Source organism: Nyctibius grandis, chromosome 32, assembly GCF_013368605.1.
Source record: "Nyctibius grandis isolate bNycGra1 chromosome 32, bNycGra1.pri, whole genome shotgun sequence".
NCBI classification, from domain to species: Eukaryota; Metazoa; Chordata; class Aves; order Nyctibiiformes; family Nyctibiidae; genus Nyctibius; species Nyctibius grandis.
In genome coordinates this window covers 3,188,632-3,438,181 of record NC_090689.1, presented here as the reverse complement: position 1 = coordinate 3,438,181, position 249,550 = coordinate 3,188,632, and the positions used below count along the sequence as shown (strand labels likewise).

Here is a 249,550-nt window from a genome sequence, read left to right as displayed (position 1 = left end):
AATTCTGCCATCCAGCGTGAGCTCTGCACAGACCAGCCCCGTGGCTCTGTGCGTGGAGAGCAACTCCTGGTGCTGTGTTCCTCCTGGGACCCTGAGGGTAGGGTACCCCAGAACACCCAAGTGCTAGGGATAAAATGAACAGGGCAAGAGGCGAGAGAATCATCACCAGACCCATAACACACACTGTCAGGGCAGGGTGTGGAGCGTGTGTCACAAGCCAGAGGTGACAGCACAGAAACACCACTGCTTTAGGCTGCAGCTGTGGGAGCAGAGTGATAAAGGCGGCACTGGGAAGGGGCACTGCCCAGTCTGGGACTGCAGAACAGTGGGTTGAACTTAGTAGTGACAAACCTCTCCGACCATCAGCGCCCATCACACCCATCCTCTCCCCCTTGCAGCCCCCAAGGGCCTGCAGCACCTTTTTACACACACACGCTCCCCCCGCCCCAAACATAGGGACGAGAAGGCAAGAGGGGAGGTTTGTGCTCCACCCGCAGTGACAAGCTGCATCTTTCTCGACCAGAGTTCAGTGGCAATCGTACCAAGAAAACAGCAGCCGGCAGCGCTGCCGGACCAGCAGCCCTCCCGCCCGCTCCCCGTGTGCACAGCTCACCAGGAACCTTCAACCAAGGGCCTTTTAATGGAGGTTCACGGGAACACACCGCGCGCAGGTCAGTTTGCTCACACGCGGATCGGTTTCTGCATTCGTCAGCCGTTTCCAGGTTTACCTGTCCTGTGCCCTCACACCCCGCGCCTGCTGCCATGAGGCCTTGGCAAAACCACTGCTTTTACTGGTGCTACAATTAAAACTCCAGTACGGTACCCATCCAGAGCAGCATAGCGCCGTGGAACGTGGGCTCTGGGCACAGGGCAGGCCACGCTCCTGTTACTTGGCAAAGCTCCCGCCGCTGCCGTGAGCCTCCGGGTCCATGCAGGTAGCCCAGTGCTTCGGCATGCTCGGTTTTACCCCCAGAGTTCAGAGCTTCCAGCCCAGCTGCCCCACGGCTGTCTGGGTTTAGTGAGAGGCGGCAGCAGAGCTGGGAGCTCAGCTGCTGCTCCAACCCCACCAGCGCCCGGCGAGGCTCAGCACAGCACAGAGGGTTCTGGGGAAGGCAGCGGAGCGGGGGAAAGTCCAGTGTCGTGCTGGAAAGGCTTCCCAGCACCAAGACCTGAAACCAGCCGTGGCTGGAGGCAGGAGCACTTAGTCTTCAGCCAGCGGCGGCGGGACCAGGTGGAGCTGGAAGTTCTCGTTCTGGAAGACGCTGCTGGCGGCGGGGTCACCGTGGGCAGCGCTGAGCAGCCCGTGCTTTTCACCGCCGTGGCCGCGAGACAGTTCCGTCAGGAGAGCGAGCTGCAAGGCAAAACCCAGAGAGATCCACACTTGTGCACGGCACAGAAAGACAAAGTGCTCACGGGGGCTCACCTTGTTCCTGCAGCGATCAGAAAAAGCTTAACACATGTAAAGAACAGGGTATATATGGTACGTAGTGATCCTACAGAGCTCAGTGCAGGACAACAGTCCTGAACTAAACAACTTTCCAGGTGCCTTTAGGGTGTTTGAAAGTTACATAATGGAAAAACAATCCCAGAAAGAGCTGAAAGTGCCAACAACTGTAGCCAAAACAGGCAGGAGGCACAAGGAAAACACAAGGGAGAAGAGGGGGCTGCGCTGTCCTTGGGACAACACAGGGGGCTGGAGAGGGGGACCCTCTGCGATTGCGGGAGCCACGCAGTGTCTGGAGGGGAGGTGATGTGCAAAGAATCTGAGCAACCTCCCACGAGGGACGCTTTGCAGGCCCAGCCCCAGAGCCAGAGGCACTGCCATGGTTTCCCTGCCAGCAACTGCCCGGGCTCTGCCAGGCAGCAGGGCTGCCTCGCGACGTGGAACAGCCAGCTCTACGTGCAGCGAATTGCCAGCAGCAAACGAAACCCAGGAGAAAAGCCAAAGCCCACGCTGCCAGTGCTAATATCTGGCTCGACAACGTGCCTTTACCCCTCCCCGATGTAAAACCGAAAGGAAAAGAGGCGGTACGTACTCTGGAGGTGCCTCGGTTGAGTCGGCAGAGTTGGTCAAAAGCTTGGATTTGCTGAGGATCCAACAGAGACTCTGAACTTGTCTGAGAAAGAGAGAGAGAGAGAAGGTTACAAAACCAACACACAACACGCTGTCAAGTTCATATCCACAGAAATCCATCCCTGCTCGTGTCCTTGGGCCTGGAGCAGCTGGTCCGCAGCCTGTTTGGGGGGGCTTTTTTAGCCATCTTTCCTCTGGCTTGAAGCCACTGTGTGCACCTTAGTCATGGAAAAAAATAAATCCTCTTGTTGCAGAAAGGACGGAGATACCCCTGTGTCCCCAGTGACTTATTGCTGGGGTCTGTCGCTGACGGCAGACAGACTGACAGTCCTGAGTTACCTCTGGGGGAAGGAAAAAAAAAGAAAGAAAAAGGAGAGGCAGAAAAAGAGAGAGAGAAAGGGATGGGAAGACTCCCCCGCAGCCAGCTGGAAGCGCAGTGACGGGTCTCGGCGGACGAGCAGCCTCTCCGGGGCTCTTCCCCAGGCAGCAGCAGCTCCCCCAGCCCTCTCTGCTCATCTCCTAATGATCTCCCCCGGCCCCGCGCAGCCTCCCACCGGGCACAGGCTGTTACGGGGGATGATTGCTGTGCCAAGGACTATTATCTACTAATGGTATCTCTCCTCAGGTCCATTTTTCCCCCTAGTAGGATGTTACAGACTAAAAGCCAGGCGATGAGGGGTGAAAAGGCGGGGGGAGGCAAGCGGACTTGCACATCAGGGGCAGCCACGTGCCCTGAGAAACCCGAGGCGGTGTCAGCGTCTGCGGGGTCCGACACTCGGGTGCAAGGGTCAGTGTTACCCCAGCAGCGCCGGAGCCGCGGGTGAGGGCAAACAGGATTGCAAATGGCGGGAGCACAGCCTGCAACAGGAGCATCAACGCAAGGAAGGCTGCACACAAACTGCTTTAAAAGGCAGCACTTGGATATCCCAGGGAGAGACGACAGAGCATCGCAGATTCTTGTAGGTTTGTTCCATTTTATCACATGACAATGTTTCTATTTTGAATGTTTCTGCTCATAGGCCAAAGCAAAAGCATCATCAAGGAACTACAACGGGAGCCAGGGAGAGCAGCCTCCCTCATGAGCAGCAATCTGGCATCTGCTGTCTCGGGGGATCTATTTTTAAGGGAACATTCAATGTTCATTCTCAAATATTTTCCCCAAAATACCTTTCCCAAGGGCTATTAACCCCAAACGCTACAGCCCTACCAGGGGGCACTGACTGAAGTCGCGTTGACTTTAAACTCTTTGCCAACGCATCAAGCCCAACATGAAGAACTCGGATCGCTGCCTCCAAGGAGCGCGACCGTGGAATTCAGGCTGAGCCCCAGGAAGGCAGAGGTTGCTCCCAAGCTGCTCTGGAGGAGCTCGCCGTCAGCTCCTCCCAAGCGCCAGCGAGGCACAGCAAACCCCCTACACACCACACTCATGATTATCCCAAGCCTGGGGTACACCACCGCCCAGGTTTAAGGTACAGCTCGTGGCTGCCGCCCACGCGGCTGCAGTCTGCGCCCCAGCTCTGCCCCCCGGCCCCGAGCAGGGCTGGGGGCCCCCTGGGCATGGCTCCTCCCGAGCAGCCCTGCCCGGAGCGGGGGACGAGCTGCGGGCTGCAGCGGGGAGGGTCTGGGGGCGGAGGGAACAACGTTTTGCCACAGAGCACACTGTCTTCACCTTTGACTCGGTTTTTAATCACTACCCAAGGAAAAAGGGAAACCTGCTGGCATCTCTGCAATGAAAATAACTGAATTGAGCTGCCTTACACTTTCTGTGGACAAAACCCAAGCACGAACACTGTGGGGAGCTGGGCATGGCTCCACGTTGAGCGCCAGCACCAGCTTTGGGTCCCCCAGGCGACACAAGCTCCCTCCCCGCAGCAGCCCCCTGCCCTGAGCTGTGCTGTGCCCAGACCTCAGCAAAACCCTCATCTGGGAACGCCTTACCCAGACCCTCGGGTTTGTCTTCTCATGCTCTCCCACAGCACCTTAACCTGCCCCTCTCTTCTGGCAGCTCCTCCATCACACGCTCCCCTTCCTACTCAGCTCTGAGCAAAGCGCAGCCAGGGCAGAACCTGGCCCCCCATCACGTGAAGGTCGCAGAGATGGCTCAGAGCTGGCGAGTGCTCTGGGGGAAGATGCACTGAACCCACCAGGGGTTTCCTGAAGCCTGAACAGTTCTGTTACTCTCCTGAAGCCTGATCTTCCCTTTGAGATGTTCATCAAACAGTCTGAGAAGAACATCCTGAGCGCAGATTGCTTATGCTGTGCTCAAACTCATTTCTTCCTCCTCCAAGAGATTCTTTATCTTGTCAATAACTATTTGCTAATCGCCAAATCGAGGAGCCAGATGTCCATATCACCCTGCACACATGGCACAGGCTATGAACCGGAGAGCCCGTGGCAGCGAGGGTCACGTACCCACAGCTGGCGGGTTGGACAGGCGCTTCCAAGGGACACGCAGGTCATTCTCACTTGGGGAAAAAACAACAAAAAGCAAGGAAAAACTGCCCTCCACAGTCGCCGTGGCCACAGGCATTCAAGGACAAGGCAAACGCACCATAATTGGCCTCCCCTCTCCTGCTCGCTCTCCGCCGCGGACGGAACCATCAATCAGACGGTTCTCCAGGCTGATGAGCTGAAATATTGCAGGCGATTCTCTGTGTTGTCATGGAAACCACCGCTGTCAGGCCTTTCCCTTTTTTGAACCGTGTCACTGAAGGCATGTTTTCATTCCAGAGCTACGGGGAGGCTCTCAGAGTCCAGCATCAGCGGAACCCGCTCGGCTCCCTCGCTCACCCCGCTCCTGCCTCCGGTGCTGCTGCAGGGCCAGCTCGTTAGTGCCTGGATCGGGACGGAGCAGTTCGACACCTCCAAGCCGTTTCCAGCCAAATCCTTACGCCCCTTCGGAAAGGCCTCAGAGCAGACGCAGAACCCAAGAGACGCAATTTACCCCAGCGAGGAGAAGCAAGGTTCCTTTTTGGCGTACACTTCTCACAGGTCCCACCACTATAACGCTCTTCTCCGTTGCACATTTTGCTTGAGCACATTCCACCCCCCTCCGGTAGTCACCACGCAGCCCTCCTAAGCCTGCAATTATCTTTAATTTAACAGCTCCAAAAGCCATCATCAGCTAGTGCCTAAGCAAAGCAGATCATAGAGCGGCTGGGAGCAGAGGCAACAGTAACAGTCACGCCAAGAGACCCACCTAAGCGCTGCCTTGCAGAGCCCCACCTTCCACAGAAGATACTGCTGCATTAATTAGAGCATCAGAGCAGTGCATTACCCCAGGGGACTGCTCGTAACACAGGGCCAGAAGTCCTGGGGAAGGTTTCGGCATTCCTAGGAACAAAAGCAACACCCACCTCCCTCATCTACAGAGCTGAGTCCACAGGCGATGGACACCAAGTCCACCTTCTGCCATTCCTCCCCTGCAGCTGGACATTATTTCACCATGGCTCAAGTAGCCTTACAAAAACATACCTAAATTCAGTTTTTTAATCAGAGCTGAGTCAATTAATGTAAAACTAAGTAGATCATCTTCTCTTCCCCAGGATAAGGGCCTGCTGGTCTCACGATACACCCAGGGACTTGGAAAAATCAACCAGCAGAAAGCAAGGCAGGCAGCTGCTCTGACCCCAAGTCACTAGAACGACACTAACGTCACAAAACCTCAGCAAACCTCAGGACATCCCTCGTCGAACAAGAGCGTGCTGCTGCAGGCCTCTGCAGAGCGACGCACCGCTGCTACGGGACAGACGCAGCCCGGCCGATCACCGCCGAGGTGGAAACAGAGCCCGGCAAGTCACTGCGGGCAATGCGGCAAGTGGGCAAACCTTTGCTGGGAGCCAGTCCCAGAGCCAGCGCAGCTGCGCTACGGCAGCACAATGTGCTGCTGCAGGACCCAGCTCCGCAGCTTCACCAGGTACCTCTGCTAGTGCGCACGGGAGCGAAACCCCCGGCCCCGCCTGCTCCCGTTGGGAGGCAGCGGGTACCACGGGGGCGGGCAGCAGCAGGACCTGCTGTCTGCGAGTCAACGGAAGCACAGACTCCCCGAAGCCGCCGCAGAGCAGCCTTCCCTCGGCGCTGCTACAGCAGAAGCAACCCGTCACGCAGCTCTGGCCTCTGCTCTCTCCAGGAGCGCAATGGAAAGGCAGATGTCTCTCATTTCCAGCTGAACTCAAGGAGCAAACCTCCCACTCAAGGCAAGCGAGAGGACAGGCTTATCTGTGCCCTAATAGACTCGCTGCTGCTGCAAGGTGAGACACCGCAGTGACTGAGGGGAGAGGAGGAAGGGGAACTGTCTGTGTTAAATACCTAGAAACACACTGGCGTAGCTCCATCCTCCCTCTGCTAGCTGGTCTGTTTGGCAGCTCGCGCTTACACCAGGCACTGCTGGAATATTCCCCTGGACTTCTGCTGATGCCTTCAGCCAAAGGAGCAATAACGCTGTTCAGGATTAATTAGATAAACACAAGAAACACACATCCTCCCTGCACACTGTGGCCCAGCAGCTGAGCTATTTATGCCTAACAGAGCAGGCTTCGAGGGAAGCATGGCAGCACACGGCCTAAACGTTACCTACAGATGATGCACAACAGGCTTGTGCTCAGGCTGACCCCAGTTCAGCGCCTGAACCCAAGAGGACAGAAGCATCATGCATGAAGGCAAATAATTCATTTCCTGAACATGAGCTAAGAGGCTGTTACACAGCATCCCACAAGAGCCAACCACAGGAGACTCCAGATGTGCAGTGTTCTCTCAGTGGCAGGAGTTTGGGGGCAGAAAGGGAAGGTGAAGACATGTAGAAGAAGGAAGAAATCCTAACCTGGTGCAAGAAGGATTAGTGACCCCTCCTGACAGAGGGTTGTTGATAACATGACCCCAAACCTCACAGAAAACCCAATTCCTGGTCCTGGGAGCTCAGGTGCTGCCCAAGCCTGTCGATGCTCAATTCACATATAAACCAACAAAAGACACTGTTTTCATTGTGCAATGTGAGGGTAACAGGAATGGGGAGGGAGGTGGGACATGGGAACTGCAGCTTCCCATTTAAGGGATTTACATGAGACAGATGCTCATCTGCCACCCGCATTTCTGAAGTTCACCCTCTGCAGCCCCAGAGCAAAGGTTATTGGCAGGGCAGCGCTCTGACTCTGCAGCCTGTGCCAGGGCTGGAAAAGCAGCCTCTCGTAGCAGATGGAGAGCCACGCGCTTTCTTTCCTGCCTGTGCTCCAAGGCAGATCTGGAAAGACAGACTGAAAGTTTGCAATTTCCCAACGAAGACGTATGTAACGAGCTGTGCGGGTTCCTTGGAGAGCAGCGATACGACCGTCAAGGACTGTGCTGAACTACACATAACTATTGGCAACGGGGACTGATGCACTTTGTGGGAACATCAACAGGTTGCAACAGCCCAGCATCTGTCATGGGATATAAATGAGTGTGCCACAGATCCTCCTAGATACAACATGTTTGATTAAATCCTATCATAGAATCACAGACTGGTTTGGGTTGGAAGGGACCTTAAAGACCATCTAGTTCCAACCCCCCTGCCACAGGCAGGGACACCTTCCACCAGACCAGGTTGCTCCAAGCCCCATCCAACCTGGCCTTGAACACTGCCAGGGAGGGGGCAGCCACAGCTTCTCTGGGCAACCTGGGCCAGGGTCTCACCACCCTCACAGCAAAGAATTTCTTCCTCACATCTCATCTCAATCTCCCCTCTTTCAGTTTAAAACCGATCCCCCTCGTCCTGTCACTCCATGCCCTTGTAAAAAGCCCCTCTCCTGCTTTCCTGTAGCCCCTTCAGGTACTGGAAGGTGCTAGAAGGTCTCCCCGGAGCCTTCTCTTCTCCAGGCTGAACAGCCCCAGCTCTCTCAGCCTGTCTCCAGAGCAGAGGGGCTCCAGCCCTCTGATCATCTCCGTGGCCTCCTCTGGACTCGCTCCAACAGCTCCATGTCCTTCTTATGTTGGGGGCCCCAGAGCTGGACGAAGGGAGGAAAAAAAAGGGAGGAAATTTTCATCAAACCATAAGAATTCTTTGGAAGTGAGCCGTAAAGCAAAGACTACCCCCGGAACTTCTGCCATCTTTTCTCTTCCCCAGGACACACCACTTCCCCAGGTGATCATGGGAGCACACATGATTCTCACTGGTCTTTGCTTTAGGCAGTCTCAAAGTCGGCTGCGTGCTTTGTGTTAGCCTCTCACAGGTCCTAGAGCGCAAGACTTTGGGTTGTAGGCAGTGAGAAGAAACTTCTGCCAGGCTACAGACTGCTATACATGAAGGCCGGGGGTAACAATGACAATTCAGTCTGGTTTTCTCAAAAAAACACTCCAACAAAACAAAGTAACCCATGAAAAGTCCAAGAACATACTCAATTTTGATTTAAAAGTTGCTAAAGGATAATTATGTTTTTGAAATTAGTCTTTTTGAATGTGTATTTTATTTTCAGTTTTAGCTTTGGTGCCAGTCCTCCTCTAGCTGCTAGTTAAGGACTCCCACACTGGCTTTTCTTCTAGCTAAATCATTTTTATTTCCAATATATTGCAAGAAATCTTAAAACACAGATGTTCTGCTGATGAGAAGCCAACGGTACAAAGTGTCTCCAGTTCCTTCCTCACGTGGATTTCCTACGCATTGTTCAAGAAGTTAAGGAACCTACCACCAAAACCAACTCCAAAGGTAAAGGACTGGGCATTTTCTCAGTTAATGTCAATCTTGTAACTGTATAAAATGCTAATCATCTGCTTGGTGTCATTTGGGGGGAAAAAGAAAATCACGCCTGGGTACTTTCAAAGTTATAAAGCCCTTGGAAAATTTTGATACTGCTGGGAGTCAAGCTAATAACTGATGGTCACCATGACACTGAGAATAGTAAAATTGACTGTCTCCTGACTGACTGAGGTCATGTAACATCTGTCTGGCTCTAAAATAAGTACTGGTGAAAAGAAATGTCCTAAACCTTCATTCTGACCCAACAGAAAGCACGCAGACATGCTGCAGTGGGACGTTTAACATCTCAGGTAGGTTATACGCCTCAGTTAGGTGATACAGGGTGGAAGTCGGTCAAGAAGCCCCGCGCTGGATGCAGGCCGTGTTGCAAAGAGGGAGGCTGGCGGCAGGCTGCGGAGCAGAGCTCCAAGGTAGAGTGTGACAAACCAGCTTAACCGCGGATCACATTCACTGTGTGTCCTGGCCCGACTTGACAGGATTAAACTCCTGAATAAAACATATTTGCCATCTGGACAGCTCTAACAACGGTGCCCTCAGAGCCCGCACACATTCCCGAACACGGGATAACCAGAGCATGGCAGCTTAGGGGTTCATGGTGTTTTCTGCAGAGCTTACGGCCCACGAGCCATGACTGCGTTCCTCTCCCCGATCCTCAGGGTGGGCAGACTGGCAGAGTAAATGGAAACCACAAACTAGCTCACTGTGACAAGGCAAGTTAGCTTTGGACATCAACAACTAAGACTAGTTCACTTCCATATTTACAGAATCACAGAATCATCTCGGTTGGGGAAAGGACCTTTAAGAACATCGAGTCCAACCATTAACCTAACACTGCCAAGTCAACCACTAAACAATATCCTAAACAACATCCCTCAGCACCACATCTACTCGTCTTTTAAATCCCTCCAGGGATGGTGACTCCACCACTGCCCTGGGCAGCCTGTTCCAGTGCTTGATAACTCTTTCCATGAAGAAATTTTTCCTAATAACCTCCCCTGGCACAACTTGAGGCTGTTTAGGCTGAAGCCCAACTACTGTGCTTTCACCTAATGTGCCTTGGTTAACTTCAAACACCACAGTGCAAAAAGGCACTGCGAGTTTTAAATCGGATTAAAAACCCACCACAAACACACAAGCTTTGATTTCTTCTAACACTCATTTTTGGTACGCTATGAGGTAAGGAGGACAGGAAAGATGATCAGCTCAGACACAGATTACCCTTGGAAGGCAGCAAGGTGTAGGGGATAACACAGAAAGCACAAACTTTTGGTAGCAAAACGAGAGGAAAAGCCCCTTTGCCCTTCTCTTGCTCTACCCCTTCGCTGGGGCGGAACGTCCCAAGCCCTCCCCACAGCAAGGCTCCCTTTGAAGTGCTACCACCAGCTTTGGTAACAGTTCAGTGCCAGCTTGTGGCATCTCCTCCTCCCCTGATTCCAAGGTGATTGCTACAGAAGTCACGCATGCAAAGCAGGGACAGAGAAAACCCTGTCTGTTGGGCTGTCGCTTCACATAGAAATCTCAGCGACGTGGCAAAACTCAAACTGACAGTCTTTGTTTCAACAGAGTAGAACTGGTACTACGAAATGCACTCCAGATGCTCAGTGGCATTTCTCAGGATGAATCTATTCCTAATTCAAAGCTTGCGAAGAAAAGAAATACCTAAACTGAACATTTCACTATGGGGAAAAAAACAAACACATTAGGTTTTGCCAAGAGAAGCCTTCAGGATCTTCAACGTGGTTGCAAAGACAGACCCTCCCCACCCATCTATGTGTAAGATGTCCCCGAAGGCTCGGAGCTGGCTCTCGGGGGGAAGCACAGCTGTGTTAGTGTGACCTCCCTCCGGGACCTCCTGGTCCTTGTTTTGCAGAACCACCAGCTGTGGAAGCAAGAGCAGCGTGACCAGCACAGACCTCGGGGTCTGCCCGGTGTCAGCAGAGCTGGGAGGGAACATGGAGGAGCCCTTCAGCAGAGAACTGCGCCACCAAAAGGCTGAACCAACCTTGGGACAAACAAATAAATCCGCTCTGTGCCTGTTCCGTAACTCAGACCTGGCCACACGAATCATTACCTCGCAGGGTTAATTAACACCACAATCATTAAGCAAACAAACCTCCTGGAGAAACTAGAGATTTTACACTCTTTGGCCAAGTCTAAATATATTCAGCTTTTTAAAGCTCTGACCGTGCAACAGTTTAATCACATGAGAGTACAACAGTTAAATATTATAATTTAAATATATGAGGAACACGACAAACTTGGAGAGGATCTGGGACATCAGGAGGAGGAGGTGGGGGGCTGGAAGCAGCGCTGGGGCTCCGAGGAGCCGGAGCCAAGCTGTGCTGGGCCGGCTGTGCGAGCAGGAAGCGATGGGCTGCCCTGCCAAGAGCACATGACTGAGATAGCCGGGAAGCATCTCAGATGGTCTGGCAGGGACATTTTTGAGCTAGCACTAGATGATCTGTGCTGTAACCCTTTTGCTTCCCCATCCAGTCTCTGCATGCCTCCCTCTAAGCCCTGAATCATTGAACCACAGAATCGTTTGGGCTGGAAAGGACCTTTAAGACCATCAAGTCCAACCATTAACCCAGCACTGCCAAGCCCACCACTAACCCATGTCCCTCAGCACCACATCTACATGGCTTTTAAATCCCTCCAGGGATGGGTACTCCACCAGTGCCCTGGGCAGCCTGTTCCAGTGCTTTACAACCCTTTCGGGGAAGAAATTTTCCCTGATATCCAATCTAAACCTCCCGTGGCACAACTTGAGACCATTTCCTCTCATCCTGTCACATGTTACCTGGGAGAAGAGACTGACCCCCACCTCACTACACCCTCCTTTCAGGCAGTTGTAGAGAGCGATAAGGTCTCCCCTCAGCCTCCTTTTCTCCAGGCTACACACCCCCAGGTCCTTCGGCCGCTCCTCATAAGGAAGATGCTTCTGTCCTCTAATCATCCAGCAGATCAAGACTCCCACCCAACCTGGTGTCATCTGTGAACTGGCTGAGGGTGCGCTCGATCCCCTCGTCCAGACCATTCATAAAGACATTGAACAGAACTGGCCCCAACACTGAGCCCTGGGGAACACCACTGGTGACTGGCCACCAGCTGGATTGAACTCCATTCCCCACAGCTCTTTGGGCCCGGCCATCCAGCCAGTTTTGTACCCAGCGAAGCGTACGCCCATCCAAGCCACGAGCAGCCAGTTTCTCCCGGAGATGCTGTGGGAGACTGAGTCCCAGCCAGCCCCTCACTTGCACAGACGGAGCAGTTACCTAAAGGGAAGCATCTTCCCCTCCCTGCCCCGATCACTCCCAAGGCATGTGGAGCATTTTCTGCTTCATCCTGCTCCGGGCTATGCCCAGACTGGTATTAAAGGGGAGACGCAGGGTTCTCTGACCAACTAGCCCAGGAGAAATCCAGTGATACCAAGTTGTAAGGCACTGCTATAAAATCTCAGGCACTTTAATGATCAATGTAGTTTTAGTCCTTCATTTTGTCTTTAGCTTTTTAAGTTACACCTGGTCCGTCACCCCCATTTGCACCCTGCCTTGGGAGCAGAGGTGTAGTGGGCAGAGCACGGGGCTGCCTAACTTTGGAGCCAGTATCCGTACGTCACCGTAGCGGGACGGTACACAAAGTGACAAGCATTTGTAAGCAGACTGTTTGGACCACAGTCCATTTACCATCTCCTGGGAAAGCTTTTCTTTCTGTCACCGTGTAAGAAACTAACACAATCTGACGGCACAGATCGCATCGCGCTCCATACGTTCCGCAGAGATGAGTTCCCCCAAGCTTCCCTCCGAGCAGGAAGCTGCTGTTTTGGTTAATACAGAAGCTGATGGGAGTTGACTAATGCTGTTAGCTATCTTTTGATCAGAACTGATTTGGCAGAAATTGAAATCATCTGCTAGAGGAAAACTGAAGTACTACTATAAAAACGTCCTCCACGATTGAATTACTTTGGTTTCAGAAGCGGAAGGCGGCTGCTTTGCAGGCATCTGCGCGGGGACAAATGCACAAATGAGGCATTTAGGAACAAACCCTCATCAGTGACCACCTTTGCTGGAACACGGGGCAGCGGAGTTCGGCTCCCCTAAAAGACAATATCCCTAAAAGACACCCCAAGCAGCTACCTGCCATTCTGGCTTACAGTCCACAGTACCGCGCCAGGGAAAAGACAGCAGCGTGGACTTCTGTTTGAGTTGTGGACGGTGAAACTTCTTGCACGGAAATACTGACAATAAATACACAACAATTAGCTGTTCTCTCACCCAAATCCAGCTGCATTGGTCTTGCTTACACACAAGCTTCTTAAAACACAGTGCAAGCACTTAGCGAGTCAAATCAACTCCAGATCTTCTACCCAGAACCAGGCTATCCATTAGGATGGTGGAACGGAGGCTCCACGATCCAGGCACAAGGAACATGCCAGCTTTTAATACAAGTTTTATACAACACACACCTAAAAATAGTTTTCAAAGGAACCGTCCGCAGTGGCCCGTGCCAGGCTCTCACAAACAAGACAAAGCAGTGGGTGCATCTAGCAGGCGATGAGCTGCAAGCACCCAGCTTCCCCTCACGCTGGCTAGCAGCTCCCAGACCTGGATGAACACATTTCCCCTCCTTCCACAGCTCTGTATACCCACGCCAAAACAAAATGACACTGATAAACGTGACTCGTTCGCTGCAGATACTGTTTGGCAGTTACTGATCACGGGCTTGTCTGGAAGCAAAGACAGATGTGAGAACAAGTGATGAAGTTCGAGCGCTGCTTGAGGTTTACTTGCAGAGAACCCGCCTCACCAACCTTACCTGCGCCAAGGATGCTCCACTCCGTTTTTTGAGCTCTGAGAAGCTCTCGCTCAGTTTTCCTCCCTTGTTACTCGAGTTGCATTTATAGCACATCCACCTCATGAGGCCTTTGGTGACCGTCCCACACTCTTTACTCAGCAGGCACAGCGAATGGTACAAGTGGCCACAGCTGGAACGAGAAGAGAACTCTGCTAGGAGCTTGGAAGCCGGGTAACGCAGCCGGACGGCTCTGCGCCTTGCAGGGGAGATCCCTGCTCCATGGCAAACAAGGCTGCTCGTCTGCAAATACACATCAGCAGGGCACACCCTCCCTTCGTACCCCCACACCCTCCCGTAGTACATCTAGACTTGCACAAATAACAGCAGATGCCCACTTGCAGATACAGTTACAGATCATAATATTAAGGTATAACGATCTTGGCTTATTTTACAGCCACTGAAGTCACAGACAGGAAAATCAGGGCTGCCAACAGAGCACCTCGTGAGGGCCGTGATAGATCTGAGATGTACAAATATAGGCAAATAAAGCCAGGGTGCTGCAATTGCACAGACTGCATCGCTGGGCGAGATGACAGATACACTGACAGCTTCCTGAACAGCTCGCACTGAACTGTAAGGCAATTTGCAGCTGAGAGCGAGCTGGCTGCATGCAAAGAAGGCTGGCTCTGATCAGCCAGCCCATTCACAGTGCAAGGGAGCAGGGACACGTCCCCAGGAATACATATGATTACTTGTGTAAGTCAGAGACCAGCAGCACTCTCTTTTTCTTTCTTTTCTTTCAAAACTACTAACATAATCACAGCTGTGACTCTTAACTTTACCTGAAAACAATGATTTCATCAGCAGTTTCTTGCCTCCTTTTGTACTGCTGTAGACAAATGCAGCAGTAATCCTGCTTTGGGGTAAGCCCTCTAGTGACAGAAGCTCTTAGGTTACACAGGGACCAGTGGAGATCATGGTTTAAAAGATTTGTGGTTGTCTCTAGAAGGGTCTGTGTGGAAGACAATACACAGAATAACCAGGTCATTTTGTCATCTCCAGGCTGCACAAACTCCATCCTGATCAACTCTTCACAACAAGCAGCTTAGCAGATTACTAAGAGCAAAACCAACCCAACAAAATTGCTTCTCTTTATCATGTTTTCTAGCCACTGCCCTCAAAATACTTACCCTTTTATCACATGTTAATGGAGGCAATACCTTTCCCCTCTTAAATAGATTAGTGCTTTATTGATTTTTGTCAAAGAGCATTAAAAGAGACATGGTAGGCTCCTTTTGTCATCTTCCATACCAGACCCTCCTATTTTTCCTCCCCCCTCCTCTATCTGGTAAACTACTGCTTACATCCTCCATTTTAGTAGAAGTGTGCTGATAAAAATCAAAGCCCAAATGCACCATCACAATTAAAATACAAAGGAAAAAAAAAAAAAGCTGAACTACTCATCTGCTAGTTCTTCCCAGCTGAGATGTCCATTCCTGAAGAGCCAAAAGCAAAATCCCCATAGTTTTTAGCAGTTAGTGCTTCTTTCAGTAACGGCAGGTATGAGGCACAGGTGCTCTGGTCTGTGAGCTATCGATGCTCTGTAGCAGCAACTCACAAAAGGCTGCAGAGGTTGCACCAGTGGTTCACATCTGGCCCAGTCCAGATGTGACACGCAGCCTGTACCAGACGACTGCCAGGCAATGACATGCGCTGCTCAGAGCAGACCCTTCCCAAGAACCCAAAGAGAGATAATGGCTCTTCATGTTCAGCCGTCTCCAGTAAAGCTGTTTCCCATTTATTTTTAAACTGGATGCTGAGCAGTAGCTAGGGCAGTAGTGCCATAGGCAGAACGAGGGAGGGTGAGTTTGGAGGAAGGCTAGTCGTGCTGTTCTGGGGAAAAGGAGTTTCAGAGAACTGTTGAAGTTCGGAGACTGCCCAGGATTTGAGACTGGACAGAGAAAGGCAGGAGGGAGATAAAGGGGAGGTCTCACCAGGTGACAAAGGAAGCGCAGCCTTACCATCGGGAGGTGCCAAAACAGCCTAATTTAAAAAGCTCTTATTTAAAACCGCGTAAAAAGACAAAACATGTTGTTTTTGTGCCTTTGAATCCCTAACTGCAGGATGAGCTGGAGACAAAGCAGATGTTTATCCTTCCAGTACATTTAACATAGAACTGAACTACAGAGGTGTTCACCATGTACCTGTCAGTCCAGTCACTTGCAATCGCTCTATGAGCAATGCAAACTCATTCCCCTTCCCCAGTCACACAAACATAAATCCCTTCCATGTCCATTTGCTTTGCCCTGCAGAGAAAAATGGCAAATGAGAGCAGCAGGCTAGAGAGCTAAAAGTAATCCCTGTATACAGCAGTGGAGAGGACAGAAATGCATGCACTTACTTGTTCGTAGTTAAAAGTGTCCAGCATCCCCAGGACAAGTCCTTGAATTTCTCCAAGTTTCCCTTTTCCATAAACTGGATCCTGTGTGAAGAAATGAAAAGCTGCAGTTGAATCACAGGATATGACCACTCTGGCTTTTTTTTTTCCCCTCCAGATTAGCATCTCAAACTGAAGTTATGACTCCAGATTTAAAGGTTCTGTGCAAGCTCAAGGACAGCAGAATAATCCTAGGTATTGATGGGACAACTGGTAATTAGCAAAACTGAGTAGGTGACAACATCAATACCAATTACTGCACTTGGGTCAAAAGACTTCAGACATGACCCTGGAAACTTCCTCCAGGAGATGCACGAGCTGACTGGAGAATGCATTGGAGGAACATCAAAGAAACAGCAGAAAACACCCTGCAGTAACACAGGGGGTATCGGCTCCGTCTGTGCTGCCGCTTGACACCGCCTGCTCCAGGTGTCTGCTGGCCAGCGAGCTCCCGCGCTGCCTGAGGGGCTCCGGGCTCCACGTGCCAGCGCAGCCTTGCCTGGGGCAGAGGGTAATTTGCCCCCGAGTCTCTGTGTGCCCACAGGTCACCCCCAAGCTCGTTCAGCACCCCCTGACCGCAGGCTGAAAGAGCACAGACCCGGTGGGCTGTGCAGCTGCACAGCAGCGTGCAGGAATCCTGGGCAGTCCTGGTCCCACATCCCAGGTGACAGAACATCATCCAGGGAACAGGGGCCTGGGGCTCTTCTGTTGCTGCAGGGATGATTTCCATGTGCCCTGAGCAGCTTTATTTCCATGTCCCAGCAGCACAAGTGAAGGGTTTATTCCCAATTTCGGTGACATTTTAAGTCACTGCCCTGCTGCATCTCTATTCAATATCAGGAAAAATTTCTTCACGGAAAGGGTTATCAAGCACTGGCACAGGCTGCCCAGGGCAGTGGTGGAGTCCCCATCCCTGGAGGGATTTAAAAGCCGTGTAGATGTGGTGCTGAGGGACATGGGTTAGTGGTGGGTGGGCTTGGCAGTGCTGGGTTAACGGGTGGACTTGATGATCTTAAAGATCCTTTCCAACCAAAACGATTCTATGATCAAGCACCTTCCTTAGGCCTGCTCCAAACCAAACATCCCGTTCTCCACAGCCACCCCAGCACCCTCTGAAGCATTGCTCAGGGCAGGACAGGAACCCTGGTCTAGGATGCATCTCCCTGTTCCGGGGCGAGCTGAGCAAGGAGCCCTCTGGGAGCTGCTCTCCATGAGAGCACACAGCCTCTCAAACAGGCAGAGATGGGCAAAGCACTGGAAGAGGAGAGAGGCATCCGCAATGCCCTTCCCTCCTGCTGGGCCCTGTTGCAGGCTCCTGCTCATGGGCGCACAGGACCACGCCAGGAAATACCTCTGCCCAACACCCAGCTTGGTCAGAGTTTGTCAACAGCTCCCAGTGGCCCCAGGTGCCAGCAGCCACCAGCACCAGTGTCTCCTGGGCAGAACTGACCCTGAAATCTCTCTCCATGCAGTTGCAGAGGTGCCCTGTCTCCTACCAACATGCAACACGGCACCACTTCCAACACGCATGTGCCAGGAACACAACTTCCTCCTGCTTGTCTTTGTGGCAGCAGCAAGATCAGACTAGAAGGCAACACAGTGATATTTCACTGAAGAAGATGCCCTGCAAGATGTTGGTTAACCAGCTGGGATCCAGCCAGTCTTTGTGTAACATAAACGGGAAGGCAAGGAAGAGGAGTCGACAAAGATGACTGAAGTAGCATGAAAACTACACTGCAAGATACCCAGAGAGATCACCAAAACAGCTGTGGAAACACACCCGGGCAATTTTTGACCACCACTCTTCAGAGGAACTGTGACAGGCAGAAACGCCAATGTTCAAGCCTAAATAAAACCAGCACTGAGTGACACCACTTGAGCCAAAACCGGCTGTAGATTTGGAACATACAGAAGAGCTCGACATGCCACAGAGGCTACTCTTTTACTAGGTGAACAGTACAGCCTCAAACAACGCTACGGTTTCTTTCCACGTGCATAATTTAAAAGCAACAGCATAGAAAGCACACTACACTGAGTCACCACATGAATTATGGAGGGCAACAGGGAACTCGGGACTTCCAACGCAGCACGTACGTGATCCATAACATAGAGCAAGTTATTTTTGTATCCACCAAATAAAGGACTCAAGTGTATGGCCAAGGACACTCAAACAGGTGACTCACAAACTGTACAGATGAAAACATTTATATATAGTAACTCAAACTTTCCAAGCTGTAAGTAAAGACTTTCAAAGCAACTTGTTTCTTGTCTTGGTAGAGATAGAGGAGGAAGAGGAGATATGAAAAGAGAGGAATAAAAAAGCGACCTACAGCTTTGCAGAGGAGGAACATGAGTCTGAGTTGCTCAGTTTTTCCCAAGTCACGTTTGATGATTTTTAAAAAAATGGCAGGTGGGAAGAGAATGGACTTTTCTGCAAAGAGGAGCCATGTGGTGTAGCAAAGCCTTCTACCAAGCCTGGCAGACAAGTGCAAGGGGTGACGTTCCTGCACGTTTCCTGTCAGCAGCCACTGAAGACAGTGCCTCAAGGCCTGGCCTGCAGCTGCCTACCTGCCTTGAACGTGAGATCCAGAGCTGTAATTTCATGTTTCCAGCAAGTTATAATGCTTTCTTCCAATTCACTTACTTTTATGGAGGAATATGTTTCATTAATTCCACCTTATAAAATTTGTCTCCATTTGGAATTCACGCACGCTCCAAACAGACTGTACGGGGTGGCACGTTAACAACAAAGTCGCACCAAGCCAGGAAGAGATCACAGCTACAGCTTCCAGGTTGGTGTTTCCCTGGGGACGTGGCAGCGCCCAGCACCGTGAGCCAAAGCCAGTCTCACTGCCCAGTGCCACACCAACAAACAGACGAGGAAGAGCTGGCAGGTATCCAGACAAAGCCAAGGTGCTCACGCAGCCTTTCAGCCGCTTCCATCTCCTCCATTTCCAATTTCTTCCCAGCTCCAGGAAACAGCACGTTCTTTGCTAACAGCACGCACAGAACTGTGCTAATAAATGCACTATGAACTCAGAAAATGCATTCACTTGTCCCATCTGCAAGGGGACAGAGCAACTATTGTATGTAAAACTAACCCCAGCATTGACCTTCAGGACTAGAAAGGAAAAAAAACCCACACAAAACAGGCAGGCCCCTAAGCAGGGACAGAAAAAAAATCAAGCAAAGGCTTTTTGGACCTTTCTGCTTCCATTCTGTAACAGATTTCAGAGATTCCTTCCTTCCCTCCCCACTTAGGGGTTTCGACAGGTAGATTTTAAATTTCTGCATTCTCCAGTTCTCCATTTTGTAGCAGGCATCAGCTGCATCTACTTATAAAACATTCATGAAGGATTACAGCTTTGTAAGGGAATTAACACTCAACCTTTCAGCCCTCTCCAGACAGCATTCACATCCTTAACGACATGGAATTTTTCTTAAATGCTCCAGAGGATTCCTCTAGCATCTCTCCTAATATGGTTATTTCAGACTTCCTATTTAATAAATAACTTTATAACATTATTAAGGATGAGCAAGAACATAAATATATCATTATTTCATATGACCCCAATGACATAAAGTCGAGTCAATATGCTGTAACAGGCAGATGCCAGGAGCACACCTATTTTCTGTGAAAGCTGTGGAGTCTGGTCACAGCCCTCTGCAAGGTGCCCTTTAGCAAAGCATTTCGGTTGCAAAGTTAACATTTGCATAAGTATAATCTATAAGCAGTTAAGCCCAGAAGAGGAAGAAAAACAGTCCACTAAAACTGGAATACTCTAATTCCTTTTCAGGCAAGATAATCTACCTCAGTTTATTGATATCATCCACCTTGTAAAAATCCCCCAGCTGCATCTCTGCTCTACCACCAAGACTTGACCTCTGTTGGAACAGCTTTTGAGGGCGTTTTCAGACAAGCACCGCTTATAATTCTGGGTTTCACAAAAATACGTGGAGGGCTTGGGAAAGGCTGTATGTTTTCCAGGGCCCAGAAGAGCTGGTTTAAGAATTTACTTATGGTCACGGTTAAAAGTGGCACGTGAATAACATGAGGTGCTACATACTGCTCAGAGCCAAGATGGAACGGTTTGGCATCAGGGTTTAGAATCTTACATGGCCTCCAAGAGCAAAGACACAGCTTTGGGAACCCCAGAGATGCAGGGAGGGTCTGACACCCTCTCTACCACCCACAGATGATCCAGGTCAGATCACTCAGTCCCATACATCTTAGGTGTTTGCAAAGACGTGAGTGCGAGTGAGTGAATGAAATCTATAAAAGAATGAGTGTTAAGAGGCAAAGTCAACTTATTTATTATTTAGGTAAATAAATACCACCTTCCATAGGAACTTCTAATGAGTTTTACGACACTATTTTCCCTACAACTCTTTCTGAGCTACAAGGTACCAATTACTACTCCTATTTTATGAAGTTCTGATACTATGTCCTTTACCTGGAATTCAGCCCTTCTCTCTGAATGCATTTTAAGAAACCATCATCTCTCCCCCTTTGTTTGCTCTAGTTGCACAAAAACATCTGCCTTTTTAAATCTCTCTTTTGTCAGACTGAATTTGTAAGGCTGACCAGAGAAATGGAATGAGCAGGAGCAATTTCCCCCTGCCTCCAAACCCAGTGACCAGAGTTGCACACACTGCTTTAAATAATGCCTTGCACATTTCTGTCCCTAGGAAAAGTACTTCACCTGAGGCACCATCAGCATCCCATTATCCTTGCACTAGTGCCATCACACCATCCACTTCACCACACAGCTAATACACTTCCCTCATCTGTTGCCTCCAGGACATGAACGCCAGCCTCTAGAAAAGGGTTTTTCTATTTCTGCTCCAAGAGCCACTCTGCAAGAACAGCAATGGGATGAAATATTTGAAGATCACAAATAAGAATTTCTGTTCATCCCAAGGGAGAACAGGATCTTCCTCCCCACCATAACACCTCCCGGCTGTCTTAGCTTCACAGTGGTCACTGGTTTGCCTCTTACCCATTCCGGGGACTCCAAACACAACCCATGAAAGCCTCTCTGTCAACCACCCCACTTATTCATTCACAGCTTCATTTCCTGCCTGCATTAAACATCAAACAAACCCCAATAGGAAACTGTATCTAACACCCCGTGAAAACTAGGCAAAATAAGTTATTGAAGACCTATTAAGTTTGCTCGACACTTTCTGCCTTTGATAAAACCACATTTCATTTGATCACACTTTCTAGCCACTCTTTTACAACATCTTTCACTGTCTTTAATTATGATTTTTCCCCAAATCCAAGATTGTGCATAATATTAAGATCAAACGAACAGGTTGCTAGAGGTGTGTGTTCACCCTGTGAAGCCTGTAAGCCCTTTTCCACATTTTCTTCTCTCATCTGGAACAGAAACCCTGCAGAGTAATTCAACACTTTCTCAACCCTTCAATCATTCCACTCCACAACGCAGACGATTTCTCTAATTCATTTTCTGCATCTCTCAAAGTTTGCTATTAAATCCCAACCTCATCTTTTGTCTGTCTTGCAAGTTAACACATCATATCCGCTTGGCATCACTCAACCCAAGAGCCCATTTTAAAATCAGCTCTTCTATAAGACATTTGCTGCTTGCTAACAAACATCTCTCAAATAACACAGTCAATCCAAATGGCCCAGCCATGATCCCTTTCTCCAACGCCTACAAACTTTGCTGGAGTGTTTTCACAACTGTCCATCCCTGAGCCTTAGCTAAATGGATTTCAACACATTTAGTTCCAAGTTTTGAGAAATTTATAGTGGCTTTGCCCCTAAAACTGTGAAGTTTCAGTTCAAAGTGATAGCAGCCTTTGAGATAATATTTTATTTGGTTTGCAGAAATTACCTCAATTATCTTCTAACAGGTATATGTGCTCCCACATGTCTCCTCAGACCATCAAGTCTCCCGGGTCATTCTATCAGCTTTTCCAACTTACATCTCACCAACTGAACTTCTACTGAAATACTCTGAACCAGACAATTAGCTAATCTGATCTTTAACGACCTGGAAATTGGCACAGCTTGGTAAAAGCTGCTTCTCTTCAGAAACTCACCTGTAGAATCCTCTGCAGGATTGACGGAAGAGCGATAAACGCAGCCATGTTGTTCAGCACTTGCATTGTCAAACTCTTCAAAGCTGAAAGATCAAACACAAAAGCCACCAGCAGTTCATTAGGATTCAAGGAGTAAAGAGAGAGCAACCCCACAGATTAAGAGTTTTATTTCAGTTCATGTTTTCTAGCTTGAAAACAGCTTTTATATTTTTTCTTCTACTTGTTTTGCACTAAAGCACACACAGCTTTTCGTATCAGAAAGTATATTCAAAAGTTTTTGACATCACAAGGCCTCCCCGTTCCCCTCCCACACCCTACCTACTGTAAACGCTCACATTTTGAGACTTACTTTGTAGCACTGACATTCACTTTTCCTACTGCCACCAAAACCCAGTTTGGATGCCTTGTGCGTGTTACAGTCCCACAGACTCTAAAACTTCCTAGCACTAACCTCGGCATGAAACTTGTTCTTAGATCCCCAGTTCCCCAAAGTAAGAGCCAATATTCAGATATGCACAGACCCAGGAATTCAGCTGCTTTGTGGGGATAATGAGCTAGTTAGAGCAGCTGGGGCAGTAGGCACATTAGGAATGAAAACAAAATAGTTATGCAGGAGCCACACGTATTATCCTCTTATTTCTGGTATCACTTCAGATGATTACTGTTCTGGAGGCATTAGCTCCCAAAAATAATCTAGGGGACATTCTGAATTTAGAGGAAAAGATCGAGGGAAGAGGGGTGACTTATTTTTGGGTTATCTCTGCCAGACTATCCCCAGGAGTCCAGATACAGCTAACAGTCACTGGAAGGAAATAAACAGAGCTCCCTCCCAGCACAATAACCACCACGCTTGCTTGTAATATGCATTGATCCTTAACCACCCACAACTACAATCCCTGTGGAGCACAGGGCTGGAATGGACCAAAAGGCATTATTCTGTCCCAAGAGCACAGTACCTAAGCCCCTTTTTAACTAGTCTTAAGGCTCCCACAAAGGGAGGCTTTTCAAGACGTGCTGCCGGCACCCACAACAGATTCAGGACACTAGAACGGCGATACAGGATTTAGCTGGTGTATCCAAGTTTTACCGATTTCATACGCAATAGACGGGTGCAGGGATAAGCGTACAAAACCGGGAGGGATGGGAGGTGTCAGAAGTTCCCCAAGTGCAGACTGCAACCTCCTTACAACGTAGAACGCCTCTGTACACGCTGTGCACCTTGGCTTTTTCAAAGAGACCATCCTCAATGGAACCAGCTTATTAGTGGAGGCTACGGTAGTGTCCCTCTTCCGCTCAGGACTGAAAGAAAAAAGGGTCTGACTGACAGCTGCAGCCTACCAAAGGCCCAGCTGAGCTCAGTCCTACAGCTGCTGCAGTTCAGATCCACCGCAGGAGCAGAAAATTTAGGAACTGAGTAACAAAACTGCTTTTTTCTTCTATTCATTCAGTAGAGGAGGAGAGACAGCACACAGATTAATATTTGGGGTCACAAAAGCCAAAATACTTACATTCCGAGTACCGACACTGTGAAGAACCAGACGATTTCTGTGGGGACATCATAGCCTCCAGCAGCGGAAACCAGAGGGCCTGCAATAAGGAAATGCAAGGAAAAAAAAGCAGTAAGAACACGGCAGCACTAAAAATGAGCTGTGACCGTCAGAGTCCATTTCCAAAGACTCACTTCCATGCTCTGAAGAACAGAACTACATTTCTCACGACTGCAATGGAACTGAAACATGTTAAAATAACCTCACAGCAAAGCACTTAGGATCTGCTTTCAGTCTAGATTGCTCATATCTTAGACCAAGACACTATTTGACTGGGGCCTGAGCACAGAAGACCTTTGGCTCCTGTTGCTCCCTCTTCTCCATTCTCACCTGTTTCTTTACTGGAATTGTGACAACAACCTACTTCATTCAGTCCCCAACTACTTCTCCATGTGAGATGCAAACTCTCCAGTGTAGAGACTGCTTACATAAGGGGTAGCACAGTAAATGGATCCCAACTGGAAAGGGGCATCTAAATTCTCCAGGCAGTACACAGGAGCTGTGAAAATTCACATCATATTGTACTGGGGAAGCTGGTCCTTCATTTGGTGACCAGAGTCAAATCTTACTTGGCCATCAACAAAGCAATTCCAGCAGGTAGCACAAGACCCAGAGCGAGAGCAAACACTAACTCACATCTATCCAGTTAGGCAGCCCACAAGCACTCAGGGTGTGCACGCAGACAGCCCTTCAATAAAACACAGCAGCTACCTGTTACACAATAAAATTTAAGAGAAGAAACCGAGCAGGTCACCTCATACACTGGGACAGTGCACGGAAGAAATTACAGAATTCTTGACTTCCAGACATGCCACCTCTTCAGACACGGGAACAACGTTCTCAGTTTTGAGTTCAGTTATGTAAGTTATACATAATCTTGGGTGTAAAGAAGCTGCCTATGTCACTGACACGGCAAAATGGAAATGCAAGCTCAGTACAAGGAGACAGGCAAAGCCAGCTCTCTCTGCTAGAGCTCAGGCAAGCCATATGGTCTCCACCCCTCAAAGACCAGGCTGACATTAAATTCAGGATTTGTGAACACATTCAGAACAGCAATATTCTGCAGCCACAGTGACAGCAGCATCAGCTCTGTGCCACCATAAAGTTGGCTCAAACCTTACAATGCCTTCTTTAGTGTCTGATGGACACTCAAGCCAAAATTTCAACTGGAGCTAAAAATGGGGGAAAGGATGTTGTCTCATCTGCCTCTCCACCGCTGACAGGCACTTTATTTTGTGCTTCACCCTTGCAAGTGAGGATTTCTCTCTTGTGGGTCTAAAACCTGACCCACTGTAAGAAGAGCACAAGGCAGAGGAGAACAGACTGCTTGAGACATATCAGTAGCCAACAGATGGGGAGAGGAAGAAGCATGTGAAGAGAAAATTTCAGGAGATGTAGAAGCCTTTGGTGATTTTAGTGATATATTTTTTTATTACCTTACCTCTCGCTGTTGCTGGTCTAAATTGTGTGAATTTCTCTGGCAAAGGGCAATTGTTTTCGTTAAGGTATCTTCTATGTTTTCTAGCAAGGGTTCAGATGAGCCTAAGTTTTGGGGGAAAAAAACAAATTACAATTATAAAAACTATTAGATATGTTAACTCCCAATCATTCTGCAAAATAAAATCATGCTGTTCATCTAAAGTCTGTTCACTACAGGGAGCAACTAAATTCTAAAGACAGGTCCTGGTTTTTGGCACTTTTCCTGAACAGCACAATAAATCGGGCATATAAAACATTTCACGTACTCGAATAAGGAAGATCTTAGCTGTGGTGTAGGATATAATTAAGTAACAAATATGGGCACTGCATTTAATTAGGTGCCCATGAGTCCTTGGGCTAGTGAACAGTGCACCTGTGCATATACTCATTTTCTGGAGCCAGAATGTTCTTACTTCTCTGAGAAGTCTGCTTCAAAAAAAGCTACTAAAGCTCAGTAATGAATTTGAATGGATTCTAACTTAGGAAACGTGTCTGGTAAGCCAGTAAGAGTACCAGTCACAATCAAAAAAGCTAACAGGGCAGCTGACCACACACACAAAAACCATCCATCACAGCTTGTTCTAGATCTCTAGCAACATCACAGTAACAGAGTAAGGAAGTGCCACCAGAACAACTACCACAGCCAGGTGAATTTACATTTAAAAAATGTCACCACAATACCTAGAGACATGAATAGGATCTCATCATGCCCGGTGTCAGGCATATGCACTTTACAGTTTTGTGTTTATCTCTTTTTAATAGAAAATGGAATTTAACTTGATAACTCTCACCTTCTTCACCTTGCGTAAGCATCTGCAACTTGCTCTGCAATCGCTGAAACAAAAGAGAGAACTCGGAACAGTGAACTTGCAGAATCTTCCTAGAAGTGTTTTTAAAAGGTACGGTTACAAAGGCTCACCCTCATTTTCTTCCCCAGTATGACTAACGTAGCATAAACGTCTTTCCAAATATGGAAAGGAAAACAGGAGCTGAAAGATGATTTTTGATTAAGAAAAATTTCAGCATCTATTATCTACTACATGTTTGAAGACATGCCAGAAAAATATACTGATCTGCTGAGTCTGCAGAGAGCTCAACATATTGGTATTTGACAGAAGGTAAATGCTTCCGTGGATTCTAGTGGGAAACAACTTGAGAAGCAATGACAATATCCAACCTTAACACAGGCCATCGTGCCGGTGGCATGTCACGCCGTGCTGGCACGGCAAAAATGCCACATTCAGGATTTCAGAGTACTGTACCTCAAGCATAACCAAAAAGGCACCGTGGATATCTCCCTTCTTCTCCAGTAAATATGAAGAAGCTTCATGGAGCTGATGTTTCTGGGTTATCTGAATTAAAAGAAAAGGTAAAAGTCTATCTTAAGAAATCTGCCAGTGTTTGTTTACTCCACAATAAATCAAGATCAAGGACAGATTATTGTTAAAATTTTCATAAAGGGAAGAAATAGGCGCTCTCCCAGCCCTAGTCAAATTTTGGCAGCGTTGCTTCCCAAAAACCCCAGGCCCATGATTTCAGATACCTTCAACACATTAACCAACACAGCCAGTCTCTATTCTGCCGTTACTCAGTAGCTTCAGACCACTAACGGCCTTTTTTTATTAGCCCTGAGACTAACCTCAGAATCAGTCTATTAAATATGGCTAACCACGCTGCAGGAGAGCAGTTCAGCACCTCGAGGGGACAGTGTTAGAAATGGGTTGGAAGAGTATCCAGGAACTAACCCACAACCTAGGCTGAAGTACTTTTACAGTACTTTAAAGAGGTAGGAGCTGATGTGAACGCTTCCCAGAGCCCCTGTCCTTATACGTGTCTTCCCTACCTGGATGGTTTCTTCCAGTCTGCAGTATTCCAGGACTTTCAGCGTCTCCAAAACCTGGTCTGGGCTGTACTGACACAGCAGCTCAACGAACTGCTCCGTGATGCAGGGTGGTAAGTGTATCAGGTCTTGGTTAACACCTTCTCTGGAAGAAAAAAGGCACAGGAGACTCGAGTCAAATTCTAGCCCAGAAGTCTGGCTGGAAAGAAGAGTTTCTTATTCAATTGTTTGTTGTCTTTTATCCTTAATACAGAAGTAAAAAAAAAAAAAATCTGGTTTTCAGAGAAAAATGATGATGTTTCTACTAGTTACTGGTGCTGGAGGTCTGTTCATAGGCATTTCATTTGTTCCACAACATATTCTACTGATGCCTCAGTATAAATCAGACTATCAAAGACCCTTGTGAAGAAAGACACCAGCACAGACACATCTTCAGCAATTCTATGGCAAAGAGGCGCTAAGAAACTCACCTCATTTCTTCAAAGAAACCTTATGGTCTCTGAGCGGTCTTTTTAGATGTTGATTATCTGTTTGTCCTGCAGAGCACCTCTGCATGTGTTTGAAGAAATATTTTGTTGCTTTTTGCTTATTGTTCCTGAAATTCTTCTTTGACTTCCTTTATCATATTTTAACGTTTCATCTGCTAGAATGTGATCCCTTTTATCCGCCTCACTGAGATACGAACTCATGCCTCTTTTAGGGAAACATCCCCATTTTTATTTAGTTCCTCTTCTCAGACGGAAGAAAGCTGGTGAATTAGGTTTCGCTCTTGCAGAGGCAATAACTCTGTGCACTTGACGGTCCCTGGTAATGCAGATCGCCAGCTGTAAGGTTTTGAACCAGACCCTGTGTATTGTTCAGCCAACAGCTGTGTCCTCTCTCAAGGGTTTTGCAACCAGCTGCACTACAGAACCATATTCATCTGGAACTAAAGACATCTGCCTCATCGCCCAGCACGGGATCTGCTCAGTCAACACAGGTAGGTGGTCTCCAACCCCTGCTGTGCCTCCTGCCCTTGTTACCTCCCTGAGCAGCACAACCAACACTGCCACGATGGTCGGGCACTCAGACATGCAGACCTCACGCTCTTGGATAACGCTGCCTGGCCTGAGCCCTTCACGAGGCCAAACCAGGGCTTCCCTTCTGATTCTAGCCAAGGTTATTTCTGCAGGTGAAGCTCAGAGTACAACTAAACTCATTTAATAAAGATGTCCCTGCAAAAGGATTTCTCCAATTCCTTTCCAGTAGCAGCTGCTGGCACTGCAGTGGTTCATGCAGTGGCTGTTTTCTAATCCCTTGTCTTATTATTAAGTAAACTCCTGATGTGGGGGAAACAAAACAGAGAACAGAACTGTGTGCAGCGCCCATGACTGTCCCTGTATCCTGACTGGTTTCTACTGGTCTCGTTTTTAAAAAGAGCAACATGAAGCAAGAGACTTTGAAGAGTGAGGATGGAAAGGATGATACTTTCCTAGAGACAGACACAGCACCTGCAACCCTTCAAAACGAACAGTTCACCACCACTGTAGGTTAAACTTCACGTGACAGCTCTAGGATTGATGCATCATGCAGAGAAACAGCAGAAGTTTATCTCCTCTAGGAAACAGGGCTCTTAAACCTGTCCTGAAGGTCCTGCTTCAGAAAACAGATCAAGGTGTGTATTTAGGTTTTTTACCTTTTTGAACAGAAATTCCTAATCAGGAGAAGACGTGCTGATGTGCAAACTCTACAGCCATGGGATGGAAAAGGTCTGACACACAACATGATCCTCTATTTCCTGGGAGCTACAAGAGCTAACAGGAGCATTACCATCCAAGAAAGGCCAGGAGAACGCTGTGCCCCTAGCAAGCCAAAAGCAGCTTACTGTGATTACAACGCCCATCACTCGATTATAAATGATATTTGCCCAGAAATGAAAGCCTCATGCAGGTACTGATCAGTGTCTGAAGCATGGACACAGTTGTACAAAAACTGGTATCCAAACTATTGATAAGATCCCCCCTCAGTCTTTTCTCCAGGCTGAACAGTCCCAGCTCCCTCAGCCTCTCCTCATAGAAGAGATGCTCCAGCCCTCTGACCATCTCCATACCCCTCCGCTGGGCTCTCTCCAGCAGTTCCTGATCTTTCTTGAACTGGGGGGCCCAGAACTGGACACAGTTACTCCAGGTGTGGCCTCACCAGGGCAGTGTAGAGGGGAGGAGAACCTCCCTTGACCTGCTACCCACACTCTTCCTCATGCACCCCAGGACACCATTGGCCTTCCTGGCCCCAGGGGCACCGTGTTGGCTCATGGGCAACTTCTTGTCCACCAGAACACCCAGGTCTTTCTCCACAGAGCTGCTTTCCAGCAGGTCACCCCCAGCCTGTACTGGTGCATGGGGTTATTCCTCCCTAGTGCAGGACCCTACACTTGCCCTTGTTGAACTTCATGAGGTCCCTCTCCGCCCAGCTCTCCAGCCTGTCCAGGTCTCACTGAATGGCAGCACAGCCTCCTGGTGTAACCATGCCAAACATCTGCCCTGCCATACTCTACATGCTCTTTCCTAAAAGATAATCACTGGCTTCTCACAAAACCTGGCACAAGTGAGCCTTGCAAGTGTCACGGATAGCTGGTCAGTGAGAAGAGCCACTGTAACAGAACCTTTAGGTATCTGTTAATATATTTACAGACCCAGAACAGCGTGTTGCTAAATAAGTTAATATTGTCGGTATCATACACAAACTGCAAACAGACATGCTTCACTGCGCTGTTTTTTTCTGAGGAAAAAGCAGTAAGAGTTTAAAATGGGAATGTAGCACAGGCTGTGATTAATGAGCTGAGCAACACACGCTACATTCTCCCTTTTCTGTGGCTGCTTATAAGAGACAAACATATGGACATTTGGTTTTAATTTCCCCAGGCAATTTCTGTTAACCCCATTTCCTCCCTTCCCCCTTCCCCCTCCTTTAAAATAAATCTCTAGCTAAATTAAATGGGCCAAATTAATCCCTAATGCAATTCCACCAACTAGGATAGTTATACTGGCATGATGAGTCTTGTCCCCATATGATCAAGCAATCATTTGTATTTGAGACATTAAAAGCTCATGTACTGCTCTAAGTCTTTATTTTAATAAGAATTTTGCTCAAAAAAAAACATGTGAGCATTTAGATTGACTGACACAGATGTTTTCAGAAGAACTTAATCACTATTTTATGTATAAATATACTACAAAGTGTAGGTGTATCTGCAGATTAGGTCTTGCAGAGCAAGATTCCTCCCTCCTTGCCTACCTCTCTCAGGATTCAGTCCAGCTCATTTCAGAGGGTCTCAGAAGCACTCGGCCTCGCAGCACGGCAAACACCACGGGAGCTGGGCTGTTGTTAACACACAACAGCCCCTCCAGCAATCTAGGATCTCTACAGGACACTTCTCACCAACAGCATCGTTTAATAACATCAGGTTAAACCTTGGGCTTGCTTTATGGTCAGTCACCGCCACACGTGAATCCAAACTATTTAGCAGTATTTTGCTCATTTTTCAGCATAACTGTCCCTCTTATCTTTCGCTCATTGAGTATCCTGGCAGCTACAATCCAGTCTGGGGTTTATCTCCGTTACTTGGGGTGCTGAACACCTCACCGCAGCGCAGAGAATTCGTGGGCTTTGGAACGCAGAGGGAAAAGGGAAAGTTCATAAACTTCCCTAAGACACCCGCGGCACAACGAGCCCAGCCACGCAGCCTAACGCGCCTCGGAGGGAAAAGCAGAGATCTTTGGGAAGATCAGACACAGAAAGGTGCTTCCTATGGCTGGTGTGAACTCATCACGTGTTGCTTTTGATTAGGAGATAACTACAGGAGAAATGGTTGTATTTAGCTCTAATTACGGTAGAGTTAAATTAGATACGCTTATTACTCAGAGATTATGGAAGCTACTCTGTGCACAAGATTAAAATCCAGGTTAATTACTACCTTCATTGGGTCTCACTTGCTGCAAGTGGTATCACAGCATAAACAAAGTCCTACTTAACATCCAGCTGGGTTCATTTCTGCATATTCTTTTTTTTTAATTATTCATTTATTAACTAAATCATCTAATTTCTCTCCTATAAAACCCAACCAAGAAATTTTCTTGGCAAAATTGTGATTTTTCTTTTGACTTCTAAGAAAACAACAGGTGTGGAAGTTAACACCTTCCATACAAACACGGCTGTAAAACCCAGGAAATAACAAAACATGTCTTTTATTTTTAATTTACCTCCTAACAAAATCCAAAAAGTGATTAATTCCAGATTCTAGCTTCCAAAGCATGCTTTTATTCCACTTCAACAAGAACTGAAACACTGACACTTGAATTTAGATGACACTACCTTTTCCTACCACTACTCCTCCTCATAAAGCACAATTAATTTGTAGCTAATTGACAAAACAAGGTCTCTCCTTCAATTGCATTAACAATTGCTTGAAGGCAGTTGGAGTTGCGCATATATAAATATATTACAAAATAAATAAATAAAATCAAGGTCTTGTAGCATTTGAAACTGATTCAACAGAGAGAGGACACTCGGTGCTGAAATACTGAAAGAACAGGAGCAGACGGAGCGAGCAAGTAGTTAAAGAGAAGTTTGCAGTGAAATACGGCAGCAGTTCTGAAATGAGATAGAAATGAAAAATGCCCAGAGAACAGAACGCTTTTCTGTTCACGTTAAACCTGGGCACCTTGGTCAAGTCATCAAACCAGTGGGTTGAGGGAAGAGACGAAGGGAAGAGAGAACTGCCTTTTCTCTTCTTTCTGAGAAGAAATGGCAGTTTCAGTCACAGGGTAACCATTTCATCGCCTTCTCAATGAAGCTGCTACAGCAATGCCCAAACTCCCACCAGCGTGGGAGATGCGTCACATCACACGTACTGGAACCCACACCACTTCCCAGTTAGGAAGCTGGCAAGGGCTCTGCTGAAGGACACTCCCCAGAATACTTATTTCTGGGCTATCCTCCTCAGCGTTGGGCAGTTTGAAGAGCAAGTCACCTTTTCCAAGCCCTAATCTTGGCTGTAGGCTCTCCATTTATACACTGTTTCAAATGAATTTATTTTAACCCATGTTTTCAAGGTGTAGTTTGTAAATGGTCCAATTTTCTTACGTACCTGGGATCAAGGAGACTTCTCAGAAACTGGAAGAGTAAGAACTGGTCCTGTACAACAGGAGGAGACAGAGTATTACTATTTTAAATAATGTGCTATAAACCAGTGATTCCTGAACTACATCCATGGAAGAAAATTCTGTTCACAGCTGATGCCCGCTGAGAAGTTGGTTTAGGCATTTGTCTTGCGTAAATACTCAGAGGATACGGTTGCTGGCAACAGCTCTGTCTGATCTCCAAGTGCAAGCCACACTGAACTCCAAACTGAAAACTGCAGTATCAAGTGATGCAACCAGCAGCTCAGAGACTGTCCATTTTTATGGCCAGAACTCCTCAAACAGGCCAAATAATTTAAATGTAGCCATTCCTGATGCTGAGTAGCTATCAAGCTATTTTCCTTCTGTTTATGACACAGCAACAACTCAGCACTACTCTGTGCAATCATTTCTTACAAGAATGGCAACCCCACTGTAAAGAAGCACCAACATCCATGAAGTTTGACACTTTACCTGCAGGTTTGTGATGATGCTCTCAATCTGCTCGCTGAAGTGTATGGCCACCAAGTCGGCTGCTTTACACGGGCTCAGCAACAGCAGCTCCTTTGGAGAGGGAGACACAACAAAAATAATTACTTCTAATTTCATAGGCAATATAATTATGCAGTATCATATTGTAACTGCATCTTTGCCTAGACATGAGCTGTAACATAGTGAATTCCATCGCACAAAAAGTGATTTTGAAAAGAATTAGAAGGGAAGGTAGTTTGTAAAAAGGCATTTTTGAAACTCGATGATTTTACTACACAACAGGGCTTGTAAGAATGCAAAGCTCTTCACACCACTGAGACCACATCTCGGTCCTAAGGCGAGGAAATTATTCATCAGGTTTTCTGACAGCTGCCTTTTACCCCCTGCCAACAAGCCATTCCTAATGCCAGCTAGGAGCCAGCAGCAGAGAGGAAACAAAGCCCTCGACTGACCCTAGGGAATTTCTCAGTCAAATGGAAACAGTGTTTAACAGGTTTGAACTGAACCGGACCAGAGGTTTAAAAGCAGGTTTCCTGTAACCAATACCTGTCCAGATGTGAAAAAACCCTAAACAATTTCTTTATTGTAATAAAAGGGAAAAAAAAAAATCTTTTAGATGCCTGTGGGTTTGCCTCCTGTCAAGCTTGATCCAAGAGGCTTCATATCATAAAAGTTTACACTGAACATGAGTTTTTTTGCTCCTAATGCTTCCAAATGCATCCATGCTTCCAACTAAATGAGAAGCAACTGCTTCAAACCAATACTGGGTACCCAGTAACCCTTCCCAAAAGCCCCTGCTAAGCCTACAAAGGAGAAAAACATTGCTTTACTAAACAAAAACAACTGTTAGAGTGGTAAAGAAGGAAAAAATTCATAAACATACATCTGGAAGAAAAAAAAAAATAATCTGAAGAAGTTACTTAGCACTAGCTTGGTGTCCAGACAGATGTAGGAGCCACCAAATACAGACTGACTAGAGTGAGATGGCCCAGCCCTCCTGTAACCGATTGCAGCTCTTGGATCAGCGTGACCTTCACAGCCCAGCCCCAGGCAAAAGGGTTTGGGCTTGGGTTTTCATCCTTGCAGGTTTGAGCTATTTGTGAACATGGTACTTCTTGAGCAGACAGCCCTTGAGGAGATACTATTGACACAAGGCACGTGGGTCTGAGGGCAGAAAGCGACCATCACAAACAGCACTGTGATTGAAGGGAAGCCTTGGGCTTTATTTTCAAGATAAACATCAAGGAACGACAGGTACGTTGGATGATGGAGCAAATAAGAAGTGGCACTGATCCCAAACCCCACTTTCAGTCATACAATCACCAGGAAAGAATTACTAACTGAAAAGCCTCTCTACACTGCTGGGTTCAACTGATTTGCTACTGTCATACCTCAGCAGATGAAAGGACAATTGTTCAAAGCCCTGAAATCACAGCACCATCCTAATAAAATGTTATGGACTATTTTAAGTCTTCTGAACATCTGAGAGAAGGATTAATGCAACAGAAAAGAACAGCAGCCCACGGCAGCCAATAAGCTGCTAAGACACCTGAAATTGTATTTACTGTTCAGCGATCCTGGGAAATAGAAGATGCTGAAAGGAACGAGGGAGTTGATCTCAGTGACAGCAGCCAAGAAAGGTGACCTACAGAACCCATCATCTGCTCAGCAGCTTTTGGAGGAAGCTGCAAAAAGCGTAGGTAGAAGCAGCTGGCTGTTATCTGCAAGGCTGGTAGATCGGTGCAAGAAACCCTGTTTTTAATGATGTCCACGGACAAGTTGAGAGGGATATTTTCTGTTGTTTGCCAACTTCAGAAAAGTACACAGCTCTGACAAGTTGGGCACTGGGCACTTCTGCCACTGTACAACAATCAAGAAGTGTCTCCAGACTGAGAAAACAAACCCAAACAACTCCGTGTGAAAAGCTGTCAGTCTCAGCCTACGACAAGCTTACCAAAACCAGTACAACAAAATGAGAAACATCAGGAAGGGCAACCCAGGACACTTCTGTTTTGTCCTGAGACACCCAAGCATGGAACAGCAATTGTAAAGGCCTCAGGCTGAAGAGACCCAGCAAGGAGACCTACCTGTGATTTGGTAAAGACACAAAACAAGGCTTGCAGAGGGAGGGTGACTCCCTCATAATGCCAAAGGATTTGGGCCGTATATACCAACACGGCAGAGACAAGGGATGCAGCAGGAGAAGAACGAAGCAGACCCAAGGAAGCAGCACAGCAGACAGCAGTTTGCTCAACTTGGAAAGCCCAGCGTGGAACCACAGTCGCTCTGTAAGGCAGGAATGAGCCAGGCCCGCTCAGCCACAGCACAACCGTCACCACCAATTCCCCCCGGCGCTGGAAGTGCGCCTGGAGGGCGGGCGTGAGCTCAGCGAGCTGCTCGTCACACAGCTGCATTCACAGCATTTCTTTGCTTTATTGTCTTCGGAATCATTTTCCCTCTTGGCCCATTTTCTCATTACTCCTGCACTACTTGCAGGTGCTGGTAGAGACTAAAAGGGTTCTGTATCTTTCAAATGTACCTAGTACCTCTTTCTCCACCTCACAGCATACAGATTTCTGCGGCCGTTTGCTGCTAAGCAGTCTGGGCAAGTGCATGACTGCTTGTTTTATAGACAGAGTTATTTTCCTGGCTTATCTCCAGATCACCCTGGAGGGGACTGACACCACCTTATAGGAACTAGAAATATTATGGATTTCCCGTATCTACTGACTGGACAATTATTTCAGACACATCTCCTGAAGCAAAGAGAGCTTTCTAAACGGTTGTGATTCGACATTGTGACACTTGTGCTTACAGAACAGCACAGGGGGTAGCAGTAGCTCAGGTACCACAGGTTTACCATACCTCTATATGTTCCAGAGCTTTCTGCCACACCGACTGCTTTTCTTCAGCGCTGTAGCCAGGCATGGAGAGGATGTTGTGAATATAGTTGAAAACATCTTCCTGTAAGGCATAAACCCATAAACGGTACAATAAGTTGTGCAGCACAGCTAACAGCATTAGATTTCCCTAAGGGAGGGCATTTCAAACAGTCTCAGGATGACCTCAGGGCTAGTCCTCTCTTCGCAAGTCAGGAGAAGTTATCTGCAGGCGAGATTAGATATCCCTAAACAGTTCCTGAAGAACTGCCAGGAAAAAAAGCAAGCCAGGAGGAACAGAATTGATGCTAAATGTCTTAAGCACTGAGGTCAAAGAGAATTGTTCTTCCGCTATTAGAAATGTCCCCCTCTTGCTCCCAGGGAAAGGACAGGACATCACTCTCTAGCTAGGAGCACAGGCAGAGAAAAGAGCGCTCAGATGGTCAGTTTTTCCAGCATATTCCTGAATTCCTCTTTGACATCAGCCTCTCCCCCAGGTTCTCCTGCGCTGTCCTCAGCTCAGATGCTCTCCTGTAACATATTTTTTGACCATCTCGCTATCATAAGCTATCCAATTCCTTCACCCACACAGCTTTCAGCATAGTGGTTTCGTAAGGAGCTGGTGAGATCACATTTGCCAAACTCTCCTTCCAACTTCTGCTGGTGGTAAGGAAGAGAATATGTCAAAGACTGTGGCAAACATGCAAGTCATGCACATGCAGAAGGTAATTGCAAAGAGATAGTAAGGGCAGAGACACTCTTTCCAGGGGGAGAAAAGAGGGTTAGCATTGTTTAAGTTGAAAAAGAAACCAAAAACTCTGAAGCTTTAAAAAGAAAAAAACAAAACACCAAGCTCCTCTCCAACACACAAACACAAAAAGTCTTGACTATAACTAAGAAAACTCAGCTGTAAAGGAGGACACTTTTAAAGCTAGAGAGCTACGACAAATGAGGAGGGCTCTTGTGCCCACGCACACACTGGCCAGCAGGACAGGCTGCACTGCTACGAAGAGGACAGGCCAGAAGCACACGATTTACTCACCTTTCTCACCGGATCACGCAGGTAACAGCCAATTATTTTGTCATAGCGAAGCTCTCGTTCATACATGAACTCGCAAATCTGATAGCTAAAAAGAAAAACTTTCCACATTAGGGCAGACACGCTCACCTGAGTCAGCAGAACACAAGGAGGTAGCTCAGCCCCAGCACGGTTTGGCAGCACTCAAAACACAGCGTGTTTTACAAGAAGCGCTTGGAAGTATCTTGCATTAAATTAAGGCTTTTTTCAGCACGCAGGGTGGGTGGCTCCAGTTTGCACATGCTATTTGGTATCAGCCCCAGGCCATCCAGCCCATCAACCTCCCTCATTCTGGGAGGTTATCATACAACACAGAGAAAACCCGGAGTTTCTAAAGTAAGAGGCAAGGGACAGAGGACAAAAATCCTTAAAGAAATCAGGTTTCACTGGTTCTGCTGTTCATAGATTGTCTTCCTTATTTCCATAACACCCTCAGCTCTAAGCCAATCCACAGTACTAATTTCCAAGGAATAGGCTGAACATGACTCAGCGTGTTATGACACAGCTTCCTACCTTCAGATTTTAATAAACATCTTTAATATTTTCAGACTTTAGATAAAAACAGGCACAACTGAGGCAAAACAACTCAGAAGTTTGCCAAGTAATATTAGACTATAGGTCTTTTAGCTCTGATGGAAGTGGCTGAGCTGGTGGTTCTGGCAGTCAAACTCTCTGAAGCAAGGAGAGAAAAACACATTTCTTGAGTCAGAAAAATTTGGTTGAATAACTCCTCCTAGGACACGCTGGAAAACAGGCATGGCATACCCCACTGCTGCACTTCTGCCCCTCTAGTCCTTTGTAGTACGGTGGATTAATTCACATAACATCCAAATTCAAGACTTGGATGGACTTGCCCCTCCCAGGCTGACTCTGTTCAGGCATGACAGACTCTTTCTGGAAGTGTAAAGCATCTAAAAAGGAGATGGTGGAAATTTTTAGCCTTTCCAGACACTGTGTTTGTCTCTCCTACTCAATTCTAAAATGAGTACCATGGGGGTGGCTTCAGACCCCTTTGTGCTTTTAAATCCACCTGTGGGTCTCACCCCAACGAGTCATCTCCATCTGTCAGTGGTAGAGCATTCAAATATACAACTACACCTTTGAACAAAGCCTGGGCTCTAGGATAGGAAGTGCCAAACTCATCACGCCCCACGGGGTTTCATGCTGAAGGGTTCCCACAGCTCTGCCCCCTCTTATCTTAACAATGCTTTCTGCAACAATACCCAGCAGAGATAAGAAAGACTGGGACTAAATATGAACATATTAAATGAAGCATATGTGAATGCATAGGGAAAATAATCCCAGCTGCAAAGTAGGAACTAGAAATGTGGAGGAAGAAAGCTTTGGAGGAGATTTAAAGGCAGTATTTATCTATCGTACACAGCAACTTACAATTCTGCTTTCTCTGCCATTTGGATAAGACGGCTCTCTTCAAACTGTACTATCCCTCCTGCCTGGAGCAACTCCAGAAGGACCTGCAGATATTGAAGACCAGTTATTTAGATTGCAGTAGGAGCTGGACAGCCAGTGCCATTAGAAGTACACTGCTCCCGCTCCTTTAAACTTTGTATTAACACAGGGCTTATTTTACAGGTCTTTTTAATTGGTTGTCCATTAACTACGAAGGTCATGCACTTATCCAGGACTTTTCCTGCCTCTGTTCTTACTGCTGTCAAACCTCTGCTGCGGGCAGTGCTGGGGTGGGATCCTCCTTCACTCCTGCTCTGTACAGCACTACCCAATTCTTCCATGCTGGCCACCACTCCTACACTCGGTGACTGCTTTGGCACCTGACCTTCAGCCAGCACACGCTCCCAACGAGGCTGAACTTCACTCTACAGTCTGCTCACACCTGGTGCTTAAAGAAACGTTCCCTTGAAGGCCGTTACCTGTTGTCTCTCCGAATGGCGGGAGTCATCGTCCGGACTGCACAGGAACTCAAGGACCTGCGCAGGGGTGGAGAGGTTAGCAGGAGTTAGGACACTTAAGAGTACTGGAGTAACCAAGAACTGCTGAAAGACTCCACACAGGGAACCCCGTGATTCTGCACCAGGATCCAGAACCAAACCTTGGGGAACCCAGGGAACATAGAAGAACTTGGGGACACCATGACCCTGCCTTGGACCACACACCAAACAGCTGGAACCACTAACACTGACCCTTCCAACTTCTCCCCTGGACTGTGCCATCTCTCCCAGAAAAACAGGAAATCATGTAATTCATAAAATTTAATACATCTGTAATTGCATTGTTTAATCCAAATCCATTTAGCCTCCACAGACTACTTTGGTCTTAAATTATGACAAAGGATGGACATTTTCTAACCTGTTTTTTAATCGTGTTTATATATCCATATTATCATCATAGTGCAAAACTGCTGTAGCCATTGAAGCCACCTCCTCAGTCCCAGGAATTTCTGGGACTTGAACTGGGATATAAACGTAACCTGTGCAACTGTTTCCACCTCCCACAAAGGAATACGTGCCTGGTCAAAAAGTGTCCTGTTCACAAACAAGGTGTTGTTGGGCTTGGCGAGCTGACGGGCAAGGAAGGTGAAGAGACAGCCAACCTGCGATGGGGTGAAGTCCGAATTCTCTACCATGACCTGAGAAGCATTAGAGAGAAAAGGGAAAAATAAGAACACAAGTGATTGATTCTGCAGCTGCCTTAGGGAAAGCAATCAGGATGCTGCAACAAGAAACCAAGACATCATGTCTTCTCCTACCCTAGACACCTACACAATCTCCCGAAGGTCAAAAAGATAAGCCACCTTCCATGGCATTCAACTGTGCCACCTGAAGACACAGACAGTGGATGTGTCCTTGCTAAATCACCTCTGTCCTAAAGCTGAAGAGGCTCAACCTTGCAGCCGTATACTCAAGGGAAGTATTCTTGCACATCCCTCATTTTTGGGTGTGAGGGGGCTCCAAACCCACGTCTATCTCCATCTCTGTAGTCTGTGCTGATCACTGGACATGTAACAGAGCTTCTGAGCAGAAAAGTGTTGACACATGAGGAAAAAAGATCAAATTAATAATTATAGGAGAAAAAACCCCCACATTTGACTTCAAGTGCCAGGCACTCACCACTTCAATTGTGGTATGCAGAAGAACTGATCAAATGACTAAGAAACGACTGTAGGTTTGGGGAAAAGTTTATTTTCTCACATTAAATTATCTGTTAAGTCTATGAATATTTTGAGAAACTTGTGGCTCTGCTGACTTGACTTGAAATTACAGAAAAAAAGCAGTATCTAAGAGTCACTACAAAGGGATTCGAAACCTGAGAAGTGCTTGTCACCTGTCTAGCATATAAAAAAAGAGCATGATGTGTCCTGACTTGGTGTCTCATGCTTCTAAAAAAATCCCAAACACTAAGGGAAAGCAAAATGCCCCTGTTTGGAGAGTCCCCCTCTAAGAGCAGCGGGTTTAGTTGGGAGGAAACTCCTTTGCTACGTGGCCAGCAGCAGAGTAGGGCTGTACGGCCTACACTGTGCCACAGGAACACATCCCACCAGCTCCAGAACACAGCTGCAGTGTGCCACCTCCTGCTGACAGCAGCCAGAGACACAGAAAACCATGGGCTAACCCAGCACAGGGCTCAACTAACGTCCTGACAGCGATGTCCTACTCAGCCAGGCTCACAGATATTCCCCCCCCAGTGGCACTACCTCAGCCCCCCCAACACAGCCTTGCTGCAGCAGCGCTGCCACCAAATCCACTCACCGGTGCCCTTGCGCTCATCTGTCGATGATGACAGTGACAGGGAAACACTAGTTGTGATATGTTTACACATAAACAGCTTCCAAGTGGAGTTACTCATTACTAATGCTGACAGCTTTGAAGGGGAAAGCAAACAGCATTTGGCAGCAATAGCTGTTAATGAGAACGTTCACTGTTGAGGAACACGGGCTGCAGATGACAAGTGATTTCTAGAGCACCAGGCTGATAACTCTGACGTCCCTGTTCTCTCCCATTCACTAAAGACAGGCCTGTCACTCTGGGTATGCTACATCCCAAACACAGCATTGGCAGATACAGGGAGCAGGATTTTGTCAGAAGAGCATCGGCATCCTGCCGAGCACAGGATTCCTGGGACCTTTTCTCCTGCTCAGAAGGAATCAGGGAGTGGAATTAATGAGAAGCGGATCAAAATAAACATAACGGTGCACAGAGGAGAAATTCGACAAAGTGCAACCCAGGTGAGATCACTGACAGGAAAGGAGACCTCTCTGTCACCATATTTAATGAGCATGAAGCATCACTTCCAAATATCCCACCGACAGCCTTGCCTGAGGTGAATCCATGCCCCAGCCCACCACCTTCTCAGAGGCATCATCCAGGGCAGGACTGGAAACACCTCATCCAAATGACAGGTTTTACTGCACGGTGTTGTATATGATCAGTCAGATGTAAACAGAGAGGTTAATTTTTAGGCCCACTCACTTTCAGAAGTATGTCCACAATTCTCTGCTGATATTCCACAGCTTGCTTGTCATTCTTAAAATCTTCAAAAGTCTGCAGGAGGCAAAACAGACACCTTGAGAAGAACGCTCTCCACTGCCAACCCCAGAAATACAAGCAAACACAAAGCAGCAGCCACATCCCAGAGCTGACAACGCTTTTGAGTCCTTTCTGTGCACATCACCTAAGCAGCAGGTTCCAAGATACAGGAAGACATTGTTCCTTGATCCAAGATATTGTTCCTTTTACAGGAAGGACAATGACTTTTTATGCAGGAGAAAGATGTAGGTACTAAAACACTCTTTAAAAATACGTTATTCTTGTTTCACCTGTGCTTTAAAGATGCCCTCTGTTACCAGAGCCTTCACTATTTAATGTCACTTCCATCAATTTATATTTAGGGACATACAGGACTATTACGATCTCCTCTGCTATCTTACAGAACACACATCAAAACTGTTCCTGCATCAAACCAGTAACTACTGGTTTAGCTAAAGCATGAACTTCTAAATGGAAATCTTACAGCTCATGCAACCACAACACAGATGATGGAAGAACCGGCGCTGCATTTTTCTCTTGGAGATCAGTGATCCCTTACCAGAGCAAGGACATTGAGGAATTCCCGAGTGTCGAAGTGCAGCAAGGTGCGAACGTAAGGGTAGACCTCTTCATCCACAGATCCCTCGGTGGAATGCAGCCGGATGAGAAATTCAAAGACCTGCAATGAAAATTCAAACAAACACAGAAGATTCCCTACAGATTTCACAAGCACATGGGAAAGCAGCATCATTACCTGCTTTGCACGAAGCTTTAAAGCACCTTAGGAGTCCATCAGGGTTCTGACCTCAATCATGTTTTCTGCTGCTTGTTAGTAGGAGAAAAATTCCCCTCCTTAGACTCAGCAGCCAATTTAAGACAAATCAAAATTTAAGATCAAGCAAAAACTAAGGCTTATACTTGCAGACCAAAGCATGTGAAATTAGGTAACTCCCTCCCCTTCCTGGCAGCTCTGCTCAGAAGCTGTGCAACTCCTCCTTCTCCAGGGCACAGCTCCTCTCCTTGGCAGCAGCTCCCTTGGGAAGAGCCAGTCAATCTGCCTCCTCGCTTTGAGGCACAAAGCAAAGACAGACTTAGGTGCTATTCAACTGTCTCCTCCACTGACTTTCTAGTTCCTGAAATTTGAGCATGTCTTTCCCAATGAAAGCAACTCCCTTTACTGAACCACCAACATGGGATCCCACGGAGAACTGACAGGCCACACGCTCCCCCGGCCACCCTCTGGAAACGCCACGTTCTCTCATTTACTCCTATTTTGAGTTAATTTTCCTGTCACTACAGTGGCAGTGGAGCCAGGAGGAGTCAGCAGCTTGACTTTCAGACCCACAACCTTCCTGTTGACTTCCTTGAACCTGACACCCACCAGCCAGCTAAGAATTCTTAATAAAAGAAAACAAACCAGACTGTAGCTAGAGTGGATTCAATATCCAGAAAGGTGCTACTTCAGCCAAGCTCTCTGGAACGCTATCAGAGGTCATAAAAAGAAGAGGTTTAGGGAGGCTCCTCCCTAGAACTGCTGCTGCTGGTTAGGCTATCGCTCCCCCTCAGACATTTCTACCTACTGAGCTCTACCTAGTGCTACTTAACCCTGCAGTCGTGGCACACTCTACCTCAGCCACCCATTTACTACATTACTACGTATCTGTGGATATGGCAGGAGGAGTGATCCGGATTTAAGTGGCAGGGCATATCTACTCACCCTGTACATGGGAATTACACCTAGTGGACAAACACATGTGTGTCCTGGACATCTGAGACTGGATGAGCCTCAGAGGGGAAGACAGGGTGAGAGGATACTAGGGCAAGGACTGACAGAAATGCAGCTAACGGGACCTTCACCGTGGAAAATGAGTGTGCTCAACTTTATACTTCGCTGTGCAAAGAGGCCAGAGGTGTAATATCTGAGGCAGGAAAACTCCAACACAAACTCAAGTTTTAGCAACAGCCAAACAGAGGAAGGAATATTTAGTTACTGTTCTTTGATGTTATCTCACTTTCTACTCCTGTCAGTCCTGTGTTACGTGCATTTGAAAACAGGAAAGATACTCCCACATTTGACTCGTCATAGTCAAGTTTAGAAAAGAAGAGACAGCTACAAATTTCTGGTAACTTTGTGGTAAAGAATAAGGAAAAAACTAATCAAAATTAGTGCCACTAGGAACTCCACGTTCCCACACCCCAATTTACAGTTGAAAGAAAAATACTGTTTAAATGTTCAGATTGCATTATTTCATTCTTTATAAACTTATTTGGTATTTAAGTGGTATATACTCTTATCACAAGGATACAGCTATAAGATTGATAACAGTTTTCTATCAGAAACCCATGAAATAAGACGTACGTGGCTTCTTCTAAAAACCTCATATGGGAAAGTTTCCTTCCAAAAGGTTGCTCACCTGATTTTTAACCAGAGGTACCAGGTCTTCAGGAATATCACCCAATGGATATGCACGGCCTGCCAAGCAGCAGCTACAGAAAAGGAGGGAAAAGGCATTTTTTAATACCTCCTGACATTAAAGAGATGGAGGAAAACAGTTTATTTTTGAGTTAGTTTTCAGGATGCTCTTAAAACAAGCCAAATACATTTATTTTGTAAATCATGAAAGCAAGCACTGCAGACAGCACTGCTGTTAATATACAAGCCAATGTTCTGCATGAATTTGCATCAGAGGTATGCCATCCCACAGCAGAAAAATAACAGGGGAAACTCTGTATTTCTCACAGAAGCCTTTTCTCCTGCATTTTAGGAAGCAGGAGTAATGCAGAATTTAATGTTCACGCTCTTGAAGAGATGCCAGAAAGAGAAACTCACTAATTAATCACTACTGTGCAATCTGAGAATGACCCCCTGCAATGAGGGGTCAAAATGACAGGCAATACAGTAAGCAGCAACTGAGCACAGCTAGCCCAAAAGGCGTGACAGGAAGGGCTCAAACACAGCTATGGAGCCCTTGTTCAAGGAGCACTGCACCACACACAGGACAAAAAGAACTCTAACCAAATTCTAAAGATAAAAGATATGGTCTTGGCATATCAGCAGTAACCTGAGCTCTAAGTCTGCAACTCTATCCTACCTATCCACTCGCACGATGTGTAACATGAAGCTGTTGTAACTTTAAGTCAGCTGTACTAAGCAGCCATTGCTATTTTATGCAATCTCTCAGACCTTTAAACACACTAAGATTACGGAACTACAGTGAGTTAAACATCTGGTGCCACCACTAGGCAACATCACCCACACCTTCTGAAGGACCTTACCTTATATACACAAGCAGCTTGTTGCCCATTACCACTTGCTCATCTACAAAACAAAAATTATTTGTCACCTTTTATTCACTAGACAACATAGAGAGATGCAATTCTTTTTCCTAGCTGCTAGCAAAACACCTCATCTGACACATATACAGTAAGTAGAGCAGCTTTACACACGATAAATAGTACTAGAGCACTTCTCTGTTCTCCAACACCCTTATACTGGGTATGTATTTCCTTTTTGCACTGACTAGAGATATTCAAAACATCAAATATCAAAACTAGAGACCCTTAAAGGAAAAGAATTCTCTACCTGTGAGAGACTTCCCAGCATTCAGTGGAGGAGCAATGACTTTGAACAGCTTCTGTAAGAAGAAAGAAGGCAGTGCTCAAGCAGCTGGCAAAGCTCAGAGCAAAGAATCTGCATGGTTTTAAAGCAGAGATCAACGGGGCATCTTCCCCACTGAAACTCTGCTTTCCTACCATGCTTTGCAATTAAAAGGCACAGAGGACACCAAGACGTGGCAAAGGATGCTCTTCCCAGCTGATGTTACGACATGTGAAAAAACAGCCTTCAATCAGATCTAACCCTAAGCACAGGCCACACAACAAAAAGCAATGTTCAGTAGTCCCAGCGGTTACAGGCAGAGCACAACTGACCAGCCCCACCTCCTGCTCCTGAACCTTCTGCCACCAGAGATCATGCAAACCTTCAGCCTACCTAGCAGGGTCACCAGAGAGCCTTTAGTTTGGGTATACAGAATGAGGACTCTGAATACTCAGCTCTAGAAAGCAGAAAAAGTTATTTGTACTCGTACAGCTAGTGCTAGGTTTCCAGAAGTCCTTTTTAAAACCATGAACACCTAAAGAGTCTCCTTCCTCACAAAAATCAAATGAGGTTATAACTGCTAAAAATGGGGCAGTTGAAGATTTTCACACTCCCATGGACCCAGCTCTCTGTTTCAGCACTATGGAGAAAATACCAGCAGCGCTTCCATAATGAAACATCCTGATGTTATAGCTACAGGCTTCAAGAGCAATGGGTTTATCAGGCACATCCTCAGGCCCACCACGAGCAGCAGCAGGGCTTCAGCTACAGCATTACACCGAGTCCTGTGCTTACCGCTGACAGATCACACCCACGTGCTCAGAACAAAGCCTGCCTCGACGCAAGGACCATTCCTAGCCTCTTTTCTGAATTCTGTACCCAGGTAAGTTCACCCTTTGTTTCTGTTACTCTTTAATACATATTAATATACTATCGTGTCAGCAGGAAGAACAGGATGAAGGAAAAAAAGCACGAGGTGTTCACAGAACCTCTCACGCCTACACCCCCATCAATCCCATTGTGCAGAAAGTCAATGCTTTCTCAGCACGTCACGCCACACAAGCCAGGCTCACCACCAGCAACAGAGCTGTTAGCAGACAGTTTTGCAATGCAATCCCTTTCAGTCATCATGTTATTCTCTTCTGCTGCTTTTGTTTTATATTTATTTTATTAACATGATTAAATTTCTTGCTCTAACTTTGCAGAGCATCGCTACATCAGCAGGGAAACGTGTTCTAAAGCACAGTAATTCCAAATACTTTTCTCCTCTACTGCATTTAGTCAAATAAACTGCATATATTATTGCTCCCTTGAAATGTAAAAGAACACACTGAATGAGAAGATAATGCATTGGGTTTGAAATGCTGTTTCTCAGAAAAACTGTGTGCTGACCACACCAACAACAGCTGCCTGCACTGAGCACCTTTCCTACCTCCATGGGACTAATGAAGTCATTCATCCCACTGTTGTAGACGTAGATCATGGCATCATAGAGACGGTTTTCCCAGCACAGAAGAACAACCTGCAAGGCAAACAAAGCACAATGTGGATACACAGCTGCTCTTAGCTCACAGTTTTCTCATTCCCCAGTCTCTCGAATACAACCTCTGTCCTTGCATTTGCACCCCCAGCTTCCTCAGCCGTTCCACGCAGGTCAGACCCTCCAGACCCTTCCCCACTTTGGTCGCCCTCCTCTGGACTCACTCCAACACCTCAACATCTTTCTTGCAGTGCGGGGCCCAGAACTGGACACAGGATTCAAGGTGCGGCCTCACCAGTGCCCAGTACAGAGGGACGATCACTTCCCCAGACCGGCTGGCTGCACCATTCCTAATAGAGGCCAGGATGCCATTGGCCTTCTTGGCCACCTGGGCACACTGCTGGCTCATGTTTAGCCGGCTGTCGATCAGCACCCCCAGGTCTTTTTCCGCCAGGCCACTTTCTAACCACTCTTCCCCCAGCCTGTAGCGCTGCAGGGGGTTGTTGTGGCCCAAGTGTAAGACTTGTCACTTGTTATGATGCATTAACCTATCCCAGAACACGAACTGGGGGAGCAAAACATGATTATAGGAGCATGCACATTACTGGATGGACACAGCCACGCTAAATAACTCCCACATTCATTGAATTTGATCCCAGGGACAGAGGGCTAAGTTCTGTCACAAATTAGTGACCAAAAGGCAAAGATGGTTTGGACTATGTTAAGTCTTGTCTGTTGAAAGGTGACGCCTCGTTTTCCACATGCTGTGGAAGTTTGCATCAGTGACATGGGGATATTGTCATTTATTCCGAGGAACTCAGTACAGTACACAGTACAACAGCTCACCTGCTGTATGTCTAAGCTGGTGATATCCATATGCACAATGCAGGCTTCCAAATTTTCCAACCTGTTCTTGTCTTGGAAGTGAAGCAGCAAGTCTTTCATCACTTGAGCTGTGATTCCCATCAGCTTATCACTTAAGATATATGGCTCCAAGCACTCCAGAAAGATGCCTTTAGCTACAGAATTCTCACTCATCTTATCATATATCTGGTTAAATAATAGATCCCTAGGAGGAAAGAAGCGTTTAGTTATCAAATAATCTTATCAAAATCTCCTTACTTATCTACTTTGAGGGCTGCAAATTAAACTCCATTTTCTCTGTATTTCTCAAGCTCAGCAGCTGAAGGCCCTGTTTAGCTCCTATACTGGAGCAGCTACACAGAATAAATCAGCTGTGGATGTTGCAGCAAAAAGCCTGCTGTTAGAGGGGAAATTATGATAACAGGAAAATCTATCAAGGCAGCTTCTTCCTTAAGGGGATGGTGTGGGGGAAACAGTTTGAAGCAAACTTTTCTTCCTCAATACAGCAATGAAAATTTAAGACACTTTTCTTTGAGTCCTGAGTACCCTGACTTTAGGATCAGCTTTTAAGCATTCCTCTAAACTGTGATGTGATATATGATACGACAACAATGTGATACGATTCCTCTAAACCATGTGATATTATAGGAGACAGCGCTCAGGACTACACGGGTTGGTGGTCTGCCTGGGGAGATGGGCTTGCAAACTCAGACTTACGTGCGCTGGAGTAAGAGGCAGTAATCAACTATGACAGGCACCACGTCCTGCAGGAGAAACATAAAAAAGCTGCAGGGACTGGCACAAATCCTGCCAAAGAGCACATCCTGCAGAGCACAAAGTGAAGCCTGGCCAATGCAGAGCAGAATCAATGAGAGAGCTGGATCAGCCAGTAGCTGGCACAGTTACAGGTTCTCCCATATGCTGGCTCATATGGAGAAAACCTCTAGTCACCCTTCTGCAGAGGACAGAGGGCTCACAGGCTCTGCTCTGCTGCCCAGCCATAACAAAGTCCTGATTTCATTAGTGAAGATAACAGAGGTGAGAGTTCACATGAACCACAGCAATATTTTTCAAAATTAGGCAAGTAATTTTTGCAGCAAAGTAAAGTCTGATTATAAAATTCAAAAGATCTATACAAGAGAGTCCACTGGAGCACCATACCTGAAAATGTTGCTCCATAACCTGGATTTTTCCTTGGTCAGGACATTTCTTCAAAATCCGATCAGCATAATGGAGAAGGATTTCAACCATCTGAATTACAATAAACAAGAAAATTCGCTCACATCCTACACCAGAGGCCCTACTCGGTAGCACGTTTAGTAGACTGACTTGGGGGTTGGCAGCACTGTAAATTCTGTTGTCCTGTTTGGGGTATGAGCTGCTGTGGGCAGGAAGGAGAATAGGGAAGAGGCTGCCAAGACACGATGGCCTGACACGGCACAGAAGTGGCCCAGGGGGATACTGAAGGTCTACACTAACTTCAACTGACTGAGGAACCGGGCAGCCAGCCTGGCAGCAAATTTTCAGGCAGATGAACACATCCTGAAGCACAAGTCTCACCTGGGCCATGTTTTTACCCAAAGCTTAAGTTATAGTATCTTAAATAGCAAAACTTATTTACCTGTAAATAAAACATGCATGAAAAATGAAGTACGGCTGAATAATTATTGCAATAATTATGTATTTTAAACACACCCTTGCCAGAAACAGGTTCCTGCAGCAACTGAACAGGATCAGTTGAAGAGTTTATTCCATGTCCATGTACATATGGACCAAAGTTTCCATTCTGAGAGTCAGCAAGTGACATATTGATGGACACTTGCCAACCAAAGGTCAGGAAACTCTGGAGTTACCTACAAAAAAGGTTTCTCTCCACTGTGAGGAGACCAGAGATCTCAAGGCCTGCATGCCAGTGTCACATTTTGCTTTGCTAACACTGCAGATTTTATCCCCACCTTTACCCAAAAGGTATTTCCAAGTCTCTTCTAAAATCCTGCTCTCAACCTTAGCCAGAAAGGCACATGTACACGCTCTAGAGTTAGTTGGATTAACTCCTGGAGGACAGAAGCCATTCCTTCCAGGACCACAGTTAATATCACATCAGCATATGTGAAAACCCAGCTAGGAAGAGGTCAGTGACTCACTCTGTCTGCAATGACTGCTTTCCGCTTGCTTGTGTCCCCAGACAAGCCTAAAAAGAATCATGAAAAAAAAAAAAGCAGCTTTTCTCATCTAAGCTACCAGTAGAAATAGAAATCCCCCAGTTCAGATGTTAACACCACTACCCTTGAGGTGCAGAGGTCAGGATATCTACACACACAATTTTGTGTTCTACTTCTAGCCCACTCTCCTTCTGAAGAGCTTGTTCTCCCCATGTAAAGACTGTTCCAGCATGGGAATGGCAAGAACAGACCTGAGTGTTGTTTTAACATTGGGAGAACAATCAACAGAGGGGCTGTCAAAGACTGTACATGAGGCTAAGTGCTGGAGGATGCTCTGATGCACAAGAAGCTGAATTAAGTGCACTGTAAGAGCAAACGATTCTTAAATGCCAACTAAGACAGTAATTCTTTCAAATACTGAAAACCAATCTGCTTAATATCCATGCATTAAAATGAGACACATGGTCATATACTAGCAATTTCACAGCAGGAGGATCTTATCCTGAGCCCTTGAGTCTCATCTGTCAAAACCATCAGAAGTTAGTTGCTGAAAATTCAGTATGTCCAGTCCTAATGAGACCTTTCAAGCGTCAGTTTCTGGCATAATTAACATGTTTATCCTCACAAGCTAAGTGCTCACAAAGCATCCTCCCTGATAGGGAACATGGTGCCAAAACCCAGCAGTTCTTTCAGTCAGTTGTGTAGTCAGAGGAGACCTGAATGAAAGTGCCTGCTTGGCAGAGCTGACAGAACATCACACTGAAGATGAACTACAGGTCATGCACGACCTTCAGCAATATTTTAGCAGGCAAGTTATTCAACACCTGGATCCAGCTCCTTCATGGCAAAGTGACAACAGGCAGGAGTTTCAATTAAAAAAACAAACCAACCAACCAAACTTACCTACTACAGCCTTTGCTTTACCTTCATAAAAAGACCAAGCTAGAGCCAGGGCATCAGTGAGACGTTCTTGTTTCAGAAGGTGGTCAACTCTCTAAAATAACAAGTAATATTGGACCTTAGTATTACAGAAAAGATGATTCCCTCACGTTTAAGATCAGCATTTCCCAGTAGAGGGTCATGATTCCTGACAGCAAGGAGACAGGAAACCTCAGGAGCTCTCAACACATTGCAGTAAAGGACAGTAACTCAAAAAGATTCTCTCATACGTACATTTTGTGCTGGACAGTTAAAAAAGACTAGTGAACATCAGGCCCTAGTACGTCAAGTCCCTGTGGGCTACATTTTAGGTCAGATGCTTGATGGATAGAGACCCACAGCATCAGCGAGTGTCTGCAATCACAAAATTTTCCACTCCCTATGCCTGCCTCATCACTTAGAGCACAACAAAGAACTCTGCCATGTTTTCAGCATACAGGTGTACTCATCCTACCTTTTACTTCCTTCTGAGCTCACAGTCAACAAGGATTGAAGTAGGTCACAAGTATTTTCTACTTAAGGAATCATCAACACACAAGGCTGAGCACCACTAGGCTTGGTATGCTAGGTCAACATGTGACAGTACTGTTTGAGAGAAGAGAGACTGAGAGTCTCAGACCAGCATTCTGTAGTGCAGCACGAACTAACTCTCAGATTCACACACTAATACCTCACATACTGGATTAAAACTCTCGAGTAAATCCCCTACAACAAAGAGGCCTCCAGCACAACAGAAACCATACAGTAATTTGGAAGGAGGCTGGCTCAGAGCATATAAATTGTGACTGACTGCTGAATTCTAGGAAAACCAGTACATGAAATCATGGGTCAAAGCAAGACTTCTCATTAACAGTTTACTAAACCAAAGTTGGTAGAGAATGGCTGAAGGGAAAACGAGCAAAGGGATCTCTGTAACCAAAAGCAGCAACTGCATCAAAGTTGAATAGAGCTGAACCATTCGTATTTTATTAAAGGTCCTGATACAGTGTCGCATGGAGGAGCTTATAATCATGTGTAACTACAAGAGCCATAAAGCAGGTAAGAGGAAAAACGGTGAAGGTCACTGCTTAAAGGAGAAATATGAGACTGGAAAGAAACAACTACTGAAGTTCCTTGAGAATCAATCAGCCTTGAAGCCCCCTTCTACATACTGATTTGCTCAACTAACCTGGCACAAGCAGAATTTACTAACGAAGTTTGCTGATGACCAACTGTCAACCTGTAATGTGAGAAGCAGACCAGAAAGACAGAAACAACAGGATGACCCCTAAAGCTGGGTAACAGAAGTACGATGCAATCCAATGGCACAAGCAACTGACAGCAGAAATCAGAGTTTGCCTGTGGGGTCTGGTGAATCTCCAGAGTGCCAGAAGCCACTGACATAACGTAGCCGAAGGAACAGCTAAATGAGAGCTGAGGACGTATGAGGAATAACGTATCTTGCAGAGACAGTGAAGAACAGGTGAGATTGTGCATGGCACTTGTAAGACCCTACCCAGAGTAACATGTGCCAAAGTGTTTATCTATATTCAAGAAACCAAGCATAAAGGAGGTGCAGAGAACAGCAACTATGAACAAAGAAAGGAATGGGAAGGTAATCTTACAAGAGGATGATGAAAGAGCTTTGCTTAGCCTTGCAAAACAAAGTCAGAGAGAACATGTAAACACTGAATAAACATACTGCGACATGACGATCCAGAAAGGAAAAACTGCTGTTTAACTCAAGGGAAAAGAACAACACAGGAACAAACAGACATAAATAAATCACTAAGAACTTTACTGTGGAACTTGATAGGGTTTCAGCTGTCAGAGAAACGATGTTAAAAAAAACCTTCTACCAACAGAAACAAGGATCTAAAATCCAGTTAACTTTCTAGATAGTCTTTGATGGATTTTATGATGTAGCTCCTGCAGTAGCTGGAGACAAAATATAGTGAACCAGGTTTCCTTCCACTCCTGCATGCTTATCTGGCAGACAGAAGGCTTACACTTACACAGTCCTCCAAAGTCACACACTGGACTAACTCCACCTTGTTAACAGAAGCTGACACACGGCAAGGCATTATGTCTTGCTTGGGAGAACAAGGTCTCCGTTCAGCCTGCAAGTTTATGGAAGCAGGAGTCCCCCCGTGTCCCGCTGTGGAAAGCGGCGTACCTACAGTGCTGGCTGTGGGTAGCAATCAGGGATCCTGAATGCAGTGCTCAGAACATGCTTCACAAATGCTCCCTCCCTCCTCTCAAGCTGTATTTAAGCAATTCAAACCTATTAAAAGCTGTATAGCTTTCCTCTCAACCTACCTCTCTCCAGCTCCTCAATGTCATGACGTGAACAGACTAAAAAAGGAAAAAAAAGATTATTTATTACTTACAGTTGCTCATGCTGCCTGTGGTATCCCGCAGACCCACCAGAGCGCACTGGTACAGATGAAGCTAAGTAAAGCAACCCTCAAGCTTGGCAAGGCAGGAATACATGGCATGTTTAACAGAAAATGTCCTTTACTCGGCCTTACAACCCATCTGCTCCAAGATACCATCCCTCACTTCTTCCCCTACTTCCATATGCCATCCCATAGCCCACCTCTCTTTGCCTTTTCACAGACAGCCTGCACAGTGGGACAGGAGAAGTGAACTGGATATTCATTTTATCATTCCATGCAATAGTCCAGTTTTCCCTGCTGTTTTATTTTCTTCTGTTTACTCACTAGCACATTTAGGACAAAGAAACTGAAGCTTAGGACAGAGGAGATGTCAGTAAAGTAATGGTAAATCTATCCTAAAGCAGCATCAACCAGGGTACAGTGAAACTATGACAATATCTTTCTTAGCCTGTACCTTGGCTAAAACCAAATTACTGCACGTTTAATCCCACAACATAAGTGCACAAACCTCATCCTTGATTCGTATCTCCACAGAATAAAAAAATTGCCCTCCTCCAGAAGATGAGCTACCATCAACAGCAAATGCCCTGTATTTTTATTAGAAGTTCCCCACATTTACCTTAGTTCCAAGGTAAAAGATCTGACCGCCACAGCTGCTGATGGACTGGTAACAAGCTTTCTCTCCAACCAATGCCTACAGGGGAAAAAAAAAAAGAAATGTAAGTCAAACTGCTTCTTGTTTTTATAAAGTTTCCTAAGAAACATATAAACACTTGAACTTTAGAGACACTTCGTAATTCAGGAATCAAAATGAGGACTGGGAGAGAACACCACAGATTGCTGGGCAGTAGTAAGTAAAAACGCTCTGCTGTCACACTGTCCTGCTTGTGAATGCAGCTTAAAGTGCTACCAAGCTCTGGCTGCCCAGAAAACATGAAGGAATCACAAGGACCCACAAACAGTGCTGTGTGTCTACCCCCAGATGCAAAAAAAATGGTACAGAGGCTCCTTCCTTGCCTCTGCTTCTTCACAAACCTTCCTCAAGAGCAAATGTGTAGGAGAGGCAGATGGAAAGAATCTTGTTGGAGTGAGAGTTGCTACCACAGAAGTTTCAACGCCAGTAAATGGAGTTCAAAAAGGTGTCTATAGGCACAGTTACACTGTGGGAAGTGGGGGATCACATCCAAGCTAGAGATGTTACCACAGTGCCTGGGCAGTGCTTGCTCCCCACTCTGTGCACAGTTACACAGGGTAGAGCTGGTTGTCCTCTACTTCTCTCAGGCTGGCCAGGTAGGGAAGCTGCCTGGATCTCCTCCCACTGCTGAACAGCGTGTCCATGCCAGGGACTGCCACAATAACTCTTCAACCTGCTCAGCGCAGAACCTAAGGCTGAAGTCGCAGATATTCCCTGTATCTTTCTTTAGATGCTGCAGTAGAAGAATGGGGCCCGAGAGTCTTCCTCCACAAACCCAGGCCTCTCTGAAACCAGAATATCCCTTATGGGAGCAGCTGCCTTATCTAAGATTTGCCTTTTAGAGCGTCTGCAGAACTAACACAGGAAAAGTGATCTTTCTGATCCTCTGAGCCATGGGGGAAAAAAGCAAGCTTCCCATCAGGAGTTGTCCTTGACTCAGTTGCTCTGGAATAGGTTGTCTTGCAATTCCTACTGAAATACAAGGAAAGAGACTGCCTGGTTTGTATCCTCAGTACTTCACAGTGGCATTACAGACTTCAGATCTCATCTGCCACTTAGTCTGTGAATTAACTAGGGGTCTTCTCTAGACTCACAACAGCATTAACGGGCAGCACGCACTTGGGCTCACCAGTTTTTCTAGCCACATGTCTCTGGCTTTGATGATAACCACCAGAAGTCCTCACAGGACACCACAGAGTTTCTGGAATGAGTGAAAGGCTCTGAATAATGACATATCCTGTCAAGGAGAGCTCGCACACCACCTCAGTGCCAATCTCCAGCTATGTTCTGTGAGGTTGTGTCTGGCAGTACAGAAGCTACCTTCTTAGCCTAGACTCCACCTTCTGAGTCTTTCTTCCTCCTCACTATGCATCTGCAGCAGAAAGAATGACAGCAATGCTGGCAGTGTGAAGCAGACAAAGCAATGAAAGCCAGATAAGCAGCAGTTATGTAGCTCTAAAGGCTGCAAAGACTCCTCCTAGATCTGGCAAGACTGAAAGCAGCAGCCTGTTCCTTGGGGCTCAAAGGGAACCATGACAGAGAGGTCTTTTTTACGAAACCTTGCCATCCTGCATGGAAGGCACTTCTCCTTGGGCTTCTGGAGCTGAGTCATGACCATATGCTGCGCTTGGAATTGAGGATCCAAACTACAGACCAACGTGAGCCTTCTGCTAGTTGTTCGGGCCAGCAAGCCTCACAGGGCTCTAGCAGAATCGAACAGGAACTGTATTGCCAGCTGTGGAATTTCTGGTGCAGCACTGGGAGGCTTGAATGCAAGGATGCAAGGCCCTCTCCTACACATTCTTGCAAACTGTTTCCAAAATAAACTGATTTTCTACTGAAAGCAATAACTTGTCCCACAACCACGACTCTAAAAAAGCCTCCACAATGCAACAGCAATACAAATACCACATCAAAGCAAGACTGCTGCAGAAGGCACACATGGGTTACAGGAGCTCAGGAGCCACTGCAATTGACACCTACTTCAGGAATAAAACATGTCCAGGCACCACATGGGCCAGGGTCCAAAACAAATAAACAACAAGCATGAAAATCAAAATAAATTAAAGATAAACAAACAAACGAGGAAGAAATAGAAAACAGAATGTTTGAAGTGTTGCAACTTCCACTAGCATGGATGTTTTTGGTTTTTTACTTCAAACAAGAAGTGCAGTGCCTACAAGTGCAGGTACTGTGTTTCATCCTCTCTACCCCTGCATGACAATCTGTGAGAGGAGGGCAGGGAATGCATGCACCGCACAGGCACTGCTATGGCAGAGTATTTGTGGCATACAATTGCCCAAAGCAGAAAAGCCTGTAGGAATCTCTTGAAGAATAAAGTACATCAGGTTTCTTCCTGTACAGAGTATTCCCAAGCCTGGTAACTCAAGAGCAGCTCCCCAAAACAGCAATGTACAAAAGGAAACAAGAACTGTTAGCTGTCCACATCAACACCATGTGTGATTTTTGAGATGCTTCCAAAAGCTTTTTTTTCCAAAGCTCCAGGCTCCCCCACTTCAGGCATAGCTAAAAGAGAGTTAGCAAACACAAGCAGGTCATTTGTGTCTACCAGAGCTTCGCTGACGTTGCCTCCCGTAGCCAGCGATTTGAAGTGGCTGCTGTTGTAGACTAGCTGAACTTCTGAGATCTCTATGGTCTCCAGCTCCTCCTGGGTCTGACGATCTATAACATGCAGCTTCTCCACGCTGTCCAGAAGCACTGCTGTCCGGGAGTTTATCCACTGAAAAAGCAACAAATTGCAGATTTCATCAATGCGTACACAATTAGAGGCCAACTAAAGAGGCTTTAGATACATTCCTGAGTATCAAGACTGGAAGTTGTAGGATGGCCAATAGCTTTGTTACTATACATGGTCGCTTCACACCTGAGCATACCTCCAAAGGTAAAGATAAGGAGGCTGGCTCCTTCTGGAGTATCACCTTTAACACTGAGAAAAAGGAACCTTCTTCACAGAAGCACCTGTAGACAAACAGCAATTCACCTGAGTTCTGGTCCTCTTGGTGCACTATGGATGCTCTAGCACGCTTTCTATCCAAAGCTCTCAAACACATGACTACTACAACTCCTCAAATCCCCTGAGGCAAATACAGCATCAAGAGGCGTTAGAAAGAGAAACAGGACATCTAAGTTTACCTCAAAGCCTGTCATCCATATTCTGTGGCTTCTACTTTTATGTCCAAAACAAATAAAAAGGCTTTTTTTCACTGCTTTTACAGTTATTATCTTTTTAAAACAGCCAAGCATATTTGTTAACAAACTTCAAATTCCAGCTGATGTGGATATCCATCCTGGTATTTCAGCCTTTCATGTTTTATTCTCTGTAATTCTGTAAATGTGTTTTAGAGTTGAGCAATGTTTTTTGTTAAAAGCATCAAACAATTATGGTGCTTTAGCAAGCACTTGTATGTGGTAACACTAGAATTCTACTGAGCCAATTACAGAGAAGTTTGCTTTCTTTTGTAAGAATATAAAAATCTTTCTTGCCAGATTCTCTCTAGCTCTTGAGAACATTTCCTCAAGAAATATTCAAAGCTTCCCAAGAAAGGGCAGCATTGTTGCCTGCACGCTACTAATTTTTTACCCTTTAGCTACTACTTGTTATCTCACTTGTGTCGGTTTTTCACCAAGTCCCACGTTTAAGGATGTTTTCAGTTAGTGAGCTCCAGACAAATACAGCCAGTTCTTACACTAAATTCATAAAACCAATAGCATAGAACTAAGGGCTATTGAGATACATTTACAAGAAAACTAGTTAAAAAAAAAAATAACTATTCTGTAGTATTGAGACTTACAGTAAAGTTGATGAGGTCATAGTGCAGATGAAGCTGCCTCTGCTTAGTGACATGTATTGCACCAGTATCGTCTCTCTTTACCTAAAAGAGAAATCAGACCAGGGTGACTCAAACTCAAAGATTTTCTTCAGCTCAGCCTCTCCGTTCCCAGAGGACACCACACCAACTCCAGGAGCCTGAAGCTCCCCTCAGACACGCACACTCAGCGCACAGTAACAGCTCACACGGTTCTCAGATGGAGTGTGTAACGCCTCACTTGCAAAAGCACTCATGGAAGTGAGGAAAGAGTAGGGGACTGGCTCTGACCAGAGGGCAGGAAAAACACATCCTCTCTGCTGGAGTAATTTTAAATTACAAGAGTTGCATGTCATAAACATACGTGTATGTGTATGGGTACCTGCGAGAGGCTCGTGCTATTGCACGCACAGACATTGCCAACACGACAGGCTCTCCTTCAGCATCAAGCCTTTTCTTTCTCCCCAAGTTTTCCACGAGGAGAAAGAGGATTCAATCCAGACAACACGATGTGTTGGAGCCTGAGCAAAGCTTAAGGTCCAAGATCACAGCAGATCTGGGAAACAAACCTAGCACTCCAAAGCCAAAATGTTACGTTTTCTGAAGCCTGAGTACTGCTCTCATACTGAGATCAGTCATGAAATCATCTTCAACCAACCACACCTGCATGCATAACTTCTGCACATCTAAACAGGACGAGCAGCATGTCCTAAAGTCATGTGCCAGCATGACCCGAAAGCTGCTGTCTCTTAGTGGTTAATACAAGTTTTCCAGACTCATGTTTTAAAGCAAAAAATAAAATGGTATCTTAAATTCATGTAATCTCTCTGAAAACAACCCACATTCTTCTACCCCCAGTAGAAATGAGATAAGCTGCAAATCAACACTTCTGGAGCGTGTAAAGCTCATGCCTCCAGATTCTCTGGCAAGGGCATCACTGCTTGCTGAAGAGTTTGTTTTCCCAAGCTGGCTGCAAGCTGCAGACATCCCCAGCACGCACAGGTATCATACCTTCACTGAGACACAGGCTCAGCCAACTGAGTATATGAATAAGATGTGCCTACCCAAAAAGCAGCATAAAACATCCAGGCTTACCAGGAGAAAATGAACGACGTCTCCTCGACAGAACGCAAGCATGGGGTTCACAGAGCTCTGTACAGCCACGAAGTGCCACGCCAGAAGTGGGACACTAGAAGGGTCCATCTGTTAGACAAAAAGCACCACCAGGATTTAAGGTACGCGAGGCAGAACCTCAGTTCCAGGACACATGCTGCTCATCAGCTGCTACACACTGACTCTGCCAGGTACATGCACAGGCTGTAAAGCAATTTCCTGATCTGCTGGCAGATGAGCAGTAGCTTGTGCTCTTTGGTCCAGCCACATGGTTTAGGGGCAAAGTGGATGGCCAGTGAGAACAAAACGTGTGTCCTGGCTACTTAATGTAGATCCAGTCTCACAGGGATTGATGGACTACGACAAGCTGCAGCTTGCTAGCAGCCTTGTCTCCATTCTCCCAATCTAACACATCCCACATCTTCCCCCAGCTGCTTTTCCAAGAGGAATTATACCAGCGACTAGTGAAGCGAGTAATCAAGAGTTTAGAAGACTGTTTAGTGCTCTAATTCCACTTTGTTTCTGCCCCTGCAATTAAGGGTTCCATTGTATGGTTCTTATGTAAAGCCCCAGTCCAAGGTGACTGTTGCCATAATCAGGTCAACGTCCCATCTGTGGGTGCATGCAGGCTGCAGCAGGGAAAACAAGAAGCTGAGGGGCTCCTGAGTTCCTCCCTTCCTACTTATTGGAGAAATTCAGCATTTTCACATAGGTGCAGCAGAAAGCTGCCCTGTCACCTCCTCTGTGCCCACAACCTGCACACACCAGCCCAACAGATTATCACTGCAGTCCCACAATGCAGAGTTTCCTGCGTGCTGATGAAGTAGCAATACCAAACATCTGGTCCTAATTGCATCCTCTTTGCTCTAGGAACCATTTGTAGCCATAATCTAAAAAGCAAGCATTTGGCTTCGTTACTCACACGACCGTAGGGAAAAGTCATCCACACTTTCAGAGATGGCTTCAGGCCAATAACCAGTATCTTCAAGAAAAACAAAAAGGCAAAATAAAATGTTTGAGTATACACCAGAAAACTTCTCCTTTGTGATTTCTCACACAAAGCCTTCTGCAAGCAGCAAGTTACCTTTGTTAGGGAGGCCATGGCCAGCAGTGAATACTGGGTGATGGGATGGTCTCTCAGCTCAACTTTTGCATGTAATGGTTCAATACAGCAAACTTCTCCCTTTGAGCCACTGAAGAGACATCGAGATTCACACGTTCTCACTCCCATAACCCTCCTGCAAAGAAGGGAAACCAGTTTGGTGACCACCTAGCAAGAAGAGATCAGCCCAACAATCTCATGATATCTCAAGCCTGATCCTTCATAAACATTGTTTTTGAAAAGCCCTTTACACAGCTCTGGGGATGATGCTAGAGTGTCACTGGAAGCAGTCCCACACAGCTGCTCAGATACAGACAGGAATTCCTTAAGATCTTATTTAACAGCAAAGTTTTGTCAACTCCTGGACATGATCAGCCTCCCTAGACTGTCAGGCCCCATCCTTCCTCCTTGTCCCTCTTCCTCTTGAAGAGGCCAAGAAGAAAACGAGCAGTTACTGCAGGGCAGCTCTTGCTAATGAAATAAGGAAAACCAAGAGGCAGCACTTCTATGAACAACTACCAGGAGCCCACAAGGAATGCCAAGACCCTGGACAGTACATTGACACCTTAATAACTTAGGCTAATCTCTGACTGTTACACTGCCAGACAGCACCTTACTTCAGCTGGGAAATTACACTGCAGCCCTGAACGACACCTTCAACATTCAGACAGTGGCGTTATTGGTTCCAATAGGTTTTTTGCTTAGGTTTTAGAAACTATGACTCAGCATTACTTCCTTGAACTTTCTGTGGGTACTGAGAGTTATTGTCTTACTTAAATGACAGTTCGAACACGGAGCCTCCGCTGTCATTGCAAATTGCAAGCGTCGGGTCATCTGTAAACTGAGCAGATAATTAGATTAAAAGTGGCACTAAGAAATAAACTACAAAAAAAACAAAAAAGGACAGAAAAACGTGTGCTACGGCATTATTAACAGCACACGAAAGTACAATCATTGTACCTACCAGAAAGACACCTTTAACATGGAAGATGCAGCATTAAGGGGGAACCTTCACGCCCACAAAACATTTTTGGTTAACCAGGTCAGACCAACCAGTACATGAGAACCTGCCCTTGAGCAACGTGCCCCACCAGACCCACTACACTAGTTCCATGTGTGACACTGTATGGGTCTGGGATGTCTGGAGCACGGTCCAGGAAAGGAGAGGAGAAAGAAGAACCACTGCAAGTTTTAGATAAATGTATTCTAGCAACTAATTCTTCATAGGTTTTAGCATCAGAGAGAGGAGTTATAACAGACAACAACTGTTGTTTGTCATAGTACAACTCACAGCCTATTACTTCAGCTCTCAAAATACTCAGTTTCTTTTTTAAATAGAATTTCTGCTCATTTTTCTCACCTCTGGATACTATGGCCATATAGCTCCCAGGTAGCTGCTCTCATCTGTAAATCTAAAAGTACTACACAAGGCAAGTCAACACATCTGACTGAACACAAGTGTGTTTTAAAGAAAAAAAAAGTAGTTATACAAGGAGTACATGTAGTATTTGTTACCTTGATGTGCAAAATGGCTGTTCCTGGGGGGTGGGCATCTGTTATTGATCGTAGCAGCTTCCCACTGGCCAGATCCCACATTGTGATCTGCAAGCACATTGTTCTCAGTGTACACATTTATGGCCAAGGGGTTCTCTCCATCACCTTGTGCATTAGTACATCAATAAATTTTTATATTCCCAATATTATCCTGGATTAGTAAGGTCTTCATATCAAAGAAAACCGATCTGAAATCTGTTCCTACCCTGGTTTTACAAGCAGTTTACTTCTCTGCTTATACTCTCGCTGACAACATTCGAGTTATCTTCCCAACTCTCAACCATGCCCTTTTAGTAAGCTCTCGCCACCTGCCCGAACTCACTCACCTCACAGCTACCTGTCTGACAACACAATTAAAGAATTTAAGATAACTTTGCTACCACGCAACACCGTTCAAAGTGGTTCAATGCATTTCTCTCTCGTAGAATCAGTGAACAGCTGAATAACCTCTGCTAAGATCCATTAGCAAAACTCAAGCATCTCCAAGGCTACCATGAACCTGGTCTCTCCTCTCCTCCTGCGTTTGCTCAGCATGACAGGTCAGGCAGGAGTATACTTGTGCTTGGATATTAAATTCACGCAATTTCTCAACTAAGAAGCAGGAAGTCCCAAACTACTTACTGCCTAACTGAGGAATATTTAGCCCAGAAGAGCTGAGATTACAATTTGAATCCAATTTTTTACTGGAAATACTATTTCATATGGTTCCATACATTATCTGTCAAAGCTTCATAGACCAGATGTTTCAGAACTGCTGCTCCAAAATATTTTATCTGAGCATCATTTAAAACTGGCCACTGCTCTGCACAGATCAAATCTGTATTCCCACATGGTCTGGAGCAGTCTGTCATTTGGCCTTATCACAGGCACTGGAGTGTGTTTTATCTGGAATGAAGCTGAAAGCCAAAAGAGCAAAGGGAAACGAAAGTAAAAAGAAAAGCAAAGCAGCCTTCCTTGTATTCCATGGACCTCCACATTTTACCAAGTCAACTTCTACCCATTTTGGTTTAGTTTTAGTCTTACAACTTTTGTTTGGGAATCGCTTTCTCTCTTTAGGTTCAGAGAAGGGCATAAAAGTACAACAGCAGACTCAAAACCCTTTTTCTCTGTGTTCAAAAGCTATGCTGTTTCCGTCATACAACAGAAGTAAGGTATTAGTAGAAATGAACTTTGGGTCTAGATATGAGTTTCAAGAATTCCAAGTCATCACCACAGTACAAACTAGCTTTAATTACAAAGCACAGATCTCACAAAGCAACCTAGAAAGACTAAGCTGGTTGTCCTGGTGCGCCATTGCACATTTCAGTGCATGAGGAGCAGGACTTGGGTCACAACGAGCCATGATTAATTTAATCCTTCACTATATTCTGCATCTCCCATTTCCTCCACAGAAACTTACTCCAAACAACCTGAGTTAGCTCACTGGATGCAGGAATTGGGCAGACCAAGCCACACATACTGCTGCTCAGCACAAAACCAACTAACAAACAGCCACGCGTTGAGCGTGCTTGGCTTGGAGCTGCTGTCACCTCCGGATAGTGTCTCAGCCACAGCCTGCAGAAGGACAGAGTGCTGGACCGTCTCATCCTACAGGAATTACCTGTCCTTTCGCAAAGCCACACAGGAGCCTCGAACAGTCGTTGTTGATACTGAGAGCAGAGATAGCCCCGTACTGGGCCCCAACAGCGGTGCTGCCCAGACACAGCCGAAGCGCCTGGTTTTGATCTAGAGCAGAAGAATTAGTAAGAAATTAAAGAGAAAGAAAGAGCATTGATTAAAATTAATATCATGCAATTATTTACATATACAATTCACTTGGGGTACATCAACGATTCACAGGCTTACTGTTAATTTCCTAAAAAAGAGCTTACAAGATGAGAGCGCATGTTAGTACAGAGACAGCGGGACACTGTCTTGCAGGGGAATACCAAAATTATTTTTAAAAGTACAAAACAAGCACAGGGAATATGGAAATGCAGAGGTATTACACAGAACGGTTTGGGTTGGAAGGGACCTCAAAGCCCATCTAGTTCCAACCCCCTGCCACAGGCAGGAACACCTTCCACCAGACCAGGTTGCTCCAAGCCCCATCCAACCTGGCCAGCAGAAGCCATGTGATGGAAATAAAAATCATCCTTTGCCGTGCTACTAGAAAACACCCTGGCATCGCTGTGACAAGGGTGTACATGGCATAGAACAGAACAGGTCAAAGAAACAGAAGAAAAATCATGGAAGATTTCTGTGGGAGCTCAGAGAACACAGAGCTACAGCTGGAAAACAAGTTTCCCAGAGAGGTATTGTCCAAATGGTGTCCTTCAAGTCCCAAGGAAGTAACTCCTGTTCCAGAGGTCTGGAAATACAGTTCATTTACAAAAAGACCGTCTGCTAACCATAGAAATACATTTAAAAATCAGGTGAGTACTGCAGCTCTTGCCACTAAAGGTGAATTGCATTCTGTTCCTTCCACTTCAGCTTAAACCTGTCAGTAAGTCCATCAATAACCTGTTTCCAGGAAGGCATGAAAAAGGAGAATCTTTCCCAGCTCCCTCTGAAAAGGGCAGCAGCTTCAGAATCACTGCTACTTCCAATCCAGCTTCACACCTGTCTACGTATACCCACATGAATTTTCAAATCCATTTTCTTCTTCCCTCACCCACAACATTCATTCAAACTAAACAAGACCCCCAACTCCACCCAAAAGTAAATGCTTTGTACGACTCAGGTTATTCCTTTCTAAGGAGGAAGTGCCCATTATTTGCCAGAGAGGCATTTTCAGAGATGAGAAAAGATCACTTGGAAAGCTAATCCCAGAGAAACCCATGCCAGTACTTGGTCTTGTTTCCAGCCAGTCAAAACATGACACAAAAGGAGGAGCCATTAGATAAGATTTTTTTTAAAAAAAAATAAGTACAAGTAAAATGAATGAAATTGCTTCCAAAGCAAAGCAAGACGCCTGAATCCATGAGCTCCTATTAATCAGCTGGTAGAGTAATAAAAAAGGATAAAAGTAAAAAGTTATAAAAGCTGATCTGATGATTTTCCAGACTAATATCAGCTTTGAATTACGGCACATTTAAGATTACACATAAAAAGCTTTTTCCAAATGCTTGAAAGAAAGGTGGCTATCAATTGTCAAAAAAAGTTCTTAATTTTGCAATTTACATACAGTAATTCTTCATTTGAAAAATTTCTAGCAGTAACTATTTGCGTTGGGCTCAAAGTCTAAATCAAAACAAGATGGCACTTCGATACAGCCCTACAGGTAAAGAATAAAATCAAGTTTGTGAATATGAAATAAGTCACTTTCCAGAGCAAGGGAATGAGCACAGGGCACCAGAAGTTACTACTTTTCAGATCACCAGGTTTTCATCAAGATCTTTTCCTCAAATCATGATTTCCCTGAGTATGGGTGGCCTGCTTTATTTCCTGCAGAATTACTCAAATATTACAAATTCTACGAATAGGTCCTTTCCTCCCACCTTTATTAGGCCCAGTACCAGCACACGCTCTCCCAGGAGGTACATCCCTCTTGGGGCGGGGGATCAGGAGGACAATGGACGGGGAGCTGATGGGACAGGCTGCAGACACCATCTCCCCCAAGAACACAACAGCTGTCTGCTAAAACCAGGGCGTGCTGAACCCTCCTCCCCACCCTCAGCTTACACAAGTAAAATGATTACTCAGAGCAGGGGTTAAGCCGGACCAGCCGTGGCTACCACATCAGGAACCCGCTGCTCCCTCCTTGGCTGCATAACTGGGGCACGAGCAGGGCTTTCAGGAGTTGCTGTCTGCTGGCATGGGTTTCACAGGGTTTCTGGCTGGTGGCTCTTTGAATTGGGTTCCTGCTCCATAGTGCTGCCACTTGACAGCTCTCAGGCAGAGCTAGATGGATGGTGAGCTCATGGAAGAGCCTTTGTCCTGCCCCAAAATAATGCCCTTACAAACAGCTATGGACCTGCAGCCCTAAAACACTATAAATAGCACATTTACCTGTTCCTCTGCTGCTCTTGCCTGGAGAATGTGCAAGTGTGCAACGCACATGCATTCAACAACCAACCCCCAGACTGGCCAGCAGTATTCTCCACTGACTGGTTACCACGCTGCCTTACTCGCTGCTTAGCTGGCATCTTAAATTCTGGCACAGACAACATGCAAACTGGGCAAGACAGGACTTGTTCATGCAGGGTACATGCAAAGTGCAGTGTTACTGTACCTTTTCCTTTTCAGTCCACACAGAAAGGGCCAGAAGAGGAAAGAAAAAGCCAGAAATCAATATAAAAGGAGTGAAGTAACAAACAGCATACACGTGATAACCTTCAAAGACAGAGAGAACCTTCAGATTTTGCTGATAGTGTTTCCTTTTGTTAACGTTTCCCTTTTTGATTTATTCAAGTAACTGCGAGGATGCTGGGATAGCTAGTGTTTTAAAAAGCATATGGAATCACTGAAGAAAGATGAGTTTATAAATTTGGACTTCATTGTATTGAAGACATTAAAAAAAAAAAGAAATCTGAGAGGAAACAAAACTGGAAGTTCACAGGGACATAACTGGTAAAACTATTTTCAACAGTTACCACCAGCTAGCCAATCAACACCCCATTAACTTCAAAAAATAACCAAGGTCCCCAAAATCTACTTTTAATGCCATCTTTAGGTACTTACACTACCTGTTCTCTCAACATAACATGCTACCCCCATACCTCAACAAAGACTCAGGACACCAACCATAAGTTTTACAACCAACAGAGAAAACAAATGGTTCAACACTAATCAAAACAAAGTTTAGCTAGAGAGGAATTTTCTGTCTGGAACAAAGTCTCCATGAAAAGTAACACATTTCAGTGAGTTCTGTTTAAGGGCAAGTTTTTGAGTAGTGCAAAAACTCTTCCAGAAAGATGGAGAAAAAACCTCTAAAGATTATTTGTTTAGGCTGGCTGGGAGAGCACTTCTCCACTCCAGCTAGCAATCCTCAAGAGAAGTCATGGCACACAGCATAATTGTTCATTTGCACAATGCTCACAACTCCAAACAAGTTTCCAAAAGAATTTGGCAAAAGGATGGGCCCTCACTTATATTTAAAAGAAAAAAAGAAAATCCCCCAAGCAAGCACAGCACTAGAAACAAGCTAAGGGCCATACTCCTAAGGCACAAAAACCTGTCATTATCCACATGCAGTAACAAAGCATCAAACAGAGGATAAACTACCTGAATGATAAGTAAAAAATGAGAGCACCAAACTCCTCTCGGTCACGTCAGATCATGTAACAAAGGGCAAGTACCAGCAATGGCAGATCGAGAGGTTTAGATGGGTTGTGAGGAATTTTTTTCCCCTGCAAGACTACGTGGCCCTGGAGCAGGTTACCCGAGGAGCATGTGCATGCACGTCTGGCTGCTGCACAGTATTTTCCACCCCTAAGAGTTTTTCAAGACTTGGCTAGACTAAGCCAGGGCTGCCCCAAGCCAGTTATTGGTGACAGTCCTGCACCAAACAGAGGGTCACTACAGGCCTGCAGACATCCCTTCCCACCAACACTTCTGCAACGCTTACAGGATGTCAAAGAGTTGGCATCTAACTCAACTCTAACCCACAAGAAAAATATTGTGCAATCAGAGAACTGGCCCGTGATAATTTTTCAAGAGCCAACAGAAGCATTCAGAAAAGCAGAATGAAAGCAACCCAAGTCTCTTTTAGAAAGGACAAAGCAGACAAGTCAAGAGGTACAGGTGGACTTAGAAGAGACAAACGAAATACCTACATAAAGTTAAATATATGAAAGGAAAAATAAAGGGTTAAAAGATTTGCTAGTGACACAAAATTGTTCAGAGAAATTTGAACATCAGCAACGTTCAACCAGAAAACAGATGTACATTTTTGCAGGGGAAAAAGAAAAGGTGATGTCCCCATTGTACAGTAGAAACCATGCAACAGGGCATGGTTCAAAACTTCAGGGAGTAAATCCCATCCTAATTAACACATCTAGTAGAAAAATGTTTTCATAAAAAAAGGACAGAAATTGATTGGTCTACAGACATAAACTGCTGGTTTAAACTACACAATAAAACCAAGCCAGAACACTGATCCTCTCTCTTTGCACACAAGAAGGCCTTATACAGCCACATCCTGCAAGGATTTCCCTCTTCACAGATATAGATCTGAGAGCACTGGGGTCAACACCCAAGTTTTAGTGCCAGAACTGAAAGAATTTAGCAGAGAACACAAGTGTCCAGGAAGCATTCGTGCCCATAGCTGAAACAAATACTTTGATTCCTTATCACCTTTAAATTACAGCATAGACTCGCAGAATAACTTTGGTTTCAAGGGAGCTGCAGAGGTCTCTGGCCCAGTCCAGCTGCTCCAAGCAAAGTCAACGAGATCAGCTTGCTCAGGCCCTTGCCAAGTTTTGAATATCCCCAAGGAAGGAGATTCCACAACCTCTCCCAACCCTTATCTAATGCTTCAGCACCCTCACAGTGAAAAATTTAATGAGCGCTTCCCATGTTGCAGCTTGGGTCCACTGTGTCTTATCTAACACCACGGACCTTTGAGAAGGGTCTGGGTCTCTCTTCTCTCCACCCTTCCATTAGGTAGTAGAAGATAGCAACGTCATGTCCCCTGAGCCACCTTCTCCCCATGCAGAAGAGCCCCAATTCTCTCAGCCTCTCCTCATGCACTTCAGCCCTGTAAGCATCTTGATGACCCCACTCCACTGGGCTCGCTGCAGCCCAGGACAAGGCTGTATAAACAATAACTTTAAATGTTTCAACAGATCAGAAAGCTTTAAAGGCCCTGTTGCAAGTATGCAAAGAAGTTCTTCAAAGCACTGACATTTATTCCAATTAGTGGAAAGCTGACATTGTGTCAAGGGCCACAAAATAAACTGAATAACTACAGACTACGCAGCCTTGCAAAGATTGTGGCCAAAGTAACAGTAAACACGTTGGTCCAAAGGAATCAATGGTGCTTAAACCCACTTGCACTGAGGAAAACAAACACAACAAACCTTACAAAATAAATCAAATGAAATACCACAGTGTACTGAGCATCCTGGACATTCAGGCATTCAGTGGGTCCATCCTCAAACAGGACTTGATGCAGAAATAATCACGACAAAGGTTAAGAATGAAATGACCCTTCCTCCTTGCGTGCTTATATAGAGTCCTAGAGCCCCTTCTGGAGTGTAAAATGCTAAAAATAATCTCTCTCTATTATGGCACTTGCAGAGAACAGCTTCTTGTTTAAAAGCTTACTGACTTCATAGCGGCTGCATATAGAGAGTGCAGCAGGAAAACCAGAGTAAAAACGTGTTCCGCAGTAGTGATACTGGAGATCTCCACATGCTAGACAAATTTTAGAAAAACCACAAAGATCTACTACCAAAAATTCAGTAAGATCATGTGTTGGCTGTAGTTATTTATATTCAGATTAAGCATATCCTGTAATTGTTTCAATACTGGATTAAGCAAATGGCATCAAACAGTTTAATGCCTGAATACCCAGGGTGTGTCTTACACTGTGACAGTCTTTCCCTTCCTTCTGCTGTACCCTGTCCCCGTAACTTTTGGACTCTTGAATAATTTCAGCCAACTTCAAAAGAAAAATAAAGATAATGAAATTTCTAAAATTGTTAGCAATTTGGTGCTGCTTAGACAAAAGGCACAAAAAATTCAATGTGTGCAGGAGCAATTCAAGAGCCGTTCTCGCCCAGCTGGTAACTGGATAAACACAGGCACAAGCTCAGAAAGGTTTTTAAGAAAGTTTGGTGATAAGAAGACAAGAATAACAGAACGCAGAGGTGACTGGTGCAGGGGGAGGTCAGGGAGGATAAACCTGTGATGCAAGCCTGCAGGTAGCCATGGGTCAGAGCTGCCACTTCCCAAGGAACACATATTTTAATTTCCCTAATGCTGGCAGCAATTATGTCATAGTGGGGAAGATAAATACTGCATGAATTGGTGGTTGTATACTGGTTCTGGTTTCTTCCACATGAATACAGTGTCAGTTATACTTAAACATAGAAAAGGCTCTTTAGACAATTGCCACAGAGCTAAATTTCTCAATATCAATGTGCCAATCCCCAACAAAGCAGAAGAAATACATGAATAAGGACAACTAAAATATTATTTGTTCTTTATTTCTTTACTGAAAGAAAAACACATTTAGCACGAACAGAACATATTAGAAGAAATCAACCCTGCAGTATTCAGGCTGGCGTTTTTTGCTTGTGTGTGTTTGGTTTTGGTTTTTTTTTTTTTTTTTTTAAGATCATTAAAATGCAAAAAACCTCAAAACTTTATTTTGAACTTACCAAATATCAGTGCTAACCCATGGGAAGTCCCCACTGCTATCAGATTTGATGCTGCCTGAAATGGTCACACAGAAAGATTGAAAGTAGAAGAAATGTCAGTCACAAATCCACCGCTTCAACTCTCACTACATTCATGCAAAGTTTGCCAAAAGGGGAAGATTTAGAAGGTTATAGATATAACCACTTTCTAATTTATAAGTGACAAGCAATTCTCTTGTCCACAGCAATCCCAGAGACTCCAACTTCCTTCCATGGGGAATTAAGCACAGCTCCAAGATCCTATCACACTTGCAAACCTGCACCCAATTAAATAAAGCTTAACAGAAATCACATAATGCTGTAGACATATTAACGTTGTTCTACTTTTTATTTCTTAGCAAGTGTATGTCAGATTAAAAAAATTAAGTGCTTTAATGTCTGCAGAATGTAAGTTCAGGTTTTTATGCTATGTGCACAGTCACAGCGTGCTTTCAGTTTTGCTGTGCAACCTTTTGCCTTAGATGTGACTACATTTTTTTTCCTTTTTCTTCTTTAAACAAAAAGTATAATTTCTTACTGATTGCTGCTGCTACAAAGTGACCAAGCACATCTTTAGTTTCTTCGTAAAACATTAAAACTCATTTCACAAGGGCAGAACAAATACTTGCTGTATTTCACCTCCTTAAAATGTTTCTCTTCTCCTTTAACTACAGGCAGCTTCACTTCTGACGTATTTTAATTAGCATGCTTTAATGCAAATTGCTAAGCAAGAGTATCTTTCAGACAGGATTTTAGTGAAATTTAATCTTTTAAGGTCGTATTTCAGTTACATCAGAGCCATACAGATTTTGAACCCATCACTTTATGAGCACTTCCATTTAAGTTTCTTTAAAAAATTGTTAGGAGTCAAAGCAATAACTGGCAAAGAAGAAACAGCCAGGGAAATTCAATGTGTTCAACAGATGAACACTCACCTTGTGGGGAAAGGTTAGGTGCTCAGCTAACGAGCTCTGGTGATGACACGAAAAAGGGGAGAGCGTGGGGCTCGATCAGCAGAGGGGCAGCTGGGCAGTTAAGAAAAGTTGAACTCTGCCCCCAGGAACTGGATCTTTCATGCTGCTTCTCCCACCCCTCATATTTGAAAATTCTTAGTACGGGTAAGAAGGAAGATGCATTTATCAGCTGTCTTAAATTACTGCTTTAACAAACTTGCATGAAAACCAACTATAACGTACTGGAAAATTGTTAGAGTACTTACAATTGCAGTGGGCAAGCCAGCATCCACTTTGTCCTAGAAAAACAGGACAAGTCATGAGTCAAAGAGACAGAACTCCCAGCTCCGTGCATGTCTCTCAATTAGAACTACAGCATGCAGAAAAATCAACACAAGTTGTATTTTAATAGTCCTACCAGGGCAGACAGTGCTGAGGGAACCACTGGCTAGAAACACCCAGAAGGCATGAGGAAGTACACAGAAATGCACCTTCAAGCAAGCAGAACAACAGCACTGCTATCCTTTTATATGAACATTTCCCACTAGGTTTAATGACATCCAGCAACACAAACCAGTGTTAAAGAGGACCTACCGCACTGCTGCTGCAGTAAGTCAGCTGATACCTGATTCACCACTGGCTAGGGGTTACTAGTTGGTGGTTTATGTACTGACCATGTTAGTATTATCCAAAACAAATAGTAGGGGAAGGAAGATCATCACACACACACCCCTCCACACCAGAAGAGGTTCAAATTTTTCTTAATGGATGCAACCAGGAGAAAAAGACACTTACTGCTGCAGACACTATTTGGGCAGAAATTCCTTTCAGAAGCGAGAGCCGTATAACTGATCCATGGAGTGAGAGAGAATCTGGGAGTTTTTTCTTCCTAAGGGAATAAGAAATAAACCATATGCATTAGAGCAGAATGAAAGTTTGGAACTTTGCCTAACCCATGGCTAAACCAGCAGGTAAATTCTGCATGCACTCGTAACTCATGCAGTTTCCATTCTTATTCTTGGGGCGTACACGCACAGAACAAAACGGACTCGAGATTATCAGCAAAGCCTGCTATGCACCACTGTGCCTGCACAACACTTGTTTTTAACTCATCCCCTGGGGGTGGGAAGAAAAAAAATAGTCCTTCAAACATATTGTTGGTTTCAAGCAGTATCTGCAAAGCTTAGAATTTATTAATAAAGCCTGGAAGCAACACTTTCGGTCTTTAATTAATCTTCCAGTGAGTCAGGAAGTTTCGGCCTTTAAAGGTGAATGTCTAAGGAAAATACACAACTGAAAAAGGCTCATGAGGAGAACACAGAGCCATGGGAAAATGGGATGTATGCTTGAAGAATAACATCCAATTAAAACACAGCTGATCTGATATGGAAGGTAAGCGTTTCTGTTTATGGAGAAAACGTCCTTAAAAAGTAACTAGTGTACAAGGGACAGTTATTTCTGAAGAGCATCGGCATACTGTAGCACACACACCAGAGGGAAAAGCCCCAGGAAAACTGCACTTTTGTTGCCAAGCACATACCACCAGAAAGCCAAATTTCCAAAACTAACACAGTAATATTTGGTTCTTATCTCCCCAGAGGCGTACAAATAAGTAGCTCACATGTTGGTTGAAGAAACATGTTGTTAATAGCTGATATTATGGCTAAGGACCTATAAACGTGGCAACTAGCTTCACCCAAACATGACAATAACACTTCCAGGTTTTTCTGCTCATTCTGTACTGGGAAGTGTTTAAGCCACTCCAGGTTACATTCTGCTTAATAGAAACCAACTTATTTGGAAAAGAAGGGCAGTGAGTCAGTAGACCACCACGTGCCACCACAAACCGTCATACTTAGCGTGTTTATATCCTATGCAATTGCTCATGCAACAATCACAGCTTCTTATGGCACATAGGAAGGAGACAGGAGTGGCTCAGGATGTAGGACCAGGTCATCATTTGAGTAATTAATGACACAAGTCAGCAGCATTATAGCTAATTATCACATTCTAGGCTGCTTTTAGATATCAAGATTAGCATTCAGTTTACAGGAGTGACAGCAGTTCACTTGCCTTTTAAAACTAACCACCCGCTGCTTGCAGACTCTGGAAGTCATCAGACACCTTGGAGAGATTTTCTTTAAAGTCATCATGGTTCAGTGTTTTAAAGATTCCATTAAAATTCAGAGAAATATAAATATTCCCCTTCCCATAAAATGCATTTATTGCTCAAACAGGCTGGCCCCCAGTGTAAAAAAATCCTTCAAAAATCCTTTAACCTCCCAGGGTATCAGCCCTGCAGTACCTTTTCAGGTGCGTCCGGTCCCCGCTGTCAGAGCTCGCTACAGAAGATGTGTCGTAGGAGTGTGTATCCGTGTTATCAATGTTCAAGAGAAAGGGATCCTCCAAAATGAAAGACTCCTCTTCATCATCTGTCTGAAGGAAAAGAATCACCACAGCTTACTAAGAGTTCAAAATGCACAACACTAACTGAAACATTAGCAGAAGAGCATCAATTAAGCAGAAAAATCAAAGAGAGGACAAGACAGTCTCCTATGTAAAAACCCAAACTGTGTATTATTTTACTAAGCTGATTCTGTGGAAGAACTGGTTTCCAGAATTCACAATAATCACAGAAGTGAGCTGGAAAGAAAGTTATTCAACTAATCTTTCCTTCCCAGATATGATCTACTCCATCAAAACCTTAACAGACCTTTACCTAAGCTGTTCTCCGAAGTCTCCAACTGTTGAGAGAAGGCCTAGAATTTTTATCATCTACTCCAGCACTTCACCAAGCAGTGGCTAAGAGCCTAGCAGTCTCTCCGGCTGTTATGAAGGTTGATTTTGCTCTTCTCTGTGCTCTTCTGCTGGTGATCTCTTTATCTCTCTCTCCTCTCAGGATGAGCTTGGAAAATTTTTTTATAATATTTTTTAAATGGCCATTCTCCCTGATGTCTTCTAAATTCAGTACAATTCGTGTCATTCTTGAAGCACAGAGCCAGAGAGAGCAAACACAACACCCCACCTAGTGCCAAACCTGCAGAGACCAGAGCAGGTGCTCCTCATCTGCCTTACAGCTGCAGTCCTGTGCCCATTCGGTGTCCCTTTCCCCAGCACAGCTGTGCACCTTTTTGGGTCAGCCAGGTTGTTCTCCACTAAAATCCTTTTCAGAAGATGCTTTGCCAGTCATTCCCATCCCGTATGCACTGAGATAAACAGCACCGGAGTAAGACTGTGCACTCAGGTGGTTATTGGAAAAAATGCACTGAACTGGGAAAAAAGTGAGACAAAGCCAGTTTTCCCCTGCAAGGTACTACAGGCAACATCAGGTGTGGAGGCAGTTCATTACTCCTGCCAGGGGACTAAATACATTAAGCGTACAATATAAATGCAGCCATGAAGAATCTAGTTCTCATCTCCTCCCATGACTTAAGAACTATCCAGAATTCGCTGCATTTATTTTTAGCTTAAAAAAAAAAAAAAAAAAAAAAGAGAAAAGAAAAGAAGTTGTTTGGTGACCCTGATCTTTAATGGACTGTATAAGTTTCAGGTGAGTGTCCACATCTACAGGTGAACAAGCTTAAATCTGCTGGAAACCCTTTCTGTTTCAGCTGTGACTATTTTGATTAAAAAAACAAAATTCCACATTCACACTGCACAGCAATTACTCAACTAAGCATGTACTTCATCAGCTATCAGTATCAGGAAATTATGAAGTTATACAATTTTATTTCCCAGGAAAAACACAATATGAGAAGAGGCAAAGGAGTATGTGCTGCCTCACCTGAGCTCCTCCCCATACCAGAGCTGGCTGCACAGCCGATGCACCACTCACCTCATTTAAGATGCTCTCCAGTGTCGGAGGGGTATCAACTTGAGGAATGTCGAATTCTTTGTCATCAATCTGGACATCAAAAAGCACAGACTGAGTTTAGGTTGCCTACTCCACCTTCCAAACTTTTTTTTTTTTAAACTAAAGAACAAAAAAGCAGCTGTGCGTGCACTCCTTCCAACACACCTCTGCCCAGACACGCACCACATATACTACAGTTTCTCCTGTACAAAATGCATTCCCTGAAATTTGGCATTGCAAGACAGCACGAGAGGCATTTAGTATCAAAAACATAAAAGTTCCCTGTCCTGTGCTCAGGTCTGAAATGTCAAATGCTTTTTTTTTTCATTATTATTTCTAAATATCAGTACCAGTGTTACGCTGCCTTCCTAACACAGGCATCAACACACAAGATTTTTTTTTTTTCTGACTGCTTACTAACAGGAAAAAACGTACTTTTCTTAAAAATAAAGACACTGCGGCTCGCACTCCTGACAGCCGAGCTCTGCTGCGGCAGGAAGGCCAGTCCTGCTCCCTGACGGGACCCTGGCCCTCTGTCCCCACAGCCCCTCGGTGCCCGTCCGCACGGAGCGAACACCGGCTGAGCGCGGCACCGAGGCCGAGCACAGCGTCTCCCGGGACGCAGGACTGTTTTAACCCCTCCGTGACCCGTTCCCCCGCAGCACAAGCCCGACTGCTGCCCGCGTTGTGCCCGCCAGCAGGGACCGCGCCCGCCTCAGCTCTCGGGGAAGGGTGAAGCCGCCCCTGGGACCCGCTTCCCGCCAAGGCACCGCGCTGACGGGACACGGGCCCCGGACCCTCCCTCACGGCTGCCTGAGGGGGCCGCGGCCGAGCGGAGCGGCCCAGCGGGGCGGGGGCCGGCGCAGGCCCCGCGGCCCGGCCGTGCCCGCCTCCCCACCGCCCTTGGGCCGAGGGAGGGAGCCGCGCCCGCGGCGAGGCTCGCGACGCACCAGCTCGCTGCGGGAGTCCAGCTCGCGGTCGAGCTCCGCCACGCTCAGCCGGTGCGCGGGTGGCTCCGGGCACGGCTCGGCCTCCGCTCCCGCGGGGCAGGGGTCCTGCTCCGGCGCCGCCTCCATCGCCGGGCTGCGGGGCGCCGCGGCCGAGACCGCACCAGGCCGGCACCGCCGGGACTCGAACCCGCGGCCCAAGACGTCCCCGCCGTGCGCAGGCGCAGCCCGGCACGGCCACCCGCCCCCTGCCGGCCTTAAAGGGGCCGCGGCGCCCCGCGCTGCCGGGGGACAGAGGGACGGAGCCGGCGGTGCTGCCGCACGAAATACTTTTATTTAATGGGAAATCCCGCGTCTGCTCCACGACGGCGGCTGCGAAACCGGGCCCCGGCGTTATCCTCCGAGGGAAGGAAGAGGGGAAAAATTAGTAATAGGTGAAGAAAGGAGAGACAGAGATGAACACGCATCGCACCCCTCGCAGACACGCGGTACCTCAGCTAAAGCCCAGTGGGTTTTTCTACAGTCCCAGCACTTTGGGGCCCACCGTTTGGTGTGCACAGCGCCAGTCTGAAGCTGCGTCCCAGCAAAGCCAAGAAAAAGCATCACTTGTGCGAGAGACAAAAGCTAATACGTGGCCAATTTTAGACAAGGCAAGAGGCTGGTGTAACACGATTTGGTGCCTGAGCACCAAAACCACCTGGAAAAGCTGAATGGCATTTGCAGCTCATTCAGTATTTCAGTTATTCAATCCAGAAGAAAGCCATGCGGGACTTCCAAGAGCCCGAAGGAGGCAAGGGGAGGGCTCAGTACTGACAAACATAAAGTAAAACACATGTTGGAAGGACAAATACTTACAGTTCAATGATGTCAGACAGACAAGCTGCCCTGGTCTCTTATTTGTGCCTACATGTCCTGTTTCGAGGTCACACTACCCTGTGCACGGATCTGTCAGAGGCTGGGGGCAGAGCCCATTTGGAGGAACAGCCCCTCCGGTGTCCGAGCAGCAGCAGCTGAATCGTCATTTGGGGTTCCAGCTTTAGCAAGGGCACGAAAGTGCATCCTGCAGCTGTGCCTGCCTTACCTGTTTGGCCTTCCCGTTGTTCCTCCTGAAGAGCAGCCATGTTTCCCTCCTCTTTGGAGAAGGCTCTGTCTTGCACTTAGCAGCGAGAGCATGTGGATGAGCAGGGAATATCCTCAGTGTCCTGTTACCCTGCCAGGCAGGTCCCCACTTTCCATCTCCACCCAAACAGGAACCAGTCCTCCTGCTGTCCTCAGGGCCAGGCTCAGCTCAGCAGTGAGAGCAGAGGATCTCCCTCTCCAGGGTCACCTTCTGAGCTCTGAATCAGTTGACTAGCAAAAGCTGGGGAAAAAGCATTTACAGAAACAGGCCAGCCAACGTCACCAGAGTGAGCTGCTCGGTGGAGGGAGCTTGCAGTTACCCACACACCATCATCTGTGCTTTGAAGATGCCTTAAGACTAGCAGGTTACAGACAGGAAAGTCTTTTTTTTGTTCCTCAGAAATGTCATTAGTTCAGGAGAGCCATTCAGGAGACCACACACAAAAAGAGGGTCCCTATGGCAGTGGCTCAGCAGAGAAGCTGGGCTGGGGAGGGCTGGGCCTGGGGCCACCTCTGGTTTCAGCTCTGAGGACTGCCCAGCTGCTCTAAGGATACACCCAGTACCAGCAGTGCCCAGGCTAGGAATCTGGAACCGAAAGAGGGTCGTGACACTTAAGATGACAAAGGTCTCCAGGCTGATGGAAGATTTAATAGCAGATTGATTGATCACACAGTGATATCCAGAGAACAGGCAGCAGGGCCCTGGAGATGTAGGTTAGTGAGAAAGATGAACAGAGCTCTGGAAGAGTCTCCAGGCAGAAATCCACAAATCAGTCACACCAAGAAACAAAAATGACTCAGATTGAAATGAATCGTCCCCCACCACAGCCTGAGAAATGCCATCACAGAGACCCGCTAGAGATCCTGGAATTAGAAGCCGATTAGGAAGGTAGCTTCAAGGAATAAAACAAACGCTTAGGGCTGGTGAACAGGTCAAGAGAAGTCACAGTGGAGTTTCTCTTTCATCCTGCAGAGCTGGATGATAGGTACTACTTTTCCTCTCATCAACAGGACAGAGGTTTTGACAAACACAATCCCCTTTTCCAGCTTCCTCTGGGTAGGCTCCACAGGCTTGTGGACACTCAACCAGCACGCTAAACAGATTTCAGAGTCAGTCCAGACAGAAGGACAGAATTTTTGCAAGGAAGTAACTCAGCTTCAGAGCTATGCTGGCACTGGGGAGCTGAACCTTTCCTCCAGCACGCACTTCTACAGGTATTTAAGGATTTAGTGACCCATTACCACCACACGCTCTCCTCCATGTTCTAAAACCTTCCTTTCCACTGCCAGCTGTTCCAGGATGGTCTTCTGCAGCATTGGTACATTCACCCCTCTTACAACAGCTACTAATTCTCCTGCCTGAAAGGTGTGAAAAGCAAATCAGTCAGTAAGTGCTCAAGTGGTGCCCTCCCGGCTCTGGCAATCACCACAGCAGCAACTCACATATGACATTATTCCCTCCAGAACAAGAGGGAAACTTTGGAAGAACCAAAGGTGATAGAAGGTGATAGAAGGTGATAAAGCAGAAGGTATTTAAATGTAAACTCTAGCTGTATATTCTCATCCATGCAGATCACCAGTAGATACCGGCAGATACAAAGCAAATAAAATTGTCCTGTCACACATGAAAGAGAGAGAGTATCCCTCAAAAAGTACAGTTGTTCCCACCAGCAAGTTAATGTTTATTGCTATGCAACTACTGTAAAAATATTTTCACTCACTGAATAAAACAGAAAGACAGGCTCACATTTTCCTCTGTATTTTTCCAGAGCATCAATGGAATCAACTTCAGCCTAGAAGGAATGTAAAATAAAACAGGTGTTTCTAGAAAAGCATTTCTGCTTCAGAAGAAATACACATGCAACTGCCCGGACTCAGACTCATTGTACATGGGGGGAAAGGCTGGCACTCATCCCCCATGTACAGCAAACCCCTCTGGGTCCCAGCCTTACGGGATAAAATGACACTGGTCAGAGCCAGGGCCACAACCAACTCACAGCTCAGTATCAGCAACCCAATAGATGACAGAGAGGTGGCTCCATCAGCAATCGAGAGCTGGCCTTCAGCCAGGAAAGGCATTCCAACACAGAATGACAGCACGACTGAGGTAGGGAGGGACTTCTGAAGGGCTCCAGTCCAACACCCTGCCCAAAGCAGGGCAAGTCTCAATGTTCTAGGAGGTTGCTCAAGGCTGCATTAGTTTTGATCATGCTCCACAGCCTCTCTGTCCAACCACTCCTACACCGAATAGTTTTTCCTTCTATCTACTTGGATTTTTCCCTGCTGCAACTTGACTCCATTGTCTGTTGTTCTTTTGCTGAGAAATGTCTGTCTCTGCCTTCTCTATTAATCCCCTACTAGACATCTGTCCCTTCGTCTTCTCCAGGGTGAACAAACCCAGCTCCTTCAGACTCTCCCTGTACATCAGAGGGACACGTATGTTAATGATTCTGTCTAGCATTACTTGCTTAAGCAGAAACCTGAAAAGTACAGAACAGTTGAAGCCTGAAAATTCTTAATGATACAAGTTCTCATTGACGTAACCAAGTGTCTGTATTTGGCAGGCTCACCCCCACAAGCTGGAACTCCTGGACTGTTATCATTTAGGCTGAATATTGGAAAGATAAATGACTTCAGCCTTTAGTTACCAGCTAATTTCAGCGGACTGGATATTTTAAGCAGTGCCAAATTAGATCTTACCACAGCAAAATGCAGGAGATCACTGCCAACTTCATTCCTTATTTTCCAGAAAAGATCCACAACTGTTTTGCACGGACCACACCAGGCTTGAAATGCATCAACAACTGCAAGCAGGAAAATCAGTAAGAATGAGGACAAAATGGGTCAGGTTAGACATAGACCAATAGGTTGGTTTGTGCACTTTTCCACTTTGCAGCAGAATCATTTGGAAGGGGACTGCAAAAGGGTGGGGACTAACTGAACAACCGTATCAGTAGTAATTGATTCCTAACAGGAACACAGAACAAAAGCAATCTAGCATGTTGACCAAACCCTTACCAATGAGTCCTTTGAGACACAGCATTTCTTCCCAAAGCTCCTGGCTGTTGATGTTAATCTGCGTGAAAATTGAAAAACACAGTAAAAGCAACAGTAAGTCATCAGGTACTACCTGGTTCCTGCAAACATACTGACAAACCACTTCATGCTTGCACTGAAGAGGGATGCATCTGCCTGAAGAGGTATTACCTGAGCACTCAGGAAACTCTTTTGACTGCAATCCTCTTACCTCTGACCAGGGCCAAGCTGTACTAGAACATGGGTGGAAAACCTCTGAGAAGGAACAGCTGAAGTCAGATTTCCGCACTCCCAAACACTCATTCCTTCCCCCCTTCCCACATGCTCTTGCTACTCCCTGACACCATCAGCAAGCCAGCTAACGCTGTAGACAAGCTAATTGGATTAGAGACTCACGTTGTCTCACAAGAACCAAGGAAAGGCAGATGGAAAGGGTAGCAGCATCCAGCCAGGGGCAAGCCCACCCCTGTTTAGTGGCAGCAACTACTTGAACAGTCTGGCTGCTTGGGGACCCCAAACTCAGTTTGCAGAGAAACTAAGAGTTGTTCTGGGGGGGTGACTGAGGAAACGGCCCCCTGCACCATATCAGGGCCTCTGGGTGACTGGCCAGAGCCCTAGCTGAACCTGCCAGGCTGTGTCAGGTATGGCGCAAGAGGGAAGGTCTGTGAAACAGCCATACAACCTCAGGTTTTTCCTGGCACTCTCCTGCTTTTATGGCAACACAACTCCTTGTGGGGCCATGCAGCAAGATCCGAGAGCAGGGAAGGGCTCCAGATGTTCCTCCTGTGCCTTGGCTGACCATACAGCCCCGCAGGCGTGCGGGTACCAGGATGAGCAGCAGGGATGAGGGGCCCTGAGCTCCCTACCACAGCACTCCTGCTATAGAAGAAACACAAAGAGCTACTTTGCTTTCACTTATATGCCAGTCTGATATGTAATGACGTTTTAACACAGGCTAGCAGCCAAAACAGTTAAGAGCCACTGGCAGATAACTGACAGGTTCTCTGCAGGCTGCCTGGATCGCAGCACAGACTTGGAGGAGAGCCACACACACACTGACACCCGCTAGGTCCCAGCTCAGCAGGGACCTCCCTTCAGAGCCAGCACGGTGCTCAGAAGCAGCAGTGAGGTGGTGGTCTGGACTGACCTGCAGCATTCACAGTGCTGCTTCAACACGCTTATCTCCAGCACACATCCTTCTTTCCTCACACCTATTTCAGACCCAGTCCTCATCACATTTCATAAGCCAGGAGATTCTCCACCAGCAGTTTCTCACCTCGCCTGCACACAAGCCATCCTACTGTGTTAAGATGTTTCAGAAATAAACTAGTAAATACACAGCTTTCATGATGTCAGGGCACTAGAGGATGGTCTGAGCCCAGCATGTCCCTACCTGAATTACCAGCTGCTATCTAAAGACTACCAAAACATAGTGAACAACGGAGAGCATGGAAGGATCTAGGCTGGAAGGGATTTGTGAAGTCCTTAGTCTAATCCCCCTGCTCAAAGCTCAGTGTTAGATCAGGTTGCTCAGGGACTTACCCAGTCAAGGGTGCTCTAGACAATTCTATACGTTGTGCCACTATATTACCTCACCTTTCCAATACCGGTATTAGAAAGGAAAATACCTTTAGCATCTTCCCCATCTTACAGGACTTGCCCCTCGCTATGTACTTAGAAAAACTCAGTAAGTTCAAACAAAAAAGGCAGCAGCTTCTTGAGAAAGTTAAGATCTGTTTTTGTTGATCCTGATCAATGAAGATTCCTAATAACTTTCTCAGTTGGTATCATTAATCCTAACTACATTTAGCCTACACTGGAGTTGCAATAAGGCCAGCTATTTTACAATGATGATCACTAACGTGCATTAAAGGACTGCTAAAATTGCAAAGTCAGGAATCCCAAGAGTGGAAACTCCGGTACAAATTAAATGGCCTCTCACAGATTTTCAGAGGTGTCACTGGAGGTCGTACAGTACAGCTTCTCCAGGACCCCACCTCACTCAGAGAATGGGGAGCTGTGCAAACACCTCCCTCTGTTCTCCTGTTTAGCACATGACCCCAAGCCTATTTTTTTCAGAGAACACCTGCAGAATTATGAAATTTAATTATCCCAGTTATCACTAGTGCTAGGACCACCCTTGTAGTGTTTCACACAATGTTAATGAGTTCAAATGATTCATGATAATAATTTGTGATAATGAGTTCAGCCCTGAATTCAACTGATGGACTCACAAAGTAATGCCAGCAACCTTCAAAGTGCTTTGCTTGTTTGGACGCCTGAGGCTGCCAGGACTTGGCTTTTCTCTAATATAACCAGAACTTTTCTGGGACATCACATCATGTCTTACATGAAGTTCAGCTTTCATCTGCAGATGTGAACAATCACGTTTTTGCAGATCTAGACACAGCTTTCCCTTAGCTCCCAAAGGTGCAAAGTCTGGTTGATGTGTTTTTCCCCATCACACAGGAACACAGATAAGCAACAGCAGAAACTATTTTTTACCTTAATAAAGCGATCCTATTTCTCTTATACAGAATTTCACATTTTCACCCCGTGCTTTACAATTTTAACAGTGAATAAACAAGGTTATAGAGCCCATAATCTCCTTCAGTATTCCTCTCTTGTCAAGACTGAACTTGTTTCAAAATTTGAAGGAGACCTTCATAATCTGCTTTAGGTTTTTCAGTGTTTTCGCACACTAAACTGCTCTCAGAAACACTCTCTCCCCTATGCAGGTAGCTATAAAGCATCACTAGGTCACTGGTGCAGCATAAATAGGGAAAAATTCTTCTACACATCGTTATGAAATAGGTTTTCATTTTGAATATTTCTTTTCCACCTTTACAGTGATCTTTCTAAATACAGGAACTGGTCAGAAATGTCCAGTGACACTTGCCATTCAGAAGAAACCCCCCATCCCCAGCTCCCTACTTCTAAATGTCCTCTGAAAAACTGTCCTATGAAACACAGATGCATTTTGATCTATGAAAGCAGCCAAACCCGTGCTGGCTCGTAACTGCTCTGAAATGCAACCTGCAGCCCTGTAGCAACCTCCCTCTGCACCCCATAGCGCTGACTTTGGGGGACAGATTTGACTTGCCGTGTTCTCCCACACTTCCCACCTGCCTTCAGGAACGCCTTCCCTCCGCAAGGACCTCACCGTAGGGCTTCCCCAGCAGAATCTGAGATACCCCACGACTGAACTTCATCCTTCGCATTTGCTACGAGTTTAAAAGATGTTTTAGAAGTCTGGCTCCTACTGACCTGCAGTCCCACCTCCTTTTTCTTTGCAGCCATCCTTCTGCAGGAACAAGGGTCCTTTCAGCAGCAGTCCCAAGCACAAAGCACTGCAGATGTCCTCTAATTGTGTGAATCCAACTGCTGGCCAACCTGCACCACAGAGAAAGCTTTTTACCCGACTTTAATCCTCCATCCACAACGTACGGCCTGCAGCAGCACCCCTGCCCTGTTGGAGGGAGCAGGGTGGGCTCAGCAGTGCCCAAAGCCCAGACACAGCAGCCTGTACCCCCTTGTCCTGTGAGGGTGGCTGAAGCAAACCGGCCCCAGCCAGGGCCTGGCGGTACCTGTGAAGCGGCTGGCAGCACCCCAACGCTGCTGTGGCAGCACCCCAACACTGCCACAGCAGCCCTGGCAACGTCAGGGCGGAGCGGCAGCCAAGCAGCCCCGCTCCCTTCTCAGCATCCGCTGCAGCCAGTAAGTTCAGCTCCGTCTCCTCTGTAATTGTCCTTCAAGCAGCAGCAGCTGTGGTTGGAGCCCCTCACCCCCCTTTGCCTGTCAAACCTGCCCAACACCCCCCCAGCCCACCACATGACACCCCCCTCCTCCAGTTTTCCCCCGTCCCTCCTCAACTAGGGGTTCAAAACAAGGCGTGGGATCCAGACATGACCTCCCCAGCACCGAGCAGAAGGGATAAGCTGCTGGCCCCACTACAAACGCAGCTGGTTTTGAAGGTTGGTTGGGTGTTTTTCCCATTTGCAGTGAGCACACAGTGCCTGTGCCCAGCACCCAGCAGCATGATGCCCCTCGGGGCAGGGCTGCTGCTCACCCTGTCCATTCCCGTGCCTGGGGTCACTGGGCTCCAGGGTGCAGACCTCGGAGGTGCTGCTGCTTGTCATGCAGCACATGATGTCTGGTGGCCTGGTCCGCCAGCTGGTCAGGGTCCCTCCTGATTGAGGATTCAGCTTTTGGCACGTCAGCTCCTCTAGTGCCCCTGGCAAGCCCGAGGGGACACTGTCCAGTGCCTCCAGGGGCCATGGCAGGGTTGAGCCTTGGCCGGGGCTCCCCTGCCTCCAGCACCAGCTCAGCAGAGCAAACTGCAGCCCTGCATGCCCCCAGCATGTCTCTCTTTGTAGAAATAAGCCTCCAGTAAAGTCCTGATTATTTTAACCACCACTGAAATTTTGTATGTTTACATCTATTATGCGCTTACATTTTAGGATTACCAAAGACAGTCCTGATAAACCCATTTTCTAGTCTTCAAGAATCTAACCTCATCCACCTTAATTATTCTTCTGCCTGCTGTGCCACTGCTCCAGCAGCTTCATGGAGGTGCAGCATCTACTGCAATGGCTAAAGTTATATAAAAATAAATCTTAAAAAATATGAGACACTTGCCTTAAGAATATACTGGCACAAGATGCTTTTGAGCAGGTCACTTAGCTTCTTTCCCTATTACAATGCAAATCTGTAATTGGAACAACAGCCAAATTACAAGTCTCATTTGACTTTCTGTGTGAGAGAGACTACTCCAAGTGTGGACTGGAAGTGGTGGGGAGCAACGAAGTGTACCACTTGTCTGACAACTATCGTGCCAAACTCCAGGCAGAACTATTCACTTTTTAACACATGTAACCTCTGAGAGAAAGACTACCACCACTGGACCCAGATACAGAGAGTGGACATACGTATCAAAATTCATTCAGACTGGTTTTCAGAAGAGAAACGGCACAAGAACAGCAGAAATCTTGATTTGTAGTATGTCCAGATAAACTCTGTACGTGCTTTGGTTCTGAAAGCAACCCTGTAATCCACAAGATGCTGCAACCTAAATAAAATTGGTAAAGATCTGGCCGACCAGCAAACAAGTTTGTTCTCACCGTGAATCTTCAGCTAGCAACTGTCAGTCTGTAGAGAAGCTGGCACAGAAAGCTCAGATTTCTCCATGAAGTTGAGAAAAATCTAGATGTTCTGGTAAAGTTCTTTTTATTTACAGTATTCTTCTTTTTGTACATACCTATAGCAACATCAAAAATTATTCACAAAGCTTAACTAAATGTAAAAATGTTCTCATCCAACAGTTTGTCCTATCAATATCTGTGGAAAATGTCAACCGTTCTCATGCAGCAACGAGATTGTCTGAGCATTGTTTTTTAGTTTTCCTGCTAGAATTTTAGGAAACCACCTCAAAACATGGACACAGATACGTACTCACCTTTTTTTCTGAACACCTTTAGGCACCGAAGTTTTATAGAATCAAACTCAGATTTGCTCTTAGAAATGTGAATTGGGGGAGGACAGGGAGAAATATGTAAGAACTTGAGCTCCTCAACGTACACAGCAGGAGTGCAAATTTGGAAGTCAGATGCACGCTGTACAGTTTTGCATTTACAATACCTGCCTCAGAACTCTTTTCTCAGTTCAAGCAAAAACATATTTGACTGAATTTTATAAATAAGACTTCACTTCTGAGGTACTGATATTTATCAAGTTCTCACATATTTTTACTTTCCCTTTTGTTCTGCCCCCAAAGTCCATCATGAAAAATTTGCAGAAGGACATTAAAAAACTGCCAGTCACTTACTGCAATGCCTGGGGAAAAAGTGTCAGGTGCTCATTTTTATTTGTCTTTCAAGAGTGGAAGAAGTTACATGAAATGTATATAGTCTCCTTTGCAACCAAGTGATAACAGTTAGCTGATACATAGCACATTCAAATTCCAGGTCAAACTGTGGTCACATTTTCTGACACAAGTAGTTACCTTGGAAAAAAAAGTAAGGCTATCACAATTTGACCTTCTGATTAGAAATAAAAGATGAAGCTACTTCTCCAAATTGGTTAGCAAAGTTACAGACCTCTCTTCTTGCTGCAGCCTTCCTGAAGTTCAGTGTAACAGAAGAAAGATTTGGTTTAAGACATCGGCTGCGGTCTTTAGTGTGCCTGTTAGTGCTATGTAAATATAGTGTTTGGAGATTCTGACTGTTAAAACTATGGTCTAAACTGAAATCAGAAAGTAGACAGGGTAAGAAAGCACGAACCCTGAACTGCATGAAGGAGAGCTCCTTGCTGCCCTCATTTCTTTCTATGCATATTTGACTGTGAAGCCACTGGGGTCTCATCATATTCCAGCCTAACCTTACAGTCATCTTCATTTGTACTCCTGTTTTTTTTCTCCACACTTACAGGCACAATTTCAGGAACTCATGGACAATCTAGGCTTCTGAACGCAGTAAAATCCCATCACTTATTATCCAGGTATCCAGTTCCATGCAGGTGTGTATATCTGTGTATATACACAAAATCTGTAGCAACATTAGTGAGCTAAAAAAAAACAAAACCTCAATTTTTCCACCCCTTCCCCAACTTAATGCACCCAGATGACCTTTCGTGGAAATAATTTGTAAGTCACTTCACTATATCTGGAGGTAACAGATGCAAAACAAAAGCAATCCCTTAATCACTGCTTGCCAGCTCCTTCTGGTCTCTTGGAAGTGTAACTTCTGCAACATACATGTTAGTGATCAGCAAATACTTATCTCCAGTGAAATAAGCTAATCCTTCAGCAATTCTCTGAGCAGGTTCTTGGCTACTACAGCAACAGCTTATGCCTGCTGATACTGCAGTCACCTAGAGAAATCAACAGTCATGCTAGCTCTGAAGCATGAGCTTTTCTTCTAGAAACATAATGAAACCCAAAACAATCCAGTTGACCCATGCCATGGATGTGAGCATGTCATCAGTGCCAGGTGACCTTGTATGGCGGTAAAAGACTCTTGGACCTTGTCAGTACAGAATGTGCTGCTTATAATTTCTACTGTCTCCCTCTATTTTTCTTTTTAAAAAGGAAGTATAATGTAAGTTAAGCTGAAGTTCAGAAATGCATATATTTTACTTAAAAACATTCATCTGTTCAAAATTCAAAATAAACTTTATGGGATACAACAGTTTGGTTTTTTTTTTTAAATAACATTTCATTCAAACTGTATATAATTCATTGAAGTATTCATACAGCAAACAATGGTTAACCCTTGAAAACCTGTAGAAAAAGATTTTCACACAAAAAAAAAAGGAAAAAAAAACAAAATTTGAGGTATCACACCCACACACATTCACCCGAGCACACGCACACACTCGAGCACACCCACACACATCCACACACGCAGGCTGCAGCAAAAGCAGAAAATTGTAGGCCCAAAAGGAAAACGATGACTGATTGTTCTATCTGAAAGTCCAGGTAGCTCAGGAAAAAAAACCCAAAAACCAAAACAACCCCCCAAGAGTCCTCTGAGTAAAGAAACTACCTCAAGAAAATTCTCAAGTGCACTGGAGACCTGATCATTTAAACTGTTTCTGCAAAGCAGCTCCCTGCACCTGAGAAAAATGCAGCCCAAGGTGACTTGTGCAAATATAAGGAGTCAGGAATATCTCCTGCTGTTCCTTAAGTAGACATGAGGGGTGTCCATAGATTCAATTAGTCTTTGATCATGCAAGATACTGCTGGAGTGCTGTCTTCGCCCTGCAAGAAAGGAACGACCTGTTAATTACTGGCGATTGGCTTTGTCATCATCAGTGTTATGTACAAGACAATGCCAGCAAGAGAGGAGGATGAAGGAGATAAAAGAAGCCGAGTGGCTGGCTCCTTCTGTTTGGAAGAATCCAGCCCATGGTGCACAAGTGTTCTGCAACCATTTAAGAATCCACCTTGCATCTAAGAATAAGATGATCTAAGTATATTAGATGCTCAGCATAAACTGAGCAACTTTCAAGCATGGTGGGGCTTAGATGTATATTGAACCCCATTATCAACACACCTTATTAAACCCTTAAGAGCAATAATTGTGAAGAGCAATTACTTTTCTGTGATGTAGATGTACCATGAAAAGCAGGTCTGAGAAATGAAAGAGGTGTCATAACTCAGAACATACTAGAAGCACGTTAGTTGTATCAGGAGTACTGGCCCTACCAAAAACATGCAATGAGGAGAGAGGGAGAAAAGCAACAACAGGCAGCGTAATACTGGTATTTCTGTAATCTAACATTGTGCAACATATTTGTTAAGAAAAAAAACACCTCCCAAAAGTCTAGGGTTACAGTTTCATCAACACTTCAGCTAATTCAGTGTTTCCTACCACCTGAAGTGAGAAGCTTTGCTCTTCCTTTGTCCCCCACACCTCCCAACCATGCTATCATGACCTTGACAGACTTTTCCAAGATCCCATACAACTCAGCAACCCAGAGGAAGATTATTTACTTCTTTCTTCCAAGTTTCCTGCTACGCTCACAAGTCGCATCAGCTCATCGAGGGGGCTGATGAGGCAGTTGGGACAGGGTAAACAATGGGAGCAGGTAGCCAGAAGGAACAGGACACTTGCAACAGTGCTACGCCCCATCAGCTCCCTGTCTCTTAAAACCCAAGGCTTAAGTGTTGACAAGCAAGGCCAATTTACCAGAAAGTATTTTTACTGTTGTTTTATTCCTATTTCTCACTGTTTGAAAACGCTGTTTAGCTTTTCCATAATTTTCTGTGAGCCTGCTTATTGATATCTATATGTTTTTGATTATCAGCTTCAATACTGATACTTTGGCATAGATTTTAAACAGAGAAGTCATAGCTTTACTACAAAGATGTCCAAGAAGACTGGAATATCTTTCATAAAAAAAAGAAACCCAGATATAATGCATTTTAAAACACTGCACAGTTTTGAGTTGTGTTGTCTGTCTATGGCCTCTTTCAAAAATCAGATCATCTCCTTTAGTTCATGAAAGAAATATGGGTTGTTACTAACTGCAGGTGGGATAATTGCAAAAAGTTAACATAAAAAAACCCAGAAATTATCATTAGCTGTCTTGGTTATATGTGTTTGTGAAGAAGCTAGATGATCTGTGTAGATACTATAAGTAACAGCACAGGTATGTGAAAAGTTAATGTTGAGCTTAATTAGTTTAAAATAATTTAATTGAGATTAACAGCAGCAGTGATCCTGTATTATTTTTTTAATTTATTAGTGTTATGTGATGGTTTACCATTGTTCCAGTCCTCTGGAACTTTGTTAGTAGTCCAAGGATTACACAAATATTTGTGTATCAGTGAGATTTCAGAGAGGACCCTCCAGCGGTTTAGAATGTAGTTATTTTATACTCTTGAGAACTTTAGTAAAATTTGTTACTCCTGAGCAATACAAAACCTATTCTTTAAGTAAATGTTCATCACGATTTCTTTATACACTGTAAAACTCAGTGCAATGATAGTTTTTCTGAGGAATTTTTCTATAATCAAAACATTTCAAACAAAGATACTTTTTTAATAAAAAGCAAAGTTTTCCCTCTAATCTTCTTTTTGGATTTTTCTTTATACTCACTTGTCACACAGATTTGGATCCGATGACTGACTCAATTTATGTAGAATATCTACTATTCCCATGTCTCGTAGTTTATCTTGGCGTTCTTGTGAACCTACGACAGTAAATCACATTGTTGGGAATACCACCAAAAATAAATGTCTGCAGAACAGAGGAAAGGAGCGGTAGCAGAAACCAGCTTAAAGGAGGGGTATGGAACACTGTTCAGTTACAACACAGCGATGGAAAAACTCCTTCAGTTGTGGCTATTCAAGGGACCTGTAGTTTCTTTTTTGTACTTTGTGTGCATATGTTTAAAGAAAATAAAATTCTGAAGGCAAAAATCTGAACATATTTTATCCTAAAGTAAGAAGCTTGACTTCAGTTGGTTTATTCTCATCTCTCTGATTTGGATGCAGAGACCATTTAACTGGAGGTGTGTTTTTGAGTCCGAGTTGTAGCACTGCATAATGCCAGAATAACGAGCAGAAAGCCACCAGGAGCACAGCCAAGTGTCACACACTGAATGAAGTTCTGTGATCTGAGAGATGCAGAATAAGTTACACAGTAGGGGAAAAAACCCAAAACCAAGTAGAGACACTGATTTCTTTGCTGAAGAGCAGCATGGTCAATTTGAGGGTCTGTAAATTATCAATCTAAAAGTCCTCCTCCCACCCAGCCCCACCATTCCTCAAAGCACACCACCTCCCATCACTCCTTCCCTTAACATTTCTTCCAGCTCCACACTGCTGCCTCCATCTGCCCTCTCCACCCCTCAACCCAACACATATTTTTCTGTGCAGCAGCATCCTTCACCTCCCTCCTGGTTACGTTCCATTGTTCCAGGCCATGACTCTTCTTACTGAATGCCTTCCCCATTCCTTCCAGTTCCACCCACAAGTCCTTTGACTGGTTTCATAGTCACACTGTCCAATCCATTCAAGCCATCCATGCTGGGGAAAATGTCTCTGCAACAAATCCCCTTTCTAATCCATTTATCCTCTCCAGTGACCCTATTGCCTCCAACAATGTTTCCACAACCTCCTTAAGACTTAGAAGCTCCCTTACTAGGATTCTCTTTCACTCCAATTGTTTTCAGATTTTACAGAAATGCTGCAGGTGGAACCCTCCCACTGCGTGACTCCCATCAACTCCTATTTATTGACACTCTCTTCTTGTGTCTCCCCTTCCTCCCTCAGAACAGCTCCCTACACTTTCCTCAGCGCCCTCCTGACCACTCTCACTTATCCCATATTATACCTATAATGATGTCTCCCTTTATGCTTTGGATCCCTCTGTGCTGTGCACTGCAAATATTGATTACTATGCAACATTAGACTTTTGATCAGTACAGTAACTTGTACATGCATTAATAATGAGGCTTTCTTACCTTCTTCTTCATTCCATATGAGATTAGATATACAGAACATGGCAGCAAGCTGAAGTTTAGCATTTGAATGACTCTAAATATAGAAAAATAGTACTCAAGTTTAGAAGAAATTCAGAAATTCTCAGACTTACATTTTGGCATTCATCCTGTAATAAATAAGGTAGCAAAGTTGGGACTAATTCTTATCTACAGCTTCTCTCAAAGACAGTGCCATAACATAAGGCATTTGAGTAGTGTTCAATCACTTCTTTCCCAATATTTGAGGTCTACAAGATATGCCTTCTCCAAGATCATGAAATGTTTTCCATGTAGATTTGTTACACATATTGTTTAAGTCACTGTAACATTCTTATGGGAAACAACCACTGCATTTTCCTTTTAATCAGATCCTCAGTACACCTCTGCCATATAATACTGCACTACATGATTTCTTAAAACACAACTGGGTGTGCGAAATTTAAGTGCGTGATACTGAATAATTTACACAACAAAATGCTAAAGTACCCTCTTCTCATTTCTACAAAAGACCAGCATGAAACCTTTAAGATAAATTCCCCATACCATGTAGTATTTGATTTTCTGCAGGATGTCATCATTGGTCATAATCAGTTCTTTTGCTGTCGTTCCATCTGCTATATTGGCAAGTATACATAATGTCTGAAAGAGAGAAAAACTGTTCAGTTATTTGGCCACAGATCACATCCCATGATTTATACAGTTTCCCTGGCAGCTTTGAACTTGTGACAGACAATATATTTAATTAGTTTTAATATCTTTAATCTGGAGTTTCCAGCTTGCTTACATCTGGGGCCAAAGAGTTAACAGCTGTGGATGAAGAGCCTTGGCAAAAAACAGTCATTGCTATTTTAAAATAAAAAGTAACATTCATTAATTCATTTCAATGAGTAAAATTTTAAGTCTCTCATGGAAATATGCTGCATATAGAAAAGATTAAATACACTGGAAAAATAAAGCAGGCTATTCTGTATCAGTGGCTAGGAAAAAGAAAAACAACATCAAACATATCCATCTAGTTCTTCAGGCCAGGAAAAGGAAAGACAGAGGCCTGTCTGCTGATCTAGCAGAGTTTTCAACAAGTCTAATCATGCATCTTACCTGCAGAGATAACTCAAACTACTAACACATCTGGTTATTGCTTGCAAATTACAGAAGCCATCCTACAGATTAACCTTGAAGCATCTAGGCCCATGTTGGCACTACACACACATGGCATTAGGACTTGCATAGGCAGCCTTCCTGGTTCTCGGGAGGCACCAGGAGATGCTCTACAAATTCTTTCCCAAAGAGCTGTGGAAGAACTTAACCATCTTTTCTGGACATGCAGGGATGACTACAGAAGGACACCAGAGAATGATCAGCACTTGTATGATGCCTGTGTCTAAGGTGCACTGCATTCATGTCAGCAGTTGCAGAGATTTATTACTTCCAAGCTCCTAATTACACACTGATGAGACAGTCAGTGACAGAGACAAGCACTGTCCTGTTAGAAGTACAGGCTCTTGTGTGCAGATAGGCAGTACTGGATGATTCTGCAATAAAACCAAGCTGCTGATCACACCACAGGGACAAAGAAAATGTTCTGTGTATAAAGGCCCCAAACCCTAAAGGCTGTATCCAACCCATGTCTACTAGCCCTTTCCAAGAGTATTTCTCAGGTACACTGATTCTCCTCCGAAATAATTCTGAGAGGCTTGGCAATAAATAACCTTCTATTGCGATGAAGACCATTCGTGTCACTAGAGCTTTATCAGGAAGAATATTATTTAGGAAGACACAACTGGTTAATCCTCAGCTGTTTCACAACCACAGTATCACTAAACTTGCTATCTATTAAGAGTCTTCTGGGCTATTTTGCTAATTTTGCACTTCAATAGCCATAGGAGGCCTGTTTGCCTTCAGCTCATTCTTCACTGAGCAGAGATTTAGACCAGTCTGGATTTAGCTGTATGTTTACACTCATTTGCTGTGCTGTTTGCTACCAATATCCATCCTAAGCCAAAGTGATCCTCTAGACTCTCCCACAGCTGCTCGCTGCCCCCATTCTTCATCACCACATGCCCTACATGAGGATGAAAAAGCATTCTACAATTGACCGTCTTGTCTGTCACAAGAGTTAATCAGCCAAACTCTTCCCATCTATCCTCTTACTTTTGCTTTAGCATCCCCGCAGCAGGTATCCCTGTACGCTGACCCCCTTATGCTGCCACCAAGCCAGGGCTGTTTTTCCCTACCAGCCATCTCCTGTTTCCTTCTCCCTTTCCTCTCGCATTTTGCTTTTCTTAAATTTTAATTTCTCAGGGCACGTCCCTCCCCACTATTTCCTGAGCTACACCAGCATGCTCTTTTCCCTGCCAGTGCCTCTCCTCCTCTAATCGCTGCCGGCTCCTGCAGGCACCCAAGAACAGCTGAGGTACCACATCTCCCAGCAGAACATGTATTACTGCCAGCAAGGCAGGTGACCATGGTATTCTTCATCACTGGTGGCTCCGATGGCTGCTACAGGAGCAAATAACCATGATGCTTTCCCCAATGTGAAACACTGGCTTTCTCTTCCCTTGTCCCCTTTCTGCCATGCAATTGCCTTAGATTTAACTCTTCTGCTCTCATATACAGTGTCCTCCCCTTTACCAAATCTACATTTCAAAAACCATTCTGAATTCAATTCAAACACATTTGTAACAATCCATTAGAAAGAAGAGCATTCTTGTAGGTACTGAAGTTATTAATCTGACAGATCTCAGTAAAATATTCACAGTACATCATAATCCCAAGCAAAAAAGCCATGTTGAGAAGAGTAAGCATTCTTAGCTGTTTCTTAAATTTTATTCTGCCAAGACAATATGAAACAAAAAAGGGTACCTGCTCTTTGACTTCTATATTGTGCTCCCCTTCCAGAATGAGGGTCACTGCTTGCATGATTTGCTTCCCATGAGTGCTCATTATATGGTCTATGTGCTGCCAAAGCAATGATGAAACACAATCAGGGCAACTTTCCAGACAAAGAAGGGGCATTCCTACTTGAATTACTCTAAAGAGTAGCAACATTGCACAAAGACCCTAGCTCCTAGCGAGGTCTCCCAAAAACATGAACTTATCACAGCAGAAACACTTCATAATATTCCTCTTCATTTGAAGCCTGGTCTGGTTTGAGCGAGCATGATATGGGCCTTGGTTCTGATTTCACCGTAACCTGTAGAAAAGACACTGGTTTCCCAGTTGCATGGAGGCCAGTCTGAAGACTGGATCCTGCTGGACTCAAGCTCTAAGTATGATGCTGCAGTTAGAAAGAACCGCTTCCCTTCTGATAACTGGGGGATATCAGAGAGGGGTATGAAAACTGAGGTTTCTTATCTGGTATTTGCTACTCTTACTGGAACACTGTGACCAGGTCTGATATCCACATTTCAAAATGCTGAGAGGATTCAGAGAAATAAACCATATACATTACATATCGTCTAGGAAAATTGTCTCAAGTTAAGAGACTTACAGGTAAAAGGTCATTTGATCACAGACTATGAACACCTATACTAGAATAAAATTGATCATTAGGAGTAACAGAAAAAGAAGAAACTAGATCTACTGCATTAACTGATACCAAAACTCAAGAGTGACAGCAAACAGCCACCAGAGATTACCAGCACATGGCACGCTACCACTTTTTAAGATGTTAGGGATTCTTGTAGGACTTCTTAAAATTGCTAATAACAAGACTTCGTTCGAAAGGTGCTGGATGAGTTATTCTGGAGTGAGTTTTGGGTAGAGAATGAGAATGGTTGGTTCTGGCTCTAAAACATACTACAGGAAGTAGATGAAGCTGGGACGTAGTTTCAGATGAAGAACACCTTAAGGGAAAATGAGACTCATCTGTCAAGAGCTCAGGGTGAATTTAATGAATGACTGTTAAATATCTTTCCACATTAAGACAGAGCTAATTTTCTATGAAGCTTATTGAGACTCAACGAGTACAAATATCAGAAGATTTTTTGCAGTGACCTTTTTATGGTAGAAACACAATACGTCATAGAGTATTGTAGAGGCTTCGTGGTTTTTTTTCCCCACAAAAATGTTGGCTTGCCAAATGTTTGCTGCATGTTTTCCCTCTGTTCTTCACAGGGGATTACCCCTTTCTTTTCCTCCACCAATATCTCTTTCTCCCTGTCAAAAACAATTCATGGGCTTACATTTTCAAACCATTTTATTTCAGTGTGTAAAATGAACGTATGCATTTTGTAAGTGCACAGTCCCACAGTCAAATTCAAAAAGCCAGTACTATCTATATAGTTGGATAAGAACAGAAATATTTCAGGTGTCAAGAAAGAAGAAACACAGGTATCCTTAAGATATGTACCTCTCCACACATTGACTCAACAGTGCAACCCTCTTATTGTTGTTCTGGAAAGTTTCACAGACAGACTGTTAGGAAAATAATTTTGATGAAAGCCAAATGAAATGGAATTGAACGTTAAATGTAACTGTCTAGCTCTCTAATTATTACAAGGTTTCAGTGGATGTAGAGAATTCTTTCAAATGTTTTCTTACACTGATTTGTACATTTGGTTACAGATACTTGGATAAATCCAAAGGCCTCAATTTTAGCATATATCGCACATTATTCTTAAACAGAAAAATAACCTGTCTTACAAAAAAGATTAAGAATTAATTTGTATTGTCTGCACGTTTGATCAGCTTTCAGAAGAAGGTCTGTTTGCAGCTCTACTTACTGGGCGAGTGGACAGAAGGTTCCTGAGCAGTCCCAAAGTTTTCATCAGAACATTTACATCGGAATCAGAAAGCAACTGGAATAACTGCTCTGTACTCAGACCTCGTAAGATGTCTGACTTGATCTTCTGTTCCGCTTGAAATGCCATATTCTGAAAGAGACAGAAATTTTTTGCTTGATTTTTTTATCTTAAACTTGGGCTTTCACTCTTTTAGTAGACTGTTACCTGCAAGCATATATCCTTGCTAAAATTAATCTTGCAAAGGTTATAGTTTATGAGGAACTGCTACACAGTGAATTGCATTTCCACCCAGTCTTACAGCTGACCTGGTTATTACCTGCTTTTATTTGTCCCCTGCCATGCTACTGACACTACTTAACTGTTTCCCTGAATGATCTGGGCAACCAAACTGGTATCAGAACTGAAGAGTTTATTTCATTTTATGGACTAATAGATGAAGTGTTCCAGGCCTACACTGTTTTCCTTCTGTAGTTAGGTGGAAAGACAAGCCATATTTCAACTATGTCATTTTTAATAACAACTGACAAGCTCTTTAAGTTACATTCACAGACTTTTTAAGAAGGAAAATCACAAGCGGTATTTTGTCAGTGTGTTCTACTCACCATTAAAGCCCAAATGCCGTTCACTCGCAAGGCAAGATTTTCACTCTGTGTTAAACTACATAGAAGTTCTATGGCTCCTGATTCTAAAATAGGCTAAAACGAAGAGGAGGGGGAAAAAATATCTTTAAAACATTACTTAGACTAATGAGGCATACATACAAATGTAAATATAATACAAAAAAGTCTTGCTCATATCTTATTCTTGAGTTTACAACCTGTCCAGTTCACTCACGTGAACTGGTCAAGCCATACCCTATATTAACGGGCATTAAAAAGTAGGTTTTTATGAAAAAACTCAGGTCAAGATGGCTTTATTCTCATGTGTATTCGTGTTTGTGTACGCATGTATATACACTGCTGTGATACTATACACACATCTGCCACACTCACACAAGCAAATAGGTTTTCCCCAACAACTTTTGGCTTGGGACTGCTCTCCAAAAACAGTCTTAAGGACAATGAAAACTACTTGATATCTTTCTTGACATTTAAACTTTGTGTTTAGTAATCAGACCAAACTAAAATCCAACAGAAAAACTTTGGCATAATAAAGAAAACTGGAGAGTGTCCTTGATGATCAGATTGAAAAGCAAAACTTTGTAGCATCACATCTTTAAATGACAGGAAAAATATCAATACATGGACCTTTGCCTTCAAACTGATTAATGTAAAGAAAGTTAAGTTTGGAACAACTGCTTTCAACCTGAACCAGATCTGAAGTACTAGTTTTACCTAAGACCTGAAGAGGTCATGCACTAAAAGGAGTCATCCAACGACTTATAGCTGCTCTAGTTTGTAAGGTGTTCCTTCCTTCCAGAAGTTACTCCTTCAAAAGCAGTGAATAATTGAACATATCAGAGTTTTTGGGAAGTTCTGTGGTTTTTAACCTGCTTAAGAGATGAATTCATCTTGGTTTCATGAATTGGTTTTGACTCAGCTCTTTTACAGGGATCTACCTCAGCTTTGTTTATTTACTTAAGTGACTGGTAGTTTACATACAATTTTCAAAACACTATGTAGAAAAAAAAAAGGTGATACATCAAATGCAGATCAGATGGCTTGCAGAAGCTTTCAAATCTAACATTTCTAAATATTCCTTCATTTTGCATAAGCAATATTTTCTTTTGGCAATGACGTTTTTTATATGAACCATGTGTCCCAACAGAAAATTCAATATTTCAATCCAATTTGAAGTGGAAGCACAATGCTGACTGTCACCTGCAGTATGAACAAGAAAGCCCATTGGCCAGTGAACTGTGCTTAAAAGTTGTTTCAGTTAATTTTGTGTCTCATGGATGTGACTAAAACCACCAAGATCAATTGATCAAACCAAGGTAATCCAGAGTGCCCTGGAGGAGGCCACGTACACCACAATCTTGCAAATGTTTTCTGTAATTAAGAAATATTTAAGACTTAGGGAATTGTTCCATCGCTATGAAGCATTGATATGTGAGTATGAAACACAGACATTGCAGAACTCAAGAACGGATACCCTGTATCATTCATTCAAGAACAATAAAAGCCACAAGACTCAGCTCTGCCAGCATTTTCAAGATTACAGCAGTAATTCTCTAAGACAATGAATCGTATCAGTTTTCTTCTTGCTTACGAATTTTTTCGATAATAGTGTTTTACAAGTGAAAAACTCCAAAATTTAATGTCTACTTATTTTCTTTAGAGACATTTAACTATTCAATCATATTTAACTGTCATGGCACTGTAAACAGATGATTTTTTTTTTTATTCACAAACTATCAGAGAGACACTCTGCCTAACATTACAGCTCTGTAACGCTTCACAAGTGTATTAAGATACTTTTATGCCTATTGAACCATTGTATCATATAACTTTTGCCTATTACCTCTTCCTGTTTCTGGATAAATACTAACCTCCTTGCTTGGAGAGAATTCCAGAAGAAGATTGCATAGCGTGGAAGATGCTACTACAAGAATTTCATTTGGAGCATTCTGTAAAACCTGCAGTCACAAAGGGGAGAGTGAGGAATCTCCATTAACTAGTAGGATAAGGAAGGGATCATTTTGAAATGGAATACCTGTAATTATGCTGCACTTTGTTATTCCGTACTTTAGGAGATGCTTTGATGCTAGCAGTGCAGATCCAGACAGTGTTCATTCAACTCAGTGTGATGATACACAGTACATGACAAGCTGGAGCAATGCAAAGTTATTTTGCAGAAGCCAAATTTGAGAGCTTTCAGGTCCAATTTAAAAGAAATCAGTGGGAACAGATCCCTGCTCTGCAAAGCAGACAGATACTGGCAGTTGCAATTTAGCTCTGCAGCCATTCTCTCAGAGAGCAGGCTGTGTCCTGCAGTGCATCTTTGTGTCATGGTTTACAGAACAGCGGAGGAAGCTGCAGGAGGAGCCTCCTCAACACTTCTGTACCTCCTGTAAAGCACAACATGGCACATTTCCTCATGACCATCCTTTCAGAAAAGCAAGTAGCCTGGAACAAGCTATACTCTCTCTTATCTGTTATGCCATTCTTAAACAGAGCACCTCCCTTGCGTGTTCTGAGAAAACTCAGTGAGGAAATAGGCACGGAGGATACAACTGCTCCTCCAGCAAAGAAAGGGGGAATGGAGGGGTTGTTCTGTACCACCTTTTGTTTCAGAGAGTGAGCAAACTGCACACATTAACAATTACTGCATTTACAGCAGCTTGCACTAAAGTATATATATGTAAGTCCTATAGTTTTAGACATTATTCTTCCATGGCTTATACAGCTATACATGCTAGGGGGGAGAGAAAGGACTTAGCGTAGTTGTTACTAATCTAGACTGAAAATTAATTTATCTTTAATATTACTTTTATTTTCCTATTACGAATAATCCTTGACGTTTTGGAATGAAAATACAAGTTTGTGACTTCAACTTATTTAATACAAATCAAAATGAACAACTGCCAGCAGCTGCATTTACATAAAGTCTGACATCTGCATTTTTTTTTCACATGGCTCTCCTTTCATGCTTGTGCTTCTTCAAGCAATCCTGTCATCTTTATGTTTTACATTTATAAAGGTTTGATGTGTCCATGTTTGGCTTTTCGCAAACTCTAAAAATATTCAAACCATTCCCTCCAAGCCCCTTCAGGTGATGATCATGAGTCCTGAATCATGGGATTATTACGCTATAGTGATAGCACAAAACTTGCATGATCAAATCTCCCTCGACCTCCCAATAACACCAAGGAATTAGACATCAACATTAGTATCACAACCCACACACAATCCAAGGATGAATGCGTAACTTGTAATAAGTGTGTTGTATATACTGCCAGAAAATCATTCCCCCATCATTTCTATCATGAAACTACAGAAAAAAGTAGGCCCACACTTTAGGGCCTCTTAATTCATGCAAGCAACATAAAGACTGAGAAAGGTTCTTGGCCTGCAGCCAACAAGATGGCCAGAGAGTGTAGTATAACTAGTGAGTCAGGTTTTCTTAAGTCCATAACTTGTGAGAAGTAGAACACAAGCAGAGCAGAGAAAGTCAGGCCTGAATAAAATGTCACAGAGTAGTATCCCAACAGGCGTCTTTCTTGTATTGAAATATCACTAGAAATAACTGAAGGATCTCCCCATCCTTTACATCCTTCCAGGCTCCTGAGTGAAGCTTGGGACAGTCAGCTCCCAGAACCACCTCTTTATGAGGCTCAGCAGTTCTTTTTTGCCAACAACACTTTCTCTGGTCTGGCTATTTTATTTCTGAATAGAGTCAAGCTCACTTCAGGTGATTCTCTTGGTGATTCTCATGGATGTTAATACTGCCCAAGCTTTCAGGCTTCTTGCTAGCAGACTTCATCTGTTCCCCATTTTCAAGGTCTAAAAGATGTTGAAACTGAGAAACTGGTTTATTTATCTGCACTTAATGACAGTCACATTACAGGAGGAGAGATGATCTATACCTTACACACTTCATCTCATTTAATCTTGTGGATAATTGCATTATATTCAAATGTGTCTTTTTAAAGGTCTTGCTGAGCTCTTTGGTTTCAGTTTTAGAATCTGCAATGAGATCTAGAAGGTAGAGAATTAGAGAAGAAAACGCAGATCTAAATTCTGTTGTAGGGCTTACAGACCAAGTCTGAACTGTGCCGTCTAGTCTGAGCCTGAAATTAAAGGAGATTTAGTCCTCCTAGTGCCCTATGTAAAAATTAGGGATATAACTTAGCCTCACTCACTGATCATGAAAAACAAAAATTAAAAAAAAACAACCAAAAAATCAAGCATGGACCACAGTCCTCTGCTGCTGCTTGGCTTTTGTTGATTTACAGCTCTCTTCAGAGAACGTCATGGAATTTTGATTTCTAGGTAATTTCTACTATGATTCCACAGAAAGGCATGCACACTGAACAGACACCATACCTTCCTTTAACGGAACAGAACACTTCAGTAGTTGAGACTCAACTTTCCTTACCTTCATTAAAGGTTTCCATACAGCATGATCCTGAAAACTTGTCCTGAGCTGCTGTACAGAACGGGACAAACTGTGCAAACATCTATAAAGACAAAGAAACCTTCCCTGTGTAACATACACAACTCACATATATGCTGCTGTAACATATATATTGCTTCTACACAAAGAATCAGCTAAGAATTTGGTAAGCAGTAGACTGTAAATAGCAACAAGAAAATATTGTACTAGTCCAGGATAACTCTCCTCCTCCTCCAATAAATTTTCCAACAGTAGAATGACTTCAGATTAGCTTTTGAAAAATTAACACAGATTCTAACAAGTGCAGCATCAGACTTTGACAAGACAAGTATTTGTACGAATCAGAAAAGCCTCCTACCTGACTGCAGCTAATCGCACCTTGATACTAGATTCAGACAAGCCATTAACAATACGGTCCATCATATTTTCGGTCTCAATGATCTGGAGAAAAAAAGGAATTAATGTTATATGAATAAAATAATACAAGCATTTATGGGTTGTTGTTTTTTGTCTGCAACATTTTAAATACTGCATATAAAAACTGTAGCTAAAACCAGCAAGCCACATTCTCTTCCCAGATTAAGTGGAAAGTAGTGCATACAATTGTATCTGCATACAATTTAGGAAAAAAAAAAAATCTACATTCTGTGCTCCACTACTGCGTTCAAAATGATTTTATTAATCATCAAGGAAGAGGGTTAGATGAATTACCCTTAAGGTCATATTAAAACAAAAGAGAGCACATGTGAGTGCACACAATATATACAAACTACAGACTGGAGACATGTTGTAGAGCTAGCTGGAAAAAATACATCGCAGTTCATCTCCCATATTTAGACATGGCCAGCACGAGCACTTAAGACCAGGATAAACAGGAGTTAATACCAAGATGAAAGATGGCTTTCATATAATAAATCAACTTTGTCATGTATGCACCCACCACTTATTAAAAACAACGCTTTGGTACGTAAAACAAGGATCCTTACTATTCACTAAACAAGTTCATTCTGCAACAAAAGAGAAGTTTATGGGTTTGAATTCTGGAGATCCTGAACAGTTCCCCACTGATAAATCTTCCTGCCAGTTACCTTTTCAACACTGTGTTTTCCTGCCTCCTTCCTCTCAATATCTTTCTTTCTTCCTTCTGTTCTTCCCCTTTAACCAGGACATAAACTCAGAAAATTCTCCTGCCTCCTGTACTTGCCACTCCATGCTTAATTTAAGAAAATGCTGCTTTTAATCATTCATTGTTTAATTTCCCTCCACCTTCCACACATTTTTTTTAACTATGTGAGTGCTCCAATCTCTTTCCTGTGATGTTTGCATAGTTTGTTCTCCTTCACACCAACTACTTTGTTATGACAGTGCAAGCCCCCTTGATGACTTCAGAATCATGGAATAAATTTTGACTTTCTTTCCCAGTATGACTAGACTTTCCAGGGTTTATTTTTGAAAAAACATAGGATACATGACAATAGAGGTATATTCTGTCCCTCAGAACATAGGTTTCAGAAGTTACTCATAGGCCACAATTTATGAGTAGCAAGGACTACATGATGTTGAAAGACAACTTATTGTGAGAATGCAGTTCATCCCTGTGAAGATGTTTACGTAAATAAACTTTACTCTCATATTTTATTATGGCAAGACATTAATTTGTCTTCAATTCCCATGCAAAGAAGTGCAATTTGAAAGTTTAAATTAACGTAACAGGAAGAGAGCCTTCTCGTTTCAACCTATTTACATCACAATGGAAAAAGGGCTGGAAGGGTGCAAATTCTTGCACTGCCTTTCAGCCTAACCTTCAGCTACATCTTTGCCTGATCACTAACGTCTTTCACAGGCTCACCTTTTTTCGGATATCTTCATCATTTGCTCCCAGGGAAGCATAGAGCTTGAAAGCAGCCTGGCGCAGTTCATGGGCGTGCTTCAAATCATGGTCAAGCTATTTAAATAAAGCACAGATATCAGATTTAGACGCTAAAAAATTACAGGTGGGATATTGTTATTTGTTGTAAATTAGTCCTTATCTACTGGGGTTTTGTCTACCACACCAAGGGCAGCCAGAAACACAAATGAACTCTGTTTCATTAGCCAATGTTCACGTTTACCAACTGAATACAATAACTGAAGTTTAGAATATGGTTAATTTCTCTGCTGAGTTACAGATAATTCAACTTAAACAATCTGAGGCCAAAACACTCCTATAAAGTTACAACTCTATGCAGACCATATTCAGGCAAAAACTATTCTTATTTACCCAACAGAAACTTACAGGAACAAGCCAGGAAAAGTGAAAAAAATGGGAGAAAAATCAAGGGAAGTTTTACCAAAAGAACTTAAGCAAAAGCAGGAACAAAAGCCAGTCTCTAAATCACAGGACCTCCATCTTAAGGTGATGTTAACTTGTGACTTCTGCTGTAAAGGTAACACAGCAGGGTGCAAGCTGTCTAGGAGGTTTCTGGAAGGTAACTTCTTAACACAGGTGCTAGAGGGGTGAATTAGTGATGCACCACTGGGCAGGCTGCCCACAAATCAGGAAAAACTGCTTGGGGGTATGATAATTAATGGGAGAACTAGCTATAGGGATCATAAAATAGTGGTGTTCAAGTTCCTGAGAGGTGTGAGCAATGCACAGGGCAGAGTACAGAGCCTTGGACTTCAGGAGAGCAGACCTGGAGGAGCAGATGGGGTCTAGCCTGGCTTGTTTGGCCAGGAGAAGAGAAGGCTGAGCGGAGACCTAAGGGCAGCCTTCTAATACAAGGAGAACATGGAGCCAGACTCTTTATTGAGGTGCACAGCAAGAGAAGGAGAGAGAATAGTCAAATTGAAACACGAGACATTCTTACTGGATGTAAGAAAAAAATAGAAATTCATTATTATTATTATTATGCTCACAATAGTAAAACTTTGGAACAGATTGCTCAGAGAGGTTGTTTAATCTCCATTCTTAGTGGTTTTCAAGAGCCAGCTGGACAAAGCCTTGATCAACCTCATCTAAGCTCAGCACTAACCCTGCTTTGAACAGAAAATTAAGACTTTCAGAACGCCTCACGTTCTTTCCAATGAGAATGACTCTATGATCCTGACTGCCCTCAAAACTCTGTACCAATGGGTTCCACAAACGGATGCAATATTTAAAGTCTACACAAAATCCCAGAAAAATGCTAGTATTAAGCAGCAAAGCGCTGAAATAAAAGAACTGTCAAAAATTAAGCTGTATGAGTAATTCTGTCTGGTGCAGCTATATTAGCGCAGAATGTATTATATCATTGTTAAAAATATTTAAAGCAGACAAGTAATCTGTTTGGCAGAGTCCTCACTCACGTAGTTTTTACCTTACAGGGTATAATGCAAAGCATTCTGCACAAAGCAAGCACCCTACCTTCCCAGCTGACTGTGTTTACAGACTTTTGTGAACACTCAAAGCAATGTCATAATATTTATAACTGCCCCACTCGAATTTGGAATATAATCATACTTTTGATGCTACAGCCAACGTCCATTACTCCCCAATCAGCTGCTAAACTTCCTTCTGCTTATTTAATTTTATACTGCAACTATTTTTTTTCTATGTAATTTGCATTTTTACATAGAATTCAAGGCAGCTCTATATGCAGAATCAATCCCGTTCAATAAAAGTCTGAGAGTGAGTCTACCTCTTGGGCTAGTTTCAGAGAAAAACCAAGGCTCTGTAACCCATTTTTTTTTGGTATTTTCTAAAAATCATACTCAGTAAGAGGGGAAGAGAACAGGCAATGTATATTTCCCTACGCAGAATATCAAAACCAATCTTGCTTCTGAGGTTGATTGATCCACTAATGCTTTGGAAAGCGTATGCGAATCTGTAAAAAAAGTTGACAGATGAGAACTCCTAGTACAACACCTATGAAATGAAGTCTCCAAGGTATATCTGGTCTCTGTTTATCCAACCTCTTGCAAGTACAGATAACTCATAATATGAAATGCTACGTGACATCCACATGGTTTTCTGCTTTAACAGAACAGAGCTGTCTCTGAACTTAACATTTTTCACAAACCTGACCTAAGAACTGAAATCAATCTCTCGTCACATGGACTGTTATCTCTTAGCAAGCTGAAATGTACTGATTCCTGGAGGTAAGTTATTTAAACTCTGCAAAGGAGAAACATGACAGATGTCTCAGTCTGGTACTTCATTGCTATCTCTGGAAAAAGGTAATGAAACTCATATGGTGAAGCTATATTAAACCACCCATAGCCCATCTCTCTATCTTTGACATAGAAGAATGGCAGCATCCTTCTTACAGGATGAGGAGTCCAGATATACACAACAATTTAGTTTGGATAATACAGGCTCCAGAAAAAGCAGTGAGTGAGCAAAGACTTGGGGACTATATACATCAGGAATCAAGTCCTGCTGGACCTCTGGTCACCTTTCTATTCAGGAGCTCAGACATAAGGTTTAAATAGAAAAAAAAAAAAATATCCTGAGCCCATTTATTATTGGTTTTGCACATTTTTCAAAGCTTCAGAACTGGGTAAGGAAACGTACCCTCTTGATATCAGTGATTGCACTCACTGAGCTGGGATACTTGAAGTAGTCAGCAAGCATGACAATGAGGTGGTCGGTAATGCTGGCAATTCTCTGGAGCTCCACATCTGTTTCAATCAAATAGGCCAGTGTTTCTGCTCCTTCTACTCGCTCCTCCAGCAGTCTGTCCTTACTACACATTCGAACCAAACATGGCAGAGTCTGAAAAGTCAAAAAAGACAAACAAAAAACCCCACCACCATTGTTTAGTGCAGCTAAAGCAGCTCAAAAAAAATCAGACAGCTATCCTAGAGCAATTCTCAACAATGTTCTTTAGATCGGCAGCTTCAGACAAAAAGATTTTAGTGTTTTAAAGACTACACACACAGAGAAATCGTTCAGGTATTACTAAGTATACAGTAGGCTACTTTCAACCAACTTCTCATGCAGTCAAAATCAGTCTGTGTGAATGCAATGTTTAGAAGTGACAATGGTCAAAGTTTTGCAAAAACTAAAAAAAAAAAAAAAAAAATCCCTTAAAAGTTCATATTTGCACAGGTTTATTCTTACTACGCACAAGAACCAAAAGGACCCAAGCTGTCCTCAAGAGTACTTGACCCCTCCTGCTCTTTTGCAATCTAGGATTGACTAAGGACAATGCAGTCAAAAATAATCTCAGGGCTTCCTTGACCCACACTGGCTGCTAGGAGTAGTAGGGAAGGAAGGAGTACTCCTAAGTAGTATATTTGGTCAACAAGAAATGAAATCCACTTGGAATCCAGGTCCGTTCTGCCTTACCCTGATAAACCCCCCTACTTTGGTTACACTCACATGGCAACATTTTTGTCTTCTTTCTCTACTTTAAATATTTAAAACAATCAAATCTTTCTTTACCTGAAGCTCAATGAAAAGCACTTAACTCTGGGAAGACCAGTTCTCCAATGGTTGGGACTCTGGTCACTCAAACCTCACCAAACAGAAGCATGAAAATGGATGAGGAATAATATCAAGGTTTTTGCTTGTGTAACTCCACTGACTTCAACAGAATTACACTAGTAGAAAATGTTTCTCAGAGTTATGTTTTTGGGGACCTGAAATAACTTTTATGTGTTGACCATTCAAATGATTAAAATAAACTAGAATAAATAAAATCATGAACGCTGAACATAAGCTCTCAAAAAAAATGACATTCAGGTTGAGTAAGAAAGAAAAGGAGTGAAATTCCATGTCTAAACCCCAAAGATAATGTACTTTCCAATTCTTTCCAAGGTCAAATGGACTGAAACGAGCTATTTCTTGGAATTCAAGCGCTAGACGTTGTTAAGTCACTGGCTGCAAGCACCCAAGAAACACAAATCTCATACTTTTCAACTTCTAGCAATTCCATCTGTTTAAAATCAAACAAAATCAAGAATTCCGAAGGATGCATTGTAACTGTTCCATTAGACCTACAGGTCAGTACAATGTAATTAACGCAGATGAGCAGGGGACTGATGGTAGAGGTATAAGATGAAGAGCCACAAAGCACACCTGACCTTTTCTGGCCAGCGGATAAGAGTCTGAAAACGGGCTGTAAAGATGGAATGCTTAATTCACATGGTATCGCTGGGATGCGTCAGGACAGTCACTTCCATTATTAGGATTCCAGAGAAATAATTTCCCTTCCAGTCAAATCCATTATTTATCAGCCTCCTCTGCCTTCTCCCCACCCCAACTGATTTTATTTTTTCCCATGTTACAGGCCAACTCGCTACTCATTCTGGGCAATGAAAATAAATCAAAACCATTTTGGAAATACAAATCCCTGACTATCCTTCAAATGAGGGAAGTTTGATAGCAAAGGGTCAATGTTCTCTTCAATAATTTCTGAAAACTAAAGGGGGCATTGCTTTGTTTTAGTTCACCAGAGGTCAAACAATTTGTGACTGGATTTACCACAGACCGAGACAGTGTGTTATCTTAAAACTATGAGTTCCTGGAGCGGCCCCAGAAGAAAAGAAGAAATTACCCGAGTTGTTTGAACAAGAAGGCAAGGTTCTGTGCCTTCCTTCTCTCCTCACTCTTTCGTCTACTCTCAAGTATTACAACAAATTTTAGTTCACAGCTTAAAATGTTGATTTGCACTGAAGCAGCTTCCATGAGAAAGAAATTGTTGCGGTCTGGCAAGCGAGTTCATAATGGTTTGAAAGGACTGCAGTTATCCCTTGGGCACACGGGGCAGAGCATGCATAGCTCCACAGACAGCTAGCAGCCAGCTAGCAGCAACAAGCTGCCTTTGCTACAGCAGCAGCCCCCTATTTCTTCTCCCCAGAGCAGAACAGTTCCAGAACCCACATGTCCTGACCAGGACATAGCCCAGGGTTAAGCAGACAGTGAGGGATTTCTGAAGGGAAGGAATTTTCAAAAGAAGAATGAGGTTTGCAGGAGCGAGACAGGCTGGGAGCAGAGAATTGTAGCCCTCAGTTTGCAGGAGGAAGAAGAGAGATCAGGGAATTGGAGTGTCGATTTGGGAAAAAGCGAAGTGAGAGAATGAAGGAGAAGGATGCAGCTTGGCTTCCTCACTTGCTGTAAGACCAGATGCCTGTGCAGAACAGATGCCACTATCAACACTGGAATGAATTGCATTTTGGACTTTCTTGTGTAAAAAGACAGGAGGAATGGGCGTTTGCCTCAGCCAACGTAGGGATTTTTCATCTGTCATTGCCTGGAACGACGTATACTAAAATCCCACTAACAAAAGCTGTACGTATGCCAGATTCTACTGCCATGGATATTAAAAAGAATGAATATGCTTTCTTACTGCAGTATCTTACATACAACCTACTCTTTCCCCAGCATTACCAAAGAGAAGGACTAAGGGACACTGGAGATAGTCTTCCAGTTTAAAATGGAAGCTTGCAGGAGCCATCAGGGGTGTGCACCAGACCACAGTCAGAACACACTGATCAGCAGCCTTTGGTGGTGAGTATTTGTTGCTTCAAGCAGTACACACAGCTATCTGCAGTGCCACGGACATGCAGCACACATTGTGGTCACACAAACACTTATTAGTTGTCTGTTCACGAGAGGATCTGAACACCGTGGAGGGACCTTCACAGCCAAAACCAAAGAACTCCTGTAAAGAGTTACTGGGTCTCAGAGCACACACCATCAAATCCTGACAACGACTGCTTTGCTGATTAGACCCTTCACTTGCCAGACTCATTCCAAGAGCACATGTGGTCTTCTCAACCTCGGTACAGGGGCACATATGGGGAAAAAATTATTTTTTCAGGCATTTAAACTGCATTTCCTTAAGTCTGAACTACGTGTTATTCTCTGGAATGAAGGATGCTAAAAACAGACTAAAAGCTTTGGAGTCTGCCAGACTGCTACAGTAATTATCAAAGAAAGTAAACATGTTTTCTCATTGCAGTACTACAGTAATATTTCAATATGTCATGGAGAAACAAGGAGTGTTAGTATTATCTGATCTCTGGCTGATATGCTTGCTCATCAACAGCTTTTTTTTTTTTTTCTTTTGACTAGATAGAAGTGTGACTAGTAAGAAAAATTACATTCCTATGGTATTTAATGAAGTTTCCTTTACAGAATTTCCTTATAAAGTCACACGCAGTATAAAAATCAGATCCAATATTTCAGCACCATAGGTTTTTTTCAATAACAAATCTCCCTAGCCGAAGTATGAAGCAGACAAATGTAGAAAAACATTGTGAAACCTGAGAAATGATCTGCTCGTGACAAACTCCGTGTATAGATTGTGCAAGTATTGTGGCTATAGCCTTGTGAAATAAGCTACTGAAAGACAAACCAGCGCCTTGTTCACCCACACAGACCAAGGCAGTAATGTTGTTTCCATGTTACTTACAAATGGTTACTGAAATGATTACAAACTCAAATGGATGCATGTCAGACTCTGGGATATTTATTCCTGGATACTGACCTTTTAATATGATTCTTTATTTAAAGCTTCTTTAAAACGCCACGTCACTATAAATGCTTAAAGACACAAAGGGAAACTAGGGAACTAAGTTTTTAGATTAAAAAAAAAAAAAAAATCAGAGGAACTTGGTGCTTTGAAGTCTTCAGCGTAACAGATTTTGTGCTACTCTTTATATGAGACAAAAACAGGATAGCCCTCCGTGAGAAAAACCTCTTAAACAGAAAACTGTTTAACCAGCTCACCTTAAGAACGATGCAAGAATCGTCTGTCCGTATTGCTCCAGCTCTGCACATGGAAGTAAGGCTGTAACAACATAATAAAACATACATTTACCCATCACCGGGTTTTATGCGCTTAAGTAAGATGTTGCGGAACAACCAACTGCACTAATGAAATGTACTCCCCTTTGTCCTAACATTGATTTAAATACATTTGTGCTTACTAGACCTGGGCACACGAACAAACTACTACAGGCGTACTTTTAAGCAGATTTCTACTACAGGACATCTTGCCGGAGCACTGATCCATACATACACCACACACACTGGTCAAAAAAGGTCTAACCATCAAACTCAATTCATCTACAAACCTCTTTTACCAACAAAAAAACCCCAAAATGAACAAGTTATATTAAGATAAAGGAGCAATATACATAGACCTGTCCTTTGCTGCACACACCATGGGCAAGCACTTAATCAGGAGAAAAATCAATGTAGGGTTGGTAGTCTGACAGCTGAGTAAGAAGCCATTCAAGCTTTGCGTTGGCCTAGGAGATGCAGTATAGTTGTGATGCTTGTCCACAGGCACATCCTAACACCCTCTGGATAAGTAAACCCTTGCTAATGATGAACCCAATTAAGTCTCTGACACTGAATCAAACCAGTATTTGTTCTTTATTAGACAACGACTTAGCGGATATGACAACTCCAAGGTCTCAAACTGCAATGCCTACACACGACATCAGACAAATGCATAAGTTGCTTTGTTAACCTACCCATAGAAGTGCTCCAAATGCAAAGTAGTCCACCCACCAATAAAAGTGGTTTACGTTTAAGTGGTTTATAGCTTTTATGTGCTCTGCTGCAAGGAAGTGGAATGAAGCTGGAAGATAACTGCTCTGCACTCAGTGCAGGAACACTCAAGTATCTTTGGCTTTTGAACTAAGCTGTTGTAACTGGCTTTTATCATGCCACAGCTGAGGTTAAAAAAATAACTGAATTTCAGTAAAGGTGACTTAAAACTAACATGTTTCAACTCTTAACTGGGCAAGTTAAAAGTGTACATAGGGTCAATTATAATTGCTCAGCTAAGGAGCAGTAATATGCTAACATACTGTAACCATATTGTGTTTCACTGCATTCCTGAGCTCTTTCCAAGTGCCTGAAGAGAGTTCTTTCACCTCTTAGAAGGTAACATCACTGATCCTGTTCCAAACACCTACCAGTGACAGACATAGCTAAAATCCCATAATCAGAAGTCTTTCTATATATTATTTCTCGGAAGAGAAAAGATAAGACTTGACTGTTAGCATAGAGATGATCTTATAAACTTTTACTGTCCAAGCCTTGTGGCTGACAGCAGGAAATACTCATTTTCACACCTGAACAATCAGGAGGAAAGCACCCGTCTTGCAGTTGCCATTTAGTCCAGCTAGACCTCATTTGCCAGACAAAGCAGCTCTATTTCAAACACGAAATAAGTTAAAGTATTTTTACTTAGGTAAAATAGGCTTGGCTTAGCTGGAATCAATTCTGGTAATTTTAGTAGAAAAGGTTACTGCTCCACTTGTAGCTGCAAATCACTCTCCCAAGAGGCTTACTGCCCTCCCCTTTGTGCCAACACCGCTGCTCAACTGAAGGATCTTTACTCCATTTCAATCAAGAGGTATTAACTTGGGTCTTCCAGGTCTACTCCAATTGTTGAAAAACAAAGGAAACTTCTTAAGATAGCCTTGTATGCCAGTCTGGATTTAAACAGGAATTTCACAAAAGGCTTCACTAATGCATAAAAAAAAAACCTTCTACATCTGCATTCCCAGGACTCCACTAATAAATCAGAGAGGAACTGCAGATTAATTGACCAAAGCTGGTAAGGTAGGAGTGAAGTCTATTTTGGAAGCAGAAAAAAAAGGGGACCTGTGACAATTTCAGCTACTACTTGCATTAGGAAAAAAGAAAACTGAGAGAGTCTGGCTTGGGGGGAATCAAGCAGGGAATGGACTTATAGAAGAAAAGCCAGGATCTCTTTGCAAGCCCCCAGGACTGTCGTGAAACTGAGGCCTTGAGTGCCCTACTAAGAAGTTTGACTGCCTGTGACAGTCATTAGAAACCCAATCTGAAACTCAAGATATTGCTTTGTCTTCCACTTTCCTGCAATTTTCTTTTTTGCTTTTCACTGCATCATTCTCTTCCATACTTTCAAAGGTCCACTCGAGCCAAAGTACTGCAAAGCAACAGCAAAAGACGGGATTGTCTACCCAACTCCTTCCAATTTGAAGACGATCAGTAAAGAACACCACAAGACCTGGGAGCATTCACCCCAGAACAAGGAGATAGTCCAAAGCCACAACAATTCTTTTAACTCCAACCTGCCTTCATAACTTACCAATTGCCTTTTATCTCAAGATCAGTAAAAAAAAATAATTTCCAATACTTAATTCTCTACGTATTCTCCGAATTCTCAAAGAAACACATAAATCAATCAGAACTGAGACTGCTACAATGCAGTTAATTTAACCTGCCTTCTTCACTAGGAGCTACCTAACAAAACCAGTAAAACCAGACTGCATAGACCAATTGTGGTTGGAAGGGAGCGTGGGAGGTCTCCAGACAGACCTCCTATATGGAGTTGGATTACCTAAAACAACCCCCCCCACATACACGTCTTTAGAACTGCTTTCATGAGTGGGTTAATTCACCATAACCTGGCAATGTTACAAAAGAGGCCAGCCTACCTACCCTACTTCTTCCTCACCCACAGTCTCAAGACCTTTGCACTGAGACAAGCATCAGTGAAATAGTTGGGTGAACTGAATCAGAGAACTTGCCGATCCAGGCCAAAAATAAGTCATCAAAATCTAAAAGAATAACCAAACATTACATCAGTGATCAAACTCTTGAGTTACATTTAATTTTAGCAGTGTATAGTGATTGGTAATTTTACCCCTTTAACCCTCTGAAGCAATTTATTCCCTTATTATCAACACAACAAAAGGAAAAGGGTCTTAAAGGGAGTCAATTCCCAGCTTATGAAGTGAGGATAACCCTAGTGTTGCTCTTACAGAACTTGGTCACATTTTGTCACAGGGTAGAAAGTCATTATGAATACACAGAAATGTGCCCACACCAGAAGGGAAAGTTTGATTTGAATTAGAAAATTAATTAATAACATTAATTCTGCTGTATGAGCACATGAAGCTTAAAGAATAATCTATTTTAATTAGAACAGCTGGGAAGAGGGACTAGCTCTGCTCTCTCATCATCTTAGTGCATACAGTTCTCAACACACCACAGCCCCAGTCAGCTGAGTCCTCTGAACAGTGGTACAACAAGGACATTACTCATTCTATGACTAACCTGTACTACACGATTGTATTTCAGTATTATACTCTGTAAGGACATATGGTTGACCATAGCCTACTCAAAGTAAAACTTAGCATAAAACCCAAACTACTTGTGAAAACGGCAGTTCAGCTTATGAAAATCCATATGTCTGAATACCTGTTCCTGACAAAAGGTGCTGCCCAGCAACATTTTTTCCTGTTCATGTACAGCAAAGAGTGCAAGTTATGCTATAAAGATTATTAGGTGAGAACCACCTCTTCAAGGATTTAGATAATGCAAATAATATCTATAATTATTCCTCAGATTTTAGACCACATTACTTTGCAACAAGCAAAGAGGGAATAGTTAAAAAAGTAAGTATTAAAGTGCATACTATTTCATTCTAACTCCTGATGGAAATTACCATTTGGCTGATGTGAGCTGCATTTCAATAGGCTTGTCCCTTTGTAACATCTTCACAAAAATTTGCGGTAACAATTCTCCATCAACCGACACTGCAAGCAACGAAAGAAAACTCCAAGTAATTCTGGTTCAGCCAGTCAAGAAAATGAGTGTCAAATAAGCAACAGCAGCTTTATACTTACCATTTACAAGAGTCATTGATACCTGTGGGTTTTCAAAGGCTAGAACTGAGAAGCATTTTAGTGCTTGCATTCGAACCTGTGTAAAAACATAATATTTATGAAGCATAAATGTAAACGCTAACTTAAAAGCAAAATTGGTCTATACTGCTGTATAGGCTTGTAGAAAATAATTCTGTATATTCAATAAGAAATGTAGATGATGAATAAAAGGCAGATGGAAACATCTAACTCCTACTTTGACTCCTGTGATCTCCCTTTTGGAATTATGCTTCTATAGGGTATGTTGTGAACTATTTGTGAAAAAGACAAGCAAGGATAAAACCTGGGAACTAGACAGTCAGCAATACTGGCCTTATTTGTGATGCCTCACAAATGTGCAAACAACAAGAAAAGAATGGAAGTATCATAACAATAGTACTTTTTCTTCCAGGACTCATAAGAGAAATACGTGTCATTGAGATTTATATTTAGAAGCCTTTAAAGCTGAGTTTAATAAAATGTCTGAAGAGAACCACCCATTTGAAGGGATTCTAAACTCATCTTAAAACAAATATATACCATAAGTTTTGCTGCCATTACACAGCCTCAGGTATCACCTGTACAAAAAGGATTCACAAGTTTCTTCATGCTGGATCTTCCTCCTCCAGTCCAAAACCATGTCTTGGTTTAATCGAACAATATTTCATGGTTGCCTAGTCACGCCAGGCCATGAAGTCTTTATAACCTCTTTTTTGACACAGGGAAGACCAACCATTATCTTCCCAGATGAAGAATCTAATTTAGTTCAGGTTCTAACGAGAACAACTGAAGTCTAGCTGGAAGTTAAGTATTTTATATTATATTCCTCTATTAAAGATATTAAAATTACTACGATGACTATTTCTTTGCTAGTCATGTCTACTTAAGGGCAATTATTTCAGTAGTTTATGAGAAACAGGAAACTCAAGCATCTGGAAAAATATGTAAATAGGGTCTTGAAACCATTATTGGTAATGCCACTGCAAAGCTGCAGTGCCTTTGTGTTAGATATCTCACCCGTGGTGAAGATGCACACTGGTAGTGATATAACACATGGGAAAGATACTTGTAGAATCAGCTGGCTATGGGACAATCCCCAAACCAAAGGAAAATTGTTTATTGAAAAATAATAGGCAATTCTCTTGGCAGACCTGGACAAACTCTTCTCATGGGGACTGAAATCCCATTTTGAGGGTTTCTGCTGTTCACTGATGTGGTCCCATTGCCTAAATGTCTGAGATACCTTGCTGGCCTTTACTGCAAGTACTGAAAAATAAGCCAAGTTTTTAAATGCTGTCTTTTCCTGTTATGTTCTTATTTGAATATGAAGAAACTGGATAGAGAAGTATGAGAATGAGATGGCTTGTATTCTACAAAAACATACCAGTTACATTAGAAGTCTGAGAATGTCTAATTACTGCATAATACTAAGAAAGCAGCTAAGACCACAATGAAGCTGTTAATACCAGGAGTATTAACAGAGGAAAGTGTATGAAGAGCAGCCCACTACGTACACCTGGAATTTAAAGGCCTGACCAAACTAGCAAAGGAGGAAATAGAGAACGCTTTATACATCTCTCCAGTAAGGTACAACTAAATATATATATTTTAATGCAATGTTACATGTACCTTTTTGGTGAAAAAGCAACTTGAAAACTTTACCTTGCTCTGATTTCTTTATTTTAAAGCAGATCCTTTAAAAAACTAGGGAAGTTTTAAAGCCATTAGAAAAGATTCCAAGCTAAACATAGCTTGGAAAATTCACCTTACAATATAGGGTAAAAAAGGTCAGCTAATGGGAGAAAGAGCAAAATGTTGCCTGATCATGATGAAAATTAATTAGCACAGAAAGACAGAAAACAGAAGTTTATCAGTCTCACTAACAAAATATTGAAGACTGCGTATTTCCTAGTGGATTTATAAAAAAACCCAAAACCAAACAAAAAGGACCACACATGGAATTAACAAGCCCCTGGAACTGAGCACCACATTTCCCCTCACTTGACATTCTCATTTAAAGACTGGTTTTCCTGCTGAGAGACACTTTATCAAGAATGCTCTGCATTAGGCAGGAGATCAAATAGACGAGCACAGTTATTTCATCCGGTCTCAATCAACCAGTGAACAGCCTACTTTCAATAAAATACAAATGGCATGATAACAGACTAGATATTTTGTATTAGATATTATAATAAAAATAACTCAAGATAAATTTGGATACTTTGAAGTGTTTCTTATTTTCAGAATGATGACATTCCTACTTGAGGTGGGGGGAGAGAGGGGGAGATAAATTTATATCTTCATAAGAAAGTCCATGAAAGTTCAAGTCCTTAGAGATCATAGGACTGGCTTCAGACAGATTTCAAAATAGCACACATCTGTTAGCTCTCAAAAAACCAAACTACTCAGAAGAGCCTCAGAAAGCATTTTATGCACTCAAACATTTTATTAATTAATCTACAGCAGACTCCTAAGGCTGAGCCCAGGATTTGAAATTTTGGCCTTAGACTGAAAAGAGCTAGTTGACCCTCCTTACAGGTAGAGGATGACATTCTCTTCCCCAGAGGTGGTACTTTCGGATAGTCCAGGATGGACTTCCAAAACATAACAGAGAATGGAGCTGAGACTCCAGAAATTCAGTGAGCACAAGACACAGGTAGCTGGTGGCCTCCACACGTTCCATATCCATGTTTTCACAAGTATGACTTCTGCTTAGAACAGCTCACATCATCTTCTCTTTGGCTTAATTTCTTTTTCTCATTTATTGTTCAACAAATTAGACCATTTTTATTGGGTTGCCAAGTGACTGTTCTGCTTTGGATCAGTGACAGCCAGCTCTGTTTTAATTAATGGTGTTTTGACAATAGGTCTTGTTTTGATAGAAATCCATACAACAAGTAAAAACAACTGTTATTCTAGAAATATACATTATACCTGTTTATAGTTTTAGTTCATATGCATAGACATAGTTTTCATGATGTTCATTTGGATTCCTTTCATAAATACATGTAAAACACAGAGTAATTTTAATGTCTTACTTTGTAGGAGGTGGAGACTAACAGATGTGCGATATTCTGAACAGCTCCATGGTTAAATAAGATTGTCTGGTGATCTGGACCCTTCAAAGAAAAACACAAAACATGATTTATTTTTTTAGAAGAATAGGTAAGAGGTTTCTGCTATCTGCAACTTATTGTTAAGTATTAAAGGCAGATTTATTAACATTTACTTGGTAATCAGCTGGCATACCAACATTTTTTTTTTAAATAAACAAGTCCAACTCTTTATTTTTATAGCATTTGTCCTTTTTTGGTAATCATTTCCACTTTTTTCTTCAATAGGCAATAAAATTAGTTTTCACAAATGAAGACACACGGATAGAGAACTTATGTTTCTATTCTTCACATCGGAAACAATGGAAAGCTCCTGATTTTCCCTACAAATGATATAAAAGACCCCCAATTACTAATGTCTTCACTGGTGATATTAAGCGTTTTCAACAATTCTAACTTCAGGAGAGAGGGAATTAATTCTGAAACTGTTTCCAGACAGAATGTGACAGTGCTTTGAGAACAGATTCAGATTTTCCTCCTACAGATTATTTTAGTTTCAAACATATTTAGCCATAAATCCAGTGAGCCAACACCCATTTAGTGACTTCAAGAACTAAGTCAGCAATGGTTGATACACCAATATTTTTCCAAGATTTAAAAAGCATTTGGAATTAAATACAAATACTGAATTTTGCAGTAGAAAGGTTTCAGAGCTTCTGTAGTATGACAAGGGTCAAGGAGGTTGGAAAAAACAACATGAAATCTCAGTGGGGCCTGCAACCCTCAATAGTCTCTTCTGAAATCTGCTCCATGACTTACAAACATCTCTTTAGAAGTAGATTCATGACACTAGTCATCTTTGCATCAAGCACGGGCTATGCACAATTTAAATTCAGCTTTTAGAATATCACAGCATTAATCATACCTCGATGCATTTTCTTGACTAATCTGCAAGTGAAGAAAGTATCTTCCCTCCTTAATCTTTTGTTCAAACCCAGCTGTGTTTATGGGCACATCTACACACCCTAGTATGCACGAGCGACGCTTTATTTTCGCATTTGAGATACAGCTGAAATGAGATTCCTCTTATATTCAAAAGAACATTTTTAGAACATCCCTTACCTCTAAGAACAAAAGCATGAAATTACTTTTAGATGTAACATATCTGGTGCTTTAAGAGATGCTTCAGCTGCTACTGCCACCAAGAGCTTTCTACCAAAAAATGCAATTAAAACAGCATGGTTGAAGTAGGAAAACAACTTACATTGGCACACAGAAGTGGCTGAGGCAATGATTTAAAGCCGCAGCTATGCCAGTGTTGAAGCTGAAGAACAGATATTAAAATATGTGAAAAAAATGAATGAAATTAAAGTAAAAGAAATCATATTGACCTAGACAGTTTTCACAATCCACAAGTATTAGTGACTTCTCAATGAGATGCAGACGGTAAATTCTGTGCAAACAGGACAAACGCATGTACAGAGGTGACACTGGGGTGGATTCTTAGTTGCATAACTAGATCTACATTAAAATATCTAATCTGTACACATTGTGTTTGCATGCACCAATCCAGCTTGTTTAATGATCAGGTTAAGCACCGACGCATAAATAGGGACAGCTTCAAATATAAATGTGAAAACTTGAGAACATAACGTATCGTTACCAAGCAGCTCAGGCACCAATTTAATAGCAAGGCCACCTGCTTTGTTTCTCTTTGGGTGTACCAACAGAGTTCCAGGAGCCAGTCCTGCTACAGGGAGCTTTTTCTCCAAATATGATTGAATGACATTATTTCAGGAACAGAAGTCACACTTCTTACATGATTTTCCATCACAAAATGTCAATTTTCAAGAAAGCAGTAGGATAGAACAATGTAATAATTCATTCCATAATGAAATTTTCAAAGCAGATATCTAAATGTAAATGTACCTTGGTTCAGGGATCCAGCACCAGGACTAAGATCACATAAGAGAACATTCTCAGAACGAGCTTGGGAGGGAGCTGCCTTGATTACAGGCTTTATCCTGGATCTTTCCCAGACACGAGATTTTAATTTTCAACTGGTGGCGAAATTATTACTTATGCAGAGATGTCACCATATTCAAATATAAGTTCCAGAACTATCTTTTCTAATTATTCATACAACCACGTGTTTCCAAATGCATACTTTATGTTTTTAGTTTGACCATTAAAATAGTAAAGCTTACCTACTCACATAACTTTCTCTGGAAACAAATCAACTGTGATAGAGAGAGTCTTAAAAAGTAAATTTTGACTTGCATTTTAGCACACCATGTACATCAACCTGATTTCAGTTTACTTATTTGCTTATATGTTGATAGAATCCTGGCTCCGTATGTTAAGAACTGCATCTGCTCCCCCTGTAAATCAACACTTTCCCTTGCTTAGGATGGCTCTGCTCCAGGGTCAGTGTTTTCCATCAGATAATTTTAACTCTAAAAATGCAGTGAGAAGCAGTAAAAGTAAGCAGTAAAAGCAGAAAGCAGCAGCAATATGCTAGGAACCTGAATTAAGGATTTCCTAGCTCAAGAGAACAAGTCTCAGCTTTTCCAGGGAAATTTGAGCAGGCGAGGAAGAAAGAAACCTGAGAAGCCCAACCAAACAAGACTCTGGCAAGGAAGAGACAAAATGGATGCACTAGATCTAAGCAGAAAACAGTATGCAGAAACAAGGAGGGTAGGAGCTATGATATGTCACTATTAGTGTAATGAATGAATCTACTAAGATGAGGAAAAAGAAAAATAAAAGCATCAATACATCTTAAAATATATGCTAAGCCTTACCTAAATACGAAAGCCTATAGTAACTTATTTCTTCAGGAAAAAATTAGAAAGGTTCTCTCACTCATGGCCTTTTGGGGGGAAGATGGAGCCTTCATTAAAAATGTAGTGAATACAGAAACTTTCAGTATTTAATTTTTTAAATTATAAGAACGTACTTTGCCTATCCATATAAATCAGAAAATCCTCTGCAAATTCTGCTTCACGGTATTAGATGTATTTTGTTACATGAAAATACAGTAATTGACCTCGATAATCAGACCTGAAACCCAAGAACTAAACAAGAAAGAAAGAAGGGGGCATTTTAGATTTTTGCTGAACAGCTGCATTTGCCTGGGCCAGAGAGAAATGAGTTCTTTATCAATTTAACATTTGTGATGATCTGTTTACTCAACCTCAAATATTCTTCTTTGTTGTACATCTAAAGTTTATTTTGTAAATGCAACTATTTCCTAATAGAATCATAGAATCATTTTGGTTGGAAAGGACCTTTAAGATCGAGTCCATCTGTTAACCTAACACTACCAAGTCACCAATAAACCATATCCCTAAGCACCACATCTATACGTCTTTACCCATCACTCTGCTTCTCTTGGGCATTCATGTTTCTATCTGTTCACACAATCAACTTTTTCTTTCCAAAAACTTGGATTTTTCAATACATTCACTTTAAAATTTGTTCGAGAGAGCTTTGGGGGTGGAAGAGGCATTCAAAACAGTACAGTGAGTTCCTAATGTTGCTCCAGAGCTAACCCCTGGTTGTATAAACTGACTTCTATACCACCCTATCATCAGCCCTGGGTTATTTTTCTTGTAAGCCAACATGACCCGATTTTTCACCTGTTCAAGCTACTCAGCCTATTAAGGAGACTCTCAAGGGCCACTTAAACATGAGATGCCTCACTGGTGCATTTTGATTCTTAAAATAGCAAATTCTTTTTCCAATATTAGCTATAGATCTGAGCTCCCACAGTCCAGCGTAGGATTTTGTCTTAATGTTTTCTTTAAACAATTCTATAAATATTAGCAGCTGAGTTGTATTTTTAATCACACTAACTCTACAGTTTTCAGTCCTCAGCTTCACTCAACACAAGAAAAGCAACTGGTTGAATGTACATAAATAACAGTCAAGGTAGAGAAAAATACATTTTTAATAAAGGAATAATTCAAAGTTCCAGAAGATTCATTGTAAGTGGTAAGGCAGAAAGGTATTTTTCAAGGTAAATACTTACTAATTCATAAATTTCAGAACTCTTTTCCTTTGTTAGTCTGGGAGATAAATATGGTCTATGATCTTTTAGTTTTAAACTGTTTCTAAAAGCGAAAGATGCTGTACAGATCTGTTTTTCCTACACTGAATTTTGATACAGTTACTGTATAACCCATGGGTACGGTAACTACCAAATAACTGCAACAACAATACAAAAAATAGTGGTGTGTGGAAAGTTGCAGGGGGGAGGGAGGGACAAAAAACTCTGCGGTTGGGGTGGGGTTGCTCCTGTTTTTAAATTAGTTTTCCCATATCAGGAGAATTGCATTACATAGCAGGAATGAACATGTATCTGGATAAACCTGTAACTGATAGAGCTCAACTGAGAAGAGCATTTTTCTTCCTCTCAACCTCTTAGACAACATTTTCTGGGTTTAAAACAGCTGTCTTGAAAGCAGATGCAACACCTCTGCAAAGAGATGCTCACAGCATCTTGAGACTTCCAGAGGAAAAGAAAAATAAGCCTTCCAAAATTTATACCGATAATAGCAAGGATTGATATTTGCCTAGACTGTTGACTTTGTTTAGTAGTCAAAGGTATAAATAGATATATACACCCTATAAAAAAAGCCACTTACTTGCATATTTTGTTTTACTGTAGAAAACCATACATCAACCCAAATAAATCTGTCAGCAAATCCAGAGCAATAACAGTTCAGTCATTACTGTCTTAATGTTCCTGCCACAAAAGGCAATATCATCTTACAGTTTCTTATACACCAGAAACACAAGTTGCATACAGAACATGTATTCTCTTTCTTACTTTGCAGCAATGTGAGAAGATCTGACATATGTATTCTTGTGTATATCGAGACCTACTGAGCAGTGCCATGAGGTGGGAGATAACTGTAGCATCCTGGAAGCAAGGCAGAAAAGAAAAAAAGTATTAACATTGTATTTCAGCATAGTTTCTTCACAGTTTATTACTTCAGAGAGTACTCTTGGTTCTGAATTGTGTTCTCCCTTCCACTGAAACCCCTACGCACACAGGACAAGATCATTAAAGTAGTACAGGAGAGGCTTCAAGGCATGAGTGACAGTTCTGAGCCAAATCTTCATGGAGAATAAAAAAAAAAAAAAGGTCAATGCAAGTTAGGTATAAAACTTTTGGGATTTGTCACCAGAATCTTTACTTCAGGAGAAAACAACAAAAGAATGGGGAAAAAAACATACTGACTGCAAACATGGTCACTGAAAGCAATTACTCCAGGAGTTGTCTTAGTATTTTCTTACTACAAGTGTGATTTACTTGCCTCTTCATTTCAGCTCTGAGTAGAAAAGGGCAGGGAAGGGAACAAGGTGCCAGACTGAACAATGTACAGTCCACCTTGAATTCTGTGGCACTTACTTTGAGTAATGTGAGGTAATAATTTCCTTTGGCTTTAAGTCAAACCCACACTATAGATGCTATTAGTATGTGTGACACTAATGACAGAGAATTCCAAATAAACCAGCAAAAGAAAATTATTATACTGAAGTTCCTTTCTGAAAACACATCCCATTACTTAAGCTCATGAGAAGTTACAAAATTACAACATTTTAGAGCTTTCAGTTACTATTATCAGTACATTTTAGTGGCAGCAACTGCAGTGATATTAAAAGAAACACTGGTCATTTTAGTTTGGAAAGGTGGTAAACTAAACCACTTCCATGAGACAAAGGGTGCTGAACAGAGGAGACAAAAGACTGAATGAGTCTCCCTTTCCAAAGAACTTATGCTACAGTGACCCTATACAAGAAAGTCAGACCCTTTGTTTTACCTGCAGGAGAATGACAACTTGCAACACTCTGCCTAGGGGGAGGTGGATTAATATTAGAGCAAAATCTTCATGCTCCTCAGCTACTTCTACAGTAATGAAAGCAGCACTAGCCTGACCATTTTAATGACTATAGCTTCAGAGATACACAGCCGTTTATGAAAAGCTTTATTTCCCAATTACTTGGGGAATTTCCAATCACACTTTTTTATATTAGCAAAATAAACACATGTAAGTCTCTCCTATTTCTATACACATCTGAGATTAGGCAAAGCTTTGCAAGAATTATTATTTTTTTTTAATATTTGTATATATCTATATAAAAATTTAGCAGACATTTTAGAAAGCTTTGCTGCCAACAATCCAGCTTTCTTATTCTCAACAGAAAACAATAGGACAACAAAGCCAAGAAACACACTGAGAATAAAAACAACTTGTTTCTACTGCTTGTTTCCCAATAACCGGAAAGGATCAATGTGCAACAGCCTCATTTGCCATTTCAGCATCCTACAGACAGAAAGTAACTTACTGGAAGCTGGAGTTCTTCCAGGTACACCAGCCATATAACCATGCTCAGCGCACGCTTATGTGCATGGGAAAAGCAAGGGACAAACTATTCTGAGGAGTATTCTTAGGGTCTGGTCAACAGCAGCGGCATCTGGTCTTCTGCCTTTACACATGGCATGGATACAAACACATCTATTTGTTTGCAACTTCAGAACCCAAAGGCCTGCAAGGAACTGGTTTGGTTGCAGGGCAATAGTGGACATTAAATCCACAAGTATGTTGTAATAGCACTGATGGTCATAACCATAATGAAGTGTCTCTTGACTCTCCCTGACAGAGCTAAGCCTGCAGTGGTGTGTAAACTAAGTGGGTATTGGGCTTTGGGCATATGCCAAGCAGAATAGAAAATTTCCATGAGAAACCAAACAGAAGCAGCTAACAGGCCAACCTTGTTCTCCAGATAAGCTGGCTGATTATCTACACATACTAGATAGAAAGGTAAGCTGTGAAGAGCTGCAGAAAGGCTTCATGAGATGGACTAACTAGCAGATGACATTCAAAATAGGTGTATGGTAAAATTCAGTCCCTAGAAAACAACAAGTTTACATATCTATTTCTGGAATGAAAATGTAAGAAATCATTAGAAAAGGAACAGAGAACAAAAGAGACATCATTACAGCACTGCATAACAACTAGACAAAAATCATGAAGAAAATCTGTTGAGGATTATTAACACACAGAAATTGTCTCTAGTAATGACAGAGACACCCAAACTGTAGAGAAAGTATAAAATTAGAGGCCAGCTGTGCCCTTCTCTATAAGCACCAAGACTCCCTTGGCAAGCAACAGTTATTCCTTTGAGTGGGACCAGAGTGGTTAGAACTGTGGGCTCCCAATTACCCCCAGAAGTTGGACCTGCTCGGTGACCTCCAGACCAGCAGACTGGTGCAATGCTACCCTTTTCCTAGTAGAAAGAGATTGCTGGTACAGTACAGTTTTCATGCCACAGCCTGCCTCATCCCTTACACTGGGAGGAAGAAGGAGGTAAGAGTTCAAACCCTTCTTTCCCCTCCTTCCAAGTAACAGAGTGACTGAGTTTGGGCAAGGCCTTTTGTGTCTAAGCTGCCAAGAGACAGCACTACCTTCAGACAGGGCTCCACATCAACGGCTTTGCCCAGTCACCTTAACAAAGTCAGCACCAATGGCCTTATTGCTCCCATGCTCCAGGCTGAACTCAAGATTACAGCAATGGTGGAGGGCAGTTTATTAACTAAAAGCAGAGAAATTTTGGAGGTGAATCTCTTCCACAGGAAGTGCAAAAACCATGGAGTGGGATGACAGCGTTGGATAAAATTTTGAGTTTCAGGAACTAACTTTTGCCAATACAGCTATGTTAATGGTATCTGTAAATACCATGTAGAGACAGTTTTTACTCCTGAAGATTGCATACAAACCTGAAAAGCTTAGCTTATTTCTTTACCAGTGTGCTACCTTGTTGACCATCTCATATCAAATATTGCTCTAAATGTTAGGTGAGCCAGATGCCTTAAACGTAGGAGAAAAATGCTAACATCGTTGGTCAAACAAGTCCTCCCAAACTGCTGCCAACAAGACCTTTCACCCCCACCAACTCTATAGGTTTTAAAAGGACATAATAATCTGCTTACAACTTACTGTGTATAGTAGATCCTCTGGAGTTACAGGACTGATGAAAATGGTTCGGAGACATCGCAGGCAAGCTTCAATAAATTTCAAATCTGGCGACAGTAATCCTATAAATAGAGACAAAAACTACTATTCAATTTCATTACCTTTGCTTATTTGAGTACTTTAGGAACATTTATTAACACTGATCCATTAAGGGAAAAGTACCTTGCAATAAGGTTGGGATAATATGGCAGTCTAGTAGGGATTTGACATTATTCTCTGTACCCATCGCAAGGCTTCCGAGGACCACTGCACATTCTGTTCTCAGTTCCGTGCTGGAGGTTTCTTGCTGAAGTAAATACAGCAACCTGGAAACAGAACCATTTTTAGAGGAAAATTCAGATGGAAGAGAACTTTTAAGTCAAGTAAAAAAAAAAAAAATCTGAATCCTGCTATGAAGAGAAGATGAAGTCTTTAACAGAAAGATGAAGGCTGAACAAAAGAGTAAGATGAACACTTTATTCATAAGAACCTTTTTACACTGTGTGTTCCTACACAGGTTTTACTTGCTGTTATGGTAGAAAGACACCACACTGTTCTTTCTAAAAATGTAGTGTCACAGTACTGATAATCCAGGACAAGGTCTTTCAGGATACCAGGAAGATCCCAAATTTCAATTAAAGGAGTCTGCAGTTTGACGTCAACAGGAAAGGGAACCTCATGCATCTCCCCTAACACCTAGGGACATGATTGCTGCTGTCGTGATGGTTATCTTTGGCAGTGATTTCTTCTGGGTCACAGCTGCAAAATAATTCCACCATCAAGCACAAGCATGAGGGATGAGAGTAATCTAAATCTTGAACACTGAGAAATGATCACGTATGAACACAAAGAGGCCACTGAACACTGTCAGTCTAAATTTGAGTCACACAAAGAGCCCGGGTAGCAATCAGATTCCTACCTCCCATCAGCACAGAAGAAAATCACTTTAAGATTCACATGGTTTACAAGCTTAACGAAAACCATTTAACTAAGGGCTCCCACATTACATACAAGCCTGAGCAAACCTGTAACAGTTAAGATAACTTGGACACTGAGATACAATTCTCTCTGTATATGCAACATACACAGTCACTTTTCTAGATTCACTGAGCTAAGATAGAAATATTCTCAATGTAGTATCACACTACTCTATGTAGTTTGAAAAGGTCTCTCCTAAAGCCAGGCAATATACTGAAGCCTTCTCTAGGAGCAAAAACGAGCCAAAAGCCAGCATCTACCCCCACTGCTGAAGGGGACAGAAGTAGTTACTTGGGTAAACAGATCCCTGAACAAAATTCCCCAAAAGCTGACTTCCTAAATCAAAGGCAAGGGAAAAAAATAACTGGAAGCACAGTAGCTAAATGCAATTTAGGTACATGGGACTGGAAAAGGCCACCAAGGGAAGTGCAAGCAGCCCTACAACAGACAGTAACACAGAAAAGTACCTTTAACACACACCAAATCTTTCCCACTTACATAAGGCAGAAATTGCTTCTTAGAATCCCCTACATTTGAAAACTAAAGTAAAAGGCCAACACATAACCACGGTATGTCACTAGAAGAAAGCCATGAGATCAAAAGTCTCTTCAATACCTACAAGCAGCACATGAATTACATAAAATTCAGACTATCCCAGGCAGCAGATAATTTACCAAGCTCTTGGAAAAGGATAACAGCAAAGTAATCCCCCACTATTCCCTAACAATTTCTTTGGATGAAAAATTTTCTGATTGCAGATCTGCTGGGAATCTGCTTTGCCCTAAACGTAGGTTTGAGAGAAGCCAGAAAGCAGAGGTATGTGAGTATCACTCAAAGCACATGTGTATCCTTTCCGAGATGTAGCTAATCTCATGGTGGAAAAAAGCTCCAAAACATGAACACACACTAAGGAGATTAAATATAATTTCTTCCTGAACACAAATGAAACAGTTGAAATGTGGCTCAAAATTAACGTGTGAGATGCAAGCAACCCCAAAACCACAGATATTTTTCTCCTTTCAACTTCCTTCGGATTCAAAGGATCAGACTGGCATGAGTTCAGAATGGCACAGATTTCCAGAATCATTGCTGTTTTCTTTAATCTACTCCTTCCACAAACTTATCCAAGGCATCCAGGTTCTTTGTCCCTGCTTATCTATTTTATCTGAAAGGCCATTTATTCCTGCTGTTTAGAAACCTCTTCTAGTTTCTTGGATAAATCTCTTCCTGACTAATTTACACCCATTTGGTAGTGCATACATGTTATCCTTTAATTTGTATCATTCTTCTCCTTTCTTACAGCGACCAGCTAACGGTCCTGAGGCTCTTTGGGCCAGACTGCCCACATGGCTCCGTGGAGCCGATCTGCTGTTCTTCATTTTACTGTAGGCCCCTCTAACACTGACAGAGCGAGGTATGTAAAAAAGGCTGATTATCAGTCGTTCCACAAAAGCCTATCTCACATCATTTGTGCAAACTCAAAATTAACCGTACCTATATTATCAGCTTCTGGAAGAGGAACAAAAATTATGCTTCAGGCAATTAAATTACATGTTTCTAAAGCTACACATTCTGGTACTGCATCCTCTGAAGTATCAGCTGCACTATGTTCAAGGTGAAGATTAGTGCTGTTTCTACAAGACTACAAAAAGAAGCAGAATAGATAATCAGTGTTACGCAGAATCATCACAAAGGAAAAAGCATTCCGCTTCCAATCCGAATGGGACAGAATGACCTTGCATGACTATTACTTCTTTACAGACAGCTGGTTTTGTTCTCTGCCTTCTGGATCAGGTAAGGACAGACACGAAGCTGAAGCTTCACCAGGTGATCCTGGCTAAAATTAATCCTCGAAAAGACGTTAAGTTTTTTCTGGACACCGAGCTACTACACGGAAAGTACAATCTCATCTACTGTTCCAACTCTGACTGACATTTGCTAATTGCCAAGAAAAATCCCTTATTGTAGAAAATAATTTGACAGGCATTACCACCAGCAGATCAGAAGATGAATTAATTTATTGCAGTAACCTGTGCAGCTGTTTTAAGCCCAAAGACTTTTCTCAACCCTTCTAACTTCCACACATACATTTTGTAAGCTACTGTTGCAGAACAGTTTTCAACATAGTCTATTTGTAACTCCACTACTAGAAACAGTATCCGCTATAATCTGCATCACTTTATTTCACAGCAAAATGTAAACTCTTTTTCTCCCTGGTATTGAAAAAGCAAGCTGAATGATTTGACTTTACATAGCCAGCAATTTAGAAAACATACAGAAAACAACCCAGATCAGTCAAGAACAGAAACCAGCAACAACACACATACAGTCTTTCACCTCTGTACGAAGAGTAAGGAATAAAAAGTTTTAAGTCTGTTACCAAAATGATTTAGCTTCAGGTATAAGTAGTTTATTAAAAGTTACTTTTAAAAATTATTTTAAAAGATGCAGTATATGATATAGTAATTTTACTAAGACTTAAGGCACTTCATTCCTACTGTTTTCACTATGCTTTCTCAATCTGCTCCTTCAAACGCAGAAGTGTTGGTATGTGTAAGGACATACCCAGGCTCACCCACACTGCACTAAGTAGATCTATATTTGATGCAGGACCAATAACACTGACTCATACAGTTTAATTCAGCATGTATAGAACAAACGTGCCATCAAGCAACACAAAACAACTTCCAAAGCGGGAATAAAAGGCTCCGTTTTCCCCAAATCCTCAACCATACCCCAAGACAAGCGTTTTTGCAGCGTGCTTTAAGTTGGGTTGGTTTTCATGGACTAAGCTGGGAAATACGTTTCAGAGTGCTGGGGCAAAGACAACTGGCCATGGGCACCTGTCCCCTCCCTGTGAGAGAGGCCTCACGTACACACTATTCCTGTGAGTACTGTTACGGAAAAATACCTATTCTTAGATTATTTAAGATACCCAAGCCCCCCTCCCAACCAAGAAACGCCTCCCAAACAAGAATCAAGACTAAACCAATCCTTTCACTGATTATCTTCTAACAAGCTTAGCAAGCCATTCAACAGACTTTTCAGACATGGAGCTGTCTGGGGAATACTAGGATACTCCTCTGATGTAAGTGTTGGTAAATACAGATCTAATTACTAACTAAAAATGTCAGTAATGGTCACTTTTTTTTTTTAAATAGCTTGATAAAGATGAAACTGTGTATTAATAAACTACTGTTAAACATTAAGGACAAAGACCACATCCTTCTACGGTCACAAGAAACACAGGCATAGCACATTAATGTACATCCTGGCCCGGTTTGTTGCTTCTAAATTCAGCAAACCCTCTTCCTAGTTCTTACCCCAAGGTGCTACCAGTTCTCTGAAGCCATTCACATGCACACACTTTAGAGTAACTTGAAGGATACTGAAGTTGCTATAGTACCGCCTCTCCTTTTTGTTACTAGATAAAAAAAAGCTCTCATCCAAGTGCATTAGCACTGTTAAATCTGCAGTCTGTATGAGCTAAATTTATTCTGTTTTTTCCCCTCCAAGACCACTCCAGAAGCCACTTGGCAAAAAACAAATACATCCTTCCTTTACAGCCATTTATACCAGAATATGTGGATCAACACACAACCCCTGAAGCCCTACAGAGGTAAATTTACACTAACACTCAAAGCTTTTTAACTTACACAGTGAATTACACTTTAGTTTAGTATTAAAGTGTAACACAGGCTCAAATATTTTATAGGACTAGGTCAGTTACCTTCATCAAAGAAAGACTATTTTTGAGATGATACAAGCTTTTTGTTTTACAAAAAATTTGTTAATAGGCATTATATTTTTTTATATATATATATATATATAAAGTAACATCTTCATCCAGTCATGTTTCAAACTTCTTACCACTTTGCTCAAGACTGATCTTATGAATAAGTTCACTGCTGAACTGTTCATTCCATTCACCTTTATAAACCACCAACATGCAAACTTTATTCTAAGTCTTCCATAAATTCCTGTGTGGAAATATTTTTTCTGTGCTAAAACATCTGTGAATCAGATAGCCTACAACCACCATCTGCAGAACTACTGTTCTTAGGAAGAGATACCATGGCATACCATAAAGCTACCTTTTACATGAGATTTTTAAACCTGAAATTTAACATTCTAATAAAAATACACCGTTTAAAACATGTCATTAGAAGTACAGCTTATATTTACAACTTCCTTTTTGCTAATAGAAAAGGCACTTCAGAGACAGAGGGCTGCACAGCTTTTAAACAAAAACAGCTCTAAAACAATTCTGCTGACTGCAAATATTTGCCTTGACTCACGTGTACTTCACAGCCAGGTCAGAAGAATTCCTTGTTCCAGTTATACATAACCCTCATGGTGAGGGTTATTCCTTATAGAGAGACATATAATTATGTAAACAGGCCCTCACTCCTGACTTGCTTTGAAGAAAAAAGAGCAAGGACAACCAACAGGAGGCCTATCAGGGTTTCTGCTCTCCCCCTCTTTTACCACTCTAGAGCAAAGGAAGCCATTAAAAATACCAGCATCGCAGATGAAACTCCTTCACCTAAGCGTGCAAACCACTAGGCTTGGGCACAGATCCTACCCTACGGAGTACAGGACACAGAAAATCCCAATGTGAAGTACACCCAAGAACAGAACAAGGCATCAGGAAACAACTGTGCCTTGCCCTCATCAGGATGTCCAAGAAGTTTGGACAAAGCACCTCATTAATGTGCATGACAGACCTAGCAATACTATGTCCAAATGTGCTGTCTGAGGTCTTGGAAGCAAGCTGGTAACATGCCAGAGATCATGAATGTTTCAAAAGATGTGCATAATTGATAACCAGTACACTTATTAACACCACCAGCAGTGGTCATGCAGTACAAGTTGGTCTGAACAGCTTACAACTTCTGCACAGTCAGCAGGTCAATTAGGTAGGAACTGAGGACCACAGAACCAGAGCTGTAAGGAATCTTGGCAGATCCTCTAGTCACTGACCTTGCTCCAAGGCAGAATCACCATTACATCATTTGAAGTTACTGCCTTGCTTGTTTTTCAATACTTCTGTTGGTGGAGATTCATCATGTTGTCACCAACAGCAGCCTTTCAGCACTGCAAAATGCAGAGGTACATACATTTCTCTACTACTATGTAGCAGTCTTGCTCTCTCCTAGGGCTGTGCTCATCTGTCCAATTTTAACTCAACAGTGCAATACTTGCTTTTTTGTGAAAGTCAGTTTTTCTGTGATTATTGAGCTGAAGCAGTTTTTTGTGCAGCCACACAAACATCAACGCAAGAAGTAGTAGTAAGATATGATCAGAAACATAGAGGGGTGGTTCTGTGAGATAACCCTCTGTCAGAAGAGGAGACTTAAATCAACTTGGGTTTTCACCTGCACCTTTACATACACTGCCTGGGGCTGAGCCACCAAAGACATTTTCATTAGTGTAGCAAAGTCCTAACCCTAAAGCAACAGAAAGAGGAGATGCAAGTCACAGAAGCTGCACTTCTACCAACAAAAGTTTCCAGACAAAGGAAGGCAAGAAAGGTATTGCTGAGCACTGAGGGATTAAGGACAAGATTACTCCAGAAATACTGATTTCAGAGAAGAAAAACGTCAAGTAAAAATTAAGAAAAAAAGCTCAAAACACAGGCATGTTTGAAGGCCCATTTGAACCCAAGTCATCACCTCATCAGATTATGTTTAAAATGGAAAGTAGCATCAGGACAACAAGGTGCTAGCATGTTGCATATTCAGCAACCCTCCTCTAACAAATAAACACCCATCTGCAAAAAAACCCAACTCTATCTCATGTTTATGCTGTGTATCCAACTGGTTTCCCACTGAAACAGACCAAGCTGAAGAGGTACCAGCACCGGAAGGCAAACTGGAGATCGGAACTTGAGCAGATCCTGGTATTTCCTGGCTTTGGACACAATCTTGACAAAAACTACTTTACAAAAAATGCAACAAGCCAGGAAGATCATTATTATTTTGTGCATCACTAAGCACATCAGGTCTCTCTTACGGAGAAGAGGTAACACAACACACTTTCTTCTGCAGTTAAGAGACACCTGGTGCCAAAACAATTAATACAATGATTACTGACAGACCTATGGCTTTCTTCTGCTAAGCTTCAGAAGCATCACGTATGAACATTACGGGTCATCTATGAATTTGTAATACCATGCCTTTAAACAAAGAACTGATCAGCATACTTGTGAGCTACGCAAAACCATCCTGCTTAAGTTTTCTTTTTAATTCTCGAAACAAAAGCAACACAGACTCAAACGTTTCAAACACTATCACCGGTATGTGAATTCCTCTACTTACTTATCAGTACATCAGGTTTAATTTTTCCAGTATTTGCCAGATTTGCACACAAAATCTTCTTTACAGATACTTTTCTTGCGTTTAACATAGACACTAGTCTATATAAAATCCTTTTCCTTAGCTGACAGACTTTGGGATGCAACAGAACCTTCCAGTTCATAGAGATATCTTCTCATCTTACTAGTAGGTTACACAGTTATCAATGCAGCACTGTTATTTTTTGGCAAACTCTAAAAGGACACTGCCTGAAAGAATTTGATCATGTTTAACAATAAATTGAAACAAAGTTTCACTGGCATCCATGTTGGTGTGTTCACAGCCCTAGAAACAAGTTAAAACCCCAACAAATTCTTACTAGTTTTCACTTCCACAGACAACAGTATGCTTTGCAGAACTCAAATTTCAAATGATGGAATGGATGAAAGTTCATCAGGTATTCTACATGTCATTTAAAATGTGCTCCAAAGAAATAAATAATAAAACAAAAAACAACTGTTAAACAGAATCCCTAATAAATGACTTAGGGAAAGGTGAAAATTAACTATATGAAGTTCTTTGAGGTGCACCTACCTAGAGATAGGCCTTTAGCTTTGGGAAGTACACTACCACGTTACAGCTCCAAACAACTGACTTTATGCCTTAAGACTCTGGACAACAATCAGCTGGAAGTTAGAAAATCATTTTTGGTACGTGACAAGAGTGATTTAGTGTTTTTGTTAAAGGTCTTGGATGGTTACATTTAAGATTTGGTTTAAAAAACTCCGCATTAATTTTGGAGCAAAGGAATAACTGATGCTCTTAAGGAGAAACTAACTCTGAAGTGGAATAGACTTTAAATATTAAACTCAGTAATGATTAGATAAGCAATAACTTGATTGAGCTAACGTTTTTCAAAAACCAGCACAGGTCAGAGCTGTAAGAGGTAACCACAACGTACAGGAAGACAAAGCTGTGCTCTGATGACTGGAATTTAACACTGCCTCCTCTACGCTCTGCCATCCACCAGATGAAGGAAGAGGAAGAGAGGAAATACGTCACAGGCTTGAAAGGCCCAGTTGTTGACTGGGTTACAAACCACGGAATGCTGTATCTTTCAGGGTACCAGAAAGTGGTCCACAGCCTTGCAAAACAGAGTTATCAAGAACTTACTCTCGTGTTCATGTCATTGAATGTTTTTCTTTTCCAACTCTCTGTAAGCCAGAGCCTTTAGACTGTTTACTGCAGAATTCAGAAAGAGCTTAAGAGCAGTAACTTTTGCCTACAACAGAACCTAACCTACTCACTCATTCAGTGGCCTTAAAATGTGGCTGATGTGCAGTTTGTGAGACTGTACAAAGGAGGCCACAAGGTACGGCAGATCTGGGAGGGAAAGACTACTTGGCTTCTGAAGTGATGTCAAGGAATGGCAAGATATCTGGGTGGGCCTAGTAACCACTTCAGTGAGTCTTTAGTTCCCCTATGCCTTAGGTGTTATTAAGTGGCAACGAATAAGATGACAATATGATTATCAGCCTGGACTCCACAGTAAACAAGAGTTTTTCTAGCCTCCATTATAAATTCCACCAGAAAGGGGCTTTGATTACAACTCAATTGGGAGCCAGCAGCACTACAGACTAACTGCTACTAAATGAACATTGTTTCATTAAGTCAGAAGTCTTATCAAGATGACTTAAAAAAGAACAATTTACACTTGAACTGAGGACTCAATCATTTTCCTGAGATACAGGAGGTAAAACCAACCAACAAAAAGCTTTAAATACTGAACTTGGACTCTGAAGAGCTGTCTGACATGTTATTAGGCACAAGAGCTGCAGTATTTATTCTTATAAAACCGTCAAGTGAAGGAACACACCAATAATTAGTATGAACTTCCCCATTCACTGCTACGTGGTAGAAGGAAAAAAAAAACCAACTAGAAAATTGAAGGACAATACAAGTAGTAAATGATTTTTAGGCAAGGCTGACTTTTTCGTTTTAAGTTGGCCTGCCACTGAAAGAACTTGATATTACGGCATTAAAATACCGTTTTTTCCCCCTGAACTTCAGAAATTTTATTTTCTGGGACTGCTACTAAAAAGTAACAGTTTCAAAAAGCAAAATTTCTGCAGTCCTGACAGAGGTGCCTGAGGCCAGCAGAGAGGAAGAGATATAGAAAAACATTTCTTAAGAAACAAAATCCACATACAGGCTGGCTACATTTATGTTCTTAACATCTAGGACCATGTTGGTGTACACATTTGTACAGACAGTTCTTAATACTTCTTAGTTCTTAAGTCCAGACATGGCAATTCTGCAAGCTTTCTTCAAGCAGCTTTTTCTTAGCACCCTCTTCAGAACAAGTGATCAAGAAGTGACCATAGGTCAGACTGAACTTCAAAGGGACCAAAAAAAAAATTCATTTACAGTATAGATACATCTCCCCTTCTACAGATGACACCACCAAGCAGTCAGCTCATGGACTCAGGAGGCCACTGGCCTAGAAATGACAGTGATTCAGCCATTCTTCCCCAGCATTTTCTTCCTGTATAGAGGTCTGCAAAGGACTTTGCATTTCTTTCCAACCAAGCAGCAGTCTAATATTTTAAAATATAGGGATACTTCATACCTATGGGTAGGATTTGGCCCAATTTCAAAAGATACGTTCTATACTTGTTTCCAAACCTCATATGAATCTGTTCTAATATGTGAATACACTGTTTTCTTTTCCACTAAATGACAGAAATCTGAAGGGGTTCTTTGGGTCTAAAGGGTCTCTTCTGAAAGCTTGGGGAAGGAATACTTAAGGCAGAAGAAAGAAGCAAGAAATGAGTAAACAAGAAGCTGAACCACAGGACAAAGCAGCAGAATTCTAACAATCCCCATGCCATTACAGAAAAGAATCAACTTCCCTTGAGAGACTGCAATCTAACTCTGTGAAAAGAAAACTGTTTTCCTTGTTAACTTTGTGGAGGAGATTTAAAACAAAGAATGTTAGCTGGCTTACTCCTGTTCTTATTGAGGGAAAGGTTTGACTTTGCAAATGGGAATTCCAAAGGTGTCCATACTCTAACGGCTTTAGCGGCCATTTAATGAACTAGAAGGCACGTCCAAAAAGCCAATGAATGCCCATCACGTTGTCAGAGAGGGTAACAGAAGGGGTTCTCTGTTCCAAATGGTCTAGAAACTATTTAAATCCACCTGCAACACCTTGAGGAAATTTTACAGCCTTCAGAAAGGCACCTGGGGGTAGATGATGCCACTGAAGTTTTAGCCAGTGAGAATCATCTTTTCTCACAATATCCCAAGCCAATTTACCTTCGTCTATACCTCTAGTTTGAAAAGCCTTGATATTAGATCTCCTCTCATTTGAGGATAACTTGTACTGAAGTGAGGACAAGCATGATAGTTTACCTTTTAAAGTTTTCCAGAGCCAGTCATTTATTTGCAGTTATAGGTTAACCATATAATGTACTTGGACAGCCAGAAGGCACAAACAAAGAATAAAAACTTTTGGATTTTCATTAGTAGGCACAGAACAAGTAACAGCAGAAAGCAGGATAACTGAAGGAACGGGAAGTCCTGCAAAATTTAAGAACAGGCAGATTCTAGATTTAGAAGTTGGAGATCTTCTGTCACTTTTAAAATGAGAACCCCAAGAATCAATGGCACTTGCAAGCATCCCTTAGGGCCTGTTGCTGAAAAAAATTCCTTAAACTTTGCGTAATCTTCAACAAATGTCCACTTCGATCTTTTCGTCTCATGAGAAGTCTTCTCTTCACCTGTTTATATTTGCTCAAAATGGAAGATAATTCAGCAGGTTTTGTAGAGAGGGTTTCCCCGCACTAAAGCCCTAGAGAATTTAAAGGACTAGCCTTGGCACAAACTCAGTCTGTAAATGAGAAGATATTCCCTGCAAATAAAATGCATTTTTTGACAAGCCAGAAGCAGCTTTCTCAAGCAGGACAGTTTGGGACCTAGTTGCCATTTAAGCAAAAGGATCATAGGTGGGTCCCATACTGCCAGCACAAGTAGTGCAGTGCTCAATGCTTTCCTTCTCCATTGCTGCAAATTGGGGCTGAAAGAAAGCTGAAGGAGAAGAGGGGTGAAATGAAAGCTGTAGTGAGCAATCCAGTAGCTAAAGTTACCTGTTAAATTTGTACTAGGGGAATCAGGATGCAGAAAATGTTAACATCAGCTGAAGCAGTAATTCAGCAATAAAGTATGATCAACACTTTTTAATCCTCTGAAGCAGGTGGAGAAGACAAGCAAATTATCTCAGATGTTTTTTAATATTCTTAAATTACATTTTTAACATAACCTTAGACATTTTCACTTGTGAACTCACCAGGCAATTGGCTGAAGAACAGGATTAAGACACAACCACTTTCATCCATCATTAATATCATTAATGTCAGAAATTAGATTTTATTCCCGGGTTGATAAAGTTTAATAAAAATCACTGAGACTACTTTAGAAAATTCTATGAAATTCTAAATTAAAAACATTACTCAACAGCCTGTTCTCTAACACATGAGTTTAACAGACATTTCAAGTCTCTCTCAGTTACATTAAAGAAAGTATGCAGTCAACTACAATCACAGTTAAAACAAAAAAGTGCCTGTGATCTAAGGATCATTATTCCAGACCTGTTGTGAATCAGTGAAAAGGAGAGTAGCAAAGGACATACCTTGGAACTGCTCCCAAAACAATCAAGTTGGCTTTTTGTTTGTTGTTTCCAATTACAGCATTTTTCATATCTCTGTAAATCCAGAAAGAAAAACAAACCCTGGTAAATTATGCTGAGGTACTGAGGGCTTCATCTATAGAATTTACTGTTTCCATGAAGGCTTATCAAGTAGTCTTCCACACGTCCATGCGGTACGTACAGGACCGAGTAGTGCTTCAGGGCACAGTTTCCACAGCCCACAGATAAATACCCCAGAGCTCTGGGATTCCATTACGTCCCAGCTTATGCAAGTAAGCAAAAACCCAAACTATCTCACATGCACACCAGACATGAAGAAGTCTCATTATTGAGTAAAACTAGATATACTGGTTCTTTGTGCCCATATATTCACTAGACTTCTAAAAGCAAAAAACACTATTGGTTGGGAAATCAAATGTTGGTAATTTAAAGTATTAACTGAATATTCCACTGGGTGCAGGAAAAGACAAGCTGGGGAGAAAAAAAAAAAAAGAGGAACAAGGAACTACCACCAGTTTCCAGAGACCTGGCGTTCACTCTCTCCACCAGGCTTCCTTTTGTGAATTTCAGCAGGACACCTAAACATTTGTATGTCAAAATCCCAGGAATAAAGTGGAAACAAAAGCATTTTCCTATCTGCAAGCTACTGCAAGGTTAAAGACATTAAAAGGCATTCATACTATGCTAAAGGAACAAGGGAAGCATTTTGAAAAGAGGACACTGGTTGCACACACTCAGAAGTCCTATGAAAATATGTGGTTTGCAACCTTGTCATGCAGAAAATTGTTACTGTATCCTAAAAACCATCACCATCTTTTAAAGATTTTTTTTTTCTTCATATGGACATATTGAATATATATGAACATCCAGAGAATCTGAAAGAAAGCTAGCAACTCAGGACCAGTTTCAGAAAAATCAAGATGACACGTTTTTAGGAAACTTCCTAGTTGTAGGGACCTTTATAATGGCTGAGAACAAACCCAGTCCAAATTCAGATAATTATTTATCAACAAAAACCAAAACTAGATTCATGATAGTGTTAGTAGTTGCAAAGTTGATGGATTAATCACTGGCTAACTGTGCTTATAATTCATTCGAGTTCATTCTTTAAGATCCACCCTGGCCTGCATGAACACTACACAGTCCTTACGTACCCACTGAATGTGCAAACTCCACTGCAATAAGCAGTTGTCCCAAGTGTTAAACTCCCTTCATTAGAGTTGTAAAAAACTTCATAGCCGAGGCAGGCAATATCTGGACTGGCATAAACAGAACCTTTATAAACCTCAATTAGCAAAAGGTAATTACCCATTCTTCCTGAAGTATTTCTCCATGTGACTCACTCTCCTGTCGTATACAGTTACTTGGCCACAGAAGAGTGCTCTAGGAATTTTAAGCAACTGGAGGCTAACTTCTCAAGTTTGGCTGGTGATCTTGGAGCTCCAACAAGGGAGCAGCATTAAAAGCACCTGAACGCTGGACTGCAGCTCTGTGTATCTCTTAACAGGGGCAGAGTCAGGAAACCACCTGACTTGTCAAGTGAACCATTGCTTAACAGGAACCTGGCTACCCAGCACAGTTTTACACAGCTGAGTATCAGCAGAAAATGTTGGACCCTTCTGTTATATCTCCTGTAAGTTTGGTAACTTTACACCACAAGACAGAAGGCAGAGGAGAAAGAGGGAGATCAGAAGACAGGCTAAGCTGGGAGCCCAAGAAAAATTAAGGAATGGACTTGGAAGATTTCACTGAACTCAGAAACAGTACTTCAGTGGTTTCTATGCTGAACACTTGATATGAAAGTATCCTGGTCATCTTTAAAGTTTTTTAAAATACAAGAGTCAGTCCAAAACAGTGTCAGAAGCAATGATCAGATTATAGAATGGTTTCAGTTGGAAGGGACCTTAAAGATCATCTAGTTCCAATTTTGTTTGAGATGTCTCAAACGACTGGAAATTGTATCAACAGATGTGCTAGGTTCAGGTACTATACTGCTCAGGCCACTCTAGGGCTTCTGAAAAAGGCTACCTTCTCCCTCTTATCCTTTGGCATCAGCTCTCAAAGTCATCAGAAAGGCTGCCTCATACCATGTATCTGTGAAGGCATCTCGAGAAGCTAAAGGGAAAGCACTTGCCAAGCACTCTGAAGAATTAACAAACAGATTTTGGTGACAATTTAACGCTCTGCTCAGGTGATTTTACACGTTATTTTGTGGTTTAAAAAAAAAAAACACAACATGGAAAAAAACAACAACAAACTTTTGTGACTCCTGCACCAACTCCACAATAGAATGGCTTGCTAACTTTTATTAAATATAGTTTAATATAGTTAAGTACTGCCTATTAGAATTTGATATAGAGACCCTTTCAGAAGGGGCAGGAAAATGGCCGAGTTCCATAACACTCAAATTGAGACGTTTAGTGAGGTCACAGTCCTGATCTGTAAACGATTCAGATGAGTTTCTCCATCCTAGTTCACAAAGTTCTTCAGAAAGGTCATGGCAGATAGACAAGAAATATCACAAGCTTGAGATTTCTGACAAATCCAACACATGTACATTTGACCACTTCAACTTGCAAGTAAAATACCTTCAAATTGGTAAGGTGACCAAAAACTGTCAGAGATGGGACTCAAAGATCACCATGTTTGCGTGCATTATGCCTTGGCACTCCCACGTTCCATGCCACACTTATCTCTTCAAATTTGCCACTTACAGAAATGAACCTGTTCAATACAGAGGAAGCAGGTGGATAGGGAAACCAAGAATATCCTTAAAATGCCACAATCCAATGTTGAATAATAGTAGACTTTTCTTCATTTACTATGAAAAACAATTATGTGATTCCACATTACATTTTACGGAGATTTTCCTGATCAGGAAGCTAATCTTCTTAAGAAGTAAAGAAGTACCATGTGCTGCCCTAGTCTACCAGGTCCTTGGTGAATCATGAACCTTGGAAAAACTAAGGGCAACTCCCTTATTTGAAAACATCTCCGGCAAGTTTAAGCTTGACTGATTTCAGATCCAAGACAATGTGAGATTCATCCAAGGAGAAAAAGCAGTAAGGATCACTATCTTCTACAAGAGCTAACAAAGAAACCTCAGAAATCTGTAGTCCAAAACTGGATACCCACTTTACTTCTGAATGTCATGCACACTGCTCCCATTTCCTACTGTGAAAAAGAGTCCTAGAAATGAGGAAGAAGGAAACAACAGCAAAAACACAATTACAAAGAGATGAGAACTTCAAAAGAACACCTAGTCTATGGCGATTCTAGACCTAATCTGTGAGAAGGCCATGATGCAGAAGAGGGACATACACAGGCTCCAAGCTCTCAGGTAGGTTATCAACCCTACTGCCAGGCAACAGCACAGCGTGAGCAGCTTCAAAGAAAAGCACAGATCTTACACATGTACCTAGTACACTCCAGCACCACTCAGTTTCACAGCCTCATACAGGTAGCTTTCCACAGAGCCAAAAGATAAACCATGAAGCTTTCACATGACAGAGGTCTTAAGGTGCATTTGAGGTTGGCTGGTTTTTTGAGGTGTTTTGTTTGTTGGGTTTTTTTTTTTAATATTCTGTGTATTAAACCTTATAGCTTAGATTCAAACAAAATTCAGTCATTTAACAAAATAACCTGAATTACAATAATTTCAATGCATAGATTTAAAATCTAATAGCTAAAATGTATGCCTACATTTACCATAATGCAATAAAGTAATTTATGTGGAAACACTTTCAAGCAGGATAATATAGGCTGCCAACAATAAAATACAGCAAAGAGATCCTAGCTAAGTGCTTGGAAATATTGCTTCCTGAAGTGCTAAGCCAGCTTTTTCCATCTCTTACTGCTTCTTAAAGAAATAAGAATACAGTTTCATCAGTTCAATCCTGTGAGCACTTAGTTTTAAGTTAGGAAACTAACTAGAGACTGGAAAAGCAGAAAGACCTATTTTCTTCCTTCAACCTCTAGAAAAGGGGAGGAAATTATCAGGTGATGTTTATTAGCTTTAAAAATCTTTTGGAACATAGCAACTCATAAGCAATCAGTTCAAATAATTAGCTATAAATAAAATGCAATGCACGCTAGTTTCATTAAGTGTATTAGCACAGTACAATTGTTTAAAATAAAACACTTTAGGAGTACACTAAACTCACGAAAAAAATATCAAATTCCATCCAAATGCAGCTTGAGAAGAGTTATAAGAGGAACTAATCTGCTAATAGTGTATGAAGTTAATATGCTTTTATTCTGATGCTTAATGTGTAATTGTTTAAAGGCACCAGATATAGCTCATTTCAGATAAGCAAGAAACTATATTAAATCTCACAATTTGCAAGTAAAATATGGCCTTTATGTTTTAATGATTCCTAGCCAATGAAAAATAGTATTATGAAATGTCTAAGTCCTGAGAAAATTAGCATTCTAGTCTGTCAATGTAAATTATTATTGCAGAAGCAACTTGAGGTGCTGAACTTTGTCCTAAGCAGAAATGAAGTTCAACATCTTCATGAAGTTGATCCTCAGTTTGGGACTCCTCCCACAAAAACACCACAAGTGTCTGGTAGTTAGTGTGCAGTTCTCTGACCTGGTGTGAGCTAACTTCCCAGCCGAGACAGAACAGACCTCTAAAGCATTCCTAGCAAACCCTGATACATGCAAGAGAGATCATGAGAAAGCGACATGGATACATGGACTCCTCAGTGAGAATCTGGTTTTATCTACATTTTTAAAACAGTAAATCAAGCACAAACGTGAGAAATTTTAAAATTCTGATTGGAAGCCCTGGAGCTTTTCTATGTCACCTTCTAGCAAAGCAACACAAAATGTCTTGAAACAAGCTAGAGTGACTTGATGAGGAAGCAGCAACAGGAACTACCCAGAAGAGGAGGAAATAAACAGCCTGAGTGATATTTTCTCATCTTATGTCTTCTGAAAATAGAGTAGGTAGCCATATTTGAGAGGTTCCTAGACAGAAAAGGATATCAAACATGAGATGAACAATCACAGAAGGAAAAGCTGTCCTAGACGCTTCAAGCCAATGCTTTCACTTTCATACTAAAAGAGTTACAAGAGATTCCAAGACAATTATGGACACAGAGGAAGTATCCAAAACAATGTGTTGTCAGACCAGAAGATTTATCTGCCAGAGGCTGATCAAAATTACGAACAATAGAATGATGCAAAGCATCATTCTGAAAAGGTTTTCAAACACTCAAAATGCAAGTATCTACAAAGCTGAGGTACTGGTAGCTTATACAAGGACATAGCTCAAATAAAAACTGTCTGCCCCAACTTCAGGAGAGTTTCTAAGCTTCAGTATCATATAAGCAAACAGTACCTGGACTGGCTGGACTCGAGTCACAAGCTAACTGTGGAGCTAAAGTTTTGATAATTATGCTTTCTATAGCTTTTGCCTCCTCTTCCTTCTCCCTTCCTCACACTCTCTCATTTTTATGGACAGATGCAAAACAATCAACAATAGGAATTAATGACAAACTTTGCATGTTAATGTATGTCCATCATTATTTGGACAGAATTAATTTCTGAGATGGACACTACTACAGCTTGAATATCTGTTAATTACCCAAGAAGTGAGTTGTTTTCTACCCCTTCAGCAGGGAGTATGTTTGTACTAACATATTTACTAGTCTTAACCAAGTGAATAAAATGTTAAAAACTCCTGCTAACTCAAGCAAACCACAGAAATCATAAATCAGCTTATTTTTAAGGTCAATCATCAGGTTAGGAAGAGAAGTTTCGAGATTTCTAATCCCATTCAAAAAATATCAGTTGATGCAAAGAAAAAGACGATTTTACAGAAAAGAACAAAGTAGCACACAGACACACTGTTACTCAACTCGTTTGCCTTTTAACACTTGGAAACTGTTACACAATTACACACAGTGCAAACTAAACAAACCCAACATTTAAACAAGGAAACTCTAAATGCATGGTTGTTCCCAATCATAATTCTGTACTCTCAGACACTGCATAAAATCAAAGTGCTGTAGATAAACAGCACATGGCTATAATTACAGCAATGCAGAACAGTAGAATTTAACATACATAATGCTAAAAGGGATCATTTAATCCAACTTCTCCATATCACAATGCCACAGAAACCGCTTGAACTCCTATCTGAAGTATCCTCTTCCGATAGGCAACTTACCTTGTCATAAGTTTTCTTGCCAAGGAAAGTCTACCAAATAGAAAGGTAAGCTGTTTCAATGATCCATACCTGTAGTTAGAAATATTTATACCTTATTCCTACCCTGAATCTATCCCAGTTTCCAGTACTTATCTTGCTATGTGTGTGTGTCAGGCTGAAGAAACCTCTCATATCAAATCTTTACTTCCATATAAGAGCTCACATCAGTCAATTCACACGCTAGCCTTCTATATCAAGCTTAACAACTTAAGCTTTCCACGTCTTCGGCTGCAGTTTTAACTCAAGTTCCTTCCAAATCTCTAGGTTGACTGACAAAACGGGAGATGCTGCTTTTCCCACCTCCCTCTCAAGCATGTTTTATTATCTCACCCTTTGCACTGAGTCTGGAAACAGTGTTACAAGTTGCACGAGATCACTAATCAATAGAAAAATTGCCTGCTGAATCTTAAGAATGATGTAGCTCAAATTTAAGATGCTTGAAGTCAGTGGAGAATGGGAGTTTAGCTGGCTTTTATTACATAAACTTTTTAAATTAAAATAACCAAAACCACCCAGACCACAGCCAGAGCTCTGCATTATCAGCATTTCAATTTCAGCACCAATCTCTGCTATTTAAATAAACTAGGTTGTAACAGCAAAGAATTATCCAAAGAGAGGTGTGGGGAAAACAGCTGCAGTTCAGCAGAACACTCAAACTGAGAGATCTGCTCTGTAATGTCTGATCAGCAAAATCTTTTTTTCACAGTGATCCCGAAACAGCCAAACCACATGAAAAGAACAGCCTTCACCACTGTTGCTTCAGATGAATGACCCAAACCATCAAATACAAGTAACTATATTACTTTTTTTTCTTTTTAATGTCTCTATCTCCCCCCAAGGATACTTCCCCTCCCAGGATGAGGCAGTGACTTCAGCATTTAGCAGTATATCCCACAGGTGAAGTAAAAATTAAACGAAATTTCATTAAGCAAAGAGCCATCCTGTAACACTACATTTTTCTAGCACTATTTTTCACTCACGGTCTCTTGATTTAAAGTTATTTTTGTCCATTCTCCCATTTTAAGCCCACCACTCATTAGCGAAAGAATGTTGTCCACCACAAGTCACTGCACAGAGAACTCTTAAATTTCATTCAGCACAGGAAAATACCTTAAAAGGGCCTTCCAGCACCTGCTTAGCTGTTCTCAGACGTGAGCTCCTAATATTGTGTGACACACTGTCCGCTTTTGCTTAGGCCAGAAATCACTGAAGGATCACCAAAACCTGTTAATTTGACACACCTACTACCCCTTAGATTATTATAATCTGAAGTGTTTCTGACATGAAAGTATAGCCTCAGATTTTTAGCTCCAAACAGCTGTCAGCTAAGATGGTGTACTGGCATCCATATGCTTTAGTTATGCCTGAATTTCCTTTTTCAAATGGGGGTAAGTGCTCACTAGGACAGAAACTCCATAATTTATCTATAGCCAAATAAACTCATTCTACATATGGGGGAGCTACTGGACATTGCAAACAACACACATTTGAAGTATGTTTGAGCAAGTAATTTTACCAGCTAGCCTTCCTGCTATTTTACAATTCCTAAATAAAAAATAAAACCAAAAAAATCTCAACACATTTAAATTATCAGTCCAGCACCAGCAAAACACCATACATACTGAAATCACTTTAATCACCTGGTAGACAAATTAATTGGTAAACAGAGTTCTGTCCTTTGAACATTACTAGAAATGTCAACCCTTTACAGGGAGCTAGCCTAAAAGAACATAGTTCCTTATTGCAAACTGAAAATGAGCTTATTCTGGAAAGTAAGTAAATTCAATTTTTTTAATGTCGATTCCAATCAACCAAACTCCAAATATTAAGAATCACAAACCTGGCAGCATTGCTGATTTGTGGCACACATCCCTCAGGCCCAACCTCTAGTTCAGTCTTAATAACACCCCACACACACCCCCAAAGGGCATAACGACTATTTCTCCCTCAGTTGCCTGCTACATTTTACCCTCCCTTACAGGCAACCACCTCTCCTCTGCATTTGTCTAACAGATTAATAAGTTAAATTGAACTCTGAATGACCTCAGAGTATTCAACTGTGCCCAGCTTGAAGTTTGCCACTTCTAACTCAAACCTCAAGACTTTTGTGACCGATAACTTGCTTGATTTTCTCCAGCTACATCACCTACTCTGACAGAAGTTGTTTCTCCTCTCTCATCCCAAAATCTGCAGTCCGAAATCATCACAGCAACAGTATCACTACTCTGAGGTTGGCATCACGAGAGGGATTTTGGAGAAAACTGGCTTCATGCCCTTCTGAAAGGCAGCACTGAAACATTAATTAACGATCAACCCTCTCTCACAGGCTCATAGTGACAACTGCAAGGCCTGAAATATTAAACAACCCTATTAGGCTGAAGACGGCTAGTCCAATGGGATAGGTATACCTAATTCATGAAGTTTAGCCCAGGAGCTACAACACATAACAACTGACTTTCGAAAAATAGTATTATGCATTTTTACCTTTTGCTGCATTATAACGCAAGCACAAAAGCAAGAATCTTATTTTATGTCTGGAACAAACTGTCCTCCTATTGTATACCCCTCTCTTCCCTCTGTATCTATCTATCTACACTATTCTTCCACCCGACTCTATTGAAAACCACTCTTCACAGAGCACTACTTAATTCTCAAATGATGTTTGAGGCCTTTCAGTTTCATCTTCTATCGCTCTGAAAAGCTTGTCTAGCTATTAGATTCCTCAGCTTAACTCCTGAAAGGGAGAAATCAACAAATGGAGTAGTGCTCCCAGCACCCTCTCAGAATCACCTAAACCTGCTCAAATTTCTGTCAGATTCTACAACCTAAAGAACAAGCTTTCCATTTCCAAGCCACCAAGAGCCCATCCTGCAGTTCACAAAGGATCAACAGAAGAGACTCAGGAGTCTCTCCCCTCAACACGTGAATGACACCGCACAGAAACAACGGTTCAAAAAATTGCATCACTTGTTCTTAGCCAATTAGACCTCAAAGTTCCCTACTGCATCTGAAGAATACGCATTTAATAGAGAGTACTGTCTAGGGGATAACAGAATCAAAAAAGTATAACAGGAACAATCCTTTAAAGACTGCTCTGTTTCCACAGGGCCATTCTGGTGAAAAACGAAGCAAGGGAACATGCAAACAACAAAAACATGGCTCCTGCAGAAAATTCAGGTCCAGAAGTTCCCACTGAAAGACTGAAAATGTGACTGCATATGTTTGGGATGCACAATGTGAAAACAAGTGCTGTTCGTTATTTAGTCTTAAAGAAGGTTTGTTTAATGGGACATGAAGAGCAAGAGGCAGAAGTAGCCTCTTCATAACTGTCTGAAGAGGGTACCTGTTACTCCATTAGAACTGAGATGGGAATTTCTTCTCTTCCCACTCCATGAAGTTGCCTCTTATATTCCACACAGCTTTCCCTGCAGGCACGTGTGGAACACTGCACTGATGCTCCCATTCCAATTGCCATAGCTGAGAAATACAAGACACTATTATACGGTCATTTAAACATGTGCCTGGAACATTTTTTTTCAAATCCAAGAATACATAAATGAAAAAAGTTGGATGTAAAAAACACACGCTGTTCAAGGTGTTACCAATTAATTTCAAAGCAACCAACCACAAAAGAGATACAAGACAGGTTCCATGAAAGCCGTGTTAGTACTTAAAATATACGAGGGGGTTTTTTTCTGGTTTGTGACTACCTTCTGGTATCTTCCGTTTGAAGAAGGCAGAAACCAGCAAGAAGTACAAAACATGTTTAGTGAAATGCAAGTACAAATGCTCCACTGTCCATTAGAGCAGCTTTTAACACATACCTAACTTTGCATCCAAGAATCTACCGCAAAGGTAAGCCCCATCACATCTCAGTTGTACTAAAATGTCACTTTCAGTGAGCACAGCAACTAACCACTGCAGCACTGTCAAAGTCTGCAGGGACCCTAAAACCATAACTGTCCGATTCAAAGTGGTCTGCAAGTTCTTACCCATATGCCAACTCTTATCAACAACACTAGTTCTCAAACACTCAAAACCATACTGTGTAGAAGCATATGTAACTCTAAACATACCGCACAGATCTGTACCACTGTTCCCACCACAGCACTAGACACACTCCCTGGGAAAAAGGAATATACTGTAGACATGCACTTTGAAATTGGTTCTTCAGTACCAAGTGCCATTTCTATAGGACGTTTCTTTCATTTTCCTGAGAAATAAAATGCTCACACAAGTTTGGAAAACGCTTGTCTAGTAACTCCAGCTGGATAGATAAGTACATCTATAAAGGACAGAAACAGCAGCAGCACAGGAATTCACAGTGCACCACACAGATGATTATTTACAAGCCTTAAAAGATGACACCCTCTGACTGCTGAGGAACAGCCTGATGAGAAACAGTTGGGACCTTGAGTAAGGCAGATTTGTCAGAAAGAATGCTCCTTTCAAACCCAGCCCTTGAGATGGAATTACACAGCTCTCCATGAAATGACAGATCGCCTCTTTGAAGACATCAGGCTAAATGCAAGGATGACAAAATGTCTCTCAAAGAAGCCCCTGACCAGCAAATAAATTAAGAGGACAAAACCAGGTATAGTCTTGCATCTGAACAATGCGGTCCTGAGCTTAAGAGCAGGTAAAAAGCAAATGATAGTCTAAGGATGACCACCCAGAATTGCTTAAAAATAAATAAATACTGCCACACTGCAAAGCACAGGATGATGTTGCAGCAACCATCCTGGGACAAATGAAGCTCTTATAACAACGCAGAAATTTACAGAGCTACCTATGTTCTGCTCCTCTGCCAACAACAGCAAAACATTTAAGAGAACTTCTGAGAGAATTCAGTATTTAATAGCCTACAATATCTTTCTGAGGTAGTCTATGCACTGTCAACACTAAATGTATTCAATAGCTGCACACCTGACATTAATGCTGACCTTGCAGACTGCAGTTAAAGCGTATTCCAGAAAATCTGACCTGTAGAACAGTATGTAGAAGATGAAAGGTTTAAACGAGCACCTAAGCAGACAGAAAGCAAACCTGTAAGACCTCAAGCATAAGCACGGCCACGATGTAGAGTTCATGTTTACAGAAGGAAACTACTATATTAAGCTTGCTCATTTATCAAAACAGTAAATAGAAAGGTAAATACATACACAGCCATACAGATGTGGGCCTTCCACACTTGAAAGAGTTCACTATCAAGTACCCTAAAAGGCAGAAGTCATCCCTTTAATAATCTCAACATCTCAAAACCAGAACTGGAATTCATGATTTACTAGCAGGTACACACAATTCTCCTCATCCTACCTACTATCAATACCCAGATGAACATGATAGAAACGATGTGAATAAAAGTTCTGCAGGAAACTTGACATTTTGAAATAAGATCAACAGAACCACATACAGCAGAACCAGACAAAAGGGAAATGGTTTCTCAGTTTTCCCCATGAGGAGGAAAAGGAAAAAACTCCCAGCCATGTAAGACTTGACTGTCTGGACCAAAGAAGATTCTGAACACAACCTCTCTGACAATTCATGGGAAAGAAAGGAAAAGAAGAGATCTGATCATTTAAATACTTTCAGAATATGTAATTAAAAGCTTTTCTCAAGATGACAACTGGATTGGCATGATTTTCAAGTCCAAGAAGCATTTAGCTGTATTTTACCTTTATCAAACCTTATTCAGAAGTTGGTTTTCATCAAAATTACAAGGATGCAATTTAAAAAAAGCCCCAAACCCAAGTTATTCATTCAAGTGTCTTTAATAGCGTTTGAAGAAGAGGACTATTGTAAGTGAAGACAATCTGCAGAAACAAAGCCTCTTAAGACAGCCTATTTTCTGATCCTTGATATTCGTACAGTTCCATCAATCAAAATAAAAATCTAGGTCATCAGTATTTTCAGCCAGGATGCAGGAAAAAAAACAGCATCTCTTAGGAACCAAAGATTTTCAGCAAAGTATGCAGAATGTCTGGTAAAGCTTCTGATAGACACTTCTGGTAGAACTTCAATCCTCTTCTACTCCACCCCAAATATTCATTCCAACTTCAATACCTCTTCAGATACCCCGAAGTCAAAGGAAGAAGGGCAAAGCAGTATTTTTCTGCCCAAAGAGAATCTTGGACTGACAGAATTTTTTTTATATATACACTATCCTAAAGTCTGTTTTTATACAAACACTTTCTAAATTGGACTGTTTCACACCCATCCACCAATATTTGGAAAATAACAAATCTACCACATAGGATTTGCTCAATGTCAAGAAAAATACACTCTCAGAATTAGGATTTTAACCAGAGCATCACAAATATGGTTTACCATCCAAATATGCCCTTTGAAAGCTACTGTGAAATAAATTGGTATTTTCTTCTCTTTAAATGCAGGAAAACCACCTCAGCATAGAATCCACTGACATCCATGGACAAGATGAAGAATTTCAGATGTTAGCCGAGACAAAGATACTGCCTAAAACTTTTGTTTCTGGGAAATGTGTTATACTTCAAAAGAGATGAATGACACCTCAAGAGACAGGGAAGGGACTACCAGGGTTGTGGGTTCTAGTCCTTTGAAAAGAAAGGAGAGCAGGGAGGGAGCACCACCCAGGGCTCAGAGCATCTGCCAAGGAGAAAAGAGGGGCTCAGTCAACGCACTCAGACACAGGATAAGACACATCCTTGTCCCTGGGACCATCACACCAGCCCTTATGACCGGTGGACTAAGAAGGCCAAGAGGTGGAAGCAAAACCAGACTCTCCTACAGGGAAGAGTTAAGAACCTGGACATAGTCACAGTGGTGTACCATAAGTTTTCATACAGGTAAGGGGGTATTTCAACCAACAAAGTTTCCAGGACAGTTTTATGTATGTTGTGTTTTTCATGTATTTCAAATGGACGCTAATTCTCATATGTTGCCCCTGGGACACCTTCTGGAATAAGTTTTTTCATCTGCTACCGGAAAACACCTCAGACTGTCCTAAGCACACAACCAACATTCTTGGCTTTTTGATCCACTCGGTCCTTCAACGTCTTCTGGTGTTTTGCTAGGTAGCCACAGCCAGCAAGTTACTGGTAAGGCTGAAAAGGTCTGGTTTCACCACCAAAAGTCAGTCCCGGGCAAGGACTTGTTTGCCACATCGCTGTGTGGTTATAATGGAAAGCTTATAGCCCAAGGACAACAAGAAAACCACCACATCTTTGCACCAGTTTTACTACCTATTCAGCAGGGCAAGTCTTCTACTCACTCTTTAAGTCATTACCCCTTATCACTGGCATGCAACAGAAGTACTGAAATATAATTTGCATCCAAATTAATTTCTATGGAAACATTTTCTTTCAGCTCGCAGTTCCCACAAGTGAGATAGAAGTCATGCAAAAAAAAAAAAAGCCAACACTCAGGCACAGCAGCAGGGGAAAAAGTAAGAGGCAGGTACACTGACTTGGCAATGGAATGAGAGAAGAGTCTCAACAGGCCTGGGAGAGGAGCAAAAGGTGGCCAAAAGAAAGAAATGTATCCAAAAAAGTTTTGAATGCTCACAGAATGTTTAACCTCATTTCTGGCAATTGTGAGGCTGCATTATGAACCATATGCACTACAGAGTGATAGTCTGCTAAACCCATACTATCATGTTTACATTAAACTTTTCCAACAAGATTTCTCAAAAAAAGATAGGTAGAGCTTCTTGCTCTTGACATACAACTCTAGTGGAATTCAAGTAAGCCTAGCGTATGCACAGCCAGCAGCCCAAGTGTGTTTCAGATGACTTACATGACACCTTGCAGGACTTTCTGAGGATCGAGGTCAAATAATCTATCAACATAGTGGCGGCTACTAGCAGTTACCTCCTGCAGAGAGAGAAAAAAAAAAGAATTGTATTAGCTTATACCAATTCATGTAATGGCAGAAAAACAGCAATGGCTAACGCAGCAGTGAGTCGACAAAACCTATCAGGCAAGAGAGCAGCAAAACCACAAAATGGTATTTAAATGTGCAGTTTGTTACTGCTGGGCAACATCCACACAAAGAATTAACCCTGTGTTCAAGGGTGATTTCAAGAAGAGGATGTGCTTAATGCAGACAACGTGTTACGAGTCAAAGCAAGTCAACAGAGTGCTGTTTATGAACAGGGCACGCAAAAGGGGTCTACTTCAGTTATCAGCATTGCCTTAAATTCCAATTTTACTATGTTTGATTACTATACAGAAAAAACACGAATTCCTGAAAGAAAAAGTTCATAAGAGCAGTTAATGTTGCTCAAGAAGCACACCCACACACAAGCTCTCAAAAATAAGGAAGCTCGTAGCAAGGCATTTTTCTGTAACTTACTTTATCATAACGCATCTACACATTTCAGAGATTGTCCTTCTATACACTGTCCCACACAACTCCAACAGGGACAGCAGCACATTCTCCATACCGTTCCCACAGCTATTTTATAAGACAAAGCGAACGCTCTTCTCAGCAACAGGACCATACTTGTGAGCTAAACATTTATGCACCAATGATTTATTACTCCCTTTGAGAAAATCCAAAGTTGGAGATGGTAGAAGTGTTCCAAAAAACAAGGGTGGGAAAAGGGAAGGGAATTTTCCCTCCGGGTTCTCATGAACACGTGCCAGGGTGCGCTTCCATCATCTTTTTTTTTTTTTTTCCCCCTTTTTGCGAGCTCAACTTTTTATTAGGCTTTTTCCTTTTATTCCTTGTGAGTTTTCCTTAAAAGAAGCTATAAGGGAATTGAAAACTCTTCCTTGCTTTTGCAAGTATCTACTCTTGCGCTGACTCTGCTCCTGCTTCCCCACCCAGATGTCAGGAGCACCAGCAGCTTCTTGCCTGTGGTCTCACACAACCCCAAGAGAAGAACCATCTGGAGGCAGCAAGACTCCTTTGTCTCCAGGAATACTATTAAATTACGCCAAATAAATTCTACAGATGAACTTCCACCATGTAATGAAAGACAATAATTTTGAGAACAGCAGTAAACTTTTATCTACCCAATCTATGTATTTATATGCAAAAGTCTTCTGGGCTTCAGAGATCCCACTGCCTTCTAAAATAGCCTGGCTTTCGCCCTATCAACTACCAGGTTTGCAATATGTAGGAGAAGGGCATTCATATCCAGGCAAACAAGTTTTTCAGGTAATCCCCCAAAATAAAGACTTTATCAATATCATCAGTTTCATGGTTCTCCTACCTAGTAAGAAATTCTAAGGGAAAAAAAGAAAAAGCCCCAAACCTCAGCTCTTTCAAGCAGTATCCACACTATGCCTTTCACGTTGTTACTCCCAGTAAACAACTGATGAGCAGCAGGACTGGGCAACCAGCACCAGCTGCTCTACTTACTCCCAGCTTTCCCCAAGTAAAGAAAACTACTGGTAGCTGTCAGACCCCCTTCCGCAACACCAGCGCCCTGCCCACAGATGCAACCCATCAGCCTCCCCCCTGCAGCAAAAGCCAACAGGGCCGTGTCGGGAGATCCCGGAGAGCTGTTACGAGAAGATCAGCGTTTCGCCACCCAAACACCACCCACTCGCTAGCAAAGGCTGGGAGAGCGTGCTTCACCGGCCCGGTACGCTTCTGAGAGAGACCCGACTCTCCTCTACAGCAGCTTGGTTATTGCAGCTCAAAATAATGCCCACGAAGCCTCTTTTGGCTGAACAGGAGTTTCGAGGGACCAAAAACCTTTACAAGAGGGCAGATGAAAAGTGCAAGTCCTGTCATCAGGTAAAGACACGTTCAGGAGCGCCAGTACCTCCAACGGACACGGGAACAGACCCCTCAGAAAGGGGGGGAATGGCGCTTTGAGGAGAAAACCCCCGCAGGGAAGAAGGAGTTGCGACGGGGGAAGCACAAGGAAACGAGCGCCCTACCGAGGCCCGTGTCACCCCCGCGGCCCACCGCAGCCCGCCAGGCCCACTCCCGGCTGCGGGGCCGGCCCGCCGAGCCCCCCGGACACTACACAAAGGGGCCCGGCAGGTGCCAGGGGCCCCCCGCACAGCCCACGGCCCGGCCCCCGCGAAGGCCAAGGTCAGGCCGAGCCCAGCGGCGGGCGGGCGGGCGGGCGCCCCCCCCGGCGGCCGCGCTAAGGGGCGGCGGCGGCGGCAGCAGCGGCACTCACCGAGAGGACGCTCATGCGGAGCGGCGCCTCCAGCACACACGCCATCTTGGGCGGACGCAGCAGCAGCTCCGGCGGCGGCGCCCTCACGCTCGCGCCGCTGCTGCCGCCGCCACCGGCGGGCACGGCCTCATGGCGGAGCGCGGCGCCGCGGGGCGGGGGGGGCGGGGCGCCGCGGCCTCGCGCCCAGCGAATCGGCCGACGCCGAAACGCCGCTACCTTCCGCCAGGCCGCCGCCACCGCGCATGCGCTGCCCCCGCCCCGGCCGCCGCGCGCACGCGCCTTTCGCCACCGCCCACCCCGGCCCGGCAGCGGCGTGCGGCGGGGCGCGCGCTGTGCGCAGGTGCGGGGCAGGGCGCGGCCCCGGCAGGTGCGGGCCCGTCGGGAAACGCTGCCGGCGCCCCGCCTGCGGGCCTCGGGGAGCTGGGGCGGAGGCAGCTCGGGGGACTCGCTCAACCCCCCTGCAGAGCGTCCCCCTCCAGGAAGGCGGCGAACGCGGGGCTGGGGGACGGACTGTCCCTGCCTGACACCCTGAGGGTGAGGCTGAGGGAGGCTGACCTCACCCCCGGCTTCTCCCACAGCACCGCAACAGGCACAGCCCACGGCTCTTTTCCTCAGTCCCCATCCACACAGGGTCCGGGACAGGGTCACTAGCACAGCCCCTCTGCTGTCCAACAACAGCCTGACCTTTTTATATTAGAAACAACCCGGTTTAGCTTTGGCTACCTGATGTTCTGACTGCGCTACATGAAATCACGGAGTTTTGCGGGTCCTTCTGACACATCCTCGTCCTGGGTCTTGCCCCTGGCTTTGTGGAGTTCCTGGAACATGATGAAGACGGTGTGAGCAGGGCGTGGGTTGGCGATTCATCCACACCAGGTATACGCAGACCTAGAGCATTGTTGAGAACCAGTTACTCAGGCACAATCTTGATCTAGGACACGGCCATGGCATGACACTTCCCCTCCTCTGCCTGGCTGCACATAAAACAGATGGTTTGTGCTCCTTTTTTTTGGTCACTGCTTTTGTTGCTTTCATGGATTTGTTTGTTTTTTGCAGGAAACACCCCAAAAACCCCAGGACTTCACTCAGATTTGCTATAGACTTCTATGAAATCTGATATTTTGTATTATTTTGAGGCAGGGGGATACTAATTCTATCAACTCATTGCTCCTGAAAACAAAATTAAATGGGAGGGAGGATAGTAAAAACATCACAGGTCAGGTTCACCCGTCTTAACTTTTGCTATTGCGAGGTAAACACAGGTTTGCCAGCTGTTAAAGAGATTGCAGAGGATAATGGTACACAATAAACATCCTTTGGGATGCTGTCACAAGTTGACTTTAATAGCTTTAATTTTAAAAAACTACTCCACTTATGAAAAAAAAAGCTATACCCCTTTTCTTGGTTTTTCTCTGAGTAGATTAATCATGCTTTGAACAAAATACCTGTGTCCTGGCCTGGAATGAAACAGGTGAACACTTTTCTCAAGCACTCTATAGGTAAGAGCAAAAAAATTTTTAGACTAAGTGCAAGTCTCATACTGAAAAATCTGTGATACGAGGGTTTGACAGAGAAACATTTTCCAGATGTTTCTCACCAAGATTTTAAAAGCCAAAAGTTTTCAAAAAGACTCTAAAGCTGCTTTTTAAAGAGGACTGAAGACTCTGGGTCTTAAAAACCAATTGAAGTTTGTCAGCCTTCTCTACTGTTTTACCTACTTTTTGGAGGATTTGGTCTTTACTGGAGAAGCTTCAAGTTCAGAGCTTCAATTGAATTCTACGTGCAGCAGAGGATCTTGCTGACAGAGAAAATCCACAGTGGACGAGAGCACAGTGGAGGAGGACACTTCAAACTGCAAAGAGGGTGTGAACAACTGCGAGAAAGAGCACAGTAACTCTACATGGATCAGACACGATTGTACTCAAAAAAGATTCGTTAACTATATTTACCAGCTGCACTCTACTCAATGGATGCTGAAGTAGTTTATTAAAAAAAAAACAAACTTTAAAGATTCAAAAATCAGTATTCTATCTTGTCAAAGGCTCCTGCTTTCTCGAAAGCCAAAATACATTTATCAGAAAGAGGGGGACATGGGACAACACAACAGTTTGCTTTAAAAACATATGAAATCATACTAAAAAGTCTATTACATGTCTTCCACTCCAGCTCACAGAGAATCCGATAGCTGAATACCACGCTCAGATATCTTGGGAGACTTTTCAATTTCATAACACAATTTATACTTAAAATACTTTATTTCCATTATAGTCTTCAGATCACGAGGCATGCTTAAAGTTTTAGCATTGCAGACCGAGGACCCTGAAACATACTGAACTATCTTCAGTAATCTAGCTATCAGTCACGGCTACTTTAGATAACCTGAGGGTTATGCCAATTTTTATCACCTTACCACACTTCTCTCTGGTGGCTGTTCTGACAGATAAGCAGGCATAGAGAGATACAGGAGCAGTATTAAGAGGGCCCAACTAATAGTTCAGTAAACAAGATAACATCCTCTGGAAAAAAAGAGGATGTTAATGGCATCAGCCCACCAGTATAAAGCTGTTAATCAGAACTGTGGAGAGCATTAATTTTGCCATTTTCTAGCCCTTGAATACTTACGCGCATTTCGTTTTCATAGTGAACTGCTGCCAGGACAGCAACTAAGATGAATCCCAGAATGTGGAAGTGATTTTAAAGACTACAATCTTGACCCTTGAAGTGTTTCTCTGCTACATAACTCACACTCACCAATTCATTTCACTCATGGCTCCCTGTCCACTTCCCTCCTTCCTGTCAGGATGCTTTCTTCTCCACAGTGCCTGTGCCTTGGAGGAGTAAAAGCACACAGGAGGTACCTCTGCTCTCAAGGGCAGCACCGTCATGAGGAAGTCCTGCTCCATCTGGACTCAGAAAGCTCAGCAAGACTTGACTGCAAGACTAATGAGTCTTGTGACATATGCTATAGGTTCTTGAAAACACTGTCATTTTCATGACCTGAGTAAGTTTTGTTATCCTCACAGCCTTTTTAGGCCAAAGGAGTATAATTGGTTTGCTAATAATTCAGGGCAAGCTACATCAGTAAAAAGAAAACTTCCAGCTTCCACAAGGATCTGTATTCTGGCAGCTCCTGTTCTCCCTCAGCTGAAGTTTATGAAGGTACTTTGGAAGATTCCAAATGCAGTTGTGAGAATTCGGCAAGTCACACACTACTGAAGAAAAGCGGAAGGTGAAAACTTAGGCTAATGATAGTGGTAGGCATCATTGTCTCAAGCAACTTATAAACATCAACCACCTTATACAAAAATACAACAGAGCCTTAATTAGTAAGAATTGAGACAGTGATGATGCGACATTTAGGAAGCTGTTCATCCTAACTACTTGCATTTTAACTTAAAAACTCACTTGTGTGCTGTTTCTTAAAGAACAGAGAGTGCACTCTTCCATGATGCCCATAAAACTCTCATGCTTCAAATGAAGAGACTTGGTTCCTTATCAAAACTGTAATTAAAAGCCAATACTGGACAATACACATTGTTTTATGACCATGAAGTTTTTCTATGGCATGAGTATCACCAGAAACAAAAATCTTCACTTTTCTATTGCTGTTTTGTTATCACGGGAATTCTATTTTCAAATTTAGTTCACAGAGTTATTGCATATGCTACTTTGTATTAAAAGTTCCGTATAAAACAAGACAAAAGCAATAAAATCAAATCATTCAGTCTTGTAAGTCAGACATCCTCTCACTTTGACTTGAGTTATAGTTTAAGAGTTCTTTGCTCGTTAAACAAGCCCGGTGAATCTTGTATAGCTGTACAGCTGAAGATACGTAGTGTACACTAATAACCAAGAACTGAAGCAAAATCAACTGATTATACATGAGCTTTAAATCCTTTGACAAAGTACTTTGTTGGAAAAGTCTGCTTCTGACTTAGATGTTTAATCTGGATAAATATTCTTCCCTGCAAGAGGTACGAACAGCCTCTTCAGCTTAAGAAAGTAACACGATTAAGATCAAGTAACATTAAAAGCACAAGTAGTTCATCACAGTTCTCACCACCTTCCCATAAAAAGGTTCAGAGAGAACTTATTGATACATCCTAGGAAGTATTATTCTGTTTTATCTTCATCCTCTGCAGCATAGATAGCTTGATTCCTTCTCTTAATTTTTTTAATGCCACTGTTCCCATTTTCATTACCACCAATGCGCTTTAATGGTCTCTCATTTAAGCTCTTCTCTTCCACCTGCTTACTGACACCAGATTTCTCCAGTTCCTCGTTAGTGGAGTCCATAGCATCATCAGATGATACCGCCATGGAATCTGGCATGATCCGGATGTCAGAAAAACTTGTAGAGAAGTCAGGAGGATGATCAGGGGAAGGATCTACAGAGCACGTACTCAAGTCTTCATCGCCACCTTCGTCATCCAGCATTATTTCATCAGGATTAAAGGATGAAAGTCCAGAATTATCTGTATTATATTCACTGGGTTCCTCTGCTGACCCAGTACTGTCCATCTCTTCTTCCTCCTCCTCGTCTTCATCTTCGCCTCGTACTGAGCCCTCTTCTTTAGCTTTCTGGATCCTGTCATTGATGTCAGTGAGGCCAAACTGGGCACAAAACTCAGTGGTCTGTGGATTGATGGTATGAACTGGTTCCACCTGTTTCTGGGGCTTGCTGGGATCATAACAAGCAGCTGTCAATGTGAAGTTACAAGGAATTTTGAGGTTATGATTCAGCTCTTCTAACACCTCTTTGATGGCTTCTTCTGTCACACTGTAATCCCACCTAAATAAGTGTATAAAGTTTAAACACATGCACTAAGCAAAAGGTATTTCCTGTTCCCACTGCAAAGAGAAACTTTTGAAGATGGATAACGAATTCATCTCACAACAGCCACCTAATTTCTCAAACTAATATTCAGGAAAGCATATTACCTTCGGTCAATACTGAGATCCCCCTCTACCCACCAAGGATTTGTGTATTATGCCAACCCACTCAATAAGCATTTACCCGCCCACCCCCATAATCCAGCCTGATTTTCAGTTTCATGGTGTAACTGGCAAGAGGATCGGCCACTGTGTATTTTTTGCCCCTCAAATGGTGGTATCCAAGTTTGCAAAACAAAACTAACTGCCCATGTAGAGCATAAAGAAGTTGTATGCTCCAGGGCACAGGCCTTGACACCACCCCGTTTGTTTTCCAAGGCATTTAGCAAGTCCTACAGACATTACAGGCTTCAGAACAGAGAAACACAACAATCAGTTCACTTCCAGTCCAGCAAAATCCCACTTCACTCTCTAGTTTACACACAACTTACTTTGCATGGAGGCCATTATTTTCAGGCATATTCCATGCGCTCTGAGTCACATTAACAAGACTGTTGGTGGCCTTGAGGACTGCAATCCACTCAGCATCATACTCCAGTGAGTCACCTGCATTAGGATCATGTTCTATGTCTATTATCTGTTGAAAATAACACAGAAAACAGATGAGGTGAGTTATTTCTCTTGACACCAGAAACTGACTAAAGTTTCAAGTGTAACTTTCATGGTATAGAGTTTTAATTCAGTTTCAAGTACACTGAGCTAGGGGTCTCAAACAGGCCCTCTCAAGTTAGCCCTACATAGAAGTTTATAGCAATAAGGGGCTAAGAAAGGACAATCAATCACAGTAAAAAAGGCATGTCTGTATTTTGACTTGCAGCAATTAAGCAGCAGCACACCCTCCTCCCTGCTGCCAGCTGCTGGACAGTTATGAAACTTAGAAACCAGAATTTGCCTACCCTTAAGTTCATGCTGCCTTCTAAGCAGAAATACAATCAAGAATTGATAGCGACAGTCATTCTGCTCTATGAACACACATTCTTAGCACAGCAATGCAATTAACATGAAATGTTTTCAAACTCTTTCAACAGCTGATGAATTGAAATCCAAATCACCTTGTCTTCAGTGACATTAACCCGAATCAACCATTCTGTTCAGCCAAACTGCACTAGTCAGGCTCTGATTTTAAATAATCCATAAAGTAATTCAACCTTGTAAGATAGTTTTAGGAAAAAAGATCGGATACACTTTAAACCAGAGCTACACACAGGTGGATCCCCACGCTGCTGGAGGTAGTACTACTCCAGATCACTTTTGCTACAGGATTTTAAGTTTGGACTAGCACCCCAATGTACTTTGCATAGCAAAAGCCCATCCTTGGACTTTCTCGCATCTTCAAAGGTAGCTACTAGGGCAAATGGATCCTATCACACAGCCAAAGGACAGATAATGAACCATCTTCCCTTTAAGCCAACAAATAAAAGCTACTTTAAAAGTAAGACTACTAAAACACTTGACTGCATTTGAAGAACATGAGGTCAGCAGCTCCCTCTCATAGCAAAGGATTTTAGATTCATCCATTTGAGATTTTACAGATGGCACCCCAGGCAGCACACGCAGGCCACAGACATGAACATTGTTTCGCTCATGACGAATCAGTTTGGCACTCATACTGAAAATCCCCAGAGCCTAGAGCTCTTACTTGGTCACTGCCCTTCCTAGACAAGATATGCACCCAACACAAAGAAGCAGAGCCATTCTCCTAGGAAGCTGCACCAGTTCCTCTTGGAATGCACAATACTGAAAGAAAATTACAGTACTCAACTTAGGACTCAATCCTGTCTGAATTCATGAATCCAGATCTGAAGAAAGAGGCAGGAGCTGACCCAAACTAAACTGTGAAAGAGCAGCCTCAAGATGGGCTTTCTTCTTAGGTCTGACATTTGACACAAAAAAACACAAGAGGAGATTCAATTCAGGTTAAAGTGGAGCTACTCCTCCAATTAAGTCAAGTACTTGTTCTACGGTGGAAGGAAACGGTAGGAATAAGCAAACATTGCGCCCGCGTGACAGGACGCAAGGTCTGATTATTTCAAGATAGTATTATACAAAAACCATTCCACACATGCACCATTCCTAGTTTCTTTCCAATCCCTCCATTTATCAAAACTATTCTTCAGCTTATATCTAAGCACAGCACTTAGCAGTCCAGACAAGTGAAGTACTTAAAAAGGGAAAACCCACTGCACACAGTCATCACCTGCAGAAAGTCTCTGTGCGGCAGGCATTTATCCAGAGCCAGAAACTTTGTTGCTTTTGGTAGCTCTTCTTTGGAGTCTGTCTAGGAAACAAATGGTGTTAACACAGTCAGCAGCACTTCTATGAAATTTGACCATTCTAAACAAGTTATATAGAGAGATTTAAAGGCATGATTTATACAGAAAAAGACTTTTCGAAATAGAAAATCAGCATGGGATTATAGAAAGGGATAGAAAGACAAAGACAGACTTCACTGGAAGTCTAACAGGAAGCTGGATGCAGATAATAGCAAGATAAAGCAAGAGCCACACTTCATCCCTAAGGCAGCTGAGCACACATAGCCTTGAAGCAAAGAGAAAAATTTGACATAATTGGAAACAGACTTGTTGAGTCTAGAAGGTCTAGAGTTACATTTTTACAGCGAAATAACTTGCAAATAGGGATAGCACGTCACACCACTTTCAGGAATAACTCAAACCAAGAGAAGTTTCAACCTACAGGGGCTGGTTTTTGGCTTTACCCAGGCCACCAGACAACTTCGTCTGCCAAGCCTTACTACAGGCACTCTCCCATCCCCAGTTAACCACTATCTTCTTTTCAGTTACGTCTCTATCACCTTGTTTTGAAGTTGTCTCCTTCCCTAGTAAAGTGGGAAAGAGAGTACTTTTCTATAAACTTAAATTAGGCAGTTTCAAGTGCAGCAATATTAGCTATTTCATGCTGTCCCTGAAGAAGATTAGGTAGTTACACCACTGATTTGTAACATCTCTAACTTACATAAGCTAGTAGTCTTAACACCACTTAATGTTTTGCAGCTTAAGCTGAATTCTAGCAACTGAGCAAAAAAAATAAGTTGCCTTTCCAGACATGATTACCTGCATTGGAGTTCTAAAATGTGCTTGGGACACATATTCTTCATTTCCCCCCTGGCCTTTACCTGGTGTTGCATGAAAGCTGCAAATTTAACATGAAGATGTGCTGAGAACCAGTAGGTGGGTTTCAGATGCTGCAGAAGCTCTGAAGCAGCAGGGCTTCCTAATGTGTTGCTCTCCACTTCTTGACGGAAGAAGGATTTCATTTTAAGGAGCTGTTTCTTGTTTCCATAGTGATATATGCTCCTTGGCCAGTCATGTGACATAAATATATCAATTGGACGCTTTAACTGTCAAGCCCAAATGCATACAGTATAAATAAAACACATATGGTAAAGAAGTTACAAAATTACACAGCACAAGATGCAACATGTTCTACCTCAGATCAACACAGAGTTAGCTGTGGCCAACAGCCTCACTTTCAAAGCACAAAAGTATACCACTGAGCCCCATTTTTCAGGTGGCCTTTGAAGTTGTCGACGGACTCTGGTCTCCATGGTTTGTACTACACTTTCTTGGGACAGTCAGCTGTGGTTTATATATACTGCCTTATAAAAGAGATCATATCATCACAGTAAGCATCAGGCACTCAGAAGATGACTCTTAAAACTACAGCTATAGAGCAAGTTCTCTACCTGCAATCAAAGGCATCTTCTTCCTCATTAAATTTTTAAAAGCTTTGTTTAAAAGGGATAATGACTAAGCACAATATTCCTCCTCAGAGGAAGCACCCCTCAGAAGTCCAATCAATGTCTTAAGCATGTCTTGGTTCCATATTCAGCGTATTTCCATCAGCTGTATCAGAACACCCTTCTAGATGAAACCCAAGTCCAACTAATTAGAAAATCACAGTGAAATGCATCAAACTCTTCACAATGACAGCAAACCTTTGTCCTATCTTCAGCATTTCTGTATCTACTGAACACTTAAGTGTGCAACTGCAACCTGAATAATCATTCACAAGATGCTTATAAATACATGATCAAATCTGCACTGCTATGCAAAGGGTTGGAGGAGATATGCAGCAGGAGCAACAGTGGAATAACACCCAGCATAAAATGGCCTGTCCAGATTAGCTGGGAGTTGTTGGTAAGATTTGCTACCCAATAGCATACTTGTTCAGAGTGGCTTTAACATCTTACTTTTAAATTAATGAAAACTATTTACCACTGCTCAAAAAAACCCAGATTTTTCACTAACCTGCTTGAGTTTGAAGACTTCGATATTCCTCACGTGATAAGCGCTTCTAATTGTTTGCTGGTTGTATGGTGGGCACTCAAAGTGGCCTGAAACATTGGAAAAAAAAAAAAAGAGTAGTTGCCTGAATCACTAATTCCCTCCTACCACTGTTTGCAAGCTAGCTTCTTGGGGTCATACAGCCCCCTAGAGCAACCCCAAATACAAGGCTGCCAATAATCAAAGGAGATAATGTATTTCCTTTGCACCAGGCTCACACCAACAGGCTCCTAACTTTTTATGTGTGAGGCAAATACATTGTAACAATGTGTCTACAGCAATGAGCATTTCTTTCATTTTGTGTCTTTCTTGCATAAATATAGAGAATACAGTAACTCAGTCGTGGAAACAAAAACCAGGAGTTTGACTCCAATACTTAAAACCCAGGACCTGTCTGAAACAAGTAACTTTCGGCAGAAAGATTTATGTGCTTAAGTCCTGAATGAGGTTTTGTACCTCTCTGGTGAGATAACACCCCTCATTAGTTCCCACACCCCTGACCTCCACAGTTATGTTGCATAGCCATGTACAATTACATTGCACAGCCATGAAACATATGTCTCCACTAATATCATGGCTACACATGCAAACACGCTGGCACAGGCAAAGAACATGAGGTAGACGGGAACAAGCAAAAGTTGGGCATCGACATAGTGAGAGCACAGAGCAAGCCTCTCTGAGTAGTCAGCAATCAGAACATAAGTTAGGACGTAACAACTCAGAGGTATAAACTAACAGATCACAAAGCACTCCTGGCTCAGGCCACTGAGGCTGTGATTTTTTTTGTGTTTCTTCAAGAATGCTGCCACCAGCCATGAAACCACAGCTCAACCGATTCGGCAGCAGCTTAAACATGCCTGCAACTGCCCACAGGCACCACAGACTCTGGAAGGGCAAACATACACCCTGTCAAAAGGGACGTAGTCTGCAACTTTGCCTTGGGACAAGAAACCAGAATGCCTAGCAGAGCTCTTACATGCTCTTAAAAATGAACACAAAAATTACTTTTTTAGTAGTTAGCATTATTGTCAAAAGTCTCATCTCCCACAGGAAATATTCAGGCATACAATCTGTATGATTGACAACAACAAATTTAATTAGCATTGATAGGTACTAGACAGAATCAGGTATTCTAGAAAACTAGTTCAGTACTTTGCAGCTTGAAAGCCATCTGCAAAGCTCTGAAGCAGTACGTTACTACAGATAATATCACTGTACAGTAAGAGACCACTATTTCATGTGTTGAGGAAACCAGAAAGACTAAACTGTCTTCTATTTGCTGACACCAGGTATCACCTGTGACAAGATTTCTGTCCACTGATGGAGACCCTTCCAAGGATGAACTCTTGAATACACATACATATAACCAGGAGGAACCGATCTCAAGAGGTACTGACACTAAGCCTCAGCTCAGGACAGTACATTTGTACAATATCACACTTATAAACTGTTTCACACAAGGAAAACTCAACAGTCTTGCATTGCACGCTAAAAGGACACTGGCCAGGAAAAATCAAGACTGTTCCAACAACAACATCCAAAAGGCGCATTGTTTCCTGTTGTGATCACCAGGCAGCTACCGACTCATCTACTACCTCCAGAAGAATCTGTGTGTTGAGCCAAGAGAGGTTTCCAGCATAAGAGTCGGTTCAGAGGAGGAACAGCCAGACCCTCCTGCACGGCTCGGGCCCAGTGCTCCCCTCCCCACTGCCCACCCAGCCGGGCCCGCTCTGTCCCGCCGTACCTTTCCGGTAGTCGTGAGACTTGAAGATGCCCGAGATGCCACCGATCCTCACGCCGCGGAACCGCACCACGCCCGCGTAACCTACGGGAGAGGGGAGCGCGGCTCGTCACGGCGGGGCCGGCGCAGGGCAAGGGGCTGGAGGGGAAAACGCCGCCGAGGGACCGGGGGAACCTACCGAGGTAGTAGATGTTGGGCGCCACCCACCCGCCGTAGGGCAGCTCCTGCAGGTGGTTGGACGCCTCGTGGTTCCCGCCGATGAACACCGTGAGGACCGGCGCCTTCTTCTCGCCGGAGTAGTACCTGCGGAGAACGACAGCTGCTGTAGCGGAGCGGGCCGGGGCCAGGCCGGACAGGCCAGGCCAGGCCGGGCCGGGCCGGGCGAGGCTCACCGGTAGAAGGTCTGCATGTGGCGGTACTTGGCGGGCACGGCCATGCAGCGCAGGTCCGCCTCGTTGCGGACGGCCTGGAAGTCGCCGCAGCAGAGCAGCAGGTCAGGCCGCACGTTGTGCCGCCGCTGCAGCAGCTCCAGCGTCTCGTACATCTTGTCCAGGGCGCCATGGCAGCACCCGGCCACCGCCACCTTCATCGCCGCCGCCGCCGCCGCTCCTCCACCGCGCAGGCGCCGCGCGCGCCTTCCGCGTCACCGCCCGCCCCCGCCGCGCCTGCGCACTGGCGGGGCCCGGGGTGGCGGGGGCGTGGCGGGGGCATGGCGGGCGGGCGCCGCGGCCCGGCCCGTCTCGGCGGCAGACAGCGGCCCGGGGCGCACCCCACGGCCACGCGTGCCGAGGCCGCTCGCAGATCTCCTGCTGTCAGATGGGCCCGGGGGTGCTGCCGCGCCCCCCGCCTTTCGCCCCGGGGGGATGAGGCACGCCTCGGGCGGGTGGGGCCCGCGCCACGGCGCCGCTTCGCTCCGGGGAGGAGAACTGTCGCGGCAATTAGCACGGCGGTTCGTAATAAATGAAAAAGGCCCGTCTGACACACGCAGCGGAGCGTTAGGAGCTTTCGGTGCCTTTCGCAGTGGGGCGGGAGGCCCTGCAGAACATACTGAGCGCTCGAGGAGACGCTGCGCGGCTCCCCCCTGGCCCCACGCGCCGCCCGGCCCTTCTCCCCGCAGCGCAGCCCGCACCTCTCCTGCCACCCCGCAGGAGAGCAGGGAAAGCTGCTCTTGTTCCTCGTGGCGTGGCACAAGGACCACAAGCAAAGCGGCGGTGGAGCAGTGGCGGCAGAGCAGAGCGAGCAGTAGCTGCGTGCGCTTTCACCTGACATTTGTGCCAATAAAAGACCGGCTTTGGGCTTGCAAAGGACAAACCATCCCTGCAGCGCTTTTGTCCTGCCAGTCCAACATCAGGCAAGGGTATTTTTAGCATAGTCAAGCACTGGCTTCTTGTAACTTCCTAACAGGCAGGGACAGGAACAGTCAGCGACTTTACCAGGGCAATGGCACACGGGGCAGGGTGCGAAATGGGGCCTCTCCCCCTTCACTGACAGACTGCCAGGCTCCCTCGTTTGGAGAGCACCCATGGCCTCGTCCCGAGGGGCAGTGAATTGGATCATAGGGTGGTATTTCTCTGTCACGTAATAAAACCACTAGACTTTTTTTCCACTCTTTGGGTTTTTTTTAACAGTCTTGAGGGATTGAACAAAATTACAAGAACATAGTTAAGCATTAACTTGCTACGACTTACCCTGTAATCATGGAACCAAGCAGACATTCCTGTCCCCCTACGGTAGCAACTATTACATAGTGGCCTCTCTTTTGATACTAAGAAAATATGAGTGTTCTCTAATACATTTCATAATTTCACAACGTTGGGTTACAGTGTGTTCTTTGGGGCTCTCATCCAAGCCCAGCTGAAGTGAAGAGGAAAGTTCCTCTGGCTTTCAAACCCCACAGAGTAAAAGTCTTCAGAGTAAAAGCTCACACAAAAGTGTTCCTAGGTGCACTTAGCTGTTCCACTAACTGTACTAAGACTCACCGGGGCGTAGTGTGAGAATGCGGTCAGTCCGACACGAGGCCTGGGAAGGCTTTCCAGCTTCTCTGAGGCAGAACGCAGCCCCTCGCATTTGCCACGTCTGACTTCCTGAAAGGAAACGGGTGAAAGACAGAAAAGGTCTGTGAATCTCTGGAAGATACCACCTTACCCAAGAGACACCATCTTGGGGGGCTTCCTGAGACTGCCAGCTGATGCTTCTCCTGCCTACCCAAATTCAGTCAGGCGAGGTAGGCTGATACTCTAATTGTAATCACAGGGTTTGTCAGCTCGGGTTCATTTCTCATACTCCATGTGCCACTTATCCCAAGTGAACTGGTGCACAGTAAAGTCTAGAAGGTTTTTTTATGTTGTAGCATTTTTGTATTTGTACACTATTCATTATGCATCTCAACATCCCTAATTTAACTCTGGGTGTTCACTGAGCAAAACTGCTCTGAGCTTTCCACAGCAGTCAGACCACAAAGGGAAGCAGCCTGCTACTATTTACAGGGTAAGTAGCAGCAAGTTAATGCTTAACTATGTTACTGTAATTTTATTCAGTCCTTCAAGACTGTTTAAAAAACATGTGACTGAAGCACAGCTCTCTTCCACCACACGACTAGCGCGTGTTTGCTTATGGACTGGGCTTTGCAGTCACAGTCCCTTGCCCTGACGTGCTCGTGCATGTCTCTCATGTCTGTATGTCCAGTCCTACAAGAGAGGACCTGCACTTCTCTGAAGTGACCGAATGCACACCCTGTCCTGCGTGACAGGCGAAGGAACTGTGAGCCTGAGAAGGGAGAGTCCCAAGAAACAGGCTCAGCTCAGTGGATTGTTTAGGTGGGAGGTGTTTGCCCTTTTGGCTGTTGCCCGCATGCACTGACCAGTAATTTCTTTTTTCCTGAGCTAACAATGGTAATTTAGAGCCATGGAAGTAGTTCAGTTTTCCTCTCTAGAGAAATAAGAATGAAAGGCATCCTCAGGGGCTGTGGATGACAGAGTGGCTTCCCTCTGAGAAGAAAATGAGAAGACAACTTCCCTGTAAAGTGCTTTCTAGTACTTTTAGAAGATACTGAAAGATTTGTAGCACATTTAGACAATACTAAAATGAAGAACAGCAAAAGGGAGACATCTGTAGCTGACTTCTGGGGCAGGATTGTGTGGCTGAGAAGGGACGTAGAAGGGAGAAGTGGGAGGTAGTGTACATGTTAGTGAAGGAGAGGAAGATAAACTGGAGGTGCGAGAGGAAATCTGGTGTGATCCAGCTGACACGGTGAGATGTCCCTGTAACCATGAGAGAGCACGGGGTCGCAGGCTGGTGTGCATGTGTATGACTGAAGGAGGACACTGCTGCAACCACCTTAGAAAAAGACCCCGTGAGGCTGGCCTAAATATCACAGGACTTACCTGCAACACCGTTTTGGTGCCTTTGGGCACCTCCTCCCTCAGTATTGTGCCTGATAATTGCAGCAAAACACACTGAGGTGCGGCGGTTGCCTTCCCCAGTTGCACTTTGGCTCTTCTCCCTTAGTTTTTACCTTTCTCGGAGGCACCCATCGCGCTGCCTTGCCGGAGGGCTCTACTGACGGCCTCGAACCAGAGGGCTGAAAACCCGCCGAAACCAAGAGATGAAGCAACCGCGTTGCTGGATTTCTCGAGTGGCTGAGGGAGAACAAAAACCACGGCCCGGGACGCCGGGTGAACCGCAGGCCCGGGCCGGGCGGCGCTGAGGGCCGGGAGGGACCCGGCGCTGAGGGGAGGGAGGGGCGCGGCGCGGGCACGCGCGCGGGGGCAGCCCCCCCCCCTCAGCCCCGGCCAGGGGCGGCGGGCGCGCGCAGGGGCGCTCCCCCCTGCCCTCCTCTTCCTCCCCCTCAGCGCGGGCAGCGCCATTCCGCAGCCGCCCCCTCACAGCCCGGCCTCGACCTGCGCGCCCAGGGCCGCCCGCCGTGCGGTGCTGTGCGGTGCGGTGCCTCCGGGGCGGGGCCGGGCCCCCCGCCGCGCGGAAGGGGCCGGCCGGGGCGGGCGGCAGAGCGCGCCCGGCGGCGGGAGCAGCGGCGCCGGCATGGGACGGGGCGCTGCCCCGGCGGGTAGGTGCGGGGCGCCGTGAGGGGGGAACCGCCGTGGCAGCGCCCGCGGGGCCTGGGGCAGGGGCGGGCCCGGGGCCCGGCGGGCTCTCCCCGGCCGGGGGGCAGCGGTTGCTCCCCTCAGGGCCCGGCGGCGGGGGCAGGTGCCGGGCGGGCCCCGGGGTGGGGGGACCGGTGCGTTGTGTGTGGGTGGCGAACCGTCCCGCCGGTGGCGCGGCGTGTGTCGGGGGTCGCGGTGCCGGCGCTGACAGGGGCCGGGGGGGAGCTGCGGGCCGAGCGGCCCGGCCCGGCGGGGGCCGCCGCCCCGGGCTGGGGTCTGGCGGGGAGCGGCGGTGGCGTGGGGGTGTTTCGGGGAGGGCGGCGGGGGCAGGCGGGCTGAGCCGCGGGTGTGGGCAGCGGGGACTGAATGGAGTTACCAGGTAACGCACAGGGTGGGGAAGGAGGAAATACTTCTCGCATTGCACGCGTTTAAGTTGTGGAAACCGCTGCTGCGGGGTGGCGTGGAGGCCGGGGCTATAAATTGTCTGAGCAGAGGTTTGACAAAGTGCTGAGAGGCATAACGGCTTTTAAGGACAGTGTGCTGGGTGTAGCTTCCAGTTCGGGATGGCCCGAAGCTGTTAGTTGTTGTAAAGCGGGAGGTTAACACCGGTGAAGGATCACCTCTGCTTGGGCTGTTCTTTTTTTGTGAACGTTTGCCACTTGCCCCAGGACCCTGGGTAGCTGGAGCTCTGAGCTTCTTCAATCCAGCTGTTAATATATGGTCATGAAGGTAGGATTTAAATTTTTTTTCTGAAGTATTCCTCCATGAGCAAGAAAGGGAACAGCTTTGGCTACAGGACTCCTTGCTTCACGGGCAGACAAATCCAAGATTAACTTGGGCATTAACTTGTAAAACTGAGATTTAATAACTAATGGAATAACTTACCAAAGGACGCGTTCCTACTGGAGTAATTCTCTCTGAAGGTCATCACAGACTGTGCTGGTCTCAAGTAATGTAAATATTTTCAAGTCCAGGACTAATTTTATTACCTCTGTTCTTCACACTAAAGAAGGAAGCCCTGGAAGACGTGCTGTTCTGTGCCCCCATCTTTCCTGTAAAGGCAGGCTAGCAGCGCAAAGGGAAAAATTAAAAAGAGGCAGGTAGTCCCCAAGCTGTTTGAAATGCTCCCTGAAAGACTGGGTACATTTTTGGTGGTGGTGGTCTCATGGCTTTACTCATGTGATCTGATGCTGGCTTCAGGCAATAAATTTTCCAGGTATTTACTTAAAATAGCTGCCTCCTCTCTTAATTATTTCTTGTGAATCTCAGGCTTGGTAAGTCTGCTCTCACAGGTGATGTGGGGGGAAGTTACTTTCATGAGAACTATGAGGAGATTGTCATTACTATTAGACTTTTCTCAGTTTTGTAAAATTATGTATTTAATGTCTGCTGGATTCTGAGAAGTTGAAGCAAGAGACAGTGGTTTGGTTTTTTTTTCAGTATTTATGTATCTGGAAACAGTAACTGTGTATCAGATGAGACTGATTTACGTTTGACTTCATATAAAATAGAAAAGTTTAAGTTCTCTGATGGCTCATAGCCAGTTTCCACTACCTAGAGCTTTGCAACCACGGTCATGCGTCATATTATTTTGTACTCATAATTTGCACAGAGGTGTAATGTTAAAGGTAGCTGTGGGCAGAGTGCCTCAGGTTAAAGCTGACTGATGTGTGACTGCCAAACTGCAGAGATTTGCTGGTAAAGCATCTTATTATATTGCCTTCAGCTGCAGCCTGTGGAGCAGGTGATGAATATTGTGGCTCAGGCAGCTCAGCAATCTCTGTAGTGGAGCTCTGTGGTCTAACACTCACTGCTGGTAGCCCTGGGGCTGTAAATATGATGCTGCACTGTGGAATTTGTGTTTTCCTTTTTTTTTTTTTTTTTTGGTAAGGACCTTTCTCTGTCCTTCCCGCAGATACCTCTCCCCCTTTGAATTACACAGAAAACATGACTGCAAACAGTAACTCTGAACTCAGTATATCTTGGTCCAGCATAGAAGTTGCTGTGCAGTCTCGATTCATTTCCTTTGTTTTAAAGGATAAAACATAAATGTTTTCCAACACTGTTTTTACTTCTATGATTGCATGCTGTTCTTCCCCCATAAGAATAGGTTTTCTCCTGTTACACAGAACTGAACTTTGCTGAAGACTAAATTAGAGCTTGGATCTTGTGCTCCAATTCTGGCAGAAACCGTACAGCAAAGTAGAACTGTGGAAGGAAAGGGATTTTCTCATTCATAATTAAGGTAGTTAAGTGCTGTCTTAAAGAGCTGGCTTCTTGTGTGTTATGGGACAAGATTCTTCCACCAGACCTCACTGTTTTATTTCCTCTGCTGCTTATGTCCCTGGATCTGATTTGCAGAATTTCTGATGTACAACTGCAAGGGCAGGTGCAGCTGAGCAGGTGCTGTGCTTTGACCATATGAAACACGCTGTAATGTTACATACTTTGGAAAATCAGGCCTTGGGCACCAAAAACTGAAGTATTCTCTTTGCCATATTTCTTGCAGGGTAAAATGAGGATACTAAGTTAATGTTTAAGTAGTGTGTAAGTACTATACTGATGAAGAAATTAATAGTTCTGATTGCAGACTAGTGTATGAATAGGATGCAGTAAGCAATACCTGAGGTCATGTGTGTAACAAGCAAGCTTGTTAAAAATGGCTATTCATTTTAATGAATATTCAGATTCATTAATGTGAATGCTGCTGTTTGCTCAAATTAGAGTAAGGGAATCCTTACATTTAGCTGGTTTTCTGTCTCTTGTGCGTATAATTTATCTTTTTAATCTACTTCTGTTTAAATACACAGGGAAAAAGAGAGAAATGAATGGAAGTTCTTTTTTTGTTTGTTTTGTAAAGCTCCTTGGGCTAGTAAAGATCCATGGGAAATTACTTCCTCTGTCTTACTGGGATGTCAGGCTAAAACACCCTTAATTTTCCTTGGCAGAGGAAAGGGGATAGAAAACTTAAGCTCCCTTAAATTACGTGTTGCTTTGATCACGCTGATCTGTGCCTCTGGTGTAGCTTATCAAAGTCATAAGCAGTAAAAGCTGTAGCCGTGCCAAACTTCTTGAATGCTAGGACATGCTGCACCTTTTGGTGTAATTCGTTATGTTTCGACAGCTGCTCCTCTTCAGAGCGTGAGATGGAGGCTGGCAGGAACGGGCTTGTGGAAGGTATGACTGGTGGAAATGACGGCTTGCTTTTTCCCCCTGTGCTTATGCCTCGGAGGAGAGGATGAGCACGCAGCACAGAGTGGGAACGTTTCTCCCCAGCTTGGCATTGCACTGTTCTCATTGCTAACCTATGGAAGAGCTCCAGGGCTGCTCCATCTGGGGCCAGGTATGGGCTGGGAACTGAGACTACCCTGGAGGAATGGACTGTCACCTTAGACAAAGAGAACTTTACCAAGAATCTTGAATGCATGAGGAAATAAGTGAATGAAGAGTAGTGCGATACAGATAAGACACAAAGTCAGATAGGACAGCAATGAGAAATGTATGAGCTCTGAATAGATGGGTAATGAATGAAAAAAATGTTCTTTATTTGTTATTAAATTAAAAATTTATTTTACCCTGCAGATCACTAACAGACAACTAGTCTGCTACAGGAGAAATTTTACTTAACTTGCAAGTAAGTTTCCAAGATGGTTTCAGGGAATCTGTAGATGGCAACCTCAGTATCAGCAAAGGTTAATGACTGAGGTAATGCTATCTTGGACACAACTCTTCCTTTGTTATCTTAACACTTTGCACAAATTAAAGTGATTTTTAGTGAAATAATTGGATACTGTTAATACTAAATTAACCGATTCCAGGGAAAATAAATGTATTTTGCTAATATGAAATTATCTTTTTCCATATAAGGTTATAAACAGCCAAGAGACACATTACTTAATCAAGCTCTTTCTGACCTCTGCCCTGAGCCTTGTTAAGTATGTGCATTTGAATCTTGTTCACCTCTAGTGTGTTCTGGTTGGTAACCTTATTTTCTGTAAGCATGACAAAGCTCAGGCTTATTCTTCCTACGATCTTTTTTAACTCGTGCCTTGCTGAGCTTCAAACATGTATATTAGTGTATTGGGGGCCTGCTAAATGAGCTACAGTTAAATTATAGTTCTATACAGACATAGCGCTGGAACAATAATTGGTTGGCAAATTATTTATACTTAACAGACTGGTGTTATGTGGAAAAATTGTGTGAGCTTTCACTCGCTTGCTGTCTCATCTGTATAACTGGAAACCAGTCTCCTGGGACACAAATTCCTGTCTGGTCAGTTTGAGTTCCAAGTCTCTGTGCAAAGGGAAAGTTGAAGAAAGGTATTTCAGAAAAGCTGAAAGGGGTGAAATCTATCTTGATGTTATTAACTATCCTCCTCCTCACCTGATACCTATAATGACAAGCTTTGCAAGGCCCATATGTTGGTTCTCCACAGCACAGTTTCTAGTATACTTGTGTTCAAAGACCCTGTAACTGTTGTTTGTGAAGGGCATAGAAGCACTAGAGTATTCGATAACACTGTGACTTAACCTGAAGAATGACACTGAGTAATACTGCATTCACTCACTGCAAGTCAGTATTTTAGAACAGTAGTTTAGAGTCTAGTGCCAGGTTTATTTTTAAGAAGCAGTGTAGACGAACGTTGATACCAACCCAAATCTGTGAGTGTTGGGTTTGCTTTACGTTGCTGCTGTAAATGTGGAGAGGTTGTATTTAAGTTGGCAATGGGGGATTTTTAAAAATTTTTTTAGTGTAAATCTACTGAAACAGATTTCCTAATGTAAAAATTTACTTCTCCAAATCCATACTGACTGCAAAGCGGTAATTATCATCCTGTCACTGAGGGTGATTCTCAAGGTCATGTCTACTTGGAAGCCTGCCTTGGTAAGTGCTACATTGCAGTGACCTTCATGGTTCACTGCAAGAATGCTGAAGTCCAGCTTCAGCTGGTAAAGTTAAATGATCTGAAGCTGTATGACAAGAAGGCACAGGAGACAAATGAGCAAGAATTCTGCTGTTTCTGGATTCTCAGAGAAGAGTTTAACAAACTCCTTCATTAATGCTTCCTAAAGGAAATGAACTGCCATGGAGTAGGAGTGCAGCTTTTTTGGTAATTAATGCCTGGTTAAAGTGTAGGAAGAACTGTCAGTTTTTCTAGTGAAGAGTGATCACTAGTGGAATCCCAGGGGGGATCTGTGTTCAGGCTTGTGTTGCTCAACATAGCTATAAATGATCTGGAAGAGAAACTGAGTAATGAAGTGACAGTATATGCTGAGAGTCACAAAATTAGGGTAGCAGGAACAAAAGGTGATTGGAGTTGCAGAAGGTTCTCACAGTACTTTGTTGTAGGCAAGTGGTACTTGATACTAGTAGATATAAAATAGTGTGCGCAGGGAGAAACAACTAACTGTGTGTGCAGTGATGAGCTCTTAAGAATCTGTGCCATTCAGGAAAGAGATCTTTAAACCAATGCAGATAAAACTCTGTGAAGCTCTCTTGGCAGCAGTCAAAAAAAAAAAAAGGCAAATAGAAATGAGAGAGGTCCCTAGGAAAGGGAGAGGGAGCAAGACAGAATGCCGTGGTATAAATCCATGGTATGTTTGTGTAATGAGTAACGTACCCCCCTGAAAGTTAGGGGCATTCTCCCCTCTCCAAAGATTAGGGAATAACACAGAAGAACGTGGTTGAAGCAGCTTTTGTAAAAAGAGTAACCAAATAAACTGGGGCTTAGCCTGGAAAATACACCATTGGAAGTAGGGAATATGAAGCAATTCTTCCCTGTTTATTTTGTCACACAAACATGGCAAGAATGAAAGGGCATCAAGTGGTGCCCAAGCAAAAGGTGGTAACTTTTGACAAAGTATTAAAACATGACCCCTTGATTCCCCAGAACCTTTCGGGGTCCACAGCATCCTTTGATGAGAAGTTTCACAGGTTTGCTGCGCGTGTGCTTGTTTTAACCTGCTTCCCGTAGCATTGCTTGATCTCACCTAGTTCTTGTGTTGGAGGAGGTGGTGAGCAGGCAGACCTTATCTACCCTTTCCACTCCATTCATGATTTTGTAGAAGATTATCATATTCTTCCAAAGTCATCTCTCTTCCAGTTTGAAATGCCTGGTGCTGCTCAGTCATTCCTCACAGACAAGCTGGTCAAGATGTTTGGATCATTCTTGTTGCCCATCTCCTAACCTTTCTTCTGAGAATGAAGGAAAGGGCAATAGTATCAGTGTTTCCCCTTGAGAGAGAGGTAGCAAGAGGGGCAGAAGGTATGAATTTAACGCAGGTGGTTATGAGAATGTATTATTTGAAAATAGTGAGGCTTGGAAGGGGAGAGCACTGTACAGTGATAATACTAGTTTTTGAAAGGCAGTTCAAAAATTCATTTCTGAATGTGGTTCTCATCTGTTCTGGATATTGTGCACAGTTTGGGTTCCTGCATCTTAAAGTGTGTAGTTGAACCAGAAAAGCTTATAAGGGGCAGTGGAGGTGATCAAAGGTGCAAAATGGCTTCTGTACAAGAACAACTGAGGAAGCGAGGACTAATAATCCTGGAAAAGAGAAGGCAGAGGGATGACGTGGGATTCTGTGAACTCCAGAATGCTGTGGACAGTGTGCATACGGGGCTAGTGTTTGTGCTCTGTGTCAGTACAAGATCTTGGCATGTTGAAGCTGGTGAGTGACAGAATTGAAAGGCGTTGTAGGTGGTGGAATGTCTTATCAAAAGATGCTCTGGATGCAAAACGTTTCTGTGGCATGCAGGGGATGCCCAAGCACATGGGAGGGAAATCCTTTGAAGGTTACTACATACGCAGAAACCACATCCAGCTTAACAATTCTGATGAGCTGAAAACAGTTAGGGCCCAGGAGAGTACTCCTAGGAGATGTCGTATATCTTTTTCTAATACTATTCCTTGAGCATTGTCATGTAGCCACTGTTGGAGACAGATGCAGTTGTTCCTGTGTTCTTGTTTAATCCTGAAGGATGGGATTCATCTAATGTAACTTGTCATCTCAAAATTAGATTGTTTTTTAAGCTCAGTGGGCTGATTTTCTTTGAGGTGCCTGCCTTTCTGCATTGCCTACAGAGAGTACCTAACACTTCATTTCTAGGTAGCTAGCTTAAAATAGATGAATCCCCCATCTCTTTTATGTTTTGATAAGAACAGTAATGAATTAAAGACAGAATTCATAAAAGAACTATAGCAATGACTTTGAAGACATCTCTCTTCCAGGCTCTGTCTGGCAATCCTGGAAAAGGCTAAGAGGTGGTTTGGTTATAGTTTGTCAGTACTTGTAAGTGAGGAATACATCTTCCTGAAAGCTTTTTTAAGTGAGCTTAAGAAAGCCTGATACCTGTTTGCTGGAACTTGATGATGAACACACTCAAATTGGAAATAATGACCCCTTTTCTATAGTGCATGTAATTAAATATTGAAGCACTTGAGCATGTGAAGAAACGTGCTCTGGTTCAAACAGGAGTTCTCAGTTTGACTAGGTCAGATCCTCTGAGCTGGGTTATGAGGGAAGTCAGGATTTGGAGCCATCACAGTCTGTTGCAGTCTCTAAAAGCATGAAATAGCTTGGTACTAAAACCTCTCAAAACTAAACTCGAGATGCTTTGCCAGTGTCAGTGGTATAAGAACCTCTAATCCTAAAACTTTACAGGTGCGATTGTAAATGGTTTCTTTCACTCTAGCTGCAATGTATGCATGTGTGTCAAATTCCCACTGGTTGTGAGGATTGAGAAGTTACCACAGCTGCAGTTCCCATCTAAGTCCTAGGTAGAAAAAAGTCCTTTTGGATTAATGATGTGTGCTGCCATTAAGGACGTCAAAATGTTATAAGCTGTAAATATATAAGAAATACAGGACACAGGAGCAACCCAGATGATTAGATTCTTCTGAACTTCTTCAGTATAGAAGGAAAAGTTACTCTTTTTAGTCTCCTGTTCAAACTGTTTTGGAAAGTAAATTGTTCAAACGATAGCAAATTGTAAATCAGTTCCTTTGTGATGGAGTTCAAAATAATTCATGTAAATGGCTCATTGTAACATTTCTGCTGAATTCAGCAGTGGATTTGTTACAGCAGTTTCTTACCACGGCTACTGCTGATGTGATTCTACTGTAGATGGAGCATCTAGTGATGTGTTTAACACTTGATTTTCAAATATTTTTGTAGTGACTGTATATAATGCTGTATAACATCCCTAGTGGTCATATGAACCCTGTCAATTCTGGCAATGGTTGACTGGGCCATTGGAGCAGCGACCACTTGGCGGTGTGATCAGAAACCCTTTGGATTTCGTGGAGCGTGGCTCGGTGTCAGCTCCTTTACGAGCTGCAGGCTGAGTCAGTCACCTCATCTGTTCCCGTCAACATCCTCAGAGTGTGCATTTGTAGTCTGCTTTTGACTCTTAAAATTCACCATGTTCTGACTTGAGCTGGGTAGTAAGAAAAATAACAATACATCTCAGGGTCCAGTACCATTCTGTAGTGGGTTTTAAAATTAAAGACTTTGAGTAGAAGATTAATACTCTTTTTTTTTTCCCTCCTATTATTTGGCAAAGTACCAAAGATTGGCTGAAAGTGGTGCTCTGCAAGAACACATTGCTATGCTGTTTGCCTGCTTTTGTCTTCTATAATCAATATAATTTGCTCCCAAATCTGCTTTGTTCAGTAAACTGTAAACAAAGGTCAGGCATTTCTAAATAAGAGGATGAGGTTATATGCTGCTTTTTGGCACCACAAGCTCCTCTAAGAGGGTAATTCTGTGATTCTGTGGTAAGATCTGACACCTGATTACATAGCTAAGGATGGTATTTCTGAAACTATACCCATGACTGTCCAAATGGCAAAACTGTTGTTCTGTCTTTTGCAAGAGCACCAAACTGCAGAGCTTATCCTACCACCTCTTCCACTGGAAACAAACACTGTTGCGTAGTGACACCCATGCTGTGTGCTGGTGCAGAAAGGGCTAATTTACTTCATGCTGGATGTTATGGTGGTTTCTAACTTCTTATCACTAATAATGTTGTTGCTAGTGCTGGAGATAGGAGTTCAAGAAGATTTTAGCCTAATTTGAGACTTTCAGAGGCAGTAGAGGCCTGTCCCGTAGCTTTCTAGACTTTGGCTTGAAACTAAGTCCAGCACTGGCTGACAGTCCCCATCCTAACAGATTGTCTTTGTTAAGTTATTTAACTCCAGCATAATCTTTGCATGAATAGAATTTCTTGTGTGTCTTATAGAGTAACCTTTTCTATCATTAGTATCTGCCGTAATTTTTTCCTTTGGGAAGTGATTCATGTCATCTTGCAGATAGGAAAGACATAAAGCATTATTCTGCAATCGCACAAGAAACCCTATTCATTCGTAGTTTATATTGTGAAGGGGTTATATCCTCAGGGTTGGAGTTGGTTTCGTGGCAGCAGTCCTAATTACAGAATCTTTCTACAGTGTATCTGAACCGGGGGCTGTGCTAGAGCCACAACTGGAATGAAATAGCGGGCTTAAAAGAATGAAGTATGAATGTTTCTTGACACATTCAGTCTTTCCATTGTTGCTATTCATAAATAGTAGGTTTTAGTCACCAACCAAAAGTCACAGCAAAAGCCCATTCAAGCTAAGCTTGAGACCAGGTTCCCAGATCTGATAACAGGAGTGCTCTTCTCCTAGGTTTTGTCTTGACGAGGTTTGCATGCTGGATCATGTTTGATGGATCACTGTAAAATGAAGCTGCAAGCTGAGCATGTGCTACCTTGGTCAAGCCAGTGGAGAAATGAGAAAGAGTTTCTACTCTGCATCTGTGTGCATTTGTGCTGCCTATACAATTTTCTTTTTTTTTTGTGGTCTTGCATAGGTGGAGTCAAGTACTCCAGCACCTTGAATAACCTTAGCTTGCTTTTGCAGACAGTATTAAGGCAAGTAGTAAATAATCACTGAGAAGACATTAGTTAATCAGGTTGAAAAGAGGATATCAGGTTTTTGATATTGATTCTTTGGTTACTTCTTTCCCTGACACAGCAGTAAAAGGTGCTGACAACAGAGGCAGAGGCAGCAATCTTGTGTTAGCCTTGACAAGTTTGTGTCTGGATTATGTCGATTCCTGAGTGCGATAGTACCAGGGAAATACAGACAAATTGGAAAGAGATTAGAGAATGCAGCAAACATGGCTGGAGGGCCTGCCTTATACTAAGGCAGAAAGGGCTGACTGTTTGTAACGTGGCTGAGCAATGGTTTAGGGCGTAAGCACCTAAAATTATGTGGGAAGCGTGAAGTGGAGATGGTGGAAGAGCGTTGTTATTTGACATAGCTGAAAATACAAAGCTGAACTAAAACGGAGTCAGTTTAGGTTGGGAATCTAGGAGACCTTTTCACCGAAGAACTCCTTGTGGGATCATCTTACAGACACAAAAAGCTTCATTGTTTGAAGGTGGCTTAAAGGATCGGAGAAACTGACAGTCCCAGAGGAAGGGGTACATGTGTAGGGAGGAAATTACCCTTGGAGTGATACAGGAGAAGGAGACAGTGAGTCTAATATGTTATTTCTCTAATTAAGAAATAACTTAGTCAAGATGTAATTATTTCCCAAATTAGGTATAAACCCAGACTATTCTTTGCTGGTAAAAAGAAGACCAGTCTCCCCTTGCTGTGTATGACAGAGGGTGGAAGGAGCTCTGAGAAAGAAAGTCCCATGCTTTTTCAGAAGCAGTATTAATCCTTTATCAAATCTGCTGTCCTGAAGACCTCTACTTCCTCCAAATATTATCTAACGTTTATTTCAGGAAATGGCAGAAAGTTTGTTTGTGGTTGGTGGAGGCTCAGAAAAGGCAAAGCAGCAGACTTCTTACCCTGGATGTGTTAGAAGGTGGTCTCAGGGAGTCTGTGATCACTAGACTTTTTGGAGGCATAAAAGCATGGGTTTTCCTGTCTGAACAGAGCCCGTTAAGTCCTGTAAGATGTTGGGGAGCCAATAGTACTTTTTAACTGTGGCTCTGATTCAGCAGAGCGCTTAGCACACCTGATAGCAAAGCCTCAGTCAGTGACTGGAGGGTGTGGAGTCTTATTACCCAGCTTTATGCAGGATGGTGTAAGCACCCCGGGCTTTAAAAAACGGTTCTGTTTACGCCCTTTATCCGCTGGCACCCTGACTCACTGCTGTGGCTGGGGCACACCTCATACCTCTGATCATCCCTCGGGAAGGCCCTCCCGTGCCTGTGGGGCTTTGGGGCAGCGCCAGTGGGTGTAGAGGGGAGCGGTACAGGACAGGCACAGAAGTGTACCGTCAAGCTGGCCCTGGTACAACATGCAACTTGGCCTGCGGTGTTTGATAGGCAGGTGGCAGCCTGTTACAGATACCAGCGTGGTGGTTGGAGCAGTTAAGTCTTCATCTTGAATGCAATCATTTCAATGCTTTATATGATCCGAAGAACAAATTGGGAAGGTTTCTCTACAGCGTGCAATTCTACCTAATTGCAATAAGCAGACATGGCACATGACAAATTCCATTGAATCCTCTTAAATCAGTGCTTCTCAATTTCAGATTAAGGCTTTAAAATACGTAAAATGTGAATGTTCAGCAGTCTTGTGCTATCCCCAGTCCTTGATTACAACAGCACCAAACTCTAAGGTACTTCCCTTTTGTGTGACACATTTGTACGGGCGTACGAGGTTAAGATAGGTGGGATGTAACATGCATGGAGGGCGGTCCTTTCATCAGATGCAGGTCTGGCCTTTCATACAGTGCTAGATATTTACATTTGGAAACAAAAGAAACCCATGCTGCAGTGTGACTTAGCTGTGATTTAATCATGATTGATGAGATGGATTTCTGTTTGTACACTAATAGAGGGTGCTCAGAATTTCACTGGGGTGTTTTAATTTGATTATTGAAGTATTCAAGAAAGATGAAGCAATGTCTAAAATTTAAAACCCTTAAATCTGGGATTTCCTATCTTTTCATAACAAAGTTAAGCATCCTTTGTTTTTTTTTCTGGTGCAGTTCTGACCATGATGATAGGAAACACAGATGGAAATGGCTATTCGAAGTGTAAAACACTCAATTCCTAGTTTTCACAGGCTTAACCTTTATACAAATGTTACTTTCTGCTCTTGATGTCTACACCAGCGGACTTATTTAATAAAATATGCTTCTATTTATGGGTTGTAAGAGAATGAAAAACAGTTATTCCTCCTTAAAATACTTTACCATGGTCCCAGAGACCTTGGTGAAGGGCTGATGGAAGCCAATGTGGCCTTTACTAAAGGCCATGCATTCTTAGAGGCATTCATCTACTTTGCTCCAGGCTGTTTGCAGCTTTTTATAATCCAGAGATCTTGGAAATCCTGAAAGTGCTTTTCTCTGCTGCTCTTTGCCTTATCTTTACAGTCTTGGAAAATGAAAGTCAGAAATTCACAATATGATCAAAGTCTTTGGCTCCATTAGAATTAAAGGTAATATTTTGTTCAGTCTGGGGAGGCAAAAAAGCCTGTCTTGAAAAAAAATTGAGTGGTTAAAATAGAGCTGTTAAAATGGCAACACACAGCCTGTGTATAAATATAGGCTAGCTCCTCAGCAGTGTTCTTATATGGTAGATCTGAGTGAAGGAAAAATATCAGCCTACTCTTATTCTGTACGAGCCTGCGTGTTGGTTGTTACAATCTGGTGCCATATGTTTGGTAGTAGATAAGGCTGCATATTGCATGGAAATTATAATAACTCTCACCTTTTTTCTGTTGCAGGGACCTGCCTTACCCGTGTGAGAGGGGAATCTCACAAGCATACTGTGGATTTTTTGTCTGTACATGCTGCTTGATTATCTATCTCTGACCCACCCAAAAAGAGAGAAGGGTCGAACAAGAATCATTGTCTTGTCACTTCTGCTAAAGAACTGGCTGAATTTTATGATACCTGCTGGAGAAGCTACCTGGACCACTAGAAATGGAACAGCTCGTGCTGCATCTCTGATCAGCAAAGCTTTCTGCACGGAGTACAAGAATCAAGTTGCCTTAAGTTAAACCGTATGCAAGTTGCACTAATTGTTGTAACTGTACTGCTGATACCACTCCAAACTTCACCAGGGCTTTCCAAGGCAGTAGTTTCTCATGTAGTTTTAATGTTTTCAACTGACATTTGAATGTTTTTATTAAATCTGGCGTGGCTGTGAAAAGTGTGTGTGGGGTGAGCTTTGTCCTGTTAAGTTCATGGTGAATTTTGAAGCCTCACTTCCAAGTGTCATCCGTGCTATGGCAGCAACCTACAGGCTTATGGTCACTTCTGTGAACTGCTACAGCAGCGTGGTGGTAGACCAGCACTTCCAGCACACCGTGCATTACTGCACAGGGACTTGCCAAGTGTTTAAGCAAGGAGTTACATGCATAGTTGCCCACCACAGTGTCTGCGCAGAGCTCAGTGTCCAAGATGCCAACCTAGACCATAAAATTCCCGTTCCTGAAAATGGACTTGCCTTGCCTGGAAATGAGGACTATCACCAAATCCTCCCAAATAATCCAAGAATGAAAAAGGGCTCTTCAGTGCAAGCCTCCAGCAGTTTAAAAGACATTACCGGTGAGGCGATAAACCTTGCCAGTGGTAAAATAAAGGAGTTCTCCTTTGAAAAGCTCAAAAACTCTTCCAGTCATGTGGCTCATAGAAAGGGAAGGAAAGTTCGATCAGAATCATTCAGCAGACGATCATTTGATTTTGACTTGATTTATGGGCACTTCAACAATGATGAGAACTGCCCTCCATGTGGCCTTTTGCAGAGTCCCTCACCTGTGGAGAAATGGCAGGAGAGCAATGATGTTCCGGAAGTCACCATGAATCCCATGGTTCCCTTCTCCCCTCATTCCTTCTCTGAAGAAAACTTCATTACCCAGATTTTGGAAAAACACAAGCTAGATGGTTCTTCTGGTGGAGATATTAAGGTGTGCTTAGACATCTTGCTCAAGTGCTCAGAGGATTTGAAAAAGTGCACAGATATAATAAAACATTGCATCAAAAAGAAGTCTGCAGACAGCGTTAGTGGAGGGAACAGCAACGATCCCCTGGCTAATTCGGAAATGATATATATGAATCTGATGACAAGATTTTCTTCATACCTGAAAAAGCTACCCTTTGAGCTCAAGCCACCAGGGCACAAGGAAGCTAGTGACTTGGCAGAACTAGTGAACTGTTTCCATGGCTTGCAGCAAACTCCCTTTCCCCCAGTATTTGGAGATGAGCAGCCACCTAGGTATGAAGATATTATTCAGCTGCCGTCCTCAAGTGCAGTTCCTCTCAGACTACCAGGTGATCGGTGTGAGGTGACAGGCACCTCTCAGTCCATCCAAACAAGTACTGTGAGCTTTACCTCAAACTCCCTTCACAGCGTCCCACAGGAGAAGAGTGTGAGAGCTGTGAAAGATGCTTGTGCCCTACCTCAGTTACCAGCCACAAGCCCTTCTGACTGCACATCTTCCACTGAGGCTCTGTACATTGAGGAGGAGTCTGATGGGGAAAGAACATTAGGGAAAATAAAGAGGGTAGAGCAGAAAGGGGGCTGGAAGAGTTTAGAGCACAGCTACCAGCTAGCTGGTTGTTCAGATCTAACTGCCAACGCTAAAGCAGAACGTGCCAGAGTGGGAGATGTTGAGCTCTCCCACACTTCTGAGAAAATTACTCCTTTAAAACCAGTTTCAGATTCTGTATTGCGTGGTTCCCAAGCGGATGTCTCCAAGGGAGAACAGATGCGCAGTAAGATAGACAGGGATGAGATAGACAAACTGCTGCTGGACTTGGAGTGCTTCTCTCAGAAAATGGAGAGTACTTTGAGGGAACCCTCTCTAAAGGAGAGTGAACCTGCCTGTTTGCAGGTGTTAGGCTGGCAGGGTAGACAGGTACTACCTCTGGCTCTTGAACCCAAAAGTAAACCTGTTGACCCCACTTCTCCTCTGTCAAAAATCATGGAAACAAATGGTCATAAAATAGAAGACGATGACAAAGCCCTTTTACTGCGTATCCTGGAAAGCATTGAGGGCTTTGCCCAGGAACTGGTGGAATTCCAGACAGGCAAGGGAAGCTTGTCCAAGGAGAGGGAAGTGATGCAGATTCTTCAGGAAACTTTAACAACTCCTTCACAGTCCCTCCTTGCAGGGCAAAAAAGCTGTGCTGGGGCTGCCTCCAGGGACACTGTTCCAGCTTCAATTCAGCAGGCCCCAGAAGTGATTAAGGTAAGAGAACCAAACCTTTGATGGGATAATGAGTAAAACAAACATGGGAAAATGTTGGGGGGGGAAAAAAATTACATCTGCTAAGTGATTCATTGTGTTTTGGATGCTGCAGTGTGGAATAACGTGCTCAAGCTGGCAGAAATGTAGCATTTATTTAAATACAAACAAAAAAAAGGAAATGAAAACCCCTAAGCAAACAAAATATGCCCTGACGTGCAGTTTCACCTTTGAGCTTGTTCCTTTCCTGCTGGTGCTCCTGTAGGCTGTTTGCTTGTGGTTTAAATGGGTCCTATATAACAGAGGGTAGAAACAATTTTTCAGCTAACTACTTTATTCCTGGGAGTGGGTATTGGACTGCCTCTCGGCAGTTCAATGAGAACTGAATGATCCACCTCTCCCTTTCCCATCTCCAAGCAGAATCCAACAGCATTTGTTGTCCTCCTCATCACTAGTTCCTAAAGAGGGAGATCCTTCATGGCACAAAGGTCAGAATCTAGGAAGATTTAATTTTCTTTTCCCTGTCCCCAGTGTCACAGAGTTATTGTGGAGTCTGCATTGCTTGTATCTCTCAAATAAGGAGTAGATTTTCCCGGGAAAAAGGGTCTTGATGGGAGCCTGCTTTAGAGGGAAGCCAAGGCTGCCTGTCCAGCCCTCAGTACTTTTCATTTGACAACAAGTGCCAAATTTTCAAGACAACTTGGTGCCAAACTTCCAAGTATGGAGAGGGCTTCAGTTTCCAAAATCCACCTTCCAAGTAGGCACTTAAAAAGTGTCCAGGTTATAAGTCCACTTTCACAGCTCCTTCCAGTTGGAGCATGATGTACATGTCTTCAAAACTCTCCTGAAAATATGGGTATTTGGTGCAGTTTTGAAAGGGGGTGGGTGGGGTGTGTCTGACCCTCAATGACAGTGCTGAGATCTTTTTAGACTAGGCTCTCCCAAGTGTTTCTGATGTTTCTCTGGGTATCTTTGCTTACAGAAAGTGGTCAGCATAACCTTGTCTGATATCTCCAGCAAGGGAAAGAGTCTTTTTCCTCAAAGAGTGTAGAATTAAGCAGCTCTAAAGTGATCTCTTATAATAGCTGTTCTTGCCATGTATATTAATGTACAAAATTTTCTAACTTGTGAATTGGAAACAAAAATGTGTTTGATAAAGTGTAACACTGACTTTGTGGCAGTTTTTCTATAATACTTGAAAACTGGATGCATCTACACTGTCAAATACCTTATCAGTCTGGTCCCTTACCAGCTTCTGTTTCCCTGATCGCCCACCTAGCCTGGGTGTTACTCTGCTCCCAGCCTGCCTTCTATGGACATATAACGTGCACCCGTTCTACAAGAGCTCTTCTCTTCCATGCAGCAGCACGACTCTTGCTTTGTGTAGATGTGTAGAATCAAAGTTCATGAGAGAGAATAACTGTGTTGGGGTCCCAGAGGAGCTGGAGGGGGCCTGGGCTGAGCACTGCACAGCGTGGATGCAGCTGGTACCTTTCAGAGGGAGTTAGCCCTTAGCAGAGTGGGCAAAAGTCATCTGAGCTTCTGGCTCGACACTTATTCTGAGGTTTGCTGTCATTTATAGTACAGCTGTGGCCACACACCATGCCCTCTCTAGGTATAGCAGCTAGGGGAATACATCCACGTGCCTGGATAACTCTGGATCTGGCTGGAGCTCCATGTGGATTCTGGTTCAGTGTTGCATGTGTGTGCCTCTGAATAATATGTAAAGTATTTGTTATATTTTTCTTAGGGCTCATAAAGCTGTTATCAAATAGTTGTGTGCACACACAAAAACCCCAGAGATCTAATCCTGATGAAAACACAGTGCAGCTTTCGTTTATGAAGATTGTGACGGTTTTAATATCCCTCAAATCCTGAGCAATGAAAAAGGAAAGGGAGAGCCACTTCAGACTGGCCTGTTTGCTGGCTCAGTTGGCCTGTCTGTGTTGAAATCTGTGCTAACTTATATTGGCAACAGACTTTCCCATTATCATAAAACCAATTATGATTCTCTGCAGAGAACAATAGAATTACTTGCCTCTTCATTTTCAAAACCAAAATATTTAGAAACTAGGAAATGGATACTCAAGAAGTCCATCAATTTTACAGCGCACATAATGAGTGCATCACGCTTCTTTCAGGCAGGCCAGGAAGCATTGCACACTTTTAGACTGTCCAGCATTTCCCATTCTGAGATGCAGTTTTCCATTGCTTATCTCTCAACTTCCAACTATTTGTTTTAAAATTTCCTGTTCTGTGTGCCTCTCTCAAGCTGCTTTTTAATGTGTTGTTTTTGAAATAAATAGTTCAGTGAAAACAGTTCAGTTGTCTGTTAGAGGCTAGCAGAAAAACCCAAATATTTATCTATATTTTTGTCTCTAGATTAAAGAGCAACAAGGAGTGAAGCCTGGGTGGTCTGGCAGGTGTGAGGGAAATGGGGGAAACCAGAACCAGTGAGCAGTGAAGAAGGGGGAGATGGGGCTGTTGGGACTTTCTGACTTGATCTGCAGAAGTGCTGAGTGTCAGGGTTTGTTTTGTTGGTTTTTTTTTTAAGGTAAGGGTTGCTACCTTTTGAGTAAAACATTCGTATGCAAAGCCCTTGGAAAAGTCAGTGCTGCACGTTTTTGACCTTAACCTCTGAGCCCTTGGTCTACCACCTGTATAGGAGGGCTAATTTGACAATGTATTTAAATTCAGTTAACACTTGGTACTCTAGTGAAAGTATCCTAGAAAAGTTTGTAAGAAAGTTACTCATTCCGTTTTCAGAATCACGTTTGAGTAGTGTAGGGCTCTGCTCCAAGTCCTGCTCGTGCATTTCATTTTAAGAGCTGTTAGATAAAATTTGTGAATCATTTGGGAGCAGAGAGCAGGACCAGGGTTTGATACAAAGAAAGGCCTCTTATTTGGTCCTTCATCTGTTGAGTATCTCCTCTGAAAAGGATTACTCATAGTGTAGTGAGCCAGAAGGAGCAGTCCTGCTTCCCATTTCTCTCTCCCTCATGCCTCTACTTCCTACTGCATGTTTTTGAATCTTTCTTTATACTGACTATGGTGCTTGCATACAAGATAAAAATTTTTAGTTAGGTTTGTTTTCTGCCAGATTAGTAAATGGAATTGCTCACACTGAGGTCAGATGGGTGATACAACCATTTCTGGACAGGGACTGTGGATCTGGGAGCAGAGGGTTTACAGTTTGCAGGGTTGGTTAATAGTTTCAGACCACCCTGTCCAACCACATTGTATCTCAGATGGTAGAGCCCCAAGTCAAGTATCCAGAGGTCATTCCCTGCTGCCACGTGTTTCCTCTGGGCTGGCTCTGGGTAGCATCTATCTAATCCTACCTTGCCCGAATGACTGATTTTAGTGGGTATTTACTGGGTATTATTGGGAGTCTCAGAAGCGTTCCTAACTCAGTAGGCTCTAAAACATTGTCCTGAGGCTGCACGCCTTGCTTTGATGTATCAAAATGTCCCTGTTGCATGCTTAAGCAGGTGGCCTGAAGATGGCTCTGAGTGGAATTAAAAGTGTTTCATCATAAGAAGTTAAGGTTGACCTGGCAACTTTGTAATTCTGCCCCTTCAAAATGCTACTTCAGAATCCTGTGTGCTTCTTCATTCTGCAAATTTAATGATACACTTATGAAGGATCTTGTGTGGGGCAATTAACTGTAAAAAGTGTCTTCTATAACACCGTAGTGACTTTAACTTTGTCATGAAATAATCAATCACATTTTTCTCAAAATGCATCCAAAATATAATGGAAAACTTTTTCTGGAAAATCAGCTTTCATTGACATATATTACAAATTGTTTTGATCAGATATTGATAATATCTGTCAGTTAACCTATACATACAGTCTGCAGTCTTTTCAAACATCAATTATTCATTATTTCTAAACTCAAATAGTAAAATGGGCACTTTTTTTTCTGTTTGGTAATAGTGAAATAAATGAAATAGTGAGTGAATCTTAAAGTATCTCAGAATCAAAGGTGACAGAGGAAAAAAAATAAATCCGATGAAATTAAAGAATTAAAAGAACTGATACCAAACACTTGGGGACTTGTTCATGGCACATGGGCACCTTTTTTAATCAGGGCAGATACAGTCTCTGCTTGTGTGAAGTGGATTTATCTTGAAGTAGGCATCTAAATGTAGATGGTGAAACAAAGCCTGGTGGCACACGTTGAGGTTTTCAGCCTCATTGACTCTAAAACCAAGAAAAAGTCACGCTGTTGCTGGAGAAGTTCAATCTGTTTTGAAAGCAGCTGAAGCTGGTGCCCTTCTCAGCTGTACAGAGTGCATTGACTTGTTGCAGCCAGGTTTTGCGGTACAGCTAAGTCCTGTGATGATTAAATCATCTGAAACTTTTAGGACTAAGACTCCAGCTCTAGGCACAGGTGAGATTCTGTGTTCTGATGGCTAACGAAGGCAATCTGACGCCCTGTTAGATTTGAGATCTCTCACCTTCATGCTTTAAACTGGGTCTCTTATAGCAAAGAGGAATTTCTAAATTTCACTGCAGTTTGTGCAGTTGATCTGTAGGCTGTTGATACCAAGTTTTTCTGCTGTGGATTTTATCCAGCTCACTTGTTGAAACTGTTGATACAAGATCCTCTTACTGTCAGTTTCTCATAGTACTGTATATTTATTTATTTATACCCACCTTGTGTGTTTTGAGCATACGAAGTACCATGCTCGGAACCTGCTATAGTGCAAAAAATTGGAATTCAGACACCACAAGCCTTGACTCCAGATTACTTGTATTTTTCCAGGTTATCAGTGCAAAAAACCCCAAACTTCCGGGCTCTTTTGTGGCTGGTTAATTTGTGAATGAAAAGTATGTGGGTGGGTTTTTTTTTAAAGTACCAGCTAGTGGCTGCTAGATTAGTGTGTGTCTTTCATGCCTGCATCTTTTAAAGCCCAGTGTAGCTGGGCTGGATGCAGCTGTAGGTATGAGAGATCTTTGGACTACATTTCCTCTGCAGCCCGTAAGAGGAGTGGCAGTCAGTGAGCAGGGTGAGAGTTCAGTTAGAGATGAAGTAAGTACACTTGCCACGGGTCATTTAAAATGAATCACCTTCTGCCATGCTGCTATATGAGGACTCCTAGTACAGTGAAGCCTTGTGGGCTCTTAAGGCATTGCATTAATGTTTAGAAAGAATTGTCAGAGTAAGGAAAACAAAATTTATTCCGAAACTGTTGCATGTGGAACTGTGTATGCTTCACTTACTGGCAATTCCAGTTAAAACGTTCCTGCCTGGCTTTTTCTTTTTTGGGACTCCTTTTCTCATTCCCATCCTCATCCTGCCACTCTGTTAGACTTCATTTTCAGGGCACATGGTAAAGTGGGCTGATGACATTGTAATAACCTTGTGATTCTTTGAACTTGTAGCCCTGAATGCACATCTGGACTTCAGAGCTTTTTCAGTTCCCAGGTTACCCAGTTCAGACATAGCTGTAGTGACCTAAAGGGACCACAACTATGCTACATTCTACATTCTTGTTCAAATCTCCTTTCATAAAGAACTGGATTCCACAGCCCAGGTTGTGGGACCATGGCCTGATGATTGAGAAGCAACAGGAGAGAAAATAAACTTGGGGGTTTTGATATGGATTTATGAAAACATTAAAAAAATTCCTTTTGTGAATGTCAGCTGGAGGTCTGTCTCCTTTAGTAAATACCCTATTTAACTGCACGAGAGCAAATCTCTGATGGTAAGAACATCGTTTGGGATAGGCTGTTTCTGTGTCTATCTGTAGTTCAGTCACATTGAGTGATGCTGTATTTGAATTAACTTTGGGCCTTCTACAGGAAACCAGCAGAAGGACATAAGAGGTCCAATAAAAGCTTTCTGTTGGTGAGGCTCAGTGAGACCTTTTCATTTCAAATGCAATATCTTGAGAAAAGCAAGCCCTACTAGCCAGAAACCAGACGTAGTTCTATGTTACTAAGCTTACAAAGTAAACTGGCAAAGTAGCTAGGACTTTTAAAGCCAAGTAGGGAAAGCAGGCCACGGGACTAGGTGCTTGTTCATCTTGTGGAGTAAGAACTGGATTTAGGCTTTTGTTCAGCACCATTGTCATGATAGGAGAGGGAGAAAACACTTCGCCTAGGCAAAGTCTGAGCAAGGGTTTGAAATCTACTTGCTCAAGGTTGTGCAGAGAAAGAGTAGACTATTGTCCACTGAGAATTGCTTTCCCTTGTGAGAGCTAAGGGAAAAGTGAATAAAAAGAATGATGTGTTTTGGTGTCTTTGTGAAACCATTTTCTTAAGAACTGCTTTAGAATGCCTGAGCTTATTATCCAAGATCATCCTTATGTGCTTGCTTGGTGTTAAAGAAACTAGATGATTTGCTCTTTCCGAGCAAGAAGGAAAAATTGATGTTTTTGGAAAATTGCAGGCTTTGATCTAGAGTGGGTACTAATGCTGATCGTCTGCTTCATCATCTCAGAAGCAAGGACCTCAGACCGCTAGCATCATACACACATGGGCCTTGGCTGGGAGCATGTGGTTTAACTCTAGCTGGGTCTCGTGCAAGGTTGTACCTCAGGCTTCAGCACTGAAGCACATAAAGTAAGAACTATTGGGGAAGATGGTATATTTAGCCACCTCTGCAGCGCATCTAATTTTAGCAGTCTTGGTAGTGGGTGCTTCCTTTCCCATATTACCCCTGGCCTATTACAAGCCAAGGACAGATTGTCTGTCATGTAGCCAGCAGGGAAATAGATTCTGTTGTAGATCATGTTTCTCAATTAAAGTATTACAAGAAGGCAGAAGATCCTGGTGGTGCTGAAAGATACTTTGAATATCAGTTAAAAAGGGAGGTCTGGCTTCAGGAGTAAGATAAAATCTCTAGATGTTGTCCTTGTGAAGAGAGAGAAGACATAGTATGTTGAAGCCATTTGCCATTTTTTGCCTGTAAAAGTCAAAACCAAGAAAGCAACGTACTGGTCTTGACGTGGTCTCCTGCAGAGTCCCTGTGCCCCTTCTGGAAAGGGCAATATCTGCTTAGGAGCTGCCCAGGATGATGATCAAGGAGAGTTCTCTGCGGAGGGACCCAGACTTAGGAGGGGAGCTAGCTTTCCTTGCGAAGGGCTGTGACTTTGTTCTTCCATCTCGATTCAAGAGGAGGCTGAAGTCATTCCAGCAGGCCCAGGTTTGAATGCTTGGCGTTTTTTTCTTTTTCTGTTGCTTTGTATTTTTTATTGGATCAGAGAATCAAACTGTGTCCCCTCTAGGCGTGTCTATTTGCAGAAAGTTATTTGCAGCTAGATACCAGCAGGTTTAAAAATAAACCTTCCGGGCTTAGATTGCAGAGTTAAAATGTCTTTGTAAACAAGGGGAAAAAATTAACAGCAAGGGCAGTGATTTAATAGGGGGAGGTGGTGTAAGACTATTAAATCTTTTCTGTGTTTTTTGTAAGAAAAACCCTGTGTATGTCACTGCTCTGAATGTTTCTTGTTGCATGTGGAACAACCACAACATTCTGCTGTATTTAGTGGGCTGTGCTCTCTACTGTACAAATTTGTGCACAGACCAGCCTACCTGGCTTTGGTATTTGTGATTTTACCATCACAAGGTGCTTCTTTGTGCTGTTTCCTCCTGTCTCTGTGGCTGAAGGAGATAATAGAATCATTTAGGTTGGAAAAGACCCTTCAGATCATGGAGATGTAGCCAAAGAAGTGGAAATTGTACCACTGCTACGTTTCTTGGCAAATCCCAGCTGCTATACTCACTTTGAGACAACTGGCAAAAGGTTGGAGTAATTTATGCTGGGACACCAAACGAGCATACAGCCACCCCAGATTTACAGCGGGTCACAGTATTCTGAAATCAGCCCATCTTGAGCTTCATCTATATTTAAATAATCAGTGACTTCGTGAGGAAGTTAAAAAGTTGAAATTATGAGTGATGCAGCTGTTCCCTAAGAAACAGCTTTTAAAATCTCTCCAGAGTATATTGTAAATGCATATATCCATATATGCATTTTGTTTTCATGATTTCTGGTGGCAGGTTAAAGTACATATACGAGGTTAATCTCTGGAACATATTTTTTCACTCCCTAGAGGAGAATTGCATGAAGTAATGTGTAGTAATAGCTTGGGCGGGGACTGTGAGCAATTTAGAAGAGACTAACAAGACCCACGCAACACAGCGAAGTTCACTCTCCAGAGTTAGTGTGATCACCTAAGGACATAATCAGGGTATGGTTTGCAGGGAGAGATAAGATCTCCTGGTAGAGCAGCTGGAAAAACTGACAAGCCTTTGGTACATGAGCCCTCTGCCTGGTCTGAAGTAGGAGCAGCGACCTTCACTGCTAAATGCGTTGAGCATAACTGCTGTGGGGCTGCAGATCCAAGGCAAGTGAACTAATGCAGTGGGCAATTGCAGCTGAAAGCAGACGGTCTTACTTCCTCTTCTTTCTTCCAGTACTTCTTCCCTCTTGCTACCTCCTCACCGTGTGTCACCTCTGTCTTGCACTGAGCCCCACAGGCCTTTCTGTGAGCTGGCTTAACTCATAACACAGTAGAATATCATCCAGCAACAAAGTGAAGTCTGTTTTCTGCCTTTCCAAGTGGGTTAAATCGGTTCACAGAGGGGTCTGACAAGCTCTGGAGCTGGCACTTGGTATGCAGTGACAGCGTACGTTTTGGGGGTGGAGGGCAGAGATGGGAGTTCTCCCAGTTGGCAGCAGTGAGGTGTTAAATTTTGTGCCTTGTGGGGCTATAACTTGTGGCTTGGGCGTGTTAGTGTGAGATGACCTGAGAGTAGAGGTAACTGGGCTAAGTGCAGCAAAAGTGCTAGCAGGAGGAAAGGTAGTGAGGCAGTGACAGGGAGCAGAGAGATGAGTGATAGGTAGGTTGTGGAACACGTAGATGTTGGCCAGAAAGGCAAGGGAGGAGAGGGTTTTTTGTAAAACGTGTATCTCTGTAAGAGCTATAAATTTCAGTTCTTGTGCTCATCTTTTGCAGGACTTTTTATGAAGGATCAGAGACCCTCCCACAGCAGTGTTGGTAGGGAGGTCTCCAGTCCAGCATCTCACTTAATAGGAAGACTGTTCCTAAAACTAGGTCACATCAGAGCTGTCTTTGAGTCTGGAAAACTCCCCAAGGATAAGGATTCTTCCCACACCCTTCTGGTGACCTCTTGCAGGCTGTACTGCCCTCAGTTAAATTCATCCTCCTACTGTCCAGCCTCACCCTCCCAAGCTGCAGTTTATGGCTGTTGCCACTTTTACACAAGGTACCACTACAGAGTTTGGCTCCACCACTCTGTAACTGCTCTTCGAATAGCTGTAGGCTGTGATTAGCGTGTCCCTTAGCTTCCTCTGCCTGGCTAAACAGGCCCAGCCCCTCAGTCTCTCCTGCCCCATCTTTCTGATTTGCCTTCTGTAGATCTCTGTCCAGTCTGTCCCCATCCCCTTTGAAGTGAAGATGCAAAACTCGACACAGTCATCCAGATGCAGCCTCGCTAGTGACAGGCAGAGGAGAGAACTTCCCATGTTCTCCTGACCCTACTCCTAACGCAGTCTAGTACATCATTTGCCTTATTTGTAATTAGCCAACGCTGCAGGCTCGTGTTCAGCCTGGTGCATGCCATCTCCCCCACATCCTTTTCAGCAGGGCTGTTGCTCAGACAGTGGATTCCCAGCCTGAACCGATGCTTGGGGTTGCTGTGCGCAGGTGGAGAACTTGGCACCTTTTCTCATGGAAGTAGTTGAACAATTTGTCAAGGTGTCTCACAGCTGAGGTTCTGCCTTTCATCATGCCAGCCTTCCCCTAGGTAAGTGTCATCTGCAGATCAGGACAGATGAGAATTGCAGTGGGGCTTCCGTGAGGAGGGGTTCTGCCCGCTGTTGTCCCTCTGTCTGAATTAATTTGGATGCACACTGGTTGTTTTCTCTGTGGAGTTTTCAGGGAAGCATTTGGAGTGTGGTCTGGAGTCTATCAGTCGCGAGAAGGGCATATAGAGAGATCTATAGGCACATTATGTGCCATGTCAGTGGAGGCATGCGAGGTCTGTGTTTCAAAACTCAACTGGGTAAGGCCATGAAGAACTTGATCTAGCCTTAGAGTTAGACCTGTGTCCCTTCCCACCTAAAGCCTTTTGTGATTCTGTGTTGCTTAGAGCTTGTTTTCATTTGTGTTTTGCTGCGGTTGGACTTTGTTTCTGCTGATGAGTTTACAATTTGTAGTAGAAAAGATTCTCTCCAGAAATGTGTTTTCTCATAGCCTCTCCTCTCTGTGCTGTTGGGAGCCATGTGCAGATGAACCTTTGTTGTTCTTACTCCCCTTTGAGATGGGAAAAAAAGAGGCAGCAGAAAGATACAATGATGGGAAAGGGCTTCAGGGAAGGAAAGGAAGAGAAAGTCTTGGGCGAAAGATAGAAATCAGCTCTGGAGAACTGATGATCTTTGAGGGTGGCTTGTGTCCAGTTACCATCAGACTTCAGTAAGACAGGAACTGTAAAAAATGGAAGGAGACATTAAGTCAGCACTGTGGACTGCAAGAAACCAGGCTGAGTCACTGTACCATAGAAAAGAGGATTACAGAATCCCATTTGGAAAAAAAAAAACAAAACCAAAGAACTGGTAAATTTATCATCTAGTCTTCTGTTGGAGATTGGGGCCAAGGAGAAGGAGTAGCAAGTATCTGAGCACTTGTGATACTGCTTCCTTCTGTGGAGTTTTCTGCTGGGACTGGCAGGTCCCCAAGAGACAGGCCTGCGGGGCAGAGGTTTAGTGTCTGTTGTCTGTGCTTTGTTTGTGTAGCTACAATGAGGCTGTAGTTCTGGCTGGTCTATTTATAATGCAGATGTAACTATTTTAGTCTGTCCATAAATAAATGGTATGACTGGCAAAAGGTGATATGGTGCCTAGGCAGATTTTAGGAAAGGTAAATTACGCTATAGAGCAGTATTTAAAAATGGGCTTTGACCTCACCTTCCTCTCTAGGAAAAAAAAAAAGTCTATTAGCTATTGGTAACAAAGCTAAAAGATTTATTATAGTATTTGTAGTTTCCTTTTTTAGTTGTCCTTTCTGAAAATGCACATCCCTGTTGGAGAAATGTCTTCCGCTAAGCAAACAGCATTTAAGGTTAACTTTATGCACTAAGAAACTGTTTTTCCCAAGGAATTCCCACAGACTTTCCCCTCAGATCACTTAATTTTTTCACCAATAGTTGTAATTAACTCCCTGCTGCCTCCATAGTGGTTGGCATCTGGTTATACCCATCCCAGAGTATTAACTTGCAAGATTGTTCTGGGGAACAGGATCCTCAAGAGCTCATTGCTGCTTGTTGTTTTCTCTTTGCGTTGTTGTAGACAGCTCATTTCTTACATGAGAAGGAAGAAGACAAAGTTCAAAAATTTGATTTCTGTTCCTGAAGTAGAATCTTCTGAAAAGAAGCCATCCATGAGCAATGCTTCCACCTTGTTTGCCTTGGACTGAGCAGGAGTTAGTGTTTCAGTCTTACTGGGAAGGTCAGCTGCAAACCTATGTCTGAACTGGCTCCCTACTTTGAAGCTTAGCAGCATTCTCTGTATTTCTCCTATAGATGTCTGACCTTCTGGCTTGTCTTGTGGTCGTGGATCGGGAAATTAATGTAGAATCTGGGGTCCTGACTTGTGGCTTATGTGAGCTGGTACCAAGTGTTGCTGACTTTAGCAATACCTGGAGAAAAATGAGTTGCTCTGCTTTTCAGAAGGTGGAGGCCAGGGCAAAGTGGATGAGTTGTGTTACAGGACGATCAGCTCCAGTCTTGTGCCCTATTGAGATGTATATTGTATGCGGAAGAGGAAGAAAATAGCGCAGTGCTGTTGTGGGGGTGTACTTGGGGGCTGCCTGTTTGCCTTCCAAGAAAAAATAATCCAATTCTATTGTTCTCTTGTACTGTAAGAGAAGGAGATATATTGCTCAAGTGAAGATTCAGTGTCCTTTGAGAGAACAATATGTTGGTCTGCTTCCTTTTGGTTTGTGGACCTTTTTGTTAAATTTGAATCATTTCTTCTAGTTCCTCACAGTCGTGACAACTAGGAGTGCATGTGTGCATTGAAGAGATTAATGGGCAATAAAGCTGTTTCCGAGAAGTGGGTCTTCAAGAGAAACTGATGTTAACTCCTATTATAGAAGTCAAGTGGCTGGAGTTGGCACCTCGCTGTCAGTTCCAGCCTCGCATTGTTTGTATGAATTTAGTGCTGTGAGACACCAGCAGGGATTTCCCCTCTGCTGGAATCCGGAAAGTGAAAGCTACTGAGTAGAGTTGGGTCACGGCTGGAAAAGTCACAAGCTAGGCAGGGTGGACAGGGTGGGAGGTAGGTTGTGGAAGCAGAGTGGTGAGATGCATGAGTTCTCCCAAGGCAAATCACTAGCTTGACTTACACACCAAGGTGCGATTCATTAACCCACTATTTCCCAATCAGATGGAGGCTTCTTGAGAAGGCCTGGCTCGGGAGCTCTATGCACCCCTCTTGCTTGGCCTTCCTTACTGAAGCAGACAGCCGTGGGAGGGGAGTGGATCTCCATCTGCCTCTAACATGCAGCAGTGGCTGCTCTGGGGCCATGTGCTCCCTCACAGACACATTCATGCTGTCTGCGTTTTGGTTTTGTTACTCTACTGAGTAAAAAGCCAAAGGAAGCCAGGAGAAGGGTTGTCTTCTGTTAGCCCAGTAAGCTGCTGCTCCCAGAGTGAGTGACCAGCTTCCCCCCAGCTTAACCCCAGCCACTATTTCGGGTCCCTGACCTGCATTGTCATACTGTGGGACAGAGTAACCAGGGCTGGTGCTTACCCTGTCCCACAGCCCTCTTCAGCCCAGTAACCCTTTGAGCCTCAGACCTGGCCCACTTTGAGCTCCAGCATCACTCAGGGTCAGACACAAAGATGTGCAGATGTGAGAGAGTAGGAAAAGTCAAGGAAGATGGGAGGACAAGAGATGGTAGTAATCAGGCTTGTTCTCCAAAGGTTGAGAGCTATATTTAAGGCCATCCAGACTCTGAATACTGGTGTTGGTAGACTCAGAGATTCTGAAGGCTGAAAGTGATCTTCAGCTTTTCTTGTGTCGCAAGATGCGGGAAAGGAGGACTTAAAGAAACCAAAGCTCCAGGCTAACGTGTTCTGTACAGAGCAGTTACAGTACGAAAGCATGATTGTGCTGGTGTGTGTGTGCAAGGGCGTGTGTTCCTGCTCCTGAAATGGGACAGCATTTGGGAGAAGGAAGAGGTCCTCCCCGTTGAAAGGAAGAGCAGTGAAGCAGAGGAGCGAAGAGGAGGAAAATCCTTCCATCTCTCATTTTACGGGTCTCTGAGAAATGAGTTATAAAGTATTGTAAACTGCAGGAAAAACAGGGCTTAAGGAAGCTTTTACAATTCTCACTTCTTCATCTTCTTGAAAGCAAACCCATGGCAAGTTGGGGTATTCAGTATGTGTTAAGAAAAAAGCTCCAAGTTTCTGGAAAATAATAAGGCAAAGAATTTAGTCAGTTCATCATATACATTCTTCTGTATTTAGTGAACTCAGACTTGGCTACTTTATCCTAAACCCATTTTGTTTTGAAATAGAATAAACAAACTGAAAGTTGCAGCTGTATTTACTTGACTGTTGCCTTATTAGCCTCTTATCACATATGTTGTTATATTAATAATAACTCTTGCGTTCGAACTATTGTGCAACAGGCAAGCCTATCACCTTTTCCCAAGAAAGAGTGTGTTCATGGGGGAGCAGGGAATTAGTCATCCCTCAGCATGCCAGCTTCTGAATTCTGCTGCTTATACTGCAGCTGCTTTTCAAAGTTTAAAAAATATTCCCTCCCATATCTGAAAAATTACCTTTTTTTAGGATCTCGTTATGTATTTAAATACAAATGCTGCCTTTTATGAAAAGTGTTGATGTATAGCTAGAACTAGAAGATTGCAGAGATCCATTAGAAGGGATCTAGTGGGGATCACCATATCAGCAGTGTGTTTATTACGGACAGGAGAGGAGTGATAGGATGGTAGAGCTAATGAAAAAAGAGGTGGCAGGCGTGGGAGAAAAGACCACCTTCAAAGAGGCATGCAGAAGGCCTCATTTCAGTTCCCAGTTTTCTCCCTATTTTTCAGCAAATGATGTAGGTGCTGACTCAGTGAAACCTTTGGGTGCTTTGCCTGCAAAAGGACTCTTCCAACTGGAGTTGTAAACAGACTTAAGTTTTGCACTAACCCTGTGTGCTGTATCATGTGGGTGCCCAACGACAAACTATACTGGCTGCTCATAATTCCTAATGTAAAAGTTATTTTGTCAGTACTTTGTACCTCAAACAAAATCAGGTCTTGGACTGCTCAAGTTGGGCATAGAATACAAGGCTTCCTGAAATTTAGAAGACAGTCTTGCAAATCTTTTCTTAATTAATTTCTTAATTAAAAATCTGTGAAGCGACACTTTGGCAAAACTAACTATGTTCCCAAGGGATGGAAAGTGTCAGTGTTATGAATGTAAGCTTGCTCATATGTGAGGCAAGACATTTGTGTGGGTGGGTGTTCTAGTTCTAAGGGAAAATATTAAAGACCAGATCTTGATGCTTTGCTGTTTATGGGGCAGAATGACAACCCAGTGACCAGCAGGAGAAGAAATAGCGTTGTCCTTGTTCTGTAGTATTGCTGAATTGCAGCGTGTGTTCTGTTGTGGTTCAGTTGTATATCGTAATCCACAGCTACATACATAAAATGCACAGAAACTACATAAAAGCAGGATGTGACCTATCCTAAATTTGCGATGTCTGATATTGCAGAAATTTTTTAATTAGCTACTTAAGACATGCATTTTTATCCCTGTGCTGTAATTTAATTGTTGGTGTGTTTAAAGTTTTTCCTAACCACTGAGAGCACAAACTGTTTTCTCCTGTGTGGTATGCCAGGCTGTTAAAAATTATTTTTTATTCATTATATTTTCAGGTTCAAAGTAAACAAGAGAAGAAACCTGGAACTTCATCCCCGGCCTCTTTGAACTCTGCGGTTAGCCCTTGCACTCTTCTGCCTGTGAATAAAGCCACCAGCAGTACCCCTTTGTCGATAAACATTCCACGTTTCTACTTCCCTAAAGGACTTCCGAATGTCTGCACTAATCATGAAGAGATCGTTGCCAGGATTGAAGAAGCCTTTACAGAATTTGAAGATGAGAAAGCAAACATCTGTGAAATGGGGAAAATTGCTAAGGTAACTCTTCTCTAGGTTTTTCAGTTTTTGGAGAGAAAGACTGAACAAAAACTAATAAAGCACCTCTCAGCTATTGTCATTTTTAGTGAAAAAGAACCAATATCCTTTTGCTCTGAATGTTTTTATTTAGATTAAGAAAATAGTAAACAAAGATGAGCTCAGTTTGCTCTTTGTCACATCTGATGTATATGCTCTTTCTTGCTTGGATTTGTGCAGTAGCTTTTTCAGATTTCTTACCAAATACAAATGGCATTTTTGGTTTTCTGTGCCTCCATAGTTATGCTCAGAAGACAGCAGAAACTTAGTCTGCCTCTGTGGCTCCAGGTAGCGCCAGCTACCTTCTTTGTGGTTAGCTGTCCCAGTAATGTGGACGTGATCTGTGTGTACTGTTGCAGCGTTGCTTGAGAAAGCCATTTCCAACCTACGCCTCCTTGGACATAGAAGAGGGAAACGCTTAGTCAACCCTCAGCCACTGAGATGCATATGTTCAATATCCATAATGCAGGTGTCAGCAGACTTGGAGTTGTTACAGTCTGCTAATGAGTTCCTGGCTTCAGGGAACGAAACACAGCACTTGTGTGGGAGCACGATGCAGATGGGTGGTTCTATTTTCCTCTCCTTTAACCATGGTTTTTAGTAATGCTGATCTAAAAGTAGCAGTTGTCAGACGCATCTCATATGTTCAGTTTGCCCTGAATGCATCTCTGGCGCTGTAGATTGAGCAGTGATGTTCTGTCCAAGAAGAGCACTTGTTTTCCAAGAAGGAAGATTTTCCTGAAAGGAGAGACTAGGCTGATTTTTGTTTGTTTTTAGAGGAATTGAGTGGCATTATTTGTAAACCATCTCTGAAAACATAAACAGAAAAACATCTTTGCTTGACCAAAAAAAAGGTTTGAAACTGATTTTATAACAAGACAGGCAACTGTGTGTGGCCTGTCCTGTTCAAACTGGGAAAAGCAGGAAGGTGGTGTAGAGGAGACCTCTGCCTTTCAGTTTGATCTCTGCATCTGTCTCTACATGGATGTGCTCTGTGCCATTTAGCTATGGTAAGGCTTGTTTCTGTTCCGTGGCATAATTGATAATGGTCCCAGTCTTGGGGCTCTAAAATAAATGCAGGAGAACCAGCTACACAAAGAAAACAGCAGAAAGTAAATGTCATTCTTTCCTCAGAGTAGCTAAACACCGGTAGAGGTACAGTGGCCTGACACAGGGATGGCTAGATCCGAAAGCAGTTCTTACGCTGATCAAGGTTCCTAAAGAAACATGCAGGCCCAGACAAAGAGTTGAGAATGGACTTGCAGGATAGTCTTGCTTAATAGACAAGGTGAAAGAGGCTTTGTGAGGAAAGCAGAAATGATGCCTCAACTACTTCAAAGTATTCCTCCTTCTGTTTGGTGTGAAATCCTTCTTACCTGTGCCTGGCCTGAATCAGCTGCACTCCCTCCAAGGCCTGTGTTTTGCAGATGTTCTGATCCCTTGTCTGGAGTCGTGAAGGTGGCTGGAAAGATCTTTGTGGTGAAGGGGGAGTTTTCTTGAAGGTGTCAGCAGCTGAATGTTTGAAGCAATTGTCAAGCCTGGTTTTCTGAGGCATTAGAGAGTATAAAATGCTTGAGCTTTCATTGATTACTATTCTGAAAGCTAACAGCATGTGCAGAGGCTGGTTAACAAGTTGTGTTCAGGCGGTCCTTCTGCTGGAATCAGCCTCCTTCCATTTGTGCTTTCATTTTTCTGTTATTCTGTTTCCCAGAACAGCAATGTTGGGAAAATGGGCTGTTCTGGGTGGAAGGCACTGCACTGAAAACTACAGGATGGAAATTATTTCACCTTCAGACATTTAATCATTAATTGTCTATAATTAAAATTGAAGTTCCCTTGCTGTCAATGAGAAGAAGTCAGCCCGTATAGAGAATGGGTCATCCTTTTCTAAGGTAGGTCAGTGAGGTAGCTGGTGTGAGTGCTCTCCTGGAAGGAGGTGCCTGTCTCTCTCCACTTCAGCTTGCAGGGAATCTTGCTAAACAGTTCAGTCAAAGGCAGAGCTGGGTAGTCTCTGGTCCTTTTCCTAGCCTGACAGGATGTATTTCTCAGCTACTTAAAAAGGCATATGACAAATTAGAAATTTATTGGTGGATTCTGGACCTTGGCACACAGTACATAGCTTTTTGACTAACCTGTGTGTCATTACCACTTTATTTCCCCTCTGTAAAAGTCTTGCTGGTAAATTCGGTGTGTAAACAAGCAGGCTTTTCTTGTGACTGCTTTTGTATTCTTCTTTGTTCTGGTGTTTCTTTACAGATATGTGGCTGCCCACTCTACTGGAAAGCGCCTATGTTCAATGCATCAGGAGGAGAAAGGACAGGATGTGTGTCTGTGCACTCATTTGTATCTATGTGGAGAAAGTGAGTATAGCAAATGCAAAATTCTTTCTGGAAAAAGAGGACAGCCTGCCATAGCAGTCTCTTTTTGTTCTTTTTTTTCCCTCCTCTTCTTTTCTTCCACCAGACTTTTCAAATCATTGTTCCTTCTTTAGAAGAAAATAAATGGCTTTAAAAATTTCCCATCAGCTTAAATTTTCTTCCCCAAAACTCCCTGAACACTTGTTTCCATGCTGCATCAAGAAACTTTGAAGCAATTGCATAGATGATAAGACATTTCGGTCTGATTGGCTTATAAAATATATTAACACACTCCCTGGAAATACGTCAGCCTTTCATGAGATAGCTGATAGACGTCAGCAGATTTTGGATATACTTATCTGAGGCCTTACTGCTGCTACGCTGGTGTGCTAAGCGAGTGCCATTTGGGAGTGGGGACAGGAGGCATGTGGCAACGTCCTTACAGGACAGGAAGAAGGAATGTAAAATAAATAAGCATCATACAAGTGGATACTCTGGGAGTTTTAATAGTTGCTATTACCTTCCTCGGGCATGCTGTGTAATAAATCTGTGGGGTCTGACAATCACTTCCACATGCCATTGTCAAGGGTTTTTTTTGAAATTAAGAGCTCTGGATATATGGTGCTTGGAGTCAGATGTGTGAGATGGAAGAGACCTGCTCTCTTAGCTAATCTTTTTTCCTCCAGGGCAATTCAGTCTTTAGTCTACTTTGTGAAACACCTGAACAATGTCTCCATCTCGTATCCAGAGAGAGTTGTAATTTTTGACTTGATGCTTACTCTTCAGATTCTTGAAGTAGCCTTTAACCCTGAGCTCCCAAACTATTTCCTGTTATAATATTGTCAGAACAGCTTCTAGTTACCCTGGCAAAACTGCAAAAATGTTAGGGGCAACTGTGATCAGTAAGTTTTTTCTTGACACAGACGACATTTTTTTCTTCCTTAGGTTCCTCCAATTACTCCTAATTAATCCCTCATACAGGATACCACTTTTTTTTTGCTCCTTTGACTTTCACATCCTTCAGATATTTGCAGACTGTGGTCGTGCCCCTCTTCTGTATTCTTTTAACCACACCATTTCCAAGCCAAGTTTTGTATGCTTTTCTCACATTAATTGCTCTTTTAGAAAGATTGCAAAATTTTTTCTGGAAACATGATAGACAGAAATAAATGTAGTGTTCCTGGTAAAGTTAGACGACAGCTGTCTGAACACAGCCATAACTTTAAAACAGGTATCTTTAATTGCTGAAGCCTATTTTCAGGCTTCTTAGTAGGTGACCTGACTTTTCAAAATGCTACATGCTCACTGATCTCATTTGAAATCAATAGGAATTGCTGGGTATAGAATACTTCTGAAAATCACAGAATCACAGAATCATCTTTTAGTTTGTTGCTAAAACATGGCTTTGGGATTCATCTTTATGTGCCCAATTTTATTTTTTTTTTAAAGGCACCTCTTTTCTGCAGCTGGTTTAGAATGTATCTGTTAATTGACAGCATGACATGAATGTGTAGCTAACAGGATTGCTTGTCAGCCCCTAAATCTCTTTTTTTTTTTCCTGGAAGACTTATTTTTTTGTAACGTCTGCTTTTGGTAAAGAGTGATGAGGCCAGAATTAGCAGCAAGCCAATTACGTTGTGATCTCTACAGGAAAACTACAGGTGTTTCAGCACTATGTTTCAGTATAAGTTCATACACTTTCAGGAGAGGATGGCAGTGAATAATCATTTGTAGTAATTAACAGTGTGTTTGTATTTTCACAGTTATTAAAGAATACAGGGTAATTTTCTGAGCAATTTATTGTTTCCCTTATACTATATTAACAACTTAGTGTTCGATATATCCAAATATTCTATTCTGTTACAGGTATTCAGTAGTGATTTGGTAAATGTCATGGAGCTTCTGTTTTCATAAGTATTTATGTTCAGAGCGAGTTAAGTAATTGTGATAGCTTTGACCAGTGTAGAATTTTGTATTAGAAGAAAGCAGAGACAAGAATCGGTGTCATAGATGCAAACTGTCAACCTAAGGCATGAGTTTACACGCTTCTCTAAATACCCAGTCCTACTAATTCTTTCATTAGGCTATTCCCCATTACTTCAGGGCACAGCAGCCAGCTGTGCCATAATTAACAAGGGATGCTCTTTTTTCCTTCTGGGGAGTGATTTTTCTGGTTGAAAATTTAGTCACTGTAGTTTGGCAATATCCTCACATATTGAAGTGTAGTAAAGGATTAAATGGGAGAGCATGTCTGTTATGCATCCCGTTACGTTGATCCTATTGACTTCAAATGAGATCAGGGAGCACAGAGTGTTTTGAAAAGTCAAGTTGCTTACTAAGATGCTGTGGAATCAAAGGAAGAACAGTATTCAGTAAGAAACCTTGTTTACCACAGCAATGTTAACATGAAAAATGCTCCACTGGATGGAAGTACCTTGGTGTTGCTGAAGGATATTACGGAAAATGGGTGCTGGTAGTCTGAAGTCAACTTTGCATAATTCCCAGTGTAGATGTATTGTGTAACATATGATAAGGCACTTCATAATCCATCTGTAGTTTGTGATTGTCCTGTGAGGTACAAAGTGGTTGGAGTAACTCTTCATCTCTCTCGTAGAATCCTACGTAACTGCCATGATGATGCATCCAGATTCACATACCTTTTAGCGAAGCCTGGCTGTGACTACCTAGAACAGGAGGACTTCATCCCGCTGCTTCAGGTACCTGCAACAGCTCAGCAGTGAACGGACTGGGGAAGAGAGCTGTGCTTGTTTTGTAACTTCTTTATTTTCATGTCCTTAAATGTTTACCAAGGACATGCAGAGCTTTGGTTTGAACAGCACCTAGGTGGGGTGTATTTTGGAGTGAAATAGAAATGAGCATTTTAAGTGGACTGCTTTGCATAAGTGCCACCGAGCTGCATATCTTGCTAAAGTTGCTGAGGATTGTCAAAGCTTTATTTAGCATCTTGTTAGGATTTGTATTTACCAGTGCCTGGTAACCAGGCTGAAATTTGCCCCATTTCTCTAGGTGGTTATTGGGAAAAATGCATGGCGCTGATGATACCCAAGCACAACATAAAAACTTGTTAGAAAAGTTGTAAAAGTTGCTTGACAAGACAATTATAATTAAATTTGTCTAGCAGGACTACCAGATGAAGTATCATGTGGAAATCTTGGTAAAAAATTTTGCAGTTCCAGTTGTTCTGTATATGCCTCTAAACCTGCTAGTACACAAGTCTCACTGATGATTTTTTTTTTCCTAATATTCAGGCCAGATCAGTGCATCCTGCTTTCATTTCTTTCTTTTCCTTTTATTCACATGTGATATTTTTAACAAAGCAAAGCATCATTCTTTAATTATTGTGGCCACTTAGGCAGGCTCTGGATAGGTTTAGGGTTTCTTTACAGTTTCTCTATAAATCAGGTCCATCTGCTCCTCTGATCATCTGTTGATACTTTTTCTGAGCTTTTCAATGTATCCCTAGATTTCTCACGGTGTGGTGCCCTCTGTGCAAAACCTCTGTGGAGATGCTTTGTTGGGGAGAGATTTTTGTGTCTGTATTGGATGTTTCTGTGTCTCAAAAAAACTGGGACTGTGATGGGTAAATTTTCTTATGTTCCTCTTCATCTTTTCTCCACTGGGCACACTGCCTTTCCTGATTGATAGCAGCTCTGCTTTTTAGGTACTGGTGCAATCAAAGGCATGTACAATCTTGTTTGTCAGTCACCTGGAGACTAGCAGTATTACACCATATTACACCAGCATATTAGACATGAAGTTAGACTGGCCAAAATCTGGTCATATCACACCCCTAAGGGCACTGTGTCTGCTCTTATCTCTTTGCCATCTCATGGTATAGGCAAAGCAAAACTTTGAAAACTTCTTTGTAGGTTTTTTTTTTTTAAGGGTAGAGGAGTCAGACATGTAGAAATTACACAAATATTGGTTCATACAGGATCTGAGCAGTTTCTCCACATTTTTGGTCATGCATTTCTTGGCAGATTTGGCATCGTGAGCCAGTGTTTGGCTTACAAAAAGCTGATCTTGAAAAAGAGACATCTCCACAGGTAGTTCAAGTGAAGTTTGGAAAAACACAGATCATATCTGTGTGCATTCTGAGGCTCACAAGAGCTTTCATTGTTATGGAGGACATAAAAGGCAACTTTCTCAACCTTTCAAGGAATGCTTGTTTCTGACACCTAGCTCTAATAAATGTTAATATCTTCAGTGAATGGAGAAAAAAGAACCTTGGAGCGGAGATAGTTGCATGGTCAACTAACTAACTTTTTGTCTCATTCAATGAAAATGAGTTTTCATCTACTCACTAACTCTCTTCCTTTGTTTTTCTGTCCTTAAGTAAATCAAAATGGCCCAACAGGTGCGTATTGCCCAGCAAATGTATTCTACTTATAATTCTAGAAGGCTCACTTTATAGATAAAAAGATGTCATTTCAGTTTTATTGTTAATGCTGCAAATACAGTTTCAAAAGATTTGGTTTGTAAACCCAGTAACTTCTAAACATTAAAAGGAGAAGAAAATCTATTTCATTTTATTTGGGCTTGTCTTGCAGGATGTGGTGGAAACGCATCCTGGCCTGACGTTCCTGAAGGATGCTCCGGAGTTCCATTCCCGGTACATTACGACGGTAGGCTGGCTCCTTTGATCTCCTGTGACACTGCTGTACCAACCCTCCCTTTGGGATTTGTCACGGTTCCCATGAGCAAATCCTTCAGTTATTTCGAAAAAATAGGTGTTTTTAATATTACTGAGTTGTTTTAAGAACTGCTTCCAAAGGAAAAATGAATCTGCCTGTGTGTACAAGAGGTTATTCAAAAGGTTAACAATGATTCTTTCTGGTCTTAAGCAAATATATGAAAACAATTTTTTTTGGCCTTTAATCCTGATGAAGGAAAATGAGAGGTCCTTCTTTGGTCTTTGAAAGCTGCTAAGTTACCCCTCATTCTGCTGGGCTGCTGCGATGTGGAAGGCTGTATGTTTGAGGATTTCTGTCTGTGATTGTTCCGTGGTACAAAGCATCCGTTGCACACAGGGGTCTCCCATCCAACTCTCCTGCCTCTCGCTCTTGCCAGAAAGCCTGTCTTGTCTTTCTGAGTCTCTGTGCTTTTGTGACTACTGTTTGTCATTGGGTTTTGTTCTGTAGCTTTGTTCCAACTTTGCAGTCAGCAGTTAGACTGGTGCTTTACCTGAATAAGTTTGTACCTTTTTTAAGCCTTTAGCTTGTCTCTTGTTGGGTAAAAATCTGGATAAAAGGTATAAATGTTAGGATGTTTTATCTCTGCAGCAGTAATAAAGTCAAATAATGACAGACCTGATGGGAGCTGTACCCCAACAGGGCTCAAGGGCCTAAAGGTTCTCCTGTTTGCTTGCCAGGGTCTGCATGGGGGCCAGCTGCACCACATACTGGCAGCTGGGAGATTACTGGCAGACACAGGCTTGTTCCTGCAAGGAGCAGATGGCAGAAAGACACTCTGTTGCTCTGGGCAGATCCTGAACTGTCACACTAATGTTTTCTGAAAATGTATAACAAGAATGAGTTTTAAATGTTTAGATGCACTTGAACGTGACAATGAACACCAGTGTATTATCAACACATTTGTTCCACATGGAGCAAGACAACAGATACATTAGGTGTAGTAACTGGCCAGAGTAGATATAACAATGGCTAGGGGATTATGGAGGTACAGGAATGGGTGAGTGTGGAAGGTGCTTGTGGCACATGTACCCTGGTATTTGGTGTTTAAAGTACATGGAGAGGTGAGAGCTGAAAGATTTTAAGTTGTATTAGCATCAGTTTCTGACTGCAGTGTCAACCAGTTGTTCTTTGCCAGCAAGTGGGTCAAGATACACCATAAAGTGCCCACCATAAAGTGGTCATAAAAAAGGACCATTCATGAATACATGAAGCTCCTCGGTGTTTCTTGATTCAGCTTGTCTCCACTGTGCTTTCCTACTTCAGTGTGAGCCTCTAGGCACCCTTACTCACAATACTCTGACAGAGGTGGCTTCCTAGGCTTGCTCCCAGGCAGCCAGGAAACAGTGGTGCTGATGGTTGAGGCGAATGGTGTATAGTCCTGAACCTTACAAAGTTGTGATGTCCTTCACAGACTCTCCATGCTGGCAGGACAATGCTGTCCTGGGTGTCTGTGCCGACAGATTCCTTCTGATCTCAGTGTGTTTGGCCTTGGCCAGATCACTGAGTTGGAGCAGAATCAAGACCTGGGGAGACAGTCTGTTGGGTCAGGTTGTTCCCATCTGGAGTGGCAGTACTTGGCCCACTGCAGCAGTAACTCTCCTCTCTGGTACCAGGAGTCCTTGTTTCTCACATCTCCTTTCACAGTTTAGCGTTTCTCTCATTAATATTACAAAATTCAGTATTTCCACCAGGAGGTAATGAAGGAAACAGCATTGTGCTTGGATTTTGAGACTACTTGGATCCTTTTGATCCCTGCAAGGTAGAGTGCCTTATACCTACCTACAGTAACAGAATGCTGTATTTGCTGCAAGTGCAAGAATTACATCTTATTGTTGTGTTACAGATGAGGGCCATGAGGAGACACTGGCTTTTGTGTTCACTGCTGGATACAGCATCATTTGGTTGAAATCACCCAGAGAGCAAGCTAACAGTCTAGTGTAGGTAAGATGTGTATGCATGTTTCAAACTTTGTTTGCCTACCTCTGCACCTTTTAGAGGTGCCTTTTGGGCACAATAGGCTATAATGTAATCTGTATCAGTACCTATGAGCTCTTGTATTGCCAGTATACTAAACTGCTTGTGTTTCTTTCAACAGAGACTCCAGAAGCTGGTGAAGATGATGCAGAATGTCACGTGGCATTTATTGTAAAACCTTTAAAATGTGACTTCTCCCAGAACGTTCAAACAAGGCTCGGAGTTAACACTGCGTGCTGTTGTTGAAAAGCTGAGTCAACTAAAAACGACTTGGCAAAACATATTGCTTGCTGAAAAATGTTTCAGCTTATGCAGTATTATCAATGTGAATATGTAAGGGGAGGGTGGCCTGCGGGGTTTAATAAAGCTTTGTGGGTTTTTCCAGAAATGGTATCGCTTTTGTTCTTCTATGGGAAGATTGGGGAAAGGTCTAGAACCGACCCATCGACGGTTTGGGTCCTGGGGGTAGATTACATGAGGATAATGGGCAAATAGGAGGGGGCTCCCCCTTCAGAAGGCTTGGGTACTGAATTCAGAATAAATAATCTTCCATGCTGGGCAAAAACAAAGCCAGTTATGGCTTTCAGTAAGGCATAACTGACAAGTGTGGCTTGAATGCTGCAAATCATCTCTGGCTGTGTAATTATGTTCTAGGATGTTTCCCAAATGCTTTTTTTGACAGCTTGTTTTTCACAACCTGGAAAGGAGAGAGAGGTATTGACATTTTATACTGATATATACACTATGTACTATCCATTGAAACTGGACTGTTATTTGAATAATAAAGCTTGCACTGTGTGACTGAACATGGTAAAAGGGATGAAAAGAGATCCCATTTTACCTCTGAATGCCTTATTTTTACAGCTAGGTGAGGAGAGAGCAGATGGAACATCTTTATCAGTATGGTCTGCTAGAGGAACAGTTTCTTACATGTCACAGACAGGGATATTTTGTTGTCTTATTGCCCTGCAGGCAGAGGAAAAGAAAAAGATTGCTGATTAGGGGTCCTTTTTCTGATTCTTGGGATTGTTATTTTTGAGTCCTCGGAATGGTGTGAAACCCCTGTGTCTTTAAGAATTGCTACAGAGTTGACAGGTGTGATAACAGGTTATGTATGAGGTGAGACCTACTTCAGCCTCTGAACTGTTGTGCAATCTGTAAGCAAAGGCCAAACAAAGTCCAAAAATAGAGTCCAGAATGGCAGCGGCTGCCAGAGACATTAAAGAAACAAACATACAGCTTTTTCATTGTGCCTAAGACCAGAAAAGATCGTTGTGATTACCTAGTCTGACCTCTTGCATTACACAGGCCATAGAACATTGCTCAGCGATCGCTAGAGATAGGATAGATTTGTTTGTTTGTTTTTAATTGAATTGACATCCAACTTTAGAAGAACATCCATCTTTGAAGTCTGGAGTGATAAAGAGCATGCAGTGTTTCTTTGGGACTTGTCCCAGTGGTTAATCGATGGCAGTGTAAAAAGTGCATTCTTATTTGTCTGAATTAGGCTGATTTCAGCTTCTGGTTATGTATTTCATGAGAGACAAAAAGTCGTGATGTTCCACATCTCCCCATGTACACTTTTAAGGACCAGGATCGCTACCAATAGGTGTCATGTTCAGCTGAGTTGAATATATTCCTTCTCTCTCTTCAGGATACATTTTGAGTCCTCAAATCGTTCTTGTTGCTCTCAAATTTATTTACTGTCTCACTAATCTGTGTATCCCAAAGCAGACTGTTAGGAACAATCTCATACTTGGTTCCAGATCTGTACTGGACTAAGAACCAGTGCTTGGGTGACTGAGTCAAAGCATGGCCCTTAAATGGTGATTGCCCACTCGAAGCTAGTTCTAGCTAAGAAACAAACATATCCCATTTAATTTATTAATGAGATTACACAACAATGTGGACATTATAGGGATTAAAGTTAATTTTTGTGTTGGAATAGCATGTGCTATTAAGGTTTACCAAAATTCTAGGATAATATGTCAACATGATGTCAGAGATCAAAACTTTGTTTGTATTAGATGTGGCTGACAAGAATTATATTCCAGAGATTTCAGTGAAATTTCTGATTTCTTCTGTTGAAGAGGTTTGTTTGTTGTTGTCTCCCCTGTTAAGTTTATTCTTGCATGTACTTGATCACACATTTGCGTTTTCCCCACTTTGTGGTGATATTTGACACGCTCACAAGGAGCGAACTAGGAAGGGTTCAGCTGGCTTTTTTAGGCACTTGGGAGTGTACTCAGTCTCATACTGTGAACTGTTTCTCTTGGATTTCTTGGAAATCTGTGTATTCCCCCCACTGCTTTTTACTCACTTTCACCATAGGCAGATCAGTAAAGGAGACAAATGAGGTTACCACCTACCTAAGATGAATGCAGACATATAATCTCTATTGCTTACTTTCAGTGGAGCCACTGGAAGTAAGTGGAGGATGAGGCATTGTTATAGACACAATAGGTCAGACATCAATTGTGGCTTTCATTTAGAAGTCCTGTTTTCTCTTCAAAAGTCCTGATTTTATTTTTTTTGTGGTGCAGAACACTCTTTCAGTTGAGATCCTTGCAAGCTTCAGTGCCTAAAACCTGAAAAACTCCGTTTCAAAGTGATTCGTCATCGCTTTGAACGTGTTCCCTGACATAAATAATGCATCTGCAAGCTCAAAGATGTGAATTAAGAGCAGTGAAAATATTTGCAGAATACTGTTTCAGAAAAAAATGTTACTTTCAAACTGCATAGTGGATTAAGGATAGTAGTATCTACAAAAAAGATCACTAAAGAGTTTTCAAAAAGTCCCCTTAGGATGAGTGAATAAACAAAATAAATGTGCTGCATTTAAATTCCCAAACTGGTATATTTGAGGAGTTGATTTCAAGAGCACTGTTCATGTGTTGCAGGTTATACAGAGAATATTCTACACAGTCAATCGATCCTGGTCTGGGAAGATCACTCTAACAGAGCTGAGGAAAAGCAACTTCTTGCAAGTATGTTGGTTCCTGCCTGACCAAGATACAGAATGCACCATACCTTTGTTCCTGTAGCTGTGTACTGTATAGCGAGGGAGGCCAAATGCTCAGTGCCAGGAGAGTGCCGGAGCTAGTGGAGGAGTTGTGTTGGAGTTGAGATGAGAGAAGACCAGGGACTGGAGCAGCCAAGAGTGCACTGCTAGAAGGTCGAGGGGTGACTGTGCACCCACTCTGAAGCTCCATCAAGCAGATTGGCTCTTGGCTCCTGCTCTAGCCAAAGAGGAAGGGAAGCAAGACGCAGCAGTGCACCTATGTTAAGTGGCTCAGTGAGCAGCCAAGAATAGCTGCTGGATTGCCTGCAATATGTGGTGGGTAGGACAGCCAATTTCCTGACTCCCAGCCGGTGATCAGCCTGCTGCCAGTTGGTCAGGCATGTTGTGCTGTGCAACTGCAAGACCGTGCGTCTCAGGAGCTGATTTCCACTTCTGCAGCAGACTTCAGAAAGGTTAATGAGTGAAGCTTAGTTCTTGTTACAATCCCTGCAGTGTACCCTTATGTTGGGCAGAGGTTTCAGGATTTGGATCTCTGTTCTCTGTATATTTTGCCCAAAAGAACACCAGGTTAAAACTGTCTAAGGCTGCTCAGCTCCAGCCCAGCCTAAAAAGCCAGAAAGTCTTTAGGCTGAAAAATTAAGGACTTGGCTAAAGCAGGGAGGCTTTGCCTGCTGCCTCCTCTTCTCCCTTCTAGATGTAGTGTGCTGTCTTCCTCAAAAGCCTCAAGCACGAATTCATGCTCTTCCTCCTTTCAGACATCTTCTGCCCTGCTGATCACATCAGCTAATGAAAAAATCAGCGCTCCCTTGTATTGTCTCATGCTAGTCCAAGCCCTCTGCTCCCAGTTCCTCCCTAACCTCTGTTATAAACAAATCCTCCCAACTTATCCTGCATCTTTATTCACTCATTTTCCTCCATTATACACTCTTCCCTGTTTTTTCCTTGCAGATCTACTCTGCCTTTTATCTCCTGCAGCAGGGAAGTTCAGCTCTGGAACCATAATTTTGCTTGGGCAGCTCTTTGCTGCATCTGTAAATGGCATATTTTGGCATGAGCTAGGAAAGAAAAAAATGAGTTATTGAAAAAGCTCCCCAAGTGATTATCATCTGCAAAGAAACAGAGAGACCCAGGAAGAATCTGAAGAGCCTAGTGAATGATTGATTGGAGGTTTTTAGACTTGAGTGTCAGCAAGTCAGCACAGTGCAGGTCTGGCAGTGCCATCCTGTTGTCCCTGCCTGAAACTTTACTGGACCTGGATGGATAACAGGATGTGAGAGTTTTGTTGAGACTCAGTTGGGTTCCTTGGATGCAGAGGTGACTGAAAGTTGATGTTGAACTGTATAAGTGCCTACATATAGCACAGCATCTGTTTCTATGGTTAGGGATAGAAGGACCACTAAGCCTGCCTGCTTAGAGACACAACTCCCTGGGATAGCTCTTAGGCTGTGTTTCACCTCCTCCCTTCTGAGAGGCTGTGAGGGCAGGGGAGGACAGACCTATAGCTCACTGCAGCCATTATTTATTAGACTGAAAAGGCTGGCTGGTGTCCCGTGGCCTCAGCACTAGGAGAAAGGCAAGCAGGGAGGTGGCACTGGTAAACATGTGATACTCATGTGTGATGTGTAAATATATATCTCAGTTCCTGTGGAGAACTGTGGACTCGCTGTTGTAAATGGCTCTCAAGAGTCTCTGGTGCAGGTCAGAAGTGTTTCATGAAGAATAGATCCCAGCTGAGACAGCAGTTGTGTTCTTGTTTCTCTGCCTCCCTCTTCACTACAGCTGAAAATGAGCAGAAATTGTTCACAGGAGTGGCAGAAATATTGTGCATACATATGCTAACCAGGATAGCCAAGCCAGGTGCACTAAGTGCCTGTTAAGGAATGCAGCAACAAAATCTGCTACGGGGGAGAAAGGCGGCGTTTTGGATTAGCGCTCAGAGCTGTGTTCACCCAACTTCCAGAGGCTGGATGACTTCAGCTGCTGAACTGCCTCTTTGTCCGGGTTTAACTTCCCATTTTATTTGTACTCTTTCAGACTCTTGCTCTCTTGGAAGAAGAGGACGACATAAATCAGATCACAGATTATTTCTCCTACGAGCACTTCTATGTTATATACTGTAAATTCTGGGAGCTGGACACTGACCATGATCTTTACATCAGCCAGAAGGATCTGGCTAGGTACAGTGATCAAGGTATGCTGCATGCAAGCTGTGGTGGGATGAAGGGGATTGCTGAAAATAGAATGTTCCCACTAAAGAGTAAAGCCTAGCTTTAATCTGGTTAATTTGATGCCTCACAAAAAATTAAATGGAGATGTCCATCTCTTACACAAATGTGGATTTACAGAGCCAGTTGTAGGGGCTTAGACACAGAGAAATGCAGTACACACTGTTTTCTGCATGAATAGCTAGAGAGGGAGCTTCTGCTCATGTGTGGGTCACTGCCAGAAGGACAAGCTAAAATAATGTCTTGAAACTTGCTTATTCTTTACTAAGGGGTTTTGCAGGAACTTGGAAGTAGGGACAGGAAGGACAAGCCCATGTGAACTTCAAAGATTGCTGAAGTGCACTCTCGTTAGGCGTGACAGAAATTCCAGAGTCCGGTGAAGCTGGGTGAATTTAAGTTTGCAGATGCACTCTGGAGAATATCTCTTGAAGTCAGTGTGGAACTCCTTTCCACAAGTTGAGCTAATGCTATGAGGTTTCAAAGGTTCAAGGGCCATGGATAAGTTAATAGAATACAAATCTCCAAAGGGCTAAAAAGTCCAGAGGCACTTGTTCTGTATGTGTTGTGCTAGATGGAAGCACTCAGGTCGGCTGTTTTGGGGATTATCCATGTTCTGAGAGCATGATGTGCCCATGTGTTTGCATGTTAGGACTCATGAGGTAATGTCTTGGACAAGAGCTTAAGCATGTTTAATCCTGAAGACAAAACCTTCTTGGATTCTTCTGTGTGGTTGCTGCACTTTTTGGCAAAGTAGGGACAGAGAATCAGATTTGGGGAAATGGGATGTTTGGACACAACATGTGACTGGAGGTGGCAGGGAAGGTGAAGCGTGTGGTAAGGTGTTGTAGTGTGTAAGGCTACAGGGAGCTGGAGGTGTGACAAGTTGTCGGGCATTGCTGGAGCCCTGGGGATGGGGACAACATTTTGTAGGAGCCAAGATCCCAGTGGGCTGAAGTAAGAAAGAAGGAGGGGGTGTGAGAATGACAGTGCTGTGTAGGGATGTGTGTGTGTCAGAGCGGTGTGGTGGCCCACGTGTTCCGAGTGCAGGTGTTTATGGGAAGGCCAGGGGGGTTCTGGGGGAGTGTGGCAGTCACAGGGGTCAGGAGCATTGATAATAGGGCTGGATGGGGTGAGGATGGAGGAGTGCCTGGCTTGGGATAGGTGGTATGGGAAACTTGGTCCCTGCTGGGACGCTGGAGTGTGGGGATGGAGTATTTGTTGTACAGGAGGCTTGAGAGCACTGGGTGCTGGGGAGCTACAGATAGGAGGGGTGCTGTGGGCAGGGTGAAGGGGAGAAGCCGTCAGTGTAGTGGTACAGCAGGCTGTCAGCACTGTGCAGGGGGGATTTGAGGGGTGGCTCTGGTTGAGTCTGCCTGGCTCGTGTGTCGGAAGCGTGCCAGGACTACAGAAGTGATGGAGAACATGTAGAAGGAGCTAAGGTGGGGGTCTAAAGGACGTGTGTCAGCAGTCTGGGAGGGGGAGGCCAGTGTGCAAATCCTGCTCCAGACTGGTACTTGCTGCTTGGCTGGTGTGTCTCTGCCATAACAATCTATCCCACACCTTTCCTGGCTGGCAAAGCTCTCCCACTCACCTAAAACTATGCTTGTTTTTCATTGTCCTTCCCTGCAGCTGGTTTGCCACAGCTTGTGCTCCGCTAAGAAGCATTTTGTAGGGATTTGATGTGTGATTTTTGCTTGATAGCTGGACTTCTTTTGCAATACACACCGAAACAGTCTCCTCCTATCAGCAGGATTTGCTTATGTGACAAATCCTACTGCAGCAAAGTAGGGGTAACACTGCCCATGTCCTAGAATCCAGATAACACACAGTTGCCATATTTGTGGGGAAATATGGTGTTTGGGAGGATACAAAGGTGGACACAGTGGGAGAATCATCTGTGTTTCTTACCAAATGCTGCTAAACAGAGACCAGTAAAGTGGCCAGACAGGCAGTGTAGATAGAGCATTCTTTTAGCACTGAGAAATGGCTTTGTGTGGATTCAGCATAAACAACTGATTGTAATTATTTTTGTGACCTGTAGCTTCATTTCCTCCGTGTTTTCTTTGTTTCCAGCTTTATCAAACAGGATTATTGAGCGAATATTCAGCGGCGCTGTGGTGAGGTAAGGAATAGCGTACTGGTTGGGGGTAGAAGTGAAGGGAATTTCTGTCAGGCTGATCAGAAATGCAAGATACTCTCAGCAATCCCTGCTGATCAGAATGGTTTCCAACAGGGTGCTTGAGTTGGAGCTGCCTGAAAATGGGAGTGGGACTTCTGGATATCTTAAGAAAATGAATTAAAAAATCCCATAGGATGACCACCTGTAGGCCTCATTGTAGAACAAGCTGGGCATAGCCAGAGGGAACATGCAAGCACTGTGTGTTTGTGCCCCACAGTGGCATGGGGATAGCTGGAGAGCACTGCTTTAAAGCCTCCAAAAAGTAAAACAGCCCAGCACTTGTTGTGGGAGGGGATGAGGTAGGTGAGCCTCAGCTCTGCAGTGACAAGGCAGCAAATGCTGTGCCTGCGGGGGAGCGCACAAGGGCTGGTGCTGCAGAGGGCAGGGAGTGCAGGCTAAATGGGTGACGATGCCCCGTTTTCCCTCACCAGTGATTTGGGGCTTTTTAAAAATATGCTTGATAACATTCTGAGTATTTAAGAGCCTGGTGATTTGGATTTGTTTGTTTTCTTTTCTCATGTGTCTTCCAGAGGCAATGAAGTTCGAAAGGAAGGCCGCATGAGTTATGCTGATTTTGTGTGGCTCCTGATTTCAGAGGAAGACAAAAGGAGTGCTACAAGGTCTGACTGATTTCTGTGTCTTAGTAAAAGTATTGAGATGAGCAGATAAGGTTATAGAAACTTCTGTGACCTGCTGCTTTCTACGAGAGACGGCAGCTTGGGTTCCAGTGATTATTAGGAAGAAAACAACTTATTGTCAACGTTTGGTCAAATCATTTGCCTTTCTTGAGGAGAAATTGTGCAGAAGCAAAGTTTTCTTGTAATGTTCAATGTCTTGGTAGTCATCAGTCCCTTTGGTTAACCCATGCCATGAAGCCCTGGCTCTGGAGATAAACCCATGAGATGTTTGCAGCTGGGCGTGTTCTCTTCATGCATGTTGTAAGTGCCTAAGGAGGGTTTGTAGGGAAACTTCACTGTGTCACTTTGTAAAACCTGCCTGTGTGCCTGGTTTGTACAGCCAGTGGGAGACTGTTGTGCAGACCTGAACTAGATCTGCATGTGACTATTAGGACTTAGGAGGAATCTTATGAGTAAGAATGAGAAGAATAATTCATAAATGCAGGGTTGGACTATCCAGAGGTGAAGGGGGGATGTAGAGTGCAACTGCCTGAACGCATTGCCTTCTGGATAAAGGAGCAGAGGGAATAAGTGCATACCATGCCTGCCTCATCACTCACCAGGGTCACTCAGGGACAGCCAGTGTCCTGGTTCAGAGCTGGTTGTATTTGGCCAACTTTTGCTGCTGCATCAGACAGGGACACCCTAACCCGTGTGAGACAGCTGAGCTGCAGCACAGTGGACACTTGCTACAGCTACCAGGTGAAACGGATCATGAGCATGGGTGTGCTCACAAGCCACCTAGGAGACTAACAGGAGGTGCTCGTGAGTGTTGGCCTGTGCCCTGATCCTTCCCAAAGGGTGTTCTGATCCCTGGTTTTATGGTGGCCTTTGGGCAGGAGAACATTAGAGGATGAGGGAAGGGGAATGTGCATTGCTGCAGTCTCAGCTGTGTGGATTTCCTAGAGCAGTACCGTGCTTTCACTAGTCCTGTCTCTTTTTCCTAGCATTGAGTACTGGTTTCGGTGCATGGACCTGGATGGGGATGGAGTGCTCTCCATGTATGAACTGGAGTACTTTTATGAGGAGCAATGCGAGCGGATGGAAGTGATGGGCATAGAACCACTGCCATTTCATGACTTGCTGTGTCAGATGCTCGATCTCGTTAAGCCAGAGAGGGAAGGTAAGTCCTGTTTAACGGGAGTTTTCATCCTCTTTGATCTGTGGTGGATTGAGAAAGTAATGTCACTGTGAAACCCATCTATAGGTAGAGTTTTGTGTTAGAATCACAGGGCTGAAATTACCGCACAAGGTCAAACTCTGAACAGTGGCTATTGTGCCATAATGTTATGCATCAGGAGGTTTGAAATGCTAAAACAAGAGACCTTGTGAATTAACTTGCTGGAACTGGAGCAACAAGCCTTGTATATTGCTGCTGTGGGATGTGCTGACAGTCTAGATTATGAAACTGGACCATCCCCATTCACGTTCTTTCATATTTCTCATGAATGTGAAAGACCTCCATATGTATGTGAGATTTAAGCCTGATAAACGTACCCATTTATTGAATAATGTTAAAATCCTTGATTGCCTTGGGAAGAAATTTTGTAATATTGTAGCATACTGGTGTTTTAATTAAAACTTTGATAAGACTGACAAGGAACAGATCCAGTCTCTCACTAAGTAAGAACTCAGTAGCACAATAATTTGGTTTTTTTTTGTAGGAAGAGTAACCCTGCGAGACCTGAAGAGGTGCAGAATGGCTCATGTATTCTACAACACCTTCTTCAATTTAGAGAAATACCTGGACAATGAACAGAGGGATCCCTTTGCAGTGCAAAAGGTATAAATCACCTCTGTTTCTAAACACAGGCCTTCTCAAACCCAACTGAAAATCCAACTGAAGATAAGAAAACGTTTTTCACACATAGGGCGGTGAAACACTGGAACAGGTTGCCCAGAGAGGTTGTGCAGCTTCTGTTCTTGGAGGTTTTCAAGGTGTGACTGGACGAAGCCTTGAGCCCCCTGATCTGACCCCATAGCAAACCCTGATTTGAGCAGAGGCTGGGACTAGAGACCTCCCGGGTCTCTTCCAACACAAATTATACTGCTATTCTGTGATTTGGTTGCCATCACTCATCCTACTACACCAGCACTGGCAGTGCAGTGTGTGATTCTAGAGAGAATGACCAGAGCCTGCTGAGTTGCACTGATTCAGCAGGCTGAAAGAGGGGGGCTCAGCTGCACTAGAAGGAGGTTTGCTCAGTTTAGAAAGGAGCTGTGAGATTCCAAACTTGAGATCCCATTTGTCTCTTCCCATCTCCTGCACAGCTGCAGTCATAAATAAGTAGGCTACATGTGAAGATTTATTAAACATCCGGGATGGAGTCTGGTCCTTGAAACAGCACTAGCAATTTTCCCATAGCCGAAACAGAACCAGAGAGACAGGCCTTCCTTACAACACGGGGGCCGAGGCAGATGAGATGCCAGCTCCATGATCAGGCCACACGTGCAGCAGACTAGATGGAAGGTTTGGATATTGCAGGGTGTGCCTGGTTATCAGCCTGGCTGCACTGTCATTCATCGTACTCTCTTCCCAAGCACAGAAAATACAGGAGGAGATTGTGGCTTTTGTATTGTGCAGTTGTTGCTCACCACTAACTGTGGGATGCTGAGAGACTTGAGTTTTGTCACCTATTGGTGTAGAGTCCCTCACCTCTGGCTCCCCTTGCATATCCAGTGAAACCAGATGTGGCTACAGCTTAAAGACTATCTCCCAGAAGCCTCTTATCTGGTCAAAGTACAGTACAGTGGTGGGGATGCCAAAACCAACCCTGGTTCCCTCCCAGCTGTTCCCACATAACCTGTAAGAGGAACTTTGTGGTTCCATGATTCAAGGCTTAAATATATCCCAGGCCAGAATCACCCTGCTTTTGTTTGTCTGTTTAAAGTGGATCATTGTAGGAGCAGTCAACTGGGGCCAGGGCGGGTGACTTACTTTCCCCATCTTATAGTAAATGGCAGAGGGCCAGATGTTTATGAGGATGTTATTCGGTAACCTTCTCTCAAACTTGCCCTAACTTAGCAAATTGTGAAGAGTTTCTCAAAAGATCAGTTACAATTAACATTTAATTAGTGATTTTAAATCACTAAGTTCTTTAACCAATTACAAAGCGCACGGATGCGGGGCTCGCTGAGCTAAAGAAAACGTGCAGTTATTAATGTTCAGCATTTCTGAAATGAAGCAGGCTCGGCTTGTTGACAGCTCAGGTCACACGCTGAGCTTTATAGACTCAAGGATGTATTTTTTCATAGTCATTTATGTGCAGATGTTAAAATAGTTCAAGATAATTGTGAATCTTCCAGGTAAAGCAATTTCTGACCAGCTGTTTCTATACAGTTGCTTACTATTCCTAGAATTGCTGTTCCACATGTTTAGACCTATTGTAAACAGCTGTAGAGGGGTATGGACATAGTGTGCTTGACTGTCTGATCTCTTTAGGACGTTGAAAACGATGGCCCTGAACCCTCTGACTGGGACAGATACGCTGCTGAAGAGTACGAGGTTCTTGTGGCTGAGGAGTCTGGGAACGAACAGCTACAAGAAGGGTAAGCACAGGTATTGCACCGCCCTGGGGGCACACTGCTTGGCTCCAGCTGAGGTTGAGTAGGAGCACGTGGATGCCACTTTTAGCAGAGGTAGTGGATTAGTGGACTTATCATTAGGACTCAACAGAGGAGCATGTGAAGCCTGATACAGTTGCTCCAAGAGGCAGCACTGGTGTATTCGTCACAATGGGCTGCTTTGTGGGCAGCCATTTGCATCAGCTACATACACTGCAGTAACCAAGAGAGCTGGGAGAAAGGACAAAGCCTTTTTCTCTTGGCAACCATACAAGAAAGAGATCAAATGACTTTTGCTAGTCTTGGCCATGTCCTGACCATGTCACACTATCATAGAATAGAAGCTGTAGCTGTTACATTTATTATACATAGCTGAGACTTTCTTTGGTCAAATAATTCTACTTTCTGCCAAACTTTATGCCTATGTCTGTGCTCTTCATAAGCTGTGTTTCAATGTTTTCATTCGTTTACTAAGTTTGTTCAGACTTTTTCTTTAAAACACTGTTGGTTTCTGCAATACCTACACTCATTTTTGCAGCCTTCTATAAAATTATGGACAGACACCCCACCTATCCTTAAGACAATTACTTTAGGGAGAGCAGTTGCTCCAGAACCTCTCTGTGTGCAAGGGCTTCCTGCAGAGGCTCCGAAAGGAGACTCAGTATAATTTTCTTCTAGATTTGTGTCTATGTTAGTATCTTCTTGAGAATATTTCTCTAGATATCTCCAGGTTAATATAACAAACATCCAAAGAACACTTACCCTGTGTTAATCTTGCACGAGTCAGGATTTCATCCATTCTTGAACAGTATTTCTAGAGCCATTAAAGTAAGAGTACTGAGAAGATTGCATAATTTTCAAAACTTCCCACACTGGCACTTGCTTGGGATAACAGTAGTACCTACTTATTAGCCACAGAGATTTGCAAAGCTATTGAGATCTGTGTTTCCCTCTCTCCCTGTGATGTGCATCCAAACAGCTATGGGCTGTTCCCTCATCTCCTTTGAGCTGCCTTGCCTTTTTGTGGCCTTCACAATGGAAGATGAGGTAACATGGGATGGAGGATAAAATTGCTGTATTCCCTGCAGCTGCTTTGCAACACCTGTGTCCTCAGCACAGAAAAGAAATGGGAGTTTCCCATAAAAGCTTTGCAGGACCATGAATCGCCAAACTCACCAAAAACAGAGGAAAAGTAGCAGGTGATGTCAGGTTTTTGACGTTTGTCTGAAACAGTTCTGTGTCTTCCTATAAAGAGCATGTCAGCAACCTTGCTGCTTGCTTTTAAGAGCCCCTGAAAAGCTCTGTAGTCATGGCAGCAGGATTAGATCTCATTTGTGGAGCATAGCAACAGACCACGCAGGAAAAAAGGAAGGGAAAACGAAAAACAAAGAGCTGGATGCCCAGACAAATTTGCCAGAAACAGGCATTGAGTTTTTGCACGTACATAATTTCCGCTGTCCTTGGAGGATGACAGAAACAGGGAGCGGGGGCAAAACAAAGACAATTTATGAGCTCTATGAGAGACCAGAAGATTTTTGGCTAAGTTAGCTGGCAGCATCAGAAATCTGGTGTTTGTCTTATTAATACATCTGAAAATAACCATCATTCAGCAATCACAGATGAATTAGTAATTGTGACTTAGCCCTGTCCATAGCTGCTCCAGCTGGAAGGTTTCTAACACCAGTCAGTGTTTGGCTGGCTGGCTGCAGGCTTCCCATGAGAGAGCACTGCTCCTGGAAAGGGAATTCATCAAGACATAGTGGATGCTCAGAGTGACTTGAAGGATGCTGTGACTCTGTTGAGAGTTATAATCACCAAAAATAAGATAAGAGAAAGGTGACTTGCTCAAGACAACAGTGAAGCATCACGTTTCACTGGAAGCTTAAGCTGATCTGAACACTTCTCAGCTGTGCTTTGCTTTATACGTCTGTGTGTGAGATTCAACGGAGGGAGTCTGTTCCCAGGTGAATGTATATGCACATGGATGAAGGCAGAACCAGTAGCTGAGTCTGACAGAATCACAGAATCAATCAGGTTGGAAGAGAGCGCTGGGATCATCGAGTCCAACCATTGCCCTGACCAACACAAGCTCTTAATGCAGATACAAGCATTGGTTTTGCAGAAATCCTTTCTTGCAGTCCAGGCTATGGCCTGCCTGGCAGAAGTGGGCACTGCCTTGTTCACTGTTCCACAAACTAGTTTCAGCCAGCTGATGTACATGGAAGCCACAATTGCCTTCATGGAAGGAGATGTTTCTCCATAGGAAGGGAGATAAGGAGGCAGAGGCCATCTTTTATCAGCTGTTGATAGGAAGGAATCCTGTTCACCTGAGCACAAGGAGGGAGGGCACAATGCAGAGCAATCCTGCTCAGAGGTGGATAGGTGGGACAGAGACACAGGATCAGATGAAGTTGGTTTAGGCAGCTCAGACCGTTTTTCTTGTCTCCCTCGAGTCGGCTGATGGCTCAGTTGCTCCCTTTCGTGAACCCACCAGCATAAGGAAGGGAAAGGGGGAAGAAGTACATTGGTGAACCACCCAGTGACAAAATGTGTGTGTTTGCCACAAGGAAGGACAAGAATTTCGTGGAGTAATTTGCCTTCTCTAAACAAGCTAGAGTTGCCATGGTTGAGTCCTGAGGAACAGGTGTTTCATCTACATGAGCCCATATGTCTATTTATGTGACTGTGAAGTTCTGAAACTGGCCTGGAAGGAGAGAAAGTGATTATCTTTAGTGCTAATCTTGTGGAAAAGTTGTCCCTTGGATGCTTCCTAGCCATCAAGGTGGAAAGCATGTTTTCCAAGAGGGGAAGGGCAGGCACTGTTGGGCCTTAAGGAGCAAAAGAGTGAAGTGGAAAAGTAACTCACATGGGAAAAGACAATGGGAAGCCCCTTTTGAAGAAGACTTGGGAAGGTTTAGTCCTGAAGCAGAAGGCACTGGAAAAAAAAATTATAATGGAGCTTGAAGTGCTGGTGAATGTGCAAGATAATATAGGAAAGAGGTCATGTTCCATGTACAGGGAAAAAAGGAAGAAAGCTAACAGGAGTTGGTAAAATTGAAGGAAAGGGGGACACAAAAGGAACATTCCTAAGAAGAGCATTCAAATGGAAATAACAAGTTGTCCTCAGCTGCATCATCTTAAACCAAGGAGACATTAGAGAAACTGAGGCACGTACAAACATGCCCAGTCCATTCCCAGGTGGGGAAGGCAGGGGAGGCAGAGCCGTGCAGACCCCCGACAGGTACCGCTTAAGCAAAAAGCAGGCATATTGTCTACTTTTTGGCATCCTTGCATGCATGCTCAGAACAGTTACTGGTGTAGGATCCAGACCATTGTTTCCCTTCTCCCACTTACACAAGGATCCAGAAGGTGGCAGAATTACTCAGCAGGTGCTTTCCCATATGGAAGAGAAGATGAACATGTCCAGGAAGACATCTGTGCTGTTTGTTTCTTGTTCATGTAGGGATCACCAGATCATAGGATAGGATCCTCCCCACAGCAGGACATACATACTGACAGGCTCCCAAGGATTTGCTGTGCCTGCATATGGGTTAGTAAAGGGAAAACCACCACAAGAAGTGGTAGACAATTCTTTCTTGGCACCGTCCATGCTGGGGTATCAAAGGAGTTAACGTTTTTGCAGCACAGTTTATCACTGAACAAACTAGAGCTATTCCTGGGCTTGCCATTGGAACTCCTGCTGCAACATTTCCTTCACAAGCAGCATTGCTTTCAGAACAAAAGGAAGAATTTGAATTTCTTGGGAGCCCTGAGAAACTAACCTGTAGTATGCTGAGACTGGAGGGAAAACATTTCTCAGGAATAGGAATGGGATGAGAGCCCCAAAGCGATATCCTCTGCTGCAGAGCACAGAACCCAACCAGCCCCAATAGCGCAACTGGCTGGAGCTGGGAATTCGCAGCCACACCTCCCCAGGCCATAAATGCTAAGACCTGGGTATTAAACTTCAAACCAAGTGAGAGAGGAACATGACAGCGTGGCCACAATGGTTCTTCTGTGGATGTCAAAACATATCCTAAGCCAGAAGATGCTTTGGAAACCAGGTGTTTCTGAGCAAGTCCAAGCAAGCCAAATCTCCTCGAGGGCTGGATGACTTTATTTCTACACTGAACTATTAAGGCTACTGGGAGTTACTGACAATTGTTACTGAAACTGGATTCAAACTTTATAATGCTGAACACCAGTGAAAAGTTGTTTCGGAACTTACCAATGAGGATGGATGGGAGCACAAAGTCACGCCAGCTGTCAGAATACTGATTCCTACAGCGCTGTTTTCAGTGCCTTATAAATATCCTCCTCGAGGTTAACATCTTGCATGCCACTGTATTTTAGCCAGCTGCTTTAGTAGCTACTGAAATAACTTACCTGAAAAAGGTCTCACTGAAATATGGCTTTTAAAGACATACCTTTTATCTTTGCAGATCATTTGAAGAAGACTATGACACAGATGAAGTCTTATCTCCCTCTGAAACTGGAGACAAGTCAGATAAACTAGTTATCTCGGATCTCTCAGCATAGAGAAGTGGAAGACATTTAATCAGTATCTCAAACTGGATAGCATTCAGTCCCAAGACACTTAGGGATTTTTCTTAAATCCGTCATTGGAGCAATGTGCTTTATTTTGTACACTGTAACTTGAGAACCCTTTTTCTCTTCCTGTGTAATTGCAATAAGGTAATTTCTATAAAAAGGCTTTTTACAATGTGTTATCATGCACGCTCATTAAAAGTGGTGATTGCACCTTGTTTTGTTTATATATAAATTCTGTGATGTCCCCAGATGTGCAATAAATGCCAGCATCTAATGACTAACTGTAACAACTGCATGCAACACCTAGAGCGGTCATTCCTCAGTCGGTTCAGTCCTGTGCCACCCTGTCCCCTTGACTTTATACCAGGAGTGACAAAAGAGCTGCCAAAAACTTAAGTGTATGTTTAGAAATCTTTTAGAATGCAAGTCACAAGGACGTCCTCTCTTCTTTCTTAGTGTCCTGGAAACCAAGGCAACATGCCTGTGTGTGGGGAGAGTGAAGTCCCCTTTTGCACTTTAAACCCCAAGCTCTTACAGTTGATACTGGACATATTTTACCTGTATGAATCTGTGGACAGTTAAAGCACTACATGATGTCACATTTCTCTAAGAATTTGAGATACAGTTAACATTTCTACATATTCTCCTGTGCATAAGATCTTCCTCAGGCTCGTGTTTTGTCTCTGTAAGAGTATTTTCTAGCATATTTGCAAAAAAAATTACATATATGCTGTTCAGCTGGTGTGTTGAAACTGCTGTGCCTTGTGTGCACCAGTTCTGTCCATTCCCTGTGTTCTTCCCCTCTCTTGTATTGCTAACCTGTAGCCTTCTCCAAGAGACTAAGCTGAGATAGTGAAGAAAAAACTCAACCCTAACCTGGTGTGCTAAATTTCTGTTACCACAGGGATCCTTTAACTGGTAAAGGAATTAGTGTATAATATTGCCAAAAATTTATTTTCCGTCCATGAAGTAGGGCCCAGTCTCAGAGAGGAAACACTGTAACTAATGAATTCTTGCTTAAGTGCAAAATTAAACTTACTTTCCCCATAGAATCACAACTGGTGTCTCTAGTAGCAGCACCTGCTCTTAGGTTAGACCTGTTCCTCCTCGCCTGGTAGCTGTCTGTGATTCAGCACAGAGGTGATTATAACATATTCTTACCAGTCCTCAGTTTTAGCCATCGTAGATACACAAATAGATCTGGTACTTACCTTCTCCAGCTTGGGATGAGTTTCAGCTGTCATATTTTATTTCAACTATTGTAGTTGTGCCCAAATACATAATGGTTGGTATGTATACACTGTATTTCCTCTTACCTGCCTGTAAGACTCAAACCATGCCTCCTCAGGACATCCCTGCCAGAATACCCAGGAGACAACTGCCAGTGCCAGGATCAGGTCTCCAAGCAGGCACCTCCTGCTCTGCACTAAAGGCAAAATCCATCCAGTTAACAGCTGACTTCTGTGTACACGTGCACACTATTAGCCTGGTGCATTTTGTACATGCAGATGCAAGCACAAGGGAACAGTAATCCCTAGGTGATACCTCTAAGTGTTAATAACCAAATAAGTAATTGGCTGATCACTACAATGCAGCTTCAACTTTTCCAGGAGCCTTTGAAGCGTAACGTCCGCCTCCCGATGCCCAGGTGGGATAGACTGCTGCCTTGTTGAGGTTAGTAACTCTCTCCTCAGGATCAAAATCTGCAAGAGAGGAAGTTTTCAGTTATACTGGGCTTGGAGATCTATTAATTTTTCTTGAACAAAGCTGCTGTTTTATCCAGATGCATATACACACCGCAGGATCCTGGATTTGATATCTGGGAAACTTCTGGAGGCCCAGGTTCTTAGCCAAGGCATTGCAAGGTAACTTCCATTCCATAATAAAAGGTGTCAGCAGGGAGCACTCTAACCAAACCTGGATAAGCCTCTTCCAATGCAACAAGCACAAGAGAGAGCGGCTCTGTTCACCACCAGGGTGTTTGAATGCATCTCCATCATCCCTATAACCCTGAGGGGAAAAGCTTTACTGGGGACGATTCCACAAAGGCCCAAGTGCAGAAGAAACTAGGCAATGACTGCAGAAATGAACATAGGATGGAAGTCACACAACCACTAACTGTAACCAGCTCCGTCCACTTCTTACCAGAAGGAACCTAGGCAAAGCAGTTCTCCGCTCGTCTTCACGATCTAGGCCCAGAGTGGCCTTTTACTCTTAGTTTGATAAAATTTTACATCTCTCCAAAGACAAAAGAGAACCTGACCCCATTCTAGGCTGAAAGGGAACCTTCAGCATTGCTCTCTTTTAACTCCATAAGCAGCAGTACTGGAATGTCCAAGTTTGCCAATTATCTAAAGCCTCATTCCAGAATAACTTGGTGATTGTCTCTTTAAGGTGTGATTCTGCAGCCTCTCTGTGTATTAACATTTCCTCCTCTTCCTTCCTACGGGAGTTCAGAGCAACGTGCTTTCCCAGGAAGGATGTATATTCCCAGGAATGCACAATCTCTGTTTCACACAAGGAGGAGTTCGATGGAAGTGAGACCCCGTTCTCAAGCACCAGCTGTGTGTTGGGATGCGGCCGCAGCCCACGACAGCCTGTGAAGAGCTGGTACTCCAGCAGCCCTCGGTGCGTCGCTCTTTGGGTTTGGCATTTCTGCTCTTGCTAGGACGTACCTTGAGCCTACTTCTGCTGTTCCTGCTGTCTCTTTTCACCCACTCCTTCAGGATCTTTCGTCTTTCTCCTCATATGCCTTTTGCAGAGGGGCTTTAACTCAAGCCATCAAATCAGTTCAGACTTGTGTCTCACACCACACCAGGCTGCCTGAACTGGTGCCTTTTTTGCAGAAGTGACTATCCTGACCCTGGTAAAAATCACATTACTTTTTCAAGGTTTGGCTTCAACAAATTGAGACAGAAGCTCGTAGCTGCTCTGCTGAGCCCTTTGGCCCCCAAACCCAAGGCGCTCTCTTTTACAAGCAGAGGTTCAGTGCTGCTCTGCCAAAGTAGAGTGATTCCAAACCCAATTCATGCTTTCTAGTAGGTCAATGAAACAAGCTAATCACAGCAAAAAACCAAAACCAACTTACAGCAAGTGCTTTGCCTTATATGTGACTATAAGGACAAGCTACAGCCACCACTGCTAGCATGGTATCGGTGCAGAACTTGCAGTAATTTATATTATTTACTCGAGGAGTAGACATCTGTTCTCTCTCACCAACACATTTGAAAATAACCATAATTCAGCAGCCCCAGCTGAACTAGTGAAGGAGCTGTTCTACACTCTATTTGTGACCTAACCCTCTCCACAGCTTCTCCAGATGGAAGGTTTCTAAATGTGCAGTATATAAGGTAAATTTGGGTAGTCCTGGCCTACTTCTTAGCTTTTTCTTCTGGGATAGTCAGAACATAAGACGACAAGGATGTTTGTGAATACAGGCACCAGAACCTGCTCAGCTGCAACACCCACCGGCTTCAGAGGTCAGCAAGTGCTCTAGAATGAAGCAGCCCAAGAATCACAGCACAGACAAGTCCACTTTGCTCTGACTTGGCCTCCCGTCTCCAGCTGTCAATGCCACGTTAGATGTTGCACACCTTTAAAGACAGAGCATGCATTTTCATCGTAAAGCTCAGACTGAAGTCCTTATAGAGCTGAATTCCTTTTTCCTTATGAGTAACCAGAAAAGTGAGTAACATTCACTTTTGCATGATAGAAAAAAATTGTGGTTTTGTTCTCCCTAGTCAGCTTTTCTCTTAACAAAATTAAATCCCGTTTCCTTACAAAACCCTTGCTTTTTATTTTTATATTCACAAATATTCTCTCTCTGCAGTACTAAGATGGGAGATGGGGCTTGATACAACCACATGCAATTACTGCTGGAGTGGTACTAGCTAGATTTTTTTTTTCCTTTTAAATCTCAGTAGTAATTGCTACTTACAGTTTTCATCAGCAAACCCCAGGCGCTGCCACAGCTCCCCTCCTGCTGCTCTGCCACCAAGTGGCAGTGCTGCAAAACAGGCGTGGGCAGCAACAGAGAAATTCCAGTCTCAGGTTTACAGCAAACATTGGGGAAAACCTTCCTGCTCTCCTGGACTGAGGATATAAGCAAGCTGACGCGAGATCCTCTAACCAAGGTACTGTGCTTAGTTTCTGAAACAGAATATGCCTGACAGGCCGAAAAAAGAGGTCACTCAAGTGTCGTTTGAATGGTATGAGCTGTTGGAGTACGGCGTTGCTAAGGCACAGCATCCCAGGTCTATGCAATCAGAACTGAACCTCAGTGAAGAGTGTGAGCTGCTGTGAGAAAAACATGCAAACAGTGCTTACCCTTTTGTTCTGATCTCGCCTCTGTATCACTGGGTGATGGCTTTACAAGCTGAATGTTGAAATAATAAAGGTTCTCACACTTTGTAAGAGTAGTTTGGAGACATTTTGTGCTGGCATGGTTTTCTCTTTGTATTTTTACTTTGTATTTTCTTCTTTTTTTTGGCAAATAAAGGACTTTTGAATTTAAAAAGTAAAACCTGTCTGTGGGTTTTACTTTTTAAAAGTGGTGGGGTAGAGTGGTGGTGTTCACTTCATCTCCCAAAATCGCCTTCCCTGCTGCTGCTGAGCTCACACCATCCGGTTACCTGTCAGCAAGCCTGCCAAAGCCACAATTCCAGGCTTTCTTCTCAGAAATACGGGGGAAGAGAAGCAATCCCACCACTTACCCTGCTCAGCTTCATCCTCCACGGAGCACTAGCCGTGTGTTGATTTACCAAAATGCCAAGCTCCCTCATTTTAACCTGTCCTGAAAAAAGAAGACATCTCCTGGATCTTCTGCAAGTGGAATGAAGGAAAAAAAAAAAGGGAAAAAAAAGGAAAACAAAGTAATGCCTTTTTAAATTTCATTCTATGCAAATGCTGAAGCAGAATCGCTGTGTTATCTTACTACTTCATCTGTAAGACCATCGGGTCAGCATTCCCATGTGCCTAAATCTGTATATAGCACATTCCCTTCTTGGTGGGGACCTCTGGGTTTCTTTAAATTACCAGAGGCACTTGAATTTGAAAAATTAAATAGTTAAGACCAGACAAATCAGATATGCTTGCGACGTTATCAGTGCTACTTTAAATAGCATTATATACCTTTCAGACTGCATTTCATCAGCCATGCCACATACCTGGAATGATTCTATCATACAATCTGGTCTTCTTTATCATTTCACTTCTCAGAAGGTTAGTTAGCAATCAAAAGCTTATTTGTAAACATAAATTTGTATAAAAAATAAATACATAAAAAATACCTGGGGGTGTGTGCTTCTTGCATACAGTAAGAAGAGGCTTTTATTCTGGATCACGCCAGAATCTTTGCACAATTCATGTGCCACATCCGTATGATCTTTTTCTTGAAAGTCTATCAGAGTTTCATTGAACAAGCAGCTCCTTGCTGTGCCAGAAGTACCTGCCTTGGAAAGCAGGCTTGGCAGGTTTCAGACTGCTGGGACACTCTAACTCTACAGGTTTTTTCTGACAATACAAAACGTTACGGTGCTTGCAGGGGGGCAGCCTCTAAGATGTAACGATGACAGAAATGGCAGCAGCTGCAGAAGACGACATCCATTGCCTGCGTACTCGGGTTGTGGTAGCGTTTTAAAACTCATAGGCACATAGAGGAACATCTGCAGGGAGTTCAACGGGAACAGGAGAGGCTGTTGCAACCCCAGTGTTCACAGGCACCATCCTGCAGGGTTAGGAAAGGCAGAGAGCAAGAACATCACCTGCCTGAAGGAACGGCTAGACGAGCAGCGAGCTCAACACAAACCAAGTGTTCATTTCCAGTTTTGTGGCCCTGCCCCGCCTCCCTCCAGGATTTAATCCCCACCAGTGATTTCACTGACATATGATACGTGGAAAGAGCCTTTCCACTCAAAATGAAACTTTAGATGTCTTCTCTTTCTTTAGAGCATCTTCTGCATGTCCAGATCTGGATGGCCAAAAGCACTGGGCTCATTTTGGACCACTACATACCAAAATATGATCAGCAGTCCACCCCTTCCAGAAAGAGCTCTGTTCTTTCCACCTTTGCAACATGTTTTCAGGCAGGAAGACTCCCACAGCAAACCATCTGATGAACTGCTGCTGCTGCTTTCTGATGCAGCTCTACAAACTACAGGATTATAATAAAGTTTGGAAGTTAATCACTGTCTTCAAGAGGACTGGAAAGAAAGCTGAAGTATCACACACTTCCTATATGGAAAGAAATCCCCCAGCAGCCTCCTCCGTGCCAACGCTGAGAACAGCTCCCCAGACCCACAGCACCGCAGGAGGGACGCCAGGTCGATGACAGCCAGGGAACAGCCACCAGCCCAGCCCGGGCGAAGGTGGAGGAAAAACGATCCTTGGGCCTGCTCTCCGCCAGCGATCCCCCCGTGCGTCCCCACGCACGGCCCGCGGGGAGCCAGCCCTTGCTGCGGGCTGCGCTGGACTGAGTTTTCACTCAACTCTCTGACCACAGCCAGCCTGGAAGGTCCCAGAACAGTACGCTGCTCTTACTGCTATAAAATGGAAACAAATGCTTTTCAAACTCGAACCCCTGCAATTATTTTCGGCAACATTATGATCCTTTCCATTGCTCAGCTTATTCAAGAACAACTAGCCAGGAGGTTAAGGAAACCAAACCAAGCCAACCCTAATTTAAACAATTACAGAATTAGTCATCAACGGACTAAGTGGTATTTAGACAATAAGTTTAACATATGCCACACTGATGCCCTTAGCAGTTACAAAATAGAATTAGAAAACTAACATTTATTAAATCAATTTGAATTTTAATACACATTTCAAGAACGTGGCAGCATAAAAGGAAATGTTTTTAGAAACAACCTGAATCTACCATTTGCAATTGTACATTAATGATCAGGGCTCTCCTGTTCCAAAACACACTTGACCTAAATTCTCCAACTTTTGGTACCATATTTAACGCAGCAGTGAGATGATAGTAAAGATGCCAAGTACTCCCACATTTCTGGAGCAAAGGTACTATGTATTTAATTTAATGAAAGTCCTAATAAACGTACCATCAACAATCTCAGCAAAACTTAACAGCTCCGCAAAAGCATTCAGAAACAACCCATGCCGTGCAGTTTACTCCCCTTAAATCAAGACTCCGGTTTGGCTACTTTTCTTACACGTAGTGGACTAATAAACAGATTTACATTAGTAGGTCACCATCAAACCACCAAATTAGAAAATGGTAGGATCCTTTTGGGTCAACACAAAAATCACATACAAGTTTAACTAAATACATTTTAATAGGACATTGTTAAATCTCATGAGGGCTAAGAAACACAGATCTTAGGTACTTGGGTTGGCAAATAAAGACAAGAATACTAAGAAGCATTTTCCACCATTTACTCATTATCAAAAATATTTTTCAACTCTTCTTGCAAAACAAAAACAAAAAAGTACAGACTGGACACGTACATCACATTTTTCTTCCTATGGCTTTAACCCCCCACCCTACCCACCCCACAAAAAAAAAGACGGGGGGAGAAACAAACCAAAACCAACAAAAAAGCTCTGACCACATTCACAGAAAATGACACCATGGTACACTACAAAACAAAAGGAGGTGTCATTTGTGTCCAAAGGTTTTTGCTCATTTCTTAGGTGAGGAACCATCATTGTACATGCTTTGTGCCAAATCAAAAGACACCTAACGTTAGGTCAGAAAGCGCTGTGGGGTTCACTGGGTGAACAAAAGGAAAGATGGAAGCAGTAAAGGAACTCAAAAAATTCACATACTATTTAACATGCTGTTGAAACAGGAATCGCCTTTTAAATTAGAAGGTAATGTTTTGTGTTCTAGTCAGCCCATGTTTAATTTGTGCTGTATCACTCAAAGAAAGGAAATTCCTGCTTTCACAAAGTAACCTAATTTTTTTAGGCTACCAGTGACGCCTTAAATGCAAGACTAAATTCTTCCACTTGTACTCTTATTTAGGGATTATGCCGAAAGAAACCACTTTTGCATAAGACTCCTACAAAGGCGCTTTCATTTTAACACCTTCTGAGATGAGCTCTTGGACAACTTGGTGTTATTTTTCCATTTTAGGGCCTTTCAGGCCAGGTTGAGAAGCACTGACCTTCAAAAGCTACTTTCAATATACTAGTGAAAAATGAGATGGATTCTGGGTGGAGTGAGTTATATAGCTTATTCTGTCTAACAAACATCTGAAATATTTGACCTTAGATAGCAATCGATCCTCTGCCCCAGCCCAAAGATGCCTGTCAGCGAAGAACTACCCTCAAGGGGATGGGTCCCAGGTCTGTTGTGGTACAAACCTGACCAGCCCACCAAAACTCCCAATTGTGGGAACTGCTCTGGAAGTCTCTGTGTATCCCAGGCACTGACTGGCAGCAGAGGGGGGGAAAATCAGCCCAGGAGTCTCCTGTAAGCCACAAAATCCCCTCTCTTTTCTAGAAGCAACAGTAGTAAAACCATCAGGAACTCCAAAAAAGGCGGCGGGGGGGGGGGAGAAAATGATGCTAATAAAACTTGAGCCGCCTTTGTCTTCAAATAATTTTCTCGCCCCAGCCAAAATAAGTCAGTAACAGGTCACACACACGGAGCTGGCATGAAGGGCTGATCGGGAACATCACCTGTGGAATTGTCAAGAGAACAAAAAAAGCGAGTGATGGTGTTAACGGGGACGGCGTATCCGAGTCAGCCGTGTGACGTTCATATCTAACCAACTCATCCTCCTGACCCTCGTCTGGAGACTGAGCTGCTTTTTGGGCTATCAGCTTTCTCAATATATTACTGAAGTTTTTTAGTTTTAAACTGTTCCATAGAGTAGATAACCAAGTCTCACAGTCAGAAATTATCTACCCTTTTCAGGCTGTATTCCCCAGCTCAATGCTGCATTTCCTACAGGAATATTGGGTGATTTTCTAGTAATGGTGACTGTAACTAATCGATAATTACTTTTCTACATCATAATCTAGCACAGTTTCGATGGACTAACTAGATACCACTTTTCTACATTTAAGCAGAAGCTTTGACTGAGCACAAAGCATGACCAAGTACAATGAGGTTAATATACTCCTTGCCACAGACCTCGTGATAAAATCATTTACATCAGCAATTGATCTCAAACTATGAGGTGCTGTAAGAACTAAAAACGGTTTTAGGGTAACTCCTCCATTATCTGCAACTATTTCCCAGACACTAATACACATAACATAGCAATGAAAAACACTTGATACAAGTGATCTAAATGCAGGAGCTCCAGCAAGTTAAACAGAACCATAGCTGCCTCGAAACTGTCGCAGTTCCCCTACTGATGGCAGGGAAAAGAAAGAAAAGATTCAACAGTCATATCTCATGTCTATAGCTTCATCCAAACTTTTATCATCGTGTGTACTGGCAGCTAAAAACGTCGTTACTGGTGACCCTGTCACATTGATTACACTGGTGCTTGTGCTGGCATTGCGCACCGCAATGCTTGTCACATTAATGCCCAAAGTAAGCCGAGTCTGCTCCAAGGCCTTTTCTGGCACTGCAAATGCCTCCAGCTTCTTCTCCCCATTAGCCATGTATGAGTTTTGGCAGCCACGGCATATGCAGTCAAGGCAGGCTTTGCGGTTAGAATAGCAAGGGCAGCGTTGGCCACGGCATGTAAGAACACTTGGATTTTGGGTGGCACGACCACATTTACACCCTTTCTTTTCTTGTGGCTTTTTATACACAGTTTTTGTTGGGCTTCCTGGCATAACGTTACTGCTAGGAACTTTCTCCTTTGCTTTGTCTTTTGTTTTCAGCACCCCTGGTTTGGCTTTCGGGTGAGATTTCTTAGGGGCGTGTTCTAAATTCTTTTTCATGCTTTTGTTAGACAGGAGCACAGTTTTACTTATTTTGGGAGTAGTGCCTCCGTTAGGTACAGTCGCAACGGGCTGCAAAGACATTTTATTTTCCTGTTTCACTGTTACAGGAGCTGACGCTCCCAGTGTTGGGCCACAGATGATGCTGGAAATGGGCAGAGGTTGAACCTTTTCACTGTCACTTTCTGATCGAGATCGCTTTCTGTTTAACTTAACTACCTTCGGCGTCGCCGCTGTACAGGAGATCCCGTGAGGAGAAGCATCTGTGGACATGAAAATGTTATGGCTAAGAGGTGGGGGAGAGAGCTGCAGGAAAGGGCCGTTAGTCATGTTTGCTTCCAGGCTGGGCTGCAAATTAGAATCACAGACTTCAGTATTTGAAACGGTCTCTAAGCTCCGGAGAACCTCCTCGACGCTAAGGAGAAGCGAGCCGCCTGGTTTGATATCTTCACTGAAACTGCAGATGTCAATGCCTGTCGTACACAAGTCGCTCGTAGAAACTGTATCACACACAGGCTGCAGGCTGCTAGAGATATCTTCCGTTTTTATATACTCCCCAGTACTACAGACGTCAATTGTGTTTGCGTGCTCAGGAGAAGGAATAGTCACTCCAAGTTTATCTACCGAAAGCCCATTACAATTGGGCAACCCGTTGATAACAGAACCTCGAATATCAATGTTGTGTGTGCTTTCAGGTATTGACGTAAAACTGGCTGGAGGATCAGCTGTGAGTTCTGAGGTTGAAGGTACTGGGGAATGTGTCAAACACAAAGCCAAGGCTGTATCGGAAGGTTTTTCTGTCTCTTCATGGAGTGGTGACCCATCTTTGAGCAAAGCCAAAAGATCTGCAGAACAATCAACTGCTTGGATAATGTCTCGTGCCAGTGGAGTTTGCGTTATGTATTCGCAGAGTTTCTTATAGCAGTTCACTAAGATGCTCAGCTGCTTGTTCTCTTCAAACTGTTCGTAGTCCTTGCACCAGCTACATGACGGTTTCATCATCATCTTCTTGCCTTTACAAGTTTTGCAGACATAATGCTGACATGTGGAGTTGGTGGGAGCAATAGGGTCTTGTAGCAAATTTCCTAAGGAAAAAAGAAAGAGAAAGATTACAATGGACTCGAGGCAGGTTTCGGGGACAGCATGGGGTGAATTTTTGTACTGTCAAAAAAAATTGCCTGAAAAAGTTCAGTAAGTCACAAGGAAATGTACCATCCACACAAGAGCCTGTAAAAATCTTCAGAGGTGCAATATCTGGTTTTAAAACAATATTAAATTAAAAAAAAAATTAGAAGAAAACCATCACACCATAATTTGTTGTGCTGCTGCAGCCTTCAGAAACACTCTCAACTAAAACACTACCAATCCCCCTTGTCCCCTCACCAGTTTCTTCCATTGCAACTTAAAAACACACAAGATTTCTATGAATTTACCAAACATGCAACAATAAACTCCCATTAAAAGCTACTGCAGAGATTTTAATGAAATTAAGTGAAAACAAATGGCAACGGAGCAGAGGGAAGCTCTAAAAGGAATGTAAAAATGATGAAATACCAATGCCAAAAGGAAAGACAACACAGCAGACTTTGTTTTACTTTTCATTTAGCTGGGACTAAAAATAGAGCCTAGCTTTGTGACAGTCAAAGCCACGAGTAAAGCGCAAAGTTTGTAACTTTGCAAGCAACAAAAACAGTTACATGGATCACATGAATTCTTACAAACACTGAATACAACACCTAGTAATATAGTTGAATAAAAATGGGGGGGAAAAAAAGATACTATATTGCTCTAATAGATCACTCTTGTGCCAAACCAGAAGGTGCAACAAGGCAACTATTCACATGATCTGGGGAGTGGTGGCTCCTGGTTTTCCAGTTCACAGACATACATCAGTGAAATAATATTTAAAATAGTGGTTCTGTCATAGCCATGATGCTTAAATACTTTAAACTGTCAACAACCGCTCACATCCTGGGCAGGAGTGAAGAAATCAGAAGAAAGGATTTTCTCTGAGATCTTACTGTTAAGAATAAAAACCTAATAAACATCAGTTGCTACAGGAATCAACACACCTGACAGCACAGAAAGTTTCGTACACCCAGTACTGGCAATCTGGAAGGTTATATTCCCAGATCTCCGAAACTGTAAAAGCCTGGAAGAATTATTTTGTTTTTATTTAAGAACAAACCAAATAACATGTAAGGATAAAATATGAAAGAACAGAGGTAACTGAAATTCTGCCTAGAAATAATCCAACTAGTAACCATACCCAGGAAATGACAGTATTGCTTTGCTATTTCTAGCCAGCTCTAGGCCAGGAAGATATTCTAATGCTTAAATTAAATTTCAGAATATCTACAGTCATCTACAGCAACAGGTCTCCCCTCCTTTCCAAGCAGCAGATTTTCAGCTCTGATGAGACCTCTCTCCCCTAAGGAGCCTTTGTTGGATGAGTTACAGCCATCAGTGAATTCTCACCCAGACCTTCCAAAGTGAAAACACGCTGTTACGAACAAACGAATAAAATTAAACAATTTGGAAAGAGAAAGCAAAGTGCATATATTAAACCAGACTGAGATTAAAAAATCATATCAAATATAAAGATAGGTACCGCTTTGGCAAAGGGCTGCTCCAGCCCTCCACCTGAGCTGTCTTTCAGAAGTGACCTGATGTAAACTGGTTTTTGAGCAACAAACAACAAAGAGTCAGTGCTGAAGTCATCATTCTGTAGTATTTTTTTAATAAATTGAGAGAAAATATAATTGTTTAGAAAGCTGGCAGGTGGCACACATCTACCCAACACATTACAGCGTGACTGGAAACGCGCAGTATTTGAACAGGGGTCATTGAAAGCGACGCAGGAGGAACACGGAATAGCAGATGCTGTAGAACAGAGAAAGGTTCAAATCACAATTACAGCTCTGCTTGACTGGAAATGCACTTCCCAGTCAGAGATGAGCTATTTAACTTCTCTTTGCTAACCTAACGAGGAAGGGCTGACTGAGGAAGGGTGACTCCACAAGACCCCACCATGAGAAGACAACAGCAAAACACTCCTCAAGTTAAGCAGTGAAGATGTAAAGCCAACAGATGGATCATGAAGTCACACAATCCAACCTGCAGTGGAATTTTTTTTTAAAATTCCCTTTAAATGACACTACATAAACAGCAATGCAGGCAAAGATGTCCATTGTGGTCCTAAGATTGGATTTGATTTTGTGAGAAAAGTCCCTAACTCCCATGGGGAGAAACAAAAGCAGCTTTAAATCCCATCAGCTAGTCTCAGAAGTCATGTCCATCAGCAGGAAGAGTTCACAACAACTGTCCGTCTCTTCTGGACCTTGAGTCTTTCCCACAGGACCAGCAGAGAGCCATGCCAGGACCAGTGCAGGACGCAAACACACCTCACACTCGCTCATTTAATGCTTTGAGACTTCAGAAGCCATCGTACAACTACACACATCCACGGCGCTTCCAGGACCAGCAGCCCACCAGCATTAATGCCCAGTGAAACAAAGCAGCTGGGCGCGCTCCTTGGTCCATCTTTAGCCTCTTTTTGCTGCTCACGATGATTGAGTTACAGTGATCAATGCTTTACAGATTATGAAGCACTAAAATACTTCAGAGATGGAACCAATTAAACAATATACCAATTTAACTTTTAATTAGATTTTTTAAAAAAAGTCACCACCAACTGTGCATTTTATTTCTCCCAAAATAGATTTGGCTGAAACTGTTGAATGGGTACGAATGCTAAAAGAGGATACTGAAAAATTTAAATTTCCAAAAGATTTGAGGAAAAAAAAAAATAGATGGACGGACAAAACACTTCCCATGCTCTCACTGAAGGGAAGAGCAGAGTGAGTTCTACCCTCAGTAAATGCTGGGCAACCTACACAGGAGAGACATTAGGAATGTCTGAGCTGTGGGAATATTTTCATATCTCATTGAATATTCATTCTTCAGTCAAAGTTTCTCTCTCATATGGATTCTGTGGCACCTATCACTCTCTTCAGCTGTAGTATTGCTAAGCTAAAAAAAAAAAAAAGTCAACCATGAGATGCAAATGCACAGAAAATTAAGTTTCATTACTTTTAATCCTCGGGGAATGGTATTAAGTCAGCAACACTGTCCCACAAAGACAACATCTGAGCTGCTACCCAGAATCAGGAGGTACTAAGCTTTGGGATGTCCCAAACTGCTGAACTGTACAGGCTCCCAAGGCATAACACTCACTTGATGCTGCAAATTACCAGATCTTCCCAGATTAAGTTTATAAACTCCACCAAGAAAATAGATCTGGGAAGGATTCCGACATGTTACCTAGCCCATCCTCAAATGCCTAAGAATAACCATACCGAGTTAGATACTTCACAGAATCAGTCAGGTTGGAAGAGACCTCTGGGATCATCGAGTCCAACCACTGCCCTGACACCACCACGTCAACTGGACCATGGCACTAAGTGGGTACTTCTCATGGGAGGTGGGTTTCCACGCACTCAGTAACCCTCAGATACTCTCAGGCTTGCCTCATCTCCTCTTCAACTATTTAAAATGTAATCAGTCACAACGGGCTTGGACAAGAAGTTCCCTGGTCAACTATCTGTTGTGCTGAGAATGACCTTTTTGGTTTGAGCATTACTCTTACTAGTTTCACTTGACCATCTCTGGTTCTTGTGTTGGATGAGGCAAGTCAATCCCTATCCTGCTCTTCCACGCTCCTTGTGGTTTTATAGACATCTACCACGTAACCCTCCAAAGTTGTCTCTTTTCCAGACTGCAAAGAAGTTGTTCCTTATGTTGGGTCACCCTTCTCCTAACTCTTCCACAGCTCTTTTTTGAGATTGGGGGACCACAACTGCAATGCTGTAAGATATGGGCGAACCACAGCTTTATGGAGTGCCATAATAAAGCTCTCCACTTTATTCTCTATTCCTGTCCTGATTTTTAGCATTTGCTTTGCTTTTTTTGATTGATACTCAGTACTGAGCTGATAATCTCACAGAGTTTTCTATCACAAGGCCAAGATCTTGCTTTTGGTTGGTAGCCATCAGCTCTACCACTTTCTATAAATTTACAAATTTATATAGATGTGCAAGATATAAAAATGGTGGGCTCTGAGAAGTTAATCTTTTTCCATGTTTATAATTTAATATTTATTAATTTGTCATTATATTGCGCAGTCATTCATCTGCATAAGATCCTTCCATGATTACTCAATGCAGTCCTTCATTTTTACTACCCTAAATAGCTTGGTATTACTAAACTTTGCCTTGTCTTTTCTCACCCTCTTTTGCAAGGGGTATATTAATACACCAAAAGCAAAATCATGTTCTTATAAAGCCTCCAATAAGAGGCTTTCCCTAAACATCATCTCTTAACTCTCCTACTTTCAGAAAGGTTTACTAAACATCTCCATTAATATGAGCACTTACATTTAATAAGCTGCATATACAGAGGAAATACTTTTAATATATTATTTACAAAACCTCCCAGCTGTCCTGGAAAGGCTGCTACCAGGAGGGAGGTCATTTAAACCACAAGGAATACTTCCTATTGTGTTCCTTAATGAGCATTACTTTGCAGCTGCAGGAAGAGGGGAAGCATCTGCAAATTGTATCTCAGAGACCAAAGGGAGAAGAATTGGGAATCAAAGCAATTGTTGGGTGTGTATGTGCTCCAAATGGATGAACTTCGGTGAGAAGAAAGACTGGAATCGAAAGGGGTCACCTCCTTCCATCCTCATCTATCCTCAGCAAAGGCAGAAATATAATGCCCGAGAAAAGGGGTTAAACACTAGTAGCTACTTTAGCACCCTTGGAAAAGCCTACTGAAACTTTATATATTGCCTTTTTTAACAACTCAAAGTCTTAAGAATGATGTAACTATTAAATCTTAATTTGATGAAGTAAACTAGAAAAAAATATGACATCAAATTTTGTTACAAGTATAAATAAATGTATCACTGGGGTTAATCTCCAACAACATCTGTCTGCCAAAACAAAAGTCTTTAAACCTTGATTGCATTCGTATCACCAGAATTTATCACCTGGTTTTACAGCACCCAGCAAGCAAGGGGAAAGCTCCACATCCCAGCCCTCCGCTCCCTTCACTGGCCTCCTACCTGCTACGCACGCAGAAGCAGGGCTGGCATCCCTGAAGAAGGGGAGAAGAAAGCTCACCCGCACCAGTTACTCTCTTAACATCGAACAATACAATGACTATGATGGCATTTTTAAACCAAGTATTACAAAAAGCTTCTGTGAACTCTGGATTAGTCAGAAATTCTACAGCTCTGTGAATCTAGCAAGTTTAAAAAACCAGGAAGCTCTAATCAATCTGCTGAAGCACACAAATACTTCTGTGTTACACTTCAAATTAATATATGACAAGCACCTCAAAGTAATAACCAGAAGCTGGAGATTTAACAGTTGGACTGCTGCACTTCCAGCATTTTCATTTCTGGATTAAACATGATCTGATTGTTTATACTACAATAATCAGCAACAGGCAGTAAGCTTTAACAAAGCGCTACGTTCAAGCTTCAGAGTTACCCACCTCCTGAAGGATGGGAGCTAGTTCTCACCGGCTGGTGATAGCCCTTGATAGAGGCTTTCTGAAGTTCAGCTACCCATCTCCCTGCAGCTCAAGCACTTCAGCTGAAGCAGCCTCTAAAAGGAAAAGGCTTGGCCCCCCACCACCTTCCCTGCACCGCTCCCTTCCTCAACCCCACGCAGCATCTTTTCATCTAAGAAATTACAGCTAGATCCGACTGAAGTAGCTCAAGGAGGTTTCAAAGCAAAACATGCAACAGAAAAATACCATCACAAAAGCAGTAGCATTTTCAGAGTTTGATAAAAAACCTAAAAGCAGTATTTGCAAAACTATTTGACGATAGGCAGGCACATTGTAAGCAATGAAAAGGTCTGTTAACCATCTGCAGAAAAATAAATCAAATGTGTAAGATCTGTTTTATATGGGTGAAAGATCTGGATACTTCCTAGAAGATAACTAAATACACTCAAACCCAGAGAAACTTCAAGAGAAGTGCAAGGGACAACTGCCAAGGACAAGACAACAGCGAACTGTCTCCTTCACAGATGCCAAGCCCTACCATAAACCCCTTCCAAACCATACACTCAAGACGGTGGCTTCAACCACTGGCTGGTTGATAAATTCCACAAATACCGCACCGAGGTCAAGAGGCAGATTCACCAGACGGAGGGTTGTCCTACCCCTGCCCTGACAAACTGTCCCAGTTAGAATAATGTTTGGCAACGTTTCCCATCACACAGAAACCAACTGGATCACCTGGCCGAGGTGCCGCCTATCACCCAGGTATCCTACACCCCCTTCCCGGCGCTCAGAAAACAACTCACCATTTGTAGCTACCACACTCTTGGCTGAGAGGCACAAAGACGCAAGACTCGCCTGTGATATTACTAGCACAAAACTTTGAACCTATATCTACAAAACACGGATTCACAGAGGAGTTCACAATGACAACTCTTATCCTTTAATGGTTTTTGTGAGACAAGGTTTTGTAGACAGAAAAAGTGATTTTCATTCAGCCAAGTAGTAGAAATAGAAAAAAAATGACCAAGGATTTCAGCACACAACCCTTTTCCAGATCTGAAACAGTAAGTAAGAGTTTACACTTCTGAACTAAATGACAGAATTTCTTTCTGAAAATACCACATTGCTCGTAGATCACCACAACTACAACCACAGTGCTGCTAGAATTTGTCCAACAACATTCACAAGCATCGACAGATTCCCCGTCAGGTGAAATGGGAACATGAGGGAGACACAAAAACGCATTTAAAAAAAAAAAAAATCTTAGTTCAAATTTTTATCAGATAAAACATTCTGCTGGCTGCTGAATACTTCAGAGCATCCTCCATCAACAAACAACTATGAAAAATTAGCTACAGAAATTATTATGCTCATATAGGGATGCTTGTGACTGAAGAATTAATGATTGTATAACTCTTCGGAAAAATAAAAAAATGCACTATTTTTGTCTGAACACCATGGGAACCCAAATTAACCATGATAAGAATACAGTTATACTATTTTTCTGCGTATTTGGAGAAATACAGTCAACCTCTTTAGCTAAACTTCAAGAAAAAAACAGAAATATGACAACAAATTGCATTTTAACTGTAGAAGGGACTGCTTTGTTCTCTGACTCCACCCGCTGCATAATAAACAACAGGACAGATTTTACCAAGTCCTATGTCAAAGTTATATTTCTGCTTGAAAGTCTTTGTGTTTACAAAATCAATGACTGGAAAAATTATAAATGCATTTTTAACAAACTAGGTGGCAAAGTTCAAACTTTGTAATGAACAGGCTTTAAAAAGATAAGTAATTCATCTTTTTCACTATCCAATGGAAAATTTTCATGTAACAATGTCTTCCAGAAGTCAAGGTTCCTGTATTTTAAGAGGGTTTAAATGGCAAAGTTAACATTTCTCCTGTAGGTATACCATGTTTCTATGCAGAATAAACACTCAAAAGAGTTAAAACTTGCTTTGAAAGTTACAGATCAAGTTAAATATATTTATCACAAACAAAGAAGAAATGAAAACTACTTTTCCCCACCAAAAATGCTCATGCCATCAAGATTAACCACGCACTCTTAAAGTAAACTGTGCTCTTCAAGCCCACTGGAGAAGGAGCAAGCCCTGTGCCAGGACTGCAAGGCTCAGGAGACAGAGAATAACAAATTACATCACTGAAGGACTTCAAAGTAATTCCTCCATAAGAGCAGGGAAATCTTTACTGTCTGGAAAGCACAGTGCTCAACAAAGGTTGTGCGGTGCATTATTTCTCAAGTCATATCCTAGATGCAAAGAATCTTCACTGGCCTCACACAAAACTCCAATAATATCCAGCAACTGCTTACTCCATATTTAGTCAAACTAATCTGTAAACCATAACATAGGAAGAAAACAAAACCAAAGAAATCTGTGTTTGAACACACTGTGTCCATAGACCTGGACAACTAAGCTGTCCCAATAAAGATGCCTCTTGGCAACATATTAACTTCTCTTTAAACACTCTGAAACGCAATCGGTTTCATCAGTATCAGGCGACCATCACAACCCATCCATCATCTCCCATTGCCTCAATGAGAAACACACTCTCATCTCAAAGCCCATCAGAAGACAACACTGCAATCTTCACTTTGCAACCTGCTTTTTTAAGCCCAGTATCAACCAGCTGTAAGGTGGAAACCACAATTACTTCTCTTCCCACTCCTCAATTTGGTTCTAAGACAGAGGAGTATTTTTAGTTTAGAAACCAATTTAAATTCAACTGGTGGAACTTTATGTTATCAAAACACATGCAGTACAATGCAGACAACCTTGAAAAAGCAGTTCTCCCAGGAGTCACGCGCAGGGTTTCAAAACAGGAAAGGGAAACAGTGAATTTAAGTAAGGAGATTTTAAGAGGAAGAGAAATCATCCAACATGTTCTTGGCTAAAAGTTGGTGTATTCAGAGATGTGTGAGTGGACATTTTATAGGCAACTGCCCATGCTGGTTATCTCCAAAACAAGAAGAAAAAGATTACCTGCAGCAGGGAGGTATTTGATACATACTTAGTCCCATAGTCCATGCTCCCAGATGGTTATTTCAGAGATTCTGGTTATTTTGCACATTCTTCAGAAATTCAGAAGTATTTTGGCAACCATTCATGTAATTTTTAAGGGGAATCATTCATGTAATTTTTAAGGGGAAAATAACATACTTTTAAAAACTACCAATATGTGATAGCCGGACAGTATTTTTCATCATTGAAAATGGAGGAACGAAGAAAATGTCAATGAAAAAATACCTAAAAAAAAGGCACCAATGCAGATCACTTTTCAAACATAAAAGACAACTCTGATCTGGCAACACAAATCATGAATCAGCCTTCACTCTCCTTAATCTACAGAGAATGGGCAAGAAATTAGAGTTCTAGGCTGAACTCTTCCATCACAAAAGTTAAATATACCTTTTCACTTCAAAACTCTGATGTCCAGGCTTAAGTCACTTAGTCACGGCTCATATCCCAAACAGAAAATCCAGTATCATGCATATAATTAAGTTTTATTAGTAGTGGGAATTTGTTTCTTCTTCCTTCTTCCATCTCTGTGACTGGAAATCAAATTTTCTAGAAAGTTTAGATCTATTTAGATGTCACCCAACTATCTTCTTTTCTCTGAAGGACATCACGCAACTGCTGCATGCCTCAGATTATCTCAATACCATCACTGAAAAAAAGACTTTGCTTACTCTAGAGCTGTAATTCACTTGCATTCCACTTGCTTGTGGTGCTTCTTCCCTTAGATATTTGTAGAAATTTTCATGTGAAAGTTTAATGAAATTATACAGGTCTAATTCACAATTTCCCAATGACAAAGTATAGCCTAAAGTAATAAGCTCTACTTGGGATCCATAATGATGCCACTAAGAGCTACAGAGAAGGGGTCTGGAGGAGGTCACACCACACACTGGCGTAGGGGGGAAGCAGTCAGACTGCAGAAGCAGTGGAGAATTAGCTCAGCGAGGGGCAACGAAGAAGAGGAGAAGCCTTCACAGGTCCCAACAACATGGACAAGACGGAAAATTTTACACAATTCAATATACCACCTACTATGGAGAAATTTCAGACCTACCTAGCAGAATGAGTTCCATAAGACTCAACTTATATTCACAGTATAGAATAACTTTCAAAAAATAGGCTAATACTTTACACAAGAGCAGAATGAAAATAACATCCCTATACGAAAATAAAAAGCCAACAGTTTTATTTTTTTGGTAATCCATGCCATTCCCCGTGCTTGGGAGTTACTTCCATAATGCTACTTTACTATTTAGCCTTCAACCCTCTAACTAAAATTATCAAGAGCTATCTCAAAACACTTGATGGGAGCTGTGGAAGGTACCGGTCAGTAGTGTCACGTTGTTTCTTTGTTCCTTCCCACCCCTTAATCTCCCCTAAACCACACGTTGTCTCACATCCCCTTAGATTACAGGATGTTTAAGGCAAGAACTATATTCTTATAAAGTAGTTCTCCAGCACAAGCTACAGCTGAGTTCCTGCTGGTGTCCTAAAGCCATGCAACCTTTCAAGCACTTTCACACTCTAAATCAGCAACAACAATCTTTCACACACCTTTTAAATATCTTTCAGATATTCCAGGATGAAGTTTTCCACGGATCAAAAGCTAGGCTGATCTGACTGGCAATCTGTCTCTTACAGGCATTTTAACTGAATTTCAAAAAGGGCTGTTAGTGCTGAAAAGCCAACCAAACCTTTGAATGACCTGTAGTAACCTACATGGTATTCGAAACAGAGAAAGCCACTTTTAAGAAGATTTTATCCCAACAGGCAGTACTTTTGAAACATAATAGTTTGTTGCATAAATTCTACTAAACTACTTTTAAGTTAAATGTGGTATTCACATGCAATTTAATAATAATCACTTTAGTCCAGAGACAGAAACTGAAACTCAGATTTCACATCCTCAAAACACGTAAGGCACAAACCTTCTGTCTAATGCACACTCAGGAGTAGTTATTTTTAAGTTTTAAAAGCTCTAGGAAATACCACCTTATACATCCCTGTAAAAGGATGATACATTACCGACAACACTGTCTAGGAAACTGTCACATGATCACACTTAAATCCTAGAAACACACCGCCGTACCATCACCATAATTTAACCTTTATAACCCATTAGGTAAGACAGAGACCTCAAATCCACCTAGAACAGATTTAGCTGACTTACAACAGCATGCTGTATTTACATTATGACTTTCTACTGATGGAACTTCACGTGTGCCAATCGGAATCTAAAATCAGAGCTTTAATTAGAATTTCATAATTATGTGGGTCCAAACACTTCTGCCGCCCCTACTATGTGAGCTGGTTTCAAAGACTATCAGATCAAAAGCAAATGAGTTGCCTTATGCATTGAGAAAATAGTGAAAGGACAATACTGTTAGTTGATTTATATAGCTGTCACTAACTGCTTCTAAAAACAATTCTCTAAAATTAAAGGAACAATCTTCACTGCGGAATTAACACCTACAGCATAACAAAGCGTTACAGAATGCATTCGGAGAGATTAAACACTGAGGAAAGGCTGATGACATAACGAGCGCTAATTTGGGGAGTGATTTCCCCAGGGAAGTCCTACAAGTCCAACACTTGGGACTTTAACCAAGTGTAAGGGATTTTGTGTTACTGATAATTCACGCAGCACTTCTCCAAAGCATGATTTTTAAACATGTCCAGTCAAGACCACATTCTGCCGAGATCTGTGTGAGGGAAGTACCAGACAAAGTGCCATGGCCATGAACCCATACCCAGATACTTGGATCTCAGGGTCTAAACAGACAAACAGGGTAGAAAGAAGTGAGCACCTGAAAAGCTTTTAAATATTTTTTTGAAACCCACACTGTGAAGTTTTGGGTGGTCATAGCACTCTTGTGATCATGACCTCTCACAAACGCAATCTTTACTTCAGTACTTAAAACTTTACCTTTTAAAACACTAAAGTTAAAAAGGTTTTGACAGTTGGATAGGCTTTAAATGACCTTAAATATGCAGAAGGTATAACAGCTCTTAGCACTAACGTGTGCAAAGGAAGAAAAGTATTTTTAAAACATCATAGCAAGGTCAGAGGGCCAAAGAGAGAAAGAGGCACCAAGATTCACCCATGAGAGAAGTGGGAGAAAAGGAACACAAAAAGCAAACGAGAAAAAGAAGGTCGATTTGCCTTTACCAGTCTGAGCTGAAGATTTATGACTGCTGGTCAACACCAGAGCAGAGGGTTTTCTATCGGGCAGGACCACTCTCCCATGACTAACTGCCTGCAGGTTCAGGAAAGGCACTTTACAAACTCTGCAGGACAGAAACTGTATTTTACTGTACGGCTTCACAAAGAGCCTGGTATTTCCTGAGGCCTCTGCATGCCACCACGCCACAAACAGGAGCCCAAGACACAGAGAGAGAATACTGGGGAATCACTCGTAGACAAAATAATGCGAAACAAACAGCAGCTACAGTTATCTGAAAGCTAGCCACAGCAGACAAAAAATAAAAACCAAAGCAGTAACCGTAAAATTCAAAGAAAATAAGGGATGAAGAGAGAAAGTGGAACCATCAAGAAGTAGTTTGTAAGTAGGAATATCCATGGAGGCACAAGTCAATCGAAGAAAACAAACTAAAAAGAGTGGTCTGCTCTACCAAACTGAGGGTGACACAAAAGCCAAGCAAGAAAAGCTGAAGAGGGGGAAAACAGCTCAGGAATTTGGGCAGGGACAAATTAAAGATAGATGATTTCAATAGCACGAGTGTAAAAATAAGATTGCAAAAGGCCAAGAAGGGAAGAAGTCAAGGCAAGGAGTACAAAAAACACATTTCAGAAGACCAGTCTTAAAGCAGAGAGGCCAGATAGCACAGTAGCTAGAAAGACACAGTCCCTATGGTTGAAAAAAAAAAACAAAAAAAAACCCCAGAAAAATATTAGCATATTTTTAGGCAAAAGCAGTCTGATGATTGACCAAAAGCAAGGAGTTATGGAAAAAAGCACAGTTAGGGACTGGAATTAACAGGGCCTACAGTAATAATCAAGAGAGAAAGAGCAGAGGTGCATCGGTACTGACATCAGGGTTACGTGAGAAAAAAAAACCTTAGACAAATTATTTCAGGAAATGACGCTGCAGTGATCCTGGGAACAGGCTCCCTCTTTCCCAGTACAAACAGATCTCTATTTTCTAAGACTTTAAGTGGGAGGAGCCAAGAGCTCCAGGATAGGCAGCATCCAACACTAGTTTAGCAGCCTCAACGGCTGAAATCCTGATCCTGTAAATAAATACAATATTTAACTTTATAAACCCCAGTAATTCAATTAAATCGTAGTGTGACCACACACATTAGTAAAGATAAACACATGCAAATGCAGTGGACGTAAGTCCACTCTGTTAAGAGAACACAAACACACACAGGGCCAGGACTTAAAACTACCAGAGGGGGGGAAAAAAAAAAAAAAGGAGAATTAACAAAATTAATCAACCGGGGAAAGTTCAAGAAAGGTTGACAGCTTATTCCCGAGCTTCCTACCAGGAACAGACATGTGCCCCCACTTCATAAACACAGCAGAATGCAATTCCTTCCCAACGCCCCCCAGACTGTAATACTGAAATTCCAGATGTCTGCCTTTGCCCACAAAATGCAAAATGCTCTTTTTTTTGGGGGGGGGAGAGGAAGCAGGGAAATCCTAGCAGAATTTCAGCCTATTTGCTTTTTATGGTTATTATTGTTATAGTACAATTATCTGCTATGCACAAAAAAAAAATATCTAAACATTGTTTCTCTGTGCTTAAAATTCCTGGCTTTCAATCTGAGTTACTTTTTTGTTCTTTACGTTTCAAGGCGGGGGGAGTAAAAACTTCTTATTTCCCTGCCTCTATGGTCTGCATATTGTTTTGAGTATCTTTTACCACACTTGCTCTTAGTCATCACTTCTTTAAAGCAATTAACTCCACTACACCAGGGTATTCCACTAATAACTACCATACCCTTTAAGAAATACAGGCACCACAATAAAAAAGTGTTGCGTTTTGGGCAAAACAGAGTCTCCTCAACAAAAACAGCACCGTATTTTCTGTGCAGCTCGCCGGGCTATTAAATACACAACCCCTAACGCCCTGCTCTCTTTCTGCCCAGTATTACCTGCACATTTCCCCCCACTCCGGGTTGGTTTTTGCAGGGTGGGGGGTGCGGGCGAGTCTATAACCCGAAGAATATTTCTATTTCCACTCCCCCTTTCCCAACTTGCACAACCACCGCGCCCCCCGCCCGCCTCCCACGTGGGCTCCGCGGCCCTCCCGGAGGCGAGTGGCTCCGCGGGTGCGGGGCGGCTCCGCGGCCAAAGGCTGAGAAAAAGTTTCCTCCCGGGCCGGTTCCGTGCGGGCGCCCGGCTCTCGGGGCCGGGTCCAAGGCGGGGGGAGAGGCGTCCCGCGGCGTTCCCCGGGGCGGCCGTGCCGGGGCGAGGGCAGCCCACCGGGGCAGCGCGGCCCAGGGCCGCCCCGCAGCGCCGTGCCCCGGGGAGGGGGCGGGGGGGGGGGGGGGGGGGGGCTTATTGTGCAGGGAACAAAAGAAAGATCCTCACCGCAAACGCAGCAGGAGAGGGACTGCCTGAAGTAGGGCAGGAGCTTGTTAATCTCGGTAAAGGACTGGGGATCCCCAGGGTCGTAGTTGAGCACCAGGCGGCTCGCTGAAACGTAGAGAGCAGTGGCATTCACCGGGTTCATCGCAGCCGCTCGCACGCCGCCGGCTCCGGGGTGAGAAGAAAGCGCGGCGCCGAGTCCGTGCCGGCCGAGGGGGCAGGTGGCCCCGGGGCGGGGGCAGGCCGGGTGTCACCTTGGTCCGGGGCCACCTGGAGCCGCGCGGCGGCGGCGGCGGCAGCGCGGAGGCCGCGGCGGCCCGGCGGCCCTGTCAGAGGGGCCGCGCTGGCTCCTCCTCCGCCTCCAGCGGGGCCTCGCTCCCGAGCAAGCGGCCTCGGCCCGCCCGCAGCCGCACAGAGCAGGGAGGCGGCGGCGCTACTCCAGGCTGCGGGCCATGCCGGGCCGCCCTCCCCCGGGCCCTGCTCCTCTCCGAGCGGACGCTTCCTCGGCCGCTGCGGGCCGCGCCTCAGCGGCGGCCCGGCATGGCGGCGGCCGCAGGGAGGAACCGCGAAGCCAGCTCAGGGCGGCGGCGGGCCGGGCCGCGCTGCCCGATCCGGGCGGCGGGGGAGGGAGGCGGATGCACCTGGGCCTCAGCGCGGCCGCATCACCGCGGCGCCGCCGCGGCCTCCTCCGCGGGACCGGTGGCTGCTGGCTGCGCGGCCGCGGGCACGGGCGCCGCTCGCGGGGCAGGATCCGCCGCCCGATCCGCGCCGCAATGTCAATAGCAACCGTTAGATCCAGCCGTCACTGCGGAGCCATCGCCGCTGCCGTCTAGCGCCCGCCACTGCGCATGCGCGCCCGCGGCCGCTTCCCGCCCCGCAGCGGGGGGGGGGGCATCCCGCGGCGCGGGGTGGGGGGGAGCGCAGCGTCCTCTAGCGGGGCCCGGGCGCGCCGGCGCAGGGAGCGGGGCCGCCCTCTCGCCCTCGGCCTGGGCGCGCGGCGGCCTGAGGGAGGGGGCGCGCGCCGGCCTGAAGGAAAGGGCGCGCGGCGGCCTGAGGGGGAGGGCGCGCGCCGCCGGCCTGAGGGAGGGGGCGCGCGGCGGCCTGAGGGAAAAGGCGCGCGGCGGCCTGAGGGAGAGGGCGCGCGCTGCAGCGACCGCCTCGCCTCAGCGCGGCCGCCACGGCGGCAGCGCCCGCGCCCGCTCCGCGGAGGACGGGCCGCCGCTCCCTCAGCAGGCGGGCGGGGTCGGCTGGCGGCAGGGCCCCCTCCGGCGGGTTGGCTGCGCCGTGCCCGGGGCGTTGAGGCTTTCCCCGCGCTCGGGGCCTCCGCCTCACGGGCGGCCCTGCCTCCAGAGCGGCTGGGCACCGGCGGAGCTTCGTGCTCCTGTCATGGCGAGCGCCTCCGCTCATCTCTCAGGCAGAAGAATCGGACCCCGCCTCTGCCTTAAGCTGCCCTGGAACCTGCAGCCAGGCCTGTCAAGTACTTCAGGCTTCCGTCTGGGCTTGAGTACTCCGGGGTACCAACTTGGCCCCCTCCCACCCAGCATGGAGCGAGTCCAGCGTGTCTGCCTTCAAAGTGAGAGAGCTGCAGGGCCTGAGAGGTAGTTGGAAGCTGTGGCACAGGAGCTGCAGAGCACACCCTTCTCAGAGGCGGCCTGGATGCCCCAGCAGACACCAGCTGCCCACACACGGCTGTGTAGATGGAAGTTTGTCACACGTGTTCTCACTGCCCATACCTGCGCTCTGGAGACCCCGAAGTATAACAGAGCAGTGGATCCACAGGCTTGGGGCAGGTATGACCAAGACATGGGCACAGGAGGGTGTTTTTTACCTTCTCCAGGTTTAAGATCACTGGGGACATATGGAGGGAACTTCTGACATTTTCACTGTAAGCACTACTAAGGCCATTCCACACACTTCCAGATCCTATGTTGCAACACTGCCAGTGCCATCAAGG

The 249,550-nt window shown here is 43.4% G+C and overlaps 5 protein-coding genes across 11 annotated transcripts; 1 reads left to right on the top strand and 4 right to left on the bottom strand.

Moving 5' to 3' along the window:
• Window positions 1–621: 621 nt before the first annotated feature.
• VPS8 (VPS8 subunit of CORVET complex) lies at window positions 622–75,050 on the bottom strand. Of its 2 annotated transcripts, none has more exons than XM_068421110.1 (45): window positions 74,869–75,050; window positions 73,901–73,969; window positions 72,371–72,501; window positions 70,861–70,954; window positions 70,332–70,364; window positions 69,095–69,149; window positions 62,389–62,513; window positions 60,750–60,836; window positions 60,008–60,075; window positions 59,217–59,370; window positions 59,055–59,114; window positions 58,115–58,222; window positions 57,005–57,085; window positions 55,762–55,932; window positions 53,118–53,192; window positions 52,419–52,454; window positions 50,085–50,175; window positions 49,164–49,210; window positions 48,181–48,270; window positions 47,737–47,783; window positions 47,002–47,224; window positions 46,108–46,197; window positions 44,661–44,712; window positions 44,354–44,396; window positions 43,492–43,564; window positions 41,637–41,756; window positions 41,021–41,092; window positions 39,061–39,180; window positions 38,465–38,521; window positions 37,968–38,050; window positions 36,540–36,624; window positions 35,484–35,582; window positions 32,601–32,690; window positions 32,096–32,142; window positions 26,974–27,115; window positions 26,393–26,482; window positions 25,922–25,964; window positions 25,093–25,193; window positions 23,613–23,691; window positions 22,105–22,187; window positions 15,997–16,077; window positions 14,438–14,607; window positions 13,617–13,785; window positions 2,037–2,117; window positions 622–1,351 (listed from the first exon to the last, which is right to left on the bottom strand). In XM_068421110.1, exons 1-45 carry the CDS (start codon window positions 74,992–74,994, stop codon window positions 1,202–1,204), a joined length of 4,191 nt encoding a protein of 1,396 aa, XP_068277211.1. In that variant the 5' UTR covers window positions 74,995–75,050; the 3' UTR covers window positions 622–1,201. The 2 variants fall into 2 exon arrangements, with proteins under 2 accessions (XP_068277211.1, XP_068277212.1); XM_068421111.1 differs by having other exon boundaries at window positions 50,106–50,175.
• A 9,179-nt stretch (window positions 75,051–84,229) lies between these two features.
• ARMC8 (armadillo repeat containing 8) lies at window positions 84,230–151,971 on the bottom strand. Of its 4 annotated transcripts, XM_068421103.1 has the most exons (23): window positions 151,827–151,971; window positions 149,480–149,556; window positions 135,472–135,543; window positions 123,691–123,833; window positions 123,493–123,590; window positions 120,318–120,410; window positions 116,748–116,807; window positions 115,469–115,549; window positions 112,413–112,488; window positions 112,232–112,322; window positions 108,508–108,568; window positions 104,344–104,544; window positions 101,659–101,754; window positions 100,168–100,250; window positions 99,792–99,873; window positions 97,243–97,329; window positions 95,354–95,446; window positions 94,731–94,880; window positions 92,869–92,964; window positions 90,550–90,645; window positions 89,989–90,061; window positions 88,620–88,713; window positions 84,230–86,776 (listed from the first exon to the last, which is right to left on the bottom strand). In XM_068421103.1, the coding sequence occupies exons 1-23, from the start codon at window positions 151,869–151,871 to the stop codon at window positions 86,743–86,745; spliced, it is 2,082 nt and encodes a 693-aa protein (XP_068277204.1). In that variant the 5' UTR covers window positions 151,872–151,971; the 3' UTR covers window positions 84,230–86,742. The 4 variants fall into 4 exon arrangements, with proteins under 4 accessions (XP_068277204.1, XP_068277207.1, XP_068277205.1 ...); XM_068421106.1 differs by lacking the exon at window positions 97,243–97,329; XM_068421104.1 differs by lacking the exon at window positions 116,748–116,807.
• Window positions 151,972–153,789: 1,818 nt separating this feature from the next.
• Window positions 153,790–163,370, bottom strand: DBR1 (debranching RNA lariats 1). Its single transcript, XM_068421207.1, has 8 exons — window positions 163,157–163,370; window positions 162,943–163,067; window positions 162,768–162,848; window positions 160,988–161,073; window positions 159,853–160,077; window positions 158,917–158,997; window positions 157,151–157,296; window positions 153,790–156,618 (listed from the first exon to the last, which is right to left on the bottom strand). Exons 1-8 carry the CDS (start codon window positions 163,351–163,353, stop codon window positions 155,940–155,942), a joined length of 1,620 nt encoding a protein of 539 aa, XP_068277308.1. The 5' UTR covers window positions 163,354–163,370; the 3' UTR covers window positions 153,790–155,939.
• Window positions 163,371–166,748: 3,378 nt separating this feature from the next.
• Window positions 166,749–227,842, top strand: PPP2R3A (protein phosphatase 2 regulatory subunit B''alpha). 3 transcript variants are annotated; one of them, XR_011049887.1, is made up of 15 exons: window positions 166,749–166,827; window positions 179,602–182,070; window positions 196,995–197,255; window positions 199,548–199,651; window positions 202,263–202,365; window positions 204,220–204,294; window positions 209,238–209,324; window positions 211,394–211,550; window positions 213,658–213,706; window positions 214,294–214,383; window positions 215,388–215,563; window positions 216,105–216,223; window positions 217,883–217,989; window positions 222,447–224,229; window positions 224,323–227,842. XR_011049887.1 is itself a non-coding variant. In XM_068420995.1 (14 exons), exons 2-14 carry the CDS (start codon window positions 180,064–180,066, stop codon window positions 222,541–222,543), a joined length of 3,432 nt encoding a protein of 1,143 aa, XP_068277096.1. In that variant the 5' UTR covers window positions 166,749–166,827; window positions 179,602–180,063; the 3' UTR covers window positions 222,544–227,842. The 3 variants fall into 3 exon arrangements, 2 of the variants coding, with proteins under 2 accessions (XP_068277096.1, XP_068277097.1); XM_068420995.1 differs by having other exon boundaries at window positions 222,447–227,842; XM_068420996.1 differs by lacking the exons at window positions 166,749–166,827; window positions 179,602–182,070 and adding an exon at window positions 188,815–189,223 and having other exon boundaries at window positions 222,447–227,842.
• Window positions 227,843–229,936: 2,094 nt separating this feature from the next.
• MSL2 (MSL complex subunit 2) lies at window positions 229,937–247,924 on the bottom strand. The gene is made up of 2 exons (XM_068421262.1): window positions 247,600–247,924; window positions 229,937–233,507 (listed from the first exon to the last, which is right to left on the bottom strand). The coding sequence occupies exons 1-2, from the start codon at window positions 247,739–247,741 to the stop codon at window positions 231,910–231,912; spliced, it is 1,740 nt and encodes a 579-aa protein (XP_068277363.1). The 5' UTR covers window positions 247,742–247,924; the 3' UTR covers window positions 229,937–231,909.
• Window positions 247,925–249,550: the final 1,626 nt, after the last annotated feature.

Excerpts from the sequence above, each read along its gene's own strand:
- VPS8 (XM_068421110.1), bottom strand. The coding sequence starts at position 74,994 with ATGGAGGCGGCGCCGGAGCAGGACCCCTGCCCCGCGGGAGCGGAGGCC. Across the intron at positions 47,225-47,736 it reads TGCCTCTTACTCCAGCGCAC|GGATCTATTATTTAACCAGA; the intron begins GTAAGTCTGAGT and ends CTTTCCTCCTAG. Across the intron at positions 25,965-26,392 it reads CCTTTTTGGTTATGCTTGAG|CGATTGCAGAGCAAGTTGCA; the intron begins GTACAGTACTCT and ends CTTTTGTTTCAG.
- ARMC8 (XM_068421103.1), bottom strand. The coding sequence starts at position 151,871 with ATGGCGTGTGTGCTGGAGGCGCCGCTCCGCATGAGCGTCCTCTCG. Across the intron at positions 135,544-149,479 it reads AAAGTCCTGCAAGGTGTCAT|AGATATGAAAAATGCTGTAA; the intron begins GTAAGTCATCTG and ends CTGGATTTACAG. Across the intron at positions 100,251-101,658 it reads ATGAAGATATCCGAAAAAAG|ATCATTGAGACCGAAAATAT; the intron begins GTGAGCCTGTGA and ends TTTTTTCTCCAG.
- DBR1 (XM_068421207.1), bottom strand. The coding sequence starts at position 163,353 with ATGAAGGTGGCGGTGGCCGGGTGCTGCCATGGCGCCCTGGACAAGATG. Across the intron at positions 160,078-160,987 it reads AAGTCTTCAAACTCAAGCAG|TTAAAGCGTCCAATTGATAT; the intron begins GTTAGTGAAAAA and ends TGGGCTTGACAG. Across the intron at positions 158,998-159,852 it reads CAGCTTTCATGCAACACCAG|ACAGACTCCAAAGAAGAGCT; the intron begins GTAAAGGCCAGG and ends TTTGTTTCCTAG.
- PPP2R3A (XM_068420995.1), top strand. The coding sequence starts at position 180,064 with ATGGTGAATTTTGAAGCCTCACTTCCAAGTGTCATCCGTGCTATGGCA. Across the intron at positions 199,652-202,262 it reads TTTGTATCTATGTGGAGAAA|AATCCTACGTAACTGCCATG; the intron begins GTGAGTATAGCA and ends TCTCTCTCGTAG. Across the intron at positions 209,325-211,393 it reads GGAAAAGCAACTTCTTGCAA|ACTCTTGCTCTCTTGGAAGA; the intron begins GTATGTTGGTTC and ends GTACTCTTTCAG.
- MSL2 (XM_068421262.1), bottom strand. The coding sequence starts at position 247,741 with ATGAACCCGGTGAATGCCACTGCTCTCTACGTTTCAGCGAGCCGCCTG. Across the intron at positions 233,508-247,599 it reads CCTCTCCTGCTGCGTTTGCG|GAAATTTGCTACAAGACCCT; the intron begins GTGAGGATCTTT and ends TTTTTTCCTTAG.